General features: G+C 41.8%; 3 protein-coding genes across 5 annotated transcripts; 2 read left to right on the top strand and 1 right to left on the bottom strand.

Annotated features, from left to right (window-relative positions):
- The first annotated feature begins 14046 nt into the window (after positions 1-14046).
- E2F7 (E2F transcription factor 7) lies at positions 14047-57617 on the top strand. The gene is made up of 13 exons (XM_060245117.1): positions 14047-14389; positions 15004-15096; positions 23827-24105; positions 29695-29863; positions 31478-31765; positions 32308-32466; positions 38950-39087; positions 40676-40870; positions 42463-42523; positions 44369-44864; positions 52470-52740; positions 54532-54956; positions 56788-57617. The coding sequence occupies exons 1-13, from the start codon at positions 14270-14272 to the stop codon at positions 56962-56964; spliced, it is 2871 nt and encodes a 956-aa protein (XP_060101100.1). The 5' UTR covers positions 14047-14269; the 3' UTR covers positions 56965-57617.
- A 64116-nt stretch (positions 57618-121733) lies between these two features.
- On the top strand, positions 121734-140700 carry CSRP2 (cysteine and glycine rich protein 2). 3 transcript variants are annotated; one of them, XM_060245115.1, is made up of 7 exons: positions 124484-124560; positions 128119-128224; positions 131562-131680; positions 134924-135092; positions 136496-136625; positions 137050-137143; positions 140443-140700. In XM_060245115.1, the coding sequence occupies exons 3-7, from the start codon at positions 131569-131571 to the stop codon at positions 140517-140519; spliced, it is 582 nt and encodes a 193-aa protein (XP_060101098.1). In that variant the 5' UTR covers positions 124484-124560; positions 128119-128224; positions 131562-131568; the 3' UTR covers positions 140520-140700. The 3 variants fall into 3 exon arrangements, with proteins under 3 accessions (XP_060101095.1, XP_060101097.1, XP_060101098.1); XM_060245112.1 differs by lacking the exons at positions 124484-124560; positions 128119-128224 and adding an exon at positions 121734-122066; XM_060245114.1 differs by lacking the exons at positions 124484-124560; positions 128119-128224 and adding an exon at positions 122039-122401.
- Positions 140701-151967: 11267 nt separating this feature from the next.
- ZDHHC17 (zinc finger DHHC-type palmitoyltransferase 17) lies at positions 151968-280419 on the bottom strand. The gene is made up of 17 exons (XM_060245116.1): positions 280297-280419; positions 266992-267095; positions 250181-250303; positions 238908-238985; positions 236195-236339; positions 233572-233636; positions 232469-232631; positions 222766-222891; positions 222325-222467; positions 218619-218719; positions 204142-204266; positions 201357-201419; positions 159688-159781; positions 156282-156365; positions 155608-155765; positions 153509-153603; positions 151968-152288 (listed from the first exon to the last, which is right to left on the bottom strand). Exons 1-17 carry the CDS (start codon positions 280357-280359, stop codon positions 152150-152152), a joined length of 1869 nt encoding a protein of 622 aa, XP_060101099.1. The 5' UTR covers positions 280360-280419; the 3' UTR covers positions 151968-152149.
- Positions 280420-288358: the final 7939 nt, after the last annotated feature.

The raw sequence follows: 288358 nt of genomic DNA, 5'->3' as shown, positions 1-288358 counted from the left end.
TGTATTACACCTGTATTATCCAGTGTGGAACTAGGACTGACTGAGGAGGTTCAGGTTTGAATCCCTACTCTACTATGAAAGCTTGCTGGGTCACCTTGGGCCTGTCAGACTCTCTCAGCCTAACCTACTTCACAAGACTCTTGTTGTGAAGATAAAATGGAGGAGGGGAGAATGATGTAAGCCAGGGGTGGCCAAACTGCAGCTCAGGAGCCACACGTGGCTCTTTCACACATATTATGTGGCTCTCGAAGCTCCCACTGCCTCATTGACCAGCTTGGAAAAAGCATTTCTCTCTTTAAATCACTTCTCCAAGCCAAGACAGCTGGAGGCTTGGAGATTGCATCTAAAGTTAAAGTTATTTTCTTTCCACCACTCCCTTCCTTCCCCATCTATTTTCCTTCCTTCCTTCCTTCCTTCCTTCCTTCCTTCCTTCCTTCCTTCCTTCCTTCCTTCCTTCCTTCCTTCCTTCCTTCCTTCCTTCCATACCTTACAGCTCTCAAACATCTGATATTCATGTCTTAGCACTCTCAAACATCTGACATTTATTCTATGTGGCTCTTATGTTAAGCAAGTTTGGCCACCCCTGATGTAAATCATTTTGGATCCTCATTGAGGAGAAAAGTGGGGTATAAATAAATAGACTTGCTTTCTAGATTCAGCCTAGCTCCCCTGTGAGACTTCTCCATGTACTCCAACTTAATGATCTCCCTAGACCACAATATCTTTTAATTCTAACTACTCCTGAGTATGTGTTATGCTTCCCTATTCCGGCATTAAAAGCTTGGAGTAGGCATACAGGACATAAGTACCTACCAAGGCTGAAATTGATGCTGAAATGGAGCCACTGGATACAGATGTGCTGGTGAGTCCTAATCCTTGTTGTACATCCCTGCTGAGCTATTACTTGTGTTGGAAGATCACATTTATTCACCTGCCTTTCTACAAAGTGTCCAAGGTAGTTTACAGAATGAAATAATATATTAAAAGAGTTAAAACCAAGCCTCGGATTCAGTGGGAGCTCACAGGAGTGCAGCTCCTGAACCTTTCTGAGAGTTCCACTTCCTCCTTCCCACCTTGTCCATTGAATAGTAGGTGCAGCTGCATAACAATCCTGAATGAGCTCCACCACCTATTTTTCTACTAAACGCCCCCCTGGTTAAAACACAAAAACTAAAACAAATAGAAGAGAAAAACCAATTCATTTCCTGACAGCACAAGAATGTTTTCGCATGACTCTGAAACAAGCGAATAAATCAGCCTTTCAGTGACAAGCATTACATAGTTCTGGAGTCACCGCAGAAAAAGCACTGTTCCTTGTAGATGACTGCCATACAGCCATAAAGGAAAGAAGAACATTGAAGAACATTCACTGATTTCAAAATTCAAGACAAATCAAGGGTTGAAAGTGCTCCCTGAAATAACCACTGTGAAAAACTAGTAGAGGACACACCATCTTTCTTTCCATATTCTACTTTCATTCTACTACAGCTAACATTTATTTTGTATTCCTCTTTAGTTTTGTTTGGCAGCAAGGAACCCAGATTTAGAGCAAAGGCTGTCAGTTGCCGAGCCTTACTTCACATGGCCGTTAACTCCAGGCATAGCCTGACATCTTTCTCCTTGCTTTGTAGTTAAGGACATCATTCCTATTATGTATTCTAGTAATGTAGTGTTGTGTAAATGTGCAAAGCTTTAGAATACATTATTTTACCTGTTTAATGACAACCCTGTCATCTTTAATCGATCAGTCAGATGAAAGGAAATTACCTCAATGAAGAATCTGGCAATATGTCAAGGAATTATTTCCATCTAGAAAAACATGAACATTCATATTAAAGAGCAAAAGGCAACCACATGTGATTGGCAAGCAAGACAGGTATGGTATTAGGAATTGTTACTAGTAGGTTCAATCAAAGAGGGTTTATGTTGAAAACTTCCTGAGCACTGTGGCCAGTAGCAGAAACTGGCCAATATATTATTATATTATATATAATATATTATAAACTAATATATATAAAACCCAATATATTAATATTCAATGTCATGCAAGAAGCAAAATCCACAGCAGAAGTAATAAGAACAGAAGTTACTAGATTGAGGAAATATTAAATCCCCTTTATCATGGAATCCCATACTCTTATTTGTTATATTATTATAGAAGCAATACTGGTCTAAAATCAAGGTCCATTAACGTAGGTAAAATTGCTGAGCTCCTCACAATCACAATTTTTTTGTTAAAGCAGACTTCAGAAACTCACACTAAAATAGAAATCCAAATTTAAACACATAATTGTTACAATACCCCTGAGAATGAATCCCAATATTGTTGGTATGAAGAATGACAGATGTTGTCCGATTGTACCAATTAGCATTCAAGCTAGAGGCATGAATGGGAAAAGAGCTACTAGTTTATACAGAATACTAAGGAAAAAGATACACCATTTAGAGTAGTGATGGCATTCATTTTCTAGATAAGATTCCTTCCCTCTTGTATATTTAAAAGCCTGCATTACTCACATCCTATTTTCCAGTATATCCCCCAACATCCAAGTGCCAAACTATGCTTTACACAGACTATATAGATACTCAAAACAGCTGGGCTAACTAAGAGGCATTGAATAAATGAGGGAAAATAGTTTCCAAGCATAGATAATCATAATTTGTATGTTTTCATACATGACAGTTGTAGAGACTCACTAGTGCTTTCTCCCCATACTTCCCCTCCCTGACATGCAGTCCTGTGAGGAATCTGGGGCAGAAAGATGCCTTCTGCTTCCCTGGCTTGTCTGCAGTAGTGTGCCACCAACTCTAGTTTTGTTAATCTACCCCTCTCACCTGAACTCCTTGGGCTCAAGCTCACCAGAACAATGTATCTCAAATGAAGAAGCATTAACACATTAAAGAGATGACATGTTTGCCCCTCGGGTTGTAAAAACCCTCTCTATTCAATTAAGAGTATCTTTCCCATCCTCTGCCAGCCTCTGAGATGTCATTCTCTCCCCCCATACCCTAACTGTCACAGAATAACTTGCCCATCTGCCCCTTAACCACAACAGCATTCAGTGTTTCCCCTCTCCCCATATATTCAGTCAAAGAATTTTCTTTAATTCATCAGGATATAGTTGGCATGGTTAGAACTATCCACTCCTATTTGGCCTTCATTATAAAGCCTTCCTGATACCAGGTAAAAAGCTTTGTATACAATTTTGCGAAAGTTAAAACATGTAATTGTGGGCTATTACAACCTTTGTCAGAAAGCTATTTAAAAAAAAAGTATTAGCTTCCCCTTGTGGCCAGCAGTTTTTACTGTTGGCTGTGTTCTGTACAAAAGTTCACTGCATATATTACAGTCTCTAGACTAGTTCATGTTTAAAACATTAAATAAGTGAAAATGCTGAATTGGAGATAGCATTTCTATAGTAACAAGCACTTTATATTTAGAGAATTTTTTTAACAGAGCAAGGCTAGCCAATGCAGCAGGTTATTCAAGCAATTGTTACCAGCTATGGGGTAGGGAAGAGATACCCATGGCCATGGACGTTGCTGCCATTATGCTGCGAGGACCTGATCCTGATGAAGCCCACAGTGCAGCAGGCTGAGGCACACTTGTTTGCTCTCTGTGCTTTTTCAAGTAGAAGCCTTCTCATGCAGCTGTTTTGACACTTGAAAAGGCATGTGGTAGGGTTGCAAGGTCTGACTCAGGAAATATCTGGGGACTTTGAGGGTGGAGCCAAAAGACTCTGGAGGAAGAGCCAGGAGACCTTCCCATTCCCTAAATAAATAACTAATACAGCAGTGCAGTTCCCCTGAACACAGTCTATTTCCCCATCCTTTTTTATTGACTACCCTGGCAGCTGCACTGCCACTAAATGAAAGTGAAATTTGTCATACTTCCACAAGTCCCCTTCCAAGCATGGCTTTTTCTAAGAGACATACATACTCACAAAGCAACCAAAATAAACAGCGTTTGCAGGCCCACACTTTTGTGATCTCACTGGGGCAATTTACTCACTGGAGTTGCTAAAATACAATCTACTGTATTTCAACCAGCTTCTTCAGACAGGAACAGGAAAGGAGAGCAGCCTAGGGGGTTCTAGCTAACACTTTCCTATAGAAACAACTTCTGAAGCTAATGCAAAACACTGGGGGCGTTTCCGTCGCGAAACCCGCTCAAACGGAAACCGCCAAGAAGCAGGAAAACGTTTGAGCGGGTTTCGCGACGGAAGTAGCCGGCTCTTTTGGGTGCGCCGGCGCTTCTTGTGCAAAATCCGGGCAGATCCTCCGGTGTGAAGAGGGTGGTCGCGCCAGTAAAAGGTCAGTGCGAAAACGCCCTGGGACTTTGCTCTCTGCCTTTCTCACAACTTCACAACTCATGGCTCTGCCTACTCATCCCTCCTCCTGCTTTTCTGCTGCTGAGATTTAAAGGCACACACACATTCCAAAACACAAACAGTTGTGTCTTCTAAGCTTGTGGAGGTTTAAAGGCACATGGTGGTTGTTGGGCGGGACTTGTCCTGTTGGCCAGCTGGCTTGTGGTGGAGAGGAGCCCGCAAAACTGGGGAATCCCCCACTGGGACCTGGGGACTGGCAAGCCTAGCATGTGGAGAAGAACAGTGCTGCAGCCCGTTGCATTGTAGGCCCAATCAGGATCAGGCTCTCACAGCATTTTTAAAACACTTTAAAAGGGTGGCAACATCCATGGGTAAGACCTGTGAATGCTGTCATGTCTAGTTTGGCCCTTAATGGAAAGCACAGCATTTTGAGTCAGACCTGATGAAACACTGCTTCCATTAAGAGAATGCCCAGGTCTGGCATGAGGATTTCTGGTGTCCTAGGTCCCCACCTTCGTGGTGGTGAGGGTGAGCACAGCAGTGGCAGGGCAATGCCCCATCGTTCTGGCCTTCCCAGATCTGTGCTTCCACCCCCGATGCCCCTTCTCTGCCGCTTGATTCGTGCCCACAGGCCACAGCACTCCTAGCAGGTGGCAACAAGCACAGCAGGGAAGGGGCATCGGGAGCACCAGCTGCCTACCTGGCCTACTGGGGCATGCTGGCCGTGAGAAGGCCCATTGGATTCCTATGTCATCAGGAGATTTTGGGGATCACTCTTATTTGGTGGGGCCCTTGAAAGGCTAAAGGTGATGTATTCTAATTCCAACTTAACTTACACCATTGTTTACCTGTTTGTAGGTCGTGTTTTAAAAACATATAGGGCAATTGCAAATAAACTTCTATAATGCATATAAAGTGGATTTCCACTAAACTATTATATCTAGAAATTAAATTTTGGATATTAACATTGCAATTCTATGCATGTTTACTAGTAACAAAGTTCTACTGAGGTCAATGGGGTTCACTTCAAATTGAATATGCATTAGATTGAGTTATAAAATACAAAAGAAAGACAAAAACTATCATTTTAATTTTTAAAAATGTATTTCAGAAAATTTCATATTTCATTTGGTTTAGAATACAGAATTTATACCATATGTTTGATCAGTTAAAATTATTACTCAAAAACTAATATTTTATCAATTAGCTGAAACTAACATAAAAATTTAAAATCACAATTTAAACTACTTGCCTTTCAGAGTCAATTTAAACTACTTGTCTGTCACTTTGTTGAACAAAAACATAAGTGCTGAATCAGCAACTTTAAAGACAACAGAAAGAATGAAATCTTAAATGCTAAGTGAAAGCATTGAAAGCATATATCCAGCCCCGTAGCCAGGATTTGAAGAATTGGGAGGCCCTGATTTTTTTCAGGGGGCACATAGTGGCCCCAACCTCCATGACCTTCTTTCCTACCACCACTGAGGAGGAAAGCTGCCATACAGCCTCCCCCCTTCCCACAGCTGCCCCAAGGTGATCCCTTTCCACCCCTCTTCCAGCAGCTCTGGTGGGGAGCCACTCAGAGGTTTAGATACATGCCGCATGGTCTCCTGCCCTTACCTGTAGTATCCAGCTAGGCAAGCCCGGCAGGACAAGGGGGGGGGGTGGAAGGCGCCTCCAAGTCGCAACTGACTTCTGGGGCTACAAGACCTCCAATTTGGATTTTTTCCTGTCGGAAGGCGAGCCGAGGCTGCCCGAGTGCAGCTCCCACCCTCACTCAGGTGGCCAGCGAGACCAGGTCAGAAAACCCCTGCAGGCAAACATCACCTCTCCACTGCTCCCCAGCCCCGGACTGCAGCCAGGATCTCCACTTGTGTGCGCCAGACTACCCTACCCTGCCCTGTCTGTAGTGGAGCCATCCGCCCCCTACCCCCGCCGCCCCACTTGAGAGCCAGAACGGCCTCTTCTTGCAGGTGTCCTCTAGCCCAACGTCAGCCCAATGTGGAGCTTAACTTTCAGTCCTGGGTGCTGAAAGTGCCCCATTGTTTCTGCTTGCTGAGGGGTCAGAGATTTCTTCCAGCCCCTAAGCAAGCAGAAGCAAGGTGGAGCTTAACTTTCAGTCCTGGGCGCTGAAAGTGCCCCGTTGTTTCTGCTTGCTGAGGGGTCAGAGATTTCTTCCAGCCCCTAAGCAAGCAGAAGCAACAGGGAGCTTAAGTTTCAGTCCTGGGCTCCGAAAGTGCCCCATTGTTTCTGCTTGCTGAGGGGTCAGAGAATTCTTTCAACCCCTAAGCAAGCAGAAGCAACTGTGTATGATCACGTCCCCTAAGCAAGCAGAAGCAACGGTATATGCAGCCAAGGCACTGGAGGCTGGTTAGGGGCCCCCAAGTCAGGGGGCCCTGCCTAGCAGTCATGGGGCTGTGCTCCCACAGGCCCCCTCGTTGCTACGGGCCTGCATATATCCTCAGCAATGCAGCATATTTTGGCAGTGTTCCTTGGGCAGACAGTAGACAAGAATGGTGTAAACCCCCAGTGACTGCTCCACTTACCTATTTCTCTGCCTCTTGGCCTTAGCTACTCCTCCTAGCAACCACTGCGGCTTACTCAGGTTACCTCCCAAACAGTATCAGACAGGAGTCTTTACTTCACACAGACTACTGACTTGTGCCAGAAATATTCCCTCACAGACTCACTCTCACTAGCATACAGGCACACTTCGAGTCCAAACCTTAGAGTAATGCCCCTTTGAGTGCTATCACAAGCTCCTCAGTCCTGTGTGTTTCAGTCCCACTCAGCTAGTATCCCAGTCTGTCTCTTGGGATTTCTTCGCAGCCACAAGAATCCAGTCTTTCCCCTAGTGTGTTGATGTTCTTATTTGACCAGGAGTCTGTCCTGAAGTGCAGACAGATCTCCTCAGAGAGTTTTTCCTCACAGAAGGTGCCAGGTTTTGCTCCTTTTCTCCAATTAATTCTCTCTCTCAGACAGAAACCTTAACTCAGTTCTGTCTCACAAGGAACTCAGCCCATGGGCTGTCTCAGCTCCTTCCCGGTTGTCTGTCACCACTGATCTCCTTCAGTATTGAACTGAACTCCTTCAGTACCCAGACTGAACTAACCCTGAGAAGCATCCCCCCCCCCCAGCAAGCCTTCTTGAAATTGACACATTACTTAACCATGGCTGCGGCTCAGCCAATCAGAGTGAGCTGTTCTCTGCTCACCAGGCTAACTGCCTTAGTCCAATACAGAGAGAAAAGGTAGCAGTTGCAAGCATTGGCAGATACTCCAAGCCATCATTGCCACTTGCCCATTCATCTAGGTCCGGTGTCAAGAGTCACTCATTGCCCTCTCTGAGCAACTGCAGCAGCTCCTAGCTACCATCATGAACAAGCAAGAGTACTGGCAGCTAAGACTTCAATAAGGGTGCTGTGATTATTGTAACATTCCTACAACTACTTGTGTGTGTGCCTAAGCTTCACCTTCTGGGGCAGCATCTGCACTCCCCCCCTCCCAGCAGTTGTTACTGCTCACTCATGGGGGTGGTCAAGCAACTCAGGGGCTGCAAGCAGCAGCTATTTCTGTCATCTGTTTTCTGTTCCTCAGAGTAGCAGATGAGAGGATAGATCCAGATGGGTAGCCATGTTGGTCTGAAGCAATAGAACCAGTGGCACCATTAAGACCAACAAAGTTTTATTCAGGGTGTGAGCTTTCAAGTGTACGCACACTTCCTCAGACAGAAACTTCCTCTGTCTGAGGAAGTGTTGTGTCTTGCATTTCAGTCCCGAAATTACAACACAGCGGACGCTACGGAGGTGACCAGTCGAAGTCCACTGGTCCCCGGATGTAGCTCCGCAAATACTCTCCACCAATCAAGATCTGTGGCAGGAAGTTTAACTGGCCAGAATTGGATCTGGCCAGACTGAGGGTTGTTCCAGGATATGTATATAATCGGGACCCGGCACGCGTTGCCTTGCTTTTGTGATGTACTCACTAATAAAGCATGTTGCCTTCAACATGTCTTGTCACTCAGTACATTACATTAGAAGGTGGGATTCTAGCCAGGTAACTCCCCAAGCGGGACTTCGCTGACCTGCAGACGAGGAAGGCATGTATTCGAGGGAGACGGAAGCACCCACAGCCGCCATGGCTAACCCAAGTGGGACAACGGGCCACCTTGCAGAGTTTGACCCCGCCAACCTCGATAGGTGGGAGACCTACATGGAGCGGGTCGACTGCTACCTATGAGTGAACATGATTACAGACGACAGCCGTAAGAGAGACATGCTCCTGAGTATCTGCGGGGAGGCCGCATTCGAGATCGCAAAGGGTCTCTCGGGCCCTGCAAAGATCACGGAGAACACGTACGAGGAGACAGTCAGACTCCTGACCGGGCACTTCCATCATCGCCTGCCGATTCCTCTTCCACAACAGGGATCAAGGGGCGGGAGAGACAGCCGCCGTCTACCTGGCCGCCCTCCGCCAAATTGCGGGGAACTGCAGCTTCGGCAAGCTGGATGAAGCCCTGAGGGATCACTTCATCTGGGGCCTCCGAAATGAAAGACTGCAGCAAAAGCTCTTCGCAAAGGAAGAGCTCACCCTCCAACTCGCCTTCAATGAAGCCACCGCGTTCAAGAGAGCAACCAAAGCTTACAATAACCTGCAAGTGGAAGCCGTCCACCAGGAGGAGATGGCACCGGGGAACCCAGAGGAGGAAGAGGCAAACCAGCTATGTCGCCAACCAGGGATGGGGCCGAGAGCGCCCACTCGGCCACGAGCAACAGAGAGACCAGCCAACACCAAGTGTGCCAGCTGTGGGGATCCACATGAGCGCCGGGACTGCCCCTATCGCAACGTGGACTGCAGGAACTGTGGAAGAGTGGGCCACATAGCGCGGGCTTGCCAGGCCAAGGCCACCCGCAGACGCCAGTCCACCAACCATGACTCGATCGATGCCTACTCAACTGCATCGACTAGCCTGCAGGTAATGAACTTGCCCCTCACCACCCCAGATAAGGTCAGGGTATCGGTCCTAATAGAGGGCCCTCCATGCCTAATGGAGCTGGACTCGGGCTCCTCCATCTCCATAATTTCAGAGGAGTCTCTAAGAAAACTTTGTCCCCATGGCCGGCCCCGGCTGTGACTGGCAGACTTCATACTGCGGGACTTCCAAAAAAACCCTATACAGATTTTGTGTTGCGCCTCTGTAAGGGTAGAATTTAAGAACTTTCAGGGCAAGCTGAACATTCTCGTAGTCAAACGCCAGCTCACCACATTACTGGGGCTGGCCTGGTTTCGACCGCTGGGTATTCAAATAGTGGGGGTGCAACAGATACGAATGCAAAATTTTGAGCACGTGTGCTGGGAATTCCCGGAAGTGTTTGATGGATCCCTGGGGTGCTACAAGGGACCTCCCATCACCTTACCCCTCGATCCCCACATGAGACCGATAAGGCTGAAGGCCAGGCAAGTTCCGTTCGCTCTTAAACCAAAAATAGAAGCAGAGCTGGACCGCCTCACGGCCCAGGGAGTACTAGAACCGGTATCCTATGCTGCATGGGAAACACCCATAGTCACTCCAGTGAAGTCGTATGGAGATGTGTGCATATGCGCTGATTACAAGTGCACAATAAATAAGGCACTTCAGGACAACCCATACTCCGTTCCAGTGGTCAGCCACATACTGGCAGCCCGAGCAGGCCCTAAGGTTTTTGGGAAACTGGACTTGGCCCAGGCGTACCAGCAACTCCCAGTGAACGCCGAGACAGCAGAAGTCCAGACCATTGTGACTCACAGGGGAGCTTTTCGGGTGCGGCAGTTGCAATTTGGGGTTAGTGTGGCTCCAGGGATTTTTCAGAGCATAATGGATTCCCTTCTCAAAGGGATCCCCGGAGTGCAACCGTTTTTTGATGATGTTTTGATCACCGCCCCGGACCTGAGGAATTCAGCAGCCATCTGCCGTTTCCAGGGGGCGGGACTTAAAGAAAAGCAGGAAAATTGTTCCCTCAGGGTGTCGAGGGTAGAGTTCTTGGGGTTTGCAGTAGACACCACGGGAATCCACCCGACGGCTGACAAGACCAGGGCTATTGTCCACGCCCCGGGCCCCACGTGCAAGACGGAGTTACAAAGTTTCTTAGGATTATTACATTTTTATCATTCATTTTTGCCCCACAAAGTGGCCATCGTAGAGCCCCTTCATAGGCTCCTTAATAAAAACGCCCCGTGGGTCTGGGAAAAGAAGCAGGCCGCTGCTTTTCAGACAGTCAAGGACTTCCTAGTTTCCAATGATGTGCTCCACCATTTTGACAAATCCTTACCAGTGATTCTGGCTTGCGATGCTTCCCCGTATGGGGTGGGCGCCGTTCTGGGGCACCAACTCCCGGACGGGAGGGAGGTTCCCGTGACCTATTATTCGAGGACCCTGACCCCTGCGGAGCGCAACTATGCCCATATAGACAAGGAGGTTTTGGCAATAGTAGCTGGTGTGCATAAATTCAATGACTACCTGTACGGTAGGCGTTTCACGATCACCATGGACCATAAGCTGCTACTGGGTCTCCTCGCCCCAGACCGCCAGACACCACAAATTCTGTCACAGCGCGTCCTGCGGTGGAACCAATTCCTCAACTCGTACACATATGCCCTGGTCCACCACCCCGACAAAGCTATGGGAGCCTGCCGCTGCCCTCTATGGACCCGGATCTCGCCCCTGCCCACCATGTGATGCTTATAGAGACTCTACCAGAAAGGCCCCTCCACGCTGCTGAGGTAGCTAGAGCCACGGGTAGAGACCGCATCCTCTTTTGCACTCTTTTGCACTCTTGGGATTCCCGAATTCTTGAATCAGTACCTCATCCAGCACATTTGTTCCGCCCCTTTCCATCCAGCCACCAACAGCCAAGCAGAGCACATGGTGCGCACCACTAAAAAGGCCCTGGGTCGCATTGTACAGGGAGATTGGGATCACCGCCTGGCAGCCTTCCTATTTGATAACAGAATCATCCCAACCCCGTCACCGGGTTAAGTTCCAGCTGACTTGGCCAGGGCTCCAGCTCAAAAAAAAGGTCTCCAGCAGAGGGAAGGCACTTGGCACTCCCAGACTGCACACTCCATCCTCTGCTGCCTCCATCCTCCAACAGGCTTGTGAACAGAGTGAAAGATGTAAGAGCTCTCAACAGAACTACATTTCTGTGCGTTCCTGCTCAAAAAAGCCTAGGGGACAAGTGCATTATGTGACTGCGTATGATGGGGTGGCCAGACTTGCTTAATATAAAAGCCACATAGAATAAACATCAGATGTTTGAGAGCTGAAAGACATGAACATCAGAAGTTTGAGAGCTACAGAGTGAGAGCTCTCAATGACTGTGCTATGGAGCAGATGGTCTCAGAACCTACCAGGGGTGGGGCGGTCCTGGATTTGGTCCTAAGTAATGCCCAAGACTTGGTGAGAGATGTAAAAGTGATCGTACCGCTTGGGAGCAGTGATCATAATGTTATTGATTTCACCATTTGTATAAATAGAGAGTTGCCCCAAAAGACCAGCACAACCACGTTTAACTTTAAAAGGGGTAAATTCTCTGAGATGAGGAGGCATGTGAAGAGGAAACTGGAAGGAAAGGTAAATACAGTCAAAACCCTTGGGGAAGCTTGGAGGCTATTTAAAACTATAATCCTAGAAGCTCAGATAAAATATATACCACAAGTTAGGAAAGACACAAACAGGTATAAGAAAAGGCCTGCATGGTTAACAAACAAAGTAATGGAAGCTGTAAAAGGTAAGAAGGACTCCTTTAAGCGGTGGAAAGCTAGTCCAAGTGAGATTAATAAAAGGGAACACAGGCTGTGGCAAATCAAATGCAAGACTGTGATCACGCAGGCAAAAAGGGACCATGAGGAGCATATTGCAAAAAACATAAAGACCAACAATAAAAATTTCTTCAAATATATTAGAAGCAGGAAACCAGCCAGGGAGGCAATGGATGACCAAGGGGTGACATGATAGAGGTTTACAAGATAATGCATGGGATGGAGAAAGTAGAGAAAGAAGTACTTTTCTTGCTTTCTCACAATACAAGAACTCGTGGGCATTCGATGAAATTGCTGAGCAGTCAGGTTAAAACGGATAAAAGGAAGTACTTCTTCACCCAAAGGGTGATTAACATGTGGAATTCACTGCCACAGGAGGTGGTGGTGGCTACAAGCATAGACAGCTTCAAGAGGGGGTTAGATAAAAATATGGAGCAGAGGTCCATCAGTGGCTATTAGCCACAGTGTGTGTGTATGTATGTATGTATGTATATATATATATATATAATTTTTTTGGGCCACTGTGTGACACAGTGTTGGACTGGATGGGCCATTGGCCTGATCCAACATGGCTTCTCTTATGTTCTTACGTGGAGTCACGCACAAGCACCCCATTCCGGGAGAAGCTGGGCCTGCTGGTTCTCAGTCTGCCACACGTGGCTCTCTCTCTGGCTGTGTTTTTTGGGAGGGCGAAACAAGGACTCTCATTGGGCTGTGTGAGAACACACATCCATGAAATGCAGTTGATGGCACTGTACTGTTCTGTGTCAATATGCAGAAAGTAATCTACTGAACGGGTGATGTCATTTCCAGTTATATCATGGTGTGTGGCCTAATATACAAATGAGTTCCTGCTGGGCTTTTTCTACAAAAAAAGCCTTGCTTGTCCCCAAAGTAAAAGATGTGTAGGTGTGCTTCTATATCTGGGATAGGTAATTTCGGTCTTCTCAGTGGCCACACTCATGCCAGTTTGGGGATCAGACGTGCATTTTTCTGCACTACTCAACTCCCCTCACTGGTGGTTACGCCATTTAATAAAGTTACCTCCATTTAGGAAGAATTTGGACACCCTGCAGATACTAGACACCCCAAGAGATATAACACGTTTGAGATCTCTTGCATGCTAAGTTTGAAAACATTCTTCTTATAATCAAAATGTTCTACCACACTTTTTCTTCAAATGGGACAGAATCAGCAAGGATTGGATAAAGTTCCTTCTGTCATATTACCCTTCTCTTTTATATGGGGAAATGCAGGAAGCCTAAATTATGAATGTGTGATGGTCAGTGTTTCTGACAGGCATGTAAAAAAAACCCACAGCTAATCACAGCACCCAACCATGCACAATATGATACCCACCATGTGCTCATGGATTTATTCAGTATTGTGTAGACTTGATCCACACAATTTGTTGTGGTGTGAAGGTATACGAAGACTGGTCTTGCCTTTGTCTACATGATGTTTGGCACATACCTGAATTTGCCCGTTTTCCAGAAAGACACATCTACCAGCTAAAAGCAATGCATTTTCTTTCTTTCGGCAAATTTGGGGGGAAATTTTCTGTCAGTTGAGTTCTTAGAGATTTTAGGAAGCGCAAAGTTGTTAGCCACCCAACAAAGCTCTGCAACAGCAGGCTGAAGTGGGCGGGCGAGGGAGGGAAAAGCATAATGCTCCCCGCCACCTTCAACAGGGTCTTTCAGTGTTAAGTTTCCAAGCTCCATCTGTTCCCTTCACTTTCTCCCACTCTCCAGGGCTGCACTTGAGCAACTTAACAAAAGCCTTCCCACCCCCTCCTCCCAGCCGAGCCACTCCGCCCCAGGCTTCCCAGGTAGCACAAGGTGGGAGGGGGCGGCGGCAGAGACGGCGGGGAAACAGACGCAGCGGCCGCAATGAAGGCGCGGGACCCTGAGACAGAGCGCGCCGAGTCTAGCGCCAACTCCCCGAGCAGGGCTCCAGCCTGATTGGAGAGAACACCCGGGGGACGCCCCTTCAGAAAGATCCTGATTGGCCGGATTGTAAAAATATGTTTCAGGGCGCCAGAATAGAAGCTTTAGCGCCTAGTGGAATCTCCAGGCAGTAGAGAGGCAGTCAGTGTTGGCACGTAGCTGGTGGTGGGCTCCGGGGGCGACAGCATCAGCTTGAATGCGGGGTTCCTCTTTCCCCTCCAACGATCCCCAATGCACCTCAGACGCGGCAGTGGCTTTGGAAGCGCCGAAGCGAAGGCATCCCTTTGAGAAGACAGGGAAGAAAGTCGCAGGAAAAGTAAGTGCTTAGCATGCGGGGTACATTTGGGGCAGGAAGAAAGTAGGGTTGTGCTCGTAAACGTGCGGGGGGGCTGCAGCTCAGAAGTTGCCTTGGGCAAGCAGAAGGAGGAAGAGAGAGAAGGAAGAAAGCTTCCTCTTGTTAATTTCCCCCCCCCCCGCCCTCCCGGCCTGGTTTTTAAGAAAGCGGGTGGGGGGGGGGGTGGCCTGCCGGTTGGACAGGACTCTCCCGAGTTCAGGGCGCGGCATTGTTTGATTTTGTCCTTGACTCGCTGCGTGGTAGACAGTTTCAGATGCGGTGGTTCAAAGGCGGAATTCCTCCTCCAGGTTCTTTGCGCCAAAAATAACTGATCCCGGTAAAAATTCTCTGAACCCGAGTGACAGATTCGCCAGAAGGTTTCCCACCTCTCCAAGAACTCCCGCCCCTTGGCTGCCAATCTTAAATCGTCCTCTCCTTGAGAGCTAAACTAAACACCTGATTCTTCATCATTAAGACCTACGAATTTATGAAGGTCACGGTATTTAGATCTTATTGGGGAGGAATTGTACCAGTTTCGGAAATGTAATTTTTGCACGAGAAGGTCGTATCTGTGGTCTTGTGCTACTCTTTTGCAGATAGAAATGAATTGTTTAACTCTGAAAGACTTGGTTAGTCCAAGACACACGAAGATGAATTTTACAGATGAAGATGGGGGAAATGCACAAAAGGTAAATGAATAGAATTAATTGTCCAAATCCTCCAGTTTATTAACAATTAGTTGGTGTATAAAGAATTGAACATGTATTTTGAAGTCCATTTGGGATAGTTAGGCCTTGTTTCAAATTTTATAAATTGTGATGGAACTAAAAAACTTGAGCGAAAAACCCCATACATTTTAAAGCAAGTTTCTTTGTTTAAAGCTATAGTATCTTTATTTAAGATTATTGTTACATTGGATAATTATTATTTCCAAAAAATCCAAAGAGAAGGAAAGAAAATTGTAATAATGCTACCATTTTTTAAAAAGTGATGTTTTTTAGTTTAACACTAGTCTTCCAATTTGTTAAGCTCTCGATTTTGCATTAAAAACTTCCTTTTGGCTCTAATTTCAGATGAAAGTCAGTCCCCACCCCCGCCCATTTAAAGGAAGTGAATCATTTAGGCTAGGGAAATGGATGGACATTTTGCAATACATGTGCCAATGGGTATGGGATTATTGGCGAACCTCTTTATTGTTGCCTAATCATTGAATCAGTTAAAGTTCAATCCCAAACAGTTATGATCTTCTAAATCCGTTGAAGAGGTTTATAAAAAGGTGTAATTCTGTTGAGGATTGCACTGTTAGAGTACAGTACTAAACACACTTTCCTGGGAGTAAGGAATAGAATAGATCACTGAATAGATCTAAGTAGGCTTATTTAGAATTGCTCTCTTTGACACTTCTGGGTGTAAAATCCTGCGCTGGTCCAGTGTTTGTTGGCAGTGCTCAGTCTGATCAAAATAATCACTAGTGGATGAAAAATGTTGCCGTATGTGATGTTATAAACCTTAAGACGTTCATCAGATTAAGCTAGAACCATAACATTAAATACTGCTTTTCCTTGTGATGTACATATGTGAAGGTTTTTTGAAAATTTCCTGAAAAGATGTAACAATACCTGGAAATTTAAATTTGTGAAGAAAGAATGTTTGGGAGGAAATTTGAAATTATTCAATACATGTCTTTGCAAATCTACAGTTAATACTTTAAGAACATAGCATGCATTATGTATCTAGAATAGCAAGAACATAAAATTGTATGGTATCATATAGTCCTGATTTTTAACATCCTAGTTTTGTGCAAATAATGATTCCAAGTGTACATAATGCTAAAGATAAAGTGTACACAGTGCTAAAAGTTGTATTAATGATTGCCAAGCATATGAGTTGGTAAAATAGGGAAAAAATAAAAATATCCATTAACAACATAGTAAAAGAAATTTTTTGTTATCTGGATGTTGTCAACATTATCCAGAAGCAATACAAAAAACTTGTTGGCCATGGTAACAGTTGGATTATTGCACATGCCACAAAAGAATTCCTCTTCCCAAATGCTGTTTTTAAAAAAACTGCCTGCAGCCCAATGAATTGCATTTAATACTAATAGTACTAATAAGTAAATTTGGATATTGGGGTAAACTATACTATACTGGCTTCTGTAATATATTATCATCTCACAGAATAAGTGTCATACCGACTGGACAAAATTGGCCACATGAAACAATATATCATTTAACTTCTGCCATCCTGAGCAGGTCTACCAGCAGTCCACTTGTGGTTAATCAGTGAGGTTTCCTCCTGAGTAAGTGTTCATACAATTGCACTATAAGTAGCATACCACTGAAAATAATACAGCATCGAGTTTCTTTCTTTACTTAGATTAAGTTTCCGAATAATCAGTAGATCCTGATTTAGGATCAGGAACGTTATTTTTTATCTCTAGCAACTTCAGACAGCTGAAGGTTTGTACAAGTTGGAGCAAGCTTCTTTGATCTTATTTGTCAGCTCATTTCTTAATTTAGTGTAATTTAGTACATATATTTCCAAACATAGATGAACTTTTTCACATTCTGTAGAAGATGGAGTTATTGGCATCAGGGAAGAGAATTGTATATGTCTGCAGTATGTGGAATTGTAGTCACTTAGCATGATTGTCTTACATAGTTATTAGAGAACTTTTTAAGGGAGTGAAAGGCAGAAAAGGGTTTTTTAAGTTGTTGGCTTAAAAGCATTTTAGTCATTATTTTGATAGATGGCTTATTCTAAAAGACAGAAATCGCAGATCGCCACATACTGGTTTGATGAACCAAACACAAAAGACCTGTAAAAACATTTATTAGGCCAGTGGCTCCCACCTTTTTGACACCAGGGACCTGTTTTGTGGAAGATAATTTTTCCACAGACTGGTGGGGGGGCGGTGCTGGGGTTTTTGCCGCCCCAGGCCACCCACCCGCACCCCATCCCTGCCCCCGATGGGGGTCTTTAAATGGGGGGGGGGAGACTGGGGGTGTTTCTGCCACCTCCCTGCTAGGTTTGTTACTAGTAAATACTGGATAAGTAGAAATAATGAGTATTATTTTTGTTACACGGAGAGGCTTTGAGGTGTTTTCTTTTACAGTAACCTCCGTGGTCTCGGCTTTTATTGCCACCTGCCTGCTAGGTGGCAGAAGGCCAGTCTGCCTCCCCCCTTCCATTTAAAGACCCCCACTGATCAGCTGATTGGTGGGGGTCTATAAAAGAAGGGTAGGGCTAAGGCTGCAGCAGCGCTGCCCCTTCTGCCGGCCTGGGACGGAGGCAGATGAAAGAGGTGGTGTGGCCTTGCTTTGAGGCTGCCTCCCCTGCAATGAGTGAGGCCGCGCTGCCTCTTTTGTCCGCCCAGGTCCCAGGTGGGCAGAAGGGGAAGGGCTGCTCTGCCTCACTCCAAGGCTGCCTCAGAGTGAGGCCTCACTGCCTCTTTCATCTGCCCAGGTCCCGGGCGGGCGAGAGGGATGGCATGGCTGCTCTGCCTTGCTTTGCGACCTGGTTGCTAGCACGGACCGGGACCAGTCCACAGCCCAGTGGTTGGGGAGCTCTGTATTGGGCCCAACCAAAATAGCACAAGTCTGGAAACTTCTGCATTTTACCAGAATTCCTCTTCAAGCTGAATGTTAAAAATACAAAGGGCAAAGTGTAGATGGGCCTCCTGTGTGCACCTGTGCTGAGATTCAGCAATGGGTTTTCAATGGGAGGCCAACATTTTTCCTTCTCAGAAAGCTAAGGTACCATTTGGTATCCATTCCACCCAATCTATTCAAAACTGGCATTCTACATGGGATACAAACAAGGGACCCTGAGATCTGGGTCTAAGATATCTTTTTGCTTTTTCTCTCCTCCTGTTTTTAATATTCAACTTTCTAAAACTTCCTTGCAGGACTTCAAAGTTTGCATACTGTTTTGTGTTATTTTGGTTGGGTTAATAAAAGGTATTATATGGCTTTTGTTTTGGGGTCTTTCTTAAGAGATTTTTTACTGAAAACAGTGAGGGGAAGCATTTTCTTTTATCTCAGTTTTTCTCCCCAGTCCATATCTATTTCAGTTTGAGACATAGTATTTTTACAGTGAACAAAGCAACATAAAACATACTTCACTTTGATTGGATGGACAACCTGGACCCTTTGCGTAGCACTCGTTAATTTGGAGTTTCTTTCTGCCCATTGTTCCACATTTGATATATGTTTCCACTTCCCAAGTAAATAATAAAAACACTGCAGATGTCATTTTAGTCAGATTAAACAGTCACATTTGGTCGTCTTGTCATCATTTATTATCTTAAGCAGGTCGCAGACTAGCCAGCCCATTTTCTTCACTGAAACTGGAGAGTTGTCCTAGTGAGATAAATGTGTTAAGCTTCCAGCCCAGTAGAGTTTTTCCACTCAGAGCAATAATGTAGGATTTAAATAAGAAGCACTATACTGACAATAGCAGCTTGCGTGTCCAGTGATCATATAAGCAACAACCACTATTGTACTGCAAGATGTGGTTTCTCTGGGGCTGCACAAGAATGCAATCAGATGTGACTGATTGCAGAGTAGCAGGATGGAGGACAACTCAGAAGGATTCTGCAGAACCCCTTTTGACCCTCAAAACACACTTTGTTGTGTTTTAGCAAAGAAACAAAGGGTTTACTGTCTGGGACACAGCTGAGAAGATTCTGTGTCCCAACTGAATCTGCAAAAGTCTAGATTAGGAAGTCTGTTAAATCCCTGTTAAATGAATGTAATAACTGGCTGAATAATATATGAGTTGGTATGATCTACTATACAAAAGCAAGGATGAACCAATTGTTCTGTGCTGAGAATTAAATCAGAAGTTTTTGTGATCACAGGTCCATGCTTACATCAGCTACCTTGACTGGTAGAAATGTATTTTAAACATTAAAAGTTGCTGGGTAAACATTCCAACTTTTCTGAAGAGTTATGAAATACTGAGTTCTGATAAGTTATGAAACTGTTCTGCCTTCTGAGTGGTTACTTTCTCCGATGTGATTTTACATTTCTGAACTTAAAAAAGTTCTTATTTTGAGAATGTCAGCAATTTATTTAAACATAGCTAATAAAGATATTGATTATTATTGACATTATTGTGATATTTCTACCAGGCAGAGCTGAAAACTGGTTTTGCCAGGTTTTTCAGTCATCAACAACCTGGGCCACATACCTATATATATATAAAGGAGCTGATTTCTAGAGCCAGTTTGGTGTAGTGGTTAAGTGTGCAGAGTGCAGACTCTTATCTGGGAGAACCAGGTTTGATTTCCCACTCCTCCATTTGCACCTGCTGGAATGGCCTTGGGTCAGCCATAGCTCTCAGAGGAGTTATCCTTGAAAGCTCTCACAACCCCACCCACCTCACAGGGTGTCTGTTGTGGGTGGGGGGGGAGGTAAAGGAGATTGTGACCACTTTGAGATTCAGAGTATAGGGTGGGATATAAATCTAGCATCCTTCTTCTAGATTCTGTCACAGCATTGGCCATGACTTGGTAGAGTTTACACACACGTGTGTGCGCTCAATACACACAAACATATAGCATGATAAAAAATCATTTCCAAAGACGGGTTGGGCAAAAGGGTGGGAAGATTAACATCTTCCATGACATTCCACAGAGTAACAGACTTCAATCTAGTACATAACTGAGCAGTAATCCTCCCACATTGTGTGTTAATGGGGTATAGGTTTTGTTCTACTCATACGTCTTCGATTATAGCATATTAACTACTTTCTCCCACATAAGTGAGTAGATGCCGTAAATGTTGTAGAACAATAACTACCCTGCCCCTGGGCACATTTGCAATGAGAATTACTACCTGACCATAGTACTGGATTGTCTGTCCTCCACTATGCTACTCTCATAATGGCATAATGTTTCTCTGTGCAAAGAACGAATTGCTTGTTATTATTGGTGGAAGTTGTGTGTAAACAGAGAATGTTAACTATTCTGCTATATCTTCAGCTCAAAGCAGATTACAATATCCCCTTTGGGCAGAACCTGTGGCAGAGGCCATCAGACAAGATTTCCCATGAATGCTGCATTTCTTTTCCTCATGCACCCTGCACACTTTAATAACATTTATTAATTTGTATAGAAGAAAGTAATGAGCCGTATAGAGGAACTGCAAATGGTTCAAAGGAAGACATTTAAACCTCTGTTTTACCTCCAGTGGCTCAAGTATCTGATCTGAAGGCTTTAGCCCCTTTTAGCTGCATTCCAGATTGTAATCCAGTTATTTTGTCATATAGAACTCAACTGGTAGCTGGCACTTGCATAGCTCAAACTCCTCATTTGATTGTTACCACTGTAAGTTCTGTTTCTTGGTGTGATGGAAACCTGCCAACCATTTTGTTCTTTCAAAAATATAAAGCATCAAGAAACATTAGAAGTCTCTTATCAATCCAAACAATGGTTCAGTCTGAGGTGAGGCCAAAAAACACAGATGTCTTGAGAACTAAGGTCAAATTGCTTGTAGCTTCAAAAAGTGAGATAAAGGAGTTGGGCAGCTATGCAGGTGCCAATCAGACCATTAGACCTGGCATTTTCAAGGCCCAACAATGAGAAAGTGTGTTTGGCTCTATGCATTCTGTTAGTGCATAGATCTCTGGCTGGGAGAAGGTACTTGATTAATTAGGCCCTACACCTGAAGAGCATATGGTCTCATTGAGGCAGATTACTTATGTATAAGGTCTATATGCAGGACAGGGAGGGATGGGTTGGGAGAGGTGTTGATCAGAGGAATTAACTCCCCAACCGAAACAATATGGATGGAAATACTGCACCCTAAGGGTTACTTATCACCCGTTTGATAAGACCCTTGAGGCTGATCTTGAGGTGGGGAAGGAAATAAGAGATGATTAAAGCTAATAATGTTAGTATACTGGGAGACTTCAACTACCCTCATATTGACTGGGTAAGCATGGGCTCGACTCATGCTGTAGAAATGAGATTCTTAGAAATCATAAATGATTGCACTGAAATAGTTCGTTACAGAGCCAGCTAGAGGGGTAGTGATCTTGTATTTGGTTATGAGCAGGTCTCAAGTCCTGGTGAGAAATGAAGAGGTTGTTACACCAATTGGAAACAGTGACCACAATTGCTATTAACTTAAGCATCCGTGTCAGTGGAAACTGTAACATTTGATTTCAAAAGCGGGAACTTTACAAAAATGAGGGGCATAGTAAAAACAAAACGGAAGGGGAAGCACAGGGGAGTCAAATCCCTAGAGGATGCTTGGAAGCTATTTACAACCACACTAATTAAGACCCAAATAGAATGCATTCTATAGGTTAGGAAAAGCACTGCCAAGTCTAAAAGAAGGCCTGTGTGGTTAGCAATGCAAGTCAACGAAGCTATAAAGAGTAAAGCAGCTTCGTTTAAAAAATGGAAGGTCTGCTCCGATGAAATTGAACAGGAGGGAGAACAGGCTCTGGCAAAAGAAATGTAAGTCAATAATTAGGCATGCAGAAAGAGATTTTGAGGAGCAGATTGCTAAAAGCATCAAGACAATAAACATTTTTTAAAAAATATATCCAGAGCAAGAAACCAGTCAGAGAAGTAGTGGGGGCCTTTGGATGACAAAGGAATAAAGGGATTGCTAAAGGAAGATGGCAGAGAAGTTCAGTAGCTTTTCCACCTCTGCTTCTGTGTTCACTGTGGGAAGTGTGGGGCATGTACCAATGCCACAGCTTTAGAAAGGGAGTCTGAAGAACTATGTCAAATTGAGGTGACCAGAGATGAAGTTCTAGATTTGCTAGGGAAATTAAAAACAGATAAGTCTCCATGTCCTGATGGCATACACCCAAGGAATTGAGATGTGAGATAGTTGATCTACTAACTCATGAGGCTAATGGGGTCTGAACTTGTTGAGAATGAGGGGGGGAGATCCTGGGGTTATAGTGGACAGCTCAATGAAAGTGTCATCTCGGTGTACTGCAGGTGAAAAAGGCAAGCTCTTGTGTAAGAAATTATTAGGAAAGGAACTGAGAATAAAATCATTGATAAAATAATGCCTCTATAAATTCATGGTGCAGCCTCATTTGGAAAACTGTGTAGAGTTCTGGTCACTGTATCTCAAAAAGAACATTGTGGAGCTGGAAGAAGGGCAACCAAGATGATTAGGGGATTAGAGCACCTTCCCTATGAAAAAAGGCTGAAGAGTCTGGGACTTTTCAGTTTAGAAAAGAGATGACTAATAGAGGATTATAAAATTATGTGTGGGGTGGAGAGAGCTGACAGAGAAAATTTTTTCTCCCTCTCCCAAAATCCTAGAACTCAAGGGCATCCAATGAAGCTGATGGTTAGTCTGCCCCAATGAACTGAACAGGAGGGACCACAGGTTCTGGCAATAGAAATGTAAGTCAATAATTAGGCATGAAAAAAGGAAATGCAACTTTATATAGAGAGTGATTAAAATATGGAATTCACTGCTAGAGGATGTAGTAATGGCCACAGAAATAAACAGCTTTAAAAGGGGATTAGGTAGATTCATTGAGAATAATTCTCATTGTCTACTAGCCATGGTGACTGAGGGGAACTTTCACATTCAGAGGCACTAAACTTCTGAATCCAAGAGCCAACATCAAGGGAAACCTTTATGCCCTGTTGTTGGCTGTCCAGATGAACTGGTTGGTCATTGTGTGAGAAAATGTTGACTAGATGGACTACTGGACTGATCCAGAAGGGCTCTTATGTCCTCACCTAATTGGTTGAGCCACCTGATTAGCAACAAACCTGATTGGTCAAGTTACATCATTGACCATACATTTGATTGTGTAACTAGAATGATGCCAATGCAGATCATTGGACATAAAGATTCTTCAGTTTCGTTTCTGTCCTTTGCATGGATCACATCTAACTTTAGGATACTTGATTCTGAGCGTGGCATGCTGGCTAGAGCCCTCGTTTTGGACTTTGAAACCCTGCTGAACTCCTTGCCAGGTGGCATCTCAAGCCAATGCTTGTAAATGTGCTAGATTAGATATTTCGCTTTATTACTTTATCTCCACTGTTCACTGCCCTCTTATTGTTGATTCCTGCACAATCTTTTAATAAATCATTCAAATTTTGTGGTGGTTTTGAGTTTGGGGCTTCAATCTGAATCCAGTAAATTAGCTATTTTCTGGAACTCACCTTGTAACCATCCTACTTTATAGGGCTGACTTCTTGATCTTAAAGCTGGGAGGGGTGGAGGTTTGGTCTCTGGCTGACGGGATAGTGTACCCAAGGGGAGGGGGGTTCACACTCCAGCCTTTTGTGGCTTTGTTTTTGCCTTACCTGTCCCCATTAAGGAAGACTTCAGCTTTAAAATCTTTTGACACAGAGTAGTGATAAATACAGTTGCATTGATTGGTGGCCTCTGTACCTTCTGACTGTCTTCTCTCTTTTACAGGAAAACATATTTGATCGACCTAAAATGACTCCAAAGACTCCTATGAAAAATGAACCCATTGATTTATCAAAACAAAAAAACTGCACCCCTGAGAGAAATCCAATTACACCTGTTAAACTGAGTGATAAGCCCCTGACAGATCCGTGGACGCCCACAGCTAACCTGAAGATGCTTATTAGTGCTGCCAGCCCTGACATGCGGGATAGGGAAAAGAAGAAAGAGCTTTTCAGGCCTATTGAGAATAGTGAATTTGGTGGTGCTTTTCCTGATTCCTTGCAGGTAAGAGACTTGTCATATAAAGTTTGTTGAGGGTGTGTAGTCGATCAATGTCTGCTTCCATTAAACAACATTCTGTTTCATAAGGAATAACTGTGACACTGCTGTCTTTGGGCTGTTTGCTGATTGGGAACCCATCTTTTGCATCTTTCCAGATATACCTCCTGTCTCTGTTAGGTGAAAAGGCTCTACTTTTGTGTGGTTAAGGAATCCAGTCCTTTCTGATTTAAACAGCAGGAATCAGTGAAAGGTGGATCACACTTCAGACTCCTCAGTGCAAGAGACTGCTCAAGCCCCTGACATTTCATATAGAACATATGGAAGACATGTTTAATTACCTTCAGGTGCTTTGAGGAGTTTCTGTTCATGTGCCTTGTACAACACTGCCAGCTTACCTAAAAAAAGACAAGGGCAGTCTTGATGTTAAGGTCCTATGAGATTTCTAGTCTTTGCTTTGCATTTACTTCATTTCTTTCATTACTTGCAGGTTTACTGTGGTTTACCACCTGTCTTGTTTTGCCTTTCTGCTAAAATCATAGGTCCTTATATTGCCTAAATAGGCAAACACTGGTCTCGTAAGGCATAGACTCCATAATTCTAACCTGAATGGTTTTTGAGAGAAAAGGCTACCTGGAAGATTTTAGCAAAGGAATAAAAGTACATAGTTACATAGAAGTACAATTGAATTCACTGTACACATCTGGTTTTGCAACACTGAACATCTTCCTTCCCGTTCTAGTTTAAAGTCAATAGGGCAACCCAGCACCTTCTTAGTCCATTGACTTCAGTCTACTTAGAAGGCTGAAATTCTTTTCCTGCAGCCTTCAAGCTTCCACCAAAGCCTATCACTTCTGGCAAGTAGCCCTGACCTGGGTAGTCCAGGCAAGCCCAATCTTATATCTCGGAAGCTAAGCAGGGTTGATTGTGGTTAGTACTTGGATGAGAGACTGTCCTTGAAATACCCAGTCAGGAGGCGGGGCAGACTTATTCAGCCACCTCCCTGAATATCCCCCAGGCCCCCAGTACAGATCAGTCACCAGAGCTTGACATGACTTCCAGGTGCAGGCACACACACGCATGAAGAATCATTCTGGCAAGTCACTTAAGTATGCATGTCAGTCTGAAGATTATCTTAAATTCAAATTAGTTTGGTTGCAGCATTATTTAGAATACACTGTAAAATCCAATTAATTTATGTGAAGAAGATGATGATATTCGATTTATACCCTGCCCTTCGCTCTGAATCTCAGAGGTTTACAAACTCCTTTACCTTCCTCCCCCACAACAGACACCCTGTGAGGTAGGTGGGGCTAAGAGAGCTCTCACAGAAGCTGCCCTTTCAAGGACAGCTCTGACAGAGCTATGGCTGACCCAAGGCCATGCCAGCAGCTACAAGTGGAGAGTGGGGAATCAAACCTGGTTCTCCCAGGTAAGAGTCAGCGCACTTAACCACTACACCAAACTGTCTCTATTTCTTAATCCCATCATTATGTGAAGCTGGACACATTCTTTTTCAGAATCCGATAGAAGACACTGTTGGCATATCAAAGTAAGCCTGTTTAACAAGCCCCTAACCATATATTCACTTATGGAAATTTCCAGTTTTGTGTTTTAAACAATTTTATTGATAACATATGGTAATAATTTCCATTAATAACTTCTTTTCATCTATCCCATATGCTTCTTTCTAATCACCCCTCCCCCTGTTACTTGACCCCCGCCAGTGTTATTTACTCAAAATACTAACATTAAAAGGTACCCTTAATTCCTAAGAACAAAAATTAATATTCTTTCTTCTAAAGTTTAATCATTATCAAAAATTGTCCAATGTCCTTTTACTTTCCACTCGTCTTCTACATAACTTCTAAATTTTTTCCACTCCCTTTTAAAATCTTCTAAATCATAGTCTCTTAAAGTTCTTATTAATTTGTCCATCTCACTCCATGTCATAACTTTTACAATCCAATCCCATTTTTCTGGTATTTTTTTCTAGCTTCCATAACTGCGCATATATTGTCCTAGCAGCTGAAAGCAAGTACCAAATTATAGTTCTATCTTCTTTTGGAAATTTTTCCATTTGTAATCCCAACAGAAAAGTCTCTGCAGCTTTCTTGAATTCATATCCCAAGATCCTAGAAATTTCTTGTTGGATCATCTGCCAATACTTTTTCGCTCTTTCACAAGTCCACCACATATGGTAGAAAGAACCTTCATGTTTTTTACATTTCCAACATCTATCTGGCATCTTGTTATTCATCTTTGCCAATTTTTAGGAGTCATATACCATCTATACATCATTTTAAAACAGTTCTCTTTAATACTCTGACATGTTGAAAGTTTCATAGAGTTCTTCCATAAATATTCCCATGTATCCATCTGTATTTCTTTATGTAAATTTATTGCCCATTTAATCATTTGAGATTTCACTACTTCATCTTCTGTAGACCATTTTAAAAGTAACTTACAAGTTTTTGAAATTGATTTTTCATTATCTCCAAGCAGAACTTTTTCCATTTCTGTTTGCTCTCGTCTTATTCCTTCAGTTTTAATATCGTTTTCCACCAAACGCTTTATTTGTTGCATTTTAAACCAATCGTATTTGTTATTCAACTCCACAGCAGTTTTCTATTTTGCCACTTTGTATTTTTAATAGTTGATTGTATGACAGCCATTTTTCCTCACCTGTCTCAGCTGTTATTTTTATCACTTCTGCTGGCACTATCCATAATGGTTTTCTTTCATCACCATATTTCTTATATTTCATCCAGGTATTCAACAAATTCTTTCTTATATAATGGTGAGAGAAAAAACTATCCATCTTTTTCTTCCCATAATACATATAAGCGTGCCAGCCAAATTTATTTCCATGACCTTCCAATGCTAAAAGTTTTTTATTCAACAGCGTCACCCAATCTTTTATCCACACTAAACAAACTGCTTCATGATATAATCTTAAATCTGGTAATTGGAATCCTCCTCTTTCTTTAGCATCTATTAAAACTTTCATTTTAATCCTTGGTTTCTTCCCAGCCCATACAAATTCCGAAATCTTCCTTTGCCATTTGTTAAATTGTTTACTGTCTTTCACAATCGGAATAGTTTGAAACAAATACATTATTCTCGGCAAAATATACATCTTAATTGCAGCTATTCTTCCAAGCAATGACAAGTTAAGCTTATTCCATTTTATCATATCTTCATCCATTTTATGCCATAGCTTTTCATAGTTATTTTTGAACAGGTCAATATTCTTCATTGTTAGGAAATTTCCAGTTTTGACCAATATTTACATTAGTGGCATTATCTTGTCTTCTGCAAAGGAAAACAATCATCTTATTTACAGAACATGGTGTCTTTGTAGGACAGGTTTTCCAAGTCAAAACCCTTCAAAATTGTTGCTGTCCATCATTCATTTTCTCACTTCCTTGTCTCACAGAAAAACTTCCATGATTAGAATCTTCCTTTTTTAAAGATGGATTCCATCTGAACAAGGCAGCTCCTAGGTCCTTTAGGCAGAATTATCATATTGCTAAGACAACATTAACAGCTTGTGCCAATTGTTCTGCTTCAACTCTTCAGCCAGATTCTGATTTCCTATTCATCTAATAAAATAATCATGTCTCCTGCTTTCCCTGTACCTGTTGTTATAGCCTGTCATATATCACTTCTATGCAGCTGCACCTATAGGACCACTCTTCATATTGGAGTTTACTGCATATGATCATGTAAAGAAAGGATATTTGTAAGAGATATTAAACATCTCTGTATTTTCCAAATCTTGTGCACAATACATTTCACAGTTTTTAGAGTGTTTCCCACCAAGGGACCAAGTATTCTATCATTGATATGTGAGGCTGTAAAATGCCTGTCAGCTGTATGGCAGCCACTATATTAATGAACTATAAATTATACAATTACTTGTGATCAAAATATGAAAATTAAATGTACTTCTCCCTCTTTCATAGTTTTCTGATTGAATAAGTCAGTGCATCCCTGATTTACAACATAATTTAGTCCCACTGCTAGAATATGCTTATGATGGATTACTCTGTACTTTGAATTATCTGAGTTCAAAGTATAGTTACAAATGTTCATTGGCTTGCCTTACATTTATTATGTTTATTAAGTACTGTTTGGAGATGCTTTCTAAAAACTTAAATGAACATTGGCACTTCTGCAACCTCAACATCAATTTTAAACCACCCTGCTATATGAAGTTTATTATGCATAATACTGCAGAAGGCAATGTAGATACTGCAGACTGTAAAATTAAGAAATCTTACTGGGAATTGTCACTCTCAGCTTCCCTTCAAGTGAGAATTGCTTTGAATAAGTTATTTCTTCAAAGAAACTTCACAGTTTCCAAAGATGAAAGTCGTAGTCTCTGTTGTAACAAATGTCCTTTTAAGAACCTTCTGGACTATTAAGTCAGATCCATACCAATTTCTCTGTAAGACTTCCTTAGGTAATAACTGAAAAAATGCACATGAATGAAGGGATTTTGAAAGTGGGCCTCTACGGCATAGCACATGGACTTTGGAAAACTGATAGAATGCTCTCTTTAGGAACAATGATTCCTCAAAGCTCTGCTCCTCCTTTGGAGATGAGCAGAGAAACTCCCAGTCAGAATTGGATCTCATTTTTGTGTCATGAAGAACAAGTATTGTTGGGAGCCATCTTACAGACAGAAGTACTTCTTTGTTGTTTGGGAAGGAATGGGATTACATTGGTGGGGGGAGGATTTACATTACCCCCTTAATTACATTACCCAGTATCAGGCTGGGGGGGGGGGTGTTGTTTGTGTATTGTGATATTATTTCTTGGGTTTAGTTAGTGTTTTCTTCATAATGTAAGATGGCACCTTAACAATGCTATGCTAAGCCTTAACTTCACAGGGCTTAGAAGAGTGTAACTCTGCTTAAGTTGGTATTATTAAGGTAGCATCCTAAATGCTGGTAGAAAAGCAGGGCTGAAATAAATAAACAGTTTCTGTATTACTTATTTGCCATTTTTCACCTCAGAGAACATAACTTTTTCTTGTATCAGCCTACTGCTCATGGTTGCTTCTGGTACCCGATTCTGGCCATTATCCACTGTGAGAAGCAGAAAAAGCTATAAGGTCAAAGGGAATTTTTAAAAGGCCAGATTCAGCAGACCTGCTGTGGTTTATAGAACAGGCTCCTAGACACGCAGGGGGCATTTTCTTGATTACTAATATACATTGGGAGAGACAAGCAGGGTTAGATCCAGCCAGCTTTTCCACTCTATCTCGGCCAGTTTCCTCATTAAAGCCCCCTTTTTACATGGCTTTTGTCCATGCAGTTCCCATGATCAGAAACATAGCCTTTTTTGCTGATCAAAGGGGATCCCTTCCTTATTCATATTTAAAAAAACTGGTCTCATCCAGCCCAGAATCTCTTGCCTAGTTCACCTGAATTAGATGTTCAGTTCTGAACTTAATTTTCTCAACTTTATACTCATTTTTCAGCTTGAGGTCTAGAGGTGACATATTTTGAATACCACAGGCTTTATCAGTATGCTAGCCAATAGTAGAGTGACATTTAAAAGTTTTTATATTTGTTTCTTTAACAGTGTGATGCTGTAGATGATGGAATAGCAGATGACTATGAAAAGCAGAGACCCAGCAGAAAGCAGAAAAGCTTAGGGCTGCTGTGCCAAAAGTTTTTAGCTCGTTATCCCAGTTACCCACTATCAGCAGAAAAAACAACAATTTCTTTGGATGAAGTGGCTTCTAGTCTTGGTATGTATGAACGAAAACAATACTGACTGCAAGAAAGATGTTCCTAATGAGCTGTGTATATAAGTTAGGCTGTTGTACAGTTTCTGTCCTTTTCAGTGGGGCTTGCTTTGGTGGGGTGGAAAGTGCTCTCAAGTCACAGTTGACTTGTGGTGACCCTGTAGGGCAAGAAATTGTTGGAGATGGTTTGCCGTTGCCTGTCTCTGCGTCAAGGCTATGGTATTCCTCGGAAGTCTCCTATCCAAATACTAGCCAGAGCTGACCGGACAAAGTGACAGAATATTGTTTGTTCTTTTCCATTCATAACTAGAATTCCAAACCACAGTTTTCAATGTAATTGAATGCAGCCTTAGAGACTTTAGAGAGAATATATCCGTGCCTCTATTTTAATTGATGTGTGTATGTGTGTATATATTTAAAATATATTCACATGAAATGGCATATAACAGAAATGTTTTCACTGGATTGTTAATTGGCTTGTAAGGGACTGAACACAAACATAGTACATTTCATTACAACCCATAGATATTTCTTTTAAATACATTTGTTCAGGACTGAAGTGTAAAATTATTAATTTTTCTGTTTACATAGCATATTTTCTTAAAATAGATTTTTGTCATAGTGTTGTCAGAGTAAAATTGTTTAGCCTTTTTTTTCTATGAAGTTTAATGAAAAATGTAATAAAAACTGACAGTATCAAGAAATGAGACCAGAGCAGAAAGTTCTTTCCACTATACGCTCACAACTCCACATTTGCTACTAGGGCAAGATACCCTCCATATCGTAATACAACAGCGCCATTTTTATGGTTTCCTACATTCAAACTAATACTTCCATTTCTGGCTTGATCCTTGGGTGTGGGTTCAGGAACAGTACCTTCTCACAGATGTAAATCTTCATATGAAGTACATATTATACGTGGGTGAACCTGTAGCACACTCTTGAGCTAACACATCTCTAAATAAATTTCTGACCTAATCAAAGCTGCTAGATCATGACCTGGCCAGGTTATACTTTCAAAAGGATGGCACCATGGCAACAGCTTCACTGGGTGCTGGGTTGCTAAGCCTCCTGCTGTGGTGGGAGACCTCCTGCTGGCTTCCTCTTTTCCCATTCAGAGTGGTGTCAGGAAAGAAAACTGCCCTCCGTAATTATCTTCTTTGGCCAGCAGTTGTGTATTCAGCCAATGCCTGGATAAAGGCTCCCAGTTTGAGTCTGATGGTTTCTGTCTTCAGTATTTAGACAAGAAAATGAAATCTAAGAGCATCTCTTAAAATTTATGAAAAATGGTCACAAGTAAATCTTTTTAAATTTCACAATATGGCATTACATTGTTTCTTTATGAAAAACATTCACTACAATAAAGGCAAAAATTTGTAGCATTTCAACACAAAATATATTAGTTGTGTGGGTGTTACGCAGTGGAAACACTGACTTTGATTCTATTCACTTTGACAGTAGAATATCCATGTCTTGTTTTGTGTGGCCAGGAGAGGGAGATTTTTGTGGCATTTAATGAAAGGTTTTGGAAGATAGGCATAGTAAATACATAGTCTTTCAACATTACAAGTGGATGCCCTTTTTAACTCTTGGGTTTGCTTCTGTCTCTACATCCAGGAGTTGAACGGAGGCGAATTTATGACATAGTGAATGTCCTGGAGTCCCTTCATCTTGTTAGCCGAGTGGCTAAGAACCAGTACTGTTGGCATGGTCGGCAAAGCCTGAGTCAGACTCTGAAAAACCTCCAAGAAATAGGAGAACTGCAAAAATATGAAGAACTGATGACTTATTTCCAGCATAAAGAAATAGACCTTGAGTGTAGATTTGGAGAACACAAAAGAGAGACCTTTATAGATTTCCAAGACAGACAGTTGCTTGACTTCTCAGAGACAGATTGTCCGTCTGGTAAGTTAACTACGGATACTGGCAACGGAGACTTGATATTCTTGCCATCTTTGGTACAAAAATCTGTGCAGTGCTACTCTATTTTTAATTCAAAAAACCAACAACTGCATAGAAAAGAAAGCTACTTCTTGAAGACAGATTTCCTTTTCTTCCAAGTGGTGGGACTACATAATAGCTTGTGGCTCTGTCCCCACTCATTATCCCAATCCTTCTTTGCTTGGCAACTCTCGTTTTAATCTTTCTGGAACACAAACCGAATAGCCTTATCTCACTCTCCATTATACTGAACACAGGTAGCAGCAGAAATGGTAGAATGAGGTTAGAAACCCGTTCATTGCTTCCCAATATATCATTTTACTGTGTGTTTTTCCTGAACCAAGAGTTAAAAGTGTGCCTCCCCATCTGTTTATGTGCAATTATTTTTTGCTTTAAAAAACCAACCCTCTCTTTCAAGGAATTTTTTTCCCTGAACAAGAAATCTTCATAATGTTTTCTTGGCTGTGATGTGACATGCTGAGACTTGGGTTGTGTTTGTAATACAGCATCTGCAAACAGCAGAAAGGACAAGTCGCTGAGGATTATGAGCCAAAAATTTGTCATGCTGTTCCTTGTCTCCAAGACCAAGATAGTCACTCTCGACGTAGCAGCAAAAATATTGATAGAAGAAAGCCAGGATACTGCAGATCACAGCAAGTTTAAAAGTAAGGCTTATTTCCAAATGGTAAGTTATTACCCAGTCACTGAAGATAAGTTCCATCGCATTGACAGAACTAGAGAGCATCCCAAAACAGAGCTGTGTGCTTATAAACTAGTCACTTTCAATGGATGGAGAAGAGTAGGCTTTGTTTAAGATTGTGGTGCATACTGGTTTCTCCATGATCTTCTTCGTGGTCTTTGTGCTTCACACTCATGGGATAGAGCGCCCGTGCCGATCCTCGAATCGGTACCTAAAAAGCCCGGGATTTTTTCGCGCTTGGCACCAGTGGGCATGCGCAGGCGTCCCAGTACGCCGGAGCCAGCGCGAGGATCCTGCCAGTTCCATCTTGACCACCGCTTTGAAAGGATATCTCTTCATTGCTCCAGTTGGTGCCTGGTAACCCTTCTGGATTTTTCCCTTTCTTGCCCGTTTTTTGTTTTTCCCTAGTTCTTGTTAGTAGTTATTTAAAAAAAAAAAAAGAACTTTGTGTTGGACTTTGCCCCTCGGGGCTTTATTTTCACCCTTCCCTTGGTTCCGGTGCCTATGGAAAGGCGTTGGGGGTTCTTCAAATGCTGCCTGAAGTGTGGTAGCAAGATTGCACCCCTTGACAGTCACTCCCTCTGCTTGCTGTGCCTGGGCGAGGAACGCCGTGTCGACTTGTGCCGGCATTGCTCGAGGTTTTCGAGGCAAACCCGAAAGAATCGGGCGGCAAGGCTATCGGCGGCCTTAGTTGAATTGGCTCTTCGTCTTCCAAAAATGGCAACGGGCCCGTTGGTATCGATGGGGGACGCTACCCAGTCTATGGCTTCGACATCGGTCAATCCATCGTCGCTAGCACAGACGGGTATGCCAACTGAGTGGTGGTCGACCCACAAAACGACCCTCTGAAGGGTTAGTGGTGTTTACACCTCCCAAAGAAGCTTAAGTTGAAGGAGAAGCGGAAGAAGGACAGACTTTCCCGCACTCCTCCTGCTAGGGATGCTTCAATGGAGTCGGTATCAGCGCAAACTGCTCCACCTTGGAAGATTCTGGCGTCTCCCAGTCCCTGGAAGACGCGGCTCGCAGCCGACCCACTTTTCAGGATTGGAGCAGGAAATAGACCTAACTCAGCGGACTCATTCGTCCAGGTCGGGGTTGCGTTGTCGGAGCGACAGTGGTTCAGTATCGGAAGTCGAGGCTTCGGCGCCGAGCAAACCTTTAGCACCACTTCAGCCTACTATAGGACGGAGAGAGCTCGAGTCGAGTGCTGTGATTCGACGTTTCCCGCCACCTCCAATGTGGGACCAACATCAGTGGCCTTGCTCATATGGACCTTACCCATATCCATCGCCATATCCATGGTATCCTCCCTGTGAGTTACCGGAATGGGACCAGCGGTCGGAAGCCTCACACTTCTCGAGGGTTTCGCATCACTCCACTATTCATCGTGCACCTTTGGCATGGTGTCGATTCCACCTGAGAGACACAGGGAGCGGTCTGGAGACATGCAGGCTCATCCATCGGTATCGCTCCGGTTGCCCGAACATGCTTCAACCCTAATGTTATCTGAACACTCTGCGAGGAGAGATTCTTCAACATCGGACTCCGAGGTCGGTACCGATGATCTGGACAGGGCAGCGGAACCTTCTTCAGATTCGCATATAGCTGAGGACCTTCCCATATCCCCCTCAGAAGATCTCAAGTCATATGGGGACCTGGTGAAGTGGATGGCACAGTCTCTCTCCCTTCCAGTGGTCCAACCGCAGCCAGTCATCGATGATACTGTATTCGACATAATGCAGAGAGCTGTGGCCCTTCCAGTGACCAAAGTTATTCTGCAGGCAGTGAAGGAGCCTTGGGCAAAGCCGGCATCCACACCAATTTCCACACAATGCCTGGACCACATGTATTGTGTTCAGGAGGCTGATGCTGAGTTTTTGTTCTCCCACCCCAAACCCAATTTGGTGGTGGTTTCTTCGTCTTAAAAGGCGCGTAAGACCCACTCTTCCCCACCTGATAAAGAGGGCAAGAAGATTGACAATGCTGGCAGATGATTCTACTCAGCGGGAGCTTTGGGAGTAAAAATCTCAAACTACGCTGCATGTATGGCTCGCTAGCAGTATTCGATTTGGGAACAGCTCACACCATTGATGTCATCCATGAGTGAGGAGAAGCAGGCTTCACTGAAGAAGCTGCAAAGAGAGGGTTTTGCCATGGCTAAACAACAGCTGGCTGAGTCAAAACATATGGTGGATGTCTCTGCCAAGACCCTCACTTCTGCCATCTCCCTGCGCCGTCATCTTGGTTAAGGTCTACAGCTCTTCAACCTGACACCAGGGCCTATGTCGAGGACCTTCCTTTTGAGGGTGAAGGTCTTTTCAGTTCCACCACTGATAGAGTCCTACAGGAGATGGACAAAAGTATTAAGACCTCAAGGAACCTTGACGTCCCTGCGTCTACTAGAGCTGGCAAGTCTAAGCAGTGGCACCAATCTTGGAGACCTCGCTCTTCACAGACAGAGAGTAGGTCTCCTTATAGGGGAAATAACAAGTCCAGGTTTGCTTCGGCCTCTCCGGCCACCAACAAATCCAAGGGCTCCCGCCCTCAGAAGCAGGGCCTTTGATTTTTCTGCCGCACACATCAACGTCCCTCCTTCTCATATCCACCTTCATCACCATCTACCGTCTTGGGAGTCCATCTCCACAGACAGATGGGTCCTCTCCATCATAGCAGAAGGTTACAAGATAGACTTTGTTCAGGTTCCGACTCAGTCAGTGATTGTTACCACACCTCCTTCCCCCCCTCTGCTAGAGGAAGTGAGCAATCTCTTGCAGAAACAAGCCATAGAACCGGTTCCGATAGCAGCCAGAACAGGGGGGAGGTTCTATTCTCATTATTTCCTGGTCCCCAAACAGGATGGGGGATTGAGACCAGTTATGGACCTTTGAAATCTGAACAAGTTTATCGTTTGGTGTAGAGCCAGTTTGGTGTAGTGGTTAAGTGTGCGGACTCTTATCTGGGAGAATCGGGTTTGATTCCCCACTCCTCCACTTGCACCTGCTGGCATGGCCTTGGGTCAGCCATAGCTCTGGCAGAGGTTGTCCTTGAAAGGGCAGATGCTGTGAGAGCCCTCTCCAGCCCCACCCACCTCACAGGGTGTCTGTTGTGGGGGAGGAAGGTAAAGGAGATTGTGAGCCGCTCTGAGACTCTTCGGAGTGGAGGGCGGGATATAAATCCAATATCTTCGTGTACCAGAAATTCCGGATGTCTACTCTGCAAACAATCCATCCCCTCATCAATCAAGGGGACTGGATGGCAACGTTGGATCTCAAGGATGCCTACTTCCATGTCAGCATCCATCCATCTTACAGACATTTCCTCAGGTTTGCGATAGGCTCCAACCATTTTCAGTTCAAAGCCCTTCTGTTTGGCCTGTGTACTGCACCGTGGGTGTTTACCAAGATGATGAGTGTTGTAGCCACACATCTCAGGCTTCAAGGTATAGTTGTTTTTCTGTATATAGATGACTGGCTCCTTGTGGCAGATTCGGAAGAGCGTCTATCCGGCCATATTGCAAGCACTCTTCATCTTCACACCTTAGGTCTGCAAGTTAACCTGAAAAAGTCCCATCTGATACCATCAAGGACAGTTCAGTTCATCAGAGCTTTGTTAGACACAAACCTTCATCGTGCTTTTCTGCCTCAGCAGAGAATTATGGACATTATCACTCTCATTCATCTTTTTCAAGGCCGGAAATGAGGCACAGCACAACAGCTGCAGCGGATGCTGGGGCTGATGGCGGCGACTACCAGTGTGCTGCTGTTTGCGAGACTGCAAATGAGAGGGCTACAACTTTGGTTCCTCAGAAAGTTTTGGCCATTACGGGACTCACCTCGAAAGAGGTTTGCACTCCCACCCTCGATCTTTTGGTCTCTGGAACGGTGGACATCCAGAGACAAAATCTGCCGGGGAGTTCCCTTCCATCTGCCGGTAATGACAGTTACGATCACCACAGACGTGTTCTTATGGGGCTGGGGTGCTCACATGGGTACTCCGTGTGTGTGGGGTCTATGGCCTCCACAGCTGACTCGTTGCCGTATAAACTTTTTCGAACTATTGGCAATCCATTTCGCCCTACGGACCTTTCATCCCTTGGTGGCGGGGAAGGCTGTGGCCATGTTGACGGACAATACTACAGCCCTTTGTTATGTCAACAGGCAGGGCGGGACAGTCTCCCGATGACTCTGTGCGCTAGCAATAGAACTGTGGCTGGAGTGTCTGGAGCAGGACATTTATGTGAAGACTGCACACTTTCCAGGTGTACTCAATATTCAGGCGGATTCGTTGAGCACCAAAGCACCAAACATGTGGAATTCACTGCCACAGGCGGTGGTGGCGGCCACAAGTATAGCCACCTTCAAGAGGGGTTTAGATAAAAATATGGAGCACAGGTCCATCAGTGGCTATTAGCCACAGTGTGTGTGTATATATAAAAAATTTTTGCCACTGTGTGACACAGAGTGTTGGACTGGATGGGCCGTTGGCCTGATCCAACATGGCTTCTCTTATGTTCTTATGAGCAAGGGAGCAGTATCTCCACACGAATGGGAGATGCAGTGGCTCTTTCTTCAACCTGTGTTCCAGCTTTGGGGGTATCCTCAGGTGGATGTTTTTGCCACAGCTCTGAATCAGAAGTGTCCCCTGTTCTGCACCAGGGGAGGAACGGATCTGGCGTTCTTGGGAGACAGTCTCATGTTCCAGTGGAAGGGCTGGTTCCTGTATCTGTTTCCGCCTCTTCCGTTGTCAACAAGATAACGAGAGAGAAACCAATGTGCATACTGATCATGCCGTGGTGGCCTCGGCAAAACTGGTTTCCGGTTTTGCTCCGCCTAGCGAGGGGAGTTTTCCATCATTTCCCGGCGGAACCAGACCTTCTTTTAGCCCAGGAAGGGCAGTGTTTCACCACAACATTCCTCACTTGACGGCGTGACTCATCGACCCTGCGAGTTTTCAAGCAGAGTTAAACACGTCTTTCTGAACAGTAGAAAGTTGTCTACCCGTGTTTCCTATGACAGGAAATGGGGGGAGTTTCTTTGGTTTTTGGCTAATTCTGCAGTCTCACCCCAACGGGTGGGCCTACCAGCAATTTTTGACTTTCTGTTGTCTTTGGTGGATGCTGGACTTTCCTTTTCTTCTGTTAAAGTTTATTTGTCAGCAATATCAGCTCACCATGAACCTGTTGAAGGGCATTCAGTGTTTGCTCATCCTCATTCGAAGCAATTCCTGAAAGGATTGGTCAGATTGCATCCTCCATTCCGATCACCTCCATAGTTGTGGGATTTGCCATTAGCATTGGACAGGTTGACCTGGCGTCCCTTTGAACCAATGGCAACCTATTCCCTACAGCTTCTGTCCTGGAAGACTGCATTTTTGGTGGCAGTCATCCCAGCACGCCGTGTAGGGGAGCTCATGGCTATGCATTGTGACCACCCATATTTAGTGTTCTGTGAATCTGGAGTTTCATTGGTGCCGAGCGTGAAAAAATCCCGGGCTTTTTAGGTACCGATTCGGGGATCGGCGCGAGCGCTCTATCCCATGAGTGTGAATGCACAGATGACCACTCGAAGATATACAGTTACAGGTAAGCAACCTGTCTTTCCAGGAAGCATTATCTGTGGGAGTTAAGAACAATGTCATATGATGATACATGGGCCTAGTTCATGATTATTTGGCATGGATTGCTTACTGCAATAAAAAATAGCACATACCAACGTCAACAATAACCTACCACATTTTTCGGTCCATAAAACGCTCCGGAACATAGGATGTACCTTCCTCCTGGGGGGCGATCCGCTGCCTCCGCCTCCGATCCCGGCAATTCCCCCTCTGATGCTTAAAGCAAGCGCCGGGATCGGAGCGCGGAGGGAGCGATCCTGGCGCTTGCTGTAAGCATCAGAGCTGGAGCCAGGCAGACAGGCACGGAGGAAACACGCTGCCTCCTCCGCAGCCGGCGCTCGCAAAGCGCTGGGTTTGCGGTGGGGGCAGCGTGGAGCGATCCCAGCGCTTGCTGGAAGCAGAGCTGGAGCCAGGCAGGCAGGCGCGGGGGAAGCACCGGGATCGGAGGTGGAGGCAGCAGATCGCACCCCCTCCCCTGGGAGGAAGGTCCGTCCTATCATCCCTTCGCTCCATAAGACGCACACACTTTTTTGGGGGGGGGGAGTGCATCTTATGGTCCAAAAAATACGGTACCTCTATTTACTTAATTAAAATCAGTACATTTATTTACATGGTACTTAAGACTGGACTGGAGGACTACAACAGAAATGTAGTACTATGTTTTTCTTCAACAGACATGTACACCCAAATCATAAGTAACATTTCAAGTCTGCACTTGATCCCTGTGGGCAACTATTGTAAGAAAACTCAACTTACTTTAGCCAGGTCAACTACATTTCTATTTACTGCAATCGTTCATTTTTATTTAAGCTGTCCTTTCTTTCTTTCTTAGCAAAGGTACGAAGGCTGTATGATATTGCCAATGTCCTAACAAGCCTGGGGCTCATAAAGAAAGTTCATGTAACAGAAGAAAGAGGTCGTAAACCAGCCTTCAAATGGATTGGGCCTGTGGAATTCAGTGGTGATTGTGGTAATTTGTTTATTTATTTATTTTTACATTATGTCATTTATATTATGTCAGTTCTCTCACTGGAATTTCCAGTTGCTCCAACAGCCTCTATAGGTGCCTTTGTACATTAATAAATAATACTGGTAAGTTTGATCCTATGACTCCAATTCTGGTAAATCATTAATAGAGGAAAAACCTTTTCACTGGAGATGGACTTGGGCAAGAGAGATTTGCAGGATCTGACTTAGCAGCAGGGAGTCATAGGACCAGGTTTTTCAGTGAGCATCTTTATGGTGATAACCATTTCTGTGTATTTCACTTTTTAAAAAGGAGTATCACTGTATTTAGGGTTGCCAGATCCAGCTCAGGAAATATCTGTGGACTTTGGAAGTGGAGACAGCAGCAAAATTGTGACAAGCACAATTGAACTCTGAAGGGAGTTCTAGCCATTACATTTAAAGGGACAGGGCTTATTTTAAATTCCTTCCGTTCATTGTTAATAATGGAGGATGAGGGCACCTTCTTTGGGGGCTGAATAGAATTGGGCCACCTGGTCCAATCTTTTTGAAACGTGGGGCATTTTTTGTGGAGAGGCACCAGATGCTATGTTGAAAATTTGGTGCCTCTGCCTCAAAAAAACAGCCTCCCCAGATACATGTGGATCAATTCTCCATTATCCCCTATGGGGACTAATCTCCACAGTTTAATGGAGTGCCCAACAGACATTCAAACCCCTCTCCCCCCTTCTTTCTGATAACCCTGACGTGGGGGGAGGTCCTCCAAACCAGGAGGTTCCCTGCCCCCATCTGGGGATTGGCAATTCTAACTTTATTAAGCATTCAAGTGGTATGCAAACAGTTCATAAGCATGCAAATACATTTAAAAAGCGTATTTGACCAAATACGTTTACATTATTAAAGACAACATGAAAGAACAAATGTGGGGAAGATACGAATTTATTTGTTTTAAATATTTATATCATATCTTTATTCCACAAAACCGAAGTGGAGCCCCATCTAAGGAGGGAAGGGCAAGATGGCAGTGCTCACCATTCTCCCTTACAGTTGGCTGAGCAGTCTTCAGGGTGGCTCAGTTCACCGAAAGGGAACAATAATGACCTACTCACTGATTGTCTTTGAGATTTGTGGCTGCCCTGACTGCCAGACCATGGCTCAGTGAAGAAAATGCTTCTGTTCAGGCCAGTGATGTGCTGTTCCCTACTGTTGCCACTTAAACTAGGCCAAAGCACAAGAGCCCTTTGGCTCACAACTAAAGCAAACTAGGATTTTCAAAGTACATGAAAAGGAGAGGACATCTCTTCTAGTTGGCGCAGTTTCCCAGATTCTTCCACTTTGGAAATACTGTGTTTAGTAAGTTGCCCGATATATAAATGGAGGAAGAGAGAGGCAATTGCTGGAACCATGTTACCGTAATAATCGAGTGTAGATTTATTGAGTCCTGAATGCAGCCTATCGAGCATGTAACTTCTGAACATTAAAATACTGGAGGGCTAACCTCTGTGCTTCTGTGTGGGGTCTGAAACATGACAGAAAATAAAATGGTGGTGGGTCACCCCTTGGCTAGTTGTAACAAGAATGTATTTGTTTAGGTGATCTAAAGGTGGACAATTTAACCTGTGCCTCTTTGAATGAATTGAAAAGGGGGATCTGCGTTCCGCACCTAGCTTGTTTTAATGGGAAAGAGCGTCTCTCAAGGCATGCTTCTTTTAACAACACTCAGACTTCCAAAGTGGTCAAGAGGAAGGTCAGCTCTGAACCCAGCAGTCCTCACAGGGGGAGGCAAGGTAAGTGCCTGAGGGACTTGCTCTCTACCAACCCACCAATTCCACTAATAGCAGCCAGTTAACAGTCATCAGCCATGCATTTCTTTTGAGGCAAATGAGTTTAAGGTACTATGCTGTTTCTTCGGCTGGAATGTGGCACCAGCAGATTAAGGATCTTTTAAGTGGAAAGAGAACAAAGTATTTTGTAGTTGCTGGTACGGTGGAGCTGACTGGAACAATCCTTTTTATAATACTTTCACACTTCAGCACTGTAAAGTTATAAAGTGATTTGACGGTCTTCCTAGAATTCTCCAACAATGGGTACAAGCCGCTGGTGAAGTGCACAGTGTGTAGCTTAGAGCTGACTATATCTTACATGCCTTGGGCTGAAAAGTCTTTGTATTGCTAAATGTGAGTTGTATTGCTAACATTGTGAGTTAGCTATGGAATGGAGAGAGTTCATTTTGAAACTCAGGCTGCCAGTTTTATAGGAGCACACACATTTGAACACCATGTTCACCACTCCATATACCAGCCTTCCTCACTTGTATGATGTAGCCTACCCTGAAGGGCAGGCTAAAAATCGAATAAAACAAATAAAATAAACCATGACAAATGCCTGTTCTTATCCTGATGTTGGAGTCCAAGTGCAGCAAAACTGGGGTAATCCTCATCTCCATTCCTATGTCATGCTCTGCTTCAAATGTGTGGAAGCACAGCATAATTATGGCAATGCCTATCCACTCCCTTTTTGGCTCCAGATGCAGATGGAGGCTAAATTTCATCCCTGTGACTCCATAAAAAACATAAGAGAAGCCATGTCGGATCAGGCCAGTGGCCCATCCAGTCCAACACTGTGGCCAAAAAATCCAAGTGCCATCAGGAGGTCCATCAGTGGGGCCACTAGAAGCCTTCCCACTGTGCCCCCCGCCCCAGCACCAAGAATACAGAGCATCACTTTTCTGCACTTTTTCAGTGAAAAAGTGCAGATGCTTTGGAAGCATCAGGGCAAGTGCAAATCTTGAGCTTGGGGGAGAAGAGAGGGGTGATGGTTCCCTGCAGTCCCATTGTACTTCTGAAGTGTTTGGAGTTTCTCAAGAACTCCTCCTAACATCAGAAACAAGTCTCCCTACCTCTGCATTTTCATTTAGGCTGTTCTGAATGCCTGATGCCCTTTACTTTTCTGCTCAGGGGACTCAGGAAATACAAAGTGGCAGGAGGAGACAATCTAGAGAATGGTATGCCTGGCAGATTCTGGCTGGAAGGCATGAACCTGCTGCTTGACCTGGTTCAGGAATGGGGGGTAGCGGAGGCTGTTGTGACTGAAGCCACAAGCTGCACAGGGCTGGAGATGAGAGTGCTGCCTAAAAGGATGATGGGAGAACATGGGAAAGAGCTTGAAATAGTAACGATTGAAACACAATAGCTGTCAAGAGGATATTGGGATGCTGTTGACCATTGCTGCCTGAGTTTTCTGATGTCTTTCACTCTCCCCCCCTCCCACCCGGGAGGTTGTGTGCATGTCTGTTCTTTACACAGTTCAAAGAGAATCTCAATATGCTGCTAATTAATTCAATTATTTTCTCTTTTGCCCCATCCCCATTTTTCAAAAGATTGCTGCTCAAAAATGATAAATCTGACATCAGTTTGCTGCCAGAAGATGGATGATAAAAGGTATGCAGCATGTTAAAGCTGATATGCTACAGAAACAATGCTCTTTGTGTTAAAATTGGATTCAGCCTACCAAATGTGGCTGTTGCCCAGCCTTTGAAAGGCTTGTAGCTCACTGATCAGTATACATTTGCATACATCTTAGAAAGAATTTACATGGTATGCAGGCTTGGCATATGTGATTAGATTCAACCATATTCTGGTTTTCCAGTGCAAGTATCAAAATCACAGCATCATCTACAAACAGTGTGCAAAATGGTCCATAATTTTTAGAGATGTAGAAGATTGTTAAGGTATTTGAGTGTACAAGTTTCAATAAATGCAATGAACTTCACGTACTATTGCGGAAATGTTGAATAACTATCTTAAAGGAAGCTGAATATCAAGGAGATCAAATCACTGCTGTTCCATTGCCTGCCTGTCTGTAGTTTAGCTGTCCACATACTAGTAGGCTTAATACCATGAATTGAGTGGGAGGAGCTTATATGAATTTAAGATTGAATAAAACAGCAGAGATACATAGCACCCTCAAGCTAAGATTCCAAAGACAGCTTGTTCTTAGGCAAATGCTGGTAATCTGTTACTGAGTTTTAAGTTTTCATTAGACAACTGAGATTTTTGAAATTTGCATTGAATATTGCTAGCATTATTATTTCTTGTAAAAAGATTAATTGCCCTTGTAACAGCCCCTTAAATAAATTTGTTCACCCACTAAACCAAACACCCTTTTGACACTTCTCTTTTCTTGTGGCTTTTATCAGAATGTGCTAGTTTGCACTATTGGGTGCTAAAGATGAGTCCAGCCAACAGAAAGACTTCCTGTGATATTAAGAGTTAACAAATGCTTTCTGCTGCAAGGGTTATTTCTAGAGATGGGCATAAACCAAACCATGAACCAAAATTAGTGATGAAAAAGGCCAGTTTGTGGGACAATGTGTCTCCCCACCACCATGATCTGCCCACGAACCTCTATGAGGTTTGTCTGAGTTCTGAAAGCATTTAAATACCTTCAGAGCTTACTTCCAGGTCTGGCAAGCCCAATGGGAAGTGAGCTCAGAAGGCATTTAAATGTCTTTGGAGCCCACACCAGCCTATGGCCTGACCTGAGTGTGCTCCAAAGGCATTTAAATACCGTCAGAGCCCACCTCTGGGTTGGGCCAGCCCAACACAGCTCCATGAGTGAGCTCCAAAGGCATTTGGATCTCACTCTGAGAGCTCAGTCAAGTTGGGCCACCTGACTCAACTGAGCTCTGAGAGTGAGCTCTGAAGGTATTTATAGGCCTTTGGAGCCCACTTATGGATGGGAATGGCCTGCAAGTGGGCACCAAAGGCCTATAAATGTCTTTGGAGCTCACTTCTTGTCCACAAATTGGTTCATGTAATGGACCAGTTCATGGAAGTTCAGGGTTCATGAAAAACCCCACACCGTGAACCTCAATTTTTTCCGGTTCACACACACACACACACACACCCCCCGTCCCGGTCATTTCCTTTCTGGCATGAGAGGGTTTTAATTAACATGGCTTAAGGTTCTACAGCTGTTGTGCTAAGGAGCAGAAATACAGTATAGCAAAAAGTACCAATAATGAGTCAGCTAATATTGCACATTGGTTCCCTACACACAACCTTTCACAGGACATCTGTTACTGCACAATTTTTATCTACTAGTTATTTCACTTCACTTTTTCCTCTATTAATTTTGTAAACTTGATTAAATAGTCTCTTACTGAAATTTTAATCTGGATGTTTTTAATGCTGCTTAAACTGTTGATATGTTACCTTACATTAGTAAGATGAGAATAGCTTTGTATGTGAATTTGCTCTAACTTCCGCCCTTCTTTCCTATAGTAAAGCTTTTGGCACTGAAAGAACCAAAACCCTAGGCATAATTTCTCCCTTCCCCGTTCTTCCTGTTCCTGGAGATTCAGGCTATTGCCTTAAAACCTTGCCTCACCTATCAACAAATGCCTGCACAGATCAGCCACATCTCTCTCTACCAAATGAAATGAATGATCAAGCTCCACCACTGTCTGGTCCATCAGCTTCCAGAACTGAGATCGGGAAAGCCACTGTGCTTCCCAATCAATCTCTTGTTTACTTGCAATCTCCATCTCTATATATGCTGTGTGGGAATCTTCATGAAAGTCTTACATCTATGGAGGATAAGGGAATTATGGGCTTTCAGACTTCACTTCAGCTGCCAGAAACTACTGAATCTCCACTTGACTGTCGTAAGCGCAGTTCCCAAAAGTGTGCTTCCCCTGCTGCAGCTGAAGAGGAACCTACTGCTAAAAGGCAAAGCATGGAGCAAAATGACAGGCCCATTTCATTGGTGCTATCTAAGGTAAGACAAAATGTACTAGACTAATATCCATATTTTTGCTTGTGATCACAGGAGGAGACCATTATGTCACTACTCCCTCAGTGATATAGATGTCACCCATGTAAGTTCTGCTGCCCAGAATTGTATGTACAACAGTAGCATCCACACATTTGCAAACTGTCTGGAGGTGATTCTCACCTCTCACAGTCACCATGGCAAAAGGAGCCTTTTCTGAACCTCTCAGACTTAGCCAGCAGCAGCAGGCAACAGGAGCTGGAGGACAAGCCGTGGTGGTGGCCTATAGCATCCATGGAGGAGGGACAAGGCTTCTTGCTGCCAGACCAGACAGGTCCCCCATCAGCCCTAAGCCCTGTTAATCAGGAAGATCCAGCTCTTGATGACCAAGTGTTGGAAAAGCCCAGAAATGGAAGGAAGGAAGGAAGGAAGGACAAGGCTTCCTGCTGCCAGACCAGACAGGTCCCCCATCAGCCCTAAGCCCTGTTAATCAGGAAGATCCAGCTCTTGATGACCAAGTGTTGGAAAAGCCCAGAAAGGCCCCTCCAGGGACGCCATTGAAGGGTGGATTGGGGGAGGGCCAGGGAAGAAAAGCAAAGTGTATCTTGAGGTCTGTGTGGGAAGGTCCTAGCAGTGGGAGTGATTCTGAACCCCTCCTCCCCCCTTTTCCTAGTTAATTGAGGCCCTCTAAAAGGTTCATTCTGAGAAGAAGGTAACTCTGGAAGGTGTCACTACCGCAGACTGCCCCAGAGCTCCTGGAGTCTGAAACAAACATACACAGCCTATTCTAAATATTCCTTTGTACCGCACACTGGGGTCCTCAGCCTCTTTTGAGCCTACATGCACCATTGGAATTCTGATACAGGGGTGAATCTTCTTCGTGGTCTCTGTGCTTCACACTCATGGGATAGTGCGCCTGTGCCGATCCCCGAATCGGTACCTAAAAAGCCCGGGATTTTTCCGCGCTCGGCGCCAATGGGCATGCGCAGGCGTCCCATTACGCATGCTCACTGGCGCCAGCGTGGGGATCCCGCCAGTTCCTTTCTGACCGCCGTACTGAGAGGATTCGCTTTCGTGTGTCCCCGGTCGGTAAGGTAGTCATTGGATTGCCTTTATCTCTTGTTGTATATAGCCCGTTTGTTATTTTTCTTAGTGTAGTTAGTTGTTAGTTAGTTAGTTAAAAAAAAAAAAGTGTTGTTGTTGGACTTGCCCTTCGGGGCCTCGCTTTTTCCCCGTTTTTCCCCTCAAAAACTTTCCTGAGCGGGTTTTTTCCTTGTGTCTATGGAAAGACGCTGGGGTTTTTTCAAGAGGTGCCAATCTTGTGGGAAGAAGATTGCCCCCCCTGATGGCCACTCCCTTTGTCTCCTTTGTCTGGGCGAAGGGCACCGTGTGGACTCTTGTGCGCATTGCCTAAGCTTCTCCAAGCAGACGCGCAAGAATCGAGCAGCGAGACTTTCGACTGCATTGGTCGAATCGGCACTTTGGCTGCAGAAGATGGCATTGAGCCCATCGGTACCGATGGGAGAGTCCACGGCCCCTACGGTCACATCGGCCAATACAGCGCCAATCAGGACTGAGATGCCCATTGAGCGCGGGCCATCCATAAAGCATCCCTCTGAAGGGTCGGTGGACACCCCAGCGAAGAGGTGTCGGGATGAGTTGGGGACCCGATCATCCGCGCCGAAGAAGGCGAAGTCTAAGGAGAAGCGGAAGAAGAAGTCGTCCCGCACTCCCTCGCCTTCTCGAGATGCTTCGGCATCGACGGCTCCACCAAGAAAAATCCTGGCGTCCCCTCGTCTCAGCCCTTCGGTGTCGAGAGGCAGCGCTTCACAGCAACTCCATCTCTCGGCATCGGAGCAAGAGATCGATCTCACCCAGCGATCCCATTCCTCCGGATCGAGGCGGCGTAGTGAGAGTGACTTGGTCTCAGAAGTAGAGGTGTCGGCACCGATACAATTCGGGGAGCCTATGGACCAGGCGAAAGGTCGAAGAGAAGTGGAACCATCGTCAGCACTTCGTCGCTTCCCACCACCACAACCACCTTGGGATCAGCGTCATTGGCCTTCGCCATATTCGTACTCCTATCCACCATACCAATGGTACCCCCCACGGGACTATGCAGAGTGGGACTGACAATCTGAGGCATCTCAGATGTCGAGACTCTCCCATCACTCCAGACCTCACCCGTCGGCAGCAATCTTCATCCCACGTGAGAGGCGCGTTGTAGCGGTGGAGGAGTCCCGCTCACGTTCATCGGTAGCGATTCGATCACCAATCAGAGAGTCGACTGATGTTTTCGGAGCATTTGCTGCGAAGAGAGTCCTCGTCGGAATCAGAAATCGGTACCGACGATCAGGACAGAGCTCCAGAACCATCGCCAGTGTCGCATACGTCATCGGAGGATCTGAAGTCGTATGGAGACCTGGTTAAGAGGATGGCGACCTCTCTTTCCCTTCCAATATCACAGCCGCAGCCTGTCATTGATGATACAATCTTCGACATAATGCAGCGTGAGACATCTACAGCCTGTGACAAAGGTGATCCTTCAGGCAGTGAAGGAGCCCTGGGCGAAGCCTGCCTCCACTCCGGTGTCATCAAGGAGATTGGACCACATGTATCGGGTCCAAAAGGCTGGAGCAGAATTCCTCTTCTCACATCCGAAACCAAATTTTGTGGTTGTGTCATCTTCCTCAAAGGCTCGCAAGGTTCATTCTTCTCCACCAGATAAGGAAGGGAAGAAGCTGGACAATGTGGGGAGGACGTTTTACTCTGCAGGGGCTCTGGGAGTAAAGGTATCTAACTATGCTGCGTGCATGGCTAGATACCAATACTCTGTATAGGATCAGCTCACCCCTCTCCTGTCCTCCCTGAGCGAGGAGAAAAGAGCGGCGGCAAAGAAGCTTCAGAAGGAGGGTTTTGCTGTAGCCAAACAGCAATTGGCTGCAGCAAAACATATGGTGGACGTTTCTGCAAAAACCATTACGTCGGCCGTCTGCCTTCAACACCACTCCTGGTTGAGGTCAACAGCTCTCCAACAAGACACCACGGCCTTTGTGGAGGATTTGCCGTTCAAGGGAAGCCTCCTCAGTACCATGACCGATACTGCTCTGCAAGAGATTGATAAGAGCATAAAAACCTCTAGAAACCTGGGAGTTCCGGCACCTTCCAGAGCTCCCAAATCCAAACAGTGGCACAAAGCATGGGTCAAGAAACCCTACCAGAAGTTCTCCCCGGAACAGCAGTTGCGACCTCGCTCTACTCAACTAGAAAGCAGTCTCCATACAGGGGGAACAATAGAAACCGATATGCCTCTCAGACCACTAGCAAGTCCAAAGGCCTTTGACTTTTCAATAGCTTGCGTCACCGTCCCCATCCTTTCTTCTTCCATCCGCCTCCGCCCTTTCCTACTGGCCTGGGAGTCTATCTCAACAGACAGGTGGGCGCTTTCCATCGTAGCGGATGGCTACAGAATAGACTTCGTTCAGATTCCGACCCAATCCGTGGTAATCACCACACCCCCTTCCCCACCTCTGCTGGCGGAGGTGAGCAACCTCCTACAGAAACAAGCCATAGAACGGGTCCCGATGGAGGCCAGGATGGGAGGCTTCTACTCTCGATACTTCCTGGTTCCCAAACGGGATGGGGGCTTGAGACCCATCATGGACCTTCGGAATCTCAACAAGTTTATCCTGTGCCAGAAGTTCAGAATGTCCACTCTGCAAACAATCCTGCCTCTCATCAACCAAGGGGACCGGATGGCAATGCTGGAACTCAAGAATGCATACTTCCACATCAGCATCCATCCTGCGTTCAGACGTTTCCTCCTGTTTGCAGTAGGTTCTCAACACAGTTCAACGTTCCTCCGTGCGGTCTGTCCACTGCACCTCGGGTGTTCACGAAGATGATGAGCATTGTGGCTGCCCATCTCCGGCTTCAAGGGGTAGTCGTTTTTCCATACATCGACGACTGGCTCCTTGTGGCAGAGTCGAAAGAGGCTTTATCATCCCACATTGCTGTCACTCTTCGTCTTCTCGACACCTTGGGTCTGCAGGTCAATTTGGAGAAATCACACCTCCATCAAGGACAGTTCAATTCATAGGGGCTTTGCTGGATACGAACCTGCATTGTGCGTTCCTGCCTCAGCAGAGAGCAGTGGACATCATCAACCTTGTGCAACTTCTGCAAAGTCGAAAGTGGGGCACGGCGCAGCAGCTGCAGCGGATGCTGGGGCTGATGGCGGCGACAACAAGCGTGCTACTTTTTTGCGAAGCTGAGGATGAGAGGCCTACAACTCTGGTTTCTCCGTCAGTTTTGGCCATTGAGAGACTCACTCGGAAGAGGTTTACCATTCCACCGGCGATTCTTCAATCTCTGCATTGGTGGAGGTCAAAGAGAAACATTTGCCAGGGAGCTCCATTTCATCTCCCTGCACCTTCTGTGACTATCACAACAGATGCATCTTTGTGGGGTTGGGGGGCCCACATGGATGGTCTGTGTGGGGGGGCCCTTGGCCTCTGAAATTGACTCACTGCCACATAAATTATTTAGAACTGCTGGCAGTTCATTTTGCTCTCCACTCCTTCCGTCCCCTGGTGACGGGGAAGGTTGTTGCATTGCTAACGGACAATACCACTGCCCTGTGCTACATCAACAGGCAGAGGGGGACAGTCTCTCGACGGCTGTGTGCCCTAGCTCTGGATCTGTGGTTGAAGTGCCTGGACTACGACATCTTCGTGAAGGCTGCACATCTCCCTGGGGTCCTCAACTTGCAGGCAGACTCCCTCAGCAGGGGCGCGGCTTCCCTGCACGAGTGGGAACTACAATGGCGCTTCCTCCAACCTGTTTTCCAGCTTTGGGGATATCCTCAGGTGAATGTCTTTGCTACAGTCGAGAACAGGAAGTGTCCTCTGTTTTGTTCCAGAGAGGGTGCGGATCCAGAGTCGTTGGGAGACTGTCTGCTGTTTCCGTGGGAAGGTCGGTTCCTCTATCTGTTTCCGCCTCTGCCGTTGTTGACGATGGTGGTCAACAAAATCGCAAGAGAGAGACCGTGCTGCATCCTGGTGACTCCCTGGTGACCTCGCCAGAATTGGTGCTGGACAGACTGACTCGTCGTCCCTTTGAGCCGATGGCCACGTGTTCGCTACAGCTCCTTTCATGGAAGACTGCGTTTTTGGTAGCCATCACATCAGCACGTCGTGCAGGAGAGCTCACGGTGATGTTCTGTGACTACCCGTATTTTGTTTTTCAGGAAGCTGGAGTTTCGTTAGCTCCTGATATTTCTTTCCTCCCAAAGGTGGTTTCTCAGTTCCACCTCAAGTTAGAAGTTTGGTTGCCCACTTTTCATCCTACGCCTTTCTCGGATGAGGAACGTAGGTTGCATGCTTTAGATGTTAAGCGTGCTTTATTGTTTTATTTAAGTCGTTCCAAGAGCTTTCGCAAGGACAAGCAGCTTTTTGTTTCATATGCTGCTCCTAAGTTAGGTTCCAGGATTTCGTCTCAGAGACTGTCAAAATGGCTCACTGAGACTATTAAGTTGTGTTATTTGTTGGCTAAGAAGCCGTTACCTGGGCCTATTCGCGGCCAGTCTACAAGGGCGATGGTGACATCGGTGGCGTTCCTGAAAGGCGTGTCCCTGACGGATGTTTGCAAGGCTGCCACTTGGTCCTCTCCGCATGCCTTTATGAAGCACTATGCGCTGGATGTGCATGCTCAGCAGAGGACTCGTGTGGGAACTGCGGTGCTGCAAGCTGTTTCTTCCAGTTGACCGTCTTCCCGCCTCCAGGTATGTCTGGCTTGCTAACCCCCCCTGAGTGTGAAGCACAGAGACCACGAAGAAGATAGACAGGTTGCTTACCTGTAACTGTAGATCTTCGAGTGGTCATCTGTGCATTCACACTACCCGCCCTCCTTCCCCACTGCTGACGGTCTCCCTATGTTAGGGGCTTCCAGCGGTCAGGAAAGAACTGGCGGGATCCCCGCACTGGTGCCGGTGAGCATGTGCACTGGGATGCCTGCGCATGCCCATTGGCACCGAGCGCGGAAAAATCCCGGTGTTTTTTAGGTACTGATTCGGGGATCGGCGCAGGTGCACTATCCCATGAGTGTGAATGCACAGATGACCACTCGAAGATCTACAGTTACAGGTAAGCAACCTGACTTTCCCCTACCTTTCCTTTTTAAACAATATTTTGCAAGAGTTTTAAGCATGTTTGTATATTAAGTTTAATAATAATTAATTGTGTTTTAATTGTGTTTGCCTGTGTCCTTTATAAAGTGTACGTCTCCTCTCTCTGGCATTACATTTTAGGACATGCATGGCTCAGCCCCACAAAGTCCCATTTATGTAGATCCGGCTCTCCTAACAAATGAGTTTGACACCCCTGGTTTACTGTATTATGACTTTATTCTCATTTTCCTGACTCCTTCCATATCTTAGAATATAAAACAAGATTCTTCACATGTATCTAAAAAGCAGTATTATTTGTTAGTGAACTGTAGAGGAAAAAATTCTAAGGGTCCCACCATCCTAGGAATTCTATGACAAAACTTGTAAATATCACCCAAGTTCATTCCAGGTCAAGCTGAGGGGAATTGTGCATTCAGTCTCCACTGTAAGCTGTGTGACTGAAAACATGTATAGATTCATACCTAGAAACTATGGAGTAGGGAGGGGCCATGGCTCAGTGGTGGAACATGCAGAAAGTCCTTGGTTAAATCCCTGGTATCTCCAGTTAAAAGGATCTGGAAATGGGTGATGTGAAAGACCTCAGCCTAAGATCCTGTTGAGCTGCTGCCAGTCTGAATAGACAATACTGGCCTTAATAAGCCAGTGGTCCAGTTCAGTGTTAGGCAGTGTCATGTGTGTGCAGTGCAGTCCTGTGTTGGGAGTTCATACAGGGTAAACCCATTGACTGCATTGAGCTTAGACTGGAATAGCACTGTATGGTTAGAAAACCGTAGTTCTTGGGTAGGTTTTTACTGAATATTTCAGATATGTCTCTCACATACTAACTCATTTTAATCCTTAATATATGGAGTGATCCTTAGCTTGTGAGGGAAAGGGGGAAAGTTGAAATTTTGCTTTTCTTTAAGCCAAGACCTGTTAAAGGGCCATTTTGCCATCCTGCTGAAAGTTCCTCCATCAATTTTCTCCCCAAATTAGCCTCCATAGTATGCCAAAAGCAGAAACTAGATACATCCTTGCAGAAGGATGACTGTGAAGCAGATAGCTCAAGGTAAGTCATTTTGATGAGTCCTGTGATTCAGGAGAAACAGTTCTGCTAACCTGTCTGGTCTGGATGAAAATCCTTGAGCATGGCATATAATCAGATGCATCATCATGCTATCCACCTTCCCGTTTCTGAATGTGGCAGCTTCTCATTACAAAGCATCTTCAGTCCAGTGCTGGAAAGCCACTTTCTAGGAGCATATTTGCATTTTTTAAAAGACAAGCTAAAAAACAATAGGCAAGCTACTCTGTGAAAATGTTATCCTATTTCTACACTCTAGTTTTAAGGTTCTTAGTACTAGAAATAAGTTGCGCAGGGACCCTCACAAATAGGACTGTGTCACTAGGAAAGATAACATCATTTGTGCTTTTCTTTTTGTTAGAAGACTACTAAACCAATGGATCCAGAAGCTTCCCCAGATCATAACTGCAATTCCATTGACCAGTTAAGAACTTTGCAGGTTGAATCAGAAACTCCTTTTGTTGTGGAAACTTCTATAAAGGAGACGGCAAAATCCTTAGAAACTCAAGAGCAAGAAAAGCCATATAGGAGTAAAGTTCTCAAAGAAAACATGAATGAAAATGAACAGGTGTCTCAAGAAAATGGCAAACAATCTGTCTTACCGCAGTATCTTTACGTCCAACCTACATCAGGTAAGACCTACTCAAAATCTAGTCAATATATTTTTGTTGTTCCTGCAGAAAGACCATGGATTTCAAGAAAGTCATTTCAATAAATGACTTTAGGTTTTAGAAGAACTGTGCATGTCCTAGAATCCTCCTTTGTATTTTGTCATTCTGTTTAAGTGTCTGTCTTTTCCTCAGAAGTTTAATTTAGTTCCTTGAGTGCATGATTTTGAGGAGCTAAGGAGAAGATACACTTACTGAAACTAGCGTATTCAGATGTAATATTGCTGTATGACTTGGGTAGACAACTTCCTGTTTTATCAGATGCACAAAATAGGCAGGCAAGGTGGTGTGAACCATAATATGGGTTACACTGTGTAATGAAGCAAATATGGTTTAAATTTATATAATGTGGGGGTTTTTCTTCTGTTGGTAAAATTTTCTTTTGTGCAGATCTATTTTACAGAATATTACTGAATTGGTATTTGCAAAAAAAGGCTGATAATCGGTACATAAAGGAAAAGAGTCTGAAAAGGAAATGGGTGGTAATCACAGTCCCTACCCAATGGGGAAACTGTGCTTTATGGCAACAATTCAAAGCAAATCTTTATCCCCTCAGCCTACCAGTGCTCACATAGGCCAGAGGGCTCCTGCCTTTTCTTTAACAAGAGCTTTTTCTGAGTAATGGCAAATAAGTCTGAGCTCCCCTCGGTACATTATTAAGTTTTGTTATGTCCCAGAAACAGAACATGGACTAAGAAGAACACCAGAAATGCCAAGCAGCACAGAGTAAATTTTGTGACATAAAAGCATTTTTAAAGAAATAAAGCCTAGAGCAGGTTTTTGTGTCTCTGATCTTTCTTGTATTCTGTAGGGGTCCCCAAGCTGCACTGCAGCAGCTAACAAGCTTCTGGTAGTCCATGAGCTACCTGTTGTTAAAGATCCCTGAAACAGACAGTAAAGAATAAATAACAGGTTGAGCTGACCTCCCTGGTGTTTGGGTTTTATCAGTGATGCTCCTCATTGTCATCTTGGTCCTTTATCCTTTGTCTTGAGAAAGGGAGACTTATTTTTAACATTTATTAAATTACAAAATTTACAAGAACCTATAAACATTTACACCATACCTTGTTTTCAGTGGTGGTGGTGGAAAGTGCTGTCAGGGTCACACCCAATTTATGGCCATTCCGTTGGGGTTTCAAGGTGGGAGACTAACAGGTGGCTTTCCATTGCCTGCTTCTGCGTAGCACCCCTAGACTTCCTTGTAAGTACCAATCAGGACCAACCCTGCTTAGCTGCCAAGATTTGATAAGGTTGGGCTAGCCTGGGCCATCCAGGTCAGGGCATATTCAATAGTTTACATTAACATAAATCACATTAGCTGCTTTGGATCCCCACTGGGGAGAAAGGCAGGGTATATATGAAGTAAATAAATATAAAACAGCTAATAACTATTATCATATGGCATTATGTGTGGTATAGCCAGAAGAACCTAAGATTGTCTGGCAGCCTTAAGTTCTAACTCTTTTAGTGTTATACAGCACTAGAGGCAATCTTGACTTATTTTGGGGGCTGAGAGCGCTCTGGAAGAGCTGTGACTGACTCAAGGTCACCCAGTTGGCTTTAAGTGGAGGAGTGCAGAATCGAACCTGGTTCTCCAGATTAGAGTCTGTCTTTCTTAACTGCTACACCAAGCTGGCTCTTTAAGATAGCTAATAAATCATCTCATAGTAAAATCAGTAATAATAACATTAAAGCTTGTACTTTGCTGAGGGTTTAATTGCAATCTCTGCCTCTGTTCATCTGTCTTTGGTTTAGGATTGAACAGTTTTAATTTCCTGTTTCCTGCCAACCAGTCTCCTGATCCAGTCAGCCTCCCTCCAAGCCGTTTGCCTTCGCTTAGTGTTCCCTGCGTGGTGGTCCCATCTCCTGCATTGGCGTCTTTCCCTCTTATCTGTTCTCCAGCAGTCACAAGTCAGCTTTCTTCTTCTTCTGCTGGCTCTTTCCCAAACATCACCTGTATGAATTTCAGCATGCCTGGCCTGACATCTACTGCACCGGTATTCATTGGGACCCCAGCAGTTATTACTCCGAATTCACCACAGCTATCAACTCTGGACCCATGCCAGCAGGTTAATTCATCTATGCACCTGAACCCCATGCTAGGATCTGCTTGCAGCTCTGTTAAAGCAGACTCATCAGCTTGCATGGGCCACCATCTCACCCTTCTCAAATTGCAGCAGGTGAGGATGGAAAAGATTAATGGAAAGAATAAACTCCAGGACATAAAACTCGGTTGGAATGCCTGTAAAATGTCACATGTTCTTGTATTTCCAAGGTTCTGCTGCTTATTTGGCAGCTAAAAATGATAACAGATTTGTAAAATATTTTTTTGTCTTGTTTACAAGATCCTTTTTAAAAATAATCCAATAAGAGTTTATTAATTATGCTGGGATACTATTTGTGTTTTATGCCAACTGAAGTCATTTATCACTGTCGAGAGCTCCACATGTTACAGTACATACTTAGCTCCTGCTCTTTCATATTCACTTCCGTGCAACATACAGATCTAGGCATCCAGTCCTTGCATGCACAAAGCTCTTTCTATTGAAGTTTTATTTTTATTTTTTATTTGGTTTATATCCTGCCCTCCCCACCGGAACAGGCTCAGGGCGGCTCACAACAATAAAATGAAAACAATCAATTTAAAAATTTTATAACATTAAAATGACAATTTAAAATTCAGTAATTAAAACAATCTGGTGCTGATATCATACGTAGTTGTTCGCATCTGATGGCTTCAGTATTCTTACATTTTCTCGCACAATGACAGTAACTCTAGATCCGTTAAAGGCTAACCGGAAGAGTGGTTTTACAGGCCTTGCGGAACTAGGCGAGGTCCTGCAAGGCCCTCACTTCCTCTGGAAGCTGGTTCCACCAGTAGGGGACTGCTACCAAGAAGGCCCTCTCACTGGTAGATTTTAGCCTCAGCCCAGGGATCACTAGTAGGTTTTGGGATCCAGATCTAAGTGCTCTCTGGGGAATGTGTGGGGAGAGACAGTAAGCAGGTCCCTAAGGTAAGCAGGTCCTTGACCATATAGGGCTTTAAAGGTAATAATCAGCACCTTAGTTAAAGTTAAAGGGACCTCATTTGTTCCTCATAAACAGACATTCTTTTATAGTGGTGGTGTGAATGAATGTAAGTATATGAAACAGGGCACAAAGTATTTCTTTCCAACTGAAAGTGTCCATCCATCCGTGTGTTTGGGGATGTCAGAAATTTACACAATGTTTGGATAATTAAACATTTAGCACCGAGGTCAGCAGGGAAGAACCTGCTGAGTATTCCCGGGCCAAAAGAGGTAAAGCTACAGAGTACCCGCACTCGGGCCTTCTCTGCTATGGCTCCACGCCTATGGAACCAGCTTCCGGAGGAAATGCGGGCCCTACGGGACTTTGAACAGTTCCGCAGGGCCTGCAAGACCATCCTTTTCCGAATGGCCTTTACCGACTAAGAGAGAGACTGCTGACCAAGCTCACCATCTGTATAATAGCACCAACACATTAATTAATTTTATCTTTTTAGAATTTTAATTAAACTGTTAAATTAGTATTGTTAAACATTATACAATGTATATATTGACCTGTGTTGTTAGCCGCCCTGAGCCTGCCTTGGCGGGGAGGGCGGGATATAAATAAAATTGATGATGATGATGAGGAGGAGGAGGAGGAGATAAACTTGAGTGCAACTAGTGAAGGCCATGTGGATGTTGCTTCGTTTATGAAAACAGACATTGAGCTTAAGGTTTGGATAGTGCAGGGCTTCTGTATTATTTCCAAACCCGTGAAAGGCACTATTGTTGCTGATCCTCTTGATATGCAGGTTGGCATGCAGAGACCAGCCTGTGCATAGCTGGATCAGGTTTCTGGAGTGAAGTTCTAATTCCATCACCGTCAACTTTTCCATTCTGTTGTACAAAAAATTGCTCTCAATTTAAGTTACTGTAGCTAGGGGGGAAATAGGGTTTGAGAATAAACTAATGTTGAACTGCTTTGTTTTCTTCTTACAAACAGCCTTCTTCAGCGCCCCTGACACCTAAAAGCATTCGTCCTGTACACCAAGAAACATTTTTCAAGACCCCTGGCAGCCTTGAAGATCCTGTTGCGTGGCGGAAAAATGAAGGCAATCAGAGCAAAACTGCTAGTTCTGTTCAAAGAAGACTAGAAATCTCTAGCATCAGCTCTGACTAATCCAGCTCTTTGCAAGAGGTGTGGGCAACTTAGAATATAGCCTCATATGCTACAGACATAGTCAGTTATTACATTAAAGTGTAATAAAGGATACATAAAACTGTCATTCCCTTTGTACCATTGCTCACTAAGCATTTACATACAGTTTTGTTAACTTTCTTACTTATAAATAACTCAGACTAAACTAATATAAATACCAGTTGGGAATCAAATTATGTGCATGCTGATCTAAAGAAGTCTCAGTCTGTATATTTGGCATTTAGAAAAGAAATTTTACTTGAGAGAAGAAATCTTAACAGGTTTACCATGTCTGTTTAAAAAGCCCCCCCTCCCCAAAAAAGGGAGCTGGCCAGCACTTATGGAGGGGTAACACTCTTTACAAATACTTTATATGTCCAGAATGAGGGAGGGAGGGCCTCTAAACAAAGTGATGTAGTAGCTGCTTCTTTACTAGAGAAGCACAATTTAGCAAAAAGTATTTGAAATTGCAAAGCTTTTGCAGAGTACTTGAATGTGATCAACTGATATACTATTTTTGCTGCACTTGTTAATCAAAAGTCTAATAACTTACAGAATGAATGTATTCATGTGACAAACTTTTCAGACCAAAATAACTGTGAATTTGAAACTTCAATAGGATGTGTTTTAATGAACCTTGTGGCTTCTCTGTTGTGTTCTTGTTTTGGGGAAAACATACAAGTTAATTTTTAATTGTTGCCAATGCAATTGATGTGTCCAGACCTATATGATTTACATTAATTGTTGGATTTTTATTGAAATAACACCTTGAGCAAAGAATTAAATGGCAGCTGAGGTCAAAAGAATACATAAGAAACTAAGGATTTGCAGCAAAATTAATGAGTGATCAGTGAAAGTTGTTAAATTAGGAGGTAGGCCACTTTTTGTGAGAAGGAAGGGAGGAACAGAAAACACGTGTTCATTCACAGTCCCCAGACTTGGTTATTGGCACTTCAGAGTAATTAATATTTTATAGATTGACTATCAGTTTGCTTCACCAGTATAAAAACTAACACTGTAATCCTAAATACATTTATAACCTTCTAAATCCACTGAAGTCATGCTTATGGTTGCACTGTGAATTGGCACATAGACTGGTTTCAAAAGAGAAACTCTTGTCATGTCTTTTTTGAGTTTATAATCAAGTAAATGAACTGACTTTTTCTTTACTTTGGGATGACTTTGTATTGGGTGGAAGTGTTTTTTCTTGAGATTAGACATGTATTCTGATTTGTCATTTGACCAGGCTTACAGGAGAATGATGGTATTTTTTGTCATTTTTGTTTAAGGTGTTAAGGTTTTTATTTCATGTTTTCTGAATAATGGAATGGATTACTAGAAGGAAACTGAAACTGAATTTTATCAGAGCTGCAAATTGGGCATTCAGTGGCTTTGTGTTAGAAGAAAACTAGTAACAGACTTACAGAGATGATGTTAAATTTCAGCATTGAAATCATAGCAGACTAAGAACATGCAGAAGGAAAATCTTATTACAGTTACATTTTTAAACATTCTAACACTACAGAATTTGCATGTTTGTGTTACTTTTACCTGAAATATACAAGTTTTCCCAAGTGAAATTAAATGCTGTAAGAAACACAGCTGCTGTCAAGCATACATACAGCAGGTGGCCAAGTCACTGGCCTGGTTACCTCTTCTCAGTTGGATCTGGCTCCAGGCAAACTGTTGATATCCACAGAAGGATTGTAAGGTGTGCCTCATTCTTATCTCCTCCGTTTGTATTCTGTATGGAATTCAAGGTGGTGATTCTAAATTATAAATGGTTAGATTTTAACAGACACATTCTTACTGCGATCCCTAAAATATTATATAAAGACAAGTCAGTGATGAAGATGTGCATGTCCAGTACCCCATACTGTCTTTCTCTGGCCACACAGAGCAGCAGGCAAAATGATTCCTTCCACTGGCACAGCTTCATAAATTATTTGGGGCAAAAATAAACGGATAAATAATCTGAAATGCAAACATTTTTGAACTCATTCCAACAAAAGCTGGAACTCATTAGTAGGCATCATTAACTTGGGAGATGTGGGAAGTCTCCTAGAAGTGCTTTCAGCTACTGCTGTCCTGTAGCAGAAAAATTATGGGAAACTCCCTTAAAATGTTGAAATGGCTACACAGTGATGTGGCAGCCTATGCTGCCTGGCTACTGTCTCTCCCAGTTGTGTGGACAAGGCAAGGGGGAACAATGGTGAGCCTGAAAGTCTGGAGGTGGCATGAGTTGCCAGGCAAAGATGGGTGTCTGATTCTAATTTGCATAAATGGAGAAAGGTATGAGGCTAGCAACAACATAATCAGTTACTTCTGGGCCTGACCTTTTTACTACTAATCACTGGCAAAACTTACAGGGCAATCCTATGTAGAGTTGTACCTTTCTAAACCCAATTTCATATCTGGATTTAGAATGATATAATTGTTTAGGATTGTGCTGCTATTGTAAATGAATGCAGGAGTGCGATGCTGATTGACTGCTGAAACCTGCAGCCCTGCCCACAGGATGCAATGATTGTCTACAGTTCCTGTGATTCTTGCATAAAAACAATCTGATAAAACTGCTTCAGTGGGGGCAAGGTTATTGCTCTATTGTATGCACTAACATAAGTGCAGGTACGCTACATTGCATAGGATTTGAGGTCTTGCAAACTGTTCTTGATCTGGTACAAAAGTGTTGGCAGGGGAACCATGTATGTATAATCTATATACTTGAATCTACCGACCACGTTTACATTTCTCAATTCCTTTTATAAAAGGTGCTATTTCTGTATTTAAAAAGCTGTAATTTTTTAAAATGTAAATCTGCTTCCTGTTTATAACATTGCACTGCTAGTTATTCTCTTAGTATTAACTTTGCAGCCACTTGTGAATCTCCTTCACTGGTTAGGAATGTCTTTTGTTCTGTCTATATTCTTTAACTATACTCTGCATATAATATTATTAAGAGCACACGCTATTGTTGGGGGGTATATTTTTTATACTTTCACTTAGATAAAGGCTAATCTTTGTAAAATAAAGGTAAAGTTAAAAATTGGGGGTTGCTTGTTTTTGTTTTTAAAAGTAAATTACATGTATCTCACCTGAGGAAGTTTCTTGACCCATAGGCCTGAGAACCTGTTTCCTAATAATGTTTCCTTCCCTTTGTTGCACCTGCTTCTTGGTAAATGCAAGAAATCTCTCTTTGTTTTCTGTTCCCTGAAATATGGTCTGCAATGCATCATTCCTGCAGGAGATTGCCAAGGCAAGAAAATAAAAGTACATTATGAAGAAAAGTGCTCCTCTCCTCAGACTTTGCAGGAATTTTGTAAGATAGTAGGAGAGCATTCTAACATTTTGGGGGAGCAGTATTTGTGAAGAAAAAGATATTGGATTTATATCCCTCCTGAATCTCAGAGCGGCTTACAATCTCCTCTAACTTCCTCCCTCACAACAGACACCCTGTGAGGTGGGTGGGGCTGAGAGGACTCTCACAGCAGCTGCCCTTTCAAGGGCAACCTCTGCCAGAGCTATGGCTGACCCAAGGCCATTCCAGCAGGTGCAAGTGGAGGAGTGTGGAATCAAATTTGGTTCTCCCAAATAGGAGTCTGCACACTTCACCACTACACCAAACTGGCTCTCAATGCAAGTGAATCACCTGCATTGTGCTGAGGTTGGATTAGATGGCCCTGGAGGTCCCTTCCAACTCTGATTCTATGAACATGTGATTCACCACTTGCAGACTGAAGTGGTGCAGTCTGGTCTACTTTGTCATTTATATCTCTACTGCATGTGTGAACCAGGTTCAGATGTTGGGAGAAAAGAGCTAAGTGAAATAACTAACTGAAAAGACCCTGAAGTGGCCAATTGTCTTCAGACATCAGATACAACTAAAAATCTCTTCAGGAAGGAATCATGCTCCCAGGTCCTCTTCATTCAAGTTAGGAAGTACTCTAGATTCTGTCATGCAGATGCTTTCCTTGGAATAATTTCTGATACCTATTGGAGGGAAAGAAAAGAAACCTGGCAGCTTGATGCATACACTGGAACAAAGTTGATTCTAGAAACATGTATTTTATAATACAAAAAGTTCTGTAAGGAGTACATAACAGTTTGTGAAAAACATCAGATTTTTGCTCTTTGCTTATGCTCAGTTTACTTTTCTACCATTTGACAAGTCTCAAACTACAAGTTCATGCTTCTGAGGCAAATTGTGATACAGATAACGAGTAGAGGGAAAAGGTGAATATTGTGATGCATGAAAGATGTGTATCTTGCAAGAACCGTACCCATTCCTTCAGCTGTGGCACTGGCCCTTCTAAAGGATTTGCTTTGACTTGCCACATGATGGCAGTAGCACTTGTATGACAAACCATGAAGCTAAATATGCATGTTTTTAAAATGCTTCTGGTTTTGGTACTTCTTGCCCAGTGGGTGTCTAATTCCTTTCTTGCTTGCTTTGGGCTGCCATGCAGCTATAAGTGACAGGACAATTGCAATTACACCTTCTGCTTGCTTTATTGGATGATACTGTAAATTAAATTAAAATCAGCAAAGTGACTACAGTACTGAAGCATGAAACATTAAAATATATTCAAAGGTTGCATTGCTTAAATTGCTTTTGCAAAAAGCTGTAGTGGGGTTTTATGCCAATAGGAAATGTAACCATAGCCCTGTGGCTTAGAGTTTGTTTGCAATCCAGCAGGAAGCACAAGACTGTGCCAAGAGACACTTTATACCTTGTGGGGAAGAAATACAGTAGATGAAAGGTGATCTGTGCTGACTCAGTCCAGATTATAAAAAGGCTTCAAATGCTGGGCATTACAGACAGGTGATAGGAAAGGGAAAGGTATATATGTAAGATGATGTTCCTGTCCTTGGATTGGAAGAGGCAACTGATCTTTCACCTTCCATTGAGCCTCAGTGCTCTCTGCCATTGACCCATTTAATACAACTCCCTTTGAACCTTGGTCACTTGCTCCCTTGAGCATCTTCAAAGTTTCATCCCTAGTAGCTATTACCTCTGTGAGGAGTGTAGGAGAAATTACAGCACTTAGAGATGATTATTCGTTTGTAAAGTTCCATGGCCATAAGGCAGTGTTAAGACCCAGCATTCATTTTATACCTAAGGTAGTTTCTAGATTCCACCTGAGTCAGGACATCTCACTCCACCTTTTCCCCACACCCATTGTCTTGCAGAAAAGAGGCTATGCACATTAGATGTAAAACATGCCTTACTGTTTTATTTAAAGAACAAGTGACTTCAGGAAAGTCCCACGATTATTTGTCAGTTTGCCAAATCATCTAAGGGAAAGGTCACATCCCACACAATATCTAGGTGGATTGTCTCTGTTATCAAGAGAACCTATGAGCAAGCATCAGTCCAGTGTCCATTACAAGAGCACTTGACAAGGTCTCAGTATCTGCCACTTTTCGAGGGGTCAGTCCATTGACTGAGGTGTGCAAGGCAGCTGCCTAGTCATCAGAGCCAGTTTGTTGTAGTGGTTAAGAATGCAAACCCTAATCTGGGAAACCTGGGTTTGATACCCTGCTCCTCTACATGCACCTGCTGGTGTGACCTTGAGTCAGTCACAAGTTTTCCCAGAGCAGTTTGTGAAAGAGCTCTCTCAGCCCCACCTTTCTCACAGGGTTTCTGTTGTGGAGAGGGGAAGGGAAAGGAGACTATAAATTGCTCTGAGACTACAAGTGAAGGGCAGGGTATAAATCCAATCTTCATCATTTATAGCCACCTTCATTAAGCACTACTCTGTGGACATTAATACAAGAATCTGGAGATGTCAGTGGGGACAGCAGTCTTGCATTCAGTCTTCCAATTAATCACTCACCCCACCAACTGGTAAATCAGCTTGCTAGTCTCCCATGTGGGGCTGCACAGGACAACAAAGATAAAAACAGTGTTAAACTTAACCGTAACAGTTCATCGAGTTGTTACTGTGCAGGCACACATCCCTCCCTCCTACCCCACTGTGAGCTCTTCTGTTATCTTAATTTTTTCTCTGACTCATAGCAGTAGCTCAGGAGAACTGAGGGAGAGTGTGGAGCCCCTCTCCAGAACACATGACTATTGGGTGGGGGGGAAATGGTATCAATGGCTCCCATTGGTAGGGGATTCTCCTGCTCTGTTATTAAGATAGCTAGAAAATCTTCCAGTGGTGATTGGCCTGCATGCCTGCGCAGTGACAATGAACAACAGTTACAGGTAAGTGCAACGCTTTTTTGTTTCTAAATATTTCTTATACATAAAGAGTCTGTTTTTTTCTTTTAGCCATTGTTACTATTCACAGCACTATGTCTAAATTCTAGGATCATGTTACTGAAGATAATGCATGCATAGACTTGTTGAACTTGCTAATATGTGGCTTTAAGTGGACAAAGTGAACAAAGAAATAGAGCAAAGTGGTGCAGAAATGAAGTCTGATTATGGAGGATTTGAGAGAGACAAGCTATATCATGTAGCACACATCACATCACACAACCTTTATTGGCATAACAGCACGAATCCAAATGGATTGCACGAATCTATGAACAAACAGAACATCTAGAAGCATAGTAAAGGGGGGGGAGAAAAGGGGGGGAATGTCATGTAGCTCAAGGTGGTCTTTGCAACATTGAAAATGCATTCGTCTTTGCAAAAATAAATCAAGTGTCAATGCCAAAGCAAAATGTGCTTTTTAAACCGAGAGTCTATGCTGAGCATTGTAAAACATGATGTAAATCAATCAGCCATGCTTTTCCCAAGACAAGCTGCTATTTTTGTACACTCCCTTTGTTTCTTCCTCAGACAAAGCTGCACAAACACCTGTCAGAAGCTAACTCCTCAGCGTAAACTGAACAAGACTAAGTACTGTACCACTTTTGTCTTCTATTTCAACATAGTCTGAAGGGTAATTTGTTGACCGTACTATCTGATTCTGTTATTGTTGCTTTTCTAAGGCATTTTCTGCACTCTCCTTTTAATCCGTGTTCACTGCGGTCTCCTATAAGCAATTATGCACTAAAACCAAATTCAACCTTTTTTATCCCTTTTTTCCTCCCATTCTGCATTACATTACCTCCCTTCAGCAGTCAGCCCGGTCTCAGCCCACTGTTGGCCTGGGGGGGGGGGGTTGGATGCTTTTTTGCCATGGACTTAACTGATTGTGCCCTCAGATCTTTCACAGCTTCTCATAGCTCAAAGTGCTCTTGCAGCCTGGATCCTGTGTTTAAACACCATTGAGGTAGGATCCACCTGTCAACCCTGTAAAAGTATTTTAAAGTATCAATAGGTTGCAAAGGACCTGATCACAGGGCTGTCACTGGATCAATTCTAAAGTGGCAGTTCTAGCTCCACAACTGAAGAAAAATCAGAATGTTTTGGGGCGCTTCAAAATTCTATTAGAATCATTGGATCCCAGGTCCTGGCTAGGATTCAAAGAGCTACTTTTGGTTATCTAAGGCAGGGGTGAGGAACCTTTTTTCTGCTAAGGGCCATTTGGATTTTTATAACATTCACAGGCCATACAAAATTATCAACTTAAAAAACAGTGCTCTGCCAAGGAAGAATGATTCAGGCTGGCAAAATTAATGCAAATAATTATTTTTCTATTTGAAGTCATGTGGGGAGAGCCTAATTCAACACACACATACACACACCGGCCTGCTGCCCTAAGCAAATTCCTAGGTCCAGGCATATTAGACCACATCCCCTAATATTAGCATATAAGGTCACACACTCATTAGCATATTAGGCCACACCATCTGGGATAATCATGTGCAAATTGAACTGGTGGTAGCTGGCTCCCACCCCACCCCTGCCAGCCCTCCTTCCCTCCCTTCAGCTGCTCCCAGCAGACCTTTAAAGGTACCCACATACCCCAGCAGCAGTCCTTCACAATGCGCACAAGAGGGGGGGGGCTTGGCCCAGCAATCCCCAAGGGCCAGACCAAGTGATCTCAAGGGCCACAAAAGGTCCTCGGGCCTGACATTCCCTACCCCTGATCTAAGACGTCTGGCATATACAGGCGTTTTTTTAAAAAGGTATTTCTTTTAATAGACCCCTGTAACAAATCACAACATGTTTTTGTGTTTCAAAATGCATTTGACAAGTGCTGTGTGAAGAGTCTAGTCAAGAAACAGAAGGCCAAAGATCCTGTGACCACACAGAACTAGCTGTTTGTTTTTTGGAACCCAGCCTCAAGACCAGAGCTCTGGATGAATCACATTGACCACTGTGCCTAGCACAAAGCCATGATTTGAGTATTGTGCTGGCATGAGGAGCTAGCCCAGAATGCTCCTTTTATCACACTGTCACCAGTTGTGGGCAGCAGTGCTTCATGAACAAAAGCAAAACTTGGCAACCATTATAGTAATCCTTTAGGCATTTCTGCAACTGTGCAATAAATTACATGCCTGGAACCAGATTACCCAAGATAACAGTTCATTCTATTGTAGTTAATGGTTTTATGTTGGAATTTTGTTCCATTCCCCAGTGCTCATTAGCATCCACAGCAGTGGATAATCTGTATCTGAAGCACAAAGCACAGTTAGCTTAGAATCATAGAATCAGAGTTGGAAGGGACCTCCAGGGTCATCTAGTCCAACCTCCTGCACAATGCAGGAAATGTACAAATACTGCACGCTAAATTCACAGGATCCTCATTGCTGTCAGTTGGCCATCCAGCCTCTGTTTAAAAACCTCCAAGGAAGGAAAGCCCACCACCTCCTGAGGAAGCCTGTCCCACTGAGGAATCGCTCTAACAGTCAGGAAGTTCTTCCTAATGTTGAGCCAGAAACTCTTTTGATTTAATTTCAACCCATTGGTTTTGGTCCTACTTTCTGGGGCCACAGAAAACAATTCCACACCATCCTCTAGTCTAGATGACAGCCCTTCAAATACTTGGAGATGGTGATCATATTACCTCTCAGCCATCTCCTCTCCAGGCTAAACATGCCCAGCTCCTTCAACCTTTCTTCAAAGGACTTGGTCTCCAGACCCCTCAGCATCTTCTTTGCCCCCCTTTGGACCCGTTCCAGCTTGTCTATATCCTTCTTAAAATGTGGTGCCCAAAACTGAACACAATACTCCAGTTGAGGTCTTACCAGAGCAGAGTAAAGCGATACTATCACCTCACGTGATCTGGACACTATACTTCTGTTGATACAGCCCAAAATCGCATTTGTCTTTTTAGCCACCATATCACACTGTTGGCTCATGTTCAGCTGTGAGGAACTTTGTTCCAAAGGTTTCCATTCTTTTTCCCCCTGATAGATAAGAAAGATGGGGGTTGTAGACCCATTTTGGATTTGAGAACATTTAAATAAGTTTGTGAAAGTTTCTAAATCCAAGATGGTCTCTCTTCCTTCTGTTCTTGAATTCCTGACCCAAAATAGTTGGTTTGCTATCCTGGATTTAAAGGATGCATATTTTCACAATTCTATACACCACTCACATGGGAAATTCTTATATTTCAGATAGGGCCCTCAGGTCTCTCAGTTCATCACCTTGCCACTGCCCCCAGGGTTTTTACCAAATGCATGGTGGTAGTGGTTGCTCATCTATGTACTCAGGACTGTGTCATGTCCCTGTACTTAGATAACTGACTGTTAGTAGCCAGTGGCTGCAAGTCATTGTGCTCACAAATTCAGAAGATTTGGATCACTTGTGATGAACTAGCTCTCATGATCAACTGGGGGAAATCCCACCTTGAATCTTCCCAAAAGGTCCAGTTCATACGGGCTGTACTCAACGCCACCGAGTCAACTATTTTTGCCATCACAAAGGATAAACACTTGGAAGTCTTGGGTTCAGGCCTGCCTTTGGAAACGCTGGCAATTTGTTAAGGTCATGTGGTTAAGGTAACCCATTAAGGCCTTATGGCATCTACTACAGCTGTAGAACTGCACTCTAGGCTGCACATGAGGGATTTACTGTTATGGTTTGTCCAAAGGTACAACCCAGACTCCCACCAACCCTGGTTTTGTTTTTTCCATACCAAGGTTAATATTTACATTGTTACACTGGTGGTTGGTAGATGCCAAACTCTTAGCTGGAGTAGGCTTTGGTTTCTGGGCTCCTCACATTGTGTTAACTGCAGTTGCTTCTTTGGAAGGTTGGGGGGCACATTGCAGGAGTTCTCCATCCAAAGCTAGCAGCCTGCTTCTTACAGCAACATGCACGTTAAAGTCTTGGAGATGCGAGCAATTAAATTTGCCCTTACCTCCCTCACAGATATTATTTGAGAAAAGAATGTGCTGGTGCAGACAAACAGCACGACCACTATGTGTTATCTCAACAGGCAGGGGGATACAAGTTCAATAGCCCTATGAGGGAAACTATTGCAACCTGGGAAATGGCAGTTGATTATGAGGGTGTCCCTCAGTTGATTATGGGGGTGTCCCTTCATATAGTGGCAACCCTCAACACAGAAGCAGATAGGCTTAGCAGAGTATACAGGACAAATTATGAATGGTCCATTCATCTCAAGTACATTGTCCCAGTTTTTGAAGCCTGAGGTTACCCCAGATAGATCTCTTCACTACAGCTGAGTTCACCCCCAGCCACCCCCAGTTCTGTTCCTTAGTAGGGGCAGATCCAGCCTTCCTATGGGACACTTTCCAAATACCCTGGTAGGGAACATGTTTCTACACTTTTCTCCCCTTTCCACTGCTTCCTAGGGTTAGAGGGAAGATGTCAATAGCCTGTACAGAGGCAAACATAGCCCCTTCTGACCCAGACAGGTCTGGTTTTCTCACCTTCACCCGGCAAGAGGAATCCACATGCCTTTTCCTCCCACATTAGACCTTCTCCTATACTCTGGCACCACGATGTGGTTAGACTCCATCTAGCTACATGGAGAATTCTGCCATAGGCCTATTTTTCTCACAAAGGGTTCCATACGATCTCCTGCCCACTAGATATTTGTATAATAAGAAATGGCCTCATTTCCAGAATTGGATTTTAGAGCAAAAGAGCTGTCCATTCACCTGCCTAATGCCCTTGATATAATACTACCTTTGATCACTGGTTCAGTCAAGCTTAGTGGTTTCATCGATTTGGACACAGTGGCTTATTTCTGCTTTTCACTAGGAGTACAAGGTGTTCTCACAAGCAAACTGGCTGAAAAGTTTTTGAAAGGATTGACTAACATTTTTCCACCCATCCTACACATTGTTCCACAGTTGTTGCTACCTGTAGCCCTATCTTCCTTAATGACCCACACACACAACCTTGAATTCATGGCCTCCAGCTTTTAAACCCATTTATCATGGACATAGGAGGGCTTGCTTCCGTTCCAGCCTGTGTCCCATCCCAAGGATAGCAGGTATGGGGGCCAAGTGGAAACACTTGCTTCCTTCCCTGGTGCTGTGCAATGCCAGGTCCATAAATAATAAGAAGAACATAAGAGAAGTCATGTTGGATCAGGCCAATGGCCCATCCCGTTCAACACTCTGTGTCACACAGTGGCCAAAAAACCCAAATGCCATCAAGAGGTCCACAAGTGGGGCTAGAAGCCCTTCCACTGTGCCCCCCCCATCACAAGCACAAGAATACAGAGCATCACTGCCCCAGACAGAGTTCCAACAATAAGCTGTGGCTAATAGCCACTGATGGACCTCTGCTCCATATGCTTATCCATTACCCTCTTGAAGCTGTCTATGCTTGTAACCGCCACCACCTCCTGTGGCAATGGATTCCACATGTTAATCACCCTTTGGGTGAAGAAGTACTTCCTTTTATCCGTTTTAACCTGACTGCTCAGCAATTTCATTGAAAGCCCACAAGTTCTTGTATTGTGAGAAAGGGAGAAAAGTATTTCTTTCTCTACCTTCTCTATCCCATGCATAATCTTGTAAACCTCTATCATGTCACCCCGCAGTCAATGTTTCTCCAAGCTAAAGAGTCCCAAGCGTTTTAAGCTTTCTTCATAGAGAAAGTGTTCCAACCCTTTAATCATTCTAGTTGCCCTTTTCTGGACTTTTTCCAATGCTATAATATCTTTTTTGAGGTGCGGTGACCAGAATTGCACACAGAATTCCAAATGATACCGCACCATCAATTTATATAGGGGCATTATGATACTGGCTGATTTGTTTTCAATTCCCTTCCTAATAATTCCCAGCATGGCGTTGGCCTTTTTTATTGCAATTGCACACTGTCTTGACATTTTCACTGAGTTATCTATCTCGTCATCCAAGGGCCCCACTGCCTCCCTGGCTGGTTTCCTGCTTCTAATATATTTGAAGAAATTTTTATTTTATGTTTTTTGCAATATGCTCCTCATAGTCCCTTTTTGCCTGCCTGATCACAGTCTTGCATTTGATTTGTCACAGCCTGTGTTCCCTTTTATTAATCTCACTTGGACTAGCTTTCCACTACTTAAAGGAGTCCTTAAAGGAGTCCTTCTTACCTTTTACAGCTTCCATTACTTTGTTTGTTAAGCATGCAAGCCTTCTCTTATACCTGTTTGTGCCTTTCCTAACTTGTGGTGTATATTTTATCTGAGCTTCTAGGATTATAGTTTTAAATAGCCTCCAAGCTTCCCCAAGGGTTTTGACTCTATTTATCTTTCCTTTCAGTTTCCTCTTCACATGCCTCCTTCAACAGCCAATTATAAATCTTGGAAATAAGTTTTCCATCATCTTGTAAAATCGTATCCAATTCATTTAATTTACCATAAAACCCCATTACTTTATCAGCTTGAAATTTTGAATTGATTTGCATCTTGATCCACCAATCTAGTTTGATATTCTCTTCCTCTAACTTTAGTTTGTGAGCATTATCTAATAGTGTTCCATAATTATAATTGAAATCCCAATTATAAACATTGGGATGTACTGAGGCTTCGACTGGGGATACCCAATGGGGTACATATGTATAATATATATTTTTTATTTCACTCCACACTTTGAAGATAGGCTTCCTTATTGTATGTCTTAAAATATGTTGTTTCCCAAGGGGGCCTGGTACCACATATATGAATGCCAGCCTCGGGTTAGGCCGGCACCTTCTAATAGTAAAAGTGTTTTATTTTCTAGCAGACACCATTCCTTGGCCCAAACCAAGCAGCAGGCTCGATAATACAGTTTCCAGTCAGGTAGGGCTAAGCTTCCCTTAGCTTACTATCTTGTAGGATTTTAAGCCTAATTCTTGGCTTTTTGTTTTGCCAGATAAAAGCTGAAATGACCTTATTAAGTTGTTGGAAAAAGCTTTGAGGTAATGAGATTGGGATCATCTGAAACAGGAAGAGTATTCTGGGCATCACATTCATTTTAATAGAAGCAACTCTACCCAACAATGAGATTTGTAGATCTTTCCACCGAGCCAAATCATCTTGGATTTCTTTTAATATTTTGTCGAAGTTATCCTTTTGTAGTGACCTCAAATCACTGGTTACATATATGCCCAAATACTTCATTTTCTTCTCGTGCTTAAACCCGGATTCTTTTTCCAGATGAGTTATTTGGTCCCTTGTCATGTTTTGTGATAGAAATTTCATTTTCAGAACGTTTACCTTAAAGCCAGATACTACACTATAATGTTGAAGTCTCTTCTTAAGCTGGGCTATGGAGTATATGGGATCTTCTACCGTGAGTAGGACATCATCGGCAAAAGCTTGGATCTTGAAAATGTTATCCTTAATTTTAATTCCTTTAATTTCCTCATCATCTCGAATATTGTTAATCAGGGGTTCTAAGGTCAAAATAAAAAGGAGTGGTGATAACGGACATCCCTGTCTCATGCCTTGTTGAATATCAATCGCTTCTGTAAGATGACCATTAATTTTTATATTTGCCTTTTGCTTAACATAGATAGCTTGCACGAGTTGGATAAACTTCTCGCCACATCCAATTGCCTTTAGTGATTTAAATATAAAAGACCAGTTGACTTTGTCGAAAGCTTTTTCAGCATCTAACATGATGCCTGCGAATTGTTTGTCTGGATGTTCACGATATAACATATTAAGTAAGAATCTTATGTTCTGGCACATCTTTCTACCAGGGATAAATCCTGTTTGATCAGTATGGATTACAGATGAAATTACATTTTTAAATCTGTTAGATAGAATCGTGGCATATACTTTATAGTCTGCATTTAAAACTGATATAGGTCGATAATTTTTAACCTCCTGGGGGTCAGTTCCCTTCTTATGAATCAGAGAGATTATCGCTTCACTCCATGATGCTGGAATTTTAGCAATTTCTTGGATATCCTCTATTACCTCCTTGTAAGGAATTAACAACACCTCTTCGAAAGCTCTAAAAAATTCGATAGGCAAACTGTCCGGGCCTGGAGACTTATTAATTTTCTGTTTCTTAAGAGCTTCACTAATTTCATGCATTGAAATAGGTTCCTCTAATCTGTCTTTTTGTGCTTTCGTTAAATGTTGAATTTGGACCTGCTCTATGTATTCTTCCTGAAGTTGTTCTGGGATGTCCTGTTTGGAGTATAGATCTTGATAATAGTTGTGTATTATTTCTTTTATTTGAGTGATTTGGGAGACCTCCTCATTATTTCCATTTTTAAGAGAGGAGATAGTATTTTTCGCCCTTTCCTTTCTTAGCTTGTAGGCTAGCCATCTGCTGGTCTTGTTAGCGTGTTCGAAGTAATGTTGTTTCACCCATTTCAAATTTTTCTCTAATTCTTTGGTAAGAATCAAATTAATTTTATGCTGAATAATTTGAATTTTTAGTTTTATTTCTTTAGTATTTCTTATCCTTTGTTGTTCTTCCTGGTCTTTCAATTGTAGCAATAAGTCTTTATAGGTTTTTGTCTTTTCCTTCTTTCTCTTAGCTAAATAGCAGATTGCAATCCCCCTAAAAAAGGCTTTGAAGGTGTCCCATATGACTAACATCGAAGTATCTTTCTTCAAATTATGTTGGAAGAACATCTGAATTTCTTTTTTGGCTTTTTCAATAAAGGTTTTTTCCTTTTTAGATTTGCAAATTAAGGGTCCAACGTGGTTTGGGACGGGAATCTTCTAAATTGATTTGTATGGGGTTGTGATCTGCATAAGTTTTTGGCAATATATGTGCTTGAGTAATTGATAGACCTAAAGCAGCTGATAACCAGCACATATTGATTCACGACCAGCCCTTGTGCACATGAGAAAAAAAGGTATAGTCCTTAGTTTGCGGGTTTTTGGTTCTCCATGCGTCAATCAAATTGAGTTCATCTACCGTTTCAATAAAAGATTTGGGTAATACATTCCGGGATTTAGTCGATTTGATGAGGTCGTGCTTCTTGTCCATACTGGGCTCGAAGACTGCATTGTAATCCCCCACAATACAATAGTTGTCTGCACTATATTCAAGCAATTTCTGATGTAGTAGAGTGTAGAATTTCTCTTGGCCGTCACAAGGAGCATAGATATTCCCCAGAATTATTTTGCCACCATTAATTTCTATTAGAACGATTCTACCTATCTCATCGTTATATAGTAGTTTAGATTTAACATTTTCTTGCACATAAATCGCAACCCCTCTTTTTTTTTTTTTGAATCACAGGAATAGTAAAGTTGGCCTAATTTTTTGTTTTGTAAAAATTTTATGTCATCTTTCTTAATATGTGTTTCCTGTAGACACACAATTTGGGATCTCGTCTTCTGTAACTGTAAAAAGAACTTCTTCCTTTTCTTAGGTTCATCTAGTCCATTGACGTTGACCGAGAAGATCTGCAGGTCCCTTCTTGCCATCATTCTGGAGGGCGTTTACTATCAGATATTTTCCATTTTTCTTTTTGTGTTTGTGCCCTAGTCTTAACTCTTCCATTTGTATTTTTAAGGGCATGATCTAGTCCCTCAGCCTGGTCTTCTCCGGATCTGGAATCTTGGCTGTCAGGTTCCACGAACTTGGTCCAAAATTCTTCCATCTTCTCTAACGTAGTTAGATTATATCTCCTTGATTGATAGGAGAAGAAGACTCCCTCTGGAATCAACCGTCTGTATTGTATATTGTGTTTCATTAGCCAGGTAGTTATCTTCTTGTAACCAATGCGTCTCTGCCTTATTGACCAGAGTATGTCTTTAAGAACTTTAATGTTCTTGTCACCCCATTTCAGGTTCTTTATTCTTGCCAATTTCAGCACTCTTTCACAGGTTGAGGTTCGTGTGAATCTGACCTGGATTTCACCTGGGAGATTAAGTTTCTTAGTGTGGGAAGAGGCCACTCTTCTGACCCATTCGATATCTGCCTTGCCATTGACTAGAATGTTGTCTTCATCCGTTGTTAACAGCTTAAGAATCTTACTCTCTAAATCCTCTCTTCTATCCTCTGGAATATCTTGAAACCTCAAGAGATATGCTGCTTTGTCTATCTCCAGTCTCGCTATGCAATCTTCAAGCATACTCACACTAGCCAGATTTTCTCTAGTGTTAGCAGACGTAACAGCCTCTCGCTCTTCAAGTTTGTCATACTTGGCAGAGAGCTCATGTACCTGTTGCGTATTCGTCAATAGTTGTCTCTGAAATTCTCCCAGTTGTTCATTAGTTTTCCTGATCTCACCCATTAGGTCTGTCTTCACGTCTTGCAATGCTGCTTGATTTTGTTGAAAGCCCATTGTCATTAGATTTTGCAATTTATCTAAGGCCTCCTGACTGATAGCTGGGGTAATTGGTTTGCTCCCCCCAGGTGGAGTAGATTGAACACTCTTCTTAATTTTAGCCTCCATTTCAAGGAACACAGAAGGTTGTTCCTAACGCAAAAAATAGTTCCCACCTTCCTCTGACAGGTATCTTGAACCAAAAATATCTTATTGTTACTGCCTACTACTATTTCCAAAGTGTTTCTATTGCTAAATATAACTAGTTATGTTCTATTATAGATACTATATATTAGATATTACTTATACTACAATTAATTCAATCTTAATTAATACCTCCAAATCAATCACGTTAATCAATTTATTATCACTAATCAACTATCAATCGATCTATTATCACTAATCAACTATCAATCAATCAACTATCACTAATTATCACTTATATTAATCAATTAATCAGTTACACAATTAATCATCAATTCACCAATTAATTAAATTAATTACTTCAAATACATTGCATTACTTTATGTTACAACCCTCAGTCCCCTTTCTTTCTTCTCTTCTTCTTTCTTCTGTTCTTCGTATCTTCTGTTCTTCTTAACTTATTATTCGTTGTTCTTATATAATTCTGTCCTGTCTATGAGTTCTACTTCCTTTCTTCAGCCTCTGAGGTCTTCCATCTTCGTATACCCTCAGTCACAAACTTTATCCACCTAAGCGACTTATTAACAGGCACCGTGCCCAAAACCAATCAAAAAGTAACATAACAGTGATGGTAAATATAATTCCAAACAAAAACCACACTTCAAGGGAGGGGTGGCCGCGAAGATGTCGCTAAGAACCGCCCCTTCCTTCTTTAAGATCTTCTTCACCACCAGCTCCGTCGGCTTCTCTCTTCCCTCAGTACAAACCAACCGACCCAACACGCCTCGTTCCCATCTATTCCTCCCTGTACAAGTAGAGGGCGTCTCACAACGGCCAGCAGCTTACTCCTATTGCGTTCTACTTTCAGTTGTGCCCTCAACTTTCCCTTCGCCTTCTATTTAAATCCACATCCTTCCTGTAACCTTCTAATTACGTCCGCAGCCTTCCTTTTAACCTTCTTGTCAATTATGTCTCTCAGCACCCTTCTCCAACCTTCTTCTTCCACTTACAACTGCCAACCAATCACTTACTTACAGTCTGTTCCTGTTCTCCTCCTGTCTGCTTCAAGCGCCTCAGCTTCTCTCCCTCCTTTGCCTTCCCCCCGCCGAACCTCTCTGCGCCGTTCACCATTCGCCGTTCTGGGGGGGGGGGTCTGTTCGCTCGTCGCTCGTCACTCACCGCTCCAGGGGGTGAATCAATAATATCATGGTCACTGCTTCCAAACGGTGCAATCACTTTTACATCTCTCACCAAGTCTTGGGCATTACTTAGGACCAAATCCAGGATCACCCCACCCCTGGTAGGTTTTGTGACCATCTGCTCCATAGCACAGTCATTGAGAGTGTCTAGAAACTCAATCTCTTTCTCCCGACCGGAACACATTTTGACCCAATCAATCTGCAGGTAGTTAAAATCACCTATTATGACACAGTTTTTACATTTAGCCAGGGTTTTTTTGAGCAGGAACGCACAGGAAAGCAGTTCCAGCTGGCTTGGTGTCAGGGGGTGTGGCCTAATATGCAAATGAGGTCCTCCTGGGCTTTCTCTACAAAAAGCCCTGTGTGAAACAATGGTGATTTCAGGGGGTGTGGCCCAATATGTAAATGAGTTCCGGCTGGGCTTTTTCTGGAAAAAAACCCCCTGCATTTAGCCACTATCTTTAATTCTTTCATCATATTATAATCATCCTCTATCTTTTGATCTGGTGGGCGATAATAAAACCTCAGTCCTGCAGGATTTTCTATCTAGGCAGGACATGGATCTGGCTTGCATGACGGAAACCTGTGTGCGGGATGGGGAGACAGTAGCTCTCTCCCAAGTAGCTCCACCTGAGTTCTCCATCCTCCAGCAGGCACGGACTAGTGGGTAGGGTGGTGGTGGCTTTTCTCATATGGAAGAATTGCTCCTTCAGGGTGCTCCTGCCTCCAAAGATCACAGGCATGGAGTGTGCTGGCCTGAAGTGGGATGTGGGGGAAAGTTTGGCAATCTGGCTGGTGTACCATCTGCTTAATGCACCTGATGGAGGCTGTAGCAGGCTCAGCACTGGTGCACCCTCGACTTATTGTCCTGGGTGACTTCAATGTCCATGCTGAGGACATGGCTTCTACTCAGGAGGTGGACCTAGTGTCTTCCATGGCAGCACTGGGACTCTCCCAATATATAACATCAGGCTGGGCACACGTTAGACCTGATCTTTGCAGCGGAAGTTGCAATGGATCAGATTTCTGCTGATGCAGTGCCATGGTCTGACCACTATGCCCTGAAGGCTCATGTAGATACTTCACCTTTACTCCGTTTAGGTGGTGAGCAAATTTTGGCTTGCCCACAAAGCCAGATGGACCCTATGTAGCTTCAAATGGCTTTGCAGGATCCCTGGCCTTCTGGTGACTTGTTGGATGATCCGGAATAGCCAGATGGATGATCTGGAATAGCCAGCTCTCTGCATCCATTGACAAGATTGCTCCTCGATGTCCTCTTTATCCCTGTTCACAATCCACACCGTGGTACACCCTGGAGCTGCGATTGATAAAATGGCGATTAAGATGTCTTGATAGGCAGTGACGACGTACTCAGGACAAAGCTACGAGAACGTCTTATAGGACATTTATGCAGCCCGGGCCACAAAAAAACCTTATTTTGCATCCCGGATTGTGTCTGCGACATTGTGCCCAGCCCAATTATTTAGCATAATTCGGTCATTAACAACTTTACCACAAGGTAAACCAAACCTTAGAGAACTGGAAATTGACTTTGAGACTTTTGCGAGTTTTTTCACAGATAAGGTCTCATCTCTCCGCCAAGACCTCCCCGCCACAATTGATACAATGAAAGAACTTGAGGCACCAAGCACACCTTGTGGTCCATTTCTAGATTCCTTCACTCCACTCAGCCTGGAGGAGGTTGACAGGATCCTTTCTGCTGTATGCCCTACTACCTGTGGGTTGGATCTGTGCCTGTCCTGGCTTATAAAAGCTAGCCAAGCGACACTACGTGAGCCACTACAAGCTATTATCAACAGATCCCTTAGAAGGGATCTTTCCTACACTTCTTAAAGAGGCTGTAGTTTGTCCCCTTTTGAAAAAAAAATCTGCAGACCCAGCTATATTGGCAAATTATTGGGCGGTGTCGAACCTTCCCTTTCTGGGTAATGCCATAGAGCAGGCAGTGGCGATCCAGCTACAGGGATTCCTGGATGACACTTCCACACTGGATCCATTCCAGTTTGGCTTTCGGTCATGTCATGGAATGGAGACAGTTCTGATCGCCCTCATGGATGACCTCATGCGACATCTGGACGGGGGCAGCTCAGCGGTACTGTTACTATTAGATCTGTCAGCCACGTTCAACACAGTTGACCATCAGTTACTGTCTAGCCACCTCGTCGATGTGGTGATTCAGGGGTCTGCCTTGCAATGGCTGGCCTCCTTTCTCCAAGGTCGGGGACAATGGATGGTGATAGGGGAAGAATCATCCCAAAGGCACCCAGTTATATGAGGGTGCGGTTCTGTCCCCGATGTTATTTAACATCTACATGCGCCCCTTTGACCAGATGGTCAGGAGGTATGGGCTGGGATGGCACAAATATTCAGATGACACCCAGCTCTATCTATTGATGGCTGGCCACTCCAACTGTACCTCGGAAAATCTAGACCTGGCTCTTCAAGCCGTAGCATCTTGGCTCAGGCTGAGTTGGTTGAAGCTGAATCCGATGAAGACGGAGGTCCTCTGAGTCGGGGTGGCCTGGGAAAGGTGATCCCTTTGCCAGCTCTTGATGGGGTGCCACTAATACTAGCCCCTAAGGTCAAGAGCTTGGGAGTGCTCCTGGAGTCCTCTCTGACAATGGAGGCCCAGGTAGCAGCCACTATCAAATCTGCCTTTTTTCATCTTTGGCGGGTACGGCAGCTGGCCCCTTTTCTGGAGCATGACGACTTAGCTATGGTGATCCATGCTATGGTCACCTTGAGAATAGATCACTGTAATGCTTGACCCTAACTCGGAGACTACAGCTAAGGCAGAACACTGCAGTGCAGCTGTTGATGGAGCTTCCTAGATGGAAGCACATTCAGCCAGTGCTGAAAGAGCTACACTGGCTGCCTATTGTGTTCTGAGTTCGTTTCAAGGTATTGGTTATGACCTTTAAAGTCCTTTATGGTCGGGGGCCTGCCTATCTACGGGACCACCTTTCTCCGCATGTTCCCCAGAAAGCACTGTGTTCAGGGACACAAAATCTATTGTCCATCCCTGGACCAAAGGAAGCCAGGCTGTGCTCCACACGGGGTAGGGCTTTTTCAATAGTGGCACCAGAAATGTGGAATGCCCTCCCAGAGGCCATAAGGGCCCTGCAGGATCTTTCACAATTCTTCAGGGCCTGTAAAACTGAACTGTTTCAATAGGCCTTCAACAACTGAATCCAGGAGAGAACCACCACCTCTTACAACTGAGGAGCTACGAATATCACAGGATCACTAACAGAAGAAAGAAAGATCCCGCCATATCAAAGTTGTATAGCACCACAAAATGTTTTTAAATGTATTTTATTGGTTTTAAATTGTATTATATAATTGATCGTTAGCCACCCTGATTCCATTTACAGAGAGGGTGGGATATAAATTTAAAGTAATAAATAATAAATAAAAGGAAGGTGCCATTCCTAGTAGTCATCACCTCTGCCAGGAGAGTTAATGAACTTGCTGCTCTCCAAATAGATCCACCATTTCTGGATTTTTTTTTTTAAGAGAGGATTGTTCTGCACCCTATTTTAGAATTTCTTCCCAAGGCTGTATCTAAATTTCATTTGGCACAAGACATTGTGCTACCATTTTCCTTTCCCACTCCCACCTCACATGCAGAGAAAACCCTACATACTGAGGATGTTAGGAGAGCTTTTCTGTATTTTTTTTTTTAAGAACAAAACAATTCTGTGAGCAGAAGTCCCTATTTGTTTGTTACTGGAGCCCTAGGAAGAGTAGACCAGAGTCATTCCAGACTTTAGCCCGTTAGATAGTGTCTACAGTTTGCTCCTGTAGGGAGCAGAGTGCTGGGAGGATCCTGTGCTTTGGATATTAGAGCTCATTCCACTCGAGCTCAAACTTCTTCCACAACTTTCCACTGGAGGATTCCACTCGTGAACATCTGTCAGGTTGCCATGTGGTCTACAGAAGATACCTTCATCAGACACTACTCATTGGACCGGCAGGCAAGAAAAAATTATGTCAAGAAAGCTGTACTTCAGTATCTCTTTCAGTGAGTCTCTCCCCATCTCCTCAGGTGAGAAGCTTGCTAAGGTCGCAATGTGAGGTTGCACAGTAGATGGAAGATGAAAACAAGGTTGCACGCTGTCATCTGTACAGACACACATTTCCTCCCTCCCTCCCTGCTGTGAGTTCTCATTGACCTCTTCATCTTGTCTGACAGCCTGCTGTCTTTGACTTTCAGTATCAGGGTAGAAACTGAGGGAATTGGGGCACCTGCCCAAAGGACACATGATGCTCTTGGTAGGAAATCCCATGCATGCACTGGTCCTGGGATGCCCCATTTTTTTAAAGCTTTAAGCTAAAAAATAAAATGTCCATAGCTGACCCACACAGTCCTAACATGTGTCTGCACAGAAGGCATTGATGAACAACAGTTCCAGGAAAGTGCAACCTTGTTTTATTATATAGTCTGCCAAAAGTATGGTAGAAGAAAATGATTCCACAAATCTGAAATCTGGAACCAATATGCATTTGAGAATGAGGGAAAGGGACTACTTAACAGTTTTCACTGCCTCTCAAGCAGTACCATATTTCTTCTTATAATGCACATTCCAGGGAAACTTTTATGCAGTCCTAATAGGGTGCAGGGAGGAGAATATTTGTTCTTGCCTGGGCCTGGAAGCATTTCTGCTAATTTCACTCAAACAAGCTGAAGGTAGCAGAATGCTTCTGTATTCCATTTTTCATTCGTACTTTCACTGGCCCATTGATTCCATTTAATAACATTCTTCGATGGCATAAAGGAAACTATGAGTTCTGTCAGCGATAATCCATAAATCAATTTGCAAAATTTACAACCTTTTGGTTTCTAACATTCCTCACGTTACAAGACCATAAAATAGATGACATAGCAATATGGCTGTCCACAGGATTTAAAACAGTGTACAAAGCAACTAAGGCTATAATCAAGCACCAGCTTTATTGTCTACTCTTTCATTTTCACTTACGCTATATCAAATGTTGGATGGAGTTACCAGGTATTGAGAGATCATCTGATCTAATAAGGGCCACTTTGCACAAGTAAATAGATATTTGTTTGCAGATTGCCACACTGCATGCAGACAAGAATACCACATACAAGAAGAAATTATGCCATATTATATTAATGTCTCCATTATCGGTAAAGCTCAAGGGTCAGCTGACCGCTTTCTGCTATGCTTATACAATTTCCATCTCTCACTTACTCATGGGAGACATATAGAGAAAGCTAGCGCCAATTGCTCTTAAACTATGGGCAAGTTCATGAAGATTCCTCTGTGAATCTGAAAATAAGTAATGAACACAGTCTAGTTGGAAGGGCATAAACTTTTTCATTTCCATGTGAATGCGTAACAGGGTCTATCAGACGTTTTCCTGTGGTTTGGATGCCAAACTACAGTGATTTTTCTCACAACGTTGTTGGCCATTTCTTGTCTTTCTGTGGTTTCCTCCTTATTTCTTAAATTGGTGGTGTGAGGAAGCACACAAATGACAAGAAAACCAAGGGAAGACAACAAATTGACAACAGTGTCATGAGGAAGCTCAGATTAAAACCACTACAGTTCAGCATAAACCAAAGGAAAACATCTGCATGAAAGACCCCTATGTGACTCTCTGTATCTAGCCCAAAAATTAAGAAATAGTTCTTGTTTTCTGAAATACATATATCAATCAGGTCTCATTGAGATATTTTTTTTCAGATTCTAAACAAATACCTGAGTAATAAAAACATCAGAGTTTTACCATATTTGAAAGGCCTAGCAGCATATGATCTCTCTGCTTTGGTAAAATATTCCAACAACTTCAATGTCTCTAATTGTGAACATACCAGCAGCAACAATAGCCCACAAATTATTACTTTGCATCATTCCAGCCTGTGAGACACATGCCATTTCTCATATCTAGTGAACTCAAAATGCAGTATGCTTTTAAAAAAACAACAACATTATTTTTGTCTGTTTTTTCTCCTGATATAACACGACAAGTCTCCACAGAACTGAAATAAATTGCCTCAGCATGTAACAAGTGATTGTATTTAGAATTTGGAGCAGACATAAAATAATGTATTCAGGTTTCCAAATATTTTAAAATTTATCATACTTTTTCCAGGCCACTTTGGTTTTTGTTACAGAGAGGATATAGAGAGATACATTGGAATGTATTCAGTCAACATGGCAGGCCAACTTTCTGTCTGCCCTGCTTAAAGCTGCAATTATTTACCAGCTCCACTGATGTCATTTTAGTTGTTTAACAACTTGAGGCCCCATAATCAAATTATTACAGTTACAAGTGTTTTCCTTAAATGAATTGAACCTACACTTAACTGCACAAACCAATCTGGGCCTGCATATCTTTAGCTATGCTGGTTACAAATGCAAGAATGCAGGAGAAAAGCTGAACGGCTTGCTTCAGATGTAACACTATTTACTCTTTCTAAGATGTCACCATTAAGGCAGAAGTAGCAAATAAAAGTTTATGCTGGACCAGTCTTTTAGAGTTATTTGAGGTTAATGGAGGCATATAAGAGAATGATTTAATAGATACTATGGGACTAGAACTTGGGTTCAAATGTTTAGTCAGCTATGATGTAGCCCAGGTAACCTCAGATTAACTTCCTTCTAACAGTTGATGGGAATATAAGGTAACTTTAGGTTCTCCAGTTTTAAGCTTACTGACCAGGGTATAAAGACTGACAGTCTAGAAGGTAAGGATTGGGCAAAAGGATCTGAAGTGGTCTTGAAAAGCCCTCAACATGCCAAAGGCCCAGGTTATTTATCTTAAAGAAGAGATAATAATTATCTTACCAGGAAAAGGGATCTAGTGAGAAGACCTTAGTCTTAAACACAGGGACAAAGTTGAATATACTCTCAAGACTGTATGTTTATCAAGTGAGAAGTTTACAAGGAACTCTATAAGCAACCTCTAAGAATAAGTCTCGTAACATCTGCAATAACTTTAGTGAAAGCTAAACATCTTTAAATATAAAACTATCTTTTATGAATTCTGCAACCTAAGAAACTGTTCTGTGTTTATATTTAACTTTCTGCCTAACTATTCCAAATCCAAAATCCTATGTAAATATCTATCTCCTTCCCTGTCAGATTGTTCAAATAAAACAAAAAACGTTTAAAGTTTTACTCATACCTACTATGCCAATTTCTGAAGGGAAATATCTGACAACTGAAGCAACGACAGGGTGATTCTTTTAGTGGAGGAAATAAATAAAGCAGTTGCCTTGTCACGATGGGTCAAGGAAGAAATAAGTCTCAGAACATCTGCCTTGTCACAATAGGTCAAGGAAGAAATGTGTTTTGAGGAACCACAAGATAAAAATGAAAGCAGACTATCCATGGGGTTTTCACATAGCATCTTATCACTTTAGAGGAAGCTTCCACATAATGTCATAATCTTTCCAACATGACTTATGGGAATCCTGAGGCCTTCACCTTTGAGCCAGAGCAAAGAAAGCCTCCTTTGTTGCAGCTCAAATGAAGAAGTGTAGAGTCTAAGGATGGGCGCAAACTGGCTCATTAACAAAAGTTCAGTACAAATTTTGGTTGGTTCATGGTTCGCAAACTGAAGTACATGGCAGGTGAACTTTTCATGAACTTTCAAGTGGCTCCTGGAGGTTCATGAATCAATACATTTCCAGACACTCTCCACTCAGCCAAAATGTTTATCGAACTTCAAAACAACAGGGGAGAAATTGTAGAGAAGTGGATGGCAGGGTGAGGTTCTGTAATGAAGACTTCTTTTAAAGGGTATTGTGGATTTAAAAAAAAATCTAATTATATACATATATCTGGTGGTTTTGTTTCTGGGCTGCTTACCAATTTTTATTCTTCCAGCAGTGTTTTGGTTATGTGTGACCTTGGAAGGAGATGTTCTAATCTCCTTCTAATTAATGGTTATTCTCAGCTGCACTAGGAGAGTCAGCTTGGGTTGATTGGTTCTTCCGGGATGCCCATTTTTGGTTTGTCATTAGCCAGCTGAGGGGGATTTATACTGTTTCCCAAAATCGCTTTCATTATTATTGTGTTCGTGGCAAAAAGCCGTCCTGCTTACTGGCTGATGATTATGGGTGCTATGTAAGTAATATTAGTTAGTTATATTTTATAACATTTTTATTTTGTTTTCACCAGTCTATTCTGAAACTGCCTGCCAGCTCAATAAAGAAATATTTTTGCTTATCTTTGAGTTGCATTGCCTTGTCTGCCACTGTAAAGAAAACACCTATCTCTGCCTTGGGGTGGGGGAGTATTGGTTGTTTACAGGTTCCCTGTGCATTTAGTGTTTGTACCTTGCACTTTTGAACCTGCACCTGCCATTTTCCCCAAAGGGACATCTTCTTTGGGGGGGGGGCATATCTTAGACCTTCATGTCCAATCTGCACATAACTTGGAGGGAATATAGATGAGCATCATAGGGAGGTCCCCTATGAGTGTGATGACTCTAGCTTGCACGGGGTCCATTCTACACACTCCTGAATGCCCTGCACCTTCACCTGTTATGTCCCCAGAAAGCACTTTTCTGAGGCACCTCCTTTGGGGGCTGTATCTTGGACCTTGTAAAGTTGATCCTCAACAAACTTGGAGGACCCGCAGAGGAGAGCCAGCCAGAAATTCCCTGCAAGTTTGGTGTCTCTAGCATGTTGGGATGGGGTTCTACTACATCATGATCTTCACAAACCAAACCAATTAATTTGATGCCTAAAAGTTTGTGATGGTTCGTGGCTGAAGAACTGATCATGTCACAAACCACAAACCACAAACCAAAATAAACTGCATTTCCCCAGTTTGTTCCATATTTTAAAAGAATAACTCTGTTTTTAGAATACTTGAAGAAAAGTAAAGATTTGATTTAGGAATGGAGAACATCTAGGAAGAACAGAGTCTTACCTGGAATTGCAAAAACTGACTGGAAAAGAGGGATGCCAAGATGTGACCTAGAAAAAAGATGGCATCATGAAGGAACCTAACATGAAAAATGATCAGTCAAATACTTTAATGATGACTCTGCCTGCTTCTGAGCTCATCATCATAGGAAAAAAATATGTACAGAAAGAGAATTGTTCTTATTGCTCATTTCATTTTCTCCTTTGCTCAGCAATTGTTGACAATTTTTGCTTTTCCACTTTTGACCAATACCAGAAAATGCAAGTTTTGTTTCCTTTTATGAAACAGAAATCTGTTCGCACTACATAAAAGCTTACCTTTTTCCCAAAAAAGAACATTTTTAAAAAAGACAAAAATAGTCTCCTACCCGAATCAGATCAGAAGGGTCTTTCATCTACTCTGATGAAGCCAGCTGTCAGCCTCACTACTGTTCTTCTCTCCTCACTTTCTTTATTACAGATGTGGAATAACTGCAATCAGGCTGTTGCTCACTGAACTTGGTGACCACAAAAAGCTACTCTGTTCAACAGTTCTCATCAAGATGCCTTATTGCTTCCTTGTGATGGAGCAGTCTACTCACAGCACATTAAGCACATGGAGTAAATCCTGCAAGAACATCAAGGCTGAAGCCCAGCACTGGACTTTGTAACAATTCTTGCCAATACCATCCCCAGACAAATGCTGATTTGAAACTTATTTTGTTTTAATAGTTGTTCCCAGTTCTAAATGGGATGTTGTTGTAAGCCAGAGAAATTAAATGCTGTGCGATGCATGAATCATTCCCTGCAGAAAAGATTTCCAGCAAATCATGCTGAGGCAAGTAAAAACTCTTTCCTCTGTGTTCAGTATTATTTTTTAAAGAAGCAGGTCATTTGTTGCTTTAATTAATTGCTGCAATTACTAAGAAAACTGAAGTAAAATCTGGCATGAAAAAGATGGGGCCCTGCTACGTATTGATTGATCAAACAGTGTAAAAGGGTCAGATATGTACTCAGAGCCTCTGTTCTGTGGTGCATTAATAATAGGAACTCACCTCCCCTGCTCCAGTTTCCCACCATTTTGTAAAGAATGGTTGACTTCTGAACTCCCATTAAATAAAATATTAATACTTTAATTCACACATTTTACAGACTTTCATCAGTCTTCCCAACACTGTGTCAAGGCTCATATTCTTGGCTGTAACTGGACCTCTAAAGCAAACAGATTCTCTGTGCTACCCTAAGCACAATTACACCCTTCTAAGCTTTCAATAGACTTATGGTACGTTCATACCACACTAAATAATTCGTTTTACATCTGGATTTTATTGTGTAAGAATAGCAAAAATCTGGATGTAAAATACATTATTTAGTATGGCGTGAATGCACCTTTAGAAAGAACTTGCTTAGGATGCCTCTGTAAATCTTTCAAAAAGGGACAAAAATATCACCATCAGCTGAGTAGCATAAGAAACCTTTCCAGCTTCAGATTCTATGCTCAGTTGACTTTCAAACAGGTTTGCAATTCAGCTAAGGAAGAAGAACTGGATCAGATCCCAAGAACCTTGAAGGGAAGGGAAGGGAAGGGAAGGGAAGAAGGAAGGGAAGGGAAGGGAAGGGAAGGGAAGGGAAGGGAAGGGAAGGGAAGGGAAGGAAAGGAAAGGAAAGGAAAGGAAAGGAAAGGAAGGAAAGGAAAGGAAAGGAAAGGAAAGGAAAGGAAAGGAAAGGAAAGGAAAGGAAAGGAAAGGAAAGGAAAGGAAAGGAAAGGAAAGGAAAAGGAAAGGAAAGGAAAGGAAAGGAAGGAAAGGAAAGGAAAGGAAAGGAAAGGAAAGGAAAGGAAAGGAAAGGAAAGGAAAGGAAAGGAGCTACTAGTATAGCTGGCAAACCTTTCTGCTTGTGCAAGGGTTTGCCCGGATCTAGAACAGGGGCTTCAAGGGCACTTCTTGTGTTGTTACTTGTGCAACAGGTTGCCAAGACTCTTGCAGCAGTAGAGGAGTGACTTTGGATTCGCTTTCATTTTTCTTGTACAATACATCATATGACTTCTCTGTGAGCAAAATATACTTTACGTTACTGGAGAGTACCTTCAATCCAACCCATAATAGATTTATGGGTCTCTATTTACTAGAACAAAACCCACAACTCTTTTGATGCCCACCTATCTGAAGAACTATCTCTTTCTATATATTAACACGTATCAATGATAACCTCCATGCTGCCACCTGCTAGTTGTTCCCCACTTGGAGCAGCCCACTTGGCATTGACCAGAGCTTGAGCTTCTCCTGTCATGGCTCCCACCCTGTGGAATGGGCCTCCTGAAGAGGTGAGAACTTTAGGAGCTGCTTGCAAAGCTTATTTGTTTGCCAGGGCTTTTTGATGGGCCATGAATAGCAGGCATCTTTTCAGGGGAGGGAGTATTTGAGGTTTGTTATTTTATTTAGGTTTTAAATTGCAATGTTGTTTTTGTTGTTGTTACACTGTTTTGAACCAAGAGGAGAGGCCAGAACCAGCAAACATGAGTAAATAGGTTCCTGTTTTGCTGGTTGCTGCTATTCTGAACTTTGTTATGTATGAAATAGCGTGATTGTCAGCGGTGTGTTTGAGAAAGAAAAATAATGTCTCTATGTAGACAGTGATTCAGGTATTTTCCCCCTTCCCTTTCATATCAGTGTGTGCATGTTGCTGTGTGTGTATGTTACTGTGATTATTCCTTCCAGTCAGGGCCTTTTTGGTAGAAAAGCCCAGCAGGAACTTGCATATTAGGCCACACACATCCCCAATGCCAAGCCAGCCGGAACTGCGTTCCTGTGTATTCCTGCTCAAAATAAACCCTGCTTCCAGTGCAAATAAATGGTGAGTTGATAGTTTGTCATATGCAAATTGCTCTGACTGATGTGCCATGCTACCTTTCTATTTCCTCCTTGGATGGTCAACACTTTATGCCAATCCTTCCTTTAACTCTTCTGCCAAGCCAGAGTATAATCCTTCTCCTATCTGACTTCTGGGGATTTCTTCCCAATTGGATGGTAAAGAAAAACAAAACATGCTTCTGTTGAAACCAATAGAAGCAAAAGCAGAAAATAAAAAACTGACAGCAATAATGACCAAAATAAAATTGAAAAACATTTTTCATATATATATAGTTAGTATATGTAGTTTCACAAATAGTTAGTAGATACATAATCTTCTGCATTCTCTGCATTCTCATTTTCCTTGCTTCTAAGTTCCTGTTGCTTTGGGTGGGGGGGATTGCTTCTGATCTGCAGATGTTTTGCTGCATATAGTGGATGATTCAATATTACCCCTGTTTATGTCCAGCATAAAAATGTGCAGTTTAAATCTTCAGGGAGATAAGCTGGGTATAAACCAGTGTAATATATAAGACCAGTTCACAATTAAAGTTATGAGTGTGTTCAAACATGTTCTTAATTTTCACACACACACACACACACAAAGTGAATCAAACTTGAAAGGAAAACTAGTGCAATTGTAAGCTCCCATTCCACGTTCTGTTTGTACAATTTGTAAGCAACACAGTATAGCACAGAAGAGATGACAGGACAAAGCATTTTTTGAAGGAGATTCTATACACCTTTAAAGACAAAACTTTAGTACAACAGATGTTAAAAGAAGCAGACATGGGTAGCAGTACATGAGTAGGTTTCAGACTGTTTGTTTGAATTGTTATCATTTGCCAGATATATGGAATTTTCTCTGTTTCAGTATCAAAATACACATTGCCACTGAAGTTTAGAGAATGTGCAAAATAGAAGTTTCCTTCTTTTCTTTGCTTACCAAATGTATATTGACATTATTTTTAAAAATAGCTCTTTGGTGATAGGATATCCTTCCTGTCTAGATCTCTTTTATCTGTTCGTCTAACTGGGATGTGAAGCCTTACAACAATGTTAAAAGTACTCTTGCCTTCTTTTAACCCTCTATTTGACTTGATACAAATTGTTTTCAACACATTTATTATTTCCAAAGACTATATTTCCTCTTACTTTAGCACAATTTCATTTTACTTACCTCCCTGTAATTACCTACAGACACCACAGTAAGGAGGATACAGACTTGTAGGTTCATCTACACATCACAAAGTCTTCATAGTTGTTAGGGAACCACACAAGGAGCAATTTCACACTCATTCTACGCCATTCTCACATTCATCTACTTAGCGTGGCATCCTTCCGGTTTCCCACTCTCTGCCCCAGGGGCTGCAGCAAAGATTGGTGTTTAAGCGCAGCAAACAGAAACTGGTTTTTAGCCGTTTCTGTTTGCTGCGCTTAAACACTGATCTTTGCTGCAGCCCCGGGACAGATAGTGGGAAATTGGAAGGATGCCATGCTAAGAAGACGAATGTGAGAGTGGCGTAGGGTGAATGCAAAATCGGTCAAGATCTTTGTATCACATATTCAATAGGAGTTTTGTGCTTCTCTGTTGCACATCAACACTTTTCTGTTTGCAGTCATGTCCACAAACTGTCCCATGGAGCAGTTATTGGTTCCACTGTAAAAATAATGCTACATTTAAATTTCACAATAGAGCCAATATCAGCTCCATGGGGAGGTTTGAAGCCCTGAAACCAGGGGTGGGCTAAAACTGCTTCTCTTTGCATGCTGTGGTTGCAAATAGAAAAGGCCAGTGTGCATCTGGGAAGGACAAAATTCCTATTTGCATGTGTGATACATTGTTCCAAAACATGAGGGCTTTGTAATGAGAAGACGGATCCCGAGATGATAACAGCACTGCAGAGTCCCAGTGTGCACCAACCTGCAGGGATCACACCACACATATCTATACTGCAAGTGAAATGGATGTAAAATGCCAGTTAAACAGGAGGCAGCATTGTCAGGAATTGCCCCCATAATGCAGTATGCCTTGCCCTCAAACCACTGTTAGAGAACTATTGCAAGATCTTAGCATTTGGTTAGGTTGCCAGGGGAGGGGCTTTTAATCTGTTGTGTTTTGTAGATGGATTTTTTAATTGTTTATAGGCCGGTTGTTACTTGCTGTGGGCCTGTGAGATGGATCTTAAATAAATTCTTATTCTTTTGTACAGGCAAACCATCTTGTACAAGTGGCAAGATGATTTAGTATTAGATCCTTTTCACACAATACATATTTGATAACTTTCTAGTTATGCCATGTATAAATTTTATTCATGTTGGACAGACCACAGTAACACAATATATATTCTAGCCCATATAAGTTTTACATCCAGGTTACAGATCACTTTAAACGCAAACTGATTTATAGTGCACATCTTCAAGCATCCTTGGGCTGAGAGCTGTGTGTGTCTCATTGGAATCTGCTCCAGTGTGTATTGTGTATGGAATTTTATATGTCTGCCCACAGCTAGTAAAAGAGAGGAAAGGCAAAAGCAGTGTTTACTTTCAGCACATGATTTTCAAATAAAATGTGTCTCCTGTAAGGGGTTTGTATGACTTGATAGAATGAAATATGGTGTGTGGGTGACTAAGACAGACTGCTTGCTGTTCAGTGCTTCATTTCCTTAAAGTGCAGTATTTCTATAAAGTGGCTGAGTGACAGCATCATCCAGTCATTTCCAGTTGTGTGCCTTTCATTAAGGAAGGATCCATAGTCTGAAAACCCTGTGGTGCCAATCAGTTCAACATTGAACTGGGACGAGAGACGCAGGTTCAGATCCTTACTTGCCACAAAACACACCAGGTGACCTTCAGCCAATCACTCTCTTTCAGTCTCATGGAACTCAAAGGGTATAAAACTGGAAGCTGAGAAATAATCCTGAGCTCCTTGGAGGAAGGGCAGGTTAAAATGTACTAAATAAAATACACAAATAAACAAAATGAAGCAAAGGTTCAAAGGGCAAGTTATTTAATAAAGATATTTTAGTGTACTTTTAAAGCATTCATTTCCCACAGTTTTTATAAAGTAGGCAGTTTAAGTTCCTTATTTTATTTCTATGGAATCTCAGATATTAAATATGTTTCAAGTAGCAAGAATTGGGGGGAGCACAATTTTTTCAGTGTTGTGCCACACAATGCTATTTCTGTCTCAAAATCAGGAGAGATGTCATAGCATCATGGTGACACTTTAGAATTCATAGAGTTTTGGATGAACCCAGTATCATGCTGACACAATGACATCACTTCCAGTTTTGTGCTAGAAGTGATGCTGAGCATTGGCGTGATGTCAAAGCCCACCCCTCCCACTTATTCCCCTGCTAGCTTGTCAGGCAGGGGCAAGGAATGGGGAACAGCACATGCAGTCTCATAAAATGTGAAAGAACCTAAAGAATGATAATCGGCAACAACAAAAAATGAAGTAATTTGACAGCAGGAAATGCTATAGCAGAGTTTGTTGCTGGCCTAGATGGTTCTGAAACAATAATGGTTCAGATATGGGTTGTTTGTTTGGAAAATTTATACCCCACCTTACATGGGCCACCAAGGCAGCTAATAATTTAAAACATACATGATAAAATTACAACCCACTCCCAAACATAAATAGTTAAAACAATTTTAAAAGAACTTAGAAACAGAGTTAAAATACATACAAAATATAAAAACATTGGTTAGGAAGGAGGGATCATTGAGAGAATGCCAAACAAACAAAAAAGTCTTCACCCACTGGCAAAAGATGACAACAGAAGGGGATAGTTCCAGAACTTTGTGTGATGACCAAGAAGGCCCTCTACCAAGTTGCCACCTGTTTAATCATATGAGGTGGGGCCATCCAAAGCAGCTCCTCCAAAGATGATAATGGTCAGCAGGGGTCATTTTGTAGAAAAATCGGTAGTGGGGCTCATTAGCATAACTCATTAGCATATGCTGCCCCCCACCAGCCAAAAGCAACTCAAAACAAGAAAGGAGTGCCCCAGGCAAGCGAGGCTTGGATCTCTAGCTAGCCCAAGCACATCTCACTTTCCTTGCCTCCCCCATTCAAAAGGATAGCAAGCCACCCACCTCCCAAAATCACATGAGAAGTGGAGAAAGGGTGGTGTGGGCTTCTCCAGGGGTTAATGAGGGCTGCTGGGGGTGTGGCGAAGCTCCTGGCAGCTGGCTGGCTGCCCACTCTCCTAATCCAGGGATTGTTATATAGTTGCACCTACTATTCAATGGACAAGGTTGGTAGGTGGGGGGAAGAGGGGGGCCATCAGAAAGGTTCAGGAGCTGCACTCCTGTGAGCTCCTGCTGAATTCAAGCCCTGATGGTCAGGTGGGTTCATAAGGGATTAGGTGGTCCTTCAGGTATGTTGATTCCAAACCATATAGGGCTTTGAAGACTAGCACCTTGAATTGTGCCCAGAAACAAATTGGAAGCCAATGTAAATGGGCCAACACTGGAGTGATATGGTCTCTATGACCCACTGCAGTCTACATCCAGTCAACATCTTGAAGTTTCTGAATACTTTTTAACAGGGCTTTTTCAGGGCCTGTAGGAACTCATTTGTATATTAGGTCACACCCCCTGACATCACCATTGTTTCACATTGGGCTTTTTTATTTTTTGGGGGGGAAGCCCAGCAGGAACTCATTTGTACATTAGGCTACACACCTTGATGCCAAGCCAGCCAGAACTGTGTTCCTGCTCAAAAAAAGCCCAGACACAGCTGTGAGCATCCCCAAGTAGAACATAATGCAGAGTTCTGATCTAGGCCCTTTCTACAATAGCCATTTGATCCTTTCTTTGTGCACATTCCAAAGCTATTTTCTACACTGCATACTGCCATCACTCCCGTCTAGCCTTGTGGTTTCTTCTAGCATCTACATTTGCCTTCTGCAAATGTGTACCGACACCACTTTCACTATGCTGTTGCCCCTCAGTTCTCAAAATTTATTTTGACTTGGAGCTTTCTCCAGATCCAGACCTAAGTCTTAACTTTTCCTTTGGGTTTCCAAACTCCTCCCCAAGCCACCATAGTTGGCATATAAATGTAAGATTGTTGTGTTAATTTACATCTCAGTGTGTGTTCCCTGGCAATCTAGTTCAGTCATGACATGGCTCTCATCTTCAACATGATGAAAGAATCTGTAGAGGTTTTCGAAAAGTGAAAACAATTGCCACTTTTAAACTTAGGCAAAGTTAGTTTTGTTAAACATATTGAGCTTAAGAGGAATATTGCAGAGGCACCATCATCTAACACACAACCTACAGAACCACAAAATGTTAGATTTTAAAGAAAAATATAGCCTAGAAGCATGTTAAACAATGCAAATATAGAAGTAAAAATCTGCACATAACACTGATTCATTTGGAAAAGTGCAAAGCAAATTTTTAAAATCAGAATCAATTTAGGTGATGCAGATCTGTAGCAGGTAGATGGAGTGCTGACAAAATCTGGATCAAATCTGAGTGTAGAAGGAGTCCTAGCTATATCCAGGACATGTACCACAGTGGCCAAAGCTTTTCTGACCAGGAAAGGCTGCAGCTGGCTAAGCAGTAAAAGCTGATAAAAGGATGTCTGGCCACAGCTGCCACCTGCTTCTCCAGCAACAGGCCTGGGTCCAAGAGCACCCCCAGACTTCAAGGGAAGTCCAGCCCCATACAGAATGGGTGACACCTTAAATCCTGGGTCAGACCTTCCACCCCTAGTAGCACTTTCATCTTGTTGGGATTAAGCTTCAGTTTATTCAGCCTACATCCATTCCAAAACTGCCCCAAAGCACTGGTTCAGGGTTTCTATAGCCTCCCTGGAACCAGCTGGAAGTGTGATATAGAGCTGTCCTCTGCATATTGATGACAATTTAGCCAAATCTCTGGATGTCACCACTAGGAAACATTATCCTAATTTCTTGTAATTTTGTTCAGTTAATTTTCAATCATTTAACTTTATATGGTTGTATGATCATTTCACTCTGTGTATTGGTGTGTGGAGGATAATAAATTCAAGCCAGTATTTCAGGGAAATGTGATTTTGTGGTGAAAAGGTGCTTGAATAAAACTATTAAAAGGTGCTTGGATATATTTTTCTTGTATTCCCTTTAACTCAGTGGAACTAAACATAGTTAGGATTTTGGTGCAGTTTTAAGAAGGTGTATGTTGAAGTTTCCCCAGTGATCTGAAAGGCAGTTTTGTCAGAATATATTGTATATGCAGAAAAACATTCTATGCCTGAAAGTCATCTGGTATCAGAAATTTTGAGCTACAATTGTTTCTTGCTTCCCCTTCTCTTCCCATCTTCGCTGGAGAATCATCCTTCTTTCATTGTTGAGAGGTAATGCATAGCCTGTTTGTCCCTATCAATTTTCCTACCTATTTTCCTAGATCTGTGTGGTTGCTGATAATTGTGCTTCTTGTGTGCTTGAGTAATTTTTCCAATAAAAACCTATTTGTAGTACAAAAATCTCAGTGGCCGTTTTCGCACTCACGTTTTACTGGCGCCACGACCCTCCTCACGCCGGCGAATCTGCATGGATTTCGCACCAGAAGCGCCGGCGCACCCAGAAGCGCCGGCTACTTCCGTCGCTAAGCCAGCGCAAACGGAAATCGCAAAGATGCAGGAAAACGTTTGCGCTGGCTTAGCGACGGAAGTAGCCGGCGCTTCTGGGTGCGCCGGCGCTTCTGGTGCGAAATCCATGCAGATTCGCCGGCGTGAGGAGGGTCATGGCGCCAGTAAAACGTGAGTGCGAAAACACCCATTGTTTACAAGGGCTCCTTTGGCGGACTGACTCCTGTATACATACAGTAGGTTATTAACCCCATATATCTTGCCATCTTTGCCCACCTAAATAATTCCCCCATACCTCTTTTGAGGGCAATTTGGTTAAAAAGAAGGTCTTAAGTTCAACCTCTGGCATCTCCATTTAAAGGGATCTCAGTTTGACAAAACATTTCTATAGAAATATCACCGCTCAAATTGAAAAATGCTGCAAGATCTCAGCAGCAACCTCACCAGAGGTGGCCTGGAACAGAGCTTTCCTCTCGAAGTCTCCCTCTTGCTGGCCACTGCTTGCCAGGCATTGCAGTGGGCTTGGATGATAAATCATTCTTGATCAGAGGGAGAAAAGGTATTTCCCAACAACAGGATGGTGATAATGGCAATCAAAAAATGCTGAATGATAAATTTTGGTTTATACTGAGACATTTCTCCAGGCGACTTGGAACAATGTCTTGATATAAACAAAAATTTTAACATCAATTTAATCTCTGCATTGTGCATCATGTCTGGACTAGGAGCTGAGAGATCCTGGTCCAAGTTCCCATTCAGCCATGAAGCTCTCTGGGTGACCATGCACCAGTCATTCTGTGTTAGCATAAACTACCTCCCAAAGTTGCTGTGTGGACAAAATGGGTGAATGGAATAATCCATACCTCTCAGAGCTCCTTGGAGAAAAAGAAGGATAAAAATGGAGAGGGAGAGAGAAAGAAAGGGAGGTTAAAATTTTCATTAGCTCTGCTCCTATGCATAGCGGTGCCTGAAACCAAGGGAAAAACTTCACCAGCTAAATGTTCCGTGTTAGGCTGCTGTAAAGTCATGCAAGCCACTGGAGGGTTTTTCTCCTCCAAGCTAAATTCCACAACAGTAAAGACTTCATATGCTGTGTGGTTATATGTAAAGCATTTGAAATGTATGGATGGATAACAAGTGTCTAGAATCACACTTCCCTTTCATAAGTTAAGGTGGGATCTTCACTAACCCCAGTTTTTGTTTGTTTCACTAGGCTGAGATGCTTGTTAATTAAGAGGATCTGACCCAGCACATCCACTGTTGCTCTATGATTTATTGAAAGTATGTATATTTATAGCACAATCCTAAAGGGGTGGGGCAAAAGTGCTCTGGAAGCAAACTAATTTCTACATGAGTGTAAGTGCCAGTTACACCAGTCTAAGTCCCATTATGCCAGCACAAATGGGAGTTACATCAGTGCAAGGGCACTTGAATGGCCGGCCATTTCTGACTTCTGGTGGAGGGGTGCAGGGGCTGGTTCAACTGCGGCGTAGATGGCCACACTGGCATATATGGGGGCAGATTGGGGCATACCCAGAGTTAGTCAACTTCCTAAGACCTTTCAGCCTCAAAACACCCCCTGCAACAGGCATAAAGTTATGACAACGAAAAAGCTGGCATGTGCCATTCGCTCCCATGGATCACAAAAATGAAGTCTGCCGCCGCCACTGACCTAGTCTCAAAACCCCCCAGGGAACCAACTACAGACTGCACCAATCCCTTCCTGGGCTGGCCAAGCCCACTCCCCAGCACCCAATCATGGCCCCCTTTCTACAAAAACTTCTGCTCTGGCCTCCTACAACTCTTTAGGTAGGGTGCACAACAGGGGCCAGCCCACTCTGTTTTGGAGCTCTCTGACATGCAGACGTAGAGCGTGGGGTGAGGCACTTTGGTGGTGGGTGATCCCACAGAGAGGGCACTTAGACAGTACAGGGCAAGCACTTTGACATGCAAGGGGGAGAGCGAGGTTTTTATTCGGTGGCTAACCTCTGCCATTTCAGAATCCCAACAGGTGCCCAACCTCCAGAGGCTCAGCGAATACAGTCAGTCGGACAAAGACAGGTAGGTTCAAGCAAGCACCCCAACTGGTCTCCCCCCTCCATTTGCTTGAGGTTGAGTGGCATGGAAGCATTTCTGACACTCAAGCACAGTGGTGAGCTCAGGCATGAGGTGTGACAGTTTTCCATGGAATGGTCTGTCCCCTGCCCGGTTCCCACCCATGGCAGGGCACAGGACGGGGAGGGGCAGGTCTGGCAGCTGCTCTGGAGCTTGTGGTGAGCTGGTTTGGAAACTGTCCCTTTAAATAATTTCCTTGCCAGACACAGCTGTGAGCTGCAGCTGCCCCAGCTGATGCATTGAAAGCAATCCAAGTGCACTTAATGGCTGGCATGGCCCTCGCTCCCTGGGTGCCATGGATCTGTTTCTCTGTTTTGCAAGTGGAGACTCAACAGAGGCTTCTGTATGGTGAGCCTCCCCCCCCCCACTATACAGTCAGTTGTTCCAGCCCCCCTCTTGGAGTGGAGCATTGTGCCCAGCAAGCCTTTCCAGTTTCCACCCAGGATGCTGTCCTGCTTGATTCCAGTGCAATAAAGTCTGTGTTGTGCCTCAACGTTGTCTCTCCTGCTTGGTTTCTGCTATACAGACAGAGTTTCACGGTCCTCACCACCCCAATCCCTGCTCCACTCCCTCCCTGCCCCATCTGCCACTTGCCCTCTGGGCTTCCCAAGGGAATGTCTCTATGAGGGAGACATTCCCTCATAGAGACATTCCCCTGAGCAAATGAGCCACCTCATCGTGCTGGGCAGAGTGTGAAGCTGGACAGAGGGGCGAGGGTCTTTCCTCCACTTGTACCATGGGAACTGACAGGAGGCCTTGGGCAAGATGCAATCCCTCAGTCTTACAGACCCCATCTGGACATAATGCTTGCGGCAAGGGGAAGGGAAAGATACAATCTGCGGGGGGAGGGGGTAGATGCCAAGTGCCTAGCTGGGGCTTCAAACTCTTTCTCTGCTCCAGAACGTGGTTCATCTGGCACTGGGGGAGGCCGCAATGCACATAGCGGGGGCTGGCACTGAGTCATGGGAGTCCCCAGAGTCAGGGCAGGGGGGAGCCACAACTGCAGGTGAATTCACCGTCTTTGCCAAGAACTTGCCCATGAAAAATGCTGGCATGCTGGAACTAGCTGTATGTTTGTATATTTTTCCATGCGTGTTTTCATTCATTTACATACGGTCTGACTAGCTTTGTTGAGTGTTATGTTGTTTTGGGTGGGTTTCCTGTTTGTTTTTGGCATGCTGGGGCAACACATGGCTCTGACTATGCCTGTCATTGGTGCAGGTCTTTGTTAGGCAGTGGGGTGGGAGGGCACTCGACCGCTCTCCTCCTCGCTCCTGACTGTCATGTGCAGCCGCATCTGCCTGAGGACTGGTCAATCCTATGGGTTTGCATTGCCCCTCCCCTCCTGCCACCCCCACTGTTGGGTATGTGGACTAATGTGTGTATTACTAGTGTTCGTGCCTGGCTCATTGGAGCCTTTAGGACTGAGCTTCGGGACTCAGGAACAATGGGCAGTAGGATCCAAATTCCTGCTGCCCTGCTGCAATCATGGGCCCCCTGCTGGTTTGCATGATCCAATGGCGCCATAGCGCGGGAACCTTGAAGTGTATATAGTTGGCCCTGTTGGCCCAGTTCACCAATCTTCTAGTTCAGCCATTACCATGCTGTAACTAATAAAGAGAGCTATGATCACTGCAACTGCATCTCCTCCTTGCATTCAACCCACTATATTATAGTGGCGATGAGGATGGGATCCTGTTGAGCGAGCCCGGCAACTGGCACTGCACCACGCATTACTGCCTCCACATCCAGCTCTGCACATCACATCGCCATTGCCATCGACATGGTCGCTGCATCAGGAACACTGCCCGAGTTCAACATGGCCTGCCCTGAGCTATGGGAGACCTGCATGGCAAAATGGTGGTGCATGCAAGAGCCTGGGTGCTGAGGCTCTGAGAAAACAACGTAAAAACCTGCTCTGAACCTTACCAGTTTTGTTGGAGGAGCAGAGGACTTGTTTGGAGGACTTGTTCGGAGGTGCGCTGGCAACGGGGCTTGAGGAAGAAGTTGGAGAAGCAGCCCCAGAGACTGACTGAATGGAGCGCTCGATGGGGCGATGCCAGCCTGCGCTTAGGGCGGGAAGCTGCGGCCCGGAGTGAGAAATTGACCGGGTGGCGGGGGCAGAGAGTCGGCAAGGCTAACAGGGAGCTGGCTGTGCATGGCGGCAGAGCATTTGTTGGTGTGGCGCTGGCCTGGTCCCATGGTGGGGAGTTGCCAACGTGGTCGGAGCTTGGAATCGTTGAGGTGGTAAGAGTGGCGAGTCGGCAGAGTGCAACGACAGGGTGTGGCGGTGCTGAGAAATGAAGACTTTGGGCCTTCAGGTGGGAAGAGCGAGGAACTGGGGAGAACGAAAAGTTCAAGGCGGTGCGTGACGAGAGCCAGGGGGGTGGGGCGCCCCGGTCCCCAGTCCCCGGTGGGGGACAGGGGCTGGCCTGACCCGGCGACTAGTGTTATGTGGATGGAGATGTGTCATCAGAGCGTCCAGGAGCCTAAGGGGGAGTCTCTACACCTCTGGTCATTGCTACGTCCGGCAAGGTGTGTTGCTGGCCAGAGGTGAGAGGGGAAACCCGCTGGCTCATGAGAGCTACTGGCCTTTGGGAACTGTTACCCTGGCATCTTGCACTAGCACTTTACAAAAGGATTACCACCGCTGTACTTTATACCAGCACTTTAAAAAAAACTGCTGTTTTTGCACTGAACACCAGCACTTTGATAGAACTGCTTCATTTGCACTCTGCTACCTCTGCACTTTGCACCAGCAATTTAAAAATACTTCAAGACGCTCTAACCCTCAAAACCTAACAGCATTTTAAGAACACTAGCACTTTAAAACTTGTCCTCCAGTTAATGAATCATCTGCTGTGGTATACCACAGTGCCTCTAACCTGATGGCCGTACCCATTTATTATTGCTTATCCTGAGGTTTTTTCTTCTTTTTCTTTGAAAAAATTGATTTTATTTGGACCTAGTTGAATATTTTATCTGCTAAATTGAATTGATATATAAATTTTGCCAATTAATAAGATAGATTGTGAGGAGGGAGGGTTTTTTTTTTAAAAAAACTTGGTTATGATAAAAAAAAATGTTAGTGGTAGGAATAAGTTTTTAGTTAGGTCATAGGAAATATTAGTGGATAGAGTATTAGGTTGAGTGGGTGGAAGGAGCAGGATACATTGATCCGTTGATGTGAACACTGCTGGTGATCTGAGACTCTGTGAAGACCATTAGTAAGAGATGCCTGGTCAGGGGATTCCAGTGCTCTTGAGGAGGGGAAAGTACAGCGGTGGGAGCAGGCAAAGTTGGAATGGAAGGAGACTGAAACACAAGAGGGCTCACTCCCCTTCCAGCCTGTGTCCCATCCCAAGGATAGCGAGTATGGGGGCCAAGTGGAAACACTTGTCTCTGTCCCTGGTATTGTGAAATGCCAGGTCCATAAATAATAAAACCTCAGTCCTGCAGGATTTTTTTATCAGGCAGGACATGGACCTTGCTTGCATGATGGAGACCTGGGTGCGGGACGGGGAGATGGTTACTCTCACCCAGGAAGCCCCACCTGGGTTCTCTGTTCTTCACCAGGCTCGGATTAGCAGGCAGGGGGAGGGGTGGCCTTTTTCATACGGGAGGATTGCTCCTTCAGGGCGCTTCCACCGCCAAAGATCTTGGACATAGAGTGTCTGGCCTGATGTGGGATGTTGGGGAGAGTTTGGCAATCTGGCTGGTGTACCGTCCACCTAACACACCAGCCAGTGCCTTACCATCCCTGATGGAGGCTGTAGCAGGCTGGGCATTGGAGCATCCTCGGCTTATAGTCCTGGGTGACTTCAATGTCCATGCCGAGGACGTGGCTTCCACTCGGGCGACGGACCTAGTGTCTTCCATGGCAGCACTGGGACTCTCCCAATATATAACAGTGCCCACACATCGGGCCGGACACACATTAGACCTGATCTTTGCGGTGGGAGTTGTAGTGGATCAGATTTCTGCTGAGGCAATGCCATGGTCTGACCACAATGCACAATGTTCCACCCCTATCCCATTTAGGTAGTGAGCAAGTTTTAGCTCACCCGGGAAGCCAGATGAACCCTCTTTGACTTCAAATGGCTTTACGGGATCCCTGGCCATCTGGTGACTCGTTGGATAAGCTGGTGGAGATCTGGAATAACCAGTTCTCTACAGCCATCGATGAGATCGCCCCCCAACGTCCTCTTCATCCTCATTCACAATCTGCTCCATGGTATACCCCAGAGCTGCGATCGATGAAATGGTGATTAAGACGTCTAGAGAGACAATGGCAACGCACTCACAACAAAGCTATGAGATCATCTTATAAGTCATTTATGTGGACCTATGAGATGGCAGTCCAGGCCACAAAGAAGATTTACTTTGCGTCCTGGATTGCATCTGCAACTTTGTGCCCAGCACAATTGTTTAGTATAATTCAGTCACTAACAACTTTACTGCAAGGTAAACAAAATGTTAGAGAATTGGAAATTGGCTGTGAGGCTTTTGCGAGTTTTTTCGCAGATAAGGTCTCGTCGCTCCAACTCGACCTTCCCGCCATAATTGATACAGTGAAAGAACTTGGGGCACCGAGTGCATCTTCTGGTCCCATTCTAGATTCCTTCAATCCACTCAGCCTGGAGGAAATCGACAGGATCCTTTTTGCTGTACGCCCTACGACCTGTGGGTTGGACCCATGCCCGTTCTGGCTTATAAAAGCTAGCCAGGCGTTGCTACAAGAGCCACTGCAAGGTATTGTCAATAGATCCCTGGTAGAAGGGATCTTTCCCACACCTCTTAAAGAGGCTGTGGTCCGTCCCCTCTTGAAAAAACCATCTGCAGATCCAGCCGTATTGGCAAACTATCAGCCGGTATCAAACCTTCCCTTTTTGGGTAAGGTTATAGAATGGGCGGTGACAATTCTAGTTGGGTGGGCCCAGATTTTACAGCTTACACATCCCACCAGGACAAACATGGGGGAGTAGGGTGGTGGTGCCCCCGGCCCTGCATCAGTGAGTCCTAACCATGTTATATGAGACCCATCTGGGGATCGTCCAGATGATGGAGCGTGCCTGTAGCCATGTGTGGTGGCCCAGGATTGATGATGCGATCGAGTCTTGGGTTGTCCATTGCCAACCCTGCCAGGAGACCCTACCAGCACCACCTCGCACCCCAACAAAGCATTGGGAGTCCAGCTGCAACCCTTGGTCCCGCCCGCATCTGGACTTTGCGGGGCCCTTCCAGGGACAAACTTTCTTCCAAATCGTGGACTCACACTCCAAGTGGCTGAAAGTGGTCCCTGTGGTGTCAACTTCCTCCTGAGCTGCCATTGGAGCCCTCTGCTGGGTTTTCACCACGCACGGCCTGCCAGACACCCTCATTTCGGACAATGGAACAGCTTTCACAACAGGTGAGTTTCAAGACTTTTGTGCTTGAAACCTGATAAGAGACATCAGGTCAGCCCCCTTCCACCTGACCACAAATGGCCAAGCAGAAAGGATGGTGCGGATGACTAAGGAATCACTCCACCGCATCATCCATGGGTTCTGGGAAGCCCGTCTTACTGAGTTTCTCTTAGCCCAGCATGCTATCCCCTGCACCACCACTGGCCGTAGCCTGGCAGAACTCTTAATGGGCTGGCGGTTGTCCACCCTTTTGGACCGATTGCACCTGGACCATGCCCTGGACCTAGAAGAGCTGCCAGAGGCGCTCTGGGCACTGTGTGGGTTTGATATGGGGGACTTGGTTTATGTGAAGAAATTTGGGGACAGCCCAGTCTGGATCCCGGCCAGGGTTGCCAGGGTTTTAGGGTTGGTCATGTATGACGTGACCACAGATGGCGGGTCCACCCTGAGGTGGCACGTCAACCAGCTAATGTTCCACATGGCTCCAGAAGATGACTAGCCAGCCATTTCTCCACCTCCACTGACCGAGCAGGCTGAATCTAAGGCCCTGACTCCCGCCCCCAGGGCCGAGCCAGTGGCCACCAAGGACTCTGAGTCACTGGTCAAAACTCCAGCATCACCACACCTGAAGCGGCGACTGCTCCTCCGCCCACTCCAGTGCTCAGGCAGTCCACGCGGGAGCACCGCAAGCCTGCCTACCTAAAGGACTATGTATGCTAAGGCTTGCAAACTGTGGGGGGAGATGTTGTGTATGTGGACTAATATGTGTATTACTAGTGTTCCTGCCTGGCTCATTGGAGCCTTTAGGACTGAGCTTGGGGACTCAGGAACAACGGGCAGTAGGATCCAAATCCAAACTGCCCTGCTCCAATCACAGGCCCCTGCTGGTTTGAATGATCCAATGGCATCCTAGCACGGGAACCTTGAAGTGTATATAGTTGGCACCGTTGGCCCAGTTCACCAGTCTTCTAGTTCAGTCGTTACCATGCTGTAACTAATAAAGAGAGCTATGATCACTGCAACTGCGTCTCCTCCTTGCATTGAACCCACTATATTATACCCACCTTGACAGTATTCTGGGAGTCAATGCTCAAGCAGAATTACCATGGCAATGGCCTCACACACAACAGCTGCACTGTCTCCCCTGCCCCATTGTAACTTTGCCCTTAGGGGGTGGACGAGCGGTGCCTCAGTTACGCTTATGTTCAAATGGCCAGGCACCTGGTAAGTCAGGATTGCTCTGCCCATCTCCTATACCATGTTCAGCACAGCTTTTACCTACCTAAGAATCCCAATGTTTAATTTGGTTTGCTAAAATCACACTGGTAAAATGGGTTCCTAGTTTTTCTTTTTGGCTGCTAGTGAGATATTCCACAGACAGTACAAGTTTTCTGCGCTGTATTTTTTATATTTGAGAATGCACTTTGCTCCCTGTAATTGTCCTGGTGTCTTCTAAAAAGCTGGTGAAACAAAGGGAAGCTTTCATTATTCTGGAACAGGAAAGCCAGATCTCCTCTGAGGCATTACTGACAAGGAACTTAGTACCTTTGAAGAACAGCTCATGTGGAAAATGTCATTGTAAACCTTTCTATGTCATTGTAAACCTTACCATAACTTGGAAACCTTTCCATAACTTGGCCACCAAAAGGTACTTTTCCTCCCAGCAAGCCATTTTCCTATTGGATTACTAATTACCTCATTTTAAAACAAAACAAAAAATGCTACAAGATTCCTATGCATGTGTATATGCACAGATATAAATATAAGTGAAAGATATATGGGAGAGAGAATGAAAAATTGGTTACACTTTCTTCATCATGTGTACACATTCTACAGTCTTTGCTACAGTCATTTTCCTTTAGATATTCAGGCAGAAATAGGGCCTGGAATATTTCATCTTGAAAAGTGGGAGATTGCAACAAATTATGAACAAATTAAAGTAAGACCCTAAATAAGGCGGGGGGGGAGATTCCAATTGTGCTTTAAAGTGTATACTGCCAAATTTTGAAAGCTTTTAAGACTGGGGAAATAGTACATTGTAACTTCTTTGGGTCATGCAGTGACCTTTTTATTTTGGATTTACCCCATTAATTTGAAACTCTATTTCCACATCTATGTTAATACCATAACTGTTATGTGTTGGGTACAACCGGTTTAATAATGGTTAATTTTTGTAAACTGCAGCAAATAAGCAGGAAACAACAGGCACACACAACTAGTGTTACTCTATCAAACTCACCACTGGTCCTCCTGATATATTGAGTAATAATAAACATCTAGTGTAGAAAATCAGAGAACTATGTCATGAGGATGAAATTACAATTTTAACAGAAGACTACATGACATAAATGCACTTAATGCTGCTAAATGACTCCAAATATTCTGCTTGGATGTTCCAAATAATGGAACATTATTTACACATAAGATAATTATGTACAAAATGATTACTCCTTTGTTCCCGAAATACTAAGCATTTTTAAATGAAGGTTACCAGCCAAATTCCATATGATCTACATAATGCTCACATTGTTCTTAGTTTCTTAGCATGCAATGGAATATAAATAGTTTGAATATATTCCTAATTGGAACATCTGGCCATAAATCAAATGGAGAGCCTTTTGTATGTTAGAAAAGTTTGTTTATTTAGAAAATTTATATGCCGCCTCTCTAGAGACCTGCTTGAGGCGGTTTATGGCTAAGATAATAAAGCAAAAACATTAGAACATATTCATTAAAAACACAAACATCAAAAACAGACCAATACTGTTGAAACACAACCATTAAAAAAAGACCAATGCCATTAAAACAATCCAGAGCAGAGCAACAGTATGAAATACATACTGAGCAACTTAAAATGATGTAGATAAAATTATCCTCGGGCCAGAAACAGACCATACAGGGTTTAAAAGATATACTCTTTAGTTAAAAGCCTGGGAAAACAGGAATGCTTTAGCAGTGGTGCCTAAAAAAAAACAAAATAGGAACCAGGCAAGCCTCACAGGGAGTGCATTCCAAGCCCACCACTGAAAAAGCTGTCTCTGGTGCCAATTGCCCTCACCTCTGAAGGCAGGGGCACAGAAAGCAAGGATTCAGAAGAGAATTTTAAGTGGCAGGCTGTACAATATCCACAGAAGCAATTGTTTGGTTACCCAGGCTCCAACCTAATTAGGTGAGAACCAGCTCTTTGCAGCCAGTACAGACCTTTCAGCAGGGCCAGATCTAGGGGGGTGGGGCAGAGGGGGTGCTTGCCTCGGGTGCCGACGGAAGAAGGGTGCCAAATTGGGTATGGAGTCCATTGTATTCTATGGGACCCTAAGACAGAATGGTCCATAAGGGGGCATCATTTTTTTTAATTTTGCCCACCCCCCCTCAGAAAACATGTAGATCTGGTCCTGTCTTTCAGTTTATAGTATTGAGCTCCTGGAATGACATCTGATCTCCAGATTACAGGGATCCGTTTCCCTGGAGAAAATGACTGCTTTGGAGGGCGGATTCTATGGGATTATACTCCACTGAGGTCCCTCCCCTCCCAAACTTACTGACCTACTCCAGACTCCACCCTCAAAACTCAGAGTAGGCTACCTTGTTCACTAAAAAGAAAATTCTGCTGGAGAATACCATCAAGATAATTAGATGCTGTAACGAGAAGGCAATCAAGTCACACTTCTAATGTATACATTATTACAAAAGCTGGCAGCAATGGCTGGAACACTGGAGGGAGCATGCAGGTGCAACAAAGATTAAAGTAAGCACTCACAGGTGCAATAACACAGACCAACAGTAATCACTTTAAAAGAGGTTTGTAGGGTCCAATTATCATACAAACAGTAACATAAAATCTCTGAAATGAACCCCATCTCGGCTTTTCTACTTTTGGGGTTCATTTCAGAGACTTTGTTACCATTTGTATGAGAATTGGACCTTATGAACCTCTTTTAATTAGTAAGACAACATTAAATAAAATAATATATTGCAAAAAAAAAAAATTCAAACCATATGAGTGAGCAAAGGGAGCTATGTGGAGGCATTGTGGGATCTCCCGTAGAATGGGACTGGAAATGAACACTTCCCCAAACAAAATCCAAAATTTATGTCTGTCTGCTGGTTTCAGTTAGGTTCTAGAAATGTGCATGTATGTGTAATGTGCCATCAAGTCACAGCTGATTTGTGGTGATTCCATAGAGTTTTCAAGGCAAGAGACTAAGAGAGGTAGTTTGCCATTGCCTGCCTCTGCATAGTGACCCTGGAATTCTTTGGTGGTCTCCCATCCCAATACTAACCAGAGCTGACCTTGCTTAGCTATCTGATGAGATCCTGCTTGCCTAGGCCATGCAGGGCAGGGCAGGCCTCTAGAAATAGTATATTGTAATTATTTTAAAGGTATTTTTGACATACATATCCAATAATAGTTCATATTTTTAATCTATGGTGATAGATGGTACTGTGGCTTTTGTTTTCACTCAACAAAATTTGCATTTTTTGAAATTATTTCCTGTGACACTAGAAAATTAATCTGCCTGCCAATTCACAGCAGAATCACACAAACACACAGAGCACATGAAAGTAAAATCTTAAATAATGGTACTCTTCCAGGACAGAGTTTCTCAAACAATTTCCTTTAAATTTTGAGGATTTATTGCTAAAACATCCATTTGATGAATTACAGCTTCAACCTTTATTGCACAAAAGGTCTTTTTCATTAGAGATTTAATGACTGCTAGCAAAGGTAATTTTGGCCTAATTAGCCTTCTAATATATCTGTTATCCCTTGCAAGAATATGTGCTGGAAATTAGTAAAATGGCTGATAATTTATGTTAATCACCTTAATCTGATTTGTTTTTAATTATACATTCAATGGGGGATCTAATTAGAAAATGAAAGGTATTCTGAAAAGTCCCAAAACTTATGTATATTGAAGAAAAGAAGGGGGGATTTGTATGATAATAGCAGAACAGCTCATTTGCAGACATGTGAAATAACTTTATTGTGTATTAAGACTACTGTAAGTCTAGTTCACAAATGTCATAACAATGCTATTACTATGGTTTGGACTTAACAGAAATGTCTAGACAGACAGGAGTTCTGACTACAAATTTATCATCTCCTCTTTCCCACTTTATTCCAAAGTACCCCACAAATGCTATTCTGGAGGGGATCAGGAACAGCATAAAGGAAGAGTACAAAGTCTGCCATGGAAGGGGGAATTAGTGAAAATCATACTTCTTCTATCCATAGAAATGCTCCATGGAATTTCCAAGTTTATCAAATAGTCAAGTGGGTGGCTTGTAGAAATCCCAAAAGCAACAAAACTGGGCCACCCACAGACAAGTTAAAGGTTTCTGCATACCTGGGGAATTTCTCAGATTATGTTAGTGTTATGTACTGGACTTTATGTTTGCTGGGAAGCTTGTGCACACACCTGGGCAGCGGTGAGAACACTAGAGACTCTGTGATACAATAATAGGTCTGGACGCTAGCAGCAACCAATAAGTAGTCTTGGTGCAAAACTTAACTGTCGTGATTTGGTATGGGGATCTGGGGGGTGGTTCTTTTGCATGCATATAAGCGGGGTCACAGCCCTGCCATTTGGTCTTAGTATGTCGTTTCCAATAAAGCATGTTCCTACTTGAACTCTAGTGCATCGATCCCAGTATTTAACAGTTAGAAATGTGATTTTAAAAAGCTATGCTGTTCTTTACAGATATCACTACCCTGGTATATATGACTGGTTTTGATGTTTTGTCCCAGTGGGTTATTAGAGAGGTGACAGGAATACCCTCTCTGTGTTAGATTCACTGTTATTGTATAGCCAGGAATCTCTATTAGGTAGCAGGGTGCACTAAGCTTACACACAACAGTTGCTTCTCTGTATTGTGTGTGCTAGCAAAGTTACATAGAGCTTTTGTCATATTCAAACTAATAAGAGTCCTCTATTTAGAGAACTCCATTCTAGATACTTTAGTTGAGAGATATAGAATCTAATCTAATAAAATGTATGTCCTGTATCCAAAGATGGATGCCCCTTCTATGTGTGTATGTGCGTGTGAGAGAGAGAGCATAAAACTGGAAAGAAGAAAGTCTCATCCTTAAGAGTGGCATTCTACTTCAAAGGGACAGTGTTAGATAGAGGGAAGGAAAGGATGCTGTGTGTGTCCTGACCCTCTCTGTCTATCTAAATCTATGGTGCTGTCTGTGAAGTCTGAGGCAGGAGACAGTGTACACTCTTCCATTTCCAACACTGTGAATGTGTGCTCTCCTGGTGCTCCCATCATGTGTTCCCAAGAAAAAGGTGCTCTTCTAGGGCCATGTTTTCTTTAGGACCTAGGGCCATGTTCTCTTTATTCCTTTCCTTGTTGTTTTCTGCACCTTGGAGTGGTGACAGGAAGCAATTTGGGAGGCATGCCAATATCACTATGCGTTGTCTGGTTGCACCCATATATGGATGAAATGAGATGTCATTGATACGCTGCTTCAAACTTTTTGAGTGAGGCATAAGAACATAAGAGAAGATGTTGGATCAGGCCAATGGCTCATCCAGTCCAAGACTCTGTATCACACAGTGGCCAAAAAACCCCAAGTGCCATCAGGAGATCCATCAGTGGGACCAGGACACTAGAAACCCTCCCACTGTGCCCCCCCTCAAGCACCCAGAATATAGAGCATCACTGCCCCAGACAGAGAGTTCCAACGATAAGCTGTGACTAATAGCCACTGATGGACCTCTGCTCCATATGCTTATCCAATCTTCTCTTGTAGCTGCCACCACCTCCTGTGGCAGTGAATTCCAGAATTGCTGCAGACTCTAGGGTTATGTTCTCAGCACCCTGAAGTCCAGTCTTTTTTGTGAATATTACTCCCTTACTCTGTTAAGGGATCATAGCTATACAGCACCACAGCTACCATAAACAACATGCTGAAGTCCAGGGTGCAATGCATTTTTTAACTGGCCATATTTTTAAAAGTTCAGTTTCTTTTAGATGCATTTTGGTCCACTTTTGGCAAATTTTCCTTAAAGCTCACAGATTCCAGAGATGAACAAACTTTGCTAAAACTACAACTGACATGTTCTAACAATGCTTGCTTGCAGAGGTTAAATAATTAGAACATTTTTTTCTATTTGATTCACCTTTTAAATCCGGCATTAATTCTCCCATTGAACAAGATGAAAAAGGTTGAAATATTGTTGGAAGGTTTATTCTTATTCAAGACTGACATTTTAAAATGTCTACAATTATCTCATTTCCCCTCCAATTTATGCAGCACTTTACATCATAAAAAAGTTCTCTAAGCTGTCTCTGTTCTACTAGCCCTTGCAGCTCACAGTAGCTACAGATAAGCCCTGTATGCAGTCTATGGGTGTTTTCATGTGGCAACTGTTTGCAAATGGATTTTACTATTCTTACACAGTAAAAATCCAGTTGCAAAATGCATTATTTAGTGTGTGTTGATTCTGATTTGTGGCCCAATGCACCATGCATAATGCAGACTGAACATCTAGAGAAGCAAGCAGTCCAAAGATGAGCCCAAGTAGAAACCTCTGATTTCCATACAATATCTGTGTATGGAAAATATCTGATTAACCATCTCTCCAACACCTTAGCTTTTAAAAGTGTGGCCCTGAAACAATGCATCTTGCTGTGTAACTAGAAAAGTGCCAGGTAATGGAAAGAGAGGATTCTTCAAGTCATGAGACAGACTCAAGCTATGCTGATGGTCGTCATCAGATCCTGCTGAACATAATGCTCCTTTTCATGAGTATTCTGTTGGTCTGTTCCAGAAGTACAAAATGAAAGGTAAATAGAATCACAAGCTGCAGGAGTCATTGTTCTGATAATTGTTTTATTCCCCCTTTTTGTGTGTGCAGCTTACATCTATAATCACACACTTGGAGAATCAATTATATAGCATGTCAAAGTACTGTAATTTCCTACATAATTTTGCCCAATTGCTTAGAGGAACAAATTTTGAGTTAGAAGCAATTGTTAATAAATCATTAACAGCCACTAACTTTGAGGTAGCAGTGATGGCTAATTAAGATTTCTGGAATACATTCTTGCCTTTCTAGGTCCCACATTTATCAAATTACTGACAGCAGCAGCAGCATACATCAGAAGTAGTCAAGGGATGCCCATATTTAGAAATGCTAAAATTGCCCCGGTATTGTATTGAAAGAGTAAATATGTTTCTCTGTGTAACGAAGAATTATATTGTCTTGTTCTGAATGAAGATACAAACAAGTCAAAAAAAGAAAAGTTCATCAACATCAGATTACTCCTTTGATGGCACATAATTAATATGCTGCTTCTCCTGGAAGCCACTAACTAGGGCCAGCAACTAATCTTATAAAATATAAACTCCAGTGAATACCTTCTTTCCAAACCCAAAGTTTTGCCATATTTCTAATTGTATCTAATTGCTATTGGAAGAGAAAGCAGCCTGGTACAGCCTGATCTCATCAGATCTTGAAAGCTAAGCAGAATCAGTACTTGGAAGGGAGACCATCGAGGAAAACTGTGCAGAGGAAGGCCATGGCAAATGTCTTCTGCTTCTCAGTTGCCTTGAAAGCCCCTTTCTGGAGTCACCATAAGTCAGCTGCAACTTAATGGCACTTTACACACACACAAAGTTGTTGTGCTAACCACACACTCTTTTAAGCTCACTGACTGCAATGGACTTAGGAAGGCTTTGTTTAGGATTGCACCACTGGACTTTAAGTGTGGCTTCAAACATGGAACAGACAGGGAAAACATGGATGAAATGCTGATAGACTAAAAGTGTCATAAGCTACTGCAGGTATCTAAACAGTGCTCTAGTCAGAACATATCAAAGTAGAAACTCCAGCATGTGTTCTCTCCCAGTGAAATAAAATGGATGTAAAATACCCCAATTTTTTAAAAAAACAAGATGTTCCTATAACAGATGCTTCCAGATTTTTGAAAGCCTTCTTTTCAGCTTCTCCATCTTCACAGTGGAATGTCTCATCAGCTTGTCACTTGTATATATTGCCATGATACAGAATATTTCCTGGAAATGCTTGCCATGGATGTTTCTTGAGCATGTTGGACAGCTAGCATGACTAGCAAAAGTGACCCCTGGGATTTGTCTCCTTAATGAAAGCAACGTGGACCACAGAGTGCTTCCTTATGTTTTGTTGTAGCTGTGGGATAATCTTTTGCAGGAGGGGTGGGTTTAAAGCCATCTCATGGTCAATGTAAAAGGGCATCCCAGTCTTACAAATGGTGTTGAAGTCACCACATGATGGGCATCCAACATCCCAGTCTTATGATTCAGTTTGCAGCAGGATCAGCAAGCTCCAAATGGAGCCACACAGACACGCTTTACTTCACAGGCTGATTGTGTATTGAGCTGCAAGTGGTCGTGAAGCACTGCATGTGACTACTATAATGAAATAAGTAATAGTAAAATTCACATTGTGTTTGCAGACCCAACACCAAGGGGAGGGCATGGAGGGCGCTGAGGTGAGGGGTTCCCATATTCCTTTACTAGTAACCCTACTAACAACCCAAGTTTGAAATAACACCCGCAAACACAATATATTGTATAAAATTGGAATAATAGTGGTCACAACATTATTGGTTACAGCTGTAATAAGCATGGAGTACTGGATCCTGTTCATCAACTGACCCACCTGCCGGTCAATGATCCCTGCCTGCCCCAGCTCATTGGCTGGGTTGTGGCAAACCTTGAGGTGACAGGTCACTGGATCCCACAAGGGTGTCTGCCTGGGAGTGGTCTCCCCTGCTACCTGAGTGTGATAATATTTGAATAAATATATATAAACAGCAGACAGAGCACACAAAATATTCAAGAAAATTGATAAATAGGTAGTTCAACAATGATAGTACTTTTGTCACAGCAATAAGAACAGTAGCTCAGTCACTAAAAGAGCTCTAAACAAAGTACATAGTACATAGAACAAAGTACATAGGCTGTAGGTACAACACTTCATCAATGCATGTTAATAACTAATAAATTAACAAACAATAATATGCAGGTTTATCATGCACAGTCCAGAAATGAATCCAGGGCCTACACTTTGAGCCTGTCTGGAAGCTGTGTGTATGAAATGCTGCCAAGTAACAGCTGGGTTATGGCAACCCCAGCAAAGGGTTTTCAAGGCAACTGGTTAAGCAGAAGTGGTTCGCCATTGCCTGCTTGGATGGTTTACCTAAGCGTTAAAATGCATTCATCTCCTCTGAAACAGTGCCCTCAGCCATACTCTGGCAGGAAGAGGATCATTTCTGGTTCACTACCACAAGCCCCGTGGTACAGAGTGGTAAAGCTGCAGTACCACAGTTTGATCCTAGCGGAAGCTGTTTCAGGTAGCCAGCTCAGGCTGACTCAGCCTTCCATCTTTTCGAGGTCAGTAAAATGAGTACCCAGCTTGCTAGGGGGAAAGTGTAGATGACTGGAGAAGGCAATGGCAAACCACCCCATAAAAAAGTCTGCCGTGAAAGCAATGTCACCCCAGAGTCGAAAACAACTGATGCTTGCACAGGGGACTACCCTTTTTTTACCTTTATTACAAGCCCACATTGGGTCAGTTTTCTGATGTGCAAGTTCAGTGCTGAAAGGAAGAGCAAAATGCTTAGAACACAGTGACTGGAGAGCATCAGGATTAACAGATTAGCCCCTGGGATGAATTTATTTTGAGAGATAAACTCCTTATAAATGTACCTCACAGGGGTAAAGGGATGTTTAATTGATTCACATTTGCCAGGTTCTTAAATAAGTCTATTGTGATATAGGAGTACCTTGCCATGTTAATATCATACGCTATGAGAACAAATTTTCCATGGAACTTCATGTCCTAGCCAAACATACATAATATCAAACTCTATTAATAGTAGGTTTATTATAATGCATTCCAAATGAGAGAGAGATGGTTTGCCACTAATTGAAAAGTGGCCTTGATAAAGGTTCTGCACAAGTGGATTCCGAAAGGCGAATGTCTTCCATAGCCTAATTGGTAATTTTTTAGAACAAAATGTCTATTAACAGTAATGCCAAATGCCATCTAAAGTCACTTACATCATTTGTTATTTGACTGCCTCATTTTTTTGCTTGGTTCTTCGGTGTTTGAGTTTACTCGATCAGTGGCATTTTGGGTAAAGCAACTTCAGAATGTGTGATTAGATTCTCTAAAAGCCATGAGAAATCTATATGAGACTTATCTCAAGAATTAAAAAGAAACTTGGTGCATTGGGTTTTTTGCTTTCCATAAATCGGATGGCAATTGCTGCTATACAAACACTTTTGAGTTTAAAACAATTTATTGTAATATACTGTAATCATCATTTGTCATTAAATGTTAATACACATATATAACATTTTCTCCACACACACCCTTTTGTGACCCTCAGCAGTGCATGCCCCCTTATCAAACGTCCCTGTATCTTTATTTAATCTAATTTGTTATAAGGTAATAAACTCTGCCCATTAGAAAATCTTTCTCCAAAACAACTCAAAAGTTATAATCCCTTTCTTCTTAATTGGGAAAAAGAAAAAAAAATTATAATCCAATAATCATGTCTTTTATACTGTAATCCATATATCGTTTTTTAAAAAATTAACCATTATCAAAGATCACCAAATGTCCTTTAACGTTCCATTGTTTTTCAATGTATTTTTGAAACTTTCCCCAGTCGTTTTTAAATTTCTCTAAATCTTGTTCTTTTAAGATTCTTGTAAGTTTGTCCATTTCACTCCAATTCATAACTTTCAAAGTCCATTCCCATACTTCTGGTATTTTGTCTTGTTTCCACATTTGCGCATATAATGTCCGTGCAGCTGAAAGCATATACCAAATTATTGTTCTATCTTGCTTTTGAAATTTTTCCATTTGTAATCTCAACAGGAAAATATCTGGTGCTTTCTTAATATTATATCCCAAAACTTTCGAGATCTCCTGCTGAATCATTTGCCAGAATTGTTTCGCCTTTCCACAAGTCCACCACATATGGTAAAAAGATCCTTCATGACATTTATATTTCCAACATCTATCCAACAACTGATTGTCTATACAAACACTTTTGAGCATAAAGAAATTAAGGAAACAGTCCTAAAACCAGCCTTCAAAGCACTTAGGATGCCAGCTAACCCCTACAAGAATGGGGGATAGGATTAGGCTAGCATGTGGGAAATACACCATTACAGGTGGATATGTCAGTGGCAAGGTGTGCTAGCACACAGCAGGGCATTACTGAATGTGCACTGTCCATGGGGTTCCAGTAAGAACCTGTGCTACTGCATTCTGTACCAGTAGTTTCCAGGTCAGCCTCAAGGGTAGCCCTGTGTAGAGAGAGTTACAGTCTTCTAGCCTGGAGGTGACCGTTGTATGGATTACTGTGGGTAGGTCAGGGCAAAACAGGAAGGGGGCAGTTGCCTGACCTGGTGTAGTTGAAAAAATGCCAATCTGTTGTGGATCAGTCAGGAGAGAAGGACTCCTCAGGAGGAGAGGACTTTTCAGAAGAAGAGGAGTTCTGCTCTGAATCAGAAGAAGCCAGCAAGCAAGATGGACTATATGCTTGTCAGCGTTCACAACCAACAGCTGCTCTGCCATTGCTCTCTCAATTACATTTCCTAGAAACAAAAGGTTCGAGACTGGGCAGTAATTGGAAGGATCAGAGGGATCCAAAAATGACTTCTTTAAGAGTGGTATTACCACTGAATTTTTTTAAAAAAACCCCGGATAGACCCCTAAACCATGGGACACATTGATAAAAGGGCCCCTGTATTCCCTCACCAGTGCAAGGCCTCCTGGTGTTTGATTGGTCCTCTGCTCCACCCTTGCTCCTCTGAGCTGTCCTTAGAGGTTGTAGTTTTTTACAAAACATATGCAATGAATTTTGTAGTAGCTGTTCTGCCTATGAATTTCTGGGATAATTCAACATGCTAGAGCTTACCTGTAATGACTTTAACAGCTTGGTTCTGAATTTAACTTTTCCTGTATGTATCCCCATACCAGCTGTCCTTATCAGATCAATCCCTATCCTGTATTTCCCCATTACACGAAGTAAGGTCAGCTGCTTGCAGGAACAGAGCTTTCAACATGATCTCCCCAAGGTTCAAGCTAGGTCAGCAAATGCGTTGTCTTTGTACGCATTGCAAAGCAGCTGCAAAACTCCTGTTTCACTTTTTTTTTTTTTTAGCAAAGATCAATATGTATGTTTTTCCTAGTAAACTGTAGGGATTTTTTTTGCCTCTTTTGAAATTTGTTAAGTGTGAATTGTTACTACCTGTTATGTTTTTATAACTTATATGAGTTTAAGTATTCAGTATGTTTATGCTAGCCACTTTGTACTTTGGGGGGAAATGCTGCAGAAATCGTTTAATTAAATAAACCCATGATCAAGCAATGTTGCAACAAGAATAACAGGTGAACATGTCCTGAACTAGGCAAGACAGTATTTTCATTTGTGAACACAGTTCTCCTCGCAGCACTATCTGGAAAAGACTGAAGGATCTTGCTTAAGTCCTCTGGACAAAGCATCTTCCACCTCCTGCTGCATCACTTGCTTTGGCCGTTCTCCTTGTAAATGATACATGGAAAACAAAAGTTCTGAGTTTTCTCTCAGGTCTAGAGCAATAGCTGCTGAGCTGTCTGGAAAGGTCACTACAGTCACAAAGTCTGCTTTTTATTGTCTTTAGCAGATCAGACTGCTAGTCCCCCTATCTCCCCCCTCAGGAGGACTTGGCTACAGTAACCCATGCAATGGCCACTTCCGGACTGGGTTACTGAAACGCACTCTATGTGAGCTTGCTCTTAAGGTTGATCCAGAAACTCTAGCTGTTGCAATGTGGCAGCACACCTGCTGACTGCGATGCCCATACAAGTGCATATCCAGCTGGTGCTCTGCCAGTTGCACTGGCTTCCAGTCAAGTACTGGATTCACTTCAAGGTGTTGGTGATGACCTTTAAAACCCTATGTGGCCTGAGACCAATATGTCTTAGGGACCACCCCTCCCTATATGTGCCCCAAAGAGACTTGGCATTCTGAGAACCATCACCTGCTGGTTGTCTTATCTTTGCTTCAAAGGAAAAAGTAAAAACTAACAAAAAAAATCTAAGGAGAACTGTAAGAATGACTGAGAATAGACTGAAAATCAGCTCCAAAGCATTTGCGGACTATGAATTTTAGCCTAAAGGGAGGAAAAGGTTAAAATAAAGGGAAATAATGGCTAAAAATATTTATATGTTTCAACAGAGAGCTTCAACACAGAGCCTGCAATACTGTTTGTGCCCAAAAGCATTGGAATGAATGAAACTTTATTATGCATCTATCAAAGGCCATTCAATATTCTTCCTGCAACACCACCTTCTATAAGTTTTACATTTGCACAATTTTCTTTTTCTTTTAGAAACTTCATTTTTATAGCTGCTGGTACTAAAGCATATACTGTATAGATCAGTGCTATTTTTTAAAATCTATGGAGGCAATGAAGGAATTCAGGTAGTAGAAAAAGACACCAGGATCATTTCTACGCAGATCTGCTATATCCTGGTGCTCAAACTGAAGTAGAACAATACCACAAACCACCACCAGACTGCCTCTGACACAACCCACAGTGCCAGCCGGAGACGGAATGAACCCAGGAAGGTGGCTCTCTAAGCCATTCCAGCCTGGGAATGCAAAAAATCTCAGCATAGCCCATAGGCACCTAGGCAACAGAAAAGGCTGATACAAGGCTGATCCTCAAAAGCTCTTCTGGCATAATCTCATTCAGACTGAATTAGGGCCTTCTAATCTAACCAAGGTCTTTCTGCACCGCAGGTAGTTTTACTGTGAAGAGGGAGGAGCAGAGTTTATGTATTTTAAAAGTTTGTTTTTATCACTTTTTAACATTTTAAAATGTTTGCTCCAAAGACATATTCATCATACATAAATGGATTATTCAAAAAATTCCACAAAATTGTAGGCCATTGTCCTGGTAGACCAGGTCAAACAGGGATTACGTCCTTGTGTTTGCCATCTTCCAAAACCAAATGAACATTCTGTATTTGAGAAAGTGTGCTTGGCACGTGGAAGCTCACAGTTTGAAGGAAACATTGTTTGCTTTAAAGGTGCCACAGGACTCCAACTTTGTTCTATTGCTTCAGACCAGTGGTGGCCAAACTTGCTTAACCTAAGAGCCACAGAGACGAAACATCAGATGTTTGAGAGTCACAAGACACGAATGCCAGATGTTTGAGGGAGGGAAGGAAGGAAGGAAAATAGATGGGGGAGGGAGAGCTGGAAAGAAAGCAAGGTTATCTGTAAATGCATTCTCCAAACTGCCAGCTATCTTGGCTTCGAGAAGTGATTTAAAGAGAGAAAATTCTTCTCCAAGCTGGTCAATGGGGATAGTGTGGGGCTTCGAGAGCAACACAATATGTATGAAAGAGCCACATGTGGATCCCAAGCCACAGTTTGGCCACCCCTGCTTCAGACCAACACAGCTGTCCACCTGGATCCATTCTGCATTTGTATTATAGTTGGGGAGTATTCAGAATCTAAGCATTAATAATGATGACTATGAATATTTAAAATATTCAAAAAGGCCAAAGGGCATGGGGTGGTGATAATATAATTTGTGATCATTCTCACACTGTTAACTACTGGTGTTGCATCCACTCACTATATCCAGTGCTTAAGCATATGCCCTTCTACAATGTAACAGCTACCTCTTCTGCAACAGGGCTATCACATTCCCTTCCAGCAAGATAAAACAAAGCTTATCTGTTGAAGTTGCCAGATATTCTCTGTCTCCACATCTTTAAGTGTTATATGGAAATGCTGGTTGAGCATGATATAGTAGTTATATGCTGGCCTCACTCAGATTCCAACTCCACTAAGAATTTTGCTGGCTGATCTTGGATCATTCTGTCTCTCAGCTTAGCCTATCTTATAGGGCTGTTTGGAGACCCTGTATGCTGAACTGAACTCCTTGGAGCAAGGATGAGGTAAAAACTAGGGGTGTGCATTTGGCTTGGACAAACCGCATAGACCACCGAATCACCCCTGATTCGGAAGTATATAGCACCGTATACTTCCGATTCCATTTTCAGGTCAGTAAACGGGAGCCGTATATGGTTCCCCATGTACTTCTGTATAGATATTCAGAAGTATACGGAAGTCAATGGAAAAGGTGGGAAAGGAGCTTCTGCAGCCTCAGGGGAGCTGCTTGCTTCCTTTCCCGCCTTCGGAAGCCTTTTCACGCCTCTCCCATAGCCTCCCTGAGATCAGGGAGGGAGGGGGAGGGGAAGAGGAGCCCCAGCAGCCAATCCAAAGCATGCATTTGCAAAATGCATTGCAAAGGCATGCTTTGAAGGGCTGTTGTGTAGCTGATGCCTGGGCTAATCCCCCAGCCATCAGCTACATTGTTGTTCTTTTGTTCTTTTGTTTACTTGGGTATCTAAGTAAACAGTGTTATCTGGCCAATCACAGAGCAGTGCTATTTTTTGAAACTGCTCTGTGTAGGGTCAGAGTCTGCCTGGCTGGACTCCATTCCATTGCTGTTGTTTGGTGTGTTGGTTTGAGAGAGAGAGATTGTGCTGCGCTGGCCCTTGGCCTCAGCTGCTTCTGCTCTCTCTCAGCCTTTCCTGACCTGTCTTGAGAAGAGAAGACGTCTCTAAGGTAAGACAGTCTTGGGGTTCTTGTTTTTATTTTAGTTAGTAAAAGGACTTTTTAAGACTCAGAGTCCCTTTACTTATCCAGATTTGGGTGGGTGAGTACTGGGTAGCTTATTTGGGGTTAGGGGGTTCTTCTGGGGGTGGGGGCCTGGGGTGGGGTGGGGTGTTTGCCAATTTGCCGTTATCTTACTTTAATGAGAGGAGTTTTAAAAGTGCAGTGTCCTTTTACTTTTCTTGATTTGGGTGGCTTGGATTTCTTGGGGTTAGGTTGAAGGGGTTTTTTTGCAGGGAGGGGTTGGTAAAGTTCCTGTATTGTTAAAAGTTAAGTTTTTTACTGTTTTAAAAGGATTCTGTGTTTGATTTGTTGCTGCTATGTTGTACTGCTGCTGTTCCTTTTCTCTTTTGGTTCTGGTTCTTGCGGGGGGGGGGCTGTTTGGCCTAATTTTCATTGTTTAAAAGGCCACCTTTTAACAGTTGAGTTTCTTGGCCTTCTCCTGTTGTCCCTTTTCCTGGATCTGGGGTTTTTTTTGGGGGGGGGGAGAGCTGGAAACTGGGTGAGAGACCCAGAACCAGCAGGCTTGTTGTGCTTGGCCAGCTCTTCCCATGTTGTTTGGGGCAGGGCTGGAGAGATGGCATTTGTAGATTGTGTGTTCTGTGGCAGGGAAGCTGGCACCTGGGTGAGAGACTCAGAACCAGCAGGCTTGTTGTGCTTGGCCAGCTCTCCCCATATCGTTTGGGGCAGGGCTGGAGAGTTGGCATCTGTAGATTGTGTGTTCTGTGGCAGGGAAGCTGACACCTGGGTGAGAGACTCAGAACCAGCAGGCTTGTTGTGCTTGGCAAGCTCTCCCCGTGTTGTTTGGGGCAGGGCTGGAGAGCTGGCATCTGGGTTTGCTGCAGCCAGGTCTGCAGAGCAGACCTTGAGCAGATTGTGTTTTGTGTGGCAGTGACGTTGGCAACTGGGTTTACATTGGTTCCAGGCCTGCAGGGTTCATAGAGTAGATAGAGGGATGTAGTGCATTTGGATCCTATAGAGATTCTCTGGTGTGAAGTTAGGTTTGGCTTTGGGTGCCCCAGGAACTGGACTCCCTGGTCCAATTTTTTTTTTGGCCTTGTGGGTTTTGTGTGGAACAGTGCCCTGAAGCTGCACAGCAGTTTGGGAGGCTCTCCTCAAAACCTCCTGCTCCCCAGAGCCACTTTTCCCACACCAATTACAGTGAGGAAGAGGCTCTAATTGGTTTTTTCTCACCATTGGGATCTGTGTTCCTTTTGGGGTGCCCACAGATGGGTGCAGTCTTTTTGGGCCAGGGGGGTTGCATGCAGCGAGTCCCCTGAAGCTGTCCTGCAGTTTTTGGGGCTCTCTCTCAACCCTCTGCCCCCCAGTAGCCTCTAATTATGCCCTATGTTGCCATTGATTTCAATGGCCCATAGGGTATAATGGTGGGATAGGGACACCCTCTTTGGATGCCCCTGGAATGGGACCTGCTGGCCCAATCTTTTTGGGACTTGGGGGGTTTGTAGGGGAGAGTCCCTTGCAGGTCCCCTGCAAATTTGGGGGCTCTCCCTCAAACCCCCTCTCCTCCAGGTGGCTTCCAAAATACCCTATTTTGCCATTGATTTCAATGGCCATAGGGTATAATGGGGCCGTATATTCGGAAATAGCCGCGCATCTACCGTATATGCAGCTATTCCGAGTACAGTAATAGGAAGTACATGGTATTCCGTATTTTTTTGGCCCCGTGTATTTCCGAATCCGTGTAATTCCGTATTTTTTTTGCACACCCCTAGTAAAAGCATCCTAGATCAAACTGAGAAGTAACAAAGTGTGAATTGTCCCACTAAAAAGCTGCAGAATGTCCAGATCTCAAAGTAATCGCTCTCTCTAAACCTAAGCTGCCTCCAAGGATTGTTGTAAGGAAGGTGGGGAGTTGCATATTGCTTTGGGTCTCCACTGTAGAGAAAAATTAGATATTATACAAATCAGGGCTTTTTTGGGGTAGAAAAAGCCCAGCAGGAACTCATTTGCATATTAGGTAACACTTCCTGACACCAAGCCAGCCGGAACTGCATTCCTGTACGTTCCAGCTCAAAAAAAAGGCCCTGATACAAATAATTATAAAGCTGCTGCCTACCGACTATCAGTCCTAGTGATAGTGGTAACTACTCTGGTTGGTAGCTGCTGTGGACGATATAAATTACTAAAGCAAAGTGAGTCCAGTGGCGCCTTTAAGACCAAAACAAGGTTTAATTCTAGGTATAAAGTTTTCTGTGCATTCCACTGAACTCAAACTTTGTTCTATCATTCCAGATAAATACAACTACCCACCTGAATCTTCCTTTTAACTAGTAATTTTTGGGTCTTTACCAAAGTAAAAGCCAAAATATGGAGGGGAAAATAAGCAGCAAAATTTTTCAGCATTCAAATATAGAAGGTACCTAAGGATCTTTACTTGGTAACCCTAATTGTTACCAATTAAAGGCCAGTACATCACTGAATAACAATTGGCAGCTTTGAATAGTTCTTAGGGTTGCCAGGCCCCCCCCTGACCACCAGCAAGGGATGGGGAGATAGGATTGCCAGATCCAGGATGGGAAGCTCCTGATGACTTGGGGATGGAGACTGGAGAGTAGAGGGACCACAGTAGGATACAATGTCATACAGTCCACCCCTCTAAAGCAGCCATTTTCTCTAAGGGAACTGATCTCCAAAGTCTGGAGATGAGCTGTAATTCCAAGGATCCCCAGGTCCCACTCGGAAGCTAGCATCCCTATTCCCATCCTTTTAACAGCCTAGCATGCAGACAGATCCGTAGCCAGAAAAATGTTGGTGGCGGGGGGCCCAGCAGATAAATTTTTAGGTGGGGGAACCGTAAAATGCTGCTGAAGTGGCTGCTGCCCCCCCTCTTCTGTGGCTCCACGACCGCTGCCTCCCCCCGCGGTGCCTCCTCCTCCCTCCCTTCTTCACACTTTTAAGGCCCAGGGAAAGGGCTGTGAAGCGCTGTTCTGGGATCTATAAAAGGTGACCCCCCGCCAATCAGCAGAGTGGCGGGAAGACCGGTGTAGAAGGCTGGCGGCTCAGTTCCTATGCCCCTCTGATGCACTCATAATCAGCGCTGGGGACAAGGAGGCAAGGGTGGCCCCGCTTTTTCCGTGGGTTGCTCGCTGCTGCTGCCCCCAGTGCTGATCGTGAGCATGCCAGAGGGGCATAGGAGCTGAGTGGCCAGCCTTCTAGACCAGTTTTCCTGCCAATCAGCTGATTGGCAGGGGGGCGCCTTTTAAAGAGCCTGGAGCTGTGCTTCACTGCCCCTTCCCTGGGCCTTAAAAGTGTGAAGAAGGGAGGGGGAGGAGGCATCCCGGGGGGGGGCACAGAACTGGAGGGGAGGGGGTGGCAGCTGCTGCTGCAGTTTTACCTGCCAATTGACAGCTGATTGACAGGGGGGCTGGCAGTGTCTGTCTGGGGTCTTGATCCAACAGAGGGGCCACAGAGCTTTAAGGGGGAGTTGAATTTAGGGGCCGTGCCCCCCCTCCGGGGCTACAGGTCTGCATGCAGATGCTAAACTTTTCCAATCTGTTTTCTCTCTAAACATTCCTAAATAGTCAGCTGCTGTTAACATAGGGTCAGTAAAAAAAATTAGCAACTCTGCAGTCCATAAACAGGTTACAACTAGACCATCATTATGTATTTTGCCATAACAAGTACTAGGTGCTCTCCTATGTAAAAAATACCTTTATCTGAAAAAACACCTTGTTAACAAGATAAGAGCAAATTCAGACCAACCTTCCTGAACATTTCACTCCAGGGCTGGATTAAGATCCTAAACAATGCCAGTTTTAAGAGGTCTAATTCATTACCCAAAAGATGACAATTTAGTATTTTTTGATAATGACTTCATATTCAGAAGTCCCAAATAATTTGAAATATGATTGTCAACCTCCAGGTGGTACCTGGAGATTTCCCACTATTACAGTTGATCTCCAGACAACCAAAGATCAGTTTCCCTGGAGAAAATGGCTGCTTTAGGCAGGGGTGGCCAGTGGTAGCTCTCCAGATGTTTTTTGCCTACAACTCCCATCAGCCCCAGCCAGCATGGCCAATGACAGGAGCTGATGGGAGTTGTAAGCAAAAAAACATCTGGAGAGCTACCGTTGGCCACCCCTGCTTTAGATGATAGACTCTAGTCTAGGGCATTATACCCTGCTAAGGTCCCACCCCAAACCCCACCCTTCTCAGGCTCCACCTCCAAAATCTCTGCGTATTTCCCTACTTGCAGCTTGGAACCCTAATTGTAGCTTATTTGGTTGGCATATAAATATAGCAATTTTTTTAGTCTATATTTAAAAAGAAAAGAAAAGGCTTTTTATTACAAGCATTCCTGATATAGCCAGGGAAACTGGAAAGTTTAGAAGCAACTGATTCGCGTGAAATATATAAACAGCTGCCAGTCTGAAGGAATAGTGGGAACACTTATACGCGTGGGGGAGGGAGAGTCGCTTTTAGGAAAATGAGTACTCAGCTCTGAGGCGCAGCCCGTGAAAGTGAAGGGCGGTCCTTCGAAGACAGAGGGAAGGAAGATATGCTGTCACCGCCCCCTCCCCGCACTGTGGGAAACTATAAGCACCTTCGAGGGAAGCCTGCTTATAGTAGAGGTTGTGGGCGCCTTAAGTACGCACGGAGTAATTGCAGGACACCTGGGAAGCCGGTTTTGTGCAAATACTCAGGTAGGAAAGTGCGGGCGGTGTCTTCTCTGCCCGGGAGGCTGAGAAACTTGCGCGTTTAGCCCGGCCCAGCTATCCTGAGGCCGTTCTGTTAGAAAAGGGTGTTGTGCGTTTGAGGATGAGGAATCTCCCTCTTTCTTCTCTTCCGCTCCTCCTTTTTCATAAATGCTTCATTCTTAAAACAACGGATTGTTGGGCTAAAGCTTCTCGGGCGACGGCAACTGAATGTTACATCCTGAAACCATGCTTCCTGATAACTTTCGCATGTGTATGTGAAAGAGTACCGCTGAGGTTACTGTATGTCTGTGCGGGGGAAAGAAACTCTGTACACGCTTAAGGTACTTAATACTCCTCTACTTTTGCACTGCAGGGCTCTAAGCTTAACGTTCGTGTTTGAGGGTGAGGTCAGGACTTAACATTCAGAGCAACATTTTGATTTGAGAATTCTCCAGCGGCTGCTTGAATCTCAGTGCTTCTATTCAAACTTTACAAAGAAAAAGACGTATGGTAGATCATTCTTCTCTGTGGTTTGCAAAGAGCCCACCAGCAGTGTTCCCTCTAAGTTGAGTTAGCCTAAGCTAGCTCACAGATTTTCAGCCTCCAGCTCACAACTCACGAAGGATGACCCCAGAGCACAACAATTTATGCAGCAGCTCACAACTTTAATACCAATAGCTCGGAAAGTAGAATTTTTTCTCACAAGACTCTGCAGCTTAGAGGGAACATTGCCCGCCAGTGGCTTTGTTTTTTAGTTCTTGTATTTCAAGGATGTCAGATATCTTTTCAGATGGGCAACTTTTATTCCAGCTTCTGCTTTTCTCCTTAATAGGAAACAGTGTTTTTTTGCCAGGTTGGACAGTAATTTTCACGTGCGAAGGAATTGGTTTAAGAGAATAACAGCCTATAGTAGCATGGTGGGTGGGAAGTCAAAAATAAAAAAAGGAAAAAACTAACTGGTAGAGAGACTCTGTGTGTAACTGGTTGGAAAGCAAAGGGGAATATTAAAGTAATAAGGAAAGCTCCTTGCATCTTTACTGATCTGAAGTTCAGTGATATTATTGCATCACTAAATATCCTTGCTCTCACCTCATTTTCCTCACACCTAAATAAGGTTAATTTTAGAGCCTTGATATAGAGAACTACAAAGAGTATTTGAGCATGTGCAGAGTTTTTCTCCTGTGAAATAATTTCAATAATATCATTGATAACTAATACCACTTGGGGTCCTAACTTAAGGAAAGTTACCATTTAGCCTGCATGGTACAGATGTAAATGGACATAGGCTTGAGCCTTTTGTGGGTGGGCCCTTGGTACTTGGAAAAAAGAGGAAGCAGGATTTTTATTTTTATTTATTTTTTGCTATGATCCCCTGTAGTACAGCTATGATTGGCTGTGTATGTTTAATAATCTCTTGGTGGTTTCCATTTCCTTTACTGTAAATTTCTCTTTAAATAGACAGGATTAATTAGAAAAAGTTCAGCTACCTGCCATAAACCCATTGATAGAAGGCCAGTTGCTTATGCTTACAGGTGATCTGAGTTTACTATCCTGCTTGCTATTGAGCCTAAACTTAGTTGGTGATGGTTGTTTCCAGACTGCTGTAGTTGTTGTAGGAAATCTTTGCAATTGAATGCAGGCCAGTGAGGGCATTTTTCTTATTAGAAGATGGAACAATTGCTGGAAAATATCCATTTTGGTAAGGTGGCCTGGAAGACTTTGTATTTCACAATGCCTGGGAATATGGCATTTTATTTCAGATATTTTAAAATAATTTTAGCTTCCCTTTTCTCATTGGTGCCTGAGGGACCTTAATAACAAACCAATTAAACGTATCTTAAAAAAAATAAAAATTGCAGTACATAAAGAAGAAATTGCCATGTTTAGAATATCAGCCCTGATGATCGAATGTTTTATATAAATGCCCAGTGAAATAAGTTTTTACAGCCCTCCTAAAAGCTTGCAGTGGTTAGATCCTTTCAACCTATATAGAGTTCTTTCCGCAGTTGTGGGGCAGTTATGAAGAAGACAGTAGTGGGTCGTGGCCAGCCATGCAGTTCTGATGTGTGGTTCCATTAATAGTTTTGCATCTGAAGAGTGCAGCTAGCATGCCTGCTTATAAAAAGGATAAAAGGTCCTTGAGATACAGGGGGCTGAGGTCATAAAGGGCTGAAGCTTCTGTGTGGTCTCCAAGAGCATACCCACATACAGCATATTGGAAGATGTAAAATTTCTGGAAATTTTGAAGCCAAGGAGGAAGTAACAGAAATTTTTGGAAAAACTGAAATTATGCAAGACCCAAACTCTTTTGCTAGTTTAACATTAAATGTATCATTTAGAACTTGATGAGCATTAAAAATTGTACTATTTGATGTACCTACGGGATTTTAAAGTATAAACGAGTCTTTGTTTTCTGTAATACAGTTTGCAAGCATACCCAGTACTTAAGAGAAAAAAACAAACTGCAGCACCCTATACTACTTTATCACATGGCATTCAGGTATGAAAAATTAAAATTGAAGGTAGAAAACAAATTATATAATAATGTTATTTGAATAGACACAAGGACTACTAGCATATTTTAATACTAAATTAAGCTTCATAACATCAAAAACACTGAAATCTTTAATGATGGGTTATCATTAAATATATTTAATATTATTTTAGCATGACAATTGTTTCTGACATTTGCATTTAAACAAAATATAGAATATGTCAACAGTATACATAGGAATGATCATCTAATGCTATAGATCACCTTAATAAAAATTGTTGTGCTCTACATTTTGAGTAAAACTTTCTTTTGTTTCACTCATTCCAAAAGGGAGGGAGTTTTTTCCAGCACCCTGAAATTGGCCAGTTTTTCCACTGGAAAAATGGAAATAGTCCTTTATTTCATGTTAGACATTTTGAATGAGAAAACCCTTCATATCACTCGTTCTAAGAAAAAATACTTCATTTTAAGAAAAAAACCCTTCATTTCAGTGTGCCTTGAAATTTCTGAGTTTTTCCATTGGGAAAACAGAAAATCAGTCCTTAGGTGTTGGGGGGACACAAAAATGTCATTTTCTGGATCTTTCAATTTCTCAGGCCTTTACATCTCTAAGCATGTTACTTCTGTGCGGCCTAGAGATGCATTAACCTGCACAGGCTAGGAGGGGATGGTGAGCTCTAAATCTGACAAATGATAAAAGTTGTCTTAACTATGACTACCACCTGTGTTGTCTCTTAGTCTGCTAGTAACATCTTCATGCCATCAAGTAAAGACAAATCCATCTCCTCCAGCCTTACCTACCAGCTACACCTCCATCTTATATGGTTATACATTTGGAATATGCATGTTGGTTGCATGCCTAGTTAGTGTAAATTGGCGCAATATATTCTGCTTTCAGCAGACCCACTGAGAGACATAATTGTGTGAGAATCTTTTGCAGAACAGCATTTGTTTCCCACTTTCAGCGGGGGGAATGCGAAAGTGTCTTTGATAGTGTTTCTAGAGTTACCTTCTTAAAGTTATTTCAACTAGAAGAAAATCTTTTATTCTGTTCCCCAAGTTAGTTTATATAACCAATTAATGAACAGGTTCTGTCATGAAGAACTTGTAAAACTGAGGATGGAAACTCTAATGCTGTTGTAACTCTTCAAGACACTACCTTTGGCTTCCTTGTACCTGATTCATAGAACTGGTTCTACAGCCTAGTTACACCATAGAATATTTCTTTTCTCTAAATGGACCACTGTGGCAGCTGATAGGTGCTCCTGTAGTTAAAAACATTTCTCACTCTACAGTGGTGAGGTCCCATAGGTACTTGATTGAATGGGAATGGCAGTGCAGTGAAAAATACCAAGTTCATATTGTCATGGCTTAAGCCCATGGATGACTTCTTGTACAGTCTGAAGGTGCTCCATCAATCTACACTTTTAAATGCCTATTCAAGAGGGTGAAAATGGTCCTACCCAGGGCTTTTTTTGAGCAGGAACGCACAGGAACATAGGTCCGGCTAGCTTGGCGTCAGGGGGCATGGCATAATATGCAAATGAGTTCCTGCTAGGCTTTTTCTACAAAAAGCCTAGTGAACCAATTGTCAGGGGTGTGGCCTAATATGTAAATGAATTCCTGCTGGGCTTCTTCTTCCAAAAAAGCCCTGGTCCTACCCAGTGTTCCCTCTAAGCTGAGTGAGTGTAAGCTAGTTCAAGTTTTTTAGCCTCTGGCTCACGCATTTTTGTCTTAGCTCAGGAAAAATGGCCCCAGAGCAGAATAACTTATACAGGAGCTCACAACTTTAATGCCAGTAGCTCACAAAGTAGCATTTTTGCTCACAAGACTCTGCAGCTTAGAGGGAACCCTGGTCTTACCATGTTGGATTTTGCTAGCTTGTGAGAGTGATTGACCTTGCTAGCAGACCAGAAGTGCTTGAGGTCTTGCAAACAGAGCTTGGTTATACAAGCAACGTAGCTGAACAGAGAACTGTTGTTATTGTATGCCTGGAACTATGGAATCATTTAGGTTATGTATGCAAAATCTGATGGTATCTGACTAAGATTTACATGGTATAAAACTTGGGGCCTTATTCCATAGTATTGAACTAGCATACTAAAGAGACTATTAAGTTTCAAAAATTAAAAATAAATCAAGGAGTTTCACTTTGTCCATCTTCATAGTGTCTTACAGTGAGAAGCTGAATGTTATATTTCTGGGCATTCTCAAAATTTGTCAGCATTCTTTAAAAATACCTTTCACCACTTTCAAAGTGCAGATAGCTGAGTAGAGGGTGTGGTAACTGATTTTGAAAGTCAACCCAAGTATTTTATAGAAGATGAGCAATATCTGTAAGCCAGGCATGGTAGAAATTGGAGTCGTCATTAGCAAAGATGGGTCATAGCTTGCATTTTCTTTGTCTTCTGAGATTAATTTTTTTAACTTGAAGGTTAAGTGGTGGAATGTAAATGCAAGTTGGTGGATGAAGTCACTTAAAGTCCTTCTAACTTTGCCTTAGTAATAAATCTGTCTTACCCATTGCATATGTAAGAGCTGAAACATAATGATGGTAATTGCTTGCCAGAAGCATAGGTGTGTTCGGGGGAGGGGGGGAAATCAAGAAAATGCTGATAAAAACATCTGGCAAAGGTTTAGTGCCATCTTGCATTGCTGTTAAATACACCATGGGCATGCATGTACAAGCATATGGCAGTTCATCCCAGAAGAAAACAGAAAATGAAATCTTATATTGAGGCTGAGACAACTTACTGTAGTAACCTAGAACTATAACACGAATATATTTGCTTGTTATAGTTGTAAAACTCCAGAACAAAACCGAGCAGTAATATATTGGTGTTGTAAGGAGCTTTTATTAATTCCCCTGCAAGTAAATTGACTAGATGTCCATAAGGGTAGTTTTTCTCAAAATGGTTCTTGTTACTTAAAACTCTAATGTGAAGAACAGTGACCATAGTTCCACACACACACACACCCCCGCCCCCGGAAGAGACAGGATGTATTTTATGAGTTGCCCTGTTTTAAAAGCACCACATTGCAGAGAACCTCTTGTTCCACACTGATACCTGTTGATTCCTGTTTATGTGCAGAGGCATTGGTGAAGCAAAGAAAGACTTGCATGAATGTCAGACCAGATTTCTTGTTCAGATCTTTTAAAAAGATGGTATCCCTTTAGTTATTCTTCTCAATGGGGACCCAAAGCAGCTTCCAGCATTGCACTTTCATTTTCTCTCATTTTAATCTTGGCAACCATCCTAATCATATATCTTATAGACTACAAGGCTCCACCATCCTAACAGGAAAGCACCTCTGCCTTTGCCTGCTATAATGAGTTTGAAGAAAGGAGATAAGGATTTTGGCTATTCTCTGAAGGGTTACTGAGAACCAGGCTAGGCCCCATTCGTGCTAGCCAAAATAAATGTGAATATCATATATAATTATTCCTGGCTTTGTGGGCTTAGCAGATCCTGCAGAGTTTTGCCCCCTATCTTCCACATGGCCTTTTTGGTAAATGAGGAAAGTTGAATATGATCTTGTTCATTGCTCTTCTCTCACATCCAGGCTCTTGTGCACTTGTCAAAAATAATAGCTGGAGGACACAGTATAAGAATAGCTTCTCTTCCTTTGTGTAGTGCTGTACAACAGCTGTACAGATCTGTGGGCCTGTGTAAGTATATTGAATTGTAGATTTGGCACGTGTTCATGAACACATGCAAACATTTACCAGTGTTAGCTTGTTAATTGCTGGTGCTTACTTATAATTGGAAGAGTTGATAAGTCTCTGTCTGGAGTGCTGTAATGCTGAGGGTTAGTGCTTTCCTAAAAAATATGGAAAAAATCATAATATATTTTAAATTTTTTCTTTGTTTAACTTTAATCCTGTCCTTCCCGCAGATGGGCTCAGAGTGGGTTACAACATTGGTTACACTGTATAAAAACAACTTAAACTATAACATCAATAGATCTAAAAGATGGCATCCATACTGTTCCTATGGTGACCTGGTATTGGTTATTATAGTCACTTCCAGAAGATGATGACAGACGGTTATAGTTGATGACAGGAGGGGCCAGATGGTATTTTGACGTCTGCTTCCTCACTCGAAAGTCTATTAGAATAGCTCCATCTTGCAGGGCCCTGATCTCCAATGGGAGCTCATTCTACTGGGCTGAGGTCAGGGCTGAAAAAATAATCACGATACTGGGAGAAACTTGGATTTCAAAATAGGTAGAATATTAAGAACATTGTATATAGGTTCTAAAATATTAAGAACCTTGTATATAGTAAATGTAAAAAGAAATTCTAAGGTCACTGATATAAGATGCCTTCTAAGTAAGGAACAATGAAATAAAGTTCTTTCTTAAAAGGATGCTGTAAACTAGGAAATAATATTTATACAGCAGAGATGTGTGGAAAAGGAATGCAGTCTGTGTCCCTCTCCAAGTCCTCTTTGCTATGATTGATATCATCTGTTGCACAGTGGTAAGCCAAGCCATTGGATAAATGTAATGAAATCTCAACATTAGACTCCAGTGGTGCCAAGAATGACAAAATAATAGTAGTGCATGTCATAGAAGACATTTTCCCCAGGATGAGTACTTGATTCTGCTAAAGCATGGAAATCAGTGTTAAGTTATCAGGAATCTTCAAGCACGTGCCAAGTAGTTAGTTTAATGTTGCTATCCAGAAATGAGCTACAAAATCATCCATGTGTGTCAGGGCAGAAAGTGTATTAAGCATTCTTTAGAGAATGGCCTGACTTGGGTTGAACATTTAATTGTTTTTTTCCCACATTCCAGGAATTAATGGTTTAGCAACAGCCAGTGTTCTGTTTAGCAGCCCTGATTTAAAAGACTTACCAGATTACCCATAATGGTTTAATTGAATTTGGATACAAGTGTCTAAACTGGCAGGGCTTTTCTGTAGGTAAGAACAGTCAAGCTTTTACACATAAAGGAGCAGACTGTTGTTATAAGTGCAGTGGGGCAGGGAACAGTTCATCAAGACGTGCCTGGGCACCCCTGCATGTTAAGCAGCAGTTCCAGTATATGACCTGCTCAGTATGACCTGATGCATATTGGTGCTTAGGAAATTATGGAAGCAGCTGCAGCTCAGTGTAGATAAAAATTGGGTTACTTACACACAAATGGATTATTGGTCTTGGACAACCACTATGAGTTATTTCATGGCTATTTTATAATTGTTTATTTATAATTGTCATGTGGACAAATGTCATGTTTTTTTGCTTTAAACAAGAAATATGTTGCACCATTCTAGCTTTAAAAGAAAAGGTTGAAAGGGAGGTAAGGTAAGAGCATATCAGCCTATTCCTTTGAAGCATCTGTGGAAGACAATATCTTCAATGAAACATCATTTGGTTGACACTAATCCTGGGTACAACCTTTACAGTGAAAGCAGTATCTGATGTTTATAAATTGCTTTCTGTTTCCAAGAAGAAATTAGTGATTGTGTGGCAAAAGACTGCTGCCATTCAATCCTTATATGTGCACTGCAACTACAAGTCGGAATTAATGGTACATAAAATACATTAAAACAAAATACCATTAGCTTGTAGTAGTCGGGAAGAATAGTGTCCTTAACATTCTAAAAGGTAATGTGAGATTGTGAACAGGTTTGGAAAAATGGAATTCTAAAAATCTTCTGAATGGTTTCTGAACCCAGCAATGATACTAAAGCAGAGAAATAATGAGGTCTGCACAGACTTACTGGTTTGAAGCGAGGTTTACTTTATGGTATCATAAGCAGAACCCAGTCGGGCATGGGCCCCCAAAATGACTGAGTTACAATCATTCTACATACAGACAGTTTTATTCACACAGAAAACAAGCAGGCAGGCATATAGGCTTATCTGATTTCAAAAGGTCCCGCCTTCACAGAATTCCCCTGGGTAAAATTTCCATGATGAAGTTTCCTTACTTATCTATATACAGCAAGTTGCCTGTAGGAGGCTGTTCCCTTATCTAATCTTACAACTGGAGCTCACACCCACTGGGCGGTAAAGTGAGTTTCTAACGGCAGTTTTACAACAGACCCCTTTGTTTGAAGACAAGGCATATTTTTACTCAATATGACAAATATTATTATTGGGATATTAATTAATTATTCAGGGGCTGTCCTTCAATACCCTTTTTCCATCTTACTAAATAATATATTTTATATTCCAGCGCTTTCGATGCAGCAAATGGCTGAACATATTGGAGAGTATTGCCATAGCCTGTAGCTAAACTGGTGAACTTGATACTCTGCTTCTAGTAATAGTTTATAGATTCTGTGGACATACATAAATGGCTAACTTTGCTAGAAGACACATGACTTAAAAATTTAAACATTCTTTCCCATCTGCTTCTCCTTCCTCAGCTGAGTCTTGTAATGAAGTTCTCTCTTCGCCTTCCTTTTCCTCTTATTGGTGGGTGGGGAAGGTGAGGGAATTGCAAGACTGTGCTCCATTGATGATAGATGAGGGAAGAAGATGCTTGGAGGAATAATTTGATGATGTTCCTTGACTGTTAACATTTAATCCCTCTGCTAATGGAAACTTGGGGAAGGATAGCAGAAGATGTTGAGACTATGGACTTTGCAATTCATTGTGCTTGCTTTAGGCAGTGTGAAATTTTTATAACTCACAATCTGTTTCATCTTAATGCTTTCTGTCATTTCAGTCAGTGGATACCCTAATCCTGCATGTTCTGTATCTATTCTGTTATCTATAGGATGCTGCTGTTAAGGTTTGGGAATTACTGCATAATCAGTAAACATCTGATCTCTTAAATTTAATTTGTGGGTGTAGTGTATCATGTTAAGGCTTACCTTGGTTTACAGTGCCTCTGGGTTACAATTCTAACTGTAAGGAAAGTACTACAAAAATAAAATTTTATTGGATATCTAATCCAATTTAATTATGTGCTTTTAGACTCTTCGTCTTGGCAGCTGCTCTGCAAACACACAACCTGTACCTTGTTGCTAACTGTCATCATCTCTTATGTAGGCTCAGAATGCCAAACTGGGGAGGTGGCAACAAATGTGGTGCCTGTGGCAGAACAGTGTACCATGCAGAAGAAGTTCAATGTGATGGGAGGAGTTTCCACAGATGCTGCTTTCTCTGTAGTAAGTATTACTAGAGCTCTTGTAACAACCGTATTGAGAATCCATTTTTAAGGTACTAAATAATATGGTGCAGAATGGAAGCAATGGGAAAGATTTAGCTACAAGACCAGCCAAGAGACTCAAAGAAAGTTGCACTAATGTGGGAGCTAGGAATGTCACATTTAATATAATTTAATTTTTGGATTTATATTCTGCCCCATCCCGCAAGCGGGCTCAGGGTGGCTTACAACAATAAAATCAACATCTCAAAGTTAAAATGACATCATAAAAACAGGTACTATGAAATCAGAGACAACACAGTAAACAATTCAAACATAGGCGGCAAAACCATGCAACAGCATGTAGGCTGATAACAGTCAACATCACACAAGCACTATGATGGTTAGGTACTGGGGGAAGCAATGGGTTTCAAAGGATGCCTGCTGGATCAGTTAAAAGCCTGGTGGAAGAGCTCTGTCTTGTAGGCCCTGTGAAATCTGGATAAGTCTCACAGGGCCCGGATCTCCAGCGGGAGCTCATTCCACTAGGTAGGGGCTTGGACCAAGAAGGCCCTGGCCCTCATTGAAGCCAGTTGGGTGTCCTTAGGACCAGGCATTGCAAGAAGATGTTTTGCAGCAGACCTCAGAACCTGAGGGGGGCTCATATGGGGAGAGGTGGTCCTGGAGATATGCAGGCCCCTGGCTGTAAAGGGCCTTAATGGTACCTCTTGATCTAGTACTCGAGAGGTAGCCAGTGCAGTTCAATAGGATACAATGAAACCCCAGGTAACCCCCAACCCAAATGATAGCAGCTCATACCCCATTAAAATGACTAGTAAATAAAGTGGTATTGTGGAGCCTTCTAAACCTACCGCCTCCTTAGGCAATTTGTTCCATGAAATGAAAGGAAAACTGTAGGAAAATGCATAGACAGTGGACCATGGTAGATAAATAGTTATTGAAATAATAAAGAATTATTGAAAGTTCTCAAGGCAGCTGGAAAGACTGATGGTATGCATGGCAATGGTTAGGGAAGCCTGTTTGGTCAGAGGATGCACATGAAGATCTGAAGCTGTTTTCTTTCACTTGAAGGAGCTTCTAGAAGAAACAAGCCATTTTTGATGAGCAAGACCCTTTAACGCGCTGTATAGCATTGAGACAAATAGATTTAGCGATGACAGCCTTTTGAGTCTTCAACAGAAGCCCCTCATTCTCCCTCTTTAAAAACAGAATGCTTTTGTTTCCCCCTTGGCACTTGTGGATGTGCATTTCAGCTGACTTGCTGATTACGATGTTTTTATTTTCTGAAATACATTAACAAAATGCAAAGATCAGTCTGTCAAAAACATAGTATCATAATGGCAGTCAAAATACCAGTTTTCACACTGTAAATTATTCCAGCAGTTAACATCTTAAAACATTTTGTTAGAAAAATTATTCATTTGTTGGCTCTCTGGCTCACTTGAACCAAATAAGTTAACTCAATTATTTGGTTGATTTTCTAGTTCAGCATAATGAAGCCAAAATTCTGTTAGGCTTTTGGCATAAGAGACTGCAGACTAGCTCACATGAGCCCAATCCAAGTGATTATTTTTCAGCCTAACAGTTTATTGAAGCATTGGACTTGTTTTAAAAGCTTGTTCATTAGAGTACACTGAACAAAGAATCCTGTCAAATAATAGATTGCTTTGTGCTTGGCTAAAGATCAATGCTGTTGTGATCAGGCCTCCGGTTCAGTGGGAGCTCACAGGAGCACAGCTCCTGAACCTTTCTGAGAGTTCCACCTCCTTATCCATTGAATAGTATGTGCAGCTGCATAACAATCCCCGAATGAGTTCCACTACCTTTTTTTCTACAAAACAACCCCTGGTTGTGATAGCAAAAATGTAGACTGTAGCTTAATTCAAGCTCATACCTTGAAGTAACTGGATGGCTAAGCGGGTTTTTGTGGGAGAAACTAAAATCTCCTGTCATGCCTTTCTGAAAACCAGTTCATTGCTGTTAATGTTGAAACATAATGGGACAGAGGTTGTACTTTGTAAAGGATAGGAATAATGAGAAATAATGGCAAATAATTTATAAAGTACACTGTAAGGCCACTTAGTTGCATTTGATCTGAAGACTGAAACAAGGTGCAATTCTAAGCAGACTTATTAGGCTTAGGAGTGCTCTGATTATGCATAAGTTAAAAGGCTTGGAGGATGCACAGCCTCTGTTATGATGGAATCCAGTTTTTGACAGTAACTCTTCAGATGTCTTTTGGTTCATATTTTGAAGTGCCTGTTTTTGCTTTTTTGAGAGCCAGCATGGTGTAATGGTTAAGAGTGGTAGACTTTAATCTGGAGAACTGAGTTTGATCCCCAGTCTTCCACGCAAAACCTACTGGGTGACCATGGGCCAGCCACAGTTCTCTCTTTCATCCCCACGTACCTCACAGGGTGTCTATTGTGGGAGAGAAAGGGAAGTCAATTTTAAGATGCTGTGAGACTCCTTAAGGTGGAGAAAAGTGGGATAGAAAAAGCAGCTCTTCCATTTCTTCTGCTTGCTCTAGCAGACATAGGATTATGTTGTCACAAAGAAGGCATTTTGAAAGTGCACTGAAGAACCTGGAAGGGAGCACTAAGCATAACCAAAAACTATGGAGCATTTCTTTTACTGCTGTTTCTTAAACACATATGGTATAGTATCAACTATCAGAAAGTTGTAGATGCAGAACTAGGCTGTTAGGAGCGTCCTAGAATATGGATTTAAACTGGATAAATTGCTGGCTTTCTCTCAGTCTCCCCCTCCCACAAGTACTAGTGACTGTCTAATAGAAGGCTTATTCTACCACACCTTTCTGTTCTAGATATTCTGTTTTTTCTCAGTAAAAATGGACTGATGAACTAGTACATAAACATGTTGGCACTAATATAAGTGCATATGTGAATTTTAAAAGTACAATGGGAGAAGGGAAGTGTTAACCTCAATCCCTGAGTTTGTTGCAGCCTTGCTAATTAAGCTGCATCAAACTTCCAGTCTGTAAATGTCAGAGCCATGACAGGGTGGGTGTGGCACATCCGTTCATGGAATAAAAATATAGTTCACCAATTCAAAAGAAATTGCCCATTTTTAAAATTCGCAATAGCCCTTTACAGTTTGTTAAAAAGAAAAACAAAAGCCCACAGGCAAGAGAACTGAGCCCAACTTGATGTTCCAGTGCTGATAGGCAGGCATCTGTAAAAGAGCCACTTGTGAAAAGCAAATGATTTTTTTCCCCCTCCAGTGGTCTGCAGGAAAAACTTAGACAGCACAACAGTAGCCATTCATGATGGAGAAGTATATTGCAAGTCTTGCTATGGAAAGAAGTACGGTCCCAAAGGATATGGCTATGGTCAAGGAGCAGGCACTCTGAATATGGACAGAGGGGAAAGGCTTGGTATCAAGCATGATAAGTAAGTACAGCTTTTTGTCACTTCCACTGCAGCAAACAATTTGATCCCCTGCAGAAAATTCCCAACCTATAGGCTTCCTCTCTGTGTTCCTCTCTGACGCATCTTAAGCGTCGAATGCAAATAAGTGACAACCTCTCAGGACAAAATCAGTGGCATGATCTTTACCCTAGGAACCTTAGTGACTTAAGACTCTTCAGGGAGCTAGTGTCTGCAGGAAATGACTCAATGCCTTGTAGTGCTTTAAAGGCAATTATATTTCTCAGTGTGGTTTCAGAAATCCGTAACTGAATGATCTTGCGATGCAACTTTACAGGTAAATTCAGATGACTTTTGGACAAGTAAGCTTGCTCCTTAATCATGATTATCAACTGAGTGCAAGGGTTAGGGGAAACGTCGTCTTTACTGTGCAGTTCGGATTTGAGACAAAGCCAAGTTGATTGGGTTCATAGAATTGGGATGTAAAGCTCTTGTGCTCATTGTGAGTTGAATACTGAAGTTGTGTTGTCTGGGTTGTACAGAAGTTGTACTTCACTAGTAAGTCACTTTTTCATAAACACAACTTGAGAGGCTTGGCAATAATTGGCTCAGGTGGACATTGTTAGGTAATGTTTTTTAAAAATTATATATATATACGTGGTACCAAGTCATTGAAATTAGGGAGCAATATGTCGAACTATTGATCACTGAAATTGGGGATCAGTAATTTAGACTTGCACTGACCTGGACAGCCCATGCTATCCCAGTCTCAGAAGTTACGCGGGGTCAGCCCCGGTTAGTACTTGGATTGGACTACACCAAGGAAGTCTAGGGTTGCATGCAAAGGCAAGCAATTGGCAAACCTGCTCTGATTGTCTCTTGCCTTAGAAACCAGAATGTGTTGCCATAGGTTAGCTATGACTTGATAGGGGTTTTTTGTGCTAAGGCTAGATGTATTATTTTCTTCTCAGTGAGTTTGGCTCTAGTCCAAAAGTACATGGCTTCAGATCTATTGACAGAATACTTTTCTCCTGCTTAGCAAAATAGAAGGTCTTGATCTATAGAGAAGGTCTCTAGTTACAAGAACTAGTCAAGAAGCCATCAGTACTGTTCAAAAGAATTTGCATGAGTGCGCTATGAGTAATTTTCTATTTCTGATATTAAGGAAGATGATAGGTCTCTGGATACCTGAAATGCCCATAATAGTTGGAAGATTAGTTTGTAGGTGTTGGTGGGGAGGTAATAACAGCACTTCACTCAGATCTCCCAAAGGAATAAACTGAGAATGGGTGGAATGGTGGTGCAGGCAGCAGAATATCTTAGAGGAAAGTTTTCTACCCTAGGTTTTAATGACTACTTAATGGTGAAACATGCACAAAACTAGTGTAGTGAAATGCTTATATTAAGGTGTGGTCTTTTTATGTTAGTGAACCTTCTCATCGACCTACAACAAGTCCAAATACTTCGAAGTTTGCCCAGAAATTTGGAGGAGCAGAGAAGTGTTCCAGGTGTGGAGACTCTGTGTATGCAGCAGAGAAAGTAATAGGGGCTGGAAAGGTAAGGTGACCTCTCAATGCAGATATCTTTCCACGCAACACTGACCTTGCTGGGGTTAGTTAATGATTGATAGTGGTTTTTACTTCTAGTAGGATTTAATAGATTAAAATTTGCTTGCCATCACATCAGGAGTATGTCAACAAGTCTAAGAAGCAGAAGATAAGCAGTCTGGAAATAGTAGCCAGTCAAATCCAGTGTATGAAACTTTTTGTACTGTTGTGGCTTGCTGGCTTTTTACTGATGTCAGTAAGGAAAACAAGGTTTCTACAAAGACTGGCAAAATGAAATTCTTCTCAACTGAAGGCCTAGTTTCTAGTATATATGCATACACATATGTAAAATAAAAATGAAACGGGTTGGGAGTCTCTGGTGCCATTTAGAAACCTAAAATAACTGTGTTCTCAAATAAGTGTGTTCTCTTTAGCCTTGGCATAAAAACTGTTTCCGATGTGCCAAGTGTGGGAAAAGCCTGGAGTCAACAACTCTGACAGAGAAGGAGGGAGAAATCTATTGCAAAGGTAAAAGAGAGCAGAAATTGAACTGGTCCTTGTGCAAAGTGATGGGCTTTTTGATAAAAGAAGGAAATGGGGTGACCACACAGTCTGAAGACTTTTATTCATTTGTTTGGCTTTTAATTGATATATCAATATACTATTTCCCAAGTGTGCTCCCTATCTGTGAGTATCAAAATCCAAAGATAGGGGGCAAACTTACATCAAACAAGTTTTTCTGCAAACTTGTGTGACCTACGTTTGCAGAAAAATCCAAAGTTAAAGAAATTCCCCCCCCCCATTAATCAGTTGGGGAGGGGCTTGGCGGTTGCAGCAGAGGTGGGGTCCAGGAGCTGCCAACAGGTCTGGCCACAGCAGAGCCCTGGTTTGGAGCTACTTCCAGACACCAATGCTGCTGTGGCTAGGCTCCAAAGAAGTCACACAAGATGGCAGGGGGAGAGGCGGGATGGGAGCCACTCTAGCCTGGCCCAAAGGATGCCCATCAGCTACAATGGGCCTGGCAGGAGAATGTCAGGCTTATCCCCTCCAGGAGTCTCCCCCCAGGGGAATTGGCAGTGATGGATGAGGGATTCCCCCATGCAATTATTGCTGGTCCCCACTTGTCTGTACTAATGCTTGTTAACTGAAACTGTGAAGGAGCAAGACAGATCTTTCTACTTGAAAATGGCTCCAGGTTTGCAGGGAAAAAAAGGAAAATCTAAAAAAAAATACATTGGGAGATTTTTAAAAAAACTAAAAAATAACAAAAGGGGAGCATCTGTAGGTTTAAGCAACAGATTCACTCAGTGGCTGTTGCTAGGTAACCACAATATTCCAGGCTTCAGTTTTTGTGAGCCAAAAGTGGGGGACAGGGCCCGTTTCAGGCCTATTTTGGCCATTATGGGATAACTCATTGAGGCCAGGCCTGACTAGGGTTGCCATATCCAGGCTGGGAAATTTTTGGATATGTTATATGTTAGATTCACTAGTATAATAAGCCAGTAATCTTTATCTCATTTAGCAGAGTACACTGAAAGGCTATATGCAGCAGAGCCTCTTTGTTCTGCATGTGCTAGCAAAATTACAGAGCCACTTGTCAGTTTCAAACTAATAAAAAGTTCTTTATTTAGAGAACTCCATTCTAGATAGGATAGATGAAAGATAGGAGTAGAATCTGTTCTAGCTTCCTGGATGGAAGCAGATGATATAGACTGAGGAGGGCAGGGTTTAGGGAGGAGAGAGGCCTCAGCCACATATAATGCTATAAGTGTCCACCCTCCAAAGCAGTTATTGTAAAGTGAGTTCAGTCAGCTCTTAAGTAAACAGCAAGTTTATTCAAGAAGAAACAGTCACAAACAACACAGGCAGTTCAACTCAAGCCGCTCTGAGCCTGTTTCGGTGGGGAGGGTGGGATATAAATCCAATAAATAAACAAACACTGTGTCCAAGTAAAACATGTCCAGTTGGCAGCAATCCCTCCTATTGGTCTCTCCATGATCCTTCATTTGCATTTCCTGGAAGAAATGCCTCGGGTCCTGATTGTCCGATTCTAAGAAATCGAAATGTAGGCATCAGGATTCTGGAGAGTAATGGAAGCATGCTTTAAGCTTGAGCCTAGTACCCTAGTGAGAACTATAATGCATAACAGCCTAATACCACTCGACTTCCATGGCTCAAGTAGGCCTGGCTTCTCGCTATTGTTCAACAGTAGCCACCCTTAAAAAGCCAGTGTAAAGTAGCAGTTAGAGCTTCAGAGTAGATTCTGGTAGACCCAGGTTCAAATCCCCATCTTGCTGCGGAAGCTCGGGGTGATTTTGGACCAGTCACTTTCAGCCTAATCTACCTCACAGGGTTGTTGTACAGATAAAAAGCAGAAGAGAATAATATAAGCTGGCCCCCTACTATGGAGGAAAGTGAAGGTACATATGAAGTAAATAATAATATCACTGAAGATGGGAAACAGATAAAAGGTAAGTTAGTGAATGGCTGAGATAGACAGAATGAGGCAGGGAGGGGAAAGAGGAGATAATGGGGTTGAGAGGAAGAGGAGGATAGAAGGGGAAATGAGGTGCCCCCTAGCATGTCCTTCAGAGTTCCCTCCCATGCATGTGGGCCGGGCCCAGTGACTGGTACCACACAACTGGGCCACAGTTTTTGTAGGCAGAGGCTCCGGTGAGGGGTGTGTGTGTGGAGGGAAAGCAGGAGGGGCCTATAAAAGTAGGTTGTCTATTGCGTGGGAAGGAGATAGGGTTACCCATTCCAGGTTAGGAAATATCTAGAGAATTTGGAGGGAGCCTGGAGAGTATGGGGTTTGAGGGGGGCAAGGGACCTCACAATTCCATAAACTTCTCCCTCTAAAACAGCCATTTCCTCCATGAGAATTAGGGTTGCCAGCTTCCAGGTAAGGGCTGGAGATCTCCTTGGACTACAGTTTATCTCAAGGCAGCAGTTCAGTTCTGGGGAAAATGGGTGCTTTGAAAGGTGGACTCTATGGCATTATGCCCCAGCAGGTCCCTCACCTACCCAACCCTGTCCTTTCCAGAGTCCACCCCCAAAATCTTCAGGAATTTCCCAACCTGGAGTTCTCAACACTACAGAATGATGTGAGGTGCTGTGCCATGCCAACATTGTGGACAAAGTAAATAACAAATATATAGCTGAAGCTGAGAGGTAGATAAAAGGTAGGTTGGTGAATGGATGAGAAAGAGAATGATGCCTGGAAAGGGCAGAGGATATGCAGTTACCAGGGGAAGGCGAAATTAAAATAATGTAGGGAAAGGGATACAGGGGAAGTGCTGTGCCCTCCACCAGGCATTTTGAGGGTTCCCTGCCATGTAAGTGGGCCTTAGTTTTCCTAGGTAGAAGTGTCAGGGGGCACAGATGTAGGTAGGTTAGCTGTTGGGTAGGAAGGAGAGGATGAAAAGGGAGGAAGCTGTGGGGATTCTCAGGGAAGGAAAGAAATAGGAGGGGGAAATTAGATGCCCTCCTGAAATCTTTGTGGGTTCTCACTTTTAGTCTGACTGCAGTTGATACTTAAGAGGCAAATTCATGAAAATAGCACTCTCAAGAAATCTGACATGAAATTAAGAAGACAGAGACGAACTGATATTGACAGTCAAGATTTTTTTTATGGTAGTGTCGCTATCTTTTATGACTCTGCTAAATCCAATGCAATCTGTGCTCTTGGCCTTAGTTTAGATTAGAACAAAGACGAACTCTGAAAGACACAAATATTCTATAATCTGCTCTTTTTTTAGTACATAATTTAGTAAAACTGATACAGGAGTATTGAAGAATTGATCTGTTGTTTTTTTTTATCCTTGCAGGTTGTTACGCAAAGAACTTTGGTCCCAAAGGATTTGGCTATGGCCAGGGAGCTGGTGCTCTTGTTCATGCTCAATGAATTGCTAGCTCAATTGGATTGAGATGGTTCTGTAGTTTAAGATGCAACTTAAATGTTACTGTGAAACTGAATGTAGTGTCCTATGCTATTGTAGTTCTTTAAATTTCCATGCTTTTTTTAAAAAAACCTGTTTGGATAATTCTTCCATAGTTAATATCAATAAAGGTTTGTATTTAGAGTACCTATGCGTGTTTTAAAAGGTTTGGTGAAGATAGTTGATCGTTTTTCATTTTCTATAGAACTTCACCTAGAAATGTTTCCAGGGACCATTTTCTTCTCCAAGGCATCTGGACTGTGCTATGATGGATCCATGCTGCTTAAACACTTCCATGATTTCACAGGGAAAGGGAGCAAAAGTATGACAATATTGTATCGTTAGATATAGCATTGCTATCTCTCACAACTGAAATGTTCAAGAGCATTGTTAAAATTTTGCTCTCATAATCAGTCACGGGCCTACTTATTGCTCATTTTTCTTCCTACACTTTGCTTTAGAAAAGCCACATTTAACACATACCTATACTGCAAATATATAACTTAGTTCTGTGCTAGGCTACGGTGGGCAGTGGGTACCATACTGTTTCCCTGTATGCAGACTACAGTTGTAAGGTATTCTGTGTGAAATGGCCTTAATGAAAAATATACAAGCCGTTGCATTTGATTTTAGTTACTGTGGATTCCCTGTAGAGCCACAAAACCAAACTACATTCTGGGACCTTTGCCAATCCTTGGATTATACTATTTCAGGTACAGGTGGAATAGCACGTTTGCATGTATCTCAGTGTAAAAAGTTTCTTGCATGTTAGACTAGCATTTCAGAAATAAGGAGTTTAACTTACCATAGAGAGTTTCTGGTCTAAAGCATTTGAATACGAGATCCCTGTTCCACTCTTGAGTGGTAGAATCCAGCACAGTTATTGATGAGTGTCTAACTTGGGCCTTATTAGAAACTGCAGTGCCTAAAAGGAGGCTCTTACTGCTTGTGAAGTTATCATGGCTTTCCCAGACTTGTTACCTACTGCATCTCATGTTCACACGTCATCCTTCGGTATCCGCTCAGGCTGCTTTTGCTGGTAGACAGCCCAGAATGACCCACCTGCAGTGAGGACTGAATTGGAGCTGAAGCTCCTGCTCCTCCCTTGGCCATCCTCTGTATGGGGGTGGGCTGCTGAAAGTAATATGTGAGTTGTCAGACTGAACCAATGTCAAGGACAATTGTGCAGTCTCCTCTCCCATATCTGGGTACAGTAAGTTGTGTGTTGGAGGAGGATGGGACTAAATACTGTTACTTATTTGAGAAAGAGGGCTAGGGAGCCAGGTTTTTGTTTGTTAAACAGTCACCATTGGCTAAAATAGAACATGAGTGTGAGTTTCTATGCACACCTTTATAATGCCTCAAAACTGATTTCCTGTGTATCTTCACCAATTTGATCACTAAAGGCTTTTGTTTCTGCTTATCTCTTAATATATTTTGTAGATGGTAAATTCTGACAGAATAACCTAGGATAGAAGGCATTGCTTCCAAGCAAAGCTGCTACTTTTTAATGTTAGCAGTTCTTAATTCACTGAAGACTTCTTGGAATTCTTTATATGAATGATGTGGGTCATTCTGAACTAGGTTTTGTTCGAAGTCCTTGGGGTATGATGTCATATGAATGCAGATGAATCAAAGATGTATAGGAAGTGGGCATGTTTCAACAATAATAGTTAGAGCGCCAACAATGACTTTATCAGTCCTTTCAACATTAATTTTGTGAGCTGCAGAATCCTTACAAAGGTCCCCAAATCAGATGATGATCTTTGAGTCAGAAAAGGTTTTATTGTACCCATGTAATTAACAAGAAAAACACAGCCCAGGTGGAAATAATTTTAGCATGATGATCAAATGCAATGGCTCTAAGAGAACTATGGTGATAATTACATAAGCAGATTTAAAAGTTTTCAGCAGTCTTCTTGGAGCTGACTTCAAGCTAAATGAGCTGGAGAGGGTGTTCAGGGGCTTTTTAAAACTGACACCTTATGCCTTTAGAATAATTTTAAACTATAAATCCTGGAAATAACAAGTTTCATTTCTAGACAGCATGATGACAGGCAGTAATCATTGATCAGTCTTACTGTACCATAGCTGTGAATGAATAACTCTTGGAGGTTCAAACGAGGAGAAAGGTGTGTAGAAGTTTAAAATGCTGAATTTGAATACAGTGGTTTAAGTAGTGCTGTGCCTCTCTAAAATGTACATATCTATCACCAAGCCCAGACTTTCCCATCTAAGAGCACCTCACTCAAATATCCTCTTATGCCTTTTAACCTCTAAGAAATGAAAGAAGCGCTGCAGATTTTCTGCTTGAGATTGTTGCATAGGACAAGCTATTACAGAGCCAGGTATAATTAATGCACAGCTGAACCCATGAGACATTTATGGGCTGATTTAAGCAGGCAGGCATTTATGTTATCTATAGTCTGCCTTTCTCACTTGGACTCAAGGCGGATTATGCAGAGTCAATACAATTGAGAGGATGGAACATTCAAGAAACCATGCAATAGTATTAGGGTTGCAAAGCCAACCAGAAGTCTTTAAAAAACACACACACAACTGAAGCAAAGCATAAGTATTAACATAACACATAAAATGATGCAAAAATCATATAGGATTCTAGTGTCAGCAAGGTATACACAGTAGCATGAACCAAAGTTCCAAATAATGTCTAAGTAACTGTGTATCATTTAGTACAGTGCAACTATTGCCTGTGTAGAAATGTCCTCTAGTGATTAAATTTCATGTAAGTTTGCAGAAAACCAGGGGAGTGGGATCCTTTATGGCTTCAGGCAGGCTGTTCCAAAAGGTGGGGGCCACATTGGAGAAGGCATATGTATGAACAGTTGTTGATTTTGCCCATTTGCAGGTTTGCACCAGTAGAAGCCCCCACTCCAGTGACCAAAGCTATTGTGGCAGAGTATGGAGGAGTGATGATGTTGCAGATATGAGGGTCCAAGGTCATGAAGAACTTTGTATATGATAGCCCAATACCTTAAACTGAGCCTGGTAACTGATGGGCAGTCAGTAAAGTGCCTTCAAGATGGGAGTAATGTGTGCGCACCATCTAGCTACCACTAATAGCCAAGCTGCAGCATTCTGCACCGATTGGTGTTTTTCAACAGGAGACCAATGTATACTACATTACAGTAGTCTAGTGGTGTGAATCCAGGTATCATAGAATCATAGAGTTAGAAGGGACCTCCAGGGTCATCTAGTCCAACCCCCTACACAATGCAGGAAACTCACAGCTACCTCCCCCGCACACCCCAGTGACATCTGCTCCATGCCCAGAAGATGGCAAAAATAAAAACAACCCTCCAGAATCTCTGGCCAAACTGGCCTGGAGAAAAATTGCTGACCAACCCCAAAGTGGTGAACAGCATTTCCTCAGCATAAGAAAGATCCATGAGCACTGATGTAACCCTCCCTGCCCTCCTCTCCATGCTCTGCCTAAGTTCACAGAATCAGCATTGCTGTCAAATTGCCATCTAGCCTCTGTTTGAAAACCTCCAAAGGAAGTCTGTCGCCCTGAGGAACCACTCTGTCAGAAAGTTCTTCCTAATGTTTAGTCAAAAACTCTTTGAGTTAATTTGAATCCACTGGTTCTTGTCTGACCTTCTGGGGCCTCTCAGTCATCTCTTCAGGCTAAACATGCCCACCTCCTTCAATCTTTCCTCATAGGACTTGGTCACCAGACCCCTCACCATCTTCTTTGCGCTCCTCTGGACATGTTCCAGCTTGTCTATATCCTTCTTAAAATGTGGTGCTCAAAACTAAAGACAATAATTTAGGTGAGGTCTAACCAGAGCAGAGCAAAGTAATACCATCATTTCACTATCTGGACACTACACTTCTGTTCATAAAGCCAAAATCACATTTGCCTTTTTAAGCCACCACATCACATTGCTGACTCATGTTCATTGTATGGGACACTAAGACCCTAGATCCTTTTCACACATACAAATGCCAAGATAAGTCTCCCCCATCCTATAATTATGCATTGGATTTTTCCTACCTAAACGTAGAACTTTACATTTATCCCCATTAAAATTTATTTTATTTGTTTTAGCCCAGTTTTCCAACCTGTCAAGATCATCCCATCTTGTCTTCTACTCTATTTGCAACCCCTCCCAATTTAGTATCATCTCTAAATTTAATAAGCATTCCCTCTATTCCGTCATACAAAACAGGCCCCAGGACAGATCCTTGAGGCACTCCACTTGTCACTCCTCTAAGAGGATGAGGAACCATTCACTCTCTTTGGGTGAGATCTGTCAACCAGTTACAGATCCACCTAATAGTAATAGGATCCAAACATTATTTTACCAACAAGAATATTATGTGGAACCTTATCAAAAACATTACTGAAATCTAGATAAACTATGTTTACAGCATCCCCCTGATTCAGCAATGTAACAACTTTCTCAAAAAAGGAGATAAGGTTAATCTGACATGACTTGTTCTTGAGAAACCCATGCTGGTTTAGTAATCACAGCCATCCTTTCTAAATGTTCCAGGACTGACTGATTTGTTCTTGAACAGGGGTGGCCAAGCTTGCTTAACATAAGGGCCACATAGAATAAACATCAGCTGTTTGGGAGGCACAAGACATGAATGTCAAATGTTTGAGAGCTGCAAGAAAGGAGGAAAGAAAGCAAATAGGGAGGGGAAAAGAAGCAACTTTAACTTTGAATGCCTTCTCCAAGCTAGCCGACGGGGGTGGGGTGCTTCAAGAGCCACACAATATGTGTGAAAGATCCACATGTGGCTCCTGAGCCACAGTTTGGCCATCCCTGTTCTAGAACTTTTCCAGGTATAGATACCAAGTTGACAGGCTAGTAGTTATGCAGTCCCTAAAGCATGCGGGTTCTGAATTTTGGAAGGGTTGAGCTTTGTTCAGTTTCAGTTTCAGTTTGCTTTATTACAGTCCATGACCAGATACACAGCACAATGCAGGCCAACAACAACCACATAAAAATTGTAAAAATCAAGATGGACCTAAATAGGTAAAACCTAAGATATTTAAAAAATAAATGTGAAAATAAAATATAGAAAATGCAGAAAAATGCCATGGAGATCTTTTTTTCCCCGATTTAACTTTTTATTGAAAATAAAATATACAACATCCAAAGACACACACGAAACAAAAACATACTCTAAAACTGGAGTATAAAGACTCTTATCAATCAACCTAGTGTTCCATCAATAACTTGTTCTCTATTTCTGCTTTAGATTACAATTACTCACAATTAATACTCTGTTTATACCAGTTACAAATCCCTCTCGAATACTTCTAGGCATTTCATTTTTCATTTAGTTTATCATACCATTATCCTATCAACTTCAGCCAATTATACAAGGGCTTCCAGGTCTTCCAGGTCTCTTCACACTCTTGTATATCCCCCCTTTCATTCTTATTGATAAATAATCTATTTCTGCCACTTCAACAGTTTCCCAATAAATTCCTCTTTCTTAGGTATTTGTTGTGATTTCCAATATCTCACATACGTTAATCTTGCCACAGTTACAGTGTGTATTAGGAACCTGGTTATTGGCTTGGGTAGAGAGCTTTGGCATAAACTTAATAAAAACAATTCAGGCAAATACTGTATGTTCATTTTCAACATTTTTTGAAGCCAAGTATGAATTTGTCCCCAAAATTCTTTAGCTCTGTCACATTGCCACCTGATGTGATAAAAGGTTCCTTTCACTCTGTGGCATTTCCAACACCTATTGGAAGTATTTGGGTATATCTTAGATAACTTCTCTGGTGTAATGTACCACCTGTACAGCATCTTATACAAATTTTCCTTAAATACTGTGGACTTTGTAATTTTTATATTTTGATTCCATAGTCTTTCCCAGTCTGCTAGCTCTACATTGTGCCCAAGATTTTACATCCATTTTACCATACTTTCCTTAACAACTTCATCTTGCATTTTAACCTCTAGCAGCAAATTATAATTTTTGTTATAAATTTCCCTTCTGATCCAATCAAAATAACATCCAACTCATTTAATTTTTTTTTCAAAGCCTATCTCCTTATCTTTCACGTATCTTGATTTAACTTGCAACTTCGTCTACCCAGGAAGATATTTTAATGTAGTCACAATACCCTTGTCAAAAGATGGACAAACATATTTTATACCAGTTAACAGCTGAGGTACAATATGTTACAGCCCTCCACTGCGAGGGTACTAATGTATAGTCTGCATTTTTTATGTGATGCAATACAGAATGCTGTAAATACGATACATCAGATTTAATATGCATATCTCCACATTCAGTAGAAGTGGGAAATACAAAAGGCATGCAATATAGTAGTAGGTATAGGGTTGAAATCTTGCTTTTGTTCTGTAAGCAATTTTTAGCCTTTGTGGTTTGAAAATATTGGGGGAACAAGGTAGAATGCCTGGGGAAACGCTGTAATTTGCACATTTGCTGAAAAAGCTTTCTTGTGGTTAAGGGGCAGGTATTTAATATCCTCCACAACCTCCAGGATGCAGAGAAGCCAAATAAGAGAAACTAAGCATGTTAGTTTTAACACAGAAAGCCCTGCAAGTCAATAATGTCATTTCTAATGAACAAAATGAAGTTGTGATTCCCACCCAGAAGACACAATAATGTATTTGGTGCATAAACTACCTAATCAGGCTTTCCTTTTACATCAACTATATAGGATATTCTCCCGCACAAAGGAAAGGAATTACAGAAGCAGAGATCCCATGAGGGCTTAAGGAGGAAGCAGACAGTGCTATCAAGCCCATTACTAAGTTGAAGGTCTGGTCATATAACTAACTCTAGTAACAATGACAGGAAATAATACATCATCCTCATATGCCAAAGGCCACAGGATAGAGGCGGACCCGTCCCCTACCATCCCACCAAATCAACCTGACTCAGAGGTGCAGGTAGGTCAGACAGTCACAGATCTACCACCTGTCTTGTCCCTATTTATTTTATGAGACCCCTAACCTTTTTACACACTAGGTCAATACTCTTTCCCAGAGACACTGCCAGTCAGGGCAGCCCAGTTCCCTTTTCAATTGCTCCTCACCCACATATTTCCCTGAGCTATTAGGTTAGGGAACTAAATAAGGCTTCCCTTTCATGCTTCCACCATTTATATAAGTCCAGGCTGAGGCCTACTGTTTTGTGCATTTAATTTCTTCCCTCGAGACAATTCACACTTGGTTGGCAGGGATAAACCAAAAGGAGTGAACTTGCATTCAAAATCTTAAACAATATTGGGGGCTATAGGCATGGCATATAGATGCAATGTTTCTTAACACTTGAACTTTTGATCCCAAATTCTTCATTCTTCCAGTCTTCTCAGTTACAAACTAATTTTTTACAGCCAGCTTCTGACCCACAGACTAAAACCCATCTCCTTCTCACATACCTCCTCTGCTCTTACTCATCTCAGCCTTCCCCCAACATTCCATCAGCTCTCATTGGTTGGGCTCTGAGAGGGGTGGACTGGACCTTTCCAGTTTTTAGCACTTCAAGATTGTTTTCACTAACATGAAAAGAAACATAGAACTGAGATTCATTTTTTCAAAATATTAATAACACTAATTCCAAGATATCTTCCACAGAAAAAAGAGTATATGACTCAAATGAACACCAATGTGTGATAAACAACTAATGGTTCAGGTACCTCTTGGTCCCATGAGATTGCTCGTGGCTTGTACAAACTCACAATCCAGCTAGGACAAGATGTCAGTTGTATGAAGCAGTAATTCCACACGGAAGGTGAACAAGCAGCTGCAAGAGTTTGTACAAAGGTAGGAATCTTTCACGCTGCCATGAACTATTAGATGTATTCATCCTTCAAACTGAGGTATTGGTTTCCATACTGTTGTAGCTGAGGACAACGTTTCACATGCTTGTCAGGAAGAAGCAGCCTGAACCAGTTCATTGGCTCTGTTGACAGTGTTGACTGTACAGTGGAATCCTTTTCTAAAAGAGAGTTATTAGGGAAGAAACTCCAATACCACTTATGTGTTCACAAGGGCTCAAGAACTCTTATATGCATGGCAATATTTTAAACTCAATCTATTGTAAAGAATCTTAAGAACATAAGCCACTGATGGACCTGAATCTTACTGAATCCTTCAAGACAAAGTCCTAACCAAAACAATTTTTAAAACCAGTTAGGTTACAGAAGTGACAGGAGTCTCATAGCATGCTTAATAATGTTTTAATCTTGCAAAAGGTTTCTTGAACTACAGCCCAATTTTTCAGATGCCTTGAAGAGAATGATTTCTAGATCACAGTTTACAGTAGAATGAAAATTGTTCAGCTTTAAGATAACAAGACTGCATTTTGTTTTTGCTGCAGCAGACTAAAACAACTACCGTTCTGGAATCTGTTAGAATGGATAAACTGTCAGCAGAAATCATGATGACAAGCACTAGCATGTAGGAGACAAGTATTTATTTGATTAATAAGTTACAAAAATTGACAGGTTTAATTTATGTAAGGAGGGCTACTTTATTACACATTTACAGATTTTTGTTCACAATGTAATACATCAATATCTTGACAGTAGTAAAATAATACTTGGCACAGTTATAAATAAAGTAAATTAAAAAAATCAAAACATTCAGTTGAAAATTTAAAATCTGCAAAAATAAAATGAGCTTGTCTAGGGCAGAGGAAAAAAAATCATTTACGTGTTTGATTCCTTATTATTTGGACTGATGTCATACTGTTCCTAGGGCAGTACATACAACTAATTTCTTGGCAGAAGAAGGCAGTTGCATAGATGGCTTTCCCATTAAGGTGATTTCAGAATATATACCTTGGCATGGTATATACCTAGACCTGTGGAACCTAGAACTGTGGAAGATTTTAGGTACCTCAAATATATAACACATTCTTCTAGGTGAAGCTAGTGCTACTATTTTTTTGTTGTTGTTGCAATGTATAGTAAGTTTTATCTTAACTGAAGTAGGATTCATTCATTGATGTCAAGTAGGATTTATCAACTGTTAGTTTTATAAAGCATCCATGTGGTTTATATTACTTAAGTGGCCCAAAAAGGCCTGGTACTATGAAATGTATTTACTGAATGCATAGCTCATGGCTTTTAAATATCAAATATGTGATTCTGTGAAATACCATTACATTGAATGCAAAACAAGAAATTAAAGTCCCTGCCCAAACCTTTTCCAGCTTTCAAATCAAATGACAAGTGATGGTATAAGAATAATATATTCTTGTTATATTTCTAAGCTGTATCTGACAAAATGGCATTCAGGGGTGGTCAACGGTAGCTCTCCAGATGTTTTTTGCCTACAACTCCCATCAGCCCCAGCCATTGGCCATGCTGGCTGGGGCTGATGGGAGTTGTAGGCAAAAAAACATGGAGAGCTACCGTTGGCCACCCCTGGCATAAATGGTTCCCCCTCCCCTGCCCATCTTTGCTCACTTCCCCCTCAAAAATAGCATGTCAGAAGATAAGGTTGAATTTTTCCAGTATTAAACATTTTAGCACACTAATTTTGCACTTCCATAAATCTTGCTGTCCCATACTTGTAATCTGTGCACACTTGGCGATCAAAGAAACAGCTAGAAGGGAAAAAAATCTACTTGCAAAATACTGAACATCAACTATTTACAGTATCACTGCTCCTCTTACTAAGGCAAGGGGCGGGAATACCACTAGATTGCTTTAATACCTGTAATCGGCACATTACAGGAAATGCTAGGTTTGCCAAGCATCAAGCATGCAGTGAAGTTGAAGGGTGCAGTGCCTATCAACAGCAATATTGATCATCACTAAAAAGCCCATAGGGTATCTTCCTAAATTTTTGGTTGAATAAAATGAAATGAGCAGCTTTTAAATATTACTAACACACATACACACACACACTCACTAAGAGAAAATTATCTGATAAATTATGTATATACAGATACACATTCTTTACACTGGTCTCTATTATCTGTATTAAAGGCCCCCCTTCCCCAAATCCCCCTCACAGGATTCTCGAACCACTATGTTGCTACAGCACTTAGAGAACTAAACAGATTTTCAAGTCTGTCTGTAAACAATAGTTAAGGAAGCAATGAATAATTCACAAGGAATATATATAAATGCCATAACAGAAAATCAGTGCATCACATTCAACACCAAAAAACTCCTCAGGAATGCAACTTCAGACCACTCCTTGCCTTTAAAATGTAACTATTTGAGAGAACCCAAGTTAAGAGTGTTTTCCCACCTACTGACATGTCATTCTTCAAGAAGGCCTATTATATTTCCCAGTTACAATGTGCCACAAAGAAACCATAACTTGTTTTGGATTGGATTCCATCATTTTATGCAAAAAAAAAGTTTTAAGTTTCTCAGTGTTTTAACTTTGTCAGCAATTGCATCCATTTTGTTATATCATGTATTGTAGAGGGTTTGTCTTTTCATACTTTGGTTCCACCTGTGTAACTTCCTGTCAAATTCTCAAAGTCCAATGGCTATATTGCGCAGGACTGTTCTCAATATTTAGACACTGGCATTTCTTGATCACATATTTTAACTTCTCCTTTACTTTCTGTAGCATATTACTTGCATTTTGTGTTGTGGTCTAATTTCAAGACTTATTTCTATGCACTTAAGAGGGCTTTACACTGGACAGAAGAATTGTACTTCCTCTATGCAACCTTTCCCCCAGAATATAATATATCTTCATACAAGATTTATTATGATGAACTCACTATACCAGGGGTGGCCAAACTGTGGCTCTTTCACACATATTGTGTGGTTCCTGAAGCCCCCACCACCCCATTGGCCGGCTTGGAGAAGGCATTTCAAGTCAAAGTTGCTTTCTTTCCATCTTTCCTGTTCTATCTGCTTTCCTCCTTCCTTCCTTCCTGCTTTCAAACATTTGATATTCATGTCTTGTGCCTCTCAAACGTCTGATGTTTATTCTAAGTGGCACTTACATTAAGCAAGTTTGGCCACCCCTGTATATCAAAAATAAGACAGCCCTAACATCTGGCAGTCATTACATTTAGGTAACAGTTTTGTGATCAATATCTTTGTGCCCCTCTACAGCAACTTCACACTTTGCATTGGATCCCTAATAAAACCACATGATTCCTTAACAGTACTGAATGCACATTCTTCAATGCATATAATACTATAGCAAATCTATACAAAAAATTCCATTAAAGGAAATATAATACAATGATCTCAAAGTCTGCTTTGTGAAATGTGAGTTTAAATCCAATAAAATTGTTCAAACTATGAAATAAATATTTAATGTTCATCATAGCATGACCACAGCATGTTTGTGTTTTAGCAATCTCATGCTCCATTGTGAAAGCATTTAAAAAGAAAAATGTGAATGTGGTGGTGTGAATAATTTTCATGGTAAGAATGGTTAAAATCCCCTTTTCTTCTTCCTCCTCTTTATCAGAGTTGGCAGTTTATTCTGTCCTTTGTTTATATCTGTTAATAAACTGATGCAGAGAAGGTACCATTAGATTCATTGTTAGCTCTATTCATAGCATGCTACTGTTCATGGATTCAAGAGAAACCAATTTTCAGGCACCACTCAGATATGATATGCTCACAGGTTGAAGCTGGATGTTACACTAGTTGGTAGCCACTTCCGGATATTTGGTCATATTCTATTGTATACTGTTTTGTCCAGTCCACAATAACAGGACGAAAAAGACCACAGCATCTGAATTCAAAGAAGTCTATAACGTTTCTTATACATCCATGACTAAAAACAAAAACAAAGCAAAGTTGCATAAATATCAGCAATACAGAAAGGCAGTACATGCAGCATCATTAATCTCTGTCCTCAATTATTGTACTTATTGCTACTGATGAGGTCACTGATACTTATGGAAATGTTCATTACTGCTGAGGGACCAGGAAGATGTATTTAAAAGTTGTCTACATCTCAAAATATTATTTACTCAAAGCAGCTAATAAAAACATCCCAAAGCAACAATTTACAGTGAAAAACCAGTACCCAATATACAGCAATAAAACAGGAAGTATACAATACTACATTTTAGTTATTATAGTGGACGGGCCACCCCTGACTACCTCTGAAGTCTCTTGCCCTGAAAACTGTATTGGGCCGCCATAAGTTGCTGTGACAGACAGAAAGAAAGAATGACTGTCTGTCAAGGAGTGTTACTGCACTTCCAAAATACCTAATGACAGAAGCCTTTTACAGATGTTACAACTGCACACACTGGAGTCTAACAACTGGGTCATTATCTTTAGAACATTCTACCTGCAATCCTCCAATATGAACAGACTATGTTGTGTGAACATGAACACACATTTATTATGCATACAAAGACTCAGTACACATGAACACAGATCCACAAAAATTCAGTGACTATTACCAGAACTGTATGCAACTGATAAATATTGGCATTTCTCCTGTTCAAATGAAACGGCAGCAGTGGTTATTAAGAGAACCTATGCATGACAGCCAGTGTGGGGTAGATGGCGTGCTCTAATCTGGAGAATTGGGTTTGATTCCCCACTCCTCCAAATGAAGCCTGTTGGGTGACTTTGGACCAGTCACAGTTCTCTCAGAACTCTCTCAGCCCCACCTACCTCACAAGGTGAGGGGTTGTGGGGAAAGGAAGGGAAGCTGATTGCAAGCTGCAAGAGATACTCCCTTCCAATACCTACATTTCAGCAAAAAATGAACCTGAACATGAGACTGTGGGCACTTTCACACACACTAAATCACGCGCTTTCAATCCACTTTCAATGCACTTTGCAACTGGATTTTACTGTGTGAAAGGCAAAATCCACTTGCAAATGACTGATGAAGAGGACTGAAACTGCATTACTTAGCATGTGTGAAAGCAGTCACTTCTCATGTTCTACCCACTATGGCAAAGAGATATGAAGGCTATCCATATTATTAGCATAAACATGCATTTCTCCATGTTTGTTCACTTATATACTTACTTAAATGGGCTTTCAATGGATGTTGTTGTAACTTTAAAGTGCTTATATCGTCTTGCATTCATCCTTTCATTTGTAGTAATACCTAAACAGGAGATCTAGGGATAATGAAAAAGAGCAAATAGGTATTTAAAATCTGTGAAATCTCACATATACAAACCACAAAAGACAGAATTTAAATATTTGCTAGGGAATTAGCTACTTCTGAGAAACAGTAATTATAAAGAGTAAAATCAGGAAACACAATTTTTCTGTATATGGACTCAACAAGGCATCACACAGTATATCTGTGACTAGGACCTGCAATTAGTTCCAAGAAGACAAATACAGCATTTGTACCTGCCCATTTCACCCCTGCAAAATTATTGCAGGTTCAGGGAGGGGAGGCTTTTACACTGGTTAAAGGAAAAGAAAGGGTAAATATCCCAGTGCCACTTTCCCATGTTTGAAGTACCTGAAGGCAGCTGCAACTTTTCTTTCATACCTAAAAAACATGCCAAATGGGATGACAGATTTCCTGTTTCACATTTAGTTTGGTTCTGTAACTATACACCATAAAAAGATAAACCAGGGTGATGCTTAAAAAAGCCCTCCAGTCTATTTCCTTTCACCATCATTGTATTTTGCTAATATTCTCCTGTTTCTGCTCTACAAAGCATTCAACCTTGTGCTTCAAGGGTTTAAACAAGCCTCTAGATTACAACCACAACAAGCTCATATAATACGTTTTATTACAACAAGAGATGAAAATTAAAAATATGACATTGACAATTCTTTTTATGAAAACCAATTGACAATCCTTATTATGAAAACCAAAGGAACACCTGAAACATGGTCTTCAAAACTGAATGAATAAAGTGTCATGAATAGCAATTCTTGATCAGCCTCTATAGTAAATTCTCACCGGCTCATATCATTATAGGACAAATTCTCAACTCAGAAGTGAATCACATTTCATGAATGCAACCTGCCAGCAGAGCAGTTGCATTTAATATTTACTGAGTACAAGTATTTTCTACTATCTCTTGTCTTTGTCCTTCATCATCATTCATGAACGTTTCATCATCATTCATCAACAGCTGCATGAAAGTTCTGAAAACTATAAAGTTATTTTAGTATCATATACCGGCCAAATGTTGGCCCTAATTTTGATGCCATATATAGATTTGAAATATACGGCACTCCATATATAGATCTGGAAAATACGATGCTTCAGGGACATAGTCAAGATTTTTTAGGCTGGGGAGCTTTTTAAAAAATCAGGGGAGATCTGATTTTTTTAAAAGCCCCCCCCCCGCCCCCACACCCACCCCCTTGACCAAAAAAGGCAGAACTGGCAGGCTGCGTCTTTTTGCTTCTCACAGTCGGCCAGCTGCAAAAAGCAGATAGACAGCCATAGCCTCTACCCCCTCCTGCTCCTAAGCAGAAGGGGAAAGAGAGGTGGGGCTGGCAGGCTGCCTCTCTGTGCTTCTCGCAGCCTGGTAAGAGAAGCAGGGAGACTGCCACTGCTTCTTGCCTTCCCCTCCTATTCAGCTGAGTAGGAGGGGAAAGAGAGGCAGGGCAGTAGGCTGGCTTCCTGTGCTTCTCACAGCCAGCCAGCTGCGAGAAGTGCCAAGAACCGCAGCCTCTTGCTTTCCCCTCCTGCTTGATTGAGCAGGAGGAGAAATAGAGGTGGGGCTGGTAGGGCTGATCTTCCTGCTTCTCACAGTCAGCGGGCTGCGAAAAGCAGGGAGACCTGCAGGCTGCCACCCCTTGCTCTCCCATCCCATTAGGTAGAACAGGAAGGGAGGGCAAGATGTGGGGCCAGCTTGGGGGCCCTAAATTGGGGGGCTACTCCTATAAATTGGGGGGCCCCCCACAGCTATGGGCCTGTGGTGCTTTATGTTTTATGCTTAGCTTTAGAGTTAAAAATAGCCCATGAAAAGTTGTCAGGGCACACAGTGCATGCACATAGCTCTGTACATGTACTTCCCATCTGTAGAAGGAAGAATTTCTGTGAATGCATGTATCTTGAGTAAAGAGTATTTTTAGTCCAAGTGTTCCAAAACTCTTCATGTTTCTTTTTGTTACATACACTGTTCATGTTTAGTTCATTCTCCTACCTGGTACATCTGACACATTAGTAGCACAGCCACCCACATAAAGTGAAACACACTGTTCAGGAACATCCAAAACATCCAAGGTGAACAGGTGGCAATTTGAGTAATATATGTCCAAAATCCATCTACTGTATAACTAGTCTGACAATGGATTCCCCAGTCTGGAAAGAAAGAAAATATGATGGAATTAGAAGATGTTCTCTGAACTCCTCTTCTCTGCCCTAAACTCTGAAACTTCCAGGACTTAGAAGGTACAATTTATCAGTAAAGGCTGCATCATTCTTCTTTCCAAGTGGCAGGGAGAAAAAGGGAGCCCTGAAAAAAATACACCTCTGCTTTCAAAGTGGAGGTGGGGTAGGGGACTCCAAGAGTGTCAGGAGCTGCATCAGCAGGGCTGTCCCTGCCACTAGGCAAACTAGCTGATTGCCTAGGGCACCAGCTTTCTGGGGGTGCCAAACTGGGCACCCCCATGTGTCTCAGTGACATTACCAGCATGTAGGGGGTGCCAGAGAGTCTACGCACTGCACACTGGAGCTTCCAGAGCACTGCTCTGGGGATCTCTGCCCCCATCTGAGGCCTGGGTACAGTTCAGTATTAAAATGTAAAAACATTTTGATTACAGATACATTAGGAGTTAAACTAAGCATTTACAAAATAATTCAGGACATCATACTCACAAGAAATGCATCCATAAATCATCCAGCAAATCATGAAGAGTAAAAAGAACAGATAGCCCATGAAATAGCGATGGTTGCCTGCTCCTGAGAACAAAAGAATTAAAATAAATGACATCTTTTAAAAGAATCAGATCATGAGATACCAGAGCTATGTTTTAAATATGTATTCTTTTAAGATGTAATCATATCTTTCCTGCCATAAGACTAAAACAATCTGGTTTCAATGGGCCATCAGAGTTCATTTCATGGTTTGCAAATAAACCACAAGCCTCTCCAAGGAAAGAGTTAACAAAGTATTCAAAAAGAGAAGCAGATGTCTGCATAAATCAGCATAAATACACAATGTAAGCCAGACCCTTTGGCCCAGCAGACTTTCTCCTCCAAAATGAAATTAGTTTCCTTTACATATAAAATGTGATGTTAATATTACCCCTGAGATGACAATACAATGTGAAGGATCTGGTTGGATGTGCTTCAAATACCAAACTCAGAAAACCACCTCTGAAGTTTTATATTTGTCACATTTGCATCAAGAACAAACTGACAATCATGTGAAGAATGTTTTCTCCTAATAACTCTCTGCAAACTTTCCATTTGGCCTATGATTGTTAAATTAAGATATGCAAATACTATGTGGCTCCTGTATTTGAAATCTGTTTGCTTTTCTTCAAATGTTTCACCACAAAGCCCTAAATTTACCTTGAAGTGAGACTTAGGTTAAAATTGTGACTACTTAGGGTAGCATCAAAACTTCTGCCTAACAACAAATCAAGAATGTATCATGATCCATTTAGCTGTCTTATACAGAGCCATATCAATTGTCTGTCTAGTTCAGAACTATTAATGGCAAAAGTGAATTTGTTGCTTTCATTATTGTTTATTTAATTTGGTTTTTATCTTGCCTTACCCTACAAAAAGACTCAGGGTGGCTCACAACATACAAGTATAACAATTCTTAAAAATTAAAATATAATATGATAAAAGATTAAAATTCAGTTTTATACATAAATCACAAGATGGCGACAATGTAATTAAAGTGCTCTCAGAAAAATGCAGCCCTTGTATGTGCACTAAATCTACTGATTTTTAACGTGGCAAAGCATTTCCATCAATCAGAACATAGAAATGCCTGTGAATAGCACAAGTGCATAGTATTTGTGGGTATGGCAGGGGGAGGCCAGTCCATTGTGGTGTCCACTGCCATTACCAAAGGCCTACACAACAAAAAATACAAGCTAGTGACCAATTTACTAAGAAATATATAGAAACAAGTCCATCTGTCCAAAACATGTACATTCAAATCCCAAAGAAGACCATTCATAAAAAACATGTCACATCATAGGTCATATTCAGTCCATATGGAGAAATACAATTCAACTGGTGTATCCAGTATGCCTCTTTTTGCAGCAGGATCTTGTGCACAAGACCCTGCTGCAAAAAGAGGCATACTGTTGAATTGCATTTCTCCATATGGACTGAATATGACCTATGATGTGACATGTTTTTTATGAATGGTCTTCTTTATAATATTATGAGTACTGTGCATAATTTGGCTGTATGATAACATATTTTTGTATAAATTATGTGATTTGACATTCTTTGTATGGAATATTTTGTATGTTGTATCTGCTGTTGATATAGTTTGTGGTGTTTGTGTCTTTTAGCATGTTGCATCAGAAATATGTTACTTTACCTTTAAGAGGTTTGTGTAATGGCAGCTGTAAATGAGATGTTTGCCTTTTTAAACATGTTAGTTGCCCCATTAGGGTGCGCAAGAAGCCTCATACTGAGCTGTAGCCGATGTGAAATTGCTGTTGGAGATGCTCCGCGTCCCCTTTTTATAAAATTATGTAAAGAATCTATATAATTGAATCAATATGTAAGAATGATACTTTTTCACTGGAAGAGAGTTGGTGGTGTCTGAATGTCCTTCTGATATTTTTGTATAATATTTTCTTTTGTTAGTGGTCCCAGGTCTGATGAAGACTGGAAAGAAACAAGTACTTAATCGATTGGCTTGTCACCACACTACTTTGGGACTTGAATGTACATGTTTTGAACATCTGGACTGGTTTCTATATATTTCTTAGTAAATTGGTCACTAGTTTGTTATTTATGTTACCCATTATAGTGACCTCTCTTGGATTGTATTGTACTACCAAAGGCCTGGCAGAAGATCTCAGTTTTATGGACACTGTAGAATGGTTTTAAGTCCTGCAGGGCCCTGATCTCAAAAGCCTGGAGGGCTTTTCCACGAGGCCAAAGCTAGAGCCAAAAAAGCGCTGGCTCTGGCTGAGGCTGAGGCTAAGCAAACACCCTTTGGGCTAGGGATCTTCAGTAGATATTGATCAGATTATTAGACAAAGCCACCTCTTTTCTCTAATATAGAACATTTTGTAACATGGAAACAGAGAAAACCAGGGACTTTATGCATGTCCCTGAATCGTAACCTTGACACTATTCTAATTTACCACGTTATATTAATAAGTGTATTAGCAATTGCCAGTTTAAACAAAATACATTCGCTATGAACTATCGGAACAAAGCTGTGTATTTGAGAAAGACACTCCCCCTACTCTCAGGTGAATGTAATTAAGAACACAACATTCTAATAAAGTGCATTTGTGTAGCTCTAACAGTTCAAAGTGGTTGCATTTATTGCTGGTTTTCTATGCTGGATAACATGAGGCCTCTAGGATGTTGCCTGGATCCTACTCCCACTCTCCGCGTCTCTTCCCAAACGGATACTGGCAGAACTTAGCAACTCATGCCATGTTAAAACACACTCGCATCTTGCTGCTTGTTCTGCATTCGTTCAATACAGCCCTGTCCAAATCCTACTAGTCAGCAAGCATGAAAGCAATAGGTTGTCTGGATTGTGCTTTGCCTGGGTTAACCTATTTGATTATAATAAAAAATACGCAGTGTGGTATATTCAAGTTGGACAGCAATAATGAATACATGAAATGAATACTAGAGAATGCATGATCGTGCCTTATATTGAACGTCCTCTATCGAGGTCAGTATTGTCTACTCTGACAAGCAGCAGCTCTCCAGGGACTCAGACAGAGACATTTCACATCACCTGTTACTTAACCTTTTTAACTGGAGATGCTACTGATTGAGCCTGAAACTTTCTGCATATGAAACAGATACTCTACCACTAAACTATACAGTTACAGTTTGCTTTATTACGGTCCATGACCAAATACACAGCACAATGCAGGCCAACAACAACCATATAAAAATTGTAAAAATCAAAAACTATAGTTCCATCACATCACACTGAGCTGAAAACTAAGGAACAATGTTATGATTAAAAACAAACAGGAAATCCATAATGCAAATCTTCTGCAGGAAATGATTTGGTACTGAAAGACTAACATATTGGACATTCTGTACCTACCTACACAGTTACCGACCCAGGGGCAGTGGTGGTCAAACTTGGCTATACATCGATTGCACACGCCACAATGTTTGGACCTCACTGGTTTCCGTATCTGTTTGATATAAGTAAAATTAGCTTTAAAAGTGAAAAATAAAACATAGCTTTGTTGTTACTTCTATTCTTTTCCTGTATTAAATACTGTTAAGTATCCAAATGTGATACATCACAAGATTTGTGAACACTGTGTCTTTCACGTTCAACTCGTGTAGTTTCTAGCAAAAACATCACACAGCAAAACAAGGATTCATCAATGCAAAGGCGGCAGTGCTGTGCCCATTAATCCCACCCATGATCTAAGATCGTTCTTCTACGCAAAGCCTATGTGTGTGCAGAAGTTGAACATTACGGGGTCTTTCTGCATGAACTAGGGAATCTGTTTTTTGCAGAGCCTCGTGTGTATTTAACAAGCCAGGTTTGAAAGGGAGTATTATATACTAGGACTTTGAAAACTGCTCTAACAGAATTGGAGGTTTCACTGAGATCTGGAGAGATTATTTTAACAGCAGATTCAACTTCTGGCTGAGGTGAGCTTTCTCCCTCCTTTGCATCCCTTCCTCCCCTGCTTCAGGCTTCTAGAAGTTTTTTGCAGCTAAATTTAGTGGCCTGTTTGCAAGGCTGACAGAGCAGGCAATCTCTATAGGAGCACTTGTCAGTTGCCAGCAGAGCAGCTGCCCACCTCAAAAGGGAGACTCTTTTCCCTATAAGTTAATGACACTGTGCTGCATTATCCTGAATGGCTCCCAAGTAAAATTTTACAAGCAGCCACTCAGTTCTGGGAAGACTTGCGAGGAGAAATGCAAAAAACCCAAATCTCTCCACCAAGCTCATGGCTTTGCAAATTCCGGAATACAAAGCAAAGCAAGGCTCACAGAGAAATAATGGGCCCCAATAACATCCACCATCAGAACAGGGTGCCCCAACAGTTTTTCAACAATAGACAATCGCAAGCTTGCCATTATTGCAGAATTTTGGGCCATTTCGCCCTTGATCATAGGAAGAGACAAAGAGACCAGAACCAGTACCAGCTCAACCAGCCAAATGCAACTGTGCAACCCCTAGTGCCTGCTTTCCTAAGAACCTATCACATGGCATGTGTGACTGACCTGTTATGACTTTGACTATTAATTCTCATTCTTTTATTTGATTAGTGTACGCAGGTGAATCCTACACTACGATTCATCAGCAGGAGGCAACATTTCTTACATCATCTAACTCTGTACTGGCTTCTGGTATAGGCTGCTCAGTCATCCCTCATGTTCTATCAGCACCAGTTTCTGTCTTTAGGACCAGATGAGGTAACAAGCTGTATCTTGATTTCCCCTACCTCTCCTGTTAATTTGCTAGATCAGGATTGTGTCAATTTGGTGAAATTGACTGTAAACTGGATGGTTCCCTCAATGTGACCCTGCCACCATTTGATTTCACTCAGGGATTTTTTTTTATGCTGACCACAACAGAAAAACAGGTTGCTTACCAGTAACTGATTATCTTTGAGTGGTTGTCTGTGGAAGTCCCACACTTGGATTTTTTTTTTTTTTTATTTTATTCGATTTATATCTTGCCCTACCCCACCGAGGCGGGCTCAGGGCGGCTTACAACATAAAACCAACAAAATCAATTTAAATATATTAACAATACATTAGTAATTATAATTATACAATAAAATACTTAAAATGCATATAAAATACATAAAACACATAAAGCTCGTAGAGCTCACATCAATATATACTATGCTGCCATTCTTCAAATCAGTTCTTCAGTGTTCCAATATTAGATAGTCTGATGTTCGAGATTAGATGTTCAGGCATTCCGATAGCAATTTACTTGTATGCCAACCGGAAGAGGGCTGTTTTGCAGGCCCTGCGGAACTGTTCAAGGCTCCGCAGGGCCCTCACCTCCTCCGGATAATACGCCTGAGCACCTCCTCCGGATAATACGCCTGAGCAGAATCCCACTTCAGAGTTTAAAAAAACTCTAATGCTATTTAGGCACATACTTTCCTTTACTCTGGGGAGCAGGCAGCCACTGCACATGCCTAGAGCCAAGGAAAGGTGCCCTCCCACTCAGTTCCATCCATTGCTACCAGTAAGTCCCATCAACACAGGTAAGTAGACAAGAGATGCCAGTAGTGGGGATGGCTGGGCAGGTGTGTCTGACTGCCCAGACAACCATATGAAGTTCATTCATCAGTTACAAACAAGCAACCTGTTTATCTCCTTCATGGTGTCTATGCGACTGGCAAGTTAATGTAAACTGGATGGTGGGTGCTGGCAGTCATAGACATAACTGTGTACCACTAATGCAAATTTAAAAGCAACAATTCAATTAGCATATAATCATACCATAACAGCATTCAGTAACAGACACATGGTAGTCTAACAGAACTGTGTGTTATTACTCAAGTACCTGAAGAAAACTCATAATGAAAATAAGGAAAAGAGAACTCTCTGCCCAAATGATGCATCTTGGTGTGTTTGCAAGTCCAATGCATAGTATGAAATAAAAGTTGTTTGGGAGGACCATGTGGAAGCAGCGCATATATCTTCAACGGAAACACCACCAAAAAGAGCAGCCGATGTTGAAACCACCATGGTGGAATGGGCCATTATGTGAGTAGGTAGAAGTTGTTTTGCTAACTCATAACACAGGTGTCAAGCATGGTAAAATTCCATTGCTAATTGATTGTTTTAGGGCCCTCCATAACACTGGTCTGTGAAGTATCTTGGAGGACCAAGGTCTGTTAGCTCTGTTATTCTTTCCCCTCCCCCTTCCTGCTTTATTGCTTGCAAAGTAGAAGTAGAGAGAAACGAAACTAACTTGAGAAGAAGTAATCAGCACCTTCCCATACATTCCTGTTAGGGAGTGTGACCCATCTGGGGAAAGCAAGGACAGAGTCCTGATAACGCTATGAGAATATAGACATTTATGACAGTTTATGTGTGAGAGCTATCCCTCGCCCCCATCTTTTGGAATCCTTTTGAAGTAAGCCTTAAAAGTATTGTATCAATGTATTTGCAGCATCACTCTCAAGAATCTGTTACACTGAAAGTATCGGTTTATCAATACATGTAGTTTTGTATCAACTTCAACTCATCATTGAAACCGCATGCTTGACAACAGGGATATAGTACAGATAATCCACTTTGCTAGTTTCCGGGGGGGGGGGGCAGTTTAGAACCCTTTTTTCGAATTACCATAGGTGATAGATTAGAATACTTACAAAAAGACTTTGTACTGTCTAGATAGAACAATAATTCCCTTCTTGCATCTAATGTATGGAGAGTTCTCTGGGCATCATTGATTGGGTTTGGGGAAAAAAGGTCGGGAGAACCATTGGTGAAAAGTGCATATCAATATCTCTCAAGCAGGCCCATATCAGGAATACCTTAAATTTATAATAAAATGGCCATCCATGATAGAGAAATTAGACCAAATTACACAGGGTACAAGCTCCTTTATAAATCATAAATATTTTGAATTTATACAATTTTAATAAACGTGATAGGTTATCTGTACTATGATTTTGTCCATCGTTTTTAAAATTTCTATTTTAATTGTTAATACTATTTTTATAATGTTGTAGTTGTCTATATATTTTAACCTAATTGTGTAACTGAAATATCAATTAAAAGGGGAGGATATCGCCTTGGGTAGAAAGGAAGGATCATGGTATTATCCTTGTGAAAAACAGTATATGGTAGGTCTGCTCAAAAGGCAGAAAGTTCACTACATCTCTTTGCTGATCCGATGGCTACTAAGAAACAGGTCATCCAGGATCACAGGTGAAGAGGTGCTGTAGCCATGGGCTCAAATGACCTTCCCGTAAGTTGAGAGAGAGCCAGGGAGAGACTTCATGTTGGGACCAGAGGTTCACTGGGGGATGTAGTATTAGAAGGCCCTTAAGAAAAGGTTTTGTCAGTCTATGAAAGAGGAGTGTGCAGGACTCTATGGGCTGGTGGGACATCAAAATGGCCACCAGATGCACCTTCACTGAGGAAAAGCTGAGTCCCATACTTTGCAAAGAGGCTATGTAGGAAAAAACATATGGTAAGCAGTATTCCCTCTAAGGTGAGTTAGCGTGAACTAACAGATTTTTTTGTCTTAGCTCAGGAAAAATGGCCCCAGGTCACAATAATTTATGCAGTAGCTCACAACTTTAATGCCAGTAGCTCACAAAGTAGGATTTTTGCTCATAAGACTTTGCAGCTTAGAGGGAACATTGATGGTAAGAGAGATGTCTCAGCTATGACAACTTCACCCTGTATAGTCACTGAAAAGCGTTTCCACTTAGCTGCATATGTGTCTGATACCTAGTTTACAAGCATTCTCAAGAACTTGTGTTACTTGAAACAAAAATGTTTGCATCTAGAGTCCATCATGTTAAGGTGTTTAGGATTTGAGATGGTATCTCTAGTGTCAATGAAAGACTACCTCAGTGAGTCCTGAAATTTCTCAGAAACCACAGCTGAAGAAGACTCATGTGGAGTCTTGCATGAGGAACTACATATGGGGTCACTGCCATTAGCCCAAGCAGTTTTATGATAGAGTGGGTTGACTGAAGGAATGTCTGTACAACTGTCTGTAAGTGTATGGCTCTGTCTTGCAGTAAGTAGGCATGGTGAGTAATGGTGTCCAGACCAATGTTCCCTCTAAGCGCTACAGTGTTTTGAGCAGGAATTCTACCCGTGAACAAAAAAAGCTAGTAGCATTAAAGTTGTGAGCAAGTCTACATTTGACTATCATGTAAATTGGGTTTTTAGAAGATTACTTCCGTAAACTTGTAAAAACCTCTGCATAAATTCTTTTAAATTACATTTAAACTATATTTTAAGAATAATTTAAACATTTTAAGAGAAAACAGGTCTAACCACCCCTTTCCACTACAATGGTGACATGTCCTCTGGAGAACTGATCTATCCACCCCTTTCTACTATATTGGTAGACCTGGCCTCTGGAAAACCAGGTCTACTCATCCCAGTCTACTATATACATAGATCTGCCTTGTACTGAGACTTAGAAAACATACCAGCACTTGCAGCGGGGTGTGTGTGTGTGTCTGGACTATTGCAGTCTGCTTTGTTGTTGTTTTTAAGCAAAATATGACAACCAGCATTACAGGTCAAGGATAATAGAGGAGGAACAGTCATTATCAGAATCCTGCCTAACTTAACAAACAAGAAGCTGCTTAAATGTTATCAATTTGCCCACACTACTTATTTATTCAAATATTTATATCCCACTTTCCCCTTCAAGGTAGCTTACAAATCATACTGAAAAGCATAATAGGGGTGTGCAATCTCCCCCGGCTCCATTGTAGCCTATGGAGACCATTATAGTCAATGCCCTCATAGGCTGTAATGGAGAATCAACCTGGAGGTATCTGGGGGGCTGTTTTTAGAGGTAGAGGCACCAAATCTTCAAAGGTTCAAAGTATTATATTGTCGGTTTTCTGGGTTTCAGCGCTTCGTTGTCGGTGGGGTCCACAAATCTTGTCTCTAGCGGCCCTCCAAATCGGGCAGTTGGAGGGGTGCCACAGCTGTGGTACCCCAAGGGGGGCCTGAGCAAGGGTTCCCTGCGAGCAAGGAGCTTGACAGAAGCTAGGGAGAATGACGGCAGTTGACCCGAGTCCCCGTCGCTCCGATGCTCCACCACACTGATCGCCATGATGGCAAAAAGAGGTGAATGCCCGACTTTTCCTTCGTCTTAGTAGCTTTTCTAAGCGTCTTCTTTTCTACTGCAATTGCTGAAACTCTATCATGCAAGTAAGTTAACTTTACAATCTAACCAACTAATGGAATTCCTATAGTAAAACCAAATGGGACTGTTCAAAAGGAGGGGGAAGAGGATGATTTCCCCCTCCCCCACAAGAGAGGCTTCCAAAAGGAGATGAACAAACTGTTGAAAATTGGCATCCTTTTCTCTGGTGTTTTTAATTGGATTGAATGCAGACACTCAAATTGATTTAGTTTATAATTTAATAAGCTACAATTGGAACATTAACACATTATAAAATAGTCTGAATAAAAGCTGAATATTTTTCTAAGAGAATTTATCTGATGTGGAAGCGGAATTGATGCGATTTGAACTGGAATGTAAGGGGAAAGCACACGGCAGAAGGAGAGCTGGAGGATAAACTAACTGGGACTCTGAGCTATTTATTTATTTTTGTTATTGGACAGAGTAATTCTGTGGAAAGATGATTTGGCAAAATGAAGCGGATGATTAAAAAGTTTTTTTGCCACCATATCTTCTATAAAGCACGGATGGTCTTTTAGCGGAGTTAATAGAAAAGCAGGTGGAAAACTTTTTTCTGAAGTACAGCGAAATTGAAAATCTACATAAGCAAGAATGTCAAGAGATCCCAGAGGTGTCAAATGAGTTGGGGAAAGTGAATAAACAACAGCCTGAAAAATGTGCTGGATGAAATCAAGATGGAGATGATCTACGCAGTTTTAAAAGAAGAGTGGACATCGCAACTTATTAAAGTTGTTGCAAGAGGAAGTGACAGTGTGTGGGCCTTATCACTCCCAGCAGAACAGATAAGCGTGTCGAGGGGAGAAGCTATATACTGCTTCAAAAATTCTCCCTAGGCAAAAACAAATACATATGGGGGATGGGGTCATTATGATTTTTCAAGCCTCCTCTTTTTAAAGTAATATGATAATTGGAGATAGTCTCTCCAAAAGCTTCTAAATAATTTTTGAATAATTAATTAATAATTAACTTACACAAATAGTTGGTTATATTCAACTCACATTAATGAAGAGAATATAGATATTATATGATATACAAGATCTGCTCTTAAACTCCAACTTTGGAATCGGTTTATATTGACATAGACAAAGTATTGTGCTCTTATTTTCAACTCTTGTTGGAAGCAAATAAGTTACTTTTATAGATAAAGTGTGTATGTTCATCTTACCTGAATATGCTTAGTTCTAATATTTTTAAAACTATTCAGTTAGTTTAGTTCTCTTGTTTTTCTCTTTGCTTTTCTATCTTTTTTTGATAAGTGATTTGATCCTTGTTGCATCAAAAATAAATAACTTAGATTTATACCATAGGCATTAGAATTGTATAAAAGTTTTAAAAGCTACAAAAGGACTGTAGAATTTGATGGTACTATTTGGTTAAAACTCAAAGACTTGAGGGTAGAAGAAATTTGGGGTTTTTTTCTTTTTTTTTGTTATAGAAATGTAACTGAAATATTTTCTGTGTTTCTCCTATTTCTCTGTTGTACCCCCCCTTTTTTCTTTCTGTATTTCCCTACTATGTCTTTTCTTCTACTTAAAACTAATAAAAATTTGTACCCTTAAAAAAAAGTATTTTATTGTTGTAGCCATAGGCCATAACAACCCAGCAAACCCCCCAAAGTATACAGTTTACTTCTAGACATAAAAATTAAAACATTTTTTTTAAAAAAACATAGTAAAATACAGAACTATGATTAAGATTTAAAACATAAATAATAAAACGTGACAGAATGAGACTATAACTTGGCCAAAATTCTTGTATGGGTGGCTTTGGTTATCTTCTTATTTTTGTTGCTAAAAAGATTAAAGTAGTCACCTTAAGGGTAACTTCTGGAATGGCATCAGCCAATAACAATTTAATACATTCCTCTTCTGATTTAAACTTTGTGAGAAATTGATTCAGCAGTTTATTTCACATTGGCCCATAGAATGGACAGGATAAAATACAATGAACAATATCTTCTATCTGATTGGTACCACAGAACAGAGACGTTGAACTACAGGTATTTTTTGAAATCTACCCTGAACGTACAAGGATGGCATAGCTGCTGGTACCTCTACTCAAAAATATCCCCAAGCTTCAAGATTGGACTAGGGTGTCCAGTTTTATGGGCCTCAGAAGGAAGTACCCCCATTTCCAATTGAGATTGTGAGCAAAGATCAGAAACATGTGAGCAGCCTGTTGAAAATTTGTGCACCAGCTTCCCTTGCACAACTTAGAGGGAACTATGATCTAGAGGTGCACCACTGAACTGTAGGCATTGTGTGGGTCAAAGCAGATACTTTGTATGATTGGTGCATAGTACTAATTCGCCCAGCATTCTCAAAGTAAATTGGATGAAGGATTGTAGTTGACTCACAGAATTTGTTACCAGGAGCCAGCCGACTACATACAGGAAGACTATGATGTTTTGGTGCCTTAGAGCTGCTACAACTATGGCCATGCATTTGGTGGAAACACGAGGAACTGTTGCCAGACCAAAGGGGAGAACTCTGTACTAGTAATGGAATTTCCTGCTAGCAAAACATACATATTGTGATGCTGGGGTCTGATTGTAATGTGGAAATACACATTGTGGAGATCTATTGATGCTAGCCATGACTGTGGGGATATGAGCAGTAGAATAGTCTGTAAGGTGACCATGCACCTTAATCAAATGCAAGACTGTGATCAGGCAGGCAAAAAAGGGCTATGAGGAGCATACTGCAGAAAACAAAGACCAACAATAAAAATTACTTCACATGTATTAGAAGCAGGAAACCATCCAGGGAGGCAGTGGGGCCCTTGGATGACCAAGGGGTCAAAGGATTACTGAAGGAGGATAGGGAAATGGCTGAGAAGCTGAATGCATTTTTTGTGGAAGACGAGAAGTGTTTGCCCACTCCAGAACCACTAATTTTGGAAGGGGTGTTAAAAGTCCTGAGTCAGATTGAGGTGACAAGAGAGGAGGTCCTACAACTGATTGACAAATTAAAAACCAATAAGTCACCAGGTCCGGATGGCATACATCCAAGAGTTCTGAAAGAACTCAAAGTTGAACTTGTGGATCTCTTGACAAAAATATGTAATCTTTCATTGAAATCTGCCTCCGTTCCTGAGGACTGAAGGTAGCAAATGTCACCCCCATCTTTAAAAAGGATTTCAGAGGAGATCCGGGAAATTACAGGCCAGTCAGTCTGACTTCAATACCGGGAAAGTTGGTAGAAACCATTATCAAGGACAGAATGAGTAGGCACATTGATGAGCACAAGTTATTGAGGAAGACTCAGCATGGGTTCTGTAAGGGAAGATCTTGTCTCACTAACCTGTTACAGTTCTTTGAGGGGGTGAACAAGCATGTGGACAAAAAAGACCCAATAGATGTTTACCTTGACTTCCAGAAAGCTTTTGATAAAGTTCCTCATCACAGGCTCTTTAGTAAGCTCGAGAGTCATGGAGTAAAAGCACAGGTCCTCTTGTGGATCAAAAACTGGCTAATTAATAGGAAGCAGAGAGTGAGTATAAATGGGCAGTCTTCGCAGTGGAGGACGGTAAGCAGTGGGGTGCCACAGGGCTCAGTACTGGGTCCCATGCTCTTTAACTTGTTCATTAATGATCTGGAGTTGGGAGTAAATGAAGAGACCAAGTTTGCAGATGACACTAAATTGTTCAGGGTGGTGAGAACCAGAGAGGATTGTGAGGCACTCCAAAGGGATCTGTTGAGGCTGGGTGAGTGGGCGTCAACGTGGTAGATGAGGTTCAATGTGGCCAAGTGCAAAGTAATGCACATTGGGGCCAAGAATCCCAGCTACAAATACAAGTTGATGGGTTGTGAACAGGCTGAATTTCTGGAAGAAGATCCAGTTGAGGTGGAACGTATGTGTGACTATATATATAGGGTCAACTCAGAATCTGCCAGAAAGCGCAAGCTACCCAGGGACATGGTAGTGAAATTTACTACAAGGGATGTTGTGGGAAGGATCTTAACCAAGCAGTTTAGTAGCCCAATGGTTGTGGAGGAAAGCAGAGTGAGAATCATGAAGGAATTGCCGAGAAAGGTCATCAGAAAGCAATTCAAGAAACTGACTGACAAGCTAACAAGCTGACAAGAAACTGACTGACAATCTCTTGGAATGTAAATGGATTTAACTCACCTCAAAAAAGAAAGGCAATTTTTCATTGGATTAAAAAGCAGAAATGTAATATAATTTGTCTACACGAAGTACATATTAAGCAATTGGATTACAAATTTTTATGGAACAAAGTTTTGGGAGAAGAATTTTTCTCGCTAGCAAAAGATTTTTAAAAAGGGAGTGGTTTTTTATATTAAAAAAAAACTGGGGCCGAAACTGGTTTTTAAAGACAATGAAGGTAGATATATTTCGGAGGTTTTTATTAATGAGAAAAAGACATTGTTGCTGGGACTATATGCCCCTAATGGGGCGAAAGATGCTTTTTTCAAAGACATTTCGCAGCAACTTGACCAAATGACTTATGAGCATGTAATGTTAATGGGAGACTTTAATGGAACTATTAAGAACTCTTTGGACAGATCTGGAAATAAAAAGAATAAAGATGGCAAGTTGCCAAAGTCTTTTTTTGAATTAATAAAGCAAGAAAGTTTGGAAGATATTTGGCGAGAGTTCAATCCTAAAGTACGAGATTATACTTTTTTCTCAGCAAGGCATGACACTTTCTCGAGAATTGATATGTTATAGTCTATGAAGGACCTGGGACTTATTACTAATAAAATAGAGATTCTTCCGAAAATAGGTGCAGACCACAATCCATTACTGTGGTTAGCAAAAGGAATGAAAAAGTGTAGAAGATGAAGACTAAATGAAGATTTGCTGCAAAAAGTTGAAGTAGTGAAATCTATAGAAAAAGAAACTAAAGCTTTCTTCCAAATGAATGAAGATCTCAGAGAGGCCTGAGAGGAACAGAACAGAGCAGAGCAGCTCTGATAAGCTGAGACAGCTGGAGAAGTTGCTAAGAATTTCTGCGTTTTGAAAGACTTCATTCTGAGGCTTGGGTGACTGCTGAAAAGGCTGAGTTGCGATAGCTGGGGAACTGCTGTACGTTTGGGTGAGTGGGCTAAAGGTGAAAGTGATTGATTGATTGATTGAGAGTAATTGTTGATGATTGCTTAGGAGTGGTCTGCTCCACCCTCTTTGCATTTTAAGCTGCGCCTTGCCAAAGGCTGAGCACATCTCAGAGAGGCCTGAGAGGAACAGAACAAAGCAGAGCAGCTCTGATAAGCTGAGACAGCTGGAGAAGTTGCTAAGAATTTCTGCGTTCTGAAAGACTTCATTCTGAGGCTTGGGTGACTGCTGAAAAGGCTGAGTTGCGATAGCTGGGGAACTGCTGTACGTTTGGGTGAGTGGGCTAAAGGTGAAAGTGATTGATTGATTGATTGAGAGTAATTGTTGATGATTGCTTAGGAGTGGTCTGCTCCACCCTCTTTGCATTTTAAGCTGCGCCTTTGCATTTTAAGCTGCGCCTTGCCAAAGGCGCGAGCCTTTGGCGCAAGCCGAAGGGCGAGAGCTAAAGGGCTCTTGGCCTGTGGCTCTTTGCCTGGGGGCTTCCTAAGGACCAGGAACCCAGATCCCTGATTTCCTTGTTCTCCCAATAAGGTAAGTTGACCTTCCAGAAGGGGAGCCACGTAAACAACAGCATTTAAAGAGGACTGTATATTTAATATATATATCATGAAGGTAGAATGCCAGCAGGGGGGTGGGGGCTTTCCAGTGTTTTGCACTGAGTGTCACATGTATGACTATCTGCCCACAGGACAGAAGTCTTGGGTGTGTGCTCGATGCAAGGAGCTCCTGGTCCTCAGGGAACGAGTTCGTGCCCTTGAGGCCGAGGTGACTGCCCTGGAGAAGCAGAGACGGTCAGTTAGGCAATTGGGGAAGACTCTTGGGGGCGTATTAGATGAGCCCCACTCTGAATGTGGCAGCCCCGTTGCTGCCAGAGAGCGTGAGGGTCTAGAGGGAACAGGGCACCTTGCTGAGGATAAGGGGAATGCGCCCTCAGAAGGGACCTCTTCTTCGGTTGGTGAGCGGGTATCCTTTCGCGCCAAGGAACCATCCCTGGGCAGGGGGAGAGGGGGGGTCTTGGTAGTTGGTGATTCGATCCTTAGGCAAGTAGACAGCTGGGTGGCGAAACCGCGTATTGACCGTATGGTGACTTGCCTGCCTGGTGCGAAGGTAGCGGACATTACGCGTGTAGTAGATAGGCTGATAGACAGTGCTGGGGAGGAGCCTGTGGTCATGGTGCATGTTGGCACCAACGATGTGGGGAAATGCAGTCGTGAGGTCCTGGAGGAGAAATTTAGGCTGCTAGGTGGGAGACTTAAGGCCAGGACCTCCAAGGTGGCCTTCTCGGAAGTGCTACCTGTTCCACGTGCAGGGCAGGAGAGACAGGCGTAAATTAGAAGTCTCAATGTGTGGATGAGACGATGGTGTAAGGAGGAAGGGTTTAAGTTTGTTAGGCACTGGGATGCTTTCTGGAACAAGCCGGAGCTGTACAAAAGAGACGGTCTCCACTTGTCTCCGGATGGAACCAGGCTGCTGGCGCTTAAAATCAAAAAGGTGGCAGAGCAGTTTTTAAACTAAATCTTGGGGGAAAGCCGACAGGAGATGGAATGTCTCTGGTTCGGGAGGACTCGTCTCAAAGAGATGAAGGGTTGGCTTCTATTTTTCTACCGAGTAACGGATCAGAGTTGTCCACTGTGATGGTGACAAACAGTATGGACTGTCTGCTAGAGTCTCGAGGCGGCAGGAGAGAGGTGGCGGGCCTAGCTTGCTTGGGAAATTATAAATGTTTGTATGCAAATGCTAGAAGTGTCCGAAGTAAAATTGGTGAATTGGAATGTTTAGTGTTGGGAGAAAACATAGACATTGTGGGAATTTCAGAAACTTGGTGGAATGAGGAGAATCAGTGGGACACGGTGATTCCTGGATATAAGTTATATCGGAAGGATAGGGAGGGAAGGGTTGGAGGTGGGGTGGCTCTGTATGTCAGAGAGGATATACGGTCCAGTAAGACTGAGGTCAGAGAATTAGATTCCCTTTTAGAAATGCTTTGGGTTGAAATAGAGGGCCCAAAAGGAAATTTAACTATGGGAGTTTGTTATCGCCCACCAAATCAAAAGAGAGAGGACAATTATAATATGATGGAGGGATTAAAGATAGCGGCTAAACGTAAAAACTGTGTCGTAATAGGTGATTTTAACTACCCGCAGATTGATTGGGTCAATATGTGTTCTGGTCGAGAGAAAGAGATTGAGTTTCTTGATGCTCTCAATGACTGTGCTATGGAGCAGATGGTCTCAGAATCTACCAGGGGTGGGGCGATCCTGGATCTGGTCCTAAGTAATGCCCAAGACTTGGTGAGAGACGTAAAAGTGATTGCGCCGCTTGGGAACAGTGACCATAATGTTATTGATTTCACCATTTGTATAAATAGGGAGTTGCCCAAAAAGATCGCCACAACCACATTTAACTTTAAAAGGGGTAAATTCTCTGAGATGAGGAGGCATGTGAGGAGGAAACTGAAAGGAAAGGTAAATACGGTCAAAACCCTTGGGGAAGCTTGGAGACTATTTAAAACTATAATCCTAGAAGCTCAGATAAAATACATACCACAAGTTAGGAAAGGCACAAACAGGTATAAGAAGAGGCCAGCATGGTTAACAAACAAAGTAATGGAAGCTGTAAAAGGTAAGAAGGACTCCTTTAAGCGGTGGAAAACCAGTCCAAGTGAGATTAATAAAAGGGAACACAGACAGTGGCAAATCAAATGCAAGACTGTGATCAGGCAGGCAAAAAGGGACTATGAGGAGCATATTGCAAAAAACATAAAGACCAACAATAAAAATTTCTTCAAATATATTAGAAGTAGGAAACCAGCCAGGGAAGCAGTGGGGCCCTTGGATGACCATGGGGTAAAAGGATTACTGAAGGAGGATGGGGAAATGGCTGAGAAGCTGAATGCATTTTTTGCCTCCGTCTTCACCGTGGAAGATGAGAAGTGTTTGCCCGCCCCAGAACCACTAATATTGGAAGGGGTGTTGAAAGACCTGAGTCAGATTGAGGTGACAAAAGAGGAGGTCCTACAACTGATAGACAAATTAAAAACTAATAAGTCACCGGGTCCGGATGGCATACATCCGAGAGTTCTGAAGGAACTCAAAGTTGAACTTGTGGATCTTCTAACAAAAATCTGTAATCTTTCATTGAAATCTGCCTCCGTTCCTGAGGACTGGAAGGTAGCAAATGTCACCCCCATCTTTAAAAAGGGTTCCAGAGGAGATCCGGGAAATTACAGGCCAGTCAGTCTGACTTCAATACCGGGAAAGTTGGTAGAAAACATTATCAAGGACAGAATGAGTAGGCACATTGATGAACACGGGTTATTGAGGAAGACTCAGCATGGGTTCTGCAAGGGAAGATCTTGCCTCACTAACCTGTTACATTTCTTTGAGGGGGTGAACAAACATGTGGACAAAGGAGACCCGATAGATGTTGTTTACCTTGACTTCCAGAAAGCTTTTGATAAAGTTCCTCATCAAAGGCTCCTTAGAAAGCTTGAGAGTCATGGAGTAAAAGGACAGGTCCTCTTGTGGATCAAAAACTGGCTGAGTAATAGGAAGCAGAGAGTGAGTATAAATGGGCAGTCTTCGCAGTGGAGGACGGTAAGCAGTGGGGTGCCGCAGGGCTCGGTACTGGGTCCCATCCTCTTTAACTTGTTCATAAATGATTTAGAGTTGGGAGTGAGCAGTGAAGTGGCCAAATTTGCGGATGACACTAAATTGTTCAGGGTGGTGAGAACCAGAGAGGATTGTGAGGAACTCCAAAGGGATCTGTTGAGGCTGGGTGAGTGGGCGTCAACGTGGCAGATGCGGTTCAATGTGGCCAAGTGCAAAGTAATGCACATTGGGGCCAAGAATCCCAGCTACAAATACAAGTTGATGGGGTGTGAACTGGCAGAGACAGACCAAGAGAGAGATCTTGGGGTCATGGTAGATAATTCACTGAAAATGTCAAGACAGTGTGCGTTTGCAATAAAAAAGGCCAACGCCATGCTGGGAATTATTAGGAAGGGAATTGAAAACAAATCAGCCAGTATCATAATGCCTCTGTATAAATCGATGGTGCGGTCTCATTTGGAGTACTGTGTGCAGTTCTGGTCGCCGCACCTCAAAAAGGATATTATAGCATTGGAGAAAGTTCAGAAAAGGGCAACTAAAATGATTAAAGGGCTGGAACACCTTCCCTATGAAGAAAGGTTGAAACGCTTAGGGCTCTTTAGCTTGGAGAAACGTCGACTGAGGGGTGACATGATAGAAGTTTACAAGATAATGCATGGGATGGAGAAAGTAGAGAAAGAAGTACTTTTCTCCCTTTCTCACAATACAAGAACTCGTGGGAATTCGATGAAATTGCTGAGCAGACAGGTTAAAACGGATAAAAGGAAGTACTTTTTCACCCAAAGGGTGATTAACATGTGGAATTCACTGCCACAGGAGGTGGTGGCGTCCACAAGCATAGCCACCTTCAAGAAGGGGTTAGATAAAAATATGGAGCAGAGGTCCATCAGTGGCTATTAGCCACAGTGTGTGTGTGTGTGTGTGTGTGTGTGTGTGTGTGTGTGTGTATATATATATATATATATATATATATATATATATATATATATATATATATATTTGGCCGCTGTGTGACACAGAATGTTGGACTGGATGGGCCATTGGCCTGATCTAACATGGCTTCTCTTATGTTCTTATGTTCTTAAGATCAAGATGTTAAAATTCAGACCGTATGGGACGCATACAAAGCTGTTATGAGAGGAATACTAGTTTCACTGAATAATAAAGATAAAAGACCTAAAGAAAAACAAATGAAGGACTTACAAATAGAAATAGGCAGAAAAGAAAATGACCTGAAGAAAAGACCGGAGAAGAAAAAAATATTGTGAGAGATTACAATTCCACAGAACCAACTGAGACACCTATTGAATAAGGAAGTGGAGTGGAACTTAAAAAGGTTGCAGAAGTCTTTTGAAGGCGCTAACAAACCAGGGAAGTATCTGTCATGGCAATTAAAAAAGAAAAGAAAGAAGAAATTTATAAATAAAATTATTTCAGATGGTAAAGAAATTTTAGAACAAGCCGGAATTAAAAGGGAATTCTACAAATTTTATGCCAAATTATTTAAAGGCCAACAAGTGACTAAAGAGAAAATTGAGGCCTATTTGCAAAGAATAAAAGTGAAACCTTTAAGTGAAAGCATGGAAAAAAATTTGAATGATTCAATTGAGAAAATGGAAACTGAAGCATAAATTTGTTCAATGAAAGTAGGTAAAGCTCCGGGTCCTGACGGTTTTTCAGCAAAATTTTATAAAGTTTTGACAGAAGTATTAGTACCCAAACTTCAAAAATTGATGAACTGTATCAGGCAAGAGGGGAGGGTACCAAATACATGGAAAGAAACTGTAATTTCACTTATACCAAAAGAGGAAAGAGATTCCACGAATGTTAAAAACTATAGACCGATTTCACTACTGAATAATGATTATAAAATATTTGCTAGAATTCTAGCAAAACAACTCAAACAGCATTTGAACATTTCTTTTGAACAGGAACAAGCAGGATTTCTCCCCAGAAGGCAAATAAGAGATAATATTAGAACAGTAATAGACATTGTAGAGTACTATGACAAACACCCAGAAAAAGAGGTGGCTTTATTTTTTGCGGATGCAGAAAAAGCCTTTGATAATCTTAATTGGGATTTTATGTTTGCAGTGATGGAAAAAATGGAATTAGGAGCCGATTTTATAAGGACGATTAAAGCAATTTATACAGAACAAGCCAAACTTTGTGTGAATGATGATTTGACTGAACAAATGATAATCAGCAAAAGTACAAGACAAGACTGCCCTCCGCTGTTGTTTATAATGACCCTAGAGGTCTTACAGACTCAAATTGATGAAGATAATGAGATAGAGGGTCTGAAGTTGAAAGGTTTTTCCTACAAATATAGAGCATTTGCGGATGACGTGATGTTTATCAATGAAAATCCATTACAAGTAACACCTTTGTTGTTGAAAAAAATTAAAGAGTTTGGTGAGCTAGCAGGCTTCTATATTAATAATGAAAAATATAAAATCCTTAGTAAAAATTTGTCATCATGTAAACAAAAAGAGTTACAAAATGCTACTGGTTGTGAAGTTGTGTCAAAAGTAAAGTATTTGGGTGTGGAGATTACAATGAGGAACATTGATCTATACAAGAACAATTATGAAAAGCTCTGGCATAAAATTGAAGGGGATGTGTGTTGAGCAGTTCTAAAGTCAGAATAAATAAATAGCAGGGAGAGCGGACATCCGTGTCTAGTACCTTTTGCAATTTCAATATATTCCATCATCTCACCATTCAGAACCACTTTGACTTTTTGAGAAGAATATATTGCTTGTATGATTTTACAAAAGTTTGGACCGCAATTTATTTTTTGTAATTGTTCCAGCATAAAGTTCTAGTTTACATTATCAAAAGCTTTCTCTGCATCTAAAAAAATTACTACTAGTTGCTTTTCTGAATGTACTTCACAGTATTCCAAGATGTCTGTAATTATTCTTACATTCTTCCTTAACTGTCATTTTGGCAAAAATCCCATCTGATCTTGATGGATGACCTCCATCAAAATTTTATTTAACCTTGAAGCCATTAATGATGCAAAGATTTTGTAATCCACATTCAGAAGTGATATTTCTTTTTCATCTCATTCTGCTTTTGGAATTAAGAAGATAATAGCCTCTTTCCATGAATCAGGAATATTACCTTCTAATATAGAGTCCGCCAATTTTTAAAAGGGTGATAATAGGACATCAAGTTTTTAATAATATTTTGTTGGGAGGCCATCTAGTCCTGATGCCTTCCCATTATTTTGTACTTTAAAAGCTTCAATAATCTCTTGTATAGTAATAGGATCATTCAATATCGTTTGCTGGGCTTTTGCTAAAGTAATCTTATTCATTTTAAAAAAATCTCTCTGTTTAATAATCTCCACATCCTTCTTTTGATATAATTGTTTATAAAGTTTCAACAATCTTTTTGATGTCTTCCCTGGTGTGCTTTTCTTCTCCATCTCCATCTTTTAGGGTTTTAATAAGTCTCTTCTCTCTCTCTATTCGTAATCTATATGCCAACCATTTCCCAGGTTTGTTAGCATTTTCAAAAAAATTTGTCTTGCAAACTTAATCTTATTCTCTACTTCTGCAATCATCAATAAGTTGTTTATATTTGATCCTGATCTTTAAATCCATATCCTCTGAGGTTTTTAAGTTCAGCTTCTCTTTGTTTTAAATTCTCTATCAATTCTTCATATTTCTGTGATCTTAATTTCTTTTGTAGAGCTTGTCTAATTGCATATCCTCTGAAGAATGCTTTACTGGCATTCCATACGGTTTTCGTTGAGACTTCAGAGGTTATATTACATTTTTAAAAAATCTCTAATCTTTGTTAATTTCTTCCACAAATTTTTTATCTTGCAAAATCTTAAATTCAATTTCCAACTGAATGACTTCTGTGGAGCTTTCATCTTTAATACTAATGGGCAGTGATCTGCAAAAGACATGGGATGAATTTCAATGATTTCTGTTTCTTTTAACATTGTTATTGATGCCCAGCGCATATCAATTCTGGACCAAGATTGATGTCTTGCAGAGAAATAAGTATAGTCCTTAGTATTCAAGTTTCTTGTCCTTCAAACATTGATCAAATTTAGTTCTTACACTAGTTTAAGAATTTTTGAGGTAGCTGAAATCCAAATTTCTTTCTGCTTTTTGGAGTCTCTCTGTCCAAGTCTTTATCCAGCACAGCATTAAAGTTGCCCATCAGACCATATTCAGTGTTGTCAAATTCTCTATTTTTTTAATGCAACGTTTCATAAAAAATTTCCTTTTGGTGATATGGGGCATATAAATTTACCAATAAGACCTTTTTACTTTCTTTCTGAAATTCAGTCAACAAAATTCTACCATCAGCAGCCGAGTACACCAGTTTGAGATTAAGATGTTGTTTAATATAAGTCACCAGCCCCTTCTTCTTGTGTTGAAGGTCTGAGAAGAACACTTGACCAAATCTTTTATTTTCCATCAAATGTTGGTCTTTCCTTTTGACGTGTGTTTCTTGCAGGCATATTACATCTAAATTGAGTTTTTAAAGTTGTGTAAAAATCTTCCTTTTAGTGGGGGAGTTAAGTGAATTAATGTTAGAAAAGTATTTTTATTCTTCCATCAGCCATTATGTTCTCTCTTTATTACTAACATTGTTATTCCTCTTCATTACAGCTTGTCTTCACTCGTGGAGGCTTTGCCTCATGGTTGGTCTAGAGTTGTGGTCTGAACCTCTGTAGGTTCCTCTCCTTTGGCTAGTCTGTCTTTATATTTGTCTAAAAAGGCTTGTGCTTTAAAAGTTACGTTGATGTTAAATCACTTGTCATTATAATTAAAAAGGAGGTCTTCTGGGGTCAACCATCTAAATGCAATATTGCTGGCATTCAACAAATCTGACAAGAAGCTGTAATCCTTCCTCTTCTGTCTCATCATCCAAGGCACTTCTCTAAGAATTCTGATTGATTCCCCTTTAAGTATTAAATCTTTAGATCTTGGTTGTTTAAGAATGGCATCTCTAGCCATTCTCTTTGTAAATCTCAAATGTACCTCCCTTGGGCGTTTGTGCTTGCGTGCATAGCTAGAGCTGACTCTACATATATCAAATTAATTTGAGATCTCTTCAGGTTCTGTTTTCATGAAATCTGCCAGGGCTTCTACTACAAGTGTTGAGAGGTCTTCATTTTTTTCCCTCTGGGATATTTTGAAATTTCAGCATGTATGCCACACGTTCCATCTCTAATTTAATCAAATGATCCTCTGCCTCTTTCTGTTTGAAAGAAATCACTTCCATCTTAGATATATTATCTTCAGCTTTGTTCTCTAGTTTAGTCATAGTTTGTGTAGCAGTCTGTATCTGTTGAGTGTTATCTTCAAGTTGTCTCTGAAAGTTATCAATTTTTGTACTCAGACCTGCCACCTGGTTTGTTAGTTTTACCAAGGCAGATTGCACTTTTTTGAGCAGTTTAACGTGTTTCCAAATAGCTGGAGCCATAGAAGTACCCCGGAGATGGGGACTTCAGAGATGGAGGGGCGCATCACTTGAGCCCTGGTTCCAGGCAGTGGCCAGGATCCAGAGCATGCAGAGTCTCGAGCATGTATCGCTCAGACACCATTGGCCTTCAGTCGTGATCACCCAGCACCTTCTCGACATCTGATCTCTTCATGGCTTTGACTTGCTGGGTGCTGTTTCGCTTTGCTATCTGTGAGTACTGTGCTTGGATTAATTGCAAAGATGTGAATAGATAAAAGGAGGATTGTTTAAGCAGAGGTGGAGTAAAGGGGCGGTGGCAGTTTTGGCAGCCCCCCCCCCCCAGAAGACTAGCTTCCCCTCGAATTTACATACCAAAGCAACCAGATTATCAAACCTATATTGATTTAAGATCTAGATTCAACGACTTATTTAAGTTTTTTATAAAAGTAGATGACGACATTGGATTTATATTCTTCCCTCCATCCTGAATCAGAGTCTGAGTGGCTCACAATCTCCTTTATCTTTCTCCCCCACAACAAACACCCTGTGAGGAGGGTGGGACTGAGAGAGCTTTCCCAGAAGCTGCCCTTTCAAGGACAGCTCTGAGATACTATGGCTGACCCAAGGCCATTCTAGCAGCTGCAGGTGGAAGAGTGGGGAGTCAAACCCGGTTCTCCTAGATAAGAGTCGGCACACTTAACCACTGCACAAAACTGGCTCTCTCAAAAGAAGTTTGCGAGACTGCTTGATTTCTGGTAAACTTTTAACTTCCACTTTTCCCCACAGCTGCTGTGGTTGAATTTGTTTGGAGAACTGTTTCTATAAACTCAGCATGCATTAACTGATTCTGTTACCAAAAAATTGTAGTGACGTGACTGTGCCTTTCCTCTGTTAAAGAAAGCAGACTGTGAGAACAAAAGACAAGGTTTGAATATGCATACCTAACCTGGGGGGCTTAGAAGCTAATGGAATCTCCTCTCTCTGTGTTACATGCTGTTACTGAATGCTGTTTAGTCTGCTTGAAAAGAGAGGGAGATAAGAGAAGCTCTCTATTGAATTGGTGTTATTGTTTGGCAAATAGCCTTCACTCTTTCTTTGCCTGCTATTTGTTATAAATGATTGGGAGATAATTGCAATACCACTATATTGATTTATGTAATTTTGTGGATTTAAGTATAAATTGTTTGATGATTATTAGGTGAGCTCTACAGAAATAAAAGGATGAATAATCTGATAAGGTTTATATTTTCATAGTGTGGATTTGGGCAGCCCAAATAACATCCTGGCCACCTTCTGCACTAGCTGTAGTTTTCGGGTTCGTGACAAGGGCAGCCCCATGTAGAGGGCAATACAGTAGTGCAATCTCAAGGTGACCATTGCATGGATCACCACTGCCAGGTCACTTTGGTCAAGGAAAGGAGCTAACTGTTTCACCCGCCTAAGATGAAAAAAGACGGATTTCGCAGTTGCTGCTATCTAGGCCTCATTGTCAAGGAGGACTCCAGTAGCACCCCCAAGCTTCTGACCTTGTGCACTGTTGTCAGTGGCACACCATCAAAGGTTGGTAGGGGAGTTCCCTGACCCAGACTGCTGCGACTCAGGCAAAGAACCTCTGTCTTTGTCTGATTCAGCTTCAGTCGGCTAAGTTTAAGCCGTCCAGCCACAGCTTGCAGTGCTTGGTCCAGGTTTACTGGGACATCGTCAGATCGGCCGTACATCAGTAGATAGAGCTGCGTGTCATCAGCATACTGGTGGCAACCCAGCCCATACCTCCGGGCAATCTGGGCAAGGGGTCGCATATAGATGTTAAACAGCATAGAACCACCCCCTGAGGCACACCACAAGTAAGGGTGTGTCTCTGAGACGATTCTCCCCCAACTGATACCCTTTGTCCCCGACTGCAAAGGAAAGAGGAGAGCCACTGTAAGGCTAACCCCTGGATCCCTGCATCGGCAAGACAGTGGGTCAGTAGCTGATGGTCGACCGTATCGAACGCAGCCGACAGGTCTGACAACACCAGTACTGCTGAGCTGCTTCGATCCAGATGCCTTTTAAAAAGCAAAAGCTCAGGATAACAGTCCCCATAAGACCAGAATAGGGAAAGGTTAGTGAATTATTTTTTGGCACCAGTGGGAGAAAGAAACACACATGCACCACATAAATCACTGACCATTGTTTGCATCATTATGCATCTCTCTTTGCCTTGGCACCAAAGTTAGTAAATACAACTCCTCCAAGAGCTTTGAATCTAAGGGAGGACCCTGCATATCCCTCTTTAGTTCCATCCCTCCTTCCAATGGCTCCCTTGTCTCTTGCTCTTTCTCTCCCTGCTCTAGGTTGCTGGGTAATCTCTGTGGTGGTGGTGAAGAGCTTGCAAGCCTACTTATTTTTCCCTCCTCTACTTCACACATGGCAGAAATATTTGCCTACCTATGGGTCAGCACACAGAGGCTGACTGAGGTCCCAATGCTAAGCAAGCTAACTTGAAATTAAGCCTGCATTAAGTTCCTCGACTTCTGGGAGCTGCAGAAGATGTGTGAAAGAGCCACATGTGGCTACCAAGCCACAGTTTAGCCACCACTGCTCTAGTCATAGGGGACACCTAATTTCTAGTTTACAAGAAAATCTGGTTTGTCCTAGATTCTAGTCAGGAGAAATTTAACAAACAGCACACCAGTGCTTCTAAAAGAGCTGCCTTCATCTCAAGGTAGCTTTTAAAAATCTGTACCCAGGAAGAGGCAGGATCACCTGGTTTCTTCATCCAGACTTAAAAAAAAGATGACAGGTTAGGGACATATAAAAAACAGTTTTGGTGGGAGAATTTTAAAAAAGGAGCCAGGCTCTGTTTGGTTCAAGGTTCAGCACGGTAAATTAGGTGCATTAAAAAACCCACTTTTAGATTAGGTAGAATTTGGCCAAGGGTGACATGAGTGGCAGGGCTGTTGCTGGGACTGCCTTAGCAGAGGTGCTTGTAGGTGCTGGCACTGGGCAGGGGTCTGCTCTTCAGCAGGTGAAGGGATAGCAAGAATTGCCTTCCTTTGGAGTTGAGCTTTGGGGACAGTTTTCTGTCCAAAGAGATCACCCCAGGAAGGACACAGAGTGTTGTGGAGGAGCTGGAAAAGAAGGTGGTCAAGGATGACCAGATCACTTCTTTGGCTCGTCTGGGCACCAGCAGGCCTTCTGGGGATGGTCAGGAAGGGAGACTGCAGAGGGTGGAGGGGGAAGAGATGGAGACATAAGAGGTTTTGCCATCTCAATCCTCTGAGAGAGAAAGTTTGGTGTAGTGGTTAAGTGCGTGGACTCTTATCTGGGAGAACCGGGTTTGATGCCCCACTCCTCCACTTGCACCTGCTGGAATGGCCTTGGGTTAGCCATGCTCTGGCAGAGGTTGTCCTTGAAAGGGCAGCTGCTAGAGCCCTCTCAGCCTCATCCACCTCACAGGGTGTCTGTTGTGGGGGGAGAAGATATAGGAGATTGTAAGCCACTCTGCATCTCTGATTCAGAGAGAAGGGTGGCGTATAAATCTACAATTCTTCTTCTCTTCTCCCAGTTAGTTATCTCCTCCTGCCACCCCAAGATATGGCCTTGGTGTGTCTACCCTGAGCCCCTCAAAAGAGGCAGCTCCATTGGAGACCAAGCTGCTGGTCAGCAGGGATCCTAATACACCTCCGATGCATGGAAGTACTTCCAGCTGATGGAGGATCGCTGCTATGCACAGTGCCAGCTGTGTAAGGTCCAGATCAGTCGTGGGTGAGACCCCACCCACCTAAGTCTGGCCGGGATGTGGAACCACCTGAAGAACCACCACCAGATGGAGTTTCTTCAAGGGAAAGACAGGCTGCAGCTGGGGTGGCCAAGCAGCAACCACAACTCTACTGCAACCACCTCCAGAGCTCCTCCAGAGAGTTCCACAAAAGGGCAGGGATGCCAGTCATCTCTGCCAGAGATGTTTGGTGGGGGGGGGGGGTGACAATAGCATGCCGGGGGGGGCAGAGATGTGGTAGGAGGCTGTCACTTGGAATACTGCCAGAATGATTGTCCATGGGCTTCCCTTCATAGTGACTGAGAATCCTGGGTTGTACAGGATGCTTGAATACCTGACACCCTGGTACAAGCTTTCTGCTCAAACCACAATGAGCAGGACCATCATACCCTCTGTTTACCTAACCATCAGGTCTGTTGTGAAGGAGCATTTGTCCCATGCTGCTGGGGGCACTGTTCACCATGGATCTTTGGAGCTTCCAACGTGTGCATGAAGGGTATCTCTCCCTGACTGCTGCACGCCAAACCGCTCAATGTGCCGCACATGGTGAACAACATCAGAGCCATCATCAGAAGGCAGTTAAAGGGCTGGGTGGGCAGGGACATCACTATGGGCTTCATGATGACAAATGGTGGCTCAAACATGAGGGCAGTGACTGAGCATCTGGGCCTCAAATGCATCTCCTGCATGGCCCACCTTCTCCACCTTGTGGTAAGGGACACATTAGGCTAGGAATTCCAAATGGATCACAGGAACATTGCCACAACCCGTGAGTACAGACATCTCCTCCAGAAAGGCCAGCACATCATGGGCCACTTTTCACACAGCAAAATAAGGACACTAATGGGCATGCCAGATCACAGCCTGTTCACTGACATCAGCATGTGCTGGAATAGCCATGCTGGAGAGCTTGGTGGAGCAGACAGCAGTCCTGGATGCTCTGATCTCTTGAGTCCGGGGTCATTCAGGGAGAGAACCAGTTCATCCAGGAGGACTGGCTGACCATTTCTCAGACTGTGATGGCTCTTGAGCCCTTCAAGACCTACACAGAGATGCTGTCATCTGACATGAATGTGGCACTGGTTGTCCCCATGATCCACATGGTCCATGAAGACTTGGCCTTATTTCTGGTGCCAGCTCAAGGCTGCACAGACTTGGTTCCAGTTATGCACGCCCTAGGGAATAGGCTGCAGGAAGGATTCAAGGTTTCTCAACTTCTCACACAGGAAAAGGCATACATGTTGGCCATCTTGTGGGACTTGCGCATCAAGGGCAAGACAGTCGAGTGGGCCAATGAGCTTGATAGCTGGAGAGACGAACTCTCCCGGTGAGTCGAGTTTAGGCAGGCTGAGAGGGGCACATTGCCAGGAGCTGAGGGGAGTGTGTGAAAGCAGTTCATCTGCCACTGCTGCTGCTCTTCATCCCCAATGTCCCCCGCTAGGCAGCATCCCCTCACAAGACTCCCATCCCAAAGAGTTCTGAGATGACACTCATCAGGTGGCTCATCGGGCACCTTTGGGAGCGGTAGGGCCATAAGAGTGGATACGGGGGGGAGGGGCTGCGATGATGAGGGAATACCTTTCAGAGCCCTGCGAGTCACAGGATACGTGTCCTTTGAGCTACTGGGCCGCAAAGGATGTGGTTTGGCTGGTTCGCTATTCCATGACCCAAGCAATCCTCTCATGCCCACCAACAAGCATGCAGAGTGAGTGCATCTTTTCACATATGGGCAATATTGTCTGCCCACATTACTCTTGCCTGAAACCCTGGACAGTTGAGCAGTTGGTCTTCCTGAAGGACAACTTGCCTCTATTTGGCTCCTCAAACATAGACTTTGAGAGTGACTGAAGTGAGTGCCTATTCGTGCCTGCATCCTCTCTATCTGTGCGGGAAAGCTGGGCTAAAAATGCTCTCCCCAAACTTAAATCTGAGCCCCCAAATAGAGCCACAGCGCTTGAATAATTCCAATGAATGACTGGCAGAGAAACTCCCCACCCCTGACCCCATCCCCAAACCAAAATTGAATGTTGATTTTAAAAATCAGCACAAACATTAAATATCCCCATCCACACATAGAGCACAAAAGGGGCATGGTGGGACCCCACACTGAAACCAGAAGCACCCACAGGAGTGCCAGGAAAACTATTTTTCCTTTGCTGGGGTGGGAGGAGGGAGAGGGTGGGCCAATGATGAAGGGTGCCACATCTAGGCTGAAGTTCCTCTGATGGGACGATAGCTGGTGTGTTGCTGCAGAGAGAGGAGGATCAGTCCCCTCTCTTTGAGGCCCTCCCTGGGATCTTCAACTGGAGTGCAACCCTAGCTCACCTCCTCATGGTGCACTCAGCTAACGTCAAAGAGCTATGCCACCAACCATCAAAGGTAAGAACAAAGTTAAGAGTTCATTGTCCCCTTTAAGATAAACGAAGTTTTATTTAGTAATCAGCCAGAACACAAAGGGTATGGGGTGGGGGTTGGTTGGCTGTCAAGAAGAGCCAGTTAGTGTCAAAACGCACAAGAATTGGGTGATCACCAAGCATAGCTGAGATTGGGATAAGGCGGGCAATATGAGCGCGTACACAAAATCAAAAATTTACAATTTAGATGTGAGAGAATGACATTAGAAGTGTTCAAGGCCACCTCAAAACAAGCTAAAGTTAGTGCCAGGTTGCAGAAGCGAGAACACAGCTTCTTAAGATCCAATGGAAAGGATTTCCTCACATCACATATGGGTTGGGGCCTTAGTTGCCAGGGAGCACCAAAAGAATCTAGACACCAAAGTAACTGAATGGTAAATGTAGCTGAAAGTGGATTAAAATGTTAGGCAAGACTGAAAAAGCTGTAAATTAGCATTCAGCATAGGTAATTAAGGTAATCTAGATGAGGACGATGGTGTCTACATCCGCTATCGCACCGATGGCAGCCTGTTCAACCTGAGGCGACTAAAGGCACACTCCAAGACAATGGAAAAACTCATCCGAGAGCTACTGTTTGCTGATGATGCTGCACTCGTCTCCCACTCGGTATCAGCTCTGCAGCATATGACGTCCTGCTTTGCAGAGGCTGCCAAGCTATTCGGCCTAGAAGTTAGTCTGAAGAAGACAGAAGTTCTCCACCAGCCTGCACCCCAGGAAGATTATCACCCTCCCTGCATCACTGTGGGTGAATCAGTTCTGAAGACAGTCCAGCAGTTCAGCTACCTGGGGTGCATCATCTCCTCAGATGCCAAGATCGACAAGGAGATTGACAACAGGCTGGCAAAGGCAAACCGTGCATTTGGCCGATTGCACAAAAGAGTGTGGAGCAACAAGCATCTGAAAAAAGGCACAAAGATCAATGTTTACAAAGCGGTTGTGATGACAACCCTCATCTATGGCTCCGAATCGTGGGTTTTATACCGTCATCACCTGCGACTCCTTGAGCGCTTTCATCAGCGCTGCCTTCGCACCATCCTCAACATCCACTGGAGTGACTTTGTGACCAACACTGAAGTCCTCAAGCGGGCAGAGGTTACCAGCATCGAGGCACTGCTGTTGAAGACGCAGCTGCGCTGGGCAGGGCATATTTCTAGGATGGAAAACCACCGCCTTCCCAAGATTGCCCTGTATGGCGAACTCTCCACCGGCCATCGAAATAGAGGGGCACCAAAGAAGAGGTACAAGGACTCCTTGAAGAAATCCCTTAGCACCTGTCACATCAACCATCACCAGTGGTCTGACCTAGCCTCAGATCGCAAAGCATGGAGGCACACCATCCACCAGGCTGTCTCTTCCTTTGAGAACGCACGCATAGCTGGTCTTGAGGACAAAAGGAGATTGAGGAAGAATCGCACTGCTACAGCACCAACCCCAAATCAGACTTTTCCCTGCAGCCACTGTGGCCGGACCTGCCTGTCCCGCATTGGTCTTGTCAGCCACCAGCGAGCCTGCAGCAAACGTGGACTATTGCACCCTTCTTAAATCTTCGTTCGCGAAGCCAAGCCGAGAGAGAGAGAGAGAAAATTAAGGGGTTAATACAATGCCTGAGAACTACATTTGAGACCTGTGGCACTTTTAAAACCAACAGAATCTGATTTCTGGGAAAATTTAAGAACTGAGCAACTTATGCCCAATGAGATAAGAATTCAGTATTTCCATTAAGTCCTGGGGATTCCTGTGTCTTACTCATTTTTGCAGTGACTTGTCTCTCGACTTTGTTGCGATAGATAAGAATGCTTCTTTCTTTGGGTGTGTGTTATGCCAGAATCAAGAACTACAATAAGTATGGTGTAGTGACAGGTTCCCGAGCTATTTGCTTTTAGGAGAAGACTAGAGGTGATAGTTGTGCAACTTATTGTTATGTAAGTTACAGTTCCCCTTGAGCAGCTTTGACTTCTCAGAAGCTTCTATTAAAACCTAACACTGATTTCGCACACAGCTTACCCCGCTGTCACGTTCCTCTTCTCTGCGCAGCATCCGTCGGATTTCCCACTATTTGCGCTTGAGTTACAGGAAGTGTTGCGGCTTTCGCGTAGCAAACGTAAACCGCTAAAACCCAGTCTAAGTGTCCTAGTTTACACAATGTTCTTTCTTAAAGTACAGTGCTAGAGGATTTCCAACTGTAGGGCTGTGGTTCCAACTGTAGATTCTTCTGTAGGGCTGTGGTTCAGTATGCAACTCCATGCCCCATCTCTGCTGGTTCTGTGCTGCAGTCCCTATAGAAAGCACGGTCTCAATTTTTGAATCTGAGAGATTATCTAATTTGAACTAAGGTTCTGTGCATTGTACTACCACTGCCACAGTAGCACTTGTTCTGCTGGGCAGTGGCACATAGCGCTGCTATGTTCCTTGAAAGCTAGCACCCTCCACTAGCACCCTAGGAGAATCTGACTGCTGCCTGGAGTAGGTTTTCCTAAGATGGTGCCCCTAGAATTGAGCCCCTTGTTCCAATCCTTTTGGAATGTTGGGGTAGGGGATAGGTACCTGAAACAACCCTGCAAATTTACTGCCTCTCCCTCAACCTCCCTTCCTTCAGAGTCACTTTTCCCTAGAATTGGACCCCCTGGTTCAATCCTTTTGAAACTTGGGGGTTCTGTGGGGGAAAGGCTCCTGCAGCTGCCCTGAAAATTTGGAGCCTCTCCCTCAAACCATCTCCCCCACAGCTGCCATCTGTTATACCCTATTTTGCCATGACTTCCAATGACCCATATTTGGGAATAGCTGAATATCTCCTGAATCAGATTCAGCTACAGAATCCGCTATTCAGATATATTTGGCCTCCTGAATTTTTTTAACACCAAATACCCCCGACTCCGGATTTTACCAATTTTTTTTTTTTTTTGCACACTCCTAGTTGGTAACCATAATGTCTAGATGTAGATCAGAACCTAGATGGCTGGGAGTGGTGTTCAGAGGAGCCAGCTCAAGACTTAGCATGATGTAATGGTGATTGGGACTCTACTAGAAAAGTTTCCCCTGTTACTGGAGCTAAAGGTTCAGTAACAAGGGCTGCAGTCTCCACTGGAAACTGATGGAATTCGGTAGATCTGCAATTGAAATGGAGGCCAAAGGAGTTGCACCTGAGACTTGGATTATCAGAGCTGAAATCGAGACATCAGATATAATCAACAGGGTGAATGGTGGAGCAGCGACTCCATGGCTGGACGAATAATCTTTTTTTGATGACGTTTTGCCTTTGCCTAAGGGATGCTTATACAATTTATCATTCAACTTTTTTGCCTTCTCAAGGTTGCCATTGCAACTTGAAGTTGACGAGTCTCCTCTCTTAGAACATAAGAGAAGCCATGTTGGATCAGGTTAATGGCCCATCCAGTCCAACACTCTGTATCACACAGTGGCCAAAATACATATATATATACACATACACACACATTGTGGCTAATAGCCACTGATGGACCTCTGCTCCATATTTTTATCCAATCCCCTTTTGAAGCTGGCTATGCTTGTAGCCGCCACCACCTCATGTGGCAGTGAATTCCACATGTTACTCAGTCTTTGGCTGAAAAAGTAATTCCTTTTATCCGTTTTAACCTGACTGCTCAGCAATTTCATCGAATGCCCATGAGTTCTTGTATTGGGAGAAAAGGACTTATTTCTCTACTTTCTCCATCCCATGCATAATCTTGTAAACCTCTATCATGTCACCCCGCAGTCGACACTCCTCCAAGCTAAAGAGCCCCAGGCGTTTTAACCTTTCTTCATGTGCAAAGTGTTCCAAACCTTTAATCATTCTAGTTGCCCTTTTCTGCACTTTTCCCAATGCTATAATATCGTTTTTGAGGTGCGGTGACCAGAATTGCACACAGTACTCCAAATGAGGCTGCACCATCGATTTATACAGAGGTATTATGATATTGGCTGATTTGTTTTCAATTCCCTTCCTAATAATTCCCAGCATGGCGTTGGCCTTATTTATTGCAATTGCACACTGTCTTGACATTTTCAGTGAGTTACCTACCACGACCCAAAGATCTCTCTCTTGGTCAGTCTCTGCCAGTTCACACCCCATCAACTTGTATTTGTAGTTGGGATTTTTGGCCCCAATGTGCATTACTTTGCACTTGGCTACATTGAACCCCATCTGCCATGTTGACGCCCACTTACCCAGCCTCAACAGATCCCTTTGGAGTGCCTCACAATCCTTGCTGGTTCTCACCACCCTGAACAATTCAGTGTCACATGCAAACTTGGCCACTTCACTGCTTACTCCCAACTCCAGATCATTAATGAACAAGTTAAAGAGCATGGGACTCAGTACTGAGCCCTGCGGCACCCCACTGCTTACCGTCTTCCACTGTGAAGACTGCCCATTTATACTCACTCTCTGCTTCCTATTATTTAGCCAGTTTTTGATCCACAAGAGTACTGTCCTTTTACTCTATGACTCTCAAGCTTACTAAGGAGCCTTTGATGAGGAATTTTATCAAAAGCTTTCTGGAAGTCAAGGTAAACAACATCTATTGGGTCTCCTTTGTCCACATGCTTGTTCACCCCCTCAAAGAACTGTAACAGGTTAGTGAGGCAAGATCTTCCCTTACAGAACCCATGCTGAGTCTTCCTCAATAACTTGTGCTAATCAATGTGCCTACTCATTCTGTCCTTGATAATGGTTTCTACCAACTTTCCCGGTATTGAAGTCAGACTGACTGGCCTGTAATTTCCTGGATCTCCTCTGGAACTCGTTTTAAAGATGGGGGTGACATTTGCTACCTTCCAGTCCTCAGGAACGGAGGCAGATTTCAATGAAAGATTACATATTTTTGTCAGGAGATCCACAAGTTCAATTTTGAGTTCTTTCAGAACTCTTGGATGTATGCCATCCGGACCTGTTGACTTATTAGTTTTTAATTCATCTATCAGTTGTAGGACCTCCTCTCTTGTCACCTCAATCTGACTCAGGTCTTTCAACACCCCTTCCAAAATTAGTGGTTCTGGAGCGGGCAAACACTTCTCATCTTCCACAATGAAGACGGAGGCAAAAAATGCATTCAGCTTCTCAGTCATTTCCCTATCCTCCTTCAATAATCCTTCAGTAATCCATTTCCCTATCCTCCTTCAGTAATGGCCCTTGGCCATTCAAGGGCCCCACTGCCTCCCTGGCTGGTTTCCTGCTTCTAATATATTTGAAGAAATTTTTATTGTTGGTTTTTATGTTTTTTGCAATATGCTCCTCACAGTCCCTTTTTGCCTGCCTGATCACAGTCTTGCATTTGATTTGCCACAGCCTGTGCTTCCTTTTATTAATTTCACTTTGACTAGCTTTCCATTACTTAAAGGAGTCCTTCTTACCTTTTACAGCTTCCATTACTTTGTTTGTTAAGCATGCAAGCCTTCTCTTATACCTGTTTGTGCCTTTCCTAACTTGTGGTATATATTTTATCTGAGCTTTTAGGATTGTAGTTTTAAATAGCCTCCAAGCTTCCCCAAGAGTTTTGACTGTATTTACCTTTCCTTTCAGTTTCCTCTTCACATGCCTCCTCATCTCAGAGAATTTACCCCTTTTAAAGTTAAACATGGTTGTGCTGGTCTTTTGGGGCAACTCTCTACTTATACAAATGGTGAAATCAATAACATTATGGTCACTGCTCCCAAGCGGTGCGATCACTTTTACATCTCTCACCAAGTAAAGGAGATGGCAGAGGCTGGGTCATAGATACTATGGACATAGCTGGGCATAATGAGGCTTCACTCAGAAGATGACAAAGTCTAAGAGCCAGTTCGATGTAGTGGTTAAGTCCGCAGACTCTACTCTGGGAGAAGTTTGATTCCCCACTTCTCCACCTGTACCTGCTGGTATGACCTTAGGTCAGTCATAATTCTGAGTTGTTCTAGGAAAGCTCTCTCAGCCCCATCTACCTCATAGGGTGTCTGTTGTGGGGAGGGGATAGGAAAGAAGATTGTAAGCTGCTCTGAAATGCCAAGTAAAGGGCGAGGTATAAATCCAATCTCTTCTTCTTTTCTTCTTCTAGAAGCCCTCTTTTTTCTTGCTTTTTTTGTCAGATTTGCACAGAATCCACTGGAATCAACTTGGTGACCCTCCCCAAAACAAAATAGGGAAAAATTGTGACCGTTGGTAGATCGTAATTTTGCATGGCAACAGGTACGCCATTTAAAGAAAATAGAGCCTTTCATATGCTAACGGTTGTTCATCTCAGAAGCTCCTCAAAGGGGGTGAGGGTAGGGTGTCAGACTCTGTTCATTGATACTCTTCTTGAATGCTGATCACTAACCAGATTGATTAATAAAGATATATGCTTACTAACCCATACTAGTAGAGTAGTAGAGGGGGGGGGCAAGTAGGGGCTAGCCCAAGAGTAGCTTCCCAGGAATATCAAAGGTTGTTGGGCAGTCTTTGAAGTAGAAAGTGCCTGGCAGATTCTCACCTCCCCCCTAGAGGCAGCAAGGACATTGCTGCCGGGAAATGTAACCACCAACTGTAGAAGATAAGGGGGGGCCGTGTGAAATGTCTCACATGCAAAGACAGCCTTTGTTTTGGGAATTGGGGGTAGTTGTGATTGCTTTGATGTATAATGTTAAATACCAATGACTCAAACTGCTAGCCATCAGTTCCAATGTCTTTCATGCTGAAGTAACTTTGGAGAATACAATAAACGCAACTTTGTTTCAAATAACTAAGTCTGCTCATTTTGGGAACTTCAATGAACCTTCGCTGACAGAGGGTAATGGTTCTGAGGGAAGACTAAGGGAAAATTCAGTGAGTGGGATGGTGCTTTCCTTTAGCTCCAGGCATGCGCAATGGCTGCCTGCTCCCCAGAGTGAAGGAAAGTATGTGTATAAACAATGTTAGAGCTTTTTCAAACGCCAAGGTGGGATTCTGCTCAGGCACACTACTCAAGTGTGGGACTGCACAGACACCACAAAGAAGATGCAGAGGCTTCAGAAGAACCTGTAAAGAATCTTCTGAATACCTTGCCTGTCACCCTGTGGGTTTCCAAACCTCATGACGTTGGAAGCTTGTGAGTAGCAAACCATGTTCAAATCACAAATCTGGCCCGTGTGAATTTCTCCAAAATTTGCCCAATACTTTTTATCAAAAGAACAAACTGAGGAGCACTCCGGTTATCAAAGTGTTGTTATAACAAGGAGTACTGACTGAGCTACCTCATGGGTCTGCCTGTAATAACCCTATGCCCTCCCACCTCTGCTCCTGTGTTCATCTGTTATATCATTTTCTCTTGATCCTCACATATATTTCATTGAACTGCAGCAGCAAGCCACCACCTGGGAAAAAGACTTGTGGGCCTGCACTGGCGTGACTTGACATTCCTTTTCCAACCATGCTCTCCTGTATCTGTTTCTTGATGGATGTGCAGTCTGCCCACACTCCTCCCTACATTCCTTCTCATATGACACATGAAATGTCTCATACGAGCTGAGGGAGGACAGCTACTACCATGTTAAAAACATGGTCAAAATATACTGCAGGCTCTTAGCACACATCCATGGGCTTACTTTCCATTTCAACAACTGCAGCTTTTTCATCAAACTGCTACTGTATAATGGGGTTAAATCTTAGAACTCCTATTTGGAAGGCCTTTACCTATAGGGAAGTTCAGCTACCTGGTGTGCATCATCTCCTCAGATGCCAAGATCGACAAGGAGATTGACAACAGGCTGGCAAAGGCAAATCGTGCATTTGGCCGACTGCACAAAAGAGTGTGGAGCAACAAGCATCTGAAAAAAGGCACAAAGATCAATGTTTACAAAGCGGTTGTGATGACAACCCTCATCTACGGCTCCGAATCGTGGGTTTTATACCGTCATCACCTGTGACTCCTTGAGCGCTTTCATCAGCGCTGCCTTCGCACCATCCTCAACATCCACTGGAGTGACTTTGTGACCAACACTGAAGTCCTCAAGAGGGCGGAGGTTACAAGCATCGAAGCACTGCTGTTGAAGACGCAGCTGCGCTGGGCAGGGCATATTTCTAGGATGGAAAACCACCGCCTTCCCAAGATTGCTCTGTATGGCGAACTTTCCACCGGCCATCGAAATAGAGGGGCACCAAAGAAGAGGTACAAGGACTCCTTGAAGAAATCCCTTGGCACCTGTCGCATCAACCATCACCAGTGGTCTGACCTAGCCTCAGATCGCAAAGCATGGAGGCACACCATCCACCAGGCTGTCTCTTCCTTTGAAGAAGAAGAAGATGATGATATTGGATTTATTTCCCGCCCTCCACTCCGAAGAGTCTCAGAGCGGCTCACAATCTCCTTTACCTTCCTCCCCCACAACAGACACCCTGTGAGGTGGGTGGGGCTGGAGAGGGCTCTCACAGCAGCTGCCCTTTCAAGGACAACCTCTTGAGAACGCACGCATAGCTGGTCTTGAGGACAAAAGGAGATTGAGGAAGAATCGCACTGCTACAGCACCAACCCCAAATCAGACTTTTCCCTGCAGCCACTGTGGCCAGATCTGCCTGTCCCGCATTGGTCTTGTCAGCCACCAGCGAGCCTGCAGCAGATGTGGACTACTGCACCCTTCTTAAATCTTCGTTCGCGAAGTCAAGCCGAGAGAGACCTATAGGGAATAGGAATGGGCACAAGCAGGGGAAATGTGGTTTGGTTCATGGCCGAACCACAAACTGAACCAAAAACCAAACTGAACTGGGAGGCTTGTTTATGAACCAAAATAGTTTGTTTGGTTCATTCCCCTGTTGAAAGGAACTGCAATCCTTTTAAACAAGGTTTGCATAAAACCTGAAAAACAGCTGAGCATTGGGGAGCAGTTAGTTCCCCACCACTCCACTGTTTCATGCTGTCTTGGGCAGTCCCTTTAAAGTTTAAATGGACTGCAAAACAGTGGGGGAGGGAGCTGAGTTGGGGGGGGGGGAGATGCTCCCTGCTACACAGCTGCTTCAGGCTATCTTCTGCAGTGCATTTAAACTTTGAAAGGACTGCAGAAGACAGTCTGAAAAACAGCAATCAGCAGAAAGGGGAGGATCCACTGGGAAGGATCCACTTTTCTCCTGGCTGCAACAAGTCAAGGCCAGGTGAAAGGAGGGGATCCCCCCAGGAAGAGACTCCATATTTCCCTGGTTATAATGAGCCAGCAGAAATGTGGGGTTAAATTTCCCTTGGGAAGGCACTTCATCCCTTCCATTTAAACCCTCCTTTCTGCTCCCTGCTGCTTTTCACAGGAAGCAGAAAACAAGGCCATTTGGCTCTGCTTTCTTCTCCATGTGAAAAGCTGCAGGAAGCTAACCGGGTTTAAATGGCTGGGAGCCATTTAAACCCTCCTTTCTGCTCTCAGTGGCTTTTCCTAGGGAACAGAAAGCAGGGTCATTTAAACCCATGTTGTCTGCTCCCAGTGGATAGTCACAGGGAGCAGAAAGCAGTGGTGGTTTAAAATGGCTCAGAACTATTTAAACCCTGCTTTCTGCTCCTGCAAAAAGCTGCAGAGAGCAGAAAGAAGCAGTGGTTTAAACCAAACAGCTGAGCAGTAGGAAGCTTCCAGCCACTCAGTTGGTTTCTTGTGAAAAGCAGAAAGCAGGGGTAAACAACTCTTGGCACTTTCCATGAGGGGTCTTTCTCCTCAGAGGAAAGGAGGACATCTTAGGTGTTTCCCACCATTCAATCAGGGAGGCAGGAACTTCAAAAACTCCTCCTCTTCCAGTAGTGTGGGAACATCCTTTGTTCAGTTCAGGTGACTTCGATAAGCAGTACTCCTACTCTAAAAACCAAACGATAACCACAAACATAATAACAACCTAATAATTGTTAAAGGACTCCTACAGGAGAACCTAATATCCAGCAAGACGCCGAGAGGAAGTTGGTAATAAGGATTGTAAAAACAACCTACTATATATATATATATATATATATATATATATATATATATATATATATATATATATATATATATATATATAAAATGGACTGCAAAACAGTGGGGGGGGAGCTGAGTTGGTGAAGAGATGCTCCCTGCTACACAGCTGCTTCAGGCTATCTTCTGCAGCGCATTTAAACTTTGAAAGGACTGCAGAAGACAGTCTGAAAAACAGCAATCAGCAGAACTATATATATATATAGTCAAGTCAAGTTAGCCTTTATTGGCATAAAATATATAGATGTATATATCAAAGGAAAGTGGTTTAAAAAAAAAGATAAAATGGAACGATTGCATACATATACATATTGGATTTATATCCCGCCCTCCACTCCGAAGAGTCTCAGAGCGGCTCACAATCTCCTTTACCTTCCTCCCCCACAACAAACACCCTGCGAGGTGGGTGGGGCTGGAGAGGGCTCTCACAGCTGCTGCCCTTTCAAGGACAACCTCTGCCAGAGCTATGGCTGACCCAAGGCCATTCCAGCAGGTGCAAGTGGAGGAGTGGGGAATCAAACCCGGTTCTCCCAGATAAGAGTCTGCACACTTAACCACTACACCAAACTGACTCAGGAAAAGCATAAATAAACTATTTCTATGAGATCCTCTGGTGTGACTTTAAAACACAATAAAGAAACTTAGCCACTTTCTCAGTGACACTAGATGAAGTAATATACACATGACGAAGAAGTAGATATTAGGATACTAAGAAACAGTAAGAGATGGCAAAAGATAGTAAGAGATAGGACGATAGATGGAAGGGCAAGATGTCCTCCTTTCCTCTGAGGAGAAGGACCTCTCATGTTAATTGCCAAGGGTTGTTCTCTCTCTGAGGTGGTGGACATCTTGGGTTCTCCCAGAGCAGTAAATACAGACAGGGTGGGATCGCCCTATTAGGAGACCACGTGTTGAAGTACTTGTCTCCCAAATGCATGTTAAAATGGAGGACCAGGTTGCGGCTTTGCAAACCTCTTCTACCGAAGCATTTTTGTTGAATGCTGCATTCGTTGTGGCGCTGCGTACTGAATGAGCTGTAATCCCTTGTGGAACCTGGAGATTCAGTGCGTTATATGCCTCAGTGATACACTGTCGGATTGCATAACTGATAGCTGATTTTGACATGCAGAGTCCAAGGTTTGGAGCCGTGATGTTAATGAACATGGCATCAGTCTTGCAAATAGACTCAGTTCTAGTTATGTAGGACTTTGGTGCATGCTGAACGTCTAACGTATGCCATAACCGCTCCTTTGGATGCTTAGAGTTTGGGCAGAATGAAGGCAGAGAAAGTTCCTGAGCTCTATGAAACCTTGGGTTGGAAGATAGGGTCTGTGTTAAGCACTACCTTGTCATTATGAAAAATGCAGAGTTCTTTCTTGATCAACAATCTTCAATCTCAGAGATTCTTCTTGCCGAAGTCACGGCTACCAAGAATATGACCTTCATGCAAAGCCACTTCAAGGATACCACCCCAAGGGGCTCAAAGGGAGGTCTGGTTAGAGCTGTCAGGACTGGATTCAGACGCCAAGTAAGAAATCTGTGCTTCTGAGGTGGGGAAATCAAGGAGGCCCCACAGAGGAATCTTTGAATGTGAGGATGAGTGGACAGACTTATTCCTTCCACTTTCTGGAGTACAGAGGAAAGAGCTGGCACCTGTCTTCTGAGTGTCGCTGGCTTGAGACCTGTTGTCAATCCATCCTTAAGGAACTATAGAATAGCCTTAATCGGTGATTGTAGCGGGTCCACTTTTTTTCGCCTACACCATCTGTGGAAGGCCTTCCATGATGTGTTATAAATTCTGATGGTAGAAGGCTTTCTATAAGATAGAATGGTGTTGGTCACCTCTGGCGAGTAACCCTTTTTTATGAACACTTCCTACTCAACATCCAGACAGTCAGCTGCAGCCATTCTGGATGAAGGTACCAGATGGGACCCTGTAATAGCAAATCTGGCCACACCAGTAGATAAAAAGGGTCAGACACCGCCATGCAATACAGATGTTCACAGGGCCTCAGAGTCAAGCTAGAGATGAGGCAGAAAGTCCATGATCAGGATTATTGCCAGTTTCAAAAAACAAAACAATTATCATCCACTTGCGGTATTGGGGAAAGCTCACTGGGTGAAAGAGGGTGTCATACTCTTTCCTGCCAGTCCTTCCCCATTATGAATCCCAAACTTTTAGCTCCTCAGCATTAAACAGACAAATCCAGATGCTGCAGCTTCCACCAGTGAACTGATTTCAACTGGAAAGGAGAGCAGATTCTCTAAAGTAGAGAAAATGTCAACTTTGATCATTAATTGAAGCAGGCAAAAACACAGCCCTTCATAAATCTGAGTTTCCCAAGCATTTTTTAAATTTTGTAACTAAAATTTTAAAAACACTTATCTACAGGCTGAAACAGCTAAAATTTTATTGATGAGAAAAACAACTATGCCTAGCAAGTAATGAGGTATTGTGGAGATTTTTACTTTTATTGTGATTTAAAAATCAAATAATTAACTCACAATGAGTGACTACATAACTAATTTGTATGCCACAGCTGAACAAGACACACTACGGCATAATTGTAAGTGAAAATATTTCATCAAAACAGATTTCAGAGAACAAAAGCCTTTTTGTTTTAGGAATGACATCTGCAATATTTAACTTTTCATTGTTTTGAAATTGTGCATTTATAAGAGAAGAAACACATTTGTGCCTGAAGAATAAAACAAAGCTATCAGTGCCTCAAACTGACAACTCTATAAAGTCAATAAATCTATCTTATTCTGTCTCAAAATAAGCTGAACATTCAGTTGTTCAAGATCTTTACGCAGAACAGAAAATGTACCTACACAGTATAAATCTTTTTAGGAATACAATTTAAATGCTAAATAATTCCTAAAACATATAAGCCTTTTACAAAACTTTACAGACCTGAATTATGTGAATCTAGGTAATAATGAACATTTGTATTCTCATCACAACAGTGTATCTTGCGAATGTATTTATTTTGTTGTTCTTTTGAATATTAAAGTTGATGCTCCATCCTGTACACCTCATACACCAGGTAACCAAGTTTACAGCCCTGTTTCCAGCATAAACTGATAAAATCTATAATCCAGCTTTAAAGTGCATCTGCAATTACTGATAGAAGCATTTTCATACTTTGTATTTCACATTTACACACAACTGTAAACTACATTCATTAGCTGTTTGTAAGCAGAAACTTCATCACAGGTGTATTATACAACCTATTATATAAAAAACAAACCAGAGTCTTGTGGCACCTTAAAGACAATCAATATTTTATTCTGGAATAAATGTTGATAAACTGAAGTCTAATTGAACATCTGAAAGAGTGTATAGTTCATGAAAGCTTAGGATGGAATAACTTTTTTTAGTCTTTCAGATGCCACAAGACTCCTGTTTATTTATGCTGAACACAGTGATCCCACTGAAGCTATTGCATGCAAAGCTGCAGTATGATCAGCTACAATAGGCAGTGTCCATATGAACAAAGCAGGGCTTTTTTTGAACAGAAACACAGTTCCAGCTGGCTTGGTGTCAGGGTGTGTGGCCTAATATGCAAATGAATTCCTGCTGGGCTTTTTTCTACAAAAAACCCCATGTGAAACAATGGTGACTTCAGGGGGTGTGGCCTACAATGCAAATGAGTTCCTGCTTGAATTTTTTTACAAAAAAAGCCCCGGAACAAAATATTAAATTCTGTTCTCCATCAGCAAACCTGTTTATTTAGTTATGTCATATGTAATGAAACAAAACTGTTCTATAAAATACACTGACTATTCCAGCTTCCCAAAAACAATATGAAAAAGAAAAAGGCAAGACAGAAGGCAGTCAGCAGAGTCTATCCTAATTATTCTTGTCACTTAATGTTTACTTGACATCCAATTTTCAAGCGGCTATATTTAAAAAACGGGCAAAATATATTGGCAGGAATGGACAGATGGGCAAAATATATTGGCATGAATGGACAGGGATTTACAAAAATGAGAATGGGATGAGATAACATGGTGGAAATAGTTCACATGGTCCATGCATGACGTGACTCACAAGAACAACAGAATTAACAGTCAGTAGTCAGAACAGAAGTATCTCCTGGAAAGAGATCCAGGCTCAGATATCATTTGCTGTATGCAGAATTTGGACAAAAACAATGAAAAGACCATGCAACTCACAACAAATGTATGTATAATACAAGGTAGAACAGTAAGACACACCATGAATGGATTGTAAAGTTACAATCCATGAGTAGTGAAAAACCTTTTCAGCCCAAAACAAAGTATTCTACAAATATAGTCCCATAGAGAGTGCTTTCCTTCTTTCTTCCACTAGCCAATGGAACTTCTCTGGAACAAGAGACAAGCCTCCAAATAGGAGAGAAGGATCCCTGAGCTCGACTTGCTATTTGAATATGAGCAGTTTCGTATCTTCCTCAAGAGCTCTGTCCTTTCTCAATTAGTGTCACAACCAAGTTTCTTTCAAATGGAACACAGTAGCCCTGGGCTTGGTGTGATTGCTGGAGGCTACGGTATTTCATTTGAAAGAAACTTGGTTAAGACACTAATTGAGAAAGGACAGAGCTCTTGAGGAAGACTCGAAACTGCTCATATTCAAATAGCAAGTTGGGCTCAGGGATCCTTCTCTCCTATTTGGAAACTTGTCTCTTGTTCAAGAGAAGTCCCATTGGCTAGTAGAAGAAAGGAGGAAAGCACTCTCTATGGGACTATATTTGTAGAACACTTTGTTTTGGACTGAAAAGGTTTTTCACCATTCATGGACTGTAACTTTACCAATATTGTCTTACTGTTCTACATTGTGTGTGTGTGTGTGTGTATATATATATATATATATATATATGTGTGTGTGTGTGTGTGTGTGTGTATATATATATATATATATATGTGTGTGTGTGTGTGTGTGTGTGTATATATATATATATATATATATATATATATATATATATATATATATATATATATATATATCTGTTGTGAATTGCATGGTCTTTCATTGTTTTTGTCTAACTTAGAGACTGTGGTGCCTTGTGTTTTGTATACAGAGTTTAGCTAACTTGAAGCACCTTCTACCATTATCCTAATATCTTCTACCATGACAGAGAAGAAATAAAACAACCTAAAACTATAGGTGGAGAAAGGTGTTATTATCGCTACTGTGAGTTATAATGGTACTGAACCTGTCCAGATTTCCAGCAAAGCCAACCCTTATTTTTCACTACTTGAAGGCATGCAGTGGGACAGCTAACAGAATTTCTAAAGAAAAAAGTACTATTATTTGACCATTTAAACCTGCAGAAAATGAAGTCCATCATTCCATGAAAAGCTAGATGTGTCCAGAATTGCTCATAGGAATACAAGGTTCTAACTGCAGTGAAACAGGGACCAATGTTAATTTTGATTTCTCTCCTCCTTCTGAATGTCATCTCCACAGCACAGCAGATATTGCTTTTCTTATCTTCAGCAGAACAGAACACTAATTTTGTACTGTATGTTAGCAGACTCATATTGAGCATTAATATCTGGTCTTCAAAGACCAAAGCATAGACTTATTGTAAAAATGAAACAAGACATTAAAATTTATAGTTTAATTACATGTAAGCTAAAAAAAGCATACTACCAAACAGGTACTGCAGAATATGCTGAGGTCCAGACTTCCTGTCTCTGCAAGTTCTACAATTGTCTGCAGAAAAGCAAAAAAAAAAGTATTTAACTTTTTCAGAGCCAACTTCATACATGATATCTCCATTTCTAGCACACAAATTGGTTAGCTTTTTTTAAAAAAGAGACCATATTATACCATTGCAAGAATATCATACATGTTTTGGAAACTTCCTGTCTGAACTACTGCAACACATTCTGCCTATAACTGCCCAAAATACTAAGAAGCTGCATGCAGTACAGAATTCAGGGATCCCATTTCATTCTGGTGGGCCACACAGATGGCCTTTTCCTGTGGCATGATGAGTCACTTCTCTAATGGCTCCTTAGGTTTAAAAAAAAGTTATTACATACTTAGACCTCTGAAATCCAACCCAACATTATGCTTTTTCTTGCATTCAACTTTAACATTTTGAATGGCCCTGGGTCCCACATATCTGACACATACCTCTTATATAACAATCCTTTATCCACCAAAGTATACTGTGGGAGGCCCAAGGGTCATCTCCTTTTTTTTGTAGAAACTAGTTCAGTGGAGTAAGAGAACGCAGCTTTCTTGATGTTGGTGCTGAATTTTTGGAATACTTTGCACAGACAGGCCCAACTAACTTCATTTTCTATATTCTGTTGCTTTGTCAAAACTAGACTTTTGCCTTATGTAGGCTAGCTAAATTTTTATTTATTTCACTCTGCCAAGGAAAAGTCAATTCAGATCCCTCTAGGATATCAGCCTTCCCAATCAGCATGACATCTAACTTGTCTAGATTTAGATTTAGCTTGTTCTGCCTTAGCCACCTGACCAAACCCTCAAAGCACAAGTTTAGAACCAAGATGGATGCAGCTGGAGGCTTGGGTAACGAGATGTAGTGCTGGATGTCATTGGGATACTTGATGACACCCCAACCCAAATCTCCAAATTATCTCATTTGGCTGCATCATGTATATCACTCCAGAAGACAAATTCCACCTAACTCATTCTGCACTATTGAAGGCGACTTATTGACTAATTTCGCACTAACCTTGCTCCGCAGCAGGCTTCCCTTTTTCTCCAGAGCAAGCTTAGTGATTTCACACAAGCTGCTCCATGCTGCCATTTTTTGTTGTGGCAACCCCCAATTTGACACACAGCAACGTAAACCTGAAAAAAAAGTTTACATTGCTGCGCATCAAATTGGGGGTTGCTGCTACAAAAAATGGCGGCATGGAGCAACTTGTGCGAAATCGCTAAGTTTGCTCCGGAGAAAAAAGGAAGCCTGCCACAGAGTAAGGTTAGTGCAAATTAGTCATTATGTCCAGTCATATAGAAAACAGTGAAACCACTGTTCCATGTTTTAAATGGTCATTTTATCGTACAATATTTTGAATATGTAGATTATTGCTGCTTAGGGATGGGCACAGACTGGGAGATCCTGGTTCAATTTGCAAACCAAACCAGCTCCATTCCTAAGCCAGTTCTCAAATCTAACCCAAACCAATTCAAATAAAAAATGCCCCCAGAGGGCCTAGACACGCCAACATTGCAGGAGATCTCCAGTTGACTCTCTATAATTTTATGAATAGATGATATCCGATACCACCATCTGTAGTATTTAAGTCTTTCTTTTAGTGTGTAATACTGTTTTTAATTATATGAACTCTGTATATTCATATTGCTGTTACCTGCCATGAGCCCACTGTGGGAAGGGTGGGTTATAAATAAAAATAATATAATAATAATACAACTCAGGCAGCAACCCCAGGAGAAAGGATGACGTACTGGAGGAGAGCCCCAGGCAGCAGGATCCCAGAAAGTGGAAGGATGAGTGTTAAGGAAGGGAGAACCCAAAAGCCAATGACTGCAACAACTCAGGCAGCAACCCCAGGAGAAAGAAGGCATATTGGGGGAGATCAGCAAGGAAGCCCAGGCAGCAACTCTGGAATAGTGCAGGCAAGGCAAGAGAATCCCAAAAATCGGTGGGGTGGGTGTTAGAGATGCAGAAGAAGGCAAAGCCTGCACAACAATTTTGGCAAAAACCTGGGGCAGGGGAGGGGGGCATTTAAGATGCTGAAAAGTGAAAGAACCAAAAGCAGTCACTCTGAAGTGATCCAGGCACTGAAAACCCAAGGAGAAAAGGAGAATGAAAAGCAATTACACCCTTTACAGCAGAGAAACAAACTGGGGGCAGGGGGGAGGGGTGATTTGCAGCACCCAATTCCCCTGGGACTTGACAGACTAATGTTGAAAAATCTTATGTGGCAGTCCGTATCGTAGCCAGGAGATCTAACAATCCTCACCCTGGCCCACCATCAAAGTTCTTTCACAAACGCAAGGATACCCAGAACTTCCAAGGACCCAATGCAAATAAAAATAATGTGAAAAGCTTCATTACTTATATACACGCACACCCTCCCATCATGAAGAGTGGAGACAGAAGTCTCTGATTAGCAAGCAGCAATGCCTGTCAAGCTTGGGAAGGTCCGTATCGGAGCTTCCAGGGCTGTAAAAGATCACCCCCAAGAGCTTTTTCGTGCAAAAGTTTCTGGGTGAATTTTTTTCTCTAAGAGAACTTCTGAGCCATGGTGAAAAGCTTGTATAGGTCTGTCCCGAGCTTGTGACTCCTGATCCGTGGCTTGTGAACTTTGAACTGTGCTAACTTTGGCCTGAACTCCCAAGTCTGAACTGGCTCATGCCCATCCCTATTATTGTTCTATAAAGAAAACTTTTACAAACAATTAAGTATAAAAATATTGAAGGTTTTCTTTACCTTTTTCTTTTGTTCTTCTGTGGCTTTAATTATCCCTGGGTCTGATTTCCAGGATTTTCCAAAATTATAGAAAAGTGCAACGCTATTGGCAAGGAATGGAAGATGGATGAACAGGAAATTTAGATGTATTTAACATTAAGGAATGTAAAGTATGAGAACATTTTTAAATATTCCTTTCCTGTTCTTAATAATGCTCTGAAGTAATCATAGATGAATTTGCATTACACCTTTCTATTATACCTTTCTATTATACTTGATACAATTCATAGTCTATATGTTGTAAGATAAAATTATTTTTAAAAATCAAAGGCTAAGTTGCTCATGTCTTTTATCTCCTCTTGATTTGTTTCAAATACCTAAAACTCTTTAAAATTTCTTAACAGCAAGGTTCCAAATATCTAAGCATTAAATTTTTATTGGGGGGGGGGCTTGTAACTGTTTAAATCTCCAATTGATGGAACTTCAGCAGAGACTCGAGAGAATAATTTTAGCCATACAAGGGAAAATAAGGAGAATGATACTATTCGTCAAAATAATTTATTGGAGAAAAATTACAGTTCATGTTTATAACAGTTTCCATTAAATAGAAAATCGAAATAAGGAAGTCTCTAAGAAAGAATTTGTAGTAATACAATATATATATTAGCAAAAATTTTGATACAGATTGCTGAAAAAATTCCACTTGTATGGAGACAAAAAAGGTTCAACATTATCAATATTTAAACAGCTGAAGAAAATCTGTTGACTTCACAGCTTGTGCTCTAACTGATATGGTATTTTCCCTCTGAAATGATCAGTCGATAAAATGTAAACACAACAACCACCATATTGTTTTCTTCTTTGTAAGCACAATGTAAACAGTGCAGGCTATATGCAGTAAGGCTTCTCTACCTTTCCATTTGAAACTCTTTCAAAGTATACTTGCCTAAAAGATTGAACAAGAACTGTTACCAAGGAAAATACAAGGGGAAAATATCTGTAAGACACTCATTCTCATGATCTTTTATCTCTTTTCCTGTATTGTTCAGTTGCATCAGCTAGAAAGTTGAAAACCTCAGAACATCAACAAAATATACCTTCGCAAATGGGGAACCTTCAAGGACTTCATAGGCATCTCATTTTTCTATGTCTCCCCTTCCCCAAGTAATTTCCTCTTTCCCTCCTCCAAGCAGCCCCCATATCCTCTCTGTTTTCCTGCTTCTTTCTCTCCTTCCCATCCACCCTTTATCTGCCTCCCTTTCATCCACAGTTATTATTTACTTCATTTATATTCTTCCCTTCTTCCCAATGGGTGGCCCAAAGTGGCATACATCTTTGTCCTCTCCTCCATTTTATTGTCACAAGTACCCTATGAGGTAGATTAGGCTGAGAATGTGTGACTGGACCAAGGTCACCCATAGAGCTTCTACAACCGAGTAGAGATTTAAACCTAGATATCACAGATCCTAGTCTCAGACTCTTAACTATTACACCACACTGGCTTTTGTGGGATGGCTGCTGTTGAACAGCAGCAAGCACCCAAGTCCTGGGTGAGTCATGCAGGTTGCATGGTAACAAGTCACCCTGTGGTTGCTGCCAGGCCTGGTCAATCCTTCCTCACTGGACCTGGCCCCACTGAGCCCCTTGCCTTTTACTGATAGAAACCAAGGCTTGAATGATGGGTTGCCAAGCAACAGCCACTGAATTTCTTAAAGTTATTGGCACTGCTTCTATTGGGAGTGGAGGGTGAACCCCAGTATACTTTCCCCAGATTTCTCTACAAATCTGGGGGGGGGGGAGGTGTTCAGGTTTGCAGAAAGTTCTTGTCTGTCTGTGGCTCCAATCCACAGATTTGGACACACTGAGAATTATCTGTATTATCAATTCAGTAGTTCTAATAAATGAAAAAAATGCATGCAAGAAAATTCTGCTTCCTGTGAGTAATAAAACACTCTTTAAGCAAAATGGTGAAGCTATCCAGAAACATATAGCAGTGTCCTTCTCAAAGGGATCACAATGCCCATGCTTGCTGCAGTTGATCTTTTTTCTCATTCAATATCTGGAGTGTACCTTATTGTGCTTATACAAATTCAAAGTAAAAACTAGCTATATTTTTGACAGATTTAAATGTTTCCTAAAAATCACAGCTTCAAAGTTTTCACTGGCATGTTTTTACATTAGTATTAACCGCCCTCCACTTAAACTAATCAAAAATACCAAGAGAATGACTGACAAGCTTGCAGCTAAATCCTCTTATCCAAAGCCTCTAATTTAAATTGGACTAAGTACAAGTGTGTCATATTAACAGAACCAGTCAAAGAAGTATAAGCATTTTGCAGCAGACAAAATGATGCAGAACAGGTTTCCTAAATAGAATAGGTTGATGCAGAATAGGTTTCCTGGCTGATCTTAAACATACATGTACTATACAAAACCTTAACTTTTACAGGACTCCATCCGTTTAGGTACTACAAGCATATCACTTTAAAAGAGCATCTGAGCCTTGTCCACTCAGAGCTATCCTGGGGAAAGAGGCTCGAAAGTGCTCTGGGAGCAAAGTTACCATTACATCAACATAAGTCTCAGTTATGTCAGTGTAAGTCTTATGTCAGTGCAGGCCCATTGCAGCACCCTGTTGCTCATAGGTGGTGACACGGGATGGCTGGCTGTTGGTGCAACTGAGATGTAGGCCCCTGTACTGGCGTGGCTGTAGGCAGTGTTAGGGGCATGGCCAGAGTTAGCTGGCTCCCGGAGCCCTTCCAACCTGAAAATGCCCCTGACAGAGGCGGAAAGTTATGCCAACAAAAAAATATGGTGTAGTCCATAGATGCCCATGGATCGCGAAAATAAAGTCTTTGCCCACTGCTGTATCCCCACCCATTAGCCTCGGAGGAGCTCAGGATGCTGACTACAGCCTCAGCCAATCCCATCCCTCTCGGGGGCAGACAAGCCTCCTCCTCAGTACCCAATCACAGGCCCCCTCATCCTTCATAAAGTTCCACCAGGACATCGTACAATTTAGTAGGTAGGACTCTGTCTCTTACTTTTTTTGTTATATTCCATACGAAGCGTAGGGCTAAAAAGGGCTTTTCCCTTCCTTATTTTATCATTCACTGTCATCGTTGTTACATTCCTGCCCATTCCAACTAAAAAGATTCACATATGGGAGCATTTTCACATGTTTATCACCTGCTGGATAAGCTACTGCGCGCTTAAATCCTACACGAATTGAAATCCATGATGGATGGGAATCTACATCTGAGATAAATGAAATGCAGGTAGCCTGAATCTCACTCATCTCAGAAGTCTTTAAATGTGAATGTCATTTACCTTGTAATTTAAAGGGATCAGAAAAGGAGGGAAATTCTCTGCTCCTTGCAGCTAAAGTGACTGGGGAACTGGAAAGAGGAGACAGAGAACTTGCTTTGGGACACTTTGGAGAAGTTGCCTGGGGTATTCACATAACATTACTATAGCATACATCTTATAGAACCAGAGCAGGCATGTTTTCATATTATTAAATAATTCTGTAATCAAGAAAAGACAATATCCTCAGTAGGAAAGCCTGAACACATCACTTATCAACACAGAAATGATCAGAGGTCAAAGATATTTATGTCTGCTTTAAAACCACAGGAATTACAAAAAAAACCCCAAAAGCCACTGTGATATACTGACTAATAATATTTAGTAAAGCTTTTAAGAGTCATATAAATATTTTGTGTACATTATAAAGAAGTACAACTTTATAATAATACTGTAAAGTTATGCTCTGAGTGCCACTCAAGGGAACTTCTCAGGATGAATGCAGAAGAAGCTTTATTTGAGATAATTCAGCAAGGCAAACACTTATGGCAAGAAAGCCTTTACTTGCTGAAACTGAAGTAAAATGAAACTTAACTAATATAAATATGCACAGATAACCTAACAGCCCCAGCCATATGTGCCAGAATTCTGGGTGCACAATTCCAGTGCCAAAATATATTTAAAAGAGTTCTTAGGTCCATAATGTTTTGAGTAAGTCAAGGCTGCACATTCCAGTCCAAAGCTCCTCTTCCTTGTCTCCTTTCTGTTTCCAGGGAGACATGATAACCAGCAATTGTCTCAGGGTCATATTTCCCTCTTCTGGGCCCCTTACTTGGAGCAGTCTCACATTAGTTACTCAGAAGGATAAAATATAGAACATAACAGTTGGTGAAATACAAGTCTTAGATCTGTTGTTCATGATACACACCAGTATATACTACTACATATGAATACATTAATATATGGATATGGATACAAAGTATATGAATACATGAATATGTGAATAACTCATAAGCAATGAAAATACAACTAAAACATAATTCATAAGCAATGAAAATACTACAGAAAATATTCAGTTGATCAAACAAATACAACTGCAGTTTTAGCATCAATAATTCAGGAGTAATCAGGACCATTGTCAGGAGCCCATCCTGACAATTACAAAGAAAGGTCTATCCAATGAACACCCAGATATAGGCTAATTTTGTTAAAAGTATTTCTTCGGAGTATTCCTATTTTCTTCCTTAACTGGGCCTATATGTAGTAATTTTAAAGGACACATGCAGAAACAACTTGTACTTCTTGAAGAGCTTTTCAATACTGGAAATCATCGTATCTGGAACCACATAAGAACTGAGGTTTTTTTATGGAACAACCTTCTTAGAAGTAAATTTCCCATTTAGGAGATTGAGACCAGTTAGGATTAGTTCACTGAGTAGTAAAGAGTTAGTTATAATAAAGATTCATAAATGGTGTTCCATAAGGTCCTCAGGGAAGTAATAAGTTTCTGGTATGATTTTAAAATGTCTTAAATCATTTATATATCGTGGAAGGGGATGGTGCTGCAGTTATGTAGTAAATGTAAGAAACAGAGCCCAGTTCATATCTTAAAATTATCATCTTTAAAATACATTTCAGTGGAGGTATTACATATGGTTTCAACCCACAATAACTTTGATCAGTATTATACCATGTCTTACACCTTTAAGAAACAGATATCCAACATACAGCTGCATGGAGCTACCTAGAATAGTTTTCTTTAAGTAGAATTAGCTTTCAAGCTTTTTGTAGAGAGGATTTTGCCAGCATAATTCAGAAGGCATTTGCATCTGGTTAGAGAAGAGTTAAGGATTGGTTTGTTCCTAAATTAAACACTTAAGTGGCACTGAAAGCATTTTGCCATCAGTATTCAGAAGGCTTTTGCATCTGGTTAAAGAGGTTCAGGACTGGCTTGCTCCTAAATTAATACATGGATTGTGAGCATTTTGCCATCTAAATCCAGGAGGCTTTTGCATCTGGTTAGAGAAGAGGCTCAGAAACGGCTTGCTTGTTCCTAATATAAATATTGTAGAGAGTATTTTGCCAGCAAAATCCAGAAGGCATTTGTGTCTGGTTAGATATAAATATAAATACTAATAAGTATAAACACTAATATAAACAAGAGGTTGCAGAAAGCATTTTGCCAGCCAAATTCAGAAAGTTTTGCAACTGTTTATAGAAGAGGTTAAGGCCTGGCTTGCTTCCAATATTAACGCTGAAAACAAGAGGCTGATAACTTTGAAGGAAACAGAATATTCCTGAGGAACACTTTTGATGAATGAGCCTATATCCAGATGCCTGTTGGATGGACCTTTCTTTGTAAAGTTGTACTTCTTTATAATGACTCTTTAAAAGTTTTACTAAATACTGTTAGTATCACACAGTGTGGGTTTTCTAAATTCCTGTAATATGAACTATGATCCCAGGTTGTTGTTTATTCTGCTTTAAGACCACATCTGCTCACTCTAACATCATGAACAAAACATGGCTCACACAGATATATATCAATCGAACAACCATTCTTTTACAAAGTACTGTTTAAGTTAAAAATTACTGCTCCATGCATTAACCAATTCCATAATTTAAAAATGGAATGGAAAAAAAAATCAGTGTCACTTATAAAAATGCATTTGAATGCTTTCAAACTTTAAAGATATTTCAGAAACAATTACTTTTAATTCTTGATTTTTAAAAGTTTTAGTGGTTTCAAGAAAGTAGAGAGGGTAGAAAACAAATATACATATGAATCTTATTCTGCATAGAAAATACTTTTAAAGAATATAAGTCTGCATTTGCTATACTTTCTTAAAATACATAAATTGTCACATATTATTGTCTCTAAACTATGCATCATCAACATTTTGTTATTTTATGTTATGAATCTTTTTGTTAAGATATCTATTGGTTTTGATAATTCCAATAAAGGCAATCTTGTTATACAAAATACAGGAAAAAAGGAGATATAAGTTCACACCAAAGAATCTTAAGAGTCTTGAGTGTCTAGCCAGGCATAAAATTTCATCCAATATTTTCTTGCTTCTTCCTTAGATTTCCCAACCAACAGCTGGGACAAGAAGTCCAGCTCTGCTATTTCCAGAATTTTTCCCACCAAGTCCATTCTCGTGGGAATTTCCTGAGATTTCCATTTCTAAGCCAAGAGAATCCTGGCTGCTGTATTGAAATGTGCCAACAAATTTCTCAGGAAATATATTCAATTAAAACAATTCTGATTTGAATTGAATCTGTGTCTTCATAATCTTCTGTAATAGTTCACGAACCATTTTCCAGTAGTCCTTCACCATCTCACATGTCCACCACATATGGTAAAAGGAGCCAACCTGTTTAGTACATTTCCAACATTTGTTAGACATATTAGTATAGATCTTACACAATTTCTGTGGGGTCAAGTACCATCTATAAAACATCTTATACAAGTTTTCTTTAAGTTACTGTCCAAGTTAATTTGACATTGAACTTCCACAATCTCTCCCATTCTTTTAATGTAATGTGACCAAAATTTTTCGGCCATTGAACCATGCAATCTTTTACAACTTCATCTTACGTCTTCATCTGTAGTAGATATGCATATAGTTTAGAGATTAATTTTCCTTGTGGGCCAAGAAATATTTTATCAAATGGGTATTGTTCTGTATTGAAAACTATCATTTTGTCTTTGGCATACCTAGATTCAACTTGCATTCTCAACCACCAGTTCATTTTAATGTCCATATTTTCCAACTCCTCTCTAGTTTTCAGCTGGTTATCTTTTCCCAACAAGTCATCATATCTATAACACTGATTTGGTTTTAAAAGATTTGGATGAGTAAATGCTTCCACTGGGGAGACCCATCTTGGAATTTTTTGATACATTCTCATTTTTAACCATGACCACGTATGATACGAAGATTTCCAAAACAAATGGTTCTTAAAATAGGAGTGTCCTTCAAGTCTTTGATACCATAGATAAGCATGCCACCCCATAGTGAGATCATGTCCCTCTAACAGTTGTCGCTTGTCATTCAATAATATCCAGTCTCTTACCCACAAAAGTACAGAAGCTTTGTAATACAATTGCCAGTCTGGAAGGCCTATACCTGCTCTTAATTTGGAGTCTTGCAATGTCTTTAGTTTGATTTTAGGTTTTTTGCCTTGCCAAACATATTTGGAGACCATCTTATTCAATTCTTGGAAAACCCACTATTTAAAAATACTGGAATAGTTTGATACAAAAATAATAATCTTGGAAGGATATTCATCTTTATTAAGGATATTCTTCCCATTAAGGATAAGTTCGTCATGCCATTTTTCCAGATCTTTTTTGATTTCTTTAAGTAGTTTATCATAATTGTCTGATTTTAAATTGCTGCACTTATTTGAAATAAGTACACCTAGATATTTGATTCTTTTCTCATACAATAACCCTGATTTTTGCTGAAGAGATTGGATTTGTTGCATCGTCATATTCTTTGTCAAAAATTTTGTTTTGTGGTAATTGATCTTCAGTTCTGCCCAGTAACCAAATTGTGTGATCTTATTTATAAGACAGCCTATTGAATCTATTGGTTGCTCTTATATAAAAACTAGGCCATCTGCAAAAGCTCTCAGTTTATATTGTTCACCTTTTATCACTGCTCCCTAGATACTTGTATCTTCTCTTATTTGGTGGTTCAGTATCTCTAGAGATAAAATAAAAAGTTGTGGTGACAGTGGACAGCCTTGTCTTGTACCTTTTTGAATATTCATTGCATCTTTTGGTTCACCGTTCACTGTCACCCTTGCTCTTTGAGAAGAATATATTGCTTCTACTGCTCTCAAAAAATTTTCACCATATTCCATACCTTTCAGTTGCTGTAACATAAATTGCCAACGAACATTATCGAAGGCCTTCTCAGCATCCAAGCAAATTAGAGTCAGTTGTTTTTCTGGGTTAGTTTCATAATATTCCAAAATATTACAAACTGTTCTAACATTATCTTTCAAATATCTTCTAGGAAGGAACACTGCCTGATCTTGTAGACTGTAGAACTTTCTTCAAACGTTGTGCCAATATTGCAGCAAAAATTTTATAATCTACATTTAAAAGAGAAATTGGATGATAATTTTTAATATCTTTCAAATCTGCATCTTCTTTTGGAATTAAGGATATTGAAGCTTCTTGCCATTTGGCCTTCATCTTGAATCTTTTCAATGAGACGTTTAAATGGTAACAATAAAGACTCCTCATAAGCTTTGTAGAATTCAGCAGGCAGTCCATCTGGACCTGGGGCTTTGCCATTCTTTTGGGATGCCATTACATCTCCAAGTTCCCTTATTGTTATTGGTTCATTTAAAATTTTTTGCTGTTCCTCTGAAAATTTGTTAAGATTATTTTGGTTAATGCAATCTTCTAAATCTGTTTTGTGAACTTGCTTGTCTTCATATAATTTTTTATAGAACTGTTTCACGATGTCTTGTTGGTTGTGTTCTTAGATTCTTTTCAGCTTCTCCAGCTTGTGACATTAATTTTTGAAAATTTTCAGTTTTTCCTTTCTTTTTCTTGATACCATATCTAATTGCAAGGCCCCTGAAATAAGCTTTAGCAGTATCTCAAATTACTTGCATCTTTACATCTTGAGAGCCAGTTTGGTGTAGTGGTTAAGTACGTGGACTCTTATCTGGGAGAACCGGGTTTGATTCCCCACTCCTCCACCTGCACCTGCTGGAATGGCCTTGAGTTAGCCATAGCTCTGGCAGAGGTTGTCCTTGAAAGGGCAGCTGCTGTGAGAGCCCTCTTAGCTCCACCCACCTCACAGGGTGTCTGTTGTGGGGGGAGAAGATATAGGAGATTGTAAGCCGCTCTGAGTCTCTGATTCAGAGAGAAGGGCGGGGTATAAATCTGCAGTCTTCTTCTTATGTTCTGTTTAAAAAATGATTCCATTTTAACCTTAGATTCTTTAAGAAAGTCTTTATCTTTCAGAACTGAGGTATTTAACCTCCATGATCTTCTCATTCGTGTGCCTTTGAACTTTATCATTACAAGACTATGGTCTGAAATAACTCTTGTTTGAATTTCTGTCTCAACTAGATCTTTGACCAGATTTGTAGAAAGCCAGCACATATCGATTCTTGACCATGTTTGGTGGCTAGGAGAATAGTAGGTAAAATCTTTAGAATTTGGATATCTTGTTCTCCATACATCAACCAAGTCCAATTCTTCTTCTAGTTTCCAAAAACTTATTGGCAATTGAAGACTTTTACTTTTAGTCTGTTTATGCTTTTATCGTCCATTTGTCTGTCAGAAACTGCATTAAACTCTCCTATTAGACAATATTCTATATATTCCGAATTTGATAGTTTAAGACATACGTCTTAAAAGAATTTCTCTTGTTGATCATTTGGAGCATAAATATTTGCCATTAATTTTTTTTTATTGTCCACTGTATTTTCCACTAATAGAATTCTTCCATCTTCAGAAGCATACTGCAATTGTGGGTTGAATTTATCCTTAATGTATATTGCCACTTCCCTTTTCTTTTTGTTCATATCTGTTGCTGTAAATAAGCTACCATTTTTTTTATTTTTCAGAAGATGATGGTCCTTAGTTAAAATATGGGTCTCTTGCAAACAAATTATATCCATTTCCATTTTTGTCAAACATCTAAAAGTCTTCCTCCTTTTGGCAGGAGAGTTGAGTCTATTCACATTAATAGAAACTATTGAAGTCATTATGGATTTTGCTTATCACTATCTTTTTAATCTTTTTTAGTCTGCTGTCTTGTCGAGTATCTCTGTGGTTCATTTGGATTCTCTTCACCAGAATTTTCTTCCTCTTCTTCATCATCCTTCTTTTCCTTGCCTTCTTTTCCCTTCACTCTATCCAGAAAATAGAAGATGGAATTTATCCTGTACCTATTTCTCCTGGTAAGTGAAAAGAAGGCCTTCCGGAATTGACCATGTATAGGGTATTTCTCTTCCTCTCAGGAAATCTGTTAACGCTTGGTATTCTCTCCCCTTTTGTCTCACTGGCCAAGGTACCTCTCTTAGAATTTTCACCATGTTTCCAGGTATCATCATAGGTTTATCTCTTGCTTGCTTCAAGTTATCATCTCTGGTCCTCTTTCTTGTAAGCTTTAAGTGAACTTCGCTGGGCAATTTGTTTTGTCTTGTATAACCTGATGGCACTTGTCTAACTTGATCAAACTCGTCTTCCATCCTTTGAGGAGTCACCTGTAAAATTTCAGCCAAGGCTTCACTTAGTATTTTCTGCAAATCTTCAGTTTTATCTTCTGGTATGTTTTGAAACCTCAGCATATAGGAAGCCCTATCTACTTCCAACTGCAAAAGTCTAGATTCATATATGTTCTGTTCTTTTTCCAGTTGTTCCAACTTTTGTGTATTCTCTGTCACCTGGCCATATAGTACTTTTAAGGCTTTATTGGTCTTTGCTGTCTGTCTGCTGTTCTCCAAAAGCTCTTGTTTAATCTCTGCCATCTGTTCACCAATGTTATCTACTTTACTAGTCAGCTGTGCTATGGCAGTCATTAAGGTGTTTTGCATCTCTTTCATGTCTCCCTGATTGGTCGTAAATTTTCCTAGCCCAGATGGAGCGCTGGGTGAAGGTATTGGTGGTTTTCCTTCTCGATTTTCTTTTTTTTAACTGTTTCTTTAAAACCAATCACAGCTTTATTTTCCATTCTTATTAGGATAAATACACTCACAGCCACCAAGTCTATATGCTGCCTCTTCAGAGTTTGTTTTGGAACTCTGTGTTCCTGTTTATAACAGATAAGCTAATCACCACCAGGCAGTGCCGTTATTATGGAATGGTTTTAAAAGGAAAACAGCCTTCTAGCTGCTATCAACAATTTGTCATACCCAAAACAACAGTAAGACTAATAATAAGCAAAGACGTTTTAGCAAAACACGCTTAATACTACATAGCCAAAACAATTCCATTTACTACAACAAAAACAATTCACTATGACAAGTCCTCTATCAATAATAGTTCAATTGAAATTCAAGTCACTACGGGATCTTCCAACTGCTTCAAAATATAAATTTGTAATTCAGGGCTGAATGCCCTATTTATAATCCAGGAATGAGATTAAAAAAATAAAAATTAAATAAATAAAGCAGAAGGAAAATAAAACCAGGCACTCCCAAAGAAAAAAGCAAAAAATAATAAAAATAAGGAAAACTCCAAATTTGATAAGCAAAGAAAGGAAGGGTGAAAAGTAAATTCCAAAGCCAAAAATATTTAAACCATATAAAAAAATTCAAACTATGATTAGAAAGAAAAAAAAAAGGTAAGAGCAAAATTAAAAGGTTATACCCATAACATTCAACGTCAAGGAATTATAATCCACTTTAAAAATTGGCACAAATATTCTTCTTTCAACCAAGGATCCTGTTATGTTTTATGGGTCAATATATAATGCCCACTAGGAATTTAAAAGTCAAGTTGGAGCTCATATAAATTCATTCAGAGCACTTCAGTTAAAGCTTCAAATTGCTCTTTAAGCCAGCTGTCCTTCACATCCATTTATGCTTACAAACAACTTTCCAAAAGTCAAAACTTTTTCCCCAGAAGGGAGTTTAAAACAAATCAATTGAATTCAGCCATCAGGTCTCTTTTACATTTAAATGTTGGTGTGATTCTCCTCACGCAGGTATTATAGGTTTCACCAAGAGAGGCAGAAAACTTTTAGAAGCCTTGAAGGAAAGGAGGAGAGTTCCCCCTCTCCCCTTCTCAGTCTTTTGCCTCTACTTGAATTCTGCTTCAGCCCCGGTTCTCCATTTTCTTGCTTGTTAAGAGCAATGCCTTAAAAGTCAGCAATAAAAAGAAGGAACACTTACAGACATGATAGTAGAGATGCAGCTTGTCTTGCTATTGCAGAGTCACTTAGATCAGAAAAGGGGGAAGGAAAAAGCCGGCAGTCGACCCTCGAGTCATTTAAAAATGGCGATCAGAACAGCAAGGCTTGGAGAAAGCGGGATCGGGGGGCAGCCGCCTCCACTGTCACCCCCGTTCAACCACTCAAGCTCCTTGCCTTCTAGGACCCTTGCTGGGTCCCAGAGTCAAGTCACCCTTCGTGGGGGGCCCCTCGAACAGTCCGATTTAGAAGCGGCTCTGGACGCATCGGTCAGAGCCACTCCTAACGACGCGTCACCGAAACCGGAACTCATTACTTTTAATTCTTAAAGACTGCTGAAGTTTTATATTCTGAATTCTTCTTTTTAAATGTCAGATGCTGTTTAAAATATATATATGTACTCTATTATATATATGTCATCTATTTAATCCTGTGTTTCCTATGTAGATTTTGTTTACATTGGTGACTCTCACTCACAAAGTACATGCTCATTAAAAATGAATATGGTAGCTTTTTTCAAGCATCATTGTGAAATGAGCAAAGTAGCAATAACTTGGTAACTGTAATCTGTCAGCATACTTTTATATGTACAAGTGTACATAAAACAGCATATAGTCAAGGGCTCTTAAACTACTAAAATGAAATTGCTGATGATCTAATGCAATTATACAAATTCTTACACCTTACCACAGTAGTAGAAAGTAGAAAACATAACCCCTTTTTTTTTTTAAAAGAACCTATAGGTTGTGAGAAAGGTAGCAGGAGATTACAAACCAGTAAGAGCAGATAAATCAAACCTCTGTTAGACCAGGTTAATCAAGAAAGCTGTTATTTAAAAAGACAGAATTACAGAAACTTACTGAAGACAAATCTACCTTACTGAAGACAAATCAACGCTGCTTCTTGCAGAGGAAAGTGCTGCCTCCCTTTTTGGAAGTCTTTAAAAGTGTTAATCATTTGGTTTCATATAATCTAATATACAAAATAAATCTGAAATTCTGTGCTCTGCTGAAACTGTGCTCTGCTGAAAATAATTTTTTAAAAACGTAATAGAACCTCACCATAATTTTCCTGCTTCTTCTGTGCAAAAACAGAGCAGACATGTAATTTTTTCCTCTGAAGTTGTAGGCAACTTGACTGACAGCAGATCAAGTATGGTTATCATAGCCAATAATGAGGGTTTGCAAAATTAAAAGACTGATATATAGTATTCTGTGGAAGACTATTCTTGGCAACTTAGCTGTGTGATATCCACTCCTGCTTTGGTCTGCTACTGAAGGCAAAAGCTAGTAACAATGATTTAATGATCAATGCAGCTAGTGAGGAAAATGGAAGGTCACTGTGGGAAGAAAACTCCAACAGACACAAGGCGGAAGGGATAAAAAGCAAGGGCCTGGGAAACAGCAGGGAACCAGGACAAATTCTAACTAGACTCAGGGACTGAAGAAATGTGTTGTGACAAGAGAAGGAAAGCAACATGACCACAAGGAGCTGATCTTTCACAATGATGAATATTTTTTTAAAATCATTTTTTTTAAATCATCAGCAGTAGCTCTCTAAATTCTTTACAAACATGTACACCTTCAGGTAAGACAAACAAAAAAAAACCCTACCCAGGATTGGCATACTATTTTGTCATAAATCCATTAAACTTTCTGTAATTTTGTACATGGTATAATTCAAGCCGAAAGGTTGTAACTTCAGTATTATAAATAACTGCTACAGTTGTAATTGCTTACTTCTCTTCTGTATTCTTATTTAGTAAGATTAATCATACATACGTACTTTAAAATATTTTCCTCCCACACTTCCAAATCTTAAACCAGATTACAAACAAGAGATTAAAAACTCTTTCACAGATTAAAATCCTATCTACTCTGGAGACTTCTTCAGTAACTAGATTCTGCCTTGTCCCTGTCCTGTGCACTTGTCTCCTCAATGCAACCCTGTTCTTTCACCTTCTTTAACCATATCCTTTTTGGACACCCTTATGAACTCACTTTACATGGAATTAGACAACTGGCCTATGAAAGTCAGTATCTTCTGCAGAATTTCAGAATAATTCAGAATAGTTCTGCAGGATTTCATCTCCCTGATCCTTTTAACTAGAGATGGTGGGGACTGAAATGAGGACCTTCTGCATGCAAAAAGCTGTTCTTCCTCTGAGCCATGATCTCCTTTTTCATTCTGATCTCAACTTAAGAACTTCAAAGTCAACTTTAAATAATATATACATTCCAATAATGCCAGTAAAATGAAATGACTCAAATGGCAAACAGTTGAGCACAATATAAAGGATATCGTTCCAAAACCAGAAAAACCATGTCACATACATCCAGAATTTTGTTGCTAGGTAGATTCCAAGAGGCAGTGCACTGTGCATGGAGTGATCAAAGAATGATCTGTGGAAAAAAAAATAATGTCATAGAATAAACTGTAGATTTTGTTCAAAGCCGCAGTCCTAAATCATTCATTACAGGGTTGGGGTTTTGCTGTGTGTGTGTATGTAGTTTCAAAAACTTTGATAGCTGAAACACATTACTAGCAGGTCAACCTACAGTCCTATAAAATGTTTTTAGTTCTCCATGTGACTATAAAATGGAAGTATGTAAAATAATTGACAAGAGGAATCTATAATACCTCACAAAATATTTATTTCCCCTTGGTTGAAAAAAATTATTCCCCCTTGATCTTACAAAAGTGCACACACACAGATAACTGATTTTTAAAATTTTGTAATCAGGAGACAGTGATTTCACAAGGCCACTTGACGTGATTATTCATCCAACTTTTACAAAATGATTTTATAAATGGATCTTTATAGAAGAAAAGTCCCAAAAGAAAAAAAAATTACAAGAACAAAAAAAACCCCCAAACCCGTATTGTTTCAGGATGGCCTTGCAAACTTCATAATACTTTAGGGAGGGACTGTGGCTCAGTGGTAGAGCATCTGCTTGGGAAGCAGAAGGTCCCAGGTTCAATCCCTGGCATCTCCAAAAAAGGGTCCAGGCAAATATGTGTGAAAAGCCTCAGCTTGAGACCCTGGAGAGCCGCTGCCAGTCTGAGAAGACAAAACTGACTTTGATGGACCAAAAGGTCTGATTCAGTATAAGGCAGCTTCATATGTTCAATGCTTCCACAGTTGGATTCTATTAGATGTTTCTGTAAATCAGTGAGATTACAAACTTCTACAATCACAGACTAACGTTCTCCTACAGTCACACTTTGACAGCAGTTAAAAGTTAGCCTAAACTGCATACTCAGCAATGGTCAAGATGATAGTTATTTTAACTGAGTTTGAAGAAAAACCTAATCCAGAACATGAGCTGTAGTAATCTACTTCTCTTAAATTCACTCAAGCAATTTCAATGGTTAAAATATTCTAAAAACTTACATATACTCTATTTCTTAAACTGAAAAGAAATACAATTAAGGCCCTCCCTAGAACAGGGGTGTCGAATGTCTGGCCCATGGGCCAGAACCCGGCTGCCCAGGACTTTAACCAGAAATCTTTTCTCCCTTCTCCCCTCTCCTGTCCTCATTCTTTGAAGCTCTGGTGCTTCTGAAGTTCCCAGCTCCTTTTGCCTTGTTTTTGTTGACTGCAGCAGGAACCTTTTCTGGGCTTGCCAAGTTGCAAGGAAAATGCAGAATGGATTTTCCATTAAGGTCTCTGGATAGTCTATTAACAGTGCAATCCTAAAGAGAGTTACACCAGTCTAAGCCTATTCATTTTAATGGGCTTAGACTGGAGTACGTCTCTTTAGGATTGTACTGTAAGTCTATCTAGGCCCAGAGTTCTTAATGGAAAATCCGTTCCACATTTTCCTTGCAACTTCATCTGTGCTTTAATGTGATTTAATGGAGTGCAGCTCAGTTTTACTTTCCAGCATTCCTATGGCCAGTTGAAGCTGCTTTCCTGGAGTTGTGACCTTGCAAATAGAGGGTTGATGCTTTGAGCCAGCTTGACTCTGCTGAATGGACACGAGAACTGCTGTCTAGTGAGTACTCTACCCTGGGAATCCACAGCCAGAGGGGAATATTACACTGGAGACCCATTGCCAATCTGAATAGACTGGATGTTGGGGTGGGGGCGGGGGAGAAGCTTGCAATGCCCAATCATTTCATGTTTTCCTATACTAAGAGCAGTTTATATTTTCAGTTCCTGCTGTGATCTTTGTGCTATTTATTGATGTTTTATTTTAAAAATTGCATTGCCAAATCCCAGTATTCCCCACCTTTCCATTTTAAACAAAATATCGCAAGAGTTTTAAGTGTGTTTGTATTTTAAGTTAAAAAATAATATATTTAATTGTGTGTGACCTTTATAATGTTTATCTCTCTGCTACCTGGCATTACATTTGATGACATGCATAGCCCAGCCTCATAGGGTTGGTGCTAGGGTTTTTGGTGCCCTAGGCAAGCTGCCTACTAGCGTCCCCCCAAAATTTTTTTTTAAGAAACAGAGAACTGTAAATTAGTTCGACACCCCTGCCCTAGGACCTTTCCTAATGCAATAGTTATTTTCCCTGAATACATTTTATATTCAAATGGCAGGCATATAGTATTTGTTTGACCAGTCAAATACTACAAAAATTTCTCTTAAAAGCTACTTTTCAGATAAATAAGCTTCTTAACAGGTTGGATTATAGAAGTTCCAAAACAAAGTCACATCAGAATTGTGGAAGAGAAAACACTGACACATATCAATTCTCATTAATCCAAAAGTAGAATAATTCATGAACTCATAATTATCAAAGATTAAAATTTATTTTCACACAGAATACAGGATGAGTGCAACTTCCTTCTAGAACAGAATGGGTTGGGCCCTATACTATGCATTGCCAGCATAAGACACTGACGGAAGCAGTTTCTGTCACTTTCCCCTTTCCATAGTACCCTCCCATGAATGCTGGAAAGGCAGGTGGTTGGGAGACATACATCGAGAAAAATACTTTCAAAATGGTAGCTGTAATAAGGATGGAGGGAAAGAATGAAACAAGCCCTGTTGCTAGCACAGGAGTCTGCTAGCATATGAGGTGGAGAGGCAATTTTGCCCACTTCCCTGTCCTCAATGAAGCTGCCTGTATTACAAGATTTTTTATTCATGTGGTTCCCCCAACCCTGGGCACAGACTTCCCATCATTCAAAGGAAACAGCATGGGAAACATATTTTCCATCAACAGTGCATAGGATTCAACCCTGTGCTTTCTACTACATAGCCAAAGAGCAGAACATAAGGATATTAAAAATACTACAAGGGTCAAGCTACAGCAATTAAAATGAGTATCAAAATAAATATTTATTATATGATGTATACCATAGTATAATTAAAACATAGGGCCTGAATATCAGGCTGCATTAAGAATCAGAACAAGTTTTACAGAAACTGTAATAATTTCCCATACAAAGTAAATGAACATGTCAAATGCCAACACAAGACCACACGCGTTTCAGCCTCAAGGGCCTTCCTCAGTGGTGAATAATACATACTTTTTAAAAAAAAATCCAGAAAATAATATACATCAATCCTAACTAGGTGTTATTATCACACATATATGGCCATTTGATTTTAATTGATGGTTGATGACACACACATCTAGAAATATTGGACACTTTATACCAGATTATAACAACAATGAAGATTTATTTGTGAACCTAATTACCATGTGAAGGGATCCATGGCCTGCTTTATAAGTTTACATCAAACCACACGATATATTTTATTTACTGCAGCTTGACTCTTGAATCATTTTCAATATATTTCATGTTGAGTTTGGTTTTCCCCTTCTCCTTTGTTTGTTTCGTAAGGGTATTAAAACATGCCCCCCCAACATATACATCAGACACGCTTGCAAGTTTGTATTTATATTGAATAATAAATTTAATGACACACTGAAATATAAAACAATGGATTACTTTTAAGAAGGATATTTTTATATATGAGACTATGTTTTATGTAATATCACATTTTCTTTCTTATAGAATTATTCCTACATTCAATACTTACTTGGAAAGAAACTGAACCATAGCCCAAACACCACCATACATCAGTCCTTTAACAAGCCAGGAATCAATGTCAAGGTCTGCTATAAACCCAACCAGCCAAATAACTAGGAAAGGTGTTCCCAGCATCACCTTCTGACGGAACTCCTACATAAAAATAGACATTTTAATAAGAAGCTTAGATATTTTATAACTATTTAAAAAGTAAATGATGACAAATTTGAACATAAAGACACTTCATAGAGTGTTTAATCTCATTAACCCTTTAAAAAGTATTAATCTCGCAGGTTTAGGAATGATCCCACTTTCTCATTCTGCAGTGATAGGGGGATGTGGGTGGAGGAGAATGCATGATCTGAAGCCGATATAATACCAGGAGGAAACCAGGATTTGAACAGGGCCACAATTTATATGAAAGATTCAGCATTTAAAAACCTCTTCTCACCTTATCAGCTCTCAGCTTTCGGAGGAATGATGGATTGTCATATCCCTTAGCCTGCCTTGCCTCCTGCAGATGGTTTATCATCCAAACATTTTTTCTTTGTTTTGCTAAATCAAGTGGTGATTCGCCCTAGAAAGGATACAAATGATGGAAGGGTGTTTTTTCCCCCCTTTAAGTAAAGCTAAGGCAAAATAATTTAATTTTTGAAAATGCACCATTAAACGTAATATACATTGTGTCAGAGATAGTTTCTTCCACACATTTCTCATTATCAGATGAGTGACAAGGAGGTGGCTGCTTCCATTGTCTTCTGAAACAAGCTTTCCTGCCTCATTGTAAGTTCTTTAGGTTACCTTGGAGAATATATGAAATAATGGTTGAGAGTTTATAAACTCCACATGCTTAGCTCGCTAGTCTGGAACAAGAACTTCCATCTCAAATATTAACAAGCAGCAGTTATTATCCTTCCATGCAATTTCTTCAGCAGACATGCTTACTGTGTAGAAACCAGAACTGCAGATGTTCAACCCATACATGTGGTGGATTAGAAGTACCACAGTATGAGACAAGCAAGCATGTTCTAAAGCCCTGCCCTATCTCATGCTTGCATTGTATATAGAGGACATGCCCATGTCCTATCAGGCTGACCTATATACCTTGATTTTATGGTATACGGATAATATAAATAGGATCTACATTTTACAATTCTCTATAGGAATCTTCACATACAAAGGATGACCATTAACCAAGATAGACCAATACAAATCCTCTGCCATGTATACCTACTGAACATCTATCTGAAAGACACATTAAAAAGCTATATGAAATGTTATCAGCAAGCAATGACTGTGCCTTGCAATTTAATAGTACTTTACACCCAAGTTACTAGACTCCTAATAAAAATGAACAGATAATAAATTGATTGCTGGTATCCAATGTCAGCTTGTATTTAGCCTTTTATTTAGAGAAAGCTTTGCTAACTAATTTCAAACATTTCTCTCCCTGATTCAAAGGATGAACAAAAGGGAATCTTCTAATGGCTACCTAACCACACACTGCTGAGTTCGGCAACCATTAAACCAGTCTGCATTCTCCTTTGTCTAAGATATACTGTGTAATGATTTGTGCCCACATTCATCTGCAGATCTTAGCCACTTTGCATAAAATGATTAAAAGCAGAAATCTACATGGAATTATAGATGTAACTGCACTGTCTCAGAGCAAAGTAATTCACTCATCATACCTTGCTGAAATCCATTTGTGATCCGATATAGAGCTCATAAAGTGGGGTGGTACAGTGTACCTTAACTTAAACTATTACAGAGATTTCAAGTGACAGAAATTTACAATTTGTTTACACCACAAGCAAAAGATAACTGTGTTCTTGTAGTGCAGAGGAGGCAAAATACAACCAACTGAAGGTACCTCCAGCTCCAGTTTTGCACTCCTCCTCTCTTCTACTGAAGGTAACTCTCCTCCTAAACAAAGCATTCATGGAGGCTTGAAAAATGGTTGAATCCTCCATCGCTCGGCCCCCGCCTAAAAAAAAATGAGACAGGTACCAGGAACTGAAAAACAACCCAGAAAAGGCAAATAGCCTTCAAGATAGGATGCATTGCAAGGATTACATATTTGAATCCCAGCATCAATGGCAACTGAAGCTCCATATGTGGCTTCCCTATTCAGGAATTAAATATCAGTGGAAACTAGACAACAATGTTTGCTGTTTCATAGGGGGAATTATCCATCCATTTCCAAGGGGTATGGACAATCAAAAGATTCTGCTTTTCCTTGGGCGTTCTAAGGTTTAAGATTTCTTACAACCAAAGAAACCAATGAACTTGACTTGCTGCAGCATATAACAAAGACTGAGCTCAAAAGCTGCCCACACATCTATTAGTTTCTGCAGGGGAAGGAAGTCTTCCTGAATTAGAAACAAATCACTATGCCATGTACAATCACTTAATTTGCAGGAAAACATGCCCAGTATAAATACTATTTTCCAGACTTTCTTTCTCTTATACAATCATGACTTCCAGGATCTCTTCAGACAACATAGCTAAATGAGAAGTATTTAGAAACTATATCTATTACTCACTGACCAGTGGTGTCTTGTCTAATTGACTCAATATCAAGCAAATAAACACATTTTGACAACTTGAGAGAAATCATGGACAGCCTAATACTATGCAAGAATCAGAATCTTTTAAATATACTATAATACAGTGTACAATCAGAATTCAACAAATATAGCTTCAAATGCATATTGAGATGATGAAGATAAAATCAAGTGCCATAAAGTTAATTTTATACACAGTAAATAGATATTGATATATGTTTGATATATTTTAATTGATATATTGATATATATTGATATGAGCATATAGTTTATCGAAGTATTTAATCCTACATCCATATGACTCAAACAATACATAGCGTAGCATATACAACATACATCAATATATCAAATGCTTCTTTTCCTTTTCCTTTTTATTTCCCTCTCCCCTCGAAATGACCAGTAATAATACCTTATTTAAATTGGAAGCCATAAGCAACCTTTTGGAGTTTAACCAATATATCATTATTACACCCCCACCCCAGCTTTTACCCATCTTATATACTCAAACCACCTCTTCTTAACTTCCACAATCTTATCCTCACCTAACTTTTCCTGTTTTAATATCGTTAATATGTCCAACTGGATCCATTCATACAAATAACCATTTCATCTGTCTATAGTCCATTTTGTAGCATCTTTCCAGCCAAAAACTATAACTGCATGGACAGCTAAAATCATAGCTTTAAATAGATCCTGATAGGATTTGTCTATTTTATGGTTCCCCAAAACCCTCATAAATAACACTTTCCTCGATAATTCCACTTTAACTTTACATACTTCCTCCTCCTTTTCTAAGAGCTTTTGCCAAAATTTAGTCACCTTAGAACACTCCCACCAAAGATGTGTATAATATCTCCTTTTCCTTTTTACAATGCCAACAATTGGATGTCATTGTCAGGCTCCGTAACTCTATCATATTAAAATTATAGAATATTAACCACATGGACTCTTCACACTAACCCAAAGCCTTCTATTGTTCTGCAGCTAGCATGCATATCAAAGGGGGGACGTTTGAAGTGTTAACTTTGTTTAGGTTGTAAAAGGAGCAAAGGAATGCGACATTTAGTAGATACCACGGTTGACCAGCATCTTCCCAGAGGCAAAAAGATAAGCTGAACCTCTCGTGTGAAAGTTTGCACCTTCACTCCCTGTTGTTTTGAGAATAGTGGTTTTGTTTAGATATCGCTTTGATGTAGATTCCATAAGACTAAGAGACACTCATTCCCAGGTATTAGTGTCAACTTTTGTATCCAGCTATGAGTTTCCAATAAAGTATACATTGTTTCAATGAATACTGCCTTGAGTCTCCATCGCCTGACAGTCATTCCCTTGACCATATAAGATAGTTGAGCAGGTTTCATATACCATTTCAATATTACTTTCACCTCCATTTCTTTAAATCTCTCCATTTTTATATCACTAATGCCTCTCATTATTTTATCTCTTTTTCTGATAATGCCACGTGTTTCTCCCATTTTGACTGTATTATACCAATCATATAATTTTTATCTTCAATCATCATACTGTATATCTTTCTTACAATGCCCTTTTTATCGTCTTCTTTAATTCCATACAGTTCTTCCATCGCAGTTTCCTCCTCATTTAATATTCCAGAATACTTCCTTTGTTTCAAAATATTATATAAACTAATAACCCCTTAACCAATATTGTCCTCCCACTCTTCCCAACACATCTTGCATGGGAATTAAACTCCCTTGAGCATTATACATATCTTTCACTTTCCATAGGTCCTTTCTCTTTAGCTCCTTCCAAAAAGTTGCCTCAAAATTTTAAAATTCCTCATTTAGTGATTCAAATGGGGCCCACTTTGAAAATGGAGGCATCCACTTAACCTGCTTTCCCCCCATATTTTTAATGCTATCTTGGGCCTATTGTGTTCTCAATCTCCCTTTTTAATCTTTGTGTAACTATTGCAAATTTGCCTGCTCCTCTGTTTATACTATCTTCCCAACAGACCCATTTATCCTTACTTTTACTATCCAATTCCTTCAACAGTTTTATTTGAAAAGCTTCGTAATATCCTTCCAAATGTGGCATATCCCAACCTAACTCTTCCTTTGATGAATATATCACTCTCCTTGATATTCTAGCTTGTTTCTTTCCAAAAACTCAATTTTAGTGCCTTATCCCACATTGCTAATTGCTTCTTCGATACCCATTCTGGAAGTACCTGAAACAAATATATCATCTTAGGTATTATAAACATTTTAAGTGCCTAATCTTCCCTAGTATACTCAAATACTTATTATTGCATTGATTTAAATTTTTTTGTATCTTCTTCCATATTATTTTATAATTTATCCCCACCAAATTCTTAATATTTCTTATTATTACTCCCAAATATTTCAATTTCTTAATTCCTAGTTTCATGCCTGCTATTTCTTTTTGTTCCTTTAAATCTATCTTACTGAACATTATTTCTGACTTCTTAATATCTACTCCCAAACCTTTAAAGTCTTCTAAAATTATTACTAATTCTTTCGTTGCTTCTAGAGGATTTCCTAAGACCAATAATATATCATCCGCAAATAAATTCAATTTAATTTCCTTCTTTCCTACCTTATATTCCTGTATTCTACTACTATTTCTAATTCTGACTGCCAAAGGTTCCATAGCTATAACAAATAGCATAAGAGATAAAGGACACCCTTAACTCCTCTCTGTATCAATACTTCCCCAATATGTCCATCATTTATTTTGATCACTGCTCTCCCTTCTCTATAAATTTCTTTTATTGCATTCACAAAAGGTCCTTCAAAACCAAATTTATGTAACACCTGGAACAAGTATTCATGACTTAATGTATCAAATGCCTTATATACATTTAATTTCAAAAAAGCAATCATCTTGCTTAATCATTATTATTTCCATGATATAAAGCATTGATCACATTCCTTATAGGGTGGCCTATATATCTTCCTTTCACAAAACCATATTGATCTTCTATTAAATGTGGTAATAGCTTCTCCAATCTATTTGCTAAAACCTTTGCAAAATTTTATAATCCTGATTTGCCAAGCTTATCTATCTTTATGAATTAGGATCATACGGATCTCTCTATTGTTTAACAATTGTAATAATTTCTGTCCTCCTCCAAGAGTCTGGAGCTTTCCCTTTACTCAAAATTTTATTAAATAACCTTTGTAATTCTGGAACTATCAAATTTCCCACCATTTTATAAAATTCCGCTGTAAATCCATCTCGACCTGATGATTTTCCATTTTTTTAATTATTTATAACATTTAAGATTTCTTGTTGTGTAATATCATCACTTAATTCTATCAGCTCCTCTTCTTTAATTTTATTCCTTATAACGTCACCAAATTGTTTACTTTCCTCTTCTTTAAATAACCTTTAGTAATATTTAGCAAAAATCTCTCTTATCTGTTTAGCCTTAAAAACCTTATTTCCCTTTTCATTTTTCATACACCCTATCCCTTCCCTTCTTTTCTTCAAGTAATTTGCCAACCTCTTCATTGTATTTATATTACTTCATTGAAACTCATTTTTCACTAATAAATCTCTTTTCCATATAGGTCCAAATCCGGCAGTTTTTCAAATTATTCAACCGTTCCTCAATTTGCCTTTCATGTTTCTTTTGTAATTTCCTCTGAAGTTCTAACATCTCCTTCAACTTTTGCTCTCATATAAGCTAGTAAACCTAGTAAGCACTGTTATAAGAGAAAAGACATTTTTGCAAGTTATATTTCAATATCCACACAAGATGCATGGAATTAACCTATCAATTTGTCCTGGGCAAGCAGCTACCTGAAGGTACTTTCAAACAGTCCTGGCACATGAAAGATTTTTTTTTGTTTTGGTAGATTCATACATTTGTATTGGCCTGTGTATACCTGCAAGAATGCTTATGGAATTACCCTGCTGATTATGTAGCTGATTAAATGTTGATTAAAAAGTAATGGAATAAAAATGTGTATGATAAAAGCCTTTGATACTTTTGATACAAAAGTGATACATTTCTTCACTAAAGCTTCCACTTTCTGAAGATGAGAGAAGGCACACACAACAAAAAGACAATCTGCAAAAGCTGTTAGCTCAAGAGATTGAATACCCAGTCACTTCCAATGCCAAAGGAGTAAAATCACATCATATTTATTATATAGCTAACAGTTGTTGTTTTTAAAAATCCTTATAAATCTAACTATCTGTCAACAGAATCAAATCCATGTTGAGAATAGGATAGATATAATTTGTAATGTGTGAAAGAACTAGATAAGCAACTAATTTGGGGTTGAATCTAGACTTAAATTTTCCAGTGGCAGAATGGAACTTTCTTGCCTCCCTCTCCCAACAGTAGATCGCTGAATTCCATTAAATGCTGTTCTTGGGGGGCAAGAGACCTCGAGGAATGATGGGAAAGGAGAAATTGGTGGAAATTGTCAGTTTATTCTGGATCTGACCCATTGTGAGGAACACACTGTCAGCAAACCTCTGACTTATAAGATAATACTCTGCACCACAGCCCTTTTCTCTCCTTTTCTTTATATGGTATGAAATGGCTCAGAGGGAAAGAGAGTCATACCACACAGAAAGAGGGAATCATCCTGCTCTTTTGCCCATAAATCATGAACTATTTTAGGATGGATGGACGATGTTTCTGTTCAAACTAAAACAGCTCCAGTAATAATACAGGAAAAGTGACAAGGAGGACCCGTCTTACAGTACCAGTGCCATTCTCAAGCCATTTCAGGCAACACAGACAGGAAGCGAGGTAAATAGCAATGACAGACCCAACTGACATACTTCAGAAGCTGCTAGCAGCTACCCACTTCTTTTCCTTAGGCAACATAGTCACCATACACACTACTTGAAATCAGGTGGAAGTACTTGATATTCAGCACAGAGACAATTCAATGTTCACTCTGCCCTGGCTATTTTTTTTTTAAAGGAAAAAGGGGGCAACACAGTATGGATTGATAACAGACTAGAGTACCTGGACTTTAAGAAACAGACACATGCTCAGTATTTGTACTAATTTCCTGATAATACATAAAATAATCTGCACAAAGAAGGGCAGTCTCAGAGTGCCTCCAAGAGCGCACGCTCGGCTAACCCACAGCCCCTGCGCTCAGCCTTTTTGGGCAGACCTGAGAAGGCTAAGCAGGGGCTACAGGCAAGCCCTCATGCACGCACACCTGGCCTGGCCACTTTCATCTTTAAGACAAAAGCATCCAGGCGGGGCGCAGTCTCTGGGCTCGCCTTCCCTTGCAAGGGAAGGCAGGCTCTGAGAGCGTGCCGATGTCCTGCCAGCTGCTTTTGCCTTCAAGGCAAGAGCAGTCAGGCATGGTGCGCTCTCCTCCAAGCCCACCTTCCCTTGCAAGCACATGCCGACACACTGCCCAGCTGCCCTTGGCTTCCAAGAGCAGCAAGGCAGGGGAAGGGGGCGATTAGTAGCACCCCTGCAGGCCAGGTGGTGCCCTAGGTGGCTCCCTACCTGGCCTACTCCCATGCGCCAGCCCTGGCAGCCAGGGCTCAGCTTGGCCAGGCCAGCAAGCAGTAGCCCACTTGCACTGGCTTTTATAATCACATTTTGTTTCCTCAGCCCTGGAACCTTCTTGTTTCCCCTGCCCTGAAGTAGCCAAGGGTTTGAAAGGCTACTTTTACTGCCTGCCAGAATGCTCACTCTCTGCAGTCTGCATTTGGCATTAACCCTTTTGGGATTTGTGTGAAAAATCAAAGGCTTTCCTCAATCTCCTCTCCCCCCCCCCCCCCGGTGCATTTAAGCTGGAGTTGCTAGAAAACGGAGAGCAAGATCCAGAAGAAGGTGGGTGTTTTGAAGTTTAGAACCATGTGATCTGGCGGCTGGAACATGTTGTTGGGACTGATTTTTTTTCCTCTCCGCTGTGCTTTGGCCAGAGGACTAGCAATATCTGCAAATACTGCTTTTGCAGCTAGAGGTAACAGATGGGAGATGGGCCACGATGTTTGCAACCAAAGTTCTCTCTCCATCTCTTCCCCCACTCCTGCAATTTAGAAACAGGCTCAAAGAGGGCACACTCTTTCCAATTGGCTCTCCTGACAACAAGCTGCAAATGCTTTGGAAGTGTGCATTGGTGCAAGGTTGGGAGATGCCACGTGATGAGATCTGATTTGTTTTTAAAATCTGCTCAATGGCTCTGCTTCCAGTGACTTCTTAAGAATTGGCTCAAAGAGGCCAGTCCTAAAATAATAGCGTGTTATCTTTAGAATTTTTTAAAGACCATTTCTTTCTCCCCCCTTCTGAAAATGTTTTCTGTTCTGATGGCTAGAAATCTCTGTGTGATTGAGGAGTTTTTCAATGACTCTTTTAGCAGGTTGTTGATAATTTCATTAATCTGTGAAACTATTAATTATGTGAGACATATTTTTGAAATGCCACCCCTCCCCCCATGTGCTAACTTTGCTTTCAGGACTACTTATGATAATTTCTGTTTATTGTCATTCACTGTAACTCCACCCCCCCCCCCTTGTTCATGAACAGAATTAAGCAATATGGGCTGGATGTGTCTTCCACTGTAAATTGCTTATTCCTGTGGCCTACATTCTCTGGTTGCAAATTCCAGATTTTACTCACTTTCTGTGTAAAATAGCATTGCCTTTTGCCTGTCCTGAACCTACTGCCCGTAAGCCTCATTGGATGCCCTCAAGTTCTAACATTTTGGGAGAAGGAGAAAAATTTCTCTTTCTCAAATCTCTCCATCCCTTACAAAATTCAATAAAGTTTACATCTCTGCTACTTGGCATTACATTTTATGATACACACGGTCTGCCCTGACAAGGTCCCATCTATGTCAGATCCGGCCCCCTGTCCTAAAGTGATCCTTTTAGTGGTGAGGCCAGGGAATGAACCCACGGAACAGATGCTGAGTCATAGCCCTGTATTTATAACATTCACTACATCAATAAAATAAGCATGAGACTTTTTCTCTTCTTATAGATTTCATCTTCCACAGACAGCAAACCTGCTTGAGTCACTCTTTCAATAAATTACAATGCAGTTCAGACACATCACTACAAGAATACTACTTTTCTTCTCTTGCTACAACGTTGCTAAGTAAAAACTTGTCTGCAGAAAGGCTCTGAGGCTGACCAACTGCTGCTTGTCAATGATTGAGGACAAAACACAGATGTTCCAGACTAGAATAGATATTTAAAGACAAAAAAACCTATGCAGAGCTAGTTTATAATCTATGAAGTGAAAGGAAAAACCGTGGCAGTAGAAACTGGTAAGAAATATATATTTTAGTGAGACAATTTTAAACAGATAATTTACAATTCAGTCCAGGAGATTGGAACTGTCCAACATGCTGGGGAGGCATGAACATGAGGAACAGCAGATACAAAGAAAGAGGTGTGCTAAAGACAGGGTGTCCAGCCACTGCATATAGGGATGAAGAGTAAGGGCTGAAGTAAATGATTCAGAGGGGTGAGGTGGGAAAAATAGACACGAGAAAAAAAAACAACAGCAGGCATGTATCTGTGAAAAAGACATGCAAACCTTATAACAGTAAAGAATCTATGGACAGGACTATAAATTTCACACTAGTTAAGAACAAGTATATTTACCTTGATATTCTGGGCATCAACATTAGCTCCAGCTTCTAGAAGGAGACTAATCACTGTTGTATTCCCTGCTAGTACTGCCCAGTGTAATGCTGTATTCTTATGATATTTGTCTCCCAGATTCACCGAAACATTAAAAGTAAGCAGCAATCGAGTTGGATCCACACTGAAAAATAAAAGCAAAGCTAAATCTGTATATAGAACACACCAATATATTTATATTAACTGAAGGATCTGATCTCCTGGGGGAGGGGGTGGAACAGAGGGCAATACAGGTCAGATCTCTTTCTCCAATTTAAAAGGCACTAATGAGCTATTCCTCCTCCCCACCACCACTCGCAACACACACTCCATGAAGAAAATGCTGATTATTAGTTTCTACTCAAGGCACAATGTTTGACAGAGAGCACAAGGAATTAAAAAATTAGGTATCCAAATACCATTAGCATTTTAATGAACATCAAGATATTTCATTTGTATTGTATAACCGAGTACTCTTCTCCGCTAATTGTCCAAGGGGTACTTCCAGTGTGAAACTTGGAGAACAACAAGTTAGCCAATTTTAGGACACAAACACAGAGACAAAAGGAAAGTACCTGGATAGCAGAAGGCATGCCACTGTGCTTGCCTTCAGAACATTATGTTGCTTCTGTACTAATGCAAAGCTATCTTTAAAAATTCCGCTCCTCTTAATAAACACATATATAAACACAGATGATTGTTCAGTCTAAAATGTATTTTAACTATTCAAAACACCCAGACTTCAAATACAATTCCTACTAATTAAAAAAAATTAGATACAAAATAGGGAGGAGGGAATGATCAGGAGGACGTTCTAGTTTGATGTGAGAAGGAAGAAGCCTGATCACAGCTCACTGCAATATCACAGAGGAAAATATTCAATGAAGGGGATGTAAAGTACTGCACCACTTCATCTCATTCCTCATACAGAACTCCTCTGATGTTGATGCATCCTCTTCATGAATTTTTAGAAATAATGCTTTAACATAACCAAAAAAACCAAATTAACTATTTTATAAAGTTTATATGCTATTTGACTAATATAAAGAATTTCACATAATTTCAGTTTTGAATAAGAAAATTACCTATGTGTTCTGTAAGCTGCCCACATTAAAGGAGTCATTCCATTTTGATCCATCATGTCTACATCCTAATGAAAAGAGCAACAGGTAACCATGTAAGTAATATTATTAAAGAAAGAACCCCGAGGAACAAATTTTCAGATGTCTGATGCAAACAAAAAAGCATAATGAATTATCAAAACCTGGTGCAGTGACCCTAATGCTGTTGACAGAAACATTTTTAATCTATTAACTGAGATTCTCATCTACTGCAAAAAGGATAATGCAGCACTACAATACAAGAAAAGAGGCCATAATACATGCTGTAGCACCATCTGCTGTTACAAATCAGTCACTTTTATGAACCAGTTGCCTGATACATTATTCAAAGATCAAACAATAAGATCTTGTGGAAAAGTTTGAGGGAATAAACATGTGGGCAGAATCCAAAGTGCAGGCTTTGCACTTCTATTTCTTGAACAACCCTCCCCCTAGAAAACTGATTTGGGTTTCCCCCTGTCATGATTCTAGGCAGAGTTCAGCCTACAGGCTCCAAGGAAGCTTGTATCAGAGTAGCTACAGGGCCTACATTTCCCTGGATCCCTCTGGGTAGGCAGAGGTTTTAGAGGGAAAACTTGCCCAGAGTGGTGGGACCTGGGAGGAACAATAAAAGGCCAGCCAGAGAAGGAAATTGGGTTCTCTCTGAAAAGGCTGGGCTGGAAAGAGGTTTCAGCTGGAAGGTCTGGGCAGGGAATCCTCTGGTTTTGCAGGCTCCTCCACAACACCAGCCAGCTGGCCAGTGGGGGGAAGCCCTGCCTCAACAGCCACTTTTAGATCTCAAGGAGGCTCAGAAGCTTGTTAGTTGTGTCAGGGCTGTTATTTTCTTTGCACCACCTTTTACTATTTTTCCACTTTCACTGTTGCATTAATAATTAAACCCAAAAAAATTGGTTTTTTGAGCACTTACAATAAACTTATTATTGTTATACTGCCCGTTTCCTCATATCTCTTCAGTCACGGATAGAAGGTGTTTGTTAAGAAGGAAGATAAGGGTCAAATGGATGCTCTGGGACCTCCCAGACAGACTCTTACTAGAGCGGTGACAGCCAGCAGAAGGCCCTTCCTGGTCCCCAGTATGTGACATCCCCCCAAAAAAGATCCACCAGATATATGCTTAGGCTAAGCTCAAGTAATTCTTTAGATTCCAGCCATTATCAGCTCTGGCTACTACACTAGTCAATATAGTTACTATTAAATCTTCATAAATTCACAAATGCTTCTGAAATAAGTACAGCTTCTGAAATAAGTACAGCTAGTCTGAAATAGTAAATCTGTGCTATTTGCACACTTGATAATATTTTTACAATATTGGTTGTAGAAGTTTGAGTTGATAGAGATAGTGAAAGATGACTGGCAGCTCTGGAAACTGGAAACTAAGGTTCTGAGAGATACAGAGTAAAGCTCTACCTTAAGGACATCTGCACCATTCTCTGGCTACTGAAAAATCAGAGTCAATAGTAGCAAAAGCTTTCAAACAGTTCCAGGATGCCCTGCCCCATAGTTATGGAATCTACAAACTTTTCAGCTGAGCTTTTTAAGAATCTGCTTCATGTGTAGATTTCTAGCGGCCAGGTACTGATACATAAAACAAACAATCTTTATAAAATAAAAACACATAATATTTAAAACTGAGTGTTATTTATGAAGACAACCTGTGAATAGATTCAGTTTAAATAACTTTATTGGAGTCCAAGGTCTCAATAGTTGCCTTCCGTTTAAGATCGAAGGCCCTCTTTTCTATCTGGGAGAATCTTTTACTTTTACTGAAGGAGATTCCCTTTGAAGTCTATGAGAAAAATGTGTGGATATTTGACTAGAATTTGTTAGGTTTTCTCCAGTTCTGGCTGGAAATATGAGCTATTCTGAAGTTGTAAGGCTGGCTAGGAAAAGGGTTATTGAAGATGCCTTCAACACATGCTCTACTTTTGCAGTAGGGATTTCCTACTCTTTGACCCTCCCCCTTGTATCTAAGCCTCCTTAGAACTCCTGGTCATAGCATGCTTTTCTGTTAGGCAGACTGAATATCCTGCCAACTATAGAGCTCAGGAGACAGAGAAGACCATGTACTTTGAAAGGAACATGGAATTCCATGCTAATTATCTGTTGCTTTACAAATGTTAAGTCACTTTGGGCCCTCATTGTGGAAAAAGGCAGGGTATAAATTAAGTGAATGAAATAATAAATATACATGAAAATTTACTAATAATAAATATACATGAAAACTGCAATGCATTTTTACACATATATACAAGACAGCAAACAAGGTGAAAAAGTTTCTGCTTTCAATACAACATCCTGGGAATAAGATCATGAAATTATCCTGAATTAATTAAATACCCCCAATAGCATTTTTCCTTAAACAGCACAAAAAAATCTGAGAAAAAAAATGCAGTAAGAACTGTATAACAGCTATATATTTAGTTAAGCTTAAGGGCTTTAAATTATGTCACAAATGAAGCCAGAAGTAGCTTACTAGCTAGTCCTGGAATCTTGTGATATACAATATTTGTTTCACAATGAACAACCCAGTGAAACAGAGTCTGCAAATACAACTACCACTAAAAAGAACAAATTATGAAACATTTACCTGTCCCTTGGCTATCAGATACGCAACAATAGAGGTATGTCCAAACTGGGCTGCCAAGTGAATACAACTGCATCCTTCTCCATCAATTAAAGATGGATCGGCACCATATTTCATTAGCTGTACAACCATTGTTAAATGACCCTGTCTAAAATAAGAATACATGATACAGAAAATATTTTATTACAATTTTTTAAAAAACATAACCTTAAACAGATGCATACTCCTGGAAAGAACAGGGGCATATCCACTATCCCCTCTTCCACCCCACCCCCCAATCAACCCAGACTATCCCCTAAGCAGAAGTACTTCTAGTCTATTAGCAAAAAATCTGATTTGTGGGCAGCAAGAAACTCACTTTTGCCGCAACATCCCTGGAAATGTTTGAATACACATCTCAGAAAACATCACCTCTTTAGAAATTTGGACAATCTACTGTCCGATCACACATGAGAATTTTATTCCTGATATTTCCAGCCTGGAAGACTTAGCACAGAATTCTTACATTATGATTGTCAACTGCCTGGAGAACAAATGTCTTGTCATAAGAACCCTGCTGGATCAGACCAATGGTCCATCAAATCCAGCATCCTGTTTCACACAGTGGCCAACTAGTTCCTCTGGACAGCACACAACAGGGCACAGAGACCTAGACTTTCCCTGATGTTGTCTCCTGGCTGTGGGATTCAGAGGCTTAGTTCCTCTGAATGTGGAGGTTCCTCTTAGTCACCATGTCTAATAGCCACTGATAGACTTATCCTCCATGAATGTATGCCGTTTATTCTCCAGCAGCAAATTCCACATTTTAATCACTCACTGTGTAAAGCAGGGGTAGCCAACGATAGCTCTCCAGAAGTTTTTTGCCTACAACTCCCATCAGCCCTAGCCATTGGCCATGCTGGCTGGAATGATGGGAGTTGTAGGCAAAAAAACATCTGGAGAGCTACCGTTGGCCACCCCTGGTGTAAAGTAATACTTCCTTTTGTCCACCCTGAACCCACTGTCCATCAGTTTCACTGCATGCCCTTGAGTTCTAGTATTTTGGGGAAGGGAGATAAATTCCTCTTTGTCAACTCTCTCCATCCCATGCATAACTTTATAAAGCTCTGTCATGTCTATATGGAGGCATTAAGGGTTTTAAATTATGACACTTTGGAGTCAATCAGCAATGTTTCTCCTGGCCAATTTGGCAAGGGATCATGGAGGTTTTTGCCATCTTCTGGGCATGAAGCAGGGGTTACTGGGGATGTATGTGTGTGGGGTATTTGTGAAGCCCCTGCATTATGCAGGGGGTTGGACCAGATGACCCTGGGGGTACCTTCCAACTCTGATACTATGATCCTCTGAAGCGCCCATTTTCCAGACTTGAAGGAGTCATGAAGCCTGGAACTCTAGATGACCCCTGGCCACTTGTTTTCTGAGCTAACTGCTTCCCTTTGTCCATCAAATTTTGCAAACATCAGAGTGATCATCTCAACTTTACAGCCCACAGCCACACGTGCACTGAACTGTTCACCTTCAAATTTTCCAAACCCCTGGGTCACAGCTCCTCAACTTTACATATTTGGAAGGTGCGGTGTGTCTGGAAAGGTACAATGATTGTTTTCTTAAAAACAAACAGTTTTATAGATTCCCAACTGTATCTTCTGCTTTTAAAACGGTAGGGTCAATTTGACTCCATTTATGTTTTTGTGGGGTTGTAATGTTTTCAATGTGGGATATTTTTGACCCCAATTCCAAATTTTACTGTCTTTTGTCCTGTATTTCTGAAGGAAGTTATTCTTGAGGCCTGATTTTTTTTTTCTTAGTAGCTAATGCTATGACTGATTGAGCTATCAGATTTCCATTGTTTTTTGCTGTAATCTTGGGTCACTTTGACCCCTATGCCAATGTACTATAGTTGTTGGGTTTTTTTCCCTTGAAAGGATTAATAGTAGAATAGCAGCAAACCTTTGTTAATATTATGAAAGAAAGGGGTTGTTAATATTTCCCTATGACCTATCAAAGTAGTAAAAGGATGCTCCCTCTCACACACACTTTACATGCATGACAATAGAATGTTACTGTCTTAGGGGTAATAAATGAAAAACAAATATTAGAATTTAGCTTTCATTACAAATAGCATGGAGGGGGATGTCTGGAGATATCTTGGGCAAGGATATTCTGATTCTTCTAATTTTTGGCCATAGAACTCAGATGATCATCCTGAAGCTGGTGGCTAATTTTGAGATCCCTAGTTTTATTTTCTGATTAGCTATGCCTGCCACAGATGGACATGAGGATTCTTTTATTATTACAGATGCATTGTAAAAGTTATCCAAGTGATGTGTTTTGTTATGATATTTGGGTTGGATCTGGACCATGTGGAGTGGCAGGTGGGCCCAGATGGAATCTTTGTCTGGGGGTCCATAGTGGCTCTTGGCAGCCCTGAAAGAATTTAATCCTAGTGACATGCTTGAGATTATATTGTCCACCTTTGCAGAAGGCAGAGAGACAATTGAATTTGAGTGAAAGGTAGTCCTTAAAGCAGAAGCCGCAAGAATTTTTGAATAAAACTGACCTCCTGTTGACTTCCTGTGATGCAATGGTACCTGATGAGAAAATGGAAGTCTTTCTTGCACAAATGTGTGAGCTTCCTCCAAAACAAGTATGAAAATGAGCAACCAACTGCCTCTGACATATAAACTGAAGGCAAAACATCCCTGTCTTTCCTTACCTTGTCGCCCAGTGAAGTGGTGTGGAGTTTAGATCCCCTCCCAGCTGGTCAACAATAGCACCTTTTGATATGTAGTACCTGAAATTCAAAAATGGGTATGTATGTAGTAATAGAATATAGCTGTTAGAGCCACTGTCATCATTAAACATAAAACACCAGAAACAGCTGCAGAAATCAATAGAAATTCATTTCCTCCTTGCTGTCAAAGACACATAAAAGAGGGGAAACCCACAGCAGTTATTGTTACTAAAATGCACAACTGCTGATTTATAATAATAAACTTAAAAAAAATGTTTTTGGGTCAGGGTGTTACCAGGTCCCAGGTCTACCAAGTAGTTCAGACCTTTATTGGCATAAGAGCAATAATGATTCACAATCAAAAGTAGGTACAAAGGCCTGAAATATAGTAAGAACAATACATAAACAATCAATTAAAATAGCAGCCAATACTAATCAAAAGGAGACACCCAACAATTAAAATACAATAGCATGCCTAGATTTAATTTTATAGGCTTCTACTAAGAAGTTCGCAACACATGTAGTAATAAGGGGATTAACATCTTCTAAAAGATAGGATAGAATTTTCCTTTTAGTAAATACATTGTGTTGGAGATATTCAGCTAAAAATTGTCTACGTTGTGAGGCCAGGAAAGGACATTCTAAAATAATATGGGATATAGAATCAAGGACTCTTAATTCACATGGGATAATCTATTTTGGAGAGGTATCTGTCTAAACCTACCATAGAGAACTGTTGATGGGAAGGCATTTAAACGCGCCAAAGTAAAAGTCCGACGATGGAATGGGGAGTCTAAAGTAAAAAAATAATGGGGTATTTTCCCATGTCTTTGGGGTATACCTAGATTGGCTGCAGAGCAAACAGGGGGACGTGAGGGGAACACTTTTTGGTATTCGTGATCCATAAACCTTAGTTGGATTGTATTTAAGATATATAATTCGTCACATAAGAAAACAGTGTCCACCTCAATACCAAGTTTTTGTAGTTTGTGGGTAAATGTAGAGAGCCAAGTAATGCTATGCCTGTCTTTCATCAGGTAGTATAATAAACTTCCTGAATCCATTCTGAAATGAATTTTTAACCAGAACTTAAAAGCCATAATCCAGGCTCTGGTTTCTAGAAGGTGTAAACCTAGCTCTGCACAAATGGATGAGTAGGGCACACATTTGGGAGTGCCTAAAATCTGATGGCAGAATGATGATTGCACATTCTCCATGCAGGGATTAAAGGCTCCAATCCACAAAGATATTCCATATAGCAACTGAGAGAGGATTTTAGCATTGTAAATTTTCAGAGTTGCTGGAATGAACTGATTACCTCCTGAGAAACAGAACTTTTTAATTTGCTCCAGAGAACATCTTACTAGACTTACAGCTCTATTACGATGCACTGGCCATTTAAGGTTGTAGTTAAAGGTAATTCCCAAATACTTGTAAGCCTTCACTTGTTCAGTTTCTTCTGTACCAATGCACCATTTACAAAGGTGCCAGCTCTTTGAAAAAAACAGGATTTTTGATTTTTCATAATTAATTACCAATTGATTCAATCTACAGTATTGATGAAAGGCTTTCAAATATTTTTGGAACGCAATTCTGGTACGTGAAAGAATAATAGTGTTGTCGATTATTGTTATCGATTATTGCCTTTGTTCCTCAGATCTATGCCCACTAGTTAGCTCTTTCTCGATTGGAATCCGCACTGAGTGACCATCTGCCCCTCCTGCTGACACTTCATGGCAACTCTCTTATAACTCATATGCCAGTATCTATATCCCCTGATAGTGTTTCCCAGGGCTCTGTTAAAAGAATCAAATGGACTACCAAAACAGACAAAGAGTTACTCTGCTTATTTCAATCAAACAGATTGTTGGAGTTTAGAACAATTATTGCCAAAACCTGTTCTATGGCGAAGGTGAATTTAGCCTATGCTCAGATAATTGCTTCCTGTAATTCTGTAGCCAAACCAATTTGTCCTCCTAATCCCACCTGTAATCAATGGTTTGACTCAGAATGCAGAATTATGGAAAAAATTTCTCAGAGACTCATTTAGAACTTTTAGGAAAGACAATAATTCCTGCAACCTAAAAATTTATTCTGCACACAAGGAGATATATCATAGCCTTATTACTGGGGGGAAAAAACAGTTTTATAAACAAACATGGGACCATTTGCTGAATACAATTAAAACCAAAGACTGTAAATTAAAACCAAAGACTGGCAAATGGTCTCTGGTTACTTGAAAAATAATTCAGCCCCAGCTGTGATTACACCTACTCCCCAAAATGAGTTGATTATTATTTTGAAATATTTAATGACCAAGATATTTCAATAAAGTGCAGAGAAGAATTTACCTTTCAACCAATCCAGAATTAATAATTGATCTAATCTCTGAATTGAAGACTAGCAAGGACCCTGGTTTAGATGGGATTCCAGCTGAACTCTTTAAGACGTATGTGGACTGGTGGGCCATTCCACTGGCAAACCTATTTACTCTTATCGATCAGAACGGAAACATCCCTGAGTCCTGGTTAAGACCATTAATATGCCCAATATATAAAAAAAGGTAATTCAGCTTCCCCTGGAAACTATCACTCAATCAGCCTACTCTCCATCTCATGTAAACTGTATTCTAAACATCTTGAACATCACCTATTAAATTGGTTAACTAAAGAAAAGATCATTGGCCCAGAACAAATTGGTTTCCTCAAAGGGAAATCTACAACTGATCATTGCTCCACCCTTGCCTTCTTGGCAGATAAACATATGAAGCCTAAAAGAGGGAAACTGTATACAGCCTTTATCGATTTAAAGGGCGCTTTCGACTCAGTCACCAGAGATCTGCTATGAGAAAAACTTATAACTCTGGGGATGGAACCATGCCTACTTTTCTTACTCAAGAAACTACATGATGCTACCTCAGGTGTTATTAAAGTATCCCCTGATGGTTAACTCTCTTCCAGTTTCCCAATTACTAAGGGAGTAAAACAGGGCTGTGTTCTTGCCCCTTATCTCTTTAATGTGTTTCTGAATGATCTGAACCAACATATGTTTACCAAGTAAAAGGCAAACTTATAGAAGAATATATAAACTTTATTTACAAGATAAAAGGGAAGGGAAACACAAAATGGGATGATAAAAATCAATTAAAACAAACATACTGTGCACAAAGGAACACTTAAACAAAACCTTCAGGCAATTTGCCTATCTCTCTACACTGGACTGTGTAGTAGTTGGCTAATTCCCTAGACTAATACTCACTGATGCTTTTCTGCTGTCAGGCCCACAACACCAGAGAGACGGCTTCCAAACTCCCGTCCTCATTCACCTGGTTGTGTTGTTACCTTCTCCTAGATTTCCTGGAGAAGACTCCTAGCTTCTAGCTTGGGAAAGTAGCAGCTCCTCCTTTTGTGGGCAGCTAGCCTGATTTTATCCAGGCGGGCTGATTGGTCAGCCAATCGCTGACAAGATCTAATTTAAAAGCTGTCATCTAGCCTTGACTCTAGATGCTAACCTGTCAAGGCTAGATCTAAACAATCTATGTCTTTTATGGACTGACTTCACAGGTATGTCTAGTTAGTCTCCACCTGTAACTACTTAAGTGCCTATTATTCTGACACACTGATGGTGCAAATCCTGAAACACTTATAAGCATATAGACATTGAGTGCACAAACACTTAGGTGTCTTTCAGTTTCTTGACACTTGCCTATTAATGATTGGTTTGTTAAAAAAAGAAAAGAAAACTTAAGATAGAAGAGCACAGGGGAGACTAGTGGAAGTGGGGGGGGGGGGAATTCTCAAAAAATCAGATCAGCCACTTCCAGAACTGAAGCAATCATGGGAATGTAATAAACATTGATTACTCAGGAGAAAAAGTTTTCTAAGGGAAGTTATGCATTCCATTATTATTTTCGAATGAAAAAGTATTAATATATGAAGCTTAAGAAGTTAATATTCATTGTGGGAGACAAATATGCAGACAATTAAAGGCCTTCCAATAATAACACCAATTCCAATAAATGTAAGAGACCCTTACAATAGACAAACAGGAGTACAGGGCTGAACCAACATCCATGGCCGTGATGTGACAAAGTGTCCTAAGACACTGCATGAGGAATCTGCTAATTGCCTTTAATATTTCATTAGACTGAATTTACGGGGGGCAAGCCTTATCCTCTTCCCAATATAAATCAACACCAGTCAAGTGTTCCTGCACTACACGGCTGTAGGCACAAAAGACAAGAGCAAGCACAGCAGCACTCATGAAACATACACTGCAAGGTGATGATGCCTAACTATGATGTCTGTCAAACTATCAAGTGAATAAAATTTGCATTTTAAGAACTATATTTAGAACTATGCATGCATGCAGTCTTAAAAGATGACTCTAATCGTAGCGAAAAACCTGAATTCTGGGTTTTTAGGTACTGTATGTATATATGGGAGTATGTATTTATATTCAAACCTACACACTGCTTTATAGTCATGAGTAGGGATGATAGATAGATAGATGAATTTATTGTCATTGTTCTCAACAAAAAGAGAGCAACGAAATGAGGTGCTCTTCCACAAACATACCAACACATCAAACACACATATTCATAAACCATTTAAATACATCTGAAACCATTAAACCATTTAAACCATTAAAACCATTTAAATACATCTAAAACGGATAAACATTCATAAAACCATTAAAACCATTTAAACCCTTAAATAAACATTCATAAAACCATTAAACATTCATAAAACCATTAAAACCATTTAAACCATTAAATACATCTAAAACAGATAATCCTTCATAACCCTGCATTTAACCTAACCACAGCACTTGGATAGAAACTGTCCTTAAATCTGTTTGTCCTAGCCTTCAACACTCTATATCGTCTACCTGACGGTAAGATCTCAAAAAGCAAATGGCCCAGATGTGTATGGTCCCTTAGGATCATTTGTATCTTCCTTTTACATGCCATATGGGTACAAACCAGGAAAATTGAGGTTGATCCTAGTTCATGGAGTTTCAAGAACCACAATCCTTCCCATTTACCAAACAGGCTTGTTTTGTGACATTTTGTGACATTCAAGATGCAGTTATAATGGACCCCCTGCAGGCTAGAGATGCTAAGCTCATAGTAAGTCTCCAGCTGACTCTCCTCTATCTGCCCCTCCATGTTTGGTAAGGACTGTGTTTAGGGAGGCTGAGTTACAGCCTCCCAAAGCAGGTGTTCCCAGGAAAGCACTCTCTGGGGAAATCAAAGTTGCAGACTCAGGAGTGTACTGAATGGATCTCCTGCAAAGCTAGAGGCATCAAACTCACAGGGGACCTTCCCAAAATACCCCGCTACCTGCCCTCCAAGTCTAGTGAGGACTGGATTTAGGGGGGGCAAGTTACAGCCTCCCAAACAGGTGTCCCCAGGGTAGTGCTCTCTAGGGAAATCATAGCTGCAGGTTCAGGAGGAGTATGTCAAACAGCCCCTCTGCAAACTAGAGGCATCTAACTTGCAAACCTCCCCAGGATGCCCTTTACCTGACCTCCAAGTTTTGTGAGAATTTGCTGGTGGGGGAATACTGCCTGCCTCCTCCTCATAGACACTGTTGCTGCAGATGGGCAATCCTTCTCCCTGGGCCTGGGAGGTGATCACCTGCCTACCTCCTCATGGAGAATCCTTGGGTTCAAAGTGCAAAAGGGAGGGACCCAACAGGAGACCTACTGCAGGAGAGGGAATGGAGAGTCTGAAAACGAAGATGAGGGGCAGGCACAGCAAGGGCAGCTCATGATGTTAAGCCCCGGGGTGTGCCCAGAGGCACTAAGGTTGAGGATCCTGGGGTCCAAAGTAAAAAAAGGAGGGGGGGTCCAATGGGAGGTTTATTGCAAGAGGGGAGGTGGAAAGCAATGTTCCCTCTAAGCTGTCAAGTGTTGTGAGCAGAAGTTGTACCTCGTGAGTCAAACAATCTGCCAGCCTTAAAGTTGTGAACAGGCCTGAAATTTTTGTATAATTTTCATATATTTAATGCTTTATATATTTTTATTTCAGTTCACAAACATACAAAGTATACAAACATGAAATATATAAATTACCACTTGTATTATAAACCATATGTGCAGCTCATATTTGCTTTTAATATTACATTTGACTACTGCATACATTAGTTTTTTAGATTACAACCATAACCTTGTAAAAAGCTCAAAACGCAATCTTTTAAACTACAGTTTGAGTATAATTTAAACATTAAACTTCACAAGTGGAAACAGAATCAAGTCAAATTCCATTATGGAAAATATTTTAATTCAACCTCTCTCTTCATCCTTGCTCAGTTTTCCTTAACTTAACAACATTGTCAATATTAACATTATTCCCATTAGACATGTGCAGTTTAATCCTCATTAAGTTTTCCCGATTATCTATTTTTAATCTTGGTTTCGATGGAAGAAGAAGAAGATGATATTGGATTTATATCCCGCCCTCCACTCCGAAGAGTCTCAGAGCGGCTCACAATCTCCTTTATCTCCCTCCCCCACAACAGGCACCCTGTGAGGTGGGTGGGGCTGGAGAGGGCTCTCACAACAGCTGCCTGTTCAAGGACAACCTCTGCCAGAGCTATGGCTGACCCAAGGCCATGCTAGCAGGTGCCAGTGGAGGAGTGGGGAATCAAACCCGGTTCTCCCAGATAAGTGTCCGCACACTTAACCCCTACACCAAACTGGCTCTCCAGTTGATGGCATTCATCAAGCTCTCTCATAATCAGCACTTGAGGCTTGAAAAGTTGCGCAAACATCTAGGAGAAGATCCTTTGGAAAGCAGACTCAGGCCACATATGCCCTTCTGCCTCCCCCCGCCCCTGACAGGCAACCACAAACAAGGCTGCTGGAGAGCAGAGAGACCCTTAGCTGGCAGGCTCCTGTAGCCACTCTCCCCCTCCCTTCTCCCACCTCAAGGGCCTGCTGGAAGCCCCTGCTAGCTGCAATGACCAGGTCACATGCATGCCACCCTCTCCTTCTCAACGAGCCTGCTGTAGACTCTGGGATGGCAGCTTCAGCCTGTGCACACACACCCTCCTCCCACTTACCCCTGCAATGGGCACCAGACAAGCCTGCTGGAAGACCCTGGAAAGTGAGCTCAGGCTGCGTACCCCCTCCTACCTTCCCCGACGGGTACCCAAAGAACCTGCTGGACACTCTTGCATGCTCCCTCCTCCTTCCACCCCAAGGGCCTGCTGGAGGTCCCTGCCAGCTGCTAAGGCCAGGATGCACACCCCCTCCTTCCCTGGAAGTCACTGAGTCACCCCTACACAGCTTACCCCAGCTCCAGCTGGCTGATGCTTTGGTGTGGTTCTCCCAGTGCGCTCTCCAGCAGCAGTCAGGCCAGAAGAGACTTTGAAGAGCCACACAGGAGATTGCAGCACTGGAAAAGGAAGTGAAGGGTGGCTCCTTTGTCATGGCTGCTGGCAGCGACAGGAGAGCGGACAGCAATCCGCCCTTTATAGAACCTACCCACAGGCACCAGCTGGGCGGAGGACAGGGCAGCCCTGAGGCAGCATCCATGAGTTTAGGATTGAAAGCTGTGTGTAAACATCAGCAAATCCGTGCAAAAAAATGCACATTCAAACATAAAAGCGAACTATGGTGGAGAGTTCAAAAACCAAGATGAAAGGCAGCCACAGTAAGGGCAGCTGATAATGTTAATCCTGGTCGGGGGGGATGCCCAGAGGTACAAAAGTCAAGGATCCTAAGGCCCAAAGTGCAAAGGGGGATCTAATAGGTCTAGCATGGGGGGGGGGGGGGGGTAATAAAAATTGGAAAACAAAGACAAGGGGAAGACACAGCAAAGGCAGCTGATGACGCTAAACAGGGGTGGGAGAGTGTGCCCAGGGTGGAACTCAAGGACCCAAGGGTACAAAGGGCAAAAGGGGGGGGGAAACTGAAGTTTCAAAAAGCCCACTGAGGGGGGGAGTGCATCGTCAGCCGAGGAACCCACTAGCTGAGCCCCTTTGCTTGGTTTGAACAGAAGGACAGGTGACACAGAGTCCTAAGTAAGCACCAAACACCTCCAACCCCACTGTTTTCACACTAAGGAATGACTTCCAGTTCCCTTTTCTCTCTGCCTCACTGCCTGCTGCAAAGTAAAAACAGCTGTGTATGAGCTTGGTGTATATATCTATTCTGCTCCCATAGAACAGAATCGGAACTCTCTTGTTGGAAGCCAGCATTACCTGTTGAGCTTTGGAGTCCACTACTGGGGTTTCCAGCGCTGCAGAAGTCCATCTCCCTCATTGCTTGATGATTAATCAATCAGCACTAGCATGTCTGCCACACAAACCATCGACACAAACCTCCATGAAAGCCATGTAGATTTGTGGGAGGTTCATTGCAGACATGATTGCATGACCCTCAGATCATGAACCATGAACCCAGCAATTTTTGTGATGAATTTAGGTTCATGATAAGGTTTATACCCATTCCTAGTTATAAGGTCCCTCAAAGCAGCTAACATAAATGCTACAGAAAACATCACAAGCACATTTAAAAACTACTCCTCTCAAATTAAATTTTGCAGTCTACAGAAATTTTGTATATCCATAGAAGAAACAGTCCAAGATCCATGGTTAGTGTATGGCTGCATTCAGGCATAAAAGATGCCTCTGTTCATGGCAGGAACTAACATGGTTGGTTTGCCATGCTCTCATGTGCTCTCCTGCTTTCCCTCATGCATGTTGGATTGGGCTGCCTGGGCAAGGTGGAGTCTGTTTCCTTCCCACAAAGTAGAATTCCAAACTCAGTGGTACAGAAGAATCAAACTTAAAAGAGCTCAGGGAAGCATATGTTGAACATAAGAACATAAGAGAAGCCATGTTAGATCAGGCCAATGGCCCATCCAGTCCAACATTCTGTGTCACACAGCGGCCAAATATATATATATATATATATATATATATATATATATATATATAGTTATAGTTATAGTTTTATATATATATATATATATAGTTATAGTTATATATATATATATAGTTATAGTTATATATATATATGTTGTTCTTCCTTCCTCTATTTAACCCTCACAAGAACCTTATGAGGTGTATTAGGTCGAGAGAGAATGATTGTTCCAAGGCCATCCAGATTCATGGCTGAGTAGGATTTTGATTGCAGGATTTCCCAAGCCTAGTCCAAAATGCTAACTTGTTATCTATGGAAGACATCTCTTTTTTATTTGTTTGCAGAAAGCTGTATTGGTATTTTTAAGCACCATCCATTTAACAGCTAGGGAACACTAAGGCTCAGAAATAAAGAACTTTTCCACAGACAAGCAAATGAGTATAGTACTACAGTTCATGTACAAGTAGAAGAAGAAAAAGACTGCAGATTTAAACCCTACCCTTCTTTCTGAATCAGAGATTCAGAGTGGCTTACAATCTCCAATATCTTCTCCCCCCTCAACAGACACCCTGTGAGGTGGGTGAGGCTCAGAGGGCTCTCACAGCAGCTGTAAATGGGGGAGTGGGGAATCAAACCCGGTTCTCCCAGGTAAGAGTCCGCACACTTAACCGCTACACTAAACTGGCTCTCAGTACAGATATATGAAATCCATAATAGCCTAATCCACTGCATTTTTATTTATAAAAGTATCTCAATAACTTCAAAAGAACTTACTTCCAAGTAACTACATCTGATAGCGGCATAAGAAGTTAAAATCAGCAGTTATTATTACACTGAACAACTAAACAAAGCTACCAGTACCACACATCATATCTAACTATCCTGAAAAGTAGTACAATCAGGGCTTCTTTTAACAGGCAATATGACAGCAGTAAAGATCACTCAGATTAGACCATTTGAATGGGAAAAACAAAAATAAAAACAAAAGCTATCTTCCAAAAGTATGGTTGAAAATGCAGGAGATACAATAAAACTACAGAGAAGGAACAGGAAAACTTTAGGGCTATAAGTATATATACGGGACATAAGTAGGGAGATAAGGTGACAGTTCTAAGAAAGGAACAGGGACAATGCTTTTCATAACTTTATGCCAAAGGAGAATTCCAAGGTCCAGGCCTGTGGTCACAATCAGATCTGGGGAAACAACTCTGTGTGAAAGTTCCCAGTGGACTACCATGGAGGAGGTGACAAATTAATCTGCATCCATTACTATTATCACTGCTGGCCACTTGAGCAGTTCCTTTGAAGGCTGCTTAGCTTGCTTCTAGGTCATTTCCAATGTATAGCCACTTTTAAGCATAGGACAGGCTCTGGTGTGTGTGTGTGTGGGGGGGGGGGAATAATGAAAATCTCCTGCAGCAGTGCAGCAGGAAACAATCAGTCTGTATGCAGTAAAATAGAATGTATACTCTAATTATACCATTTTTGGAAAATACCAATGGGGCACTGCTAATGTTTTAAAGGTTGAAGAGTTTGGATAATCTGATAAATTCTGCTTTAAAAAAATTTTATGCATTTGGGGGATGGCAGAGGCTGGTGGATATGCTTAACTGTGGTATCCACATATATTTTCTCTGACTGATAGTGAAGAGCATGAGCTGCAAGGGATCCAAACCTCACAAGAAGGAAAAGAGAGCAGCAAACAAAAAGAAGAGACAAGAAGTAGTTTCACATATGGATGGGAGACAAAGAAAGCAAAATCAGCATCAAGCACCTGAAGACAAAGCTACACATTCCCTCAGACAACTAAAATAAAGGGTTTTTTTTAAAAAAAAATTACATAAATATACACATACAGTGTTTTGATTTTGGGGTATTGTGAAAATATTAACTGTTTCAAAACTGTATACAATTAACTTGACTAAACTAGTCACTTTAAAACTATGCAATATTTATATTTCTATACTAAAAGAATAGTATTATATATACTTTTAAGCTATTTTTTAGTACAGAAATTATGGCATAATACTTATCTAAATTACTGAACATGTTCCAGCAGATGCTCTCAAATCAATATCAATAGGGCTGTTAGGCAGCCTTAGCCATTATAAAATCACAAGAAATATGAGAAAAATATTATCTATAAAAGGACTAGCAAAGAGCTGTAAGTAACACTAACTTGCACTTTTAAAATTTTTCACAACCAATTTAAGGGACTGACATGAAAACCATCATTAGTGTAAAAAGTATTTATAAAACTGTAACATGTCCTGCTAGGTTACCATAATGTGGCTGTACCAATACATGTTTGCACATGCACACACACAAATATATGATTTGGTATCAGAGTGGATATCAAATAAAGTCAGGTATTCACTTACTTCACTAAATCTAATCTGTTATTGATTGCAGCCCAATGTAGAAGCGTAACATTTTCTTTATCTGGTTGCCGAACATCATAGCCTGCTTCTACCAATTCTCGACAACGTTCATAAATTCCATACCTTGAAAGAAAAAATCATGAGACAACACCATTACTTAAGATTCATAAAAGTCACACATGCTTGAATCTTGGATTACAGGATCTTCTCTACTATAGACAATGTCCTGGACCCTAAAATGCCATTCTGCTTGTGCAGCAGCAACTCCTGTGATAGAAAAACTTTTCCATCTGCAAAGGAATGGAAGGATATTTTTGCCAACTGCCCTTTCCTTCTGCAGACTCCCAATGTGCTCCTCACAGAATTCTTCCACATCCATTGATATGTTGGAGCACACTTTGAGTGGTCACAAAATACTTCAGTGAGAGAAGTAGGGAAGTTGCTTTCCTTTAGCACAACTCTGCTTGTCATACAAGCCTTTGATACAAATGAAACCTGAAAGATCTCATCACTTGACAAAGGCCTCTTTCATAGAATCATAGAGTTGGAAGGGACCTCCAGGTTCATCTAGTCCAACCCCCTGCACAATGCAGAAAACTCACAAATACGTCCCCCTAAATTCACAGGATCTTCATTGCTGTCAGATGGCCATTTAGCCTCTGTTGAAAAACCTCCAAGGAAGGAGAGTCCACCACCTCCCAAGGAAGCCTGTTCCACTGAGGAATCGCTCTAACTGTTAGGAAGTTCTTCCTAATGTTGAGCCAGAAACTCTTTTGATTTAATTTTAACCCATTGGTTCTGGTCCTCCCTTCTGGGTCCACAGAAAGCAATTTCACACCATCCTCTATATGACAGCCCTTCAAGTACTTGAAGATGGTGATCATATCACCTCTCAGCCGCCTCCTCTCCAGGCTAAACATCTCCAGCTCCTTCCTTCCCATGCTGTAGCTGGCTCATTATGTGCATATGCCCCATGCCACACTAGCCCTTGTGTTCTTCCATATCCTTTCCAGAATCCAAGGGCTTCAAGTCAGTTCCACATAAGGAAGACTTACTTTTTGAATGATTTAAAAACAAAGTTAAGTATTGACCTGATATGTGCATTTTTATCATAGCAGGCGGAATTCAGGGTTGGGTCTAGGGCTGTCAATTCGGATAAAGGTTTACCAAATTTTTATCGAATAGAGCCATTTCAGTAAATACTCGGAAATAGGTATTCCGGATAGGCATCTGAGCCTATTTTTGAATTCCAAATACCTGATTTCCGAATAATTACAGTATTACTCGAAAATATTCGGTAAAGCTATTCCTTCCATTGTTTTCAATGGGGAAAGGCAAAAGGCAGTCTGTGACTGCTTTTCTCAGGCCTTTTTCTGCCTCTGGCTGGGGGAAGGGGGGAGAAGGAGGCCTCTGACCAATCAGAGGCATGCATTTCTGCAAAGTGTAACTTTGTGGCTTTGCAGGACCCTGCAGGGCTATTTCTGCAGGGGGAAGGGAGAAACTGCAATTCTCCAATGGAATTGCATGTTTTCCCCCTCAAGTCAATCAGAGAACAGAACAATTTTTTCCAAACTGTTGTGTTCTGTCCATGGGCAAAGAGAGGGTATTTATTTACCATCTTTTGCCCCCTGGACTCCATTGCTGTTCCTGTTGCCATAGAGAGACTGTGAGCTGGTGTTGAGCCTCTGCTGCTTTGGCAAAGTGCTCCGCTGCTCTGCTCTCTGTGGCATGGTGTGGTGATCCTGATCCTGAATCCTGGACCTGGATTTCAGCATCTAACTGGCTGAGATCCTTCCTTTTTTTCTTTATTGTGGGGAAGGGAATTGGATGCCCTGATTGATGAGAGCAGGGTCATTTCAGAGGAGAGTTGGCTCAACGAAGAGGACTGGTTGACCGCCTCTCAGTCTGTAGAGGTTCTTCAGCCCTTCAAGACCTTCACAGAGATGCTCTCATCTGACATGGCGAGCATCGCACTGGGCGTTCCCATGGTCCACATGGCCCAGGGGATACTGGCCCAGTTTCTGGCGCAACGCGAAGACCGTGCAGACTACCTTCCAGTGGTGCGCATGCTCGTGAGACATCTTTAAAGCGGGCTTGAGCAACATTTTGGGGCACTCATGAAGCAGAAGGTCTACATGCTGGCGGCCATGTGTGACCCGCGCTGTAAGGGCAAGGTCGCCAAGCGGGTCAGCGAGCTCAATCAATGGCGAGACAAGCTCTCGCAGGAGGTTGAGCAGAGGCGGGCCAAGAGGGCAAGGTCGGCAGGAGCTGAGGAAGTGAGGAGTGAAAGCAGCTCCTCTGCTTTGGTGACTGCTGCTTATCCCCCACTTCCCCCGCTAGGCGGCGTTTCCCACAAGGCTCTCACACCGAAGACTGTGGAGATGGCACTCTTCAAGTGGTTTTCTGGTCCCTCCTGGAGCATTGGGCCCGTGAAAGCGGACATGGGTGCTGCACAGGTCAGGGCATACCTTGAGGAGCCCTGCGCGCCGCAGGACATGAGTCCATAGGGCTATTGGGTCTCGAAGGAGACGCTCTGGCTGGACCTCTCTGCCGTAGCCCAGGCATTCCTCTCATGCCCACCAACGAGCACTGAGAGCGAGTGCATTTTTTCCCATGCAAGCGACATTGTCAGCCCATATCGCGCAAGCCTCAATCCCGACACAATGGCAATGCTGGTCTTCTTGAAGGTCAACATGCCATTGTTCAGCTGCCCAGACATGGCCTCGGAGGGTGTATGAAGTGAGCACCTGGTTGTGCCTCCATCCACTCTCAGTCTGGTCTGAGAAGTCAGGGAAACACTCCTCCCTAAAATAAAAGTAGAGAGCGCCCAGAAGGAGCCTCAGCCCAGAGCCCAGTAATTGGTCAACTGATTGGCGGGAAAATGACCCAGCCCCAACATTTCTCCCATCATGCTGCCTGTCTGACTCAGAAAGAATGCTGCATGAAGTCAGCACAGAGTAGTAAAAGAACATTTTCTCAATCCCCAAGTCATCATAGCCAATAGAATTTTTTAAAGGGCTAAGAAAAACCAGCAGCTCCAGTCAGAGTGCCATAATGGTTAAGTGTATGGACTGTTATCTTTTTTTGAACTGGTGTGATTCCCCACTCTTCTGCTGGCAGAACAGCTGCTGGAGTGGCATTGTAACAGCCATGGCTCTCTCAGAGGTTTTTTTTTTTTTGAAAGGGTGCCTTCTGTGAGAACTCCCTCAAGCCAACTCAAGGCATTTGCTGTGGGGGGTGGGGGAGAAGACGTAAGGGCGGCTGTGTGACTTGTTGTGTGAGCCGCTTTGAGACACTGAGACTCAGAGTGAAGGGCAGGAGGGAAATCCAATGTCTTCTTCGTTTCTTGTCCTCTATTTCTTCTTTTCCTTCTGTTTCTTCTTCATCGGAGGTGAAAGATGGGGGAGCCTGTGATAAGGAGGGCAGTCACACTTTGGCTAAAGCTCCCCTAGAGGGACAGTGATGGCTGGTGTGTGTTGCTGCTGAGAGATAGGGAATGGTTCCCTCCCTCTCACTCTCTGAGGCCCTCCCATACATCTCCCTCATTTGGGGTGCAACTCTGGCTCGCCTCCTCGTGGTGCACCCTGGGTAACACCAAAGAGCCTAGACCAGCCAACCATTCATCGCTCAAGGTAAGTCTGAATGTTTCATCTTGCTTTGTGTCAAATACAGATGTGAACCTAGGTGTGGTACATTGCTCCTGCTGTTTGAGAGTTGAGTTGTTTGGGGCAGGGCTGGAGAGCTGGCATCTGTAGATTGTGTGTTCTGTGGCAGGGTTTATGTTGGTGCCAGGGTGCATACAGAGTAGATAGATGAATGTAGTGCATTGGGGTCCTATAGAGCAGTGTTTCCCATTTGTAGGGTCGTGACTCAGTACTGGGCCATGGAAGCCTCACTACCGGGTCACAAGAAAAGCTGAAGCTAGCCCCGCCCCCAGCAAAGCATGACCTCTGCTCTGTTTCCTTCCTTCCCCCATCTCTGTTGTGCAGAAAAAAAGCTAGCCTTGAAGACTGACACAGCCTGCAAAGTCTGCTCTCCATTTGGCTTCCTTTCTCCCCCGTCTCTCTGTTGTGCAGATAAAAGCTAGCCTTGAAGACTGACACAGGCTGCAAAGCCTGCACTCTGTTTGGCTTCCTTCCCCCGTCTCTCTGTTGTGCAGAGAAAAGCTAGCCTTGAAGACTGACACAGGCTGCAAAGTCTGAGCTCTGTTTGGCTTCCTTCCTTCCTCCATCTCTGTGTTGTGCAGAAAGGAGCTGGGCTGCCTCTCCTTCCTTCTCCCCTCCATTTTTACCAAGTGACCCCTGGGCAGAATTGTTGCTGGCTGAGGTCATCTGATGGTGAGGAAGGCCTTTCTTTCTCTCTCTCTCTCTCTGCAAGTGATGCTCTGTCTGTATTCTTGATGCTGGGAGGGGAGGAAGCAACAGTGGGAGGGCTTCTAGTGCCCTTGCCCTACTGGTGGACATTCTGGAATTGACATCACAGGAAAAGGTGGAGTTTTGGTTCAGTGTACCCCAGAAGTGACATCACTTGGCCCTTGACACCACAGGAAATGACATAATTCCTGTCTCCCAGCTCCACCCCCAAAGTCTCCTGGTTTCACCCCCAAATTTTAGTGGGTCACGAAAGAGAAGTGTAAAAATAACCAAGAAACCCTGTTAAAGAGATTCTCTGATTTGAAGTAAGGTTTGACTTTGGGTGTCCCAGGAATTGGACCCCCTGGTCCAATTTTTTTTTGCTTTGTGGGTTTTGTGTGGGACATTGCCCTGAAGCTGCACAGCAGTTTTGGGGGCTCTCCCCAAAACCCCCTGCTCCCAGAGCCACTTTTCCCACAATAATTACAATGGGGGACGTGGCTAATGGTTTTTTTCTCACCATTGGGAGTAGTGAACCTTTTGGGTTGCCCACAGATAGGTCCAGTCTTTTTGGGCCACAGGGTTGCATGTGGGAGAGTCCCCTGCAGGTTCCCTGCAGTTTTGGGGGCTCTCCCTCAAACCTTCTTCTGGCCATAGCAACTTTTCCCACAGCAATTATAGTGGAGGAAGTTGCAATTATAGTGGAGGAAGTGGCTAATAGCGCTTTCCCCAGCAAAATGGGCCTTTTCGAGAGCCCACAAACCGAGACCCCCTAGCCCAATCTTTTTGGAACTTGGGGGTTTTGTAGGGGAGAATCCCCTGCAGGTTCCCTGCAGTTTTGGGAGCTCTCCCTCAACCCCCTGTCCCCCAGCAGTCTTTGATTATACCCTATGATGCCATTGAGTTCAATGGCCCATAGGGTATAATGGTGGGATAGGGACACCCTCTTTGGTTGTCCCTGGAATGGGACCCCCCAGCCCAATCTTTTTGGGACTTGGAGATTTTGTAAGGGAGAGTCCCCTGCAGGTCTCTTGCAAATATGGGGGCTCTCCCTCAAAACCCCTCCCCTCCAGGCGGCTTCCAATATACCCTATGGCCCACAGGGTATAATGGGAGCCGAATACCGTATATATCCGAATACAGCGGTATATTCGGATATATCCGAATGCCCTATTTGGTAATATCCGGAATCTCGGAAATTTTATTTCCGAATATTTCCAAATCTGGATATTACCGAATTTTTTTGGGTTGACAGCCCTAGTTGAGTCTCTTATGAAATGGGCACTAAGCTCTTCAAATACCTTAAGCCTCTATATTTCTCTATGATCCTTTGCTGCAGTTATGAATGTGGCCACTAAAGATCTCAGTCTTTCACCACAGAGTATCTATATTTACTTTCAATCTTAGGGAAAATGGAGTTAGTAGGTGGAAGTTCATGCTGCCTCTCCAGGCAGGAAGATCATATTTGGGTTGGGTCCTTATTTGGTAGAGCAGGAAACAAGATGGAGGAAGCCTGCTACAAAGTGGGCTGAGGGTGAAAGTAAACTAAGGACAATCTGGGCTCTGATTGTTTATATTTGGCTGTGAAACTGTGTACAGCTGTGAACCCAATAGATCTGATAAAGAGATGTGTTGAAGTCTTTATAAGCCCTGCACTTTTGAGCAGAAGAGGCTGACTGTATGAGAGGCAGGGACCTCTTTGTCAGTCCAGCCAAGAAATTAACAATCCTTGTTAATTTCTGAGGCCTCAAACATGCTCAAACTTAGAATACAGAGCATAGCTCTGATAGAATGGGACTTGGGACTTAGATTTTAAATGGGAAAATGTAGACCAATAGGGTAAAGTTCCTGTTGCTTTTGGGACTTATAGTTTTCATTATGCTGTTTGCTTTATTGTAGAACTATGCTTTATGCTTGACTGAATTCTGTGTAATTGTTTTCTTAAATGTACTAAGTTTATCCAACTGCTTTGTTTTCTATCTATATATTTTAAGCCTTCTGTCTAAAGGAACTGTATGAAAACTCTACTAATGTAATCTCTTGTAATGTAATCTCTTATTTTGTAATCTCTTTCTAACTATATTTTAAGTCTTCTGTCTAAAGAAGAAACTTGGAGTCTAATAAACTGTTTTGCTTTTCCAAACTGGGAGTCTAATAAAGTTTATGAAGTCTTAAAACTTATTAGTGAGTATGTATTAGCCTTCTGATAACTGCAGGTTTTAGTTTTGGGTTTATGCCGCTGGGGGTACAGTATAAATCCCCCAACAAAGTTGGTGACCCATCAATATGATTTCAGAAGCTCCTGGTTGTTTGGGTAATTGGACGTACAGGAGCTGTGCATAAACAGAATTCGCTGACATGGTATTTTGATAAATATAATGAGCATTATGAATCCTTCATAAATGTCCTTTTTAATAATTTCATGAAGTTACACTTTTGTCCCTTGGCTGCTCATCTATATGATACTGCGTATAACATACATCCAAAAACACTAGTAACAAAACATAAAGAAAGGAAAAGGAAAGACTCTTCACCTGGATACAGGACTATTCTAAGCATGCTGAATGATAAGAGAAAGGTCTTGTAAGATTTCACAACACATCCACAGCTGCTGCAACAAAGGCTTTTTCCTTTCTGAGTAAAATATGCATGTGTACGTGCACCATTTAAAGCAAGAAAAATAACAAAACTTAATGCACAATAAGCCATACATTCTAAATTATATCTTTGATATTCCTCCATTCAGAAATAAAACACTGGCCTGGTATTTTAAATGTTGTAATGCTTGTTCAGACCATTAGGTGGTATTCATTTCCAGCCTTTTAAGTATAAAATCATTTCCCCTCGGATTCATAAGGAAAATTAGCATACCTAGACATACTTCTCAGCAGTTATCAGTTTAACTTTCAGAACAAAACCAGGTTTCAGCCTTCTCTACAGAATCTTAAAGGTGAATTTTTTCAGTGTTATCGTCACATTAACAGCATTTGTAAATTTCATTTTTTTTTTCATTCTAATATTACAGATTAAGAAACATCATGTGAAATTACACTTGACTGTTAATTTCACTAAGCAAAACATAACAACAGGACCAAAGTCTGGAATGCGACAGTTACTTTGGCGTGGCATGCCTTTATAAAAAAAACTGGCTTTAGTCCCAGCTTTTCCATACATTTCACAATATGTTCACTGTTTTATACTATTTTTAATTTTTTGTGATACATCCAAATAATAAATGCCATGCCAAAAACATAAACAAACACCGCTTAGACAAATTTAGTTATCGTTCACTCTCTTTACCCATAATAATAATAATATGTTCATTTTTTAAAACAAAACATTAGACCTACCTGAAGGCTCTTTCTCTACAGTGGGGATGAAGTCATCCAGAACTGGTCAGGTCACACCTCTGCTCATTCAGACTGTGCTAAACAAAATCTTTTGTGCAGCTCCTATACTACTGGAAGGATCTAGGCTGACCCTCTAGCCATATCCAAGTCCTGTTGTCCATCTTGTTGCGGGTTTTTTTTTGGGGGGGGGGGTTGTCCCTAAAAAGGTGGGCCCAATTAAAGAGAAATGCAATCTCTGGACGAACAGGAATTTTACATCAAGTAATTACATAGATTTGATTAAATATCTGAGTCCAAAAAGACTGAATTTGTGGACAATGCCACCAACAGTGCATGAAATTGGTCACTGAACCACATTTTTTTCCAGCAGGTTGGTGTATTAGAAGGGGAGATGTGAGTCAGTCGAGATGGAGGCAAGTACCATCTGTGTAACACCTTGAAGGAATTAAAACATATATTAAAAATAGGTGAAAGCATGATGGGTGAATTATAAATGACTTTCCAATCAGAGTTTTGAATAGCGTTTCGGCAGTCTTTCAGCCAGGTAGAATGAATTTTCAGACTTGAATGGAAGTTGATGCCGATCAGGAGTGCTGCTAGTTCTGACACTCTCCTAGCTGATGTCATGGCTACGAGGAAGGCAACCTTCTAGGACAAAAACATGAGTCCCATAGACCTTAATGGCTCAAACAGCAACTTAATCAGTGCTCTTAATACCTTAGGCAAACTCCATGTAGGAAACCTATGCCAGATCAGAGGTGCCAGCTGTCTGGTCCCCATTATGAATCTTTTAACATGTTTGTTCACTGAGAGGCCTCTGAGTCTCTGACACCCAAGGCATGAATTTAAAGCTGCCACTTGCCTTTTCAAGGTATTAGGTTGGAAACCTCTCTTCCATCCCTCAGACAAGAAGGCCAGCATGTCCTTGCATGCTGGTCGAAGGGAGTCCAAGTCTCTGTCAATGGCCCACTTCCAAGAGGTTAGCCATGTGTGGTTATAAATCCTCCTTATCACTGGTCTTCTTGCCTGGAGCATGATGTCCACTACTTCTGTAGGTGGTCCCTAGGCCTCTAAGTCTGCCCTTTCAATCTCCAGACTGTCAAATGCAACCATGACAAGTCTAGGTGGTGGATGAGCCCCTAGTGCAGAAGATCTGATCTGCATGGGAAAGTCCAAGGAGTGCCTGTTGACATCTGCACCAGGTTGGAAAACCTCTGCCCCCTCTCTCCTGATGAGCATCCTGCCTATCAGAAGTGATGGTGGAAATGCGTACAGTAGACCTGTTAGCCATGGGTGAGACAGTGTGTCCACCCCTTCCACCCTCAGTTCTTGGTAGCAAGATAGATATACGTCCAACTGGTGATTTCTCAAAGCTTTCCATTAGGTCCATCACCAGCATTCCAAATCACTTAGTGATCTGGGTGAACGCTTCCCTGTTTGATCTCCATTCCCCTGGGTCCAGGTCCTCCCGTCTCAAACAGTCCACCTGCTGGTTGGCCTGGGCCTTGGTTGCAACTTTTAGGTTTTTCTGCCCACCTTAGCAGATGCTTTACCCTCAGGTATAGCGATCTCAACCTGATGCCTCCCTGTCAGTTTACCTGTGCCTTGGTTGTCACGTTGTCAGTACATATGAGAACATGTTGGTTTTGTAACATCTGTTTGAAAGCCATTAAGACCAACTGGACTGCATGAAGTTCCAGCTCATTGATACTGTGACTTGACTCTGACATGGACCACTGACCTTGCACCACCAGGTTCATGCAGTGAGCACCCCAACTCCTCTAGCTTGCATCTGTCATAATGACTTCATGGGAGCAGGTGAAGCTCCCATGTCCTTTTTCCTTTGTCCAGGTTCTCTCTTACTGACCACCACTCCAATTCCCTCTTCAGGCTATTATTGCTGTGAGACTGTGTCTGCATTTGGTGATATCCCTCTGAAATGGCAGGACAGACCACTGGAGTGGTCAGGAGTGAAGTCTTGCTCAGGGGACCATGTCTATGGTTGGTATCATGAGTCTCTGCACCACCAGAAGCTGCATGAGGTCTACCACGTTCTGGGCTGCCATGGCCTGGTCCGCAGCTCTTATCAGAATATCATCCAAAAAAGAGTAAACGTGGATCCCTTCCTTCCAAAGAGTCACCACCAGTAACAACATAACCTTGGTAAAGACACAGGGGGCTAAGGAAAGGAAAGGCCATGTATTGATAGTGCTGTCCCTGGTAAGAAAAATGGAGGAAGCATCTAGAGTCTGTGTACACTGGGATGTGTAGGTAGGCTTCCATGAGATCCACGGAAGCCAAGAAATCCCCCTTTTGCAGTACCTGTAGAATATACCATAGGGAACTTCTGCCTTTTTACCCATCTGTTGAGTCCTCTCAGGTTCAACACCGCTCTCCAATCTCTGGGCTTCTTTGGAACCACGAACAGGACAGTATACACCCCTATTGGCTTGCCAGTACATTCTCTATCGCCACTATTTTGTGAAAGTGCTTAACTGCTTGTTCTAGCTGGAGCTGTCTGTTCTGTCATCTTGATACTGGAGAGGGCATGAAGCTTTGAGGGGGGAGTGAGCTGAACTCTATCTTGTAACCATGTGTAATGGTCAACAATATTGATTTGTCTGTGGTTGAAAAACTGGAGCCTCCTGCCTATCAGGTAGTAATGCAGACTGCTTCTTTGCTGGAGTGGTCTTGTCCTGTCTAAAGTTTGGTGGGTGTCTAAAGTTGGCTCTGTGTCTGTATGTGAAGTATCTGAATCCCTTGTAGCCCTTGGAATGTCTTCCTCTTCTGGAAACTCTGAAGCCATGAAAAGACTAGCGGGACCTGTTCTTGTAATCCTGATCCCTGTTACAGAAAGCGGATGATGTGGCCTTCTTTTTCTTCTTTTTTTCAACCAATACCTTGTCTGGGTTCGATTCTCCAAAAAGGAGCATTCCTGAGAACTTCTCTGTAGACCAACTGCTCTTGGAAAGGGTGTCCACTCTCCAGCGCTTGTGCCAAATATTTTGTATTGTATATGTTAGCAGCTTATACCCTTGCACAGAACTGTACATTATCCTGATAGGCAAAGTGCACTGCCCTTTTAATCTTCAGTAGAGATCTCTTTAACTCTTGCAGGCTGGCCTCTGGGTTTTGAAAAAGATTATTCACCAGATCACTACAACCCTAGTGAAACTCCAGAGGACTGCAGATGCTTTGTATGGCCAGTAACACTGCTTTGTCTGACTTCTTCAGCACTGTCTCGTTTTTTTCTGCCCATAACATCTCTTTAGAGCATTTTCACCGTCTTTTGCTAGAACAGCTCCCAAATGGAGTGCCACTAACAGGATGTCCACTAGAGGCACATTCAGGTCCTCCATGGTCCCCTCCGGCAGTGTGTAGAAGTTATTGGTCAATGACAGAAGAGAGTTCCTGCCACCTGGGAGTGCCCATTCATTGCTTAGGTTTAGTTCTCTTTCGTCCACATGATCTGAGGTATAGGTAGGTGCCTCTCTAGACAAACCCTCTGGAAGGACTACGTTTATTCCCAGTTTCTAAGTCTGGTATTTTTAAAAAGTGCTCCAGGAAACTGGCAGCCATTTTTGCACCTTGTGCTGAGAGGATGGCTAGGGGCAGCTTATTCATCTTTGTCTAATTCACTTGCCACTTGAGAATTATTTAGCAGAGAGGACAGACTAGGTTTCCTGACATTTTAATACCATTTCACCACTCATTCTACCACCATAACATCACTGAAGGAATCTAGAAAGGGGGGAAGTGTCTGTACCTTGGGGGGGGGGGTCCAATTCTGCCGAGGTCACTGATCTCAGTTTCTGTGTCAATTCTATTTGGTAATTTAATGTTGTTATCACCTTGCTGAGCAACTTCTGGAAGTGTTCAGTTTGAAAGAGCCTTGAGGATATTGTCTGTGCCTACGTCTCCTCTCCTGACCATTCCCCGGTCTTTTTTTCCCATTTCCTTCTATGGATGTTGACCCCCCAATTCGGACACGAGTGAGAATGGATGCCCAACATACCTCCTAGTGTCTTCTTTCCAGGTGTTTGTTGGCCTGTTACTGTTGGAGCTGATCTCCTCCACTCCCAATGGCTCTGAATTTTCAGGTTGTCCTGGTGCCTCTAGGGGGTCCACTGCTGGGGGGGGAGAGGGGGAAGAGCCCAAAGACACACAGGAGTAGCTGCAAGACACATACCCCCCAATCATGGACTACATCCAGCCAGGCCTGTCTCGGATCTGCGGGGCCATGAAGGGTTTGGCAGTAGGCCCAGATCTACCTGCAAATAGGAAGGCAGTCCGGGAACTGCCTGTGCTGAGGTGGTTAGTTCGTGATGACTTGTACATGAAACCCTCACAGCAACAGAATAAAGCCTTGTGTGGTCAACAGTGTGAAGTGGGCTCCCCAACTCTCTTTGGAGGCATCCATAGTGACAATCGTTGTAGGAGATGGTAGGTGGAACAGCATCCCTGCAAGAAGGGTGGATTCTACAGTCTAGCAATGAAGAGTCAATAGAACAGTTTCTGGAACTGTGACTGCAGTTAGCTGATGTTGCCGGTGCAGACAGAAGGCCCAAACCACAGCTGCAAAGGACACATGTGTAAATGAGCAAAATGTAGAACCCAAGGCATGGCAGCCATTTGTCAAGTCTGATGTTTCAATAACGAGACCTTCTTGATAAAAAAGTTTCTAGTTTATTGTAACATGTTGCAAGACTGTAGACGCAGATTGAGAGACTGGCGAGCATGCACAAAGAGCAAACATTTAAGGTACACATCAAAGGAATTCCTAAGGGTGGGGGCACTCTATGCAGGGTACATTCACACATTATTATTTTATCGTTCTCAAGCGCTGGCTGGCCTTGGGCGCTTTCTGAAGCACCGGCTATTTCTGAGAAGGCACCACAATCTTGTTCCCATATTCCCATTTCCAAGCATTGCTACATAACAAAGGAGGGAGGAGGGGGAAGGAGAGTTCAGGCTAGCAGCATCTGAATACAGAGTGGTTTTACCCAGGATCCTTTTCCTGAACCAGAGTTGGTAACTACATTACTTGAGCATCATAGCAGACTTGACACCATTAGTCCAAGCAAGCATTGAACAATTAATGATGGCTGCGTGGGAGAAGTGAGAACGGCAGAAGCTATGTGAAAACTGCAGTCTAGAGGTAGATACACCCTGTGCTGCATCATGTACAGGCAAGTACATATGAACTGGAAGTCTTGGGTGTGAGTTAGCTTCAACTTGAAGATATAAGAAGAGTCAGAGTGGTGGAAATTTCTGACTGAAGCTGTTCTGGAGCATGAGACAGCCAAACATCAATGTAACGAAAGACTGAGATGCCTTGTTGCCTGAGAGCTGCAGCCACAACTGCCATGCATTTGGTGAAAACACATGGTGTGGTCAAGAGACTAAAGGAGCACTGTCACGCACTGGGTGCAGGCAAGGGGGAAGTCCAAATTCAGTCCAAGTCAGAACCAGAGGAGTGTTGAGGGAACCTTAGCCAAGTCCAAATCACAGTCTGAGAGCAGGGTTGTTCAAGTCAGGAAACTGGGAAGTCAGAGCAGGAACAGAGGCAAGGAACAGGAGCCTGAATGGTTGCAAGTCACCGGATGGACTTGTCGCTTCCACAGAGAATGCAGCTCAAAGCAGGAGCTTAGATATTCCGCTGCTGCTGTTTCCAATTAGCAGGCAGCGGGCCCAGCCTGGCATCTAGTAAAACTCTGGGCTGAGTGAACATCTTGCTCTCATTCTAGCCTCTTTTCGTTGAGTTGCTAAGTCCTGATGGAACCTTTACTGTACGTGAGCAAGCCGAGGTTGTGAACTGGGGGGGGGGGGTGTCTGCCTGTTGTTTTTCGCCAGCTGTAGAGAAAGGTTTTGAGAATGCTGCAGGCAGCGGCAGTGAATTAGTCAAGTCATGAGAGGGGTCAACTGTTGGCTCTGCTGGGTCTGTTAAATCTGTCGGCTCTGCCAGGCCAGCCCCCTCGTCAGAGCCCATGACAAGCACACAAAATTGGTAGCGGTGGTTGCCCACTGTAAATCTCAGAAATCATGTCTTGTAGTTGGATAGTGATATGGAAATAAGCATCGTGAAGGTCCAGGGATGCTAACCAGGAGTTCTTTGGGATTAGTGGAAGAACAATCTGAAATGTATTCATTTGAAACATTTTGTGGGGAGGAACTTGAGTTTGCGCAGATCCATGATTGGACACTATCCTCTTAAGTTTTATGTCAGGTGTGATGATAAAGTGCCACAGAAGTGGCAAGAGCCCTTGAAGACCAGGGAACCACATGTCAAACAGAGTTGATTTGCTGTTTGCTTACTTTGGACAACTGCAATGAGTTGTGTAGCTGTCTTTTGAGAGGAACCTGGAAGAGCCAGAAGGAGAGCAGTAAATGGATTGGCCAAATTAAGATGTATGCCAAAAAAATAAGCCAAGTAATTATGGATCTTTGCAGTAGTTGTAGTTAGCGAATACATCTTACAGTCAAGTGTATTGAGTTTTCTACCCCCTTGGTCAGGTGGAGCAGGGTGTCTAGTCTACTTAGCTCTAGATGCTGAATGAATAATAACAGAATTCAGAGCCAGATGAGTAAAAAGAAATTTTGAGTCCACAGCATTAATTCTGTAGAGGGATTCAAAACAATTAGATGCAGGAGGGACTGAAGCAGGTTTGTCCAAAGCTTCATGCAAGACCTCAAGATGGACAGACAACACTGGAAGGAGCAAGTCAGAAAGAAGGTGTGCTTGCATGAAATCATGGATAACATCAGAGATCTTTGAAGCATTGATGGAAAGTTTGATGTTCAAAGATTCTGCCATACTAGTGAGGAGATCAAGGTATGCCTTGGATCCCTCAGAAGGTGATAAGGTGTATGGACAGGCAATATCTGAATCAGGAGAGAACAGTGCATTTCTGTCAGACAATGGTTCAGCCTGCTCTAAATCACAGGTGTTGGGGTCCATGGATGGGGCCTTTTGTTGTTGAAACCTAGCCAGTAACTCATCTCTGAGTGATAAAGGATGTGCTTGTGCTGGTTGTTCAACTACTTGTGTTGGTTGATCCACTGGTGAAAGAACTGGAGCAGAATGATTAGGAGAAGACCTAATAAGGTAAGGTGCAGAAACTGTTGCTGTTGGAGGTGATCTCCTATAGGTATGGGATTCCCTTATTCAAGACTGCGTGGTGAAAGATATTCTCGATATTGAGAGTGGTACTGGTATGAATCATAGGATGGAGACCTAGAGTAGTGACAGTGCCAATACTGATGGGGAACATAGTTCACAGGTGATGGAGATCTCGATACTGAGGAGCCTTCATGTCTGTTGTGGTAGCAACATTCATATTGGGTCCTAGAATGGGAATGTCTTGGAACCTGATGAGTGACCTGCATTAAGAAGTGTTGAACCCAAGGTGTCAATGCAATATAGTGGAATGAGTTAGATCTGAGGAGATTTGCTTAAAGAGGACACATCCAAGGCTGGTAACTGGGGTCAAACTAAGGAACAGATTCCAGGATGTCAGAAGACAAATTGCTGTGCACCAAGGGATATCTGGAAAGAATACAAACGACTTCCACAGGTAAAGTAGTTGTAGTCAAAGTCTGTGAAGGAATATCAGTGATAACATCCATAGGAACCGAGAGTTACTGGGGACGATCAGCATTGGTGCCAACTTCAATGTCATGGAATCAAAACTGGAGCTTGAGCGATCACAAGACTTCTTGGGATGCAACTACAGATGAGTTTGAGTGGTGACAAGACTTTTTAGATGACTATGAATCTGAATCAGAGGACCATTTTGCAATCTTATTGAACTTATGCTTTTTTCAGAACTGAAGCTGATGAAGCAGCCGAATCTCTCTTTTGAGGGGGGAAGGCGGCAGAGATTTTGAGCCCGAAACACAAGACATTGTGAGGAAAAGAGAAGTCTCGAGGTGGTACTTTCATGTGACCTAGAGGCCAGCTATAGGAGTCCCAGAGGTAGGGTTCGCATCTGACCACAGCACCCATGTGTGGGACTACATAGAGACCATGATGAAGATCTGGAAAGTCAGCTTAGGTCCTTCCAGTAGGAGCCACACAAAAGATTTTGCATACCCCTATCAGAGTGAGCAGAGGTGTGACCTAACAAGTTCTGGATGACTCCGCCCACTGAAGGAGAATATCTGTATTTAGCATTTTTCAACACACTAGCTATAAAAGTGGCAGAGCCATTAGGAAGTTATAAATTATACAATGAAACATAAGAAATGAGTAAAATAAAAAAATGAAAAGCTAATTATGCTATCAGAACAACTTTAGTTTTTTTAATAGTTACCTTTTATTTAATGGAAACTATTTTGACCATGTTTTCAAATAATCCAAAGAAGCCTTCTGATTTGCTTTCAAATAATCCAAAGAAGCCTTCTGATTACTTAAATTCATCTTGTAAATTTCATTAGAAATCTTCCCACCATTTTAGTTAACTGAGTTTCTACTACTGTAACTCTTCTTCTGTCAATAATTTAAATACAAATATACATTCTTTTTTAAAAAAAAAATAGGACAATTCTTTATCTAGAGATTGCTGCACACTTGTAAAATTCTGATGATCTTATACAAAACTCTTATACAAAAACACTCAGTGAAGACACAAACCTGCCAGAAACATGAGGAGGAGGCATTCTAAATTCAAAATGCCAACATTTACCTTCTCCCCACCTGAACTTGGAGCCCAGCAGATAACAGGTTATTGTGACTAACCTCCAAAGTTTTAGAACAGATATGTGGTAATCACAATATTTTTTCCAGCCAAATTTTGTGAGTGGCCTAGTAGCTGGCTGTAAAAGGGCTAGAAGGAATGCTAATGAGGGCAAGCAAAGCCAGCAATTTGTTCAATTTCATTATTTAAAATCTCATCTTCCCTTTTTAATTTGGTAATATTTTTACAATTGTTTTCATATTTGTGTTTTTGCGCCTAAATTAAAATAACCAATCAATCAACATTTCCCTCTGTTTTTTCAAGAATTTATCTACTGCTTTTCTCCAGTCATGCAATGAGCAGACATTTTCATGAGATGGTTTCTATGAATTGCTAATAGGGAACAACAATTTGTGCCAACTAAATCTACTTACTGTGTAGCTTTGACGATATCCCATGTACTATAATCATCAATGTGACTTTTACGACCAAGAGTATCAGTGTATCCATGGTTATAATGGGCTGAGGGCTTTATTTCCTACAAAACATAGGTAAGTGGTGTCAGACAAAAATACCCAGACTAATTTTAAACTTTCTTTGAATAAACAGCACTTGAGAAGCAGTTATTTTAAGATAAACCAAATATTAGAGCATACCTATGCTAATTCCAGTGGAGAGTCTCAATTTTAGATATCAATATTTAAATAGCTGTGGCAATAACTAGAGATAATAAATAAAGTATATATAGAAACAATCTGCAGATGTTGACAGACAGAAAATAGGCTGAGATTTAGCTGAGTTACACAACTGTAGAAAACAAACAAGAAGCATGAAACAGGCAATACAATTTTAAACCTATTGGCTCCAATCCTACAAGCTTTCTGTTTGCACAAGGAAGTGGGTGCTTCACTTGATTTCCCTTCTTTACTGCAGCCCCCTGCAATGTTTCTCACTCTCATAGAGTGCCTACCACCCTCCATAACCTCTCTCTTGTAGGTTCAGGGTTACAAGTAGGTCTGGCCATCACACGTCGCTATCCTTCTTGTCTCTTTTAAAATGTAGAGACAGCCATGACCTTTCCACCACCTCTCTCACACATAGTTCACACTATACAAAATAATGTGTTTTGCAACTGGATTTTTACTGCATAACACATTATTTAATGTAGTGTGATTGCACCCTCACAGAGGCATCAGCAGATAAGACAGCCCAGACCCCTCTAATAACTGTCCTTCATTCAAACACTGCACAGAGTTATTGGGAAATCCAACACAGTTCCATTCATATACGGCCACCATTTATTCATTCTCTCTCTCTCTCTCTACATACAAATACACGTATATGTATATATATTTGTGCATGTGTGTGTGTAAGAACTGAGACCATAGCCAGTATGAGTGGGTGGGTTTCTTTCCCTGAGACAACCGGTCCACACGGTAAAACAAATAAAAGTCTCTGCCCTGAGTCTCATTCTGAGTTACTGTCAGTGCTTTTTGGTAGAAAAAGCGCAGCAGGAACTCATTTGCATTTTAGGCTACACCCCATGACATCACCATTATTACACAGGGCTTTTGGAGAAAAAGCCCAGCAGTGACTAATTTGCATATTAGGCCACATCCCCTGACTCCAAGCCAGCTGGAACTGCGTTCCTGTTTAAAAAAAAAACAAACCCTTGTTGCTGCCATCCTGTTTATTGTATATGCTATTTATCAGACTGCAAGTTTTAACCCATTTTAATATGGTTCTTATTGTTTATATCAGAACTTTTATTTATGGTTTGAACATATAACTGAAGAATGGAAGATAGCTGTCACAAAGTTTCTTTTCCATTGCAGTTTTGAACTATTTCCATATTCCAGCATTTGGGATTTTTTTTACAAACTAAATTTTCTTTCCAGTTAGCTTTAAGCTGCTCTTTGCTACAGCTTCCCTAAGCCAGACATACTTTCATCTCCTTAACTACTCTTCTCCGCTCTCTTAACCGTCACTTTCCCTAATATTGTCAGCTCCCACTGGCTGCTCATAGGGAGAAGCAGAACCTAACCTGTTAATCAGGTTGTGTATTTGTGTATTTGATTTATGAGGGTTCCCCTCAATGGATAATATTCAAGGACCCACACTGCTGCATGAAAGTGATCTTCCTCCACCTCAAGTGAAACATTCACAGATTTCACAGATTCCTAGCTATGAGGCTTGCCCTCGGGGCTGATCCAGAAACTCCAGCTGGTGCAAAATGCAGCAGCACAGCTGTTAACTGCATTAACTTTACAGGCAAGCATTCGGCTGGTGCTGTACCAACTGCACTGGCTACCAGTCAAGTACCGGATCCATTTCAAGGTTTTGGTACTAACATTCAAAGCCTTACGTGGCCTGGGACCAACACAACTGCAGGACTGCCTCTCCCCATATGAGCCCTGGAGATTTTTGAGATCGGCTAACGACATCTTTTGATTATTCCCAGCCAGAAGGACGTCCGACTTGCCTCAACCACAGCCAGGGCTTTTTTGGCTGCTACTGCACTATTTTCATCAAGGCAAGATCATTCTGGGATCAACCTAGGCTGAAGTGGGGAAGAATGGGATTTCTCCTTCCCTGTGAGTCCTCACAGGTCTTATATACTTTTGAAATTAATTTATCATTGTCTCCAAGCAGCACTTTTTCCAATTCTGTTTGCTCTTTCCTTATTCCTTCAGTTTTAATATCATTCTCCACCAAGCTCTTTATTTGTTGCATTTGAAACCAATCATATTTATGATTCAACTCTTCAGCAGTTTTCAGTTCTATTTTGCCACTTTGTATTTTTAATAACTGATTATATGACATCCACTTTTCTTCGCCTATCTCAGCCATTATTTTTATTACTTCAGCTGGCACTATCCATAACGGTCTTCTCTCATCTCCATATTTCTTGTATTTAATCCATGTATTTAGCAAATTATTTCTTATATAATGGTGAGAGAAAAAACCGTCCATCTTCTTTTTTCCATAATACAAATACGCGTGCAAGCCAAATTTAGTTCCGTGACCTTCCAACACTAAAAGTTTTTTGTTTAACGTTATCCATTCTTTCATCCACACTAAACAAACTGCTTCCTGATATAATTTTAAATTTGGCAGTTTTTTATATAATTTGGCAGTATAATTTTAAATTTGGAAACCCACCTCTTTCTTTTGCATCTGTCAAAATTTTCATTTTAATCCTTGGTTTCTTCCCAGCCCACACAAAATTCTGAGATTTTCCTTTGCCATTTATCAAATTGTTTGCCATCCTTCACAATAGGAATAGTTTGAAACAAATACATTATTCTTGGTAAGATATTCATTTTGATTGCAGCTATTCTACCCAACAATGACAAATTAAGCTTATTCCATTTTAACATGTCTTCATCCATTTTACGCCATAACGTCTGATAATTATTTTTAAACAGATCAATATTCTTCATTGTTATCTCCACCCCTAGGTATTTTACCTTAGAGGGGACTTCACAACCATTAGTCTCTGTAATTCTTGTTGCTTGTTCATCCGCATATTTTTACACAGAATTTTTGATTTTTCTCTATTAATACAAAGTCCCGCCAACTCCCCATACTCTTGTATTTTAGCTAGCAGCAAAGGTGTAACTTGTATGGGGTTTTCATTTATAAACATTATATCATCAGCAAAAGCTCTATATTTGTAAGCAAATCCTTTTATTCTTAATCCTTCTATTTCTCTTTCTGCATCAATAATATTTCAACAATGGTGAAAGCGGACAGCCTTGTCTAGTACCTTTGCTAATTTTTATGTCTTCTGTAAGATCTGTGTTTATACCTTGCACTTTGTTCAAAATATATATTCTTAACTTGCTGAATCTTTCTCGTAGGCTCTTGTCCTCATGTAGCTTTCCCATGTCTCTACACCTGTTTCCCACCTCGTAATTACCTGCTTCTTAGTCTCACCCCTAACATACCCTTACCCCCCCAGTTTGCAGTCATCATTTTGGGTTGGTCTGACTACTCAAAATACCACCTGAAGCTTTTCCCCCAGTGCCATCTGCATATGCACAGTCAATACTTGGGAGCATAGCCCTGCAACTTCTTTTTTTCTCACCTTTTACTGCAATCTTGGGGTTTCTGCAGATTTACAGAAACATGTACCTTAGCTCTAGGTAGCCCCATGCAAATTATTTTAATCTGAATGGCAGAAGGGCATGACACCCATAGTTAAACATACAGCACATTAAACTCAAAACCTCTGAGTTCAGAAATAATTCAGTTTTTAAAAAAATTTAAACTGCAAAGCAATAAGCTGTTCTCATTTGCAAATTAACACTAATATTTAATATTATCCATCGCCTAAAGCAACTGTTTATGTGCAAGATGTATTTCAGTTTTTTGGTATCTTAGTTTCTATCTGTATTGTTCATGTCTTCTGTACCCATACTGATGATACAGAGGTAGGTGACAAGAAATTTTTACTTTTTGTGTAGTATTAAAAGACAAACAGTGGTTTACTACTGTGCAACTGTATTCTATACTTTAAGTTTTAATTTACATTGCTTTCACAAGTACTAGGTTTTGGGCTTACTGTGACTTTTTTTTTAAAGGATTGTGACTGACACCCTTGTAGTATTTCTTGAAGCCATCACCAGCTAATCTAATTAACCTGTATAAATACCGGTTAAAAGGTACATAATGTCGCAAGAGATGTCTAATATCTTGGGATATGAGTTTAACAAAGTTGCAGAGACTTTTCTGTTGGGATTACAAATGGAAAAATTTCCAAAAGAAGATAGAACTTTAATCTGGTACAGTTGTGGAAGCAAGAAAAAATACCAGAGAAATGGGGTTGGATTATAAAAGTTATGTCATGGAGTGAAATGGACAAATTAACAAGAATATTAAAAGACTATGATTTAGAAGTTTTTAAGATGGAGTGGAAGAAGTTCAGAAGATACGTAGAAAAAGAGTGGAAAATAAAAGGACATTGGACAATCTTTGATAATGATTAAGTTTTTTAAAACAAGAATATAACTTTTGGTTTTTTAATAGTTAAGGGTACCTTTAATATTTGTTTTTCTTTAAGTAAATAACACTGGCGGGGGTCAAGTAACGGGGGGAGGGGTGGGGGGAAAAGTAAGATATGGGGTAGATAAATCTTTCCTTTTTTAAGTTGTAAGATATAGATATAGATTTGCTACTATATGTTACCGATAAAAATTGTTTATTGACAAAAAAAGGTACATAATGTCTTTGTATGCAAAAACTATTATCTTTATACTGCAATTAGGATTGTTCTTTTAAACGAATTTTCAGTACTTACAACTGTATTATTAAATTACATATTATATTTTGTACATCTGGACTATGTGCAGTTAGTTATATTTTACTTTATCTTTGTTTCAACCTTTTTTGTTAGCATGCTTTGATCTTAGCCACTATTAAGAAATGCAACATGCACTCTGAAACACACACAAAAATACTGTTTAGTCATATCACTTAGAGAAGCGGTTCTCTACATTTAAAAAAAATCTACCCCAGGCACTTTAAAACATAAGGTCTCCAGAGAAGCCTTCCAAAAGACTATAAAAGAATAGTTAATGCAGTTTACATTGCAGCTACTGAGAAAGAATATGAAGACTAAAACAACAATATAGCCTTTTAGAAAACTATCAACAGAAATGGGGTCGATATAATATCAAATCAACTGTAATAAACCAAATAGCACACCAAAGAATATCTTTCCAACTATTCAAAAATAATCCCAAACTGAAATACAACAGGGGAACTTCATTCAGTAAAAGTCAATCATGTAACCGATTAATCCTGCCCATTCTCCAACATGCTCAAACAGTTTTTACATAACAAAGAGATAGACAGATGCATGATAAGAGGCTTTAATTCAAAAACAGTATTTGGAAGCCATAAAAATCATGTGATTTTTATGCACAGCTGGTGAGGAATAAGTCATTGCTTATAGCTAAATAAACAAATCCCAAACTGGACCACTCTGATTAGCTCATTTTGATTTGTTAAGGCTGAAATACTTGCCTTTTAAAATTAATGGGAGTTTTTTTTGTTCCCCATTGACTCCGATGGATTGCAGATTCTTCTTTCAGTGTCAACCTGATTTTAAAATATTCATTCTAAATTTAAAAGAAAGTGTTTATTGTAAGTGTATGTTACATATAATTCACCTTTCTCACTCAGAATCAAGGTGAATTACATTATATAAATCAGTACAATTAACAGGATGAGGAGACAACTGACAAATAATGTAACAGAACTAGGATTGGAGAAAACTGAAACAAAGAACAAGCATTACTTCGTTCCCCTGATGGGGTTTGGGTGTTAAGTGGACTCAAGAGTTCTAACGCTTTATTCAGGCTAAATATCCTTTAGCTGAGGATCCGCATTTTATACCTTCTTGATTGTGAACTGCTCCCCCCTGCTGGGGTTTGGGTATTATGTGGTCTCAATACTCTGAGTCAACCCCATCTCTCTGCTCACACCAAGTGCCTTGGCTGAGGACCCATATTTTATACCCTCCTGGTTGTGAACTTATCTCAACTACTGGGGTTTGGGTGTTAGATGGACTTAGGGCTCATGGCCATGCAAGAGAGGTTATGCCAGAGAACAGCCTTGCATGAGAAGTTCTCCAGGTGATTGGTGTTGGTGGTCTAAAAGGACTTGGCAAGGTACTCCCTCACCATCACCTCTGCTGAATCCTCTGCCACTGCAAGCCTGGCATCTCCACTGTTGCTTACCTCCCGGTTTACTACTGACAACCAGTAGTGGCGCTTCTCTCTGGTTGGTCTATTTGAGGAAGGGTTGCTGGTCTGCACCTCCTCCTCCTCCCCAGTTTCTTCTACCTGCTGTTCACTCTGGCCACATCTGCTGGCCTGTAGCTTCTGCAGCAATGCTCCTTTTATCCAGGGGTCACAGTCTATACAGGCCAGCTTGTACTCCTCTTTATTGCAGAGAGGATACAACCTGCTGGTGATATTGCAATTTCTCTGCCAAGGCCCTGACCTGTGGGACAGCAGCCAGCTCCAGTGAGAAGGCCAGCACCTAGTCCACCCCTGAATCGGGGGATGACTTCCCCCAGGCTGGCTGTATGAGTGCATAGTACATTGGTGGTGTCCTGGAAGACTTGAGGACATGCACCATTGGGGAGAGGGTCAACAAGTCATTGGAGCTGATGCTGAGCTCCTCCCTGTGTAAGATGGTCATGGAGGAGATGACACCCTGCACAGTGTTCTTCTACTCCACCAAATGTGCAATCATGGCCTAGGTGGCGTTTCTCATACCCCTCCCCCTTCCTCTCTTGCAGCAGACTTGATACCAGGCAGGTCTCAAGCAAGAACCACATCTCAAGAAGGGCAACTTCCCAGGTGGTCTTGACAATGTTCCCCAGCCCCAGAGCATACTTCACCACCAAGCATATGGAAACCTCTGCCAGTATGTTGGCACTGGTGTCCATGACCATGGCGATGGATGATGTTTCCACCACCCACCCACGCCCTCAGGCTTCAGCAATGTTTTGCACTGTGTGATCTGTATCCATCCCCTACAGAGTACCACTTTTTACCCCAGTGGCAGGAGTGTTCGCTCCTACAGCCTGGGCCATGCCCTGACACTCCTGCTGGTTGCTCCAGAGGTCTGCCATGAAGTGCACAGTTCTGCCTTGTGCTTTGGAGGGCTCTGGAGCCTTGATCATCACCACTGCAGCAGATGAAAGGCTACATCCTCCATGAGAGAGAAGAGCTGGCCTTCTACAGCAACAATCTTGCTGACAATGAGGAAAGTGACTACTTCCTGGGCCCTCCACATAGCCCTACTGACCTCCTGTTGTCTCGCCCATGGCAGTCCAGATGCAGGGAGCCTTACTTGGAGGGGCTTCTTGCTTCCCCTCTGCTTCTACCTGTTGAGAGGAAGTGGGCTTCTTCTTCCTCTTGCTGGCTGCCACTCTTTCCTCTGGCAGCAACATAGTTGCTTGGTAGTGTCTGCAAAGATTAGAGCAGAAGTGTTGGAGCAGGTTTGTGCTCCTCAAGGCATGGGAGTGGCAGACCTGGCACTCTGCCATAAAGGGGTCACTAGGAAGGGTCCGCAAACTGTGGCCCCAGGAATGGAGAAGGTGGGAGGCACAGGTGCTTTCTGGTGCTGAGTGGCGTAGCAAAAGAATGTACTCAAGGTGGAAGCAGCAAATATATGAGAAATAATACTGAGTAAGATCTGGTTCTAACTTCTGCTTAAGTCAATAGCTGTATAAGCAGTACTAGCTAGATAAAAGTGTAAACAGTGCTGTCCTCAAGGCAACACTGCATTCAACACTCCATTATTTTTGTGCAACACACCAATCTTGCCACTTTTCTGGAATCTGTTACATTTGCTGAAACAGATGCAACATATTTCCACATAAAAAGTTGGCTTAGCTAGAAAGGGCAAGAGAAGGCTACTGTAATTTTTATCATGTGGAAGGGCAAACTATACATGCAGGCTACTGAGCATCTCACAAGACAAACCAAAGAAATTCCACTTCCATAAAGTCCAACAATAGCAAAGATTTTTCAATGGAGGGCTAAAATTCCTGCTCTAGAGACATGGTATTTGGCTGTCAACTTCAGGGTCAAGATATTAACATTTTCTAAACATTTATTTAAAAGGATTCCATTCCCCAGATTTTTAGTTGATAACACGAAACTACATGAATACTGTATAACTTAAAACGTCCTGTGTTCTAAATTACAATGGAATTTACATAAGAGCTATAAGATATGGCAATTCAAGTAAATGGAACTACTTGAGATATTAAAGCTGGGAGGGAGAGGGCATTTTTCTTCATAAGGATTTTTTTTTAAAAAAAGAAAAATCACATGAACTATTTTCTCATTTGGAATTACTGAAGTACTTTTAAAAAAAAGACTTGATCAAAATGTGTAGCATTGCGTAGTATGACATTCATGCTTCTAAATTCCATATATATGCCTAGTAGAGCTATTTTATGTGCTAAGAAATAAAATACACATTTTATGTTGTTAAAGTAGTAATATTAATTAAGGTTTGATAGGAAATTAAGTTTTGCACTTTTTGCCCTTTCCAGTTTCCTCTTTTTGCACTGACTGTTTAAAGCAGGCCTAATATATTGTACACAGAAAAAGACAGTGGCCATTTCCACAACTGGGTTACCATACAGTAAACTGAAACACTTTAAAAGATAAAGTTTAAAAGATAAAGCCAGTTTGGTGCAATGGTTTGGTGTGCGGACTCTCTTATCTGGGACAACCAGGTTTGATTCCCCACTCCTCCACTTGGATCTGATGGAATGGCCTTGGGTCAGCCATAGCTATCACAGAGGTTGTCCTTGAAAGGGCAGCTGCTGTGAGAGCCCCACCCACCTCACAAGATGTCTGTTGTGGGGGAGGAAGATAAAGGAGATTGTGAGCCGCTCTGAAACTCTGAGTGGAGAGCGGAATATAAATCCAATGACGTCTTCTTAAAAAAAATCCATAATTATGAATGATCACAACACAAGAGTTAAATCTTACATATAGGTTTATTTTTATTTATTTATTTATTACGTTAAGCTTATATCCCACCCTCTCCGCAAGCAGACTCAGGGCGGCTCTTGAGGAGTTGCTCAATTTTGCTCTACTTGCTTTTAAGAGATTTTAAGAAATTAAAACTAACTTCCTGCTCTCTTTAATTCTCCACAGAATTCTATATTTCTGAAATCTCAATATACTTTTATATACAAGTACATACTAGAAGAATACTAGTTTGCAAATAAAAATAGGTGATAATTAAAATAACCTGAATCCTTTTTTCTTTGCATCTTCTAAGTATCTTATTTCTTCTTCTCCACTTGCTTCCTTGGCCTTAATCCCATCTTCTGCCTACCAGAAAAGCCTTTGTATTTACTTTATAATTGCAAGAATGGAACAGATTCAAATTACCTATATATCTGACAGTTCACATCTACCTCTGATAAAAAGATTACATATCAAATGTATGTTTTAAAAAGGTGAGGGTATATTCTTTAACCCTTTATGACAGTCTAGAAGAAATTATGCTCAATAAAATCAGTGGGGTAGAACCACACACAATGGTTCCTGACCCTTGGTCTGTGTCATTGTACAATCACATCTACAGCCTATAAAAAGTCCACCAAAACCACTTTTTCCAGCTCACTACCACCTTCTTCTATTCATCTAGAGTTTTATCAAAAAAGAACACAGAATCTTCAGAATGCAGTAACTAGTGCTGCTCATAAATACATTTCACTTACCTGAATTTGGATTCTATGTTCCCTTCCCATACTTCCCATAATTTCTCCCTCCTACTTTCCATTATCTTTATACTTTCCATCCTTTTCTTTATCTTCTTGTTTTATAACTATCACACAATATCAACTTTGTACTGGACTGCCTATAGCTGCATCTTGTTTAGTATCATTTTCTTCAAAGATGACTTAGTAAAATATGGGAGTTTTTATAGTAGAAATAACAGGAAAGACCTTCAGTAAAAGATTTTTTTGGCCACAATACGAGAATACAGACCCAGATACAAGTGCAGCTATAAATCTGTAATTTTGAGATTCAATAAACATGCATAAAAGCATTAACTCATATGTAAGAAAATTTCTATTCTTTACTAATGGAATTCTAGGACAGTAATTTTAAGATAGGAAAATGAACATGCAGGTATCATGCCATATTCTTTAGTAAAATGCTGCACACTTAGTGAAAGACAGAAAGTTCAGAAATATGGTGTAAAATCATTTAGTCTTTTATAAGTATTACGGTATTACAAAGGTCTGGAGAGAAGGAAAGTCCAAATGTATTACATCCTACACTAAATTTTTACTTCCCATCCCATCATACCTTTACAATGCCAAAAACTTACTTAAAAGCTAGAAGATCTGGCACAGAACCTTTTCTCATCGCTCAACAAATAGTAAATATTGGTCCTGAATTCCCACTCCAAATGGCCAGCTTTTAGGAAATGTTTCATTTCTAAAAAGTAAGTGCTGAAGCCTAAATCTGCTGGAGGCTACATTTAATAGAAATAGTACAGCACAAGGCAAAACTACACATTACATCCACTATGGCACCACCTCAAGGGCTTACTGTAGGATGTGAGCCATGAGGTTCCTATGGGAACTCAATTCAGAAGCATGACATGGACCCAATTCAGATCTGGACAATGATGCAGGAGGAGACAATGATCCTGCCTCTCCTGTTTCACTGTCCTGGCCCAAAATAGCCTGGAAGCATTATTTGACTTGTGGGGTGGCTGCACATACAAGCATTCAGTGGACATGTAGCATACCCTGGGACTATTTTCAAATGGGAAAAAGGCATGAGGGGAAGGCAGGTGCCCCTCTCCCCATGATCCCAATCTAAACTGTTCTCCCCATGGACTTTTGAACTGAGCTCCCACCTCACAGCTGTCATATAACTGCAAGTCCCCAGGGCAATTGTATGGTAGATGTAACACAGAGTGATCAAGTAAATACGCTATGAGTAAGTGAAACTATGTATTCATTGCAATGCCTTTGACACACCACTAACAGCATAATCCTAATCACGGTTATACACTTCTGACTCCACTGGATTCAATGGGCTTCATAAGGGCGTCACTCTATTTAGGAATACAATGTAACTCTCAGCCTTCTCCCACCATCCAAACAATATATGAGAAACACTTCTGACTTTTCATTTTCATCACTATGTGACCTAAAAGCACTAGTCCTAACCCCCAAATGCACTGGGTCAAAGTACAGTGCTTAATAGCAAGGGAAATGCATTCTGCACATGCCATACTACTAACTAATGTCTTCCAAGACTGAATTCTGGCATGAAAACCACCAAATTCAAAGATTCTAGGACTGAGCCCTTCTAAGCCTACATCAAATTAAGCGCAGTGCCTAGGGCAAACTCTGTTACAACCTTTTAGCAATGATCATATGTTCCTAATGCAAACACATTTATTGATTACTTTCGGTAACGTAAAATACTTGACCAGTTAGGGGGTTATGTCTGTGCCTTTTCATTCTTCCACAAACATCTTGATGAGCATTATCTTCTTAGGCAGCAACAAGACCAAATACATGTAATTGTTCCTACTTTCACCTTAAGAATTCTTGCCACTATTATACTTTTCCCACAATGTGTAAAGTTTAATTGCATGATTATCACTGAAACGACGGTAAAGGGGATAAGAATTACCAGTTTAAGATATTGTCTCAGACAAAAACTTAAGACTATTAGAGCAAATACCATCTGCTCAGTCAAAAAAGAGAAAAAAAAATAAAAGCTGAACACCATTCTTTGGCACACCACCTAAAAACATACAAACATTTATCTCCATGGTATTTACTATATTCTTCAAATAACTACTGAATTGGGGGAGAGGGCAGTGTTTACATTTTGTTGACTAAAATTATCCAAACTTTCAAGTCAACTCTTGTAAAGGAGTTCTCCAGATTCTCTCTCTACACTAGCACTATCTGTGTAGGTGAAAAGAATCTCTTAACCCCTTTGTATGGAAAGGGATAGAGCTATCATTTTTGGTAAGAAGTGAGACATCATTTGCCTTCAAGGTGTTGGAAACTTTGGAAAGATCTCTGGAGTGTTTTAAAATTGTAGCATGCGCAAATGCTGTCAATATTATGAGGGATGAGTTACTGAAATGTAGCAAATCTCTCCCCATTGGCAATCCATGTTGGAAGAAGGGGGCAACTGACAAGTATCATCAATACAATTCTTCCTGGCATTAAAAATATGAGCAGTAACTTGGGAGTAAAAAGAAAAGGCAGGTTTTGCAGCAAGCACAGTTAGCAACTGCAGGAAATAGTGATTTATGCAAAATGGGCAAAGGTTGAAATTCAATGCAACCGTTCAAGGAAGCGTGTTCTGCTTGGGATTTCCATTAATGTCTAAATAAATGTATATCTGACCAAAATGTCAGCCACAGTAGGCCCCAACCTGTTCAACATCAAACTAACAGATCAATAACCCCAGCAATACAACAGAGTGCTTTTGAATTCCCGGTCTTGAACCATTTCACCTAACAGGCAGACAACTGCAATCTTCAAAACACCCAATCTATAAAGTAGCCCTGGGGCGCCATAAACTGCACAACTGCCTGCTTTTGCAGTACAGAGAACTCAAGGTTTTACCAAGTACTGAATGAGCGATGGTGTTTAACAGAAACACGTGTGTCACAGTGGTACTTCCCAGAAGATTGAGTTTCAGCAGCAGGCAGATGAAGGTGTAGGAACAGCGACAAGGATGTCACTACCCCCGTCCAAGTGAACACAAGGCATTCAGAGTTCTTCACTCATGGAAAGGCTTAAGTAAAGAGGAAACAGAAGCAGCAATTGCCCAAGCAGCCACTCACCACAGCTTCCCTCTATGTAAACACAGAGGCATAAAGACCCTTTACTAGAAACATAAAGGCGGCGAGGGGGCTGACAGGAAGAAACTCTCACCACCCGGGCTTCCTTGTCGTACAGGTCTTCATCCTCGTTTCCCACAACCCAGCGAAGCGCATTCTCCGTCGCGTACCCTCTCCAGCAATCTTCCCTGCGCCTCCGGGCCAACCTCCACCCCCGCCCCGGGAAGGGAGTGCCAAGGGCGGAAGCTCCAGCAGCCGCTACCGCCTCCTACCCTTCCCCGCCCTCCGCCTTCCCTGTTCCTCCCTTCTTTCCCTAACAGGACAGCAAGAAGAGAACGGAAAGCAAACGACGGCCTCACCTCAGGGTGCAGGATAGGGACACAGCCCGCTTCCTTCTCGTACTCATCCAGAGGCGCCGCCATCTTAGTGCGAACGCGCCGCCCGCTGCATGCTGGGTAACGCGCTCCTTCGCGACCTCTCGCTACGCTGGAAGGGGGAGAGCGAAGGGGCCGCTGGAGCCACTCAGTGGCAGGAACACTGTAAAAGGGGAAGGCTCTCGAACTCCGTAGGAGTTCAGATCTCTGTCCATCTTGGGCCAGCTAACTGTTATCCTGCAAAGCAGCTCGCCCGGATCTCTCTTATCTCAGCAGGTGGCTACGGATCTCGTGGACTGACTATTCATACGCGCGCACATACACGTGTTTTTATTTTCAGATCATACGACTTACTCCGTCAACCACGTTGCAGTGTTTCCCACTCCAAAATGATTTTGAAGGGTGGGAAAAGATGCAAAGAAAAGGTACAAAAAACCGATAAATCGATTGAGGTACCTTCCGTAAAAAGAAACGTCTAAACAGTCTCCTACCAGGGGAAAGAAAGGTGTCCAAAGGGGAATGTGATCAACCTTTGTGCATTTTTTCCCTTCATCTTGGCCCCACCTTATGTTGATACCCTAGTGATTTATGCGAGCAAAACAACGGACATGTCTTGGGAAAGAAAAAGGGGGAAAATACTTGCCCGTTTTCTGTTGCGTTCACCTCTATGTTCCCGATTTTCATTCCAGCTTAGTTTGTTCTTCCTATTCCCTTTACCTACTGACTGGCTTCCTGTGGTCCAATCTTAGCACTTTGTGTCCACCACCAGGGAGTTATGGGTTTTCCCAAGTTCCTTCTTTGCTTCTTGGTCCCTGGTTTCCCTGCAAAAGCTTACTATTCTTCTTCAACCTCAGTCATTCCCAACCCCCTACTGCCAGCGGTAGAACTCTCTCTGACTACTACCAACCCCGCATAGGCGTGAACTACACGGGGGCTTGAGGCCCCCCCCCTGGATTTTCCCAGCGGGGGCTGAGCCCCCTCTGGGCAACCAACACAGGAGTTGGGGCTTCAGAGGCATGAAAGGGGTGATAAAGTCTATATGTGATTTTCCCTCTGAGCCATGACCACGTATGGTACAAGGATTTTCAAAACCAGTGATTCTTAAAAAAGGAATGGCCTTCAAGTCTCTGATACCATAAATATGCATGCCACCCCATAGTAAGATCATGTTCTTCTAACAACAATTGTCTCTTGTCATTCAGCAGTATCCAGTCTCTTACCCATAGAAGCGCAGAAGCTTTATAATACAATTGCCAGTCTGGAAGGCCCATACCTGCTCTTAATTTTGAATCTTGCAGTATCTTTAATTTAATTCTAGTTTTTTTGCCTTGCCAAACATATTTGGCGACCATCTTGTTCAGTTCTTGAAAAAATCCACTATTTAAAAATATTGGAATAGTTTGAAACAGGAATAGTAACCTTGGAAGGATATTCATTTTTATTAAGGCTGTTCTTCCCATTAAAGATAAGTTCGTTGTGCCATTTTTTCAAATCTTTTTTAATTTCTTTAACTAGTTTGTCATAATTATCTGTTTTTAAGTTGCTACACTTATTTGAAATAGCAACACCTAGATATTTAATTCTTTTTTCATACAAAACCCCTGATTTTTGCTGGAAGGATTGAATTTGTTCCGTCATCATATTCTTTGTCAAAAATGTTGTTTTATGGTAATTAATCTTTAATCCTGCCCAGTAACCTAATTGTTTAGTCTTTTTTTATGACAGTCTATTGAGTCCATCGGTTGTTCTAATATAAAGACTAAGTCATCTGCGAAGGCTCTGAGTTTATATTGTTCATCTTTTATCACAGCTCCCTTTATACTTGTATCTTCCTTTATTTGATTATTCAGTACCTCTAGAAATAAGATGAAAAGTAGAGGTGCCAATGGACAGCCTTGTCTTGTACCTTTTTGAATGTTAATTACATCTGTTAGTTCGCCGTTTACTGTCACCCTTGCATTTTGTGAAGAATATATTGCATCTATTGTTCTGAAGAAGTTTTCACCACATTCCATACCTTTCAGTTGCTGTAGCATAAAGTGCCAACGAATATTATCGAAGGCCTTCTCAGCATCTAAACAAATTAAAACCAGTTGTTTCTCTGGACGAGTCTAATAATATTCCAAGATATTACAAACTGTTCTGACATTATCTTTCAAATATCTTTTAGGAAGGAATCCTGCTTGATCATAATGTTTTGTAGACTGTAGAACTTTCTTCAAACGTTGTGCTAATATTGCAGCAAAAATTTTATAATCCACATTTAAAAGGGAAATTGGACAATAGTTTTTAATATCTTTAAAATCATTATTTTCTTTTGGGATCAAAAATACTGTAGCTTCTTGCCATGAAACTGGTATTTGGCCTTCCTCTTGAATCTTTTCAATAAGACGCTTAAATGGCAAGAGTAAAGACTCTTCATAAGCTTTGTAGAATTCTGCAGGTAATCTATCTGGGCCCGGAGGTTTACCATTCTTTTGAGATGCCATTGCATCTCGAAGTTCCCTTATTGTTATTGGCTCATTTAAAATTTTTTGTTGTTCTTCTGTAAATTTACTGAGATTATTTTGGTTGATATATTATTCTAAATCAATTTTATGAACTTGCTTATCTTCATATAATTTTTTATAGAACTGTTCCACAATTTGACATATTTCTTGCTTTTGTGTTTTCTCTTTGTTGTTCTCATCTTTCAGTGTCGTAATTATTCTTTTGGCCTTCTCTCATCCTATAAGCCAATCGCCTTCCAGGTTTATTGGCATGTTCAAAAATTTTTTGTCTAGCATACCTCAATTTAATCTCCATCTCTTCCATAAGAATTAAATTCAATATGTGTTGCATTTCTTTCACCTTTTTTTGAAATTCATATTTTGTTGGCTGTTTTTTACAATTCTTTTCAGCTTCTCCAGCTTGTGACATTAAGTTTTGAAAATTTTCCGATCTTTCTTTTTTTCTTTTTCTTGATACTATATCTAATTGCAAGGCCCCTATAATAAGCTTTAGCAGTGTCCCAAACTACTTGCATCTTTACCTCTTGTGTTATGTTCTGTTTAAAAAAGGATTCCATTTCCACCTTAGATTCTTCAAGAAAGTCTTTAGCATTCAAAACTGAAATATTTAGCCTCCACGATCTTCTCATCTGTGGGCCTTTGAGCTTTATCATTACAGGGCTATGGTCTGAAATAACTCTTGTTTGAATTTCTGTATCAACTAAGTCCTTAATTATACTTGCAGAGAGCCAACACATATCAATTCTTGACCAAATTTGGTGGCTAGAGGAATAGTAAGTAAAGTCTTTGGAGTTGGGATATCTTGTTCTCCAAATCCATTTCTTCTGCTAATTTCCAAAAACTTGTTGGTAACTGAAGACCTTTATTTTTCATCTGTTTTTGCATTTTTTTTGTCCAGTTGTCTGTCAGAAACTGCATTGGAATCTCTTATTAGACAATATTCTGCATACTCCAAATTTGATAAGATGCAAATCTTGAAAAAAATTCTCTTGATGATCATTTGGGGCATAGATATTTGCAGATTTTTTTTTAATTATCCACTCTAATTTCCACTAATAGAATTCTTCCATCTTCAAAAGCGTATTGCAATTGTGGGTTAAATTTATCTTTAATATATATTGCCACTCCCCTTTTCTTCTTGTTCATGTCTGTTGCTGTAAATAAATTACCAAGTTTTTTATTTTTCAAAAAATGTTGATCTTTAGTTAAAATATGAGTTTCTTGTAAGCAAATTTTTATCAGCTATCTAAAAGTCTTCCTCCTTTTGGCAGGAGAGTCGAGCCCATTCACATTAACTGAAATTATTGAAGCCATTATGGATTTTGCTTATCATTATCTTTTTTATCTTTTTTGGGGATGCTATCTTGTATGGTATCTCCATGGTTGATTTGGATTTTCTTCACCAGAACTTTCTTCCTCCTCCTCCTTCTTTTCCTTGCCTTCTTTTTCCTTCACTCTATCCAGAAAATTCTGAGCTTTAAAAATTGAGTTAATCCTGTATCTGTTCTCCTGGCAGATAAAAAGAAGGCCTTCTGGCATTAGCCACATGTAGGATATTTCTCTTAAAAAGTCTGTTAACGCTTGATATTGTCTCCTCCTTTATCTCACTGGCCAAGGTACCTCTCTTAGAATTTTCACCATATTTCCAGCTATCATCATAGGTCTGTCTTTTACTTGCTTCAAAATGTCATCTTTAGTCCTCTTTCTTGTGAGTCTCAAATGAACTTCACTAGGTAATTTGTTTCATCTTGTATAGCTTGATGGCACCCGTCTAACTTGATCAAACTCTTCTTCCATCCTGTGAGGAGTCACCTATAAAATTTCAGCCAAGGCTTCACTTAAAATTTTCTGTAAATCTTCATTTTTCTCTTCTGGTATATTTTGAAACCTCAACATATAGGAGGCTCTGTCTACTTCCAGCTGCAAGAGTCTAGAATCCTGTATACTCTGTTCTTTTTCCAAATGTTCCACCTTTTGGATATTCTCTGTCACCTAACCATCTAGTACTTTAAAGGCTTTGTTGGTCTCAGCTGTCTGTCTGCTATTCTCCAAAAGCTCTCTGCCATCTGTTCACCAAAATTGTCTACTTTACTAGTCAGCTGTGTTATAGCAGTCATTAAGGTGTTTTGCATTTCTTTCATATCTCCCTGCATGGTCGTAAATTTCCATGGCCCAGGTGGAGCGTTAGGCGAAGGAAATGGTGGCTTTCCTTCTCTGTTATCTTTTTTTTAAGGTTTCTTTGAAACCAATCCCAGCTTTATTTTCCATTCTTATTAGAGTAAGCACACTCACAGCCACAAGTTCAATAATGCCTCTTCAACGTTTGTTTTGAAACTCTATGTTCCTGTTTATAACAGATAAGCTAATCTCCACCAAGCGATGCCCTTATTATGAAGTACCGGTAGTTTTAAAAAGAAAACAACCTTCTAGCTTCTATCAACAATTTGTGGAAGCCAAAATAATGCTAAGAATAATAATAAACAGAACTTTTTAGCCAACCACACTAAATAGTCAATAGGCAAAACAATTCAGTTCACCACCACAACAATTCACTGTTACAAGTCATCTAGCAATGCTGATTCAGTTGAAATCCAAATCACCACAACGTCTTTCAAATAACTTCAAATTTCAGAAACTTCAAGGTGTAAATTTGTAATCCAGGGCTGAATGCCCTATTTGTAATCCAAGAGTGAGATCCAAAATTAAAAAAATAAGCCAATAATCCAAACAAAAGAGAAGGAAATCAGGCACTAACAAAAGTAAAGGCAAAAAATAATAGAAAACAGGAAAAAGTTCCCCTATTTGGTGATAGAAAAAGGAATGAAAAATGAAAGGGGCATAAAAAAGGAGTACCAAACAAAAAAATATTTAAACAATGTCAAAAAAATATTCCAGTCACAGATAAAAAGTAGTCAAAGAAAAAATAAAAACAAGTTTAAAAGGTTATATCCATATCATCCAACAAGAATAGATAAAAATCCACTTTGGAAACTTGTAGAGGTATTCTTCTTACAGCCAGAGATCCTGTTATGTTTTATAAGTCAATATCAAGTACCCACCACCCTTTAGAAGTTAATTAAAGCTCTTATAAATTCATTCAGAACACTTCAATTTAAGCTTCAAAGTATTTTTAAGTCAGCTATCTTTCACATCCATGTACACTTGTCAGTAAACATCTTTCCCAAAATCCAAAGCATTTTTCTCCCCCAAAGGGGGTTTAAAGTAGATCAGATAAATTCAGCCATCGTCTCTTATAAAACTAAAAGTTGGTGTGATCTCCTCATACAGACTATTATTTGGGAGGCTTAGGTTCAAAATACACAGTGTATAAAAGGAAATGTGCTGCGTGAACTTGGTTTGGACAGACACTCTCAGCCTAACCCACCTCTATGACTTGCTTCACAGAGAGAGAAAGAGACACTCAGTAGCAAGGCTAGGGGGAGGAGGAGGCACTCAGAACTGCAGCATAACAAGCCCAAGAAAGACACAGAGAGGAATAAAACACAGCCCATACATTAAAAGAAATGTTTTTAGGTGCCAGTGGACTCAAAACTTAGGTACCAGTGTAATGGACTGAAAACACACACAGAAATGCCTGGGAAGGGAAGAGGCAGGCGGGGGTGGGGGTGGGGAGAGGAGAATAGGAACCAGAGCCAGCTCATACTAGGGTTGCCAAGTCCAATTCAAGAAATATCTGGGGACTTTGGGGGTGGAGCCAGGAGACTTTGGGGGTGGAGCCAGGAGACATTAGGGGTGGAGCCAAGATCAAGGCTGTGACAAGCATAACTGAACTCCAAAGGGCGTTCTGGCCATCACATTTAAAAGGACGGCATACCTTTTCAATGCCTTCCTTCCATAAGAAATAATGAAGGATAGGGGCACCTTCTTTTGGGGCTCATAGAATCGGACCCCATGGTCCAATCTTTTTGAAACTTGGGAGGTATTTTGGGGAGAAGCACTAGATGCTATACTGAAAATTTGGTCTCTACCCCCCAAAAAAGCCCCCTCAGAGCCCCAGATACCCGCATATCAATTCTCCATGATTTTCTATGGAAATAAGTCTCCACAGGGAATCATGAGTTCCCATCACACATTTCCCTCCCTTCCCCACACTTTCTGACGACTCTGAAGCGGGGGGAGGGCCTCCAAACTGGGGGATCCCCTGCCCCCACCTGGGGATTGGCAACGCTACCTGGAAGTGACATTACAGAAAAGTTGGAGTTTTGGTTTAGGTGGGGTTTTGGTTCAGTGTGCCCTGGAAGTGACACCACAAGAAATGACATAATTCGTATCTCCCAGCTCCACCCCCAAATTTTAGTGGGCCACAAAGGAGAAGTGTAAAAATAACCCGGCCACGGGAAAGAAAAGTTTGGGAAACCCTGCTCTACATCATTTCTTCTTGTATCAGTGATTTTTGGGCAACCAGACATCTACCTCTGCTCACAGCATCAATGCAAGTCTTATGAGACGATGCATATCTTCAGAGATTCAATTGTGTGATCAAAGGCTGCCTTTGCCAGTTGCAATTGGTGTTCAAGGACAGGTTGGGATAAGCAAACTTCCAGGGTTAAAAGGGACAGTAATACAGAAGAGAGCGCCTCTGGGTTTATGCAGAGCACCAAGAACCATCTGCAGATCTGGTCTGGAGAAAAGCAGGGATTCCAGTTCTGTCCAGATGCTGCTTTGGGGCAGTTTAGAGCCCTGGCATGTCTCCTTTTGGAAACAGCATACACACATCCAAGTTCTTCCCCTGCGATCTGTGGTGGAGGCATTACAAGCCTGGCGCTGGAAAGACACGTGGAGAGAAGCGTGTGTTAAGCAACAGACATTCCGGCTACCTGCTCGGGATTCTCTCCCCAGGGGTCTACACCCTCCCCTCCCTGGCTGCCTCTCTCACCACACGGATCTGCAGCTCCACCACTACCTTCAGCGGCATCCCCGCCGTCGGCCAGGCTCAGGGGGCTCGGAGTGTGGCAGAGGACTCTCCCGCTTCGCTCGCCCGCCCGCCCCGGCGTACCTGCTCCAGGGGAAAGCATCGGGTTGCAGGGGGAACAGCAGCTTTCGAACGCTCCTAGCGTGGAGGAGGGCTGAGGGGAGGGGCGTCCTCAAAGATTCAAGCAATTAGCGCCGATCCCTACGCAAGCCCTCCCCCCCCAGATAGGAAGGCCGGAATTGCGCTCAGTGCTGTTGGGAACGTTCGTTTTACATGAGAAGGAGAGGGACGAGGAAGCACACAAGGGTTCGCGTGCAAGTGAGTTCTTGCATCGTCAGGGGAGATTTGGTGTGGCAATTTACTAAGATTTAGCTAGGTTGCCAAGTCTGGGTTGGAAATAGGGTTGCCAAGTCCCATTTTAAAAATATCTGGGGACTTTGGGGTGGAGCCAGGAGACACTGGGGTGGAGCTAGGGGGAGGGGGGGAAACGGCGCCAGGGAGCGTGGCGAGCCGCCCTGTCTCAGAGCGGGCGATGTCGCTGCGCTGCTGGCGCCTCTTCTTGGCTCGCCGTGGCTCCTCCTCCGAGATGGGCTCAGGCTGGGCC

The sequence above is a fragment of the Heteronotia binoei genome, chromosome 8 (genome assembly GCF_032191835.1).
Source record: "Heteronotia binoei isolate CCM8104 ecotype False Entrance Well chromosome 8, APGP_CSIRO_Hbin_v1, whole genome shotgun sequence".
In the NCBI taxonomy this organism is placed as follows: domain Eukaryota; kingdom Metazoa; phylum Chordata; class Lepidosauria; order Squamata; family Gekkonidae; genus Heteronotia; species Heteronotia binoei.
Note: the sequence above shows the minus strand (reverse complement) of the source record. Positions and strands in the feature narration are given on the sequence as shown.

Bases quoted from the DNA above. Each gene is read 5' to 3' on its own strand.
- E2F7 (XM_060245117.1), top strand. From the start codon at position 14,270: ATGCGGGGTTCCTCTTTCCCCTCCAACGATCCCCAATGCACCTCAGAC. The intron at 31,766-32,307 runs GTAAGTTAACTA...TTTGTAATACAG, and splicing joins AGAGACAGATTGTCCGTCTG to CATCTGCAAACAGCAGAAAG. The intron at 52,741-54,531 runs GTAAGACCTACT...TCTTTGGTTTAG, and splicing joins TTACGTCCAACCTACATCAG to GATTGAACAGTTTTAATTTC.
- CSRP2 (XM_060245112.1), top strand. From the start codon at position 131,569: ATGCCAAACTGGGGAGGTGGCAACAAATGTGGTGCCTGTGGCAGAACA. The intron at 135,093-136,495 runs GTAAGTACAGCT...TTTTTATGTTAG, and splicing joins CTTGGTATCAAGCATGATAA to TGAACCTTCTCATCGACCTA. The intron at 137,144-140,442 runs GTAAAAGAGAGC...TTATCCTTGCAG, and splicing joins GGGAGAAATCTATTGCAAAG to GTTGTTACGCAAAGAACTTT.
- ZDHHC17 (XM_060245116.1), bottom strand. From the start codon at position 280,359: ATGGCGGCGCCTCTGGATGAGTACGAGAAGGAAGCGGGCTGTGTCCCT. The intron at 250,304-266,991 runs GTAAGTAGATTT...TTTTCTTTCAAG, and splicing joins GATATCGTCAAAGCTACACA to GTATGGAATTTATGAACGTT. The intron at 204,267-218,618 runs ATATCCTTTATA...AATGTTAAATAC, and splicing joins GTTTTTCTGGTTTTGGAACG to ATCTAAATTTCCTGTTCATC.